The sequence below is a fragment of the Hypanus sabinus genome, chromosome 16, assembly GCF_030144855.1.
Source record: "Hypanus sabinus isolate sHypSab1 chromosome 16, sHypSab1.hap1, whole genome shotgun sequence".
Classification (NCBI taxonomy): Eukaryota; Metazoa; Chordata; class Chondrichthyes; order Myliobatiformes; family Dasyatidae; genus Hypanus; species Hypanus sabinus.
The window spans coordinates 27,382,695-27,652,010 of NC_082721.1; the positions used below are offsets into that span (position 1 = coordinate 27,382,695).

Consider the following 269,316-nt stretch of genomic DNA (forward strand, 5'->3'; position numbering starts at 1 on the left):
CTTGCCCAGAATATATCCAGCAGTGTCTGTTACCTTCAGGTATGCAACAACAGCAATAACTTTAGTTGATGCGTCACAGAAGAAGCACATCTCGAGGGACGGAGCAAAGCGATGATGGCGTTAAATGGCGACTCCTTCACTTGCATCTCCAGAAATAGCTCTATTTCTAACTTTGATATTCAAGGTTCTTTTGAAGATCCTGACTTGGAGTTACACTCTGAGTTCAGTTCTTTGTGGGAATGGGACCCGCTCTCGGGGTCTCATGACCGTCGCTTTTTGATATCCCAAGGACGTAGTCTGAAAGAGTAGCGTACCTTCTGGGCTCTGGATTTTCGTGGCTCCGGAGACAGGCTGATTCAAGGCCGGTGCCCCTGACTGAGGCTCTGCAGGAGAGCACAGAACATCAGGAGTACCAGGTTAGCGGCCGTGGGCTGTGCGTCCAGAGACCAGAGCCTTTCTGGGGCTGACTCTCTGGGCGCAGAGTTCAGAAAAGGTGACACAACAGACTTTTAACATCATAAAGCAGCAGGTTGTTTGGTATGTCTCCCCTCTTGTAGTGAAACAGGGACATCTCTTTTTCCCTTATTAGGGAAAGGGGGAGCCTGTGGTGTGTCGAATTACCAGGTGATCAAGTAGTACTGCAACTCTGTCTTTACTGCACGTTTGAGTGCTCGATGGAGGCCGCCGATGCTTTGTTGCTAGTGGGGGAGGGAAGGAGTCAATGCCTTGCTGCTGCTTGTGTGTGAGATGGGGGAGGGGGCTTTGGGGCTCTAACATTTAACTGTCATTCATTCTTTGGGGCACTCCTCTGTTTTTGTGGACGTTTACGAAGAGAAAGGATCTCAAGATGTATACTGTGTACATTTCTCTGACGTTAAATGTACCTATTGAAACCTCCTCCTTTTGAGCTGTGGATAGAGCAATTGTTGCATAGGTTTTTGGAATCTTCAAGCCTTTAAGATCCTGAGGGATGAACACCACTGTTGCCAATGCTCACGTTCCTCCTTTGGGAGTGGGATATCCCAAGGTCAACTGTCTTAACATAAAAGGTACCTGGATACTGACTGGAACAGCAAATCCAAGAGGGTCAAATAGACTGTTGGTAGTCAGTGGCATGTGAAGGGTCACCATGCTCTGGACAATGAACTCCTGAACACTCCATCAGTGATTTCCCCCTCTTTTTGCACTACTGTACGTATTTAATTCAATCCTGATGAAGGGTCTCGGCCCAAAACTTCTACTGGTTCCTCTTTTCCATAGATGCTGCCTGACCTGCTGAGTTCCTCCAGCATTTTGTGTGCATTGATTTTTTAATGATTTTATATATATTTATTGTAGTTTATAGTTTTTAATATTATGTATTGCATTGTACTGCTGTCACAAAACAACAAATTTCAGAAAATATGCCTGATATTAACCCTGATTCTGATAGCTCTGTGCATGAGGAAGCAGCTCCATCTGATCGATGCTCAGCTGACTCACCGCCGTGCTCTGCTGTGGGGAGTCGTAACCCAAGATGCTAAATGAAGTGCTGATACTTGCTGGATACACGTATGATAGCTTTACAATCCTTTGCTTGGCGTGCCGTTGAACATTTGAAGCATTACGAGTACAAAAAGCATCTTCAGTCTGCAAACCGTTTTTCCTCTGAATTCTTGGCATTTCTTTCTGGGGTGAGGTTTCTTAAAGAGAGGACATTGTCTATCAAGGTTCAGGAGAGTTTTCTCCTTCAGTTTTGTTGACCATGGTTTTCTGTGTTTCTGATGTAAAATCCTCTTTGAATGGGGTGTTACTGGAAGTTGAAAGTATACAGTAAAACCAGGGTATACAGTAAAACCATTTCTGCATAGCTGCTGACCAATTTCACAAAGAATGAAAATGGTAAATAGGGCTTATGATGCCTTGTTTTAGAAACATAGAAAATAGGTGCAGGAGTAGGCCATTCGGCCCTTCGAGCCTGCACCGCCATTCAGTATGATCATGGCTGATCATCCAACTCAGAACCCTGTACCTGCTTTCTCTCCATACCCCTGATCCCTTTAGCCACAAGGGCCATATCTAACTTCCACTTAAATATAGCCAATGAACCGGCCTCAACTGTTTCCTGTGGCAGAGAATTCCACAGATTCACCACACTCCGTGTGAAGTTTTTCCTCATCTCGGTCCTAAAAGGCTTCCCTTTATCCTTAAATTGTGACCCCTCGTTCTGGACTTCCTCAACATCAGAAACAATCTTCCTGCATCTAGCCTGTCCAATCCCTTTAGAATTTTATACTCTTCAATAAGATCCCCCCTCAATCTTCTAAGTTCCAGTTTTATACTTGAACCCTTCTGTTATCCACTGTTCTTGCATGTTAACTTCCAGTCAAGATGGCGCCTACATACAATGCTTCTTCCTTCGACACCTGGATAGATTATATGGAAACCATATATTGCACTTCTTTTATGTCTTTTATGTTTGTTTTTCATCATGAATGTGATTCTGGAACTGTTGGAGCCTCTGATTTGCAGTTTGGAGATTGTTTGGGTGTTTCAGCGCTCTGCATTTTCCGGGATGGGGCACGAACTGATGTTTGACTCCATTTCGCCGATTAAAGCGACGAGTGAGATTGAAACAGCAAAGCGAACAAGGAAGGTTAGCGCCATCTACCTGCCTTTTGATCACTGGGGGAATAGATCTGTTATCAGGGAGGGGAGAGGTTGCCACTGTGCCCAGAGAATGTTACCCAGGTTTTCTGCATTTTGGATGAAGACTTGGACCATAGACCTTTCCAGTCTTATAATTTTTTTTATATTCTGGGTTTTTTGCCCGTTCTTTCTCTTTTTGTGTGTGGGGAAGAGGGATTTGGAGGTCGATAAGTTTGTTCTGTATTTGGGGGGGTTGTTGATGATTGTTCTTTTCTTCCTCTTGGTTCCATGGCTATCTGGAAAAGAAGAATTGCAGAGTTGTATACTCTTATAATAAATGAACCTTTGAAGCTTTTGATGCTGTTCGGTACTGCCTCTGCTGTAGGTTTTATTCCTCTCGCTGCGTCCTATAAATTCAGCCCTAGCAGGTAACCCTAATTTTTCGTGGCTTGTTGTTCTGACAACAGATCTGCTGGCTCTGCAGTTCTTTGTAGGAGAGCTTTGGAAAATTAGAGTCTGATGAAGAGAGATTCTTCAATTGCCTCTGGAGAACAATAGCATTTGTCCAGCCTTAGCTGGATTATTACATATGTGCTGCTCTAGCCTTTGTTGCACGTTGCAGTGACTGCCCATCAAGCCATTTACAGAGAAGGTCCAGCTCTTTACTAATTTTGAGAGTTATTCCTTCCACAGCATTGTGCAAGCTTGACTTCCAGGACAGATAACTGGCAGGCTGGTTGTTGAACACTAAGTCCTGCTCTGACTAGGTCTCAATGAGCCAGATCCTGCATTGTGGAGAGCGGTTTGCCAAATGTGTGTCCTGAGATGGATGAAAGATCTGTGTGTGTGTAGTGTGTAAGCTTCCGTTAGTGCCGATAGAATTTGCAAAGTTTCCAGGTGCAAGCCTGGGCAAGGTTTGTTTTAAATGGAAGACCTGCAGTTGCCCAAGCTTCAAGTCTCCCCTCTCCAACGTTGCCCAAGGGAAGGGCATTAGGACCCATACAGCTTGGCTGTAAGGTGTCATCGCAGAGCAATGTGTGGTTAAGTACCTTGCTCAAGGATACATGCACAAGCCTCAGCCAAGGCTCAAACTAGCAACCTTCAGATAACTAGACGAACACCTTAACCACTTGGCCAAGCGCCAACACATCTGCCTATACCGGGGGTCGGCAACCTGCGGCTCCCGAGCCATTTGTGGCTCTTTCACCTCTGTGCTGCGGCTCCCTGTGGCTTTGGGAAATAATTGGTCAGTATTTAATTAAAATGTATTTTATGTTAGTTTGTTAGCTTTTGAAATGTAATTATGGTGATCTTGTACATTTCCTGCCACATCCGAAACGGCTCACAATTAGCCGGCATTCCGGCTAAGGGAGATAGCCTACGGGGGTTTGTGAGTACGCGTCTTTTGCAGCATCTGCGTCCATGGGGGCTGGGTTGAGGGAGGCTTAAAAGCAAGGCTGTTTAGTTCGAATAAAGCTATCTTTGACTGCAGTTTACTGACACCGCTACAACGTGTTTTTATCGCTGGCTGTCCAGACGGAAGGTGCTGAAACGCTTTGTCGCGTGTCTGGAAGAAGTGAAAACTTTCCTGGGCAGCAAAGGGCTCACCTTTCCTGAGCTGGAACAGCCAGAGTGGCTGGAAAAGCTACACTTCATGGTAGACATGACAGCGCACCTGAACACGCTGAACACAGCTCTTCAGGGGAAAGGACGTACAGCCCTGCACATGTTGGAGGATGTTTTGGCATTCGAGCGCAAGTTGACAGTGCTTGCCAGAGATTTACAGAAAGGCACTTTGTCTCACTTCCCCAATTTGAGAGAGTTCAAACAAGGTCACGACATGATAATTTCGGAGTATTTACATTCTGCAATCATCGCAATGCAAACATCGTTTGGGAAACGCTTCTGTGAGTTCAGAGAGGAAAAAAACACATTATCCTTCCCGGTCACTCCCTTAAGCATCGATCCTTCCCTACTGAATACGACTGCATTGGCAGGTGTGAGTCAACCTGATCTTGAGATGGAACTGGCCGACATAGCCGACAAAGACATATGGGTGTCCAAGTTTAGACGCTTGACAGCAGACCTTGAAGATGTTGCCCGTCAGAAGGCCGTTCTTGCTCAGAAACACAAATGGAGTGATATTGAAAACCTCACAGATGACAGCTTGCGATCCTGTGTAAAGATGAAGGTGACATCATACAGCCCTGATGTGCAGACGCTGTGCGCTGAGGTCCAGGAGCAGAAATCCCATTAACCAAGTATGATAAATATTTTAATTGCCTATTATTTTACTTATATTCATATTTTTTCATAGTTCAGTGAAATAGTCCTTTCATTTTTCAGGATGACAGCTGGCTGACGTTATTTTTGGTTTGCTGCTGGCGGAAAATTTAAGTTCGGCGTTTTTCATAAATACAAGAAGGACTCAAATAGACATTGAATATTTTACTTAAAAGTAACTTTCAACCCAACGTCTTTTTTTTGGAGTTCAAAATGTTTTTGTTGCATGCAGAAATGTAATTTCGTTTTCTCTGCAGGAGTTCATCAATTTCATAAATGCAACACATTATAGTTTGTTTATACATAGCATAAAGGCAAAAAAAAACGTTGTATGCAGTGTTATTTCATTTTAAATGTCAAACGGGTTTTGCGGCTCCCAGTGTTTTCTTTTCTGTGGGAAACGGGTCCAAGTGGCTCTTTCAGTGGTAAAGGTTGCTGACCCCTGGCCTATACAGATAGATTGGCATCATTATCAACTTTTGACTCATGTCTTTGCTGTGATGAAACTGCAGAAGGGGTTGTTGTGAGTCTTTGCTTCTGTAGACCATAGTTCACACATGGATTACGTGAGAGACATGTTTACTGTGTAGTGTGGCCAGCTTTTCCTTGTAGCGCTGGAGCACATCTTTATAGCCAAAATGCATTTGGACATGTTCTTTAGAAGCTGCATTGGCTGTTGTGACTGCAAAGCATGACTGATTCTGGTTGTAGACTCAAAACTCTAAGTCAGCTGCTGTTCCATATACCTCTGCCTCATAGTGTCAACATCATGCTCTAGCCTGAGCTCGTGCTGCAGCTGTGCTAATTGTGCATTTGCTTGAGCATCACGAAGACGCAACTGACGCGCTGTATTCTGACACGACTTCCAGGTCTTGGTGATCGACGTTGCTCAGCTCGGAAGCTGACATTGTAGCATACAGCATCCAGATGCGTCGCCCGTCCGCAGGCGATGCATTTGAAGAGGAGTTATCTTTTCACTCTACTGCTGTCGCAGTGCGGATATACAAAGCTATGCAGTGAGTTAAACACCTCCTCAAAAATCACCCGAGACAGAAGCATCCTTCGGGGCTGTTAATGAGATCTTACTTGTGAAACTGCTGCAAGTTAAGTAAAATACGTATTTAATTCAATACTGAGCTGTCGCGTGCCTGAACATACTAATAACGTCAATTATTCTCGCAATCAGTGTTAATTTAATTTCATTTATTTATTTAGTGAGACAGAGCGGAGTAGGCCTTCTGGCCCTTTGAGCTACGCTGCCCCAACAACACCCGACAAGCTCGATTAAACCTAACCTAATCACGGGACAATTTACAATGATCAATTAACTTACTCAGTACATTTGGACTGTCCGCAGAAACCGGATGACCAAGAGAACATGCAGCGTTCCATAACTATTCCAGGTAAACAAGAGTAACTAGTGGCGCAATGGCTATCTTAATAGCCATAAACAATAAACATAATACTTCCTTCAAAATACAACTACAATATGTTTAACGATATTAAAGCTTAAGACTCACAGATATTGTGGTTTCAAGGGCAAATAAAGAGAGGATGGAGATGGATGTCTTTCTAACATGTGCTTCACAATTAAATCCAAATTAACCCACACAGGAAATTATATAAAGAATAGCTTATGTATAGGCACCGATGTTCCTACAAAATGAACTGTACCTCTACAGCAGGGGTTTCCAAGCTTTTTTATGTCATGGACCCCCAGGTTGGGAACCCCCTGATCTGGGAGCTAGAACAGGTGACACCACTGTTCTCAGCCAGAATGGGGTTGGCTGAGAAGTTTCCATCATCAATCACTACTTTTAAATGACAGGGATTGACTTTACACTTAACTTGCTTTTTAGAATGAGATTCTGAGTGAACTTCTACATAAAAAACTTTGGCAACTCAGAATATAAAACCATAGGACTGTATGTGGTAGATACTGCTCTCTCTGCTGATCCTCTCCTGCTGTTTTAGTTTTATGCCTGGGTGGAGAGGTGTGCTGGCCCACTGCTACTGACAGATCTGTATTTCCTAAATGATTCCAGGGAGGCTCCTCCACCATCCATCCTGGGGCATGGGATTCTGATGGGAGTTGGGGCTAGCAGGCATGGCCAGACACTCCTTGCACAATGTGGGGTGGATATATCAGCCACTGTATCAACTGCCCAGATGAGGACCGCGTGGGAGATGCACTTGATTGAGAGTCTGTTACCAACACCCTCGAACTCCTTAAATCTCACCTCACATCTGCTGGGGAAGACCAGGATTTCAAGACTGCTAAAAGTCTGTCTGACCATCAATTAAAAGGTGAGGAAGAATACAGAGATGACCCCATTTGAGAGGGGGCAGTTTCAAGGCATTTCTCACTGACCTACCATGGTAGTGGAGGCCATTGAGTGAACCCACTGTCTCCATTTCTCAGGATGTTGATGATGGGATTTAAATTACTTTTAACATGAGGAAATGGCTAGACTCAACGTCAAGGAGAGTAGTGAGTCTCTCTGCAAATTGAATCTCTCAGTGCTCAGGAAAGATGTACAGATCTTCTCCCAGCGGGAGAATGGGCCCTCAGCCGGAGATCTTGCAAGCAGAGAAACTTGTGCAAGACCATTTGCTCCAAGATGACAAGCCATTTCACTTTTAGAAATTGCATACCACCAAGCCAGCACTTTGCGAGGATTTCTTGCAATAACTGTCTGCTCTCTTTGAGCTCCATCATTGGTGGCAGGTGGATCATCTTTGTTGGGGGGGGGGGGGGGGAGGGAAAAGCAGATTTCATCTATATCCTGATGATGAGGGATAATTCTGGGCCTCAGCATGGCTAAGCATAAGTGGTGAAGTTGAAGGAACTGTTTGATTTTCTCAAATTGGTGGACATCCAGTAAATAGTCCACTCTGATTCCGACATCTTCACCTGGAGGTTTGGAAGAGGATGGCCAGAGATTGATTATCTGTACCATTCATGGAATTTACTGTCGGTCTCCTGTGACCCGGTGACCAACACGTATGCAGCAAAATGCTCAAATCCACAGCTTGCGTGCATGGAGCCCATCCCACTGCAAATGCAGGTGACCTGTGTGTACTGGCATATTAACAATTGGCTATTGGAGGACAGGCAGTTCCAAAATTCATATAGTCAGTTCTGGGGCTGGAGAAGAAAGCAGGAGGGTTTTCCTCCTTAAGGATATGGTGAAAATGAGCGCAAGACTGATCTAACAGGAGAAGACAAAAAGGTCACGGAAAAGATCCGAGATTGAGCGCATTGATGAAATAATTGGGGGCCCACCTTGTCCTTCTGATGCTGCGTCCTTACACAGGTCCATCCATGAAGGGTCCATTCAGAGCTAACTGCTTCCCTCACTGCCAAGATTACATTCGTGCCCAGTGTGCCTGGAGAGGCTGCATGTGATGTATGCCAGCTTACTGAAAGCTCCTGGAACTGATGGATACTGCAGACATGGGAGCGGATCCTGACAGGCAAGGGAGACATTTTAACGTGGATGAAAAATAAACAGAACAGCAGAAGAAAACAGGAGTAGGAGTAGGCCTCATGACTCCTCAGAGCTGTCCCATTAGATATCAGTGTGGCTGACCTGTCCCAGGCAAATAGGTTAGTTACAAGATACAGCTCCTTCAACATTGATCCATCAAACACTATGGAAGCGAGGACAGGATGGGTCAGATAAAGACTAATGCTTCCTCCATAATGTTCCACCATTGGGTCATTTTTGTTGTTTTATTCTCAGCAAGGGGGAGAGGGACATTGGGTTCAATCGGAGGTAATCAAGTTTCAATGTGTAGCACTCCTGCCCCTGCAGCAGAATGTTATTACCGTACCAGCTACAAGCAGAAAATTCAGCTTGCTGCTCTGGTACAACATTGCAGGTGTGGAGACATCAGGTCTTTTGGAGATACCTGAAAGATCATACCAAGCTCCATTTCACAGAAACATATCTTCGATAATATTCATCACCATCATCAGCAAAAGTGAAAGAAAAGACATCTGGCTATCATAATAGTTTGCAGAATCTGGGCGCTGTGTTCCCCATATTACAACAGTGACTCAGTTTCACTGTCTGCAATGCACAGTAAGATGCTGTGCGCACTCTTTCTTTTGCCTGGAAGCAATGAAAGGAGTCGTCAACCCAAGGGACTCTCAAACAAAACCCATTTCTTTTCAGCTGGCATGTGACCTTCAGCAACATGTAGAACAGTGTGGAAGAGAGGTTGCACATGTGACCTCACCTCTTCGTTCAATCCTCGTGACACATTTCCCCACAGTGGGTAATAACTTCAGCCTCATTGCATGCCAGCTGGAAATTTCTCTTTCATTAATAGACTGAAAGCAGAAGGGACAATTTAAGATACTTTGCACAGGGAAAAAAAATTGCAAGACCATTAAAACAAATTGCAAATTAATCTCAAGATTAAAATTAAAATCCTTTTAAGAGACCTTAGATTATGTTTTTCCATCTCTTATTTTATCCACTGCAGTGAGGAGGGTGTGGCTTGAGCTGCTAATTAGAGGAAATAATCAATAACTATAGCCCAGTTAATAATCCTAGTACACAACATTGGGAGTTGAATTGACTAACTGATGCAAGGTTCTCTATAGGCCTGAATGGGATTTGAACTACCCCTCCCAGGATAAACATCTAATCCGAACACAATTTGTTGCTGAGTCTAGAAAACATTGCTGAGGTTATGGCCATTATGGTGCTTTAGTTTCAGGAGGTAGTCACTCTTGTAAATTAGGAAGCAGAGCAGCCATTTTGTGCACAACTGCTACCCAACCAACATTGAGAAACTGACCAAATTATTCTGGTTTTTTTCCAGTGATGTTTTCTCAGCAATAAGTGTTGACCTAGGTATGGCTATTCTTCAATAGTGTACACAAGATCTCTTACATACAGTGGAGGAAGTAAATGAGGTGACAATTTAACTGTTGACCTGAATATCAACACCTTAAGATAGTGCTGCAATCCCTGTTTCCCTTCATTGAGTTTGGGTCTTTGAAGTAGGTTTAGAATCCATGACTCTGAAGTTAGGTGCTATCCACTGAGAAGTCACAGCCTGGGGGTATCCTTCACAAGTGTGAGTGAGGAGGGAAAAATCCTGACCTGCAATGCCAAGTGAAGTTTTTGTCACTATCAGATGGGTCACTATCTTTTAAATCTGATTACTGCCAAAGAACTGATGATATCTGTCATAATACACACGGCAACTGAGACGGGAATCACAATGTGGAGAAGAGCACTCTTAAGATAGAAGGTCCATTTCAAATGGTTTCACAATCGTGGTGCCCCTGCTAAATTACAACACAACATACAGGACCTAAGTTCCGCAAGTGTTGCTTTTGAACGCAATATTGTTTTAAAATACATTCCTTCAAATAAAAATATTTTTTATTTCTCTGCCAATGTCAAGTTCTATGCAAACCTCAACATCCATCCAATCTTTTGTTACCTTCTGACTTGACTATACCAATATGCTCATCCGACCAACTCATCTAATACACCTTAAAACTAAGATCATGGAAAAGTGTTGTCCAAGCCCTATTTTCACATTATCCGTGCTTCTCAACAAATCTTATATTCTATTTAGCCACGACTTTGATTTTAAAACATTCACTTTAATTTCTAGCTATGACCAAGCTCTCTATCACCTGCACTAATACCTCTTGCCAGGGTTGCTCACTAATAAGGTATATTGCTTTGTTAACAGCCCCAAATCAATGGGAAGCAACATTACTGTAGGGAATAAAACACAGCATACCACACACAGGTTTCACGCATCAACCTCCTCCCTGCTTCCACCTACAGCCTCTCAGGAAATGTCCACCAGGAGGTAAAGATGGACCTCTGCCCCCAAGAACCACTAGAGAAATTATTACAATGAGATTGATAAAGACAACATTCATATTTAAAGCTCATCTCTGAGAACTTGAATTTGAAAGACAGTCAAAACCTCAACTGTTTTGCCATTTCTTTCAAGACAATTACCTTTAAGTGACAGCAGTGTTACACAGCCATGATTAACTTACCTCTGAAACAGTTGTTCAGTTGCATTGAGACAAACTTCACAATGGTTCAGGGAGGCAGTTTATCATCGGCACCAAAGGAACCCTAAAATGAATAATAAATACCGGGTCTGCCAGTGAACTCAGATCCTGAGAATAAACTCCTCAAACAAAATGAGGAAGGAGGAAACTAAGAGAGGATTGACAACACAGCTGAAGCCACAAGTGGCACCATCTTTGCAATGGTGAATGAAGCAACTCACAGCAGGGACGTCACTTCTTATTCTGCTCAATGGTGTACTCTTAATTTAGAGAGCGTGTTGGTAAATCATATTATATATATATCCAACACCCCAGGCAATGCTCTGACATACATTCACAGAATGGAGTACTTCTGTCCTCATTCTTGTTCCTCGTCTCATTCACAATCAACCAATTGTAAAGCTCTGAAATCGGAGAATGCGACTCGGGCTAAAGGGTTCACACTTGAATGCAAAGACTGGTTCCCAGCACTTGCTTGTTGATTCACTGATTGTTCTGCAGAATGTTTCAAACTAGTTCAAAGACATTCACACCAATATTTCCTCTCCAGAAAGAGGACTTCTCTGTGTCTAACACATTCAGTACCTGTCCTGTTAATGTTAGCAGGACAGTATTTTGCTCTATACTAACTTATTTTGTCCCCAAACTGAGAGTCCGTGACAGGGCAGTGTAGAGGAAGATTTACCTTTATGTGACTGTTCTGTCAAAGACAACCATGATAGTGAGAAGGGAGCTTTATTTCCTTTTTCATTTGCCACCCACTTGTGATCCTGCTCAAAACAGTAGGGATGTATTTATATCTAACCATGCTGTCCGTACTCTGGAATGTTTGAGAGGGGCAGTATTGAAGGTGCTCAATCATGTGCCTATCCTGAGTGTGTTGTGTGGGACAATTACAAATTAGAAGGGAGCTCTGCGTTGCACACTGTACCTCTTCCCTTCAAATACATCAAATTACTATGAAGACTTCTGATTCACACTGAAGATTATGACTCAAATTTTGTTTGAGTTTGATATTAAGTGTTTCTTTATTTGAATTCTTACAACATAGCCCAATCACACATAAAGGTCAAATGGTTTAATTTAGTATTTAATTTAACTGAGGAGCCCATTCATATTACACTTTCTCCAAACTCTGTAATATCCTTCCTCCTGCAATATTCAGAGATACCTCATGAATCGGAAAAATTCATTTACCACTTTCTTCCCAAATGGGTTCCATTTCAGATTTTAGCAAGACTGGTGAAGTTGTGAGCTGGTTACTCACCAACAGCTGCAGGAAAGAACATGGTTTCATGATGCCACAACCCAATCACTTTTTCTTTTAACAAAAGTTTAACTGCGCATCAGAAGTTCTGTCATCTTTGGGGATTAAAATAGAAGTGAAAAATCCAGTTGGTTGGCAGATAGTCACTGATTGAAGTCTCTGATTTCCAAAACTGTACAGTAAAACGGAGTGGCAGGAATGGCCCACAGGCAGCAGTGAAATGGGTACAAAAGACAGCAGCCTGAACAGATTTGGCCACTTGCACTGTCAGGCATAGATTAGATTGAGAGTGTGGAGAATCAAGATGAGGAGAAAGAGGCCATTCACTGCCACTCTCTTGATGGCAGAGTGTTGTGACTTGCTGCTAAGTTCTTAGCAATACGAAAATATCAGAATTAAAAATCCTCACTCACATTACCTAGTATTTCTTCAAACACAGCCTACAATGGAAGACTTCAATTCCCACCAAACATGCTGATTTCCTTCTTCTTTTGAGCAAGAAACAAGGATTGGAGCCTCAGTACCCATGAAGGAATTGCTAATGCTTCAAAGAGCTCACAGAAGCTTCAGCACAAGATTCCATTGCTTCTTTCTCACCCAAAGCTCAGAACCGATGGCACACTTGACCAAACACTTCAAATAAAACCAAATATTAAAATTTAAAAAGTTAGGGTTGCTATGAACAATCACCTCCTTCCCTTCTCATCCCTGCTCTCTCCCTATCGTAACTCCCTGACCTTTGACCTTCATTAATATACTGCTGCAAACCAACACTCGGCTCCATAGATTTCTGACACAAAACAACCCCAACAGCTCCAGATTGTACTGATTCCTGCAGGTCCCAACCTAATGAGATGCTAATGCTGAATAGCCTTCCTACAGTGACTGAGATTTCTCCTCCTCCTACAACACTCCATGCTCCCTTTCAGGATTGTCCCAGTTTATCTTTAAACAGAGAAATAAATAAAGAAACATTCCTGATCATGGAAACTCATATAGATTAGATCACTCAACCTTCTAACTTATACATCAGTCAAAATCACTCTCCCTTACACTTCATCCAAGCTCTCAGGGCTTCAGAGATAGGTTCAGTAACTTGCCAAGGGAAGTCCTGGCACAGCATTGGGGCTGACGTTGATCGGAGTGGGATGGAGGATTGGGAGGTACAGCTGCTGCTGCAAGTACTGCTCAACACCTCACACGAGCGGATTTCTGAGTGGCAAATTGATAGGATAGAGATAAATTGTCCACTGTGCAACTCTCCACATCTTCTGGCGTGGGGCAAGACGTTTCACTTTATTTTATGTGGTTTAGGTTATTAAATGGGGATGCCAAATTGAAATCACATTCACACTACGGGGCCAAAGTTCACACTGAATCTGAATCTCAGGCAAGGCGGTTTCCTCTCGGAGCTGCCCGCTCGTTCTTGGTGTTGTAGGCCGCGTGCAGCTGGTTCATGGGATTGTCCGGCGATTTCATCCACTCTTTCTTCAGCATCTGCTTGAGCTGAGACAAGCGCATGTTGGGATTCTCCTTCTTTATCCGCGGCATGTTGGCATCCTCAAAGGCAATGTAGGCAGCCCGCAACCGTCGCTCCGGGTGGTGGTCCACAGTCTCGGTAGTGCTGAAAGCAGAGCACAAATGTAAATACTGAGCACTTCTCTCCAAGCCTGCACACAGCTGTGAGGGACGGATGGATGGGGAGACATACACACACACACAAACAGTTGCTCTGTTTGGGACAGGCCTGTCATTGTCAACTGTTTGGGACAGGTCTCCACTAGGGTATGGTACAGGTAGAGTTGGATTGTCACTGGCTATGATGGCAGTTGGATTACTTTGAGCGCTAATGCAGATAGTTCCATCGCTATCTAATCAATTTTCAACATTCCATTTACTAAAGTGACAGATCTTAAGCAGAAATTGAAAATTACATTGGAGAGAGCACTGGGACTTCTGTATGTTGAGAGATAAATAATACAGATAAACAAGACACAGCAGCAGACTCAAATCGGCTTCACTAATTTGGCTGATGCATATAACAGTGTCTATAATGATTCTATGAGAAATGGGAGATTAGCTGTTAGTCATCTGAAATTCTGGTCAATTTAACACAGTAGGAGTCTCAGCGCTGGCTCTGTCATGATTCCCTGGGCATACAATGCAGTGGAGTGCAAATTTCCTTCCCCACTCCCCCCCCACCCCCCCATCCACGCCTCACCTGCTCAACACTGAAATTGCTTGACATCTGTGGGCTGTGAATATTTAAACTTCTGGTGAGTGCAAGGCAGGAAGAGATTTAGCACAAAGCACTCTCTCTGAGGCAGTGACCAATTAAAAGGGAAATAGGGACACAGAACACCAGAGGAGGTCACAGAGTGAGGACAGCCACATCTTTGCAAACCGCCCAATTTAGAAAAGTCAGTGGTTAAACATTTAGTGGCTGAGTTGTGTAAAGAAGAGGCACAAACTTTTCAATCCTGGAGGTGGAGCTGTGGAGAATAAGAGGAGAGTTGGGACTAGAGTTAAGGTGAAATGAGAACACAGGAGCCTATGAAATGGAAACAGTAAGAGTGCCTACTCAACCTTTCAGTCAAATCACAACTCATCTTCTACTTCTCAGTCACCTTAGGAACTTGATGATCCAAAGGCAGGATCAGGCTGATGGATCTGAAAAGGGGACAACGGCTTTGGCGCATTCCAATACATGCAAGCTTCGCCACCCTGAAGGGCTGCAAAGCTCCAACTCATTTTCAGATGGCTAGATAAATTTCCTCCCTTACCCTGAGCTAACACAACTGCACGTGGGCAGGCATCAACCCCCTCACCTCAGGGCAGCAATGGCATCTTCAATGGTCCTGGCATCAATGTCATCCTCATTGGGTAGAGTGCGGTTAACATTTTCCTCCAATGGCACCTCCAGATGGCTCATCGGTTTCTCTGCAATTCACAATCACAACAGTTCAACAACAGGAGCCTGTGGCCAAACCGCTCCTTTCAAAAAAGGGAGCCAAAAACCTACATTTCCTAGCATGAAAGTGTTACATTAGTGCAGAAGGCAAACAATGAAAAATACTCTGTCCATCAACAGTGCCAGGAAATCACAGCATAGGCTGGATGCAGAATAAAGCACCCTTTTGTACTCTTCTCCTGAAATTGGGTTTTTCACATCATTTTGTATGGTTTTTTCCAGCAAGGGCTAAAAACTTAGCCAAGGAACCCAGGGACTGTTCTCTTGTCATGGTTCTGGAAATATGGATATTATTACCTTGTGTTGACCCTACAGGTGGAACATTTACAGAACAGCACTTCCTGGCAATAAGGCTCAGTCAGAACTGCTGCACACACGAGTCGCTTTCTCAACGGCCCATGGAACTGACCTAACCTGGGGGCAACATATCAATGCAACTATAAAGATGGCAAGACACCTGCTATATTTCATTAGGAGTCTGAAGAGATTTGGTACGCCACCTAAAACACTCGCAAATTTTCACAGATGTACCATGGAGAGCATTCTAACTGGCTGCATCACTGTCTGGTACGAGGGAGCTACTGCACAAGACCGAGATAAGCTGCAGAGAGTTGTAAAATCAGTCAGTTCCATCATGGGCACCATCCTCTGTAGTATCCAGGAACTCTTCAAGGAGCAGTGCCTCAAAAAGGCAGCATTCATCATTAAGGGATGCTAGCACTCAGGACATGCCCTCTTCTCATTGCTACCATCAGGTAGAAGGTACAGAAGAAGCCTGAAGGCACACAGTCAATGATTCAGGAACAGCTTCTTCCTCTCTGCTGTCAGAGTTTTGCATGGACATTAAATGCAAAAACACGACCTCACTACTTGGAATTTTATTTCTATTTTTTGCACTACCTATTTAACTGTTTAAAAATAATATATATAGAATAAAAAATTCAGGGTTTTTTCCTTATTATCTTGTATTGCGTTGTACTGCTGCCGCAAAGTTAACAAATTTCATGACATATGCTGGTGATATGAAATCTGACTGATTAGGCTCAATAACATATGAGAACTGCCAAGGAAGCCGATGCTAAACAAATCACTCAAGAAAGCATCAAGATACCTTTGACTTCCTCTGTAGCTTGCCGAACATTCTCCTTTTTAACAGTTGCCTCAATCTGAGCTCGGGTTATCTTGGCCGGTGTTGGCAACTTGCTGGCTTTTGGTTTCACGCTGCTTCCCTCCTCGTCCAGAAGCCGTTGGATTTCTTTCTTCCGCTCCAGAACTTCCATGCGTTTCTTCTCTTTTTCAACCTGAAAGCCAAAGGGGAAAGGTCAGAACTCTGACTGGGCACCACAGGCTGCACTGTAACAGGCAGAAATGGGTCAAAAAAAGCACAACAACCTCATGCCCCAAGTGACTTGGAGTTCAAACTCGAAACGCTGAGCGAGAAAGTCATGAGGGAAGAAAACAACAATAAGGCATTAGGGTTTAAAACTAAAATTAGGCACACTAGAATTAAACAGATGCTAATAAGTCCTTTGGAAATTCAAAAGGACCAAAGGGAACATGTACACAAAGGCTACTCTTAGACAAAAGCACCACTAGGCTTAGCACCATAGATTTGCTATATTTAAAGAGGTGACAGATACGCGGATATGGAAGGGAATACTTCCCATTCCAGCTGCCAGCCAGCATCAATCTCCACCAGGATAGGGAGAGCATAGGTTAGATAGAGTGAAGCTCCCTTGCAGTGCATCTCAAAACACTCCCCAGACTTCAGTGGTACAGAGTCCATTAAACTATCCCAAGTGGCACATGAACAGACAAGGAATAGAAGGATGCAGAGTATGTGCAGGGAGATTGGATTTGTAAGATTGGCATCGTGGTTGGTACAGACATGGTAAGCTGAAGATTCAGTTCCTGCAGTGTATTCAGTGAGCCTTAACTTCAGTCTGAAAAGAGTAGCTAATTAATCAGGAGACGTTTTCCATCTTAAGGGTTGAATAGTCTGTCAGCTAGAATTTCTGCCTCGTTGCTCATTCAGCTTGCATTCAATCCAGACCTGATGTGGAATTTGCAGATTTCTTCTGTGAAATGGGGACACTTTTTTCCCTTATTAGGGAGAGGGAGAGCCTGGGGTATGTTGAATTACCGGGTGAACGAGCAGTCTTTGGGGTACTGCAAGTCTGTATCTCTATTGGTGCGGCTGCATGCTTGAGTGCTCGGTGAGGGAGTGCCGATGTTTCTTTGCTGGTGGTGGGGGGGGGGGGGGAAGGAGTCATTGCTTTGCTGCTACTTATGCATAGGAGGGGGGAGTTGGGAGGACTTTGGGATTCTAACTTTAACTGTCATTAATTCTTTGGGGGACTCCTCAGTTTTCATGGATGTTTGCAAAGAAAAGAATTTCAGGATGTATACTGTATACATTTCTCTGACATTAAATGTACCTATTGAAACTTATTGTAACCAAATTGGTTTCTAGGAATACCAGAGTTTCTTCCTTCATTCCAAAAATGTATGAATTGATAAGTTAATCAAGCGTTGTAAATTGTTTGTAGTATGTAGCAGAGTGGTAGAGTGGGGGGGGAATGATGGGAATGTGGTGAGAATAAAATGGGCCAGAGTGTGATTAGCTTTACAACGGGGGCTTGCTGTGGATGCTGGGGCCAAACAGACCACATGTGCTACACTGTGCCAGTGTCACCTTGGCTCAGTGGGTAACAAACTCTTGCCTCAGTGTGATCAAATTCTCATCACAGGAGGATATAATCAGACTAATGTAACACTGTTAGAGGGGTAGTGTCTCAAATGAAACGTTAAATCAAGGGTTTCCCTTTAATGTAGTATATGCTAATAATTCTTTGCCCCACGGACCTGGACAATATTTACTTTTCAACCAGATTAGCAGTTTATTTCATATTACCAACGGTAAAATATCAGATTTCCTACATTCTGTTGATGACTGCACTTCTAAATACTTCACTGGCATCTCTGGGGATGAGAAAGACCCACTAAAAATGTAAATTCATGTTTAAACAGAAGTAAAAGGGTAGATATTTCTAAAGCGCATGTTAAACTGGTGAAGGGGTAGTGGAGATCGAGGAAAGAGAAGGAAGCAAGCAGCAAGGAAGTGATGCCCAACAATGACTCGGGAAGGGCAGAGTGCCCAGTCTGGATTGGATTGCAGCTTTTTAATTTGGTGAAGAGGGAACATGGAGAGGGCATGTTGGAGAATGCATTGTATATTCATGAAGGGAAGGATTCAGTTGCACAAAAGACTGGACGTAACACGAGACTCGTCTCCTGGATTCACTGCTTCTTAAAGACCCAGGTTCCGGAATGATTAAGAAAATTGGCTGGCAAAGCCCATTAGTGTAACAAGGAGCAAAATGCTCATGTGGCACAGCCTACTGAAAGGCTCAGGAAACACCTGCATTCCAGGAGATCGGCATGCTTTCTTAATCGACGTTAGTCGTAGCCTGTGCTACCCTGCCAATGATGGCTCTGTTATCATCCACAAGCTTTTATGTTTTAATTGTAACAGACTCGTTCTCTATCATCAATTAAAGGAAGTTTGGTGCAGCTGTGCTCTGCCAAGACCAACGTCTCTTTTCCAGGGTACTATGACCAGAACCAAATACAGTTACTACAAGTGGAATACCACAAAGGAGAAATGCTTTCCCTTTCACTTCCAGCCCAACTTGAGATATTCATTTAACACTTGATAGGAGGTGACTATTCAGACCATTGAGTCAATGCTAGCGCTCAGAAAATCCCGTTTACCCTTTAGTCTTACATTATTTTGTTGTTCCTTTCTGTGCCTTGTAGTGCATCGGCCAGCAACCTTGCGGTTTCTTTAGCATTTGCTGTTTTTTTTAAAAACGAGACTGAATTGCTAGCTCGACGTTCAACCCAGCATGAAAGGAGCCGGCTGGATTTGAACCAGGGACCACTCGCCGCGAAGTCTGGTGCGGATGCCACACCACTGGCCACTCTTACATTACGTCCTTGTAACTTAGTCTCTCTCACATACCCATCAACTCTATCCTGAAATTTCCACCACCTGCCTACACTAGCAATGGCAAGTTAACATGCTAACTTATAGGTCTTTGGGATGGAGGAGGAGTTTGGCAGGAACACATCAAGAACAAGCAAACTCCACACGGACAGGACCAAAGGTCTGGATCATACACAGGTGGCTGGAACTCTGAAAGTAGCAGCAAGGGAAGAGGAAACAGAAATCAGTACAGACTCCAACTCATGTTCGTGATGGAGAAATTATCCAAGGTTCCTGCAATTTATCATTTCCCACTGTGCCACCCTTGATTTCTTTCAAAACATGAATGTTGGGCGCAAGTATGTAAAGGTTACACTGAAGTTCAAGTTCAAATTTATTGTCATTCAACCACACACGAACAATATACAGCTAAACGAAACATCATTCGTCTGGGGCCAAGGTGAAAAACACGGTACATACAGTCACACACAGCATGTAACGATCCAACACATAACAAAATAATATTAGCACAAGTCCCAGAGTGGCAAAGCTGAAAGACTGACAGGTTGACATAAAATGCGAGGTGCATGATTATGTAAGACAGAATAACATTACTGGCACTGTTATAATAAAACAAGCAGTTAGATAAAAATGTGAAACAGCAACAATAAGTGACCCGCGCTGGATGAGAGTGTGTCCGTGAGATGGGGAGTTGTGGGGTAAGAAGGGCTCGCAAGCAAGAGTGCAAATGGGTTCTGGTTAGCAGCAGGGTGTCAAGAAGCCGTTTTCCAGCCTGACAGTTCTGGTTCTTATGCTGTGGTACGTTCTGCCTGATGGCACAAGGTCAAAGAGATTTTGGAAAGGATGGGAGGGGTCTTTGACAAAGCTGGAAGCACTGCAAATGCAATGCTTCTGATATATGACCTGAATGGGGAGAGAGAGAACTCTCTCCCCCCCCCCCCCACCCAGAACTATAATCTGGAAAGCTCTAATGATGACAGTCAGGGATCTTTTAAATTATCTTGAACAGACAGATAGAGAGATGATATCTCACTGTTGTTTATAGCAGAGGCCAAAACAAATCCCCAACAATGTGAGACAGTGATAAATTCAAAGGGGAATTCAGGAGAGAATACCTACCCCAGAGATCTACGAGAATGTGGAACACACTCCCATAGGGAGCGGCTAAAAGGAAGCTGGATGATCTCACGAGGGAGAATGAAATGGACGCTGATGAAGGGAGAAGAAGAGGAGATGGAGGTGGCTGGTGCAGAGCAAAATCACTGTCATGGAGTCGGGGTGGGCTGGGTGGGGGCAACAGGTCCATTTTTATGATTCACATTTGTTATAATTTTCTGAGTACAAAACAAATAGCCTATGGGAAAATATTCCAAGTTCTAACAGCAGCAGTAGAGCAAGAAGTAATATCAGAATTCAACACGGACTCTAACTAATAGATGTGATACGGAGAAACCAGCTGGAATTCCTCAAACTCATCATTGCCCATTCACTCGCGTCAGAGACGCACAGATAATGAGGACTCAGTAACTCACTGTTACTAAGATTTCAGATTAGTTTTATTTGTCACATATATGTCAAAACAGAGTGAAATGCATCATTTGTGTCATGTCAAATCAGAGAGGATGAGCTGGAGACTGCTCACAAGTTTTGCCCCACTTCCGGCACAAACACAGCATGCCCACAACTTACTAACCCATATATCTTTGGAATGTGGGAGAAACCCACGCGGTAATGGGAAGAGCGTATAAACTCCTTACAGACAGTTGTGGGAATCAAACCCCAATCTGCGATCGCCACCACTGCAAAGCAACTGTGCTAACCACTACACTACCCTGCCAGCAAGATGCAATCAGTGAGGGCTCCTTTGGTTTCTGGGGAATGATCCATCATGAGTAATCAATGCAGAACAGGATGTTCTTCCTATGGAAATTACATATCGCACATCCAAACATTTAAATTAGAAGCAGAAGCCAATTGGATCCTCAAGACTATTCCTCCATTCCATTGATTTATTCTAGTTCCACTAAGCCTAGCAAAGTTAAGAAGGATGCAGTGGAGCAAGGTCCAAGCAAGGCTCTGGGATGAGGGGATGCCATCAACTCTCTTCAGTTCAGTGAAGAAAGTTCAAGGCTGACCCAGATCATTCTCAACCCAAATGTTACATTTAACTATATTGATCACACATCAATGAGCCATTTTGGAAAAAATTGCTTTGTTCTAACCCTGCCTCAAGTCAGTGGTAGTGGAACTCTCAGCCACTTCCCAATTACTCCCAGATGCCTGCTCACCTTGTTCACTCTGCAAATCCAAGCTCACTCAAACTTCTTATATCCTATGACACCAATTTAACCACCACCCAAGCTTTGACACAAGCTAATAACTAGTTAAAAGCAGGGTGAAACCCATCACAGCTTGGGTTTCGGAGTTCACTTCAAGCTCTGTCTGTAAAGAGTTAGTATGTTCTCCCCATCACTGTGTGTTTCCTCTTGGGTGCTCTGGTTTAGATCACAAGACGTAGGAGCAGAATTATGCCATTCGACCCAGCTGATTTATTATCCCTCTCAACCTCATTCTCTGCCTTCTCCAATAATGCCCTGACTAATCAACCTATCAACCTCCTCTTTAAATATATCCAATGACTTGGCCTCCATAGCCATCCATGGCAATGAATTCCACAGATTCACTACCCTCTGGCTAAAGAAAATTCTCCTCATCTCTGTTCTAAATTATCCTCCTCTGTTCTGATGTGCCCTCTCGTACTAGACTCACACACTATAAGAAATGACTTCCCCACATCCACTCTATCCAGGCCTTTCAATATTCGACTGGTTTCAATGAGATTTCTCCCACCACCCCATTCTCCTGAACTCCAGTGAGTACAGGCCCATAGCCATCCAACGCTTCTCATACGTTAACCCTTCCATTCCCAGAGTCATTCTCTGAACCTTCTCCAGACCCTCTCCAATGCCAACTTGGAACTGGAGCCCCAGGTCAGTAGGGAAGGATTGGACCAGATAGTAAATAAAAGTATTGAAAGTCAAAATTGAAATAACAAGTATGACAGGTCGGATAGTTTGAAGTGTGTATACTTTAATGTTAAGAGTATTATGGGTAAGGGTGATGAACTTAGAGCATGGATCAGTACGTGGAACTACAGTCTTTCAGTCATTACTGAAACTTTGTTGAGAGAGGGACAGGAACGGGTGATTAATGTACCAGGTTTTTGAAGTTTTAGAAAAGATAGAGGTGGAGGTGCACAATTAATCAGGGACAATGTCACAGCTGCACTCAGAAGAGAAAGAATGGAGGGTTCAGACACAGAGTCCATTTGGGTAGAACTCAAGAATAGGAAGAGTGCAATCACACTGATGGGACTGTACTACAACCCCCTAACAGACACATAATCAGATTAAGAAAATGTGCAACAATAATAGGGTTGTTGTCATGGGGACTTTCTTAGTGCAAGGGGTTAGATGGAGCAGAATTTGTTAAGTGTATCCAGGAAGGTTTCTTAAGTTGATATATGGACCATCCAACAAGAGGAGGGGTGGCTGAACTTTCAGTGGGTGAACAGTTAGGGAAGAGTGGCCATAAATCCTTCTCTTTCAGGATAGCTTTAGATAAGGTTAGGTATGGTTCTTGTGGGAGTGTTTTAAATTGGAAAAGGGCAAATTAGAAGGGCATTAGCCAGGAACTAAGAAGCGTTAATTGGGAACACCTTTTTCTGGCAAGTCTACATCAGACATGTGGAGGGTGTTTAAAGATCAATTGCACAGAGTACAGGAGGGGTATGTTCCTGTTAGAAGGAAGGACAGGGATGGAAAGATAACAGAACTGTGGATGTCCAGAGGGGTGATGAATTTAGTCAAGAAGAAAAAGGAAAAGTATGTAAAGTTTTGGAAGTCAGGATTAAATGATGCACATGAGGAGTATAAAAATGCCAGAAAAGAACTAAAGAAGGAAATTAGGAGAGCCAGGAGGGGCATGAAAAGTCTTTGGCAAGTAGGACTAAGGAGAATCTCAAGGTATTCTATACACGTATAAGAGGATAACTAGGGAAAGGGCGGGACCACTCAAAGATAAAAGGGGTAGCATTTGCTTAGATGCAAAGTACGTGAGTTAAGTACTTAATGAGTATCTTGCTTCAGTATTTACCTAGGAAAAGGATATGGAGCACCAGGAGATCAGTTCAGCATATATAAATATGTGAGGGCTTTTAGAGGTCAAGGAGGAGGAACTGTTGGGCCTTCTAAGGAGTATTAAGGTGGACAAGTCCCCAGGGCCTGATGAGATTTACCCCAGGCTACTGAAGGAGGCAAGAGACGAGATGAGATTGCAGGACCCTTGACCAGTATCTTTGTGTCCTCTCTAGTTATAGGCGAGATCCCGGAGGATGACGAGTGGCTAATATTGTATCTCTATTTAAGAAGGGAACAAGAGAAAATCCTGGGATCTATAAACCAGCAAGTCTCATATCAGTTGTGGGGTAATTGCTGGAGAAAATTCCAAGGGATAGGATATATGAGCATCTGGAAACCCACCGCCTAATTCAAGCACGGCTTTGTGTGGAGCAGATCGTGTCTTACCAACTTGATTGAGTTTTTTTGACAAGGTGACAAGAGAGATTGATGAAGGTAGAGCAGTGGATGTTGTTTACATGGATTTTAGTAAAGCACTTGACAAAGTCCCTCATGAGAGGCTAATCCAGACTAGGATTCATGGAGTCTGCTGTTTGGATTCAGAACTGGCTTGTACATAGAAGGCAGAGGGTAGTGATTGAAGGGACCTATTCAAGCCGGAGGTCTGTATTTAGTGGCATTCTGCAAATAGCTGTGCTGGGATCTCATCTGTTTGTAATGTATACAAGTGATCTGGGTGGGTTAGTAAATTTGTGGATGATACCAAGATTGGTGGAGTTGTGGATAGTGGAGAAGACTGGCAAAGATTACAACACGATATAGACTAGTTGGTAGGGCAAATAAAAAGAGACAGCACATAAAAGGACAAGGTCCTAATATACCTTTTTATCTTGGTTGTTAAGCAGAGAGACCTAGAGATCCAAGATCATGGCTCCTTGAAAGTGGCTACACAGGTCGATAAGGTGGTTCAGAAAGCTCATGGAATACTTGCTTTTATTAGTCGAGGCACTGAGTTCAAAATTCAGGAGGTTATGCTGAAACTTTATAAAACTTTGGTTAGGCCACATCTGGAGCATTGTGTACAGTTTTGGTCACCCCACTACAGGAAGGATGTGTAGGCTTTGGAGAGGGTGCAGAAGAGGTTACCAGGATGCTGCCTGGTTTAGAGGGCGTGTACTATCATGAGAGGCTGGATAAACTTGTGTTTTTTTCTCTAGAGCACAGGAGGCCAAGGGTAGATCTGATAGAGGTTTACAAGACAATGAGAGGCACAGATAAAGTGGACAGAGAATATGTGTTTGCTAGGGTTGAAATTACCAGGAGGGATTAGTGTTTGGGTGGTTTTGATTTGCTTTTTAGCTGGTTCAGTACAACATTGTGGGCTGAATGGCCTCTCCTTTGCTGTACTCTTTGATGTTCTATCCTTTCTTAAATAAGGGGCCCAAAACTGATCAAATATTTCAAGTGTGGTCTGATCAATGCCTTATAAAGCCTCAGCATACATCCTTACTCTTGTATTCTAGCCCTCTCGAAATAAATGCTAACATTCCTTACCACCACTCAACCTGCAAGTTAACCTTTAGGAAATCCTGTGCAAGGATGCCAAGTCCTTCTGCATTTGATTTTTGAAATTTTTTCCCATTTAGAAAATAAACTATCCATTTATTCCTTCTATCAAAGTTCATGACTATACATTTCCCTACACTATATTCCCTCTGCCACTTCTTTGCCCGTTCTCTAAATCTGTTTAAGTCCTTCTGCAGGCTCCCTGCTTCCTCAACAATACCTTCCCCTTTGCCTATCTTTGTATCATCTGCAAACCTCACCACAAAACCGTCAATTTTGTCATCCGAATTGTTGACATATAATGTGAAAAGGAATAGTCCCAATACCAACTCCTGCAGCCAGAGTAGGCCCCCTTTATCCCCATTCTTTATCTTCTGCCAGTCAGCCAATCTTCTACCCATACTAGCATATTTCCTGTAATACCATGGGCCCTTATCTTGTTAAGCAGCCTCATGTGCGGCACCTTGTCAAAGGCCTTTTGAAAATCCAAGTATGTTCTCTGACTCTCCTTTGTCTAGCCTTTTGATATTTCCTCCAAGAATTCTTGTTTCTTTCCACGGTCCAAAGATGTGCCAGTTAGTAGGTCATAGTAAATGTGATTAGGCTAGGATTAAATAGGTGGGTTGCTGGCAACGCAGTTCATTGGGCCGCAAGGGCCTGCTCTTGTTCTAAAGGAATAAAATACACTAACACACCCTTTCTTTCAAATCTCTCATGGTCCAACATCCTGCCTTCCTCGATCTCTTTACCCTCAGAGCTACTGGTCACTCTCAACATGAACTCATGACTTCGCTTGTTGTCTCTGGAAGTTCCTTGCAGTTAAAACTGCACAGGGAACAGCTGGAGTGTCAAAACACGTGCTTTTCTATGACGCCTGGTGCGACTTCAGTACGTCCAGAAGAATTTAGAATTAAAACATTTTTGGAGATCAGTGACAGTCATTATTATGCTGAAAATACGACAGCTGATCTGCACAGAGAAAGCTCACACAAAGATGCCAAGTGGCAAGATAACACAACAGCTGAATTCCCCACATGGATGAAAGCCCTGCACTGAGAAACGACACTATAAATTTACCAGACAATTCTTACGTCTAGATCTTTGTATTAATCATGGTCAAAATCACGGTTTAAAGACTAGCAAGTCCTCAGGAGCTGAAAGCTGCATTAAAGTTTCTAAAATAAATGGCATCAAAAGGAGTGGATTTATTGTTTATGATGACTCTAAATTCCCCAGATTAGTCCTAACAGATTAGAAAACTGTAAACATAATACCAGGAATCAATAGAGGAAGAAGGAAGGCCACTGGGGACCATTTGCCAGTTAGCCTAAAGTATGTTGGCCTGAGAAGAATGCTTGGATGCATTACAAAGAAATGGTAACAAGTTACCAAATTTTTTTTTAATCTTAGTCGACATGAAAGAAATGTGGCAATTTTTGTATGTTTCTTTGAGCAGGTTAAATGACCGAAACAATGGACGTAGTGTATTTCGTCTCAAAGGACAATTGATAAGGTACTACACAGAACTTCACTGTCCCAGGCATTAGTGGTAACATAATCATCTATTACAGACAGAAAACAATCGGATAAATGGGTCACTTATAGACAGGTTTAAACTAATGAGGTGTCACTGGAATCAGAGCTGTGGCCTCAGCTATTTCAAAATCTATATTACATTTTAAAATGAGGGAAAGGTTGTGAAACAAGTATGTTGTGTCAAAGCTTGTAAGGATATAAAGAAAGCAATCAGATTCCAAAAAAAAATCACAAATAAAATCCAATATCTAAAGCAGAAAATGCTGGAAATACTCAATGAGTCAAAAAACATCTGTGGGGAGAGGAACAGATATTCTTATACAAGATACACAAGGTTATCCTGCAGGTATGCAATTTTCAATTAGGAATGCAAATGGGTGCAAACCTTAATTACCAGACAGAGCACAAAAATAGAGACATTCCCTTACAACATTACCTGGAGTCATACATACAATTTTGCTCTCCTTATTCAAGAGGTATTTGCTTTGGAAATAGTACAGGAAAGGATAATTAGATTAATTTTAATGGTAACTAAAAAGCAGAGACTGAACAGATTAAGCCTAGCTCTCTCGAGTCTGTAAGAATTTACAATAATTTTATGTCAAAGTACAGGATTTGGTGGGGATTTCATAAGAAGGGTTAATGTTGAGGATGTTTCTTCTAGTGGGTCCAGTGGAAAATCTGGAATGGGAGGGAATATTCTCAGGATTAGAATCTCTTGTTTAAAACATGAGAAATTTCCTTTCAGCAGGTTGTGAAACTTTGGAATTTCCTACCTCAGAGAGTTGTGAATGCTGAACCATTATGTACAAGGGAAATTCAGATGGATAATTGGGCAATCAGTGATCATAGAGACCAGGCAAGAAAATGGATGGGGTGGGACTGGATCAGCCGTAGCTTTATAAAACGGCAGAGGAGTATTAAAGGGCAGAATGGCATATGCTCGTTCTGAATTCTTAGAAATACCCAATTAGACAACAGCTCTGCCACCTGGTGGCAGCAAGCTGCAACTGCAAATGTTAAAAAACTGACCTGAAGTAATAATAACACTGTGGAGCTGGGAGTTGCATCAGTGGGTTTTCTGAACTGCCATCTGCTTACGGGTGCTCAGTAGGAGGTGCCTCTCAGATGTTTGTGTGCCACTGAGAACCTGAGCTAAAAATACATCCTAGCTACAAGAACAAACTTGCTTTTGTATACAACAGTGCTTTCACAACCTGTAGATGTCCCAGAGCACGGCATGGCCAAGGAATTGCGTTCAATTGCAGTCATTATTACACAATACATTTCTATTTTGCAAGATTGAGAAGAAAATAAATTAATATTTTTCTCCTGATGATGACAGTGGGAAGAACTCTCCCACTATTGTTCAAAACTCTCTAAACATGGAGGCAAATGATCTATCACTTTGTCAGAAAGGCCACACTACTGAAAGTGTAGCATTTGCTCTGTCTCTGATTTAGGCTGCTCATACCCTGGGAGGGTTTCCAGGACAGCGTTTCATTTTTTACTACATATCCCTAGGATGCTTGAGAGACTACTGTAGAGGGAGCTTTACCATGGGAGTGTCTACCAGTACTGTAACATACTGGGAGGGAACAGCTAACTGAGAACAGAGCAGAGTTCAGAACCGGGATCACAATACCCGGTGTCAATCGAGCACAGATAAAAAGGTATATAAAACCAGTACAAGATTGGCGGGGCCTCAGGATCAGTTGACATACCTTTCGCTGTTCCTTCCTCATCACATGCTTGTCATCGTCCTTCCAGTAGGCATCCTCGAGCTCCCGCTGCAGCTTTGCGTCAGCCGCTGCCTTCAGCTCTGCTTTCCGTGCCCTGGCAGCCGCTGACTTGCTGTTTTCTCCCTGGAACTTCTTGGGCATCCCGTCTGTTACCACCGGCTGGAGAAAAAGAGCACAGGAATTAGAGCAGAAACACCAGGGGTATGGAGGCACAGGCACACACCAGAGACACACACAGAGATACAGGCACACACCAGAGACACACACAGAAATACAGGCACACACCAGAGACACACACAGAGATACAGGCACATACCTGGATTTTAAAACAACGATGCACAAATGGGTGATGCAGTTTAAAAAATGCAGCCAGAATGAATCAGCAGCATTTGTACAGTGAAGGACAGAAAACAGTCTATCAAACAGATTGGGATACACCACAGGATGTAGTAACGTCCAGAATCCAAAACCCCCTGTGGTAATCCCCAGGGTGGTTTCAAGAAATTTCAGTTTTTGAACTTTGAAGAAAAGGGAAGCAACAGCAAACTGCTACCAATCAGAAATGAGGCCGCGGCTGGACAGCTGCCTTCAGTTCTGGACACGGCACCTCAGGGAGGATGTCAAGGCCTTGACATAGGGCAGAACAGATTCAACAGGATGTAAGCAGCAGTGAGTGATCAGAAATATAAATTAACCTCAAAATGATTTTAAATTATTTGATTAAAGAATCAAAGTCATTGAGTCAGAGAGATTCAGCATGGAAACTGATCCTTCAGCCCAGAGTTCACACGAACCATCAAGCACCAACTTTTATGCTTACTATACCCCTGCCCAATTTATTCCCCCACACCATCATGATTCCACCTAAACACAAGCAGCAATGTACATAGACAATTAACCACTCAATCCTCATCTTTGGGACACGGGGAGGAAACTCAATCCCAGAAGAAATCCACATGGATGCAGGGAGAGTCCAAATCAGACCATATCTTCCTTTGGTCAGAGTTCAATCTGGCTCTCTTGCACTGTGAGCGAGTGGTTTTACTAACGATGCCACTGTGCTACACCAGATACCTGGGATGTAACAGATGTGTCATGAGGGGAATACCAATCTATCAAGCTGTTGACTGCAGTTACCAGGCTGGCATTCCATCCAAGTCAAGAGATCAGGCTTCCAGTAAACGGAGCACAAAACCCAGTTCAACAGTACTGTCGAGTGCAGAGGGAATGCTGAATTCCTGGATGCACCATTCTTTGAATTAAACAATTAATCAAAACCCATCAGCCTTCACAAAATTACAGTGCCCACAGCGCTCAGAAGAAGCAGAAGTGGTAGAAGCATTTTGGATAGAATTTATCACACATTAGAACATGGGGCCAAAAAATAAATTCAGCTTTCCATTTTGTTACAGGTCCAGCGAGCCGCATGATCAGACAGCACAGTAACGTAGTGCTCTACAGTACCAGCGACACAGTAATTCCTGCCGCTGAGAGGAGTTTGTACATTCTCCACGTGACCACGTGGATTTCCTCCAGGTGCTCCGGTTTCCTCCCACAATCCAAAGGCGTGCAGATTAGTAGTTAACTGGTCACATGGGGTGTAATTGGGCAGTGGGGCTCATCGGGCTGAAAGGACCTGTACTATGCTCTATCTCCAACTTAAAATGAAAAATCTTTCCAACATTTGCATCCGGTGGTTGCAGGGTAGATGTCAACACTTAATAGGTACGTGAATGAGCTGGGTATGGAGGGCGATGGTCCAAGTGCAGGTTGACGGGACTAGGCAGTTTAAATGGTTCACACAGACTAGTAAACACAAAGTACACTGCAGATGCTGTGGTCAAATCAAGACGTACAAACACGCTGGATGAACTCAGCAGGTCGGGCAGCATCTGTTGGAAGTGAGCAGTCAACGTTTCGGGCCAAGACCCTTCGTCAGACCTGCTGAGTTCATCCAGCTTGTTCAACACAGACTAGATGGGCCAAATGGACTGCTGTAGTGTTCTGTGACTCTACAAGGCAAAAGGAAGTACTGAGATGGAGTAGATTCGACTTAACTAGTTCAGTGCAGCTCTAACAGACAAGAACCTCAAAACAACCCAGGATTGACTTTCTGACCAGTCAGTAAGGCTAGGTGGCCACACTTCCACCACAATTATTCTGAAGTCTGGTGCTCCACAAGATTGTCCCCTGCTCTACTCCCTGGACACTGCGTGGCTGGACTCAGCTCCAACTCCATCTACAAGCTTGCAGATGATAGCACTGTAGTGGGAAATAAGGATGCGTCGGAGTACAGGAAGAGAGTTTAGTGATATGGTGTCGTGACACAATATCAACAAAGGAGCTGGTCATTGATTTTAGAAGGGCGAGGAGGTGCACATGCTCCTGTCTACATTAACAGTGTTGAGGTTGAAAGGCTGAGAGCTTCAGGTTCACCAATAGGCTGTCCTGGTCTAATCACGTTGACATTGCTACCAAAAAAAGCTTACCAATGCTTCTACTTACTCAGGAAGCTAAAGATGGCATGTCCCCATTGACTCTTACCAATTTTTATCCAAGCACCAAAGAATGCATTCTGTCTGGATGCATAATGGCCTGGTATGGTAACTACTCTGCAAGAAACCGCAGAGCTGTGGACCTGGTTCAGCACATCACAGGAACCACCTCCCCTCGACTGGCTCTGTCTCCAGTTCCCACTGCTACAGTGAAGCCTCCTGCATGATCAAAGATCCCACCCACCAGGACATTCTCTCTTCTCCTCGCCCCGTAAGACCAGAATTAGGCCCATCGAGTCTGCCAAACCATTCCATCAAGGCTGATTTATCATCCCTCTCAATCCCATTCTGCTGCCTTCTCCTCGTAATCTTTGACACCCTGACTAATCAAGAACCTATCAACCTCCACTTTAAATACACCCAGTGACTTGGCTTCCACAGCTGTCTGTGGCAATGAATTCCACAGATTCACTACCCTCTGACAAAAGAAATTCCTCCAAATCACTGTTCTAAATGGACAGTCCCTCTATTCTGAGGCTGTGTGCTCTGGTCTTAAGACTCCCCCGCTATAGGAAGCATCCTCTCCATATCTACTCTATCTAGGCCAGCATGTGTTTTCTTAGATAAGGGACTCAAAACTGCTCAAATATTCCAAGTGTGGTCTGACCAATGCTTATAAAGCCTCCGCATTAAGTTCTTGCTTTCATATTCTAGTTCTCCCAAAATGAATGCTAACTTTGCGTTTGCCCTCCTCACCACCTGCAGGTTAACCTTTAGGGAAATCCTACACGAGGACTCCCAAATTCCTTTGCACTTCTCATTTAACTTTCTCTCTGATTAGAAGTTTCAAAAACCTGATCTGATTGCACCAGGTTCAAGGACCGCTTCTAACCCACTATTGGCAGACTTGTGAACAGATCACTGGTTTGGACTCCCAGCCTCACAATCTACCTTGTTACATTACTGCACTTTATCGTTCATCTGCAATGCTTTTACACTTCAGAATCAGTTTTAATATCGCCAGCATATGTCATGAAATTTGTTAAATTTACAGCAGCAATGTATGATAAGTAGAACATAGAAATTTAAAAACAACTGAATTATAGTAAATATGTGTCTATTAAACAGTTAAATTAAATCAGTAGTGCAAAAAAAACAAATAAAACAGTGGTAAGGTAGAGTTCATGGGTTCAATGTTTATTTTGGAATTGTGTAGCGGGGACGGAGGGAAGAGGCTGTTGCTGAATCATTGAGTGTGTCCCTTCAGGCTCCTGTACTTCTGTCCCAATGGTAACAGTGAGAAAGGACATGTCCTGGGTGAAAGGGGTGCTTAATGATGGACGCTGCCTTCCTAAAGCGCTGCTCCTTGAAATTGTCTTGGAAACCCATGACGGAGCTTTGCAAGCTTCTGCAACTTACCTCGATCTTGTGCAGCAGTGCCCTCCCACCCCACCCGACGGTGATTCACTCTGCATTGTTTAACCATATTCTGGGTAATGATTTAACCTGTAGAAACAGTGTGCAAGATAAGCTTTTCTCTGTATCCTTGTACATTTGACAATAATAAACCAATTCCAATCACTCACTGCACCTGATGCGTGGCACCCGGAATACTGCCCACCAACAAAAGACACTACAGTTACTCATCTGAGCTAGAACACACTCTAAACCCACCCTCTCTGCCAGTCTCACCAGCAATGCCCACGGTATGAGATTATTTAAACAAATTCACACAAGCACTTCAAAAGGGAGAAAACACAGATCTGAAGTGAGAAATCCAAGTCAACCCTCTCTGTAAACCAGGGGTTCAACCTTTCTTGCCATGGACCAATACCGTAATGCAAGGAGTCCGTAAGCCCCAGGTTGAGATCCCTGTTCTAAACCAATGTCATAAAGACAGTACAACTGATGTTTACCTTTCCACATTTTTAGAAATCTAGAGGCTGGGAAACTCATTCAGCCGTCAGGCCTGAGTGCAACGGGTCCCTTGACTTACATACCTAACTCACGTTTGTAGAAAACATGCTTCCTAATCGATGATGGACTTAATGCTGTCACATGTACCGAGATATAGCGAAAAGATTTTATTTGCGTGCAATCCAGCCAGTGCTTTAGTACATCAAGGTTGTACAAAAGGAACAAAAATGCAGAATATAGTGTTTACAGTTACACAAAAGGTGTAATGACAGCCCCCATTGAGAGATCAAGAGTTCATCTTTAGTGTACTAGTCTATTCAAGAGCTTAATTGCACTCAATTAAGGACCAACTACCCTACCCAACTACCAACTACCTCATGTCATGTCTCCATCTAATGATACAAGGGAACGGGAAAATATAATAAAGAATAAGATGATAGATCAGGAGTGACAAATGTTTAAGGAGATATTATGTAAGTAGCGGCAGAAGTGCATTTTCTGCTGAAGAAGAAAACATGGCTAACTGAGTTAAAAGTTACATTGAATTGAAAGAAAAACTATATAATGCTGGTTAGTGCCAGACAAGAAAAAAAAGGAAACTTTTACACATTAAAAAGATGATTAAAATATTTAAATATGGACATGAAAACAAAAAATGACTCAAAATAAAACAAGAGCTTCTACAGGGATATAAAGATAGAATAAGGATTTAAACTTTTGTCCCTTTAAGGAAAAGATTTGGGACTTAATAATAGGAACAAGAAACAGAAGACATTCTCAATAATTATCTTGGGTATTCCAATAATGAAAGACAATAATGATAGAACTTAAAGACCATAAACAATAAGATTATAACACACAAGAGCAGAATTAGGCCATTTGGACCATTGTCCGCTCCGCCATTCATTCACGTCTGATTTATTATCCCTCTCAACCTCATTCTCCTGCCTTCACTCCATAACCTTTAATGTTCTTCCTAACAAGGAAGCTGATTTGATCTCCACACCCATTTGTGGCAATGCACTCCACAGACTCACCACCCACTGGCTAAAGAAACCCTTCCTCATCTCTGTCCTAAGGGCTGCATCCTTGTGTTCTCAGAGTTAAAATAAACTCTTATCACGAGAAACAAACCCTGCTTGGCAAACTAAGGCCATCAAGTGCCCTGAACCCGAGAAGAGAAGAGGTAGGAGGCCAGGGTGGGGAATAGGAGGGGGAAGGGGAGAAAGTAAAATTACCAGGAAAAATTGATGTGCATGCCATCAGGCTGGAGGCAACCTAGACAGAATATAAGATGCCTTTAGGGGCAAAAGTGGAATTTCCCGGTGGCCAATCATCTTAATTCCTATTCCAACATCTTGGTCCATGGCCTCCTCTTTTGCTAAGATGAGACACACTCTCAGGGTGGAGGAGCAACACTTCATATTCTATTTAGGTGGACTCCAACCTGATATCAGAACACCAACAACTTTTTCCAGTAAAAACTTCTTTCCCCCTTCCCTCTTCTTCTATTCCCACTCTGACCCTTTACCTCTTCTCCTCATCTGCCTATTGCCTCTCTCAGTGCCCCTTCTTCTTTCTTTTCTCCCATGGTCCACTCTCCTCTCATATCAGATTCCTTCTTTTCCAGCCCATTAACTTTTCCACCCACCTGGCTTCACCTATCGCCTTCTAGCTAACCCTCCTTCCCCTTCTGTCTTGGCCAGAAATGCCGACTATCCATTCATTTCCCTAGATGCTGCCTGACCTGCTGAGGTCAGTATATTGTGTGTTGCTTTGGAATTACAGCATCTGCAGACTTTCCTGTGTGTAGGAAACTATACAGTTGTTTACCTAACGTTGTCATTGGGGAAAATCTCTCTCCTGGAGGAGGTACTGGTAGTACATTTGGAAAATAACAAGATTATCAAAGAGAGTCAACATGATTTTATGAAGGAAAACTTGCTAGATTTGTTTGAGGAACTGCCAAATAGGGTGGTCAACGGGGAGATGAATCGATGTAGAATATTTGGACTTCCAGAAGGTATTCAGAGAAAAATGCCACATTTAAAAGGTTATTACAAGAGATAAAAGTGCATGGTGTTGGAGGCAACAGGTTGACATGGATAGGAGAGGAGCTAATTAACAGAAAACAGTTGAGATGAGTGGGTCATTTTCCCCATAGGTAATCAGTACTGGACATTATCAACTTGGATGAACAATCCTAGGCAAATTTGCTGACTTTACAAAGATGGATGAGTTAGAACATTACAACAAGAACACAAAGTGCCTTTAAAAGTATTTAGACAGGTTAAATGAACCTGTGAGCTAGATTAAAATGCGGGGGAATCAGGTTATCTGCTATCCAAAGGAAGAATGAAGAAACAAATTATTACTTAAACAACCCAAATCTACATCAGGGATCAGTACAGAGGGATCTGGGACTCCCGGTACAGAAAACACAAAATGTTAGGACCCAGCTGATTAAATAATTGAGAAGGACAAAAGGGCATTGCCTTCATTGAAAGGGATAAGGATTACAAAAGCAGAGAAGTGTTGATGCAACTTCACAGGGCTGGTGAAACCATTTGTATGGTTCTGGAGGCAGTACAGAGGAAGGACATTAGGTTGGACCCTGGGAAGAAAGGATTGACAAACGAAGAAAAATTGAACAAACTGGGCCTGTATTCACTACAGCATGCAAAAGAGATGATCATGTTAAAACAGAAGATTCTGAAGACGACACTGTTTCCTTTGTGATGCATCTAGAATAAGAAGACAGTTTCAGGAAATGATGTTACTTATTTTAGAAGGAGATAAGGAAGAATTCCTTCCCTTTGAGAGTTATGAATCTTATGCTGTGAAGAGAGGGTCATTTTAGCATATTCAAGGGATAGTTCATAAGCCAGCCAGTGGTATAGTGGCATCAGCACCGAACTTTGAGGCAAGTGGTCCCCGGTTCGAATCCAGCCAGTTCCTTGCTCACTTTCCACTCGTGCTGAGTTGAATGTTGAGCAAGCAACTTGGCCTTGTAAAAAGCAGATAAAATGCTAAAGAAACAGCAAGTTTGCCACCCAATGTGCAACGAGGCGCGGAGAGGAATAACAAAGAAATAGTTCAGCAGACGTTAAAACTATGGAATCAAAGGATGCGGGGAAATAAAGAATGAGTGATATTAAGCCCATGAATGGTGCAGCAGGTTTGAGCAGGAGGAGGGGAGCAGTCAGGCAGGCCTATTCCTGCTCCTGTTTCCCAAGTTATTATTATTGGTCAGTACAGACATGATGAGGTGATAGGTCTCCTACTGTGCTTATGAATCCTGTAATCATTTTAAATATAATTAGCTCACTGATTAACCTAAACTTAAAGTGAGAAACGAGCCTGGTTCAGGCTGCATCAGTCAGAGCAGAAGGGAACAGGTAGAGACTGGGAAGGTGCAATGTGGTGTGAAGGCAGTTCCAATTCTAAAGCTCGCCAACATTAAGCAGGGTCTGGCTGAGGTCAGGCTGTGCTGGATAAGCTGGTACTATTGACACATCCTGGAATGAAACACGGCAAGACAGGGCAGGGCCCAGAGTACAAAAACACAGGATTTGGAAATCCATACTCCAATGCTCTGCATAGCACGTAGATTGAACGGTCTGAGTCATGACAAAAATAGAAAAGTGAAACATGCAGTACAGGAGGCACTCAATCCATCATGACTTTACTCTCTGAAACAGCTCTCCAGCTAGTCCCAGTACCAGCTCCTTCCTCAGGGCAGCAACTTCTCTCTTTCTGGGTTTTGTCCAACTCCCCCTCAACAAAGTTTGTTTTTATCATCTGAACATAACATGGGCTTTATATAGGTGCACAAACATATCAAAGTGTATATGGGAATCCGTTATTGCTGAATGACTGGAACATTCCTCGAGGTTGAAACACTCAAATGACTCACAGTGGAACAAGATGACTGAACTTGCACAGTGCATGTTAGGTCATGGGCAGATGACTGCAGCATTGTGGGTGGAGAACTAGAGACTAGAAAGGTAGGTTTAGTTTTCAAGGACCAGGTTCTCCCCTTCCACCACCGACACTGCCCTCATCCATGTCTCCTCCATTTCCTGTACATCTGCCCTCACTCATGCTCCTACCATCATCACAGGGATAAGGTTCCCCCTGTCCTTACATACCACCCCACGAGCTTCCATATTCAACACGTTATTCTCCATAACTTCCGTCATCTCCAATCCAAATGCACCACGTAGCACAACTGCCCTCCGCGCCCCCCCCCCCCCCACTTTCCATAGGGATCGCTCTCTATGTGACTCCCTGTCCACTCGTCCCTCCCCTTGATTTCCCTCCTGGCATGTATCCCTAGAAGCATAACAAGTGCTACACCTGCCCCTACAACTCCTCCCTCACCATCATTCAGAACCCCGAACAGCACTTCCAAATGAGGTGACATTTCACCTCAGAGTCTGCCGGGTGATGCACCATCAATAACTCACTCTGAGACGTAAGGCGAGATATCGGCTTTTATTGACTGGAAGAAGGAACCAGGAGTGAGTGTCCATCATACTATGTCCTGGAGACTGAGGCCGAGCGTCAGGCCTCAGATCGCCTTTATACAGGGGCCTGTGGGAGGAGCCACAGGAGCAGTCAGCAGGGGGCGTGTCCAGACAGGCACATAGTTCACCACATTCACCCCCCCTTTGTTTGAAAGAGTCCCCATGTGGCGAAGTTTCTTACAAGTCAAGTCTATCAGGTGGTCGAATCTGTCGCTGCGATCTACATAGCACCGGCTGTGATCGCATGGATGCCGGCGACATTGGTGATTGCACAGGGGACAGAGGTTGCGCTTGTTCCTGCCCACTAGGCGCTGGTGATCCCTCACGCATGTGCGAGGCGCCTGGTATAAATGCGTACGAAACGCCCGGTATACAAGTGTCGTGAGGAGTCTGTGTAGGGCCTGGTGAGTACGGTGTCACCTCTGGTGCAGGGTTCATAGTTACCGGAGAGCCTTCAGGGTAGTGGTCTGCTGCACCTGCGGGTGCCAGGTCGCGGATGGAGACCGTGTCCTCCCGCCCATCAGGTAAGACCACGTAAGCATACTGGGGGTTCGCATGTAGAAGGTGAACCCTCTCTACCAGCGGGGAGTATTTATTGCTCCTCACGTTTCCGGAGCAGCACTGGCCCCGGGGACATCAGCCAAACTGGTAGGGTGGTCCCAGTGACAGACTTCCTGGGAAAAGAGAATAGGCGTTCGTGAGGGGTGGCATTGGTGGACGTACATAACAGAGAGCGGATGGAGTGCAGTGCCTCAGGGAGTACCTCCTGCCATCGAGAGACCGGCAACCCTTTTGACTTAAGGGCTAAAAGTGTGGCCTTCCACACTGTGGCATTCTCCCGCTCCACCTGGCCATTACCCCGGGGATTATAACTCGTGGTCCGACTGGTAGCAATGCCCCTAGCTAGCAAGTACTGGCGCAGCTCCTCACTCATAAAGGAGGACCCTCTATCGCTGTGGATATAGCAGGGATACCCGAACAGAGTGAAGAGCTGGCGCAGGGCTTTTATGACGGACGTGGCAGTGGTGTCGGGGCAGGGGATGGCAAAGGGGAACCGTGAGTACTCGTCGATAACACTGAGAAAATAGACATTGCGGTCAGTGGAGGGAAGGGGGCCCTTAAAGTCAACACTCAGTCGTTCAAAAGGGCGGGTGGCCTTGACAAGTTGTGCCGTGTCAGGACGGTAGAAGTGCGGTTTGCACTCAGCGCAAATTTGGCAGTCCCTGGTCATCGTCCTGATGTCCTCCAGGGAGTATGGCAGGTTCCGAGCTTTCACAAAATGGTAAAATCGGGTGACCCCTGGATGGCAAAGTTGTGCATGAAGGGTGTACAGCTGGTCGAGCTGTGTGCTAGCACATGTTCCCCGGGATAGGGCATCAGGGGGCTCATTGAGTCTGCCAGCCGGTAAAGGATATCATAGGTGTAGGTGGAGAGTTCTATTCTCCACCGCAAAATCTTATCATTTTTGATTTTGCCCCGCTGTTGGTTGCTGAACAGGAACGCAACCGAGCGCTGGTCGGTCAGCAAGGTGAACCTTTTGCCAGCAAGATAGTGCCTCCAGTGCCTAACAGCCTCCACTATGGCCTGGGCTTCTTTCTCCACCGCGGAGTGCCGAATTTCGGAGCCTTGGAGGGTGCGAGAAAAGAATGCTACCTTCCTGATTGAGGGTAGCAGCCAGAGCAAAATCAGAGGCATCACACTCCACTTGGAAGGGAGCGGTCTCGTCCACGGCATGCATCGTAGCTTTGGCAATGTCCTCTTTAATGCAGCTGAAGGCCGCGCGGGCCTCAGCAGAGAGGGGAAACGAGGTAGACTTGACCAGGGGGCGTGCCTTGTCTGCGTAATGGGGGACCCATTGGGCGTAATAGGAAAAAAACCCCAGGCACCGTCTGAGGGCCTTGAGAGTGGTGGGAAGAGGGAGTTCTAACAGGGGGCGCATACGTTCGGGATCAGGGCCAATAACCCCGTTTTCCACGACATACCCAAGTATAGCAAGGCGGGTGGTTCCAAACACACACTTGTCCCTGTTATAAGTAAGGTTCAGAGCTGCGGCCACTTGGAGAAATCGTTGGAGGTTGGCGTCGTGATCTGGCCTGTCGTGACCACAGATGGTGATGTTATCCAGATAGGGAAATGTGGCCTGCAGTTGGTACTGGTCCACCATCCGGTCCATTTCCCTCTGGAAGACAGAGACACCATTCATGACACTGAAAGGGACGCGCAGGAAGTGATAGAGCCTGCCGCCCGCCTCGAAGGTGGTGTAGGGGCGGTCCTCTGGGCAGATGGGGAGCTGGTGATAAGCGGATTTCAGATCTATTGTCGAGTACACCTTGTACTGAGCTATCTGGTTGACCATATCCGCGATGCGGGGTAGGGGGTACGCGTCAAGCTGCGTAAACCTATTGATGGTTTGACTATAGTCCACCACCATCCTATTTTTCTGCCCAGTCCGAACAACAACCACCTGGGCCCTCCAAGGGCTTGAGCTTGGCTCAATGATCCCCTCCCTGAGCAGCCGCTGCACCTCCGACTGAATGAAGGCCCTGTCCCCCGCGTTGTACCTCCTGCTTTTAGTTGCCACAGGCTTACAGTCAGGGGTCAGGTTGGCGAACAGCGGTGGGGGAGGGACCTTGAGAGTGGAGAGGCTGCAAGTGGTGTCGGTAGCACAGCTGTCGGCCTGGTTCTGGATGGGATGTGTGTGCCCGTGTGTGTGTGTGTGGTCAGTAGCAGGGTATGTGAAGAAGTCCCACAAAACTGAGGATTCCTGACAGTGAGTGGTGGGAGGGGCCCGTCGTATACCATAGTCACACTTTCGAGATGGCTCTGGAAGTCCAGCCCCAATAGCACGGGTGCGCACAGATCAGGCATGACCAGCAGCTCAAAGTTCCGATATTCTGTGCCTTGCACCACCAAAGTCGCTACACAACCCGCCCGGATGTCTGCGGACTGCGACCCAGAAGCCAAATGGAACCTCCGACTTACCGGCCGCGTTGCAAGTCCGCAGTGTTGCACGTTGCAGTGCTGCCCGTGTCAAACAGGCATCTAGTCCGGTGCCCCTCCACCCGGATGTCCATCATGGACCTTGCAAGCTGGTGTGGGGCGCTTTGGTCGAGGGTTACAGTGGCCAGAGTTGAATCGCCGTCTTGGTACCCGGTAAGCATCGGAGGGTCGGGGGCGGGGCGTGCTGACGCCGACAAAGTTGGCTGCCCACATCCGGGCATGCAAGATGGCGGCCCCCACGTCTCACCTGCAGCGCTGCACTCCGCTCGAGGTTGAGACTTACAGACCTTGGCGAAATGGCCCCACTTTCCGCAGCTGGAGCAGGTCGCTTCTCGCGCTGGACAGCGTTGTCGAGGGTGTTTTTTTGGCCACAGAAATAACAAAGCACAGGCATCTGACGGGCTGCCGCTGTGGTCGGGTTCGGGGAGCTCGTGGAATCGCGACTGGCAGCGGCGTTGGCGAATTCGCTCCCAGGAGCCGGCGGTGGCGGGGTCTGAGGTGTCCATGGAACCGGTGGGGAATCGCGCGACTGGACAGCGTCAGCATTATGTAAAGCAGCTTCCAGAGCGTTGGCCTTCTCGATCGCCGAGCGTAAGGTAAGGTCGGCATTTTCCAGCAGACGCTGGCGTATGTACACTGACCTCAGTCCCGTCACAAAGGCGTCTCGCACCAGCAGCTCCGCATGCTGTTCTGCCGTGAGCGTCTTGCAGTCACAAGCTCGGACGAGTGTCTGTAGTGCTCGGAGAAACTCAGCGCACGATTCGCCAGGCCGCTGTTGCCGGGTAGCTAAACGATGTCTTGCGTAGACGGTGTTCACCGGCCGCAGGTACTGTCTTTTGAGGGCGTCCAGTGCCCCATCGTAGGTCGGCAGGTCCCGGATAATGGAGTAAACTTTGGGGGTGACCCTCGAGAGTAGGATTCTGTGCATAACAGCGGGTTCAGTTGCACGAACCTCCTCCAAGTACGATTGGAAGCATGCAAGCCAGAGTTCAAAAGCGAGAGCTGCGTCAGGGTCTTGAGGGTCCAAATCCAACCGGTCCAGACGCAAAACGGTTTCCATGTTTTAAAACTTCCAGTCAATAAAATTGATGCACCATCAATAACTCACTCTGAGACGTAAGGTGAGATATCGGCTTTTATTGACTGGAAGAAGGAACCAGGAGTGAGTGTCCATCATACTATGTCCTGGAGACTGAGGCCGAGCGTCAGGCCTCAGATCGCCTTTATACAGGGGCCTGTGGGAGGAGCCACAGGAGCAGTCAGCAGGGGGCGTGTCCAGACAGGCACATAGTTCACCACACTGGGGTCACCTACTTCCCAGTGCTCCTGGTGTGGCCCCCTCTGGTGCAAACTGGGGGACCACCGGGTTGAGAATCTTTGCTCTGTCCGCCGAAAGTGGCTGGATCTCGCTGCATCTACCCATTTCAATTTGACCCCATTGCTTTTCAGACCTCCTTGACTGCCATAATGAGGCCACACTCGGACTGGAGGAACAACACCTTATACCCTGTCTGGGTAGCCTACAACCTGATGATATGAACATCGATTTCTCCAACTGCCAGTAATTTCTCCTTTCTTCCTCCTTCTCTTTCCCAATCTTCTTACTCTGGGTTCTGCCCCCTTCTTTTCCAGTCCTGATGCAGGCTCTCGTCCCAAAATATTGACTGTTTATTTCCCTCCATAGATGCTGCCCGACTCGCTGAATCCCTCCAGCATTTTGTGTGAGTTACACTAGAAAGAATGGATTGGGATAGCCAAGTGTACAAAGGTATGTACGAGACTCTCAGCAGAAGAAGAGTTGAGACAGTTAAGAAATGGGCAATATTACAGAACTGGAAATACAGTAAGTAGTCTTAATATTAGCATGTTACTGAAGCTTTAAAACTCAGAAACAAAATATGTGAAGGGAACAAACACTTGGATTTAGTCTGCCTATTACTTGGACAAAGGAAATTCTCCACAGCCACTACTACTGGCAAGGAGTTTGACAATTTAAGAGATAGTGAGGTGACAAAAGGTGGAGAGGGGGTGCAGTAAGAGCTGAGTTTAGCCAGTGTACATGTGGAAGCCGGCGCTGTGCTTTAAGATAATTTTACCATAAGCGGTACACAGAAAATAATCCATTGCTGGCGGTTCTCTGCCTGTAATGGGAAACCCAAGAATGGCACTGGGACAGCTTCTCGACCCGGTCTCACACAGACAGCCTCTGGTGGTGATGGTGTGATCAACCGAGTCGAGGGCTGCAAGCATGGCCAACCTCTCTGTCACAATCACACAGGGTATTAATCAGTGAGAGATCAGAGCTCCTCCTGGGGACGGAGGGTTCAAAAGTCACCTGGGTGACGGGGGATGCACCACCGTCAGCACTTTGAAAACAAAAGCTCAGCTTCTGTGTACTTTGTTACCAATACACGTTAAACCCAAAGCTTTGGACTGTTATGTCACTCTGTAAATTATCACTTACATGTGACTTATCTAACTAACTGTGGCTGGGCCCAGTAACAGGAAATAACGCACTTTCACTCCTGCAAATAAAACCTGGAGGCTTACAAAGATATTTTTTTCCACTTTTGCTTTGTCTTTTATTTTCCTCTCTTCATTTCACTACAACTCAAATTGCTCTTCATGTACTCTTTCCTTTTCTATGCCCAACTTTAAATGGTTATGAGATAGATTGCTGGCCCCATCCATCAGAATTTCCAGAAACCTTGTATTCCTTGGCAGTTCTCTGCAATGTTGCCACACTTAGTTACAGGTGAGGAATGAATCAACTAATGGGAGTACATGGCTCCAAAAACATTCCCACCCTCGATGATAATAGAACTAAGGCTGAAGCTTTACTGCCATTAGAATGCAAGAAAAGAGGAGTGGGCCACTTGCCCACCACTCGGTACGATTACGATTGATCTGACCCACATTTCTTCTCTTCTTCTCTTGTTCTGTGCACATTCCCTTTAGCGCCGACCCCTCCCCGTTCCTTGACCTTTGATCAATTTATTTCACATCTCTTTAAATACCCCCTATGCTCTGTCCTCCAAAACCCTCCTAAACAGAAAAATCCAGGTTTACCATTTGGTACAACAAAATCATAGAAACATAGAAAACCTACAGCACAATACAGGCTCTTCTGTCCACAAACTTGTGCCGAAAATGTCCCTACCCAAGAGATTACTAGGCTAAAATCATATTTAAAAATGTTTTAAATTCTCATCCTCCACCCCAATTTTGGAACAAAGTCCACTCATTCTAGGTCCCCTCACTGCAGAAATATCTTGACATTTATCCTATCATGCATCCTCAAGATCTACATGTTTCAGTAAGATCACCTCTTTCTTCTGAATTCCAAAAAAGATCTAACTTCTTTAGCTGCTCCCTCTCATCCCAGTCACGATCAGCCAAAAGAGCAAATGATTACCTATCACAGCTTCCTACTAAGATCCTGAACAATAAAAAAGCCTAACTGATTCGCTCTATGTGCAATCAAAAAATGTTTCCATTCAGAAAGGGGTCAGACAATGTCTCAAAGTGGTGGACATTTATGCTCCAAAACTAGCCACTTTTCCGACCAAAGTCAGAATACAACAAAGAAAGTACTAGAGACGGAAATGGACAGTCAACATCTCAGGTCAAGACCCCTCATCAAGAATGGTTGCAGATGAAAGGGAATGAGCTGAAATGAGTTGTAATGAAATTAAGGACTGGATATAACATGCGCATCTGCCTAGCCGTGTCAAAAATTGCCTAGGTATGCCCTATTCATAAAAAGCAGGGCAAATCCAAACAAATTAATTACTACTGAATCAGTCCACCATCAGTCAACTACGTGAAAGAAGGTATCATTGATCATGATATCAAGTGGCATTGTTCACAATAACAGCCTGAAGATAATCACATAACATTATTGTGCAGAGATACAAGATTTCGATCCAACAATGATGGATAGATAATAATTAGACATTGCCATCCCTCTTTAGCGCTACTTTTTTTTTAAAAAATTGTCAATTTATCATTAAAGTAGTAATTTTATGTATTGGTACCATAAATTTCACGACATACAACAGCGAAAATAAATCTGAGACTGATTCACCCCTCTAGGACTGTCATCCTTTCTCCAAGCAAACTCTCACACTGCCCCCCCCCCCCCACACTCAGCTCCACACTAAGTTTATAGCTTAAATGTTACATTCACATCTCCTATCAGACTAGAATCCCAATACATAAATCCAGAAAAAAATGCAGCCGTAGGGTTGGCACAGAGACTTGGACCCAAGAGAGCTCAGAAAGGAAATTAAATTGTATTTTCATCTCCATTCCTGTCAAACTGGATCAGTTTTACCTCACTGTAACTGACCAAGGCAGCCCATGCCTAGAAGGGTCTATTTCACTCACCAGCCCCCGCACCCCTCTCCTCCACCAACACTGGAAGCCAACACATTAACATCGACGTTAATTTCCATCTATTCAAAGGCTTCATCAAAAAATTACTTACCAACCCAAACGCCTCAACATTCAGCCCCGCAACAGATCCCTCTATCTGACGCCTCCTGATGACGACAAGGACCTGTCTCTTCCACTGCCAGTGCACAAGTCACGTCTCATTCAGTTATTTTTCCAGACATCTTCTCAGCATGTAAGATATCCTATTTGATATCCGTCCAATCAACTAATTGCTTTGAAGAAACAAAACGGCTCATAATGTGGGGTCCTGAGGAAACTTGAAAATCCAGCTCCGCTTTGAGGCTTTGGTTATCTTGACGGCCATGCTGATGAGGGGAAGATGGGGCGCGGACATGTTAGTGAGGGGAAAATGGGTTCGCGGACATGTTAGTGAGGGGAAAATGGGTTCGCGGACATGTTAGTGAGGGGAAAATGGGTTCGCGGACATGTTGGTGAGGGGAAAATGGGTTCGCGGACATGTTGGTGAGGGGAAGCTGGGTTCGCGGACATGTTGGTGAGGGGAAGCTGGGTTCGCGGACATGTTGGTGAGGGGAAGATGGGTTCGTGGACATGTTGGTGAGGGGAAATGGGTTCGCGGACATGTTGGTGAGGGGAAGAGCGACAAGGCGCTGTGCGACGTTGAGGAGGGCAGACCGTAAAGATGACCTTATTTATCAGGGGCAAAGTGACAATGAGCTGTTTGTGAAAATTAAAGAACAACGGTTGCTGGAAATTTAAAATAAAAAGAGAAAGTGTTATGTTAAAGACACTCAGCTAGTTGGGCAAATTTACTCAACTTCACTTGCCCCATCACTGAAATGTTCTCAAAACATATGGGTTCACTATTAAAGACTCTCATCTAAGGTTTTCTATAGTCATTGATTATTTATTATTATTATTTATTTTTTCTCAGATCAGGCTGGTAAAATCTGAGGTATGGGCATAGCCAAGCATGCTCATTTGTCAATTGCTAGGAACTAGAAAACTGAGGAGATTACAATTAGGATAGATAAAGGGGATGCAGTGGATGTTGTATATTTGCAATTTCAGAAGGCCTTTGACAGAGTGCCATACATGAGGCTGCTTACCAAGTTAAGAGCCCATGGTATTACAGGAAAGCTATTGACACGGTTAGAGCATTGGCTGATTGGTAGGAGGCAGCGAGTGGGAATAAAAGGATCCTTGTCTGGCTGGCTGCCAGTGACTAGTGGTGTTCCGCAGGGGTCGGTGTTGGGACCACTTCTCTTTACGCTGTATATCAATGATTTAGATGATGGAATAGATGGCTTCGTTGTCAGGTTTGCAGAGACACGAAGATTGGTGGAGGGGCAGGTAGTGTTGAGGAAACAGGTAGGATGCAGAAGGACAGACAGATTAGGAGAATGAAATACAATGTTGGAAAATGCACGGTCATGCACTTTGGTAGTAGAAATAACTGTGCGGACTATTTTCTAAACGGGGAGAAAAATCCAAAAATCTGAGATGCAAAGGGATCTAGGAGTCCTTGTGCAGAACATCCTAAAGGTTAACTTGCAGATCGAGTCAGTGGTGAGGAGGGCAAATGCCATGTTAGCATTCATTTCAAGAGGTCTAGGATACAAGAGCAGGGATGTGATGCTGAGGCTTTATAAGGCACTGGTGAGGCCTCACCTTGAGTATTGTGAACAGGGCCCTTCATCTTAGAAAAGATGGGCTAGCATTGGAGAGGGTCCAGAGGAGGTTCACAGGGATCATTCCAGGAATGAAAGGGTTATCATATGAGGAAAATTTGATGGCTCTGGGTCTGTACTCGCTGGAATTCAGAAGGATGAGGAGGGGATCTCATAGAAACCTTTTGAATGTTGAAAAGCCTAGACAGAATGGATGTGGAAAGGATGTTTCCCATGGTGGGAGTGTCTAGGACAAGAGGGCACAGCCTCAGGATAGAGGGGCGCCCTTTCAAAACAGAGATGCGGAGAAATTTCTTTAGCCAAAGGGTGGTGAATTTGTGTAATTTGTTGCCACATGCAGCTGTGGAGGCCAGGTTGTTGGGTGTACTTAAGGCAGAGATTGATAGGTTCTTGATTGGACACGGCATCAAAGGTTACAAGGAGAAGGCCAGGAACTGGGGTTGAGGAGGAGAAGGAAAAAAGATCAGCCATGATTGAATGGCAGAGCAGATTCGGTGGGCCAGATGGCCTAATTCTGCTCCTATGTCTTATGGTCTTCTGATCTTTCGGACTATTCTAGTGCTGTTTAGTTATTGTGGCTTTCTGAAGATTTACATAGATATTACTCTGTAGCCCTAATAGTTTAATACTATTATGCAGTCCCTTCGGGATGACACGAGTTGTAGATATTACTAGTGGGACAATGTATACCCAGATCATGTTCCATAGTCTGTCAATTTCCTCTTCTAATTCAGCATATTTCTGGTGTTTTTCACTTCTGATTTCTGTATGTTCTGTGTGTTTGGAATAAGTTGTTCTTGCTTTTTATTTTGTGTTATATCCAGACATTTATTATGGACTATTATTATTATTATTTATATTTTTATATTTTCACAGCTTGTTGTATTTTGCACACTGGCTGTCCGCCCTGTCAGTACAGTCTTTCGTTGATTCTATTAATGATTTATCAAGTATGCCCACAAGAAAATGAATCTCAGGGTTTATATACGGTGACAGGTATGTACTTTGTCACTAAATTTACTTTGAACTTTGAATTCTCCGTGTGGGAATATTTCTGCTCTACTTTCTTAGGAGTTTGCATAGATTCAGCATGTCACCAGAAACTTTGACAAATGTTTATAGACACACAGTGGAGAGCACCCTAACCGGTTGTATTGTGGCCTGGTATGGAAACACCAATGAAAATAAACAGAGCAAAATAGTTAAGGTAGTGTTCAGAGGTTCATGGACCATTCACAAATCTGATAGCGGGGGGGGGGGGGGGGAAGGGGGGCGAATCTGTTCCGAAAACGTTGAGTTAAAACTAATCTAATAACCACACAGCTCATTGTAAATACTGGGTTGGCACAGGCGATGTGTGAAGGGAAAAGACTACGGAGAGCCCGGTCTATCCCCACCAATGAGTACGTTTACACGGTGTGTCACCTGAAGAAAGCAGCGTTCTTCATCAGATACCAGCCTTGCCCCCTTCTAACTTCTGTCACTGGGGAGGAGATACAGAGGCCTTCACAAAACAAGGTGGACAAGCAACCAGCGTGCAAAAGAAGACAAGTTGTGCAGATACAAACAAACAATAACCATATAACAATCACAGCACGGAAACAGGCCATCTCGGCCCTCCTAGTCCGTGCCGAACTCTTAATCTCACCTAGTCCCACCTATCCGCACTCAGCCCATAACCCTCCACTCCTTTCCTGTCCATATACCTATCCAATTTTACCTTAAATGACACAACTGAACTGGCCTCTACTACTTCTACAGGAAGCTCATTCCACACAGCTATCACTCTCTGAGTAAAGAAATACCCCCTCGTGTTTCCCTTAAACTTCTGCCCCCTAACTCTCAAATCATGTCCTCTCGTTTGAATCTCCCCTACTCTCAATAATAATAACAACAAACAATAATAATAAAAAGAACATAAATCAGAGCAGCAGGATACAATACAACCAATGGATGAATATGAAACATAAGTATCTGGGACATAAAGAAAATAGACCAGAGTGTGATAAGGGGAAAACTTTCCACAGAATTTACTTCCAGGCTTAAGAAAATCTGCCAAACAGACCTCAAAAGTAAAAAGTAAAAAGGCAATAAACACTTTCACTATGCCCATATTAATGTATTTTTTTGTCATAGTATCTTGGTCTAAAACCAACCTGAAAAACTTACAACAAAAAATAAGAAAAATGACAAATTTCAGAAAAAGTACTTAGATTAACACTAGCTAGGACAGAAGGAGGAAGCGGAATAACAATTACACAACAGTTGGATAAAACATCTAAGAATATATTTTCATCAACAAAAACAGGGTTCAGCACCCCACGTGAGATTACACAATTCTGATAAGAAATTCACACCACTGAAATTAAATGAAAGCACAAGCCAGAAAAATGCAGAAATCATCATTATGGAAGAAAAATTCATCCAATGAACAGCACGACCCTCCACGGAAGACATCCCGATGATCTGAGCAGGCTAGATGTTGACAAGGAAGCTTCGAACTGCCCGGCTCAGAGTTGGAGACCTCTTCCCAGAAACAGAAGGGTTCCTCGTGGTAATACAGGGCCAGGTGGTTAACACCAAAATTATCACCAAAATATGTAATAAAAAAACAACAAATTGAAGACAATAAATGCAGAAAATGCCAAGAGAAACCAGAAACAACCTAACACATAACAGGATCCTGCAGCAGTTTAACTGAAGCTGATTACTGACACAAGCATAATCAATTGAATTGAATTGACTTTATATCCTTCACATACATGAGGAGTAAAAATCTTAATGTTATGTCTCTGTCTAAATGTGCAATGTGCAATTTATAGTAATTTATGATAATTTATAATAAATAGAGCAGCCAAGGTAACATGGAAATAAACTCAAATCAGTGTGAGTTAATCAGTCTGATGGCCTGGTGGAAGAAGCTGTCCCGGAGCCTGTTGGTCCTGGCTTTTATGCTGCGGTACCGTTTCCCAGATGGTAGCAGCTGGAATAGATTGTGGTTGGTGTGACTCAGGTCCCCAATGATCCTACGGGCACCTTTTTCACACCTGTCTTTGTAAATGCCCTGAATCATGGGAAGTTCACAACTACAGATACGCTGGGCTGTCCGCACCACTCTCTGCAGAGTCCTGCGATTAAGAGATGTACAGTTCCCGTACCAGGCAGTGATGCAGCCAGTCAGGATGCTTTCAAATGTGCCCCTGTAGACAGTTCTTAGGATTTGGGGGCCCATACCAAACTTCCTCAACTGTCTGAGGTGAAAGAGATGCTGTTGTGCCTTTTTCACCACACAGCTGGTGAGCACAGACCACGTGAGGTCCTCGGTGATGTGGATGCCGAGGAATTTGAAGCTGTTCACCTCAACCCCAGATCCACTGATGTCAATAGGGGTTAGCCCGTCTCCATTCCTCCTGCAATCCACAACCAGCTCCTCTGTTTTTGCGACATCGAGGTTGTTTTCTTGAAACCACTGTGTCAGAGAGATGTCTTCTTCCCTGTAGGCCACCTCATTATTGTCAAGTGGCAACCGTGATTCAACAATATCTTGCTTTAAAATACAAACTCTTAAAGGACACCAGACCTGACTATAACTACAACCGTGATTCAGTTTCAGAGTCAGTTTTCTATATTTCGACCAATCCATTATTACAGATCAAAGAATCCATAATAACCGTCCTGATATAATATTACAGGATAAACAAACAAGAGCAACTTACTGAATAGATACAGCCATTCCAAATGTACGTAGCACACAGAAATCAGTAAGAGAAAAACACCAGAAATACGCTGAATCAAAAGTGGAAATTGAAAGACTATGGAACATGAACAGAGTGTACAGTGTCCCAATAGCGATAATTACAACTGCCATCCCAGAGTCACTACACAATAGCATCAAACAATTTGGGCTACACAGTAATATTTATGTAAATTTTCAGAAAGCCACAATACTAAACACCACCAGAATAGTATCGGATATGTCCAGACATGGCCTCCTCTACTGCCATGATGAGGCCAAACTCAGGGAGGAGCAACACCTCATCTACCGTCTGGATAGAGTCCAGCCTGGTGGTATGAACATCGAATTCTCCAACTTCTGGTAATTCCCTCCCTCTTCCTTCCCCCATCCCAGTTTCACTCTGCCTCCTCCTCCAGCTGCCTATCACCTCCCTCATGATTCTGCCTTCTTCTACTACACAATGCTTCACCTTACAGTCCTTCTTCACCTTTCCTGCCTATCCCCTCCCCCACCCCTTGATCTTTCCTCTGATTGTTTTTTCTCCTGGCACCTACCAGCCTTCTCCTTCCCACCCTCCCCCCACCTTCTTTATAGGGCCCTTGCCCTGCTCCTTCTTCAGTCCTGATGAAGGGTCTCGGCCCAAAACGTTGAATGCTCGTTTCCACGGATGCTGCCCGACCTACTGAGTTCCTCCAGCTTGTTTGTACCACCAAAATAGCCTGTAAGCTCCTAGCAACTGACAAAAGAGTGTGCCTGGCTATGCCCGTACCTCAGGTTTTACCAGCTTCAGCTAGGAAAAATTACAACAATAATACTAAATAATAAATGCTGCTGAGAATATGAGTTGTAGATCCCTTTGTAGGCTACCTCATCAAGTAGCCCGTGGACTATCGGAAAACCTGGTTCTGGACCTGGAAGGAGACAAAGCAAATGGAATACGTGGCTGGAAGATAAATGCAGCAGAAAGTGTGGGACTAATAGATGTGTGACGCCGTTTCATGGCAGTCAAGGAAACATCTCACAGCTCCAGCACTCCTGACCTCCAGCGTTGTCTTCTCCATCTTTCCTCTCACATCCCAACGATGTACTGACGGTTTGGATAATTGGCTAATGCAAACTGCCCTATGAAGGTGGGTGTTAGGAGAATTGAGGATATTAATGGACATGTGTGAGAAAACAGCTTTCTTGGAAGTAGATGAAGAATGAGTTTTCTCTGGGCACTAGCATTCATTTGATGGGTCAAATGGCCTATTACAGCAGAAAGCAGCATGAGGATGCTGGTAATGTCTGTGGGGGAAAAAAGTAGAACTAAGTTAATATTGCATATGGTTAATTTTTTATTAGTTCTGATACAAAGAGGATAAAATGAGTTATACTAAATTGTAATATTTGATACAGAGCGTCAAAGGTTGAAACGGGTCCGACTAAAATTAGCTGATCTACCTCAAGCCTAGTATTGGCTTCTTTTGATCAATCAAATATATTTCCCTTGCCTCGCCAATTTAAAACCTTTTCTCTCTTTTCCTGTTCTGATTAAGAATTTTCATCCTGAAGATATTAACATTCGTTCCTGCCGGAAATGCTGCATACATCCGCTTGTTTTAACATTTATCAATCCGCAAATCATGTTGGCAATGTTCCTATCTTTAAGTCGCGTATAATTTCTCCTGGAAAATAAATGTGTTTGTAGGTTATTGAAAGACTTGGTGTCATTCTTCAGATTTTTGTTTTGGCCAAAATATATAATTTTTTTTCAATTTGCTGGTTTCGTTCAGATACTTTCACTTCCGCCCCGCTGACTGAGGCATAAGTAGAGCGTCTGTATGGATAAACTTTATTAACAACAGTCTTTTGCCCCGCACTAAGATGGTGTCCATCTCAATAAACTTTATTGACAACGGTTTCGGTTTCCCTATCGGCGAGTGGACAGAAAAATGGAGGAAGATATCAGCAAGGTTGATGGACCAGAGGGCGCCAATAGGCCGCCCTGCAGCAATGATACCAAGAGGCACAAAGAGATGGAGAACGTGGCCCTGCAGAGCAGCCTCAACAGAGAGGTCCAGCAGGAAGAGCAGAAGCCGAGGCAAGAGGAGAAGGAGGGCAAGGATGGGCCGGAGCTCACGCAGACCGACCACCTCAATAAACGTCTCCTCACCTCCTTCCTGGAGAAGATCAACCAGCCCAACTTCAGCTTCCCCAACCTGCTGCAGCTCGGTAACTTGCCTGAAGACTCCAACAAGATGCTGGAGGATTGGTGAGTCCGTGGGAAAGCCTGGCACCAGCACCAGGGAGGGCCGAACATCAGATTTCCCGACTAGACCAGAGTGGGTTTCCTGGAAACACCTAAATACATTCTTCTATGTTGTCCACTTTAAGATGAGACTACGGCCTACACCCTATCAATTGCAACACCGTTTATAAACTATTACGTTCGATATTGATCAGAAATTCGACAGCAAAGTGGCCACAACTATTGGCTTTCTGGTCCAAATTGAAGAACTGGTCGGTGTGATGGATTCCCATTCTTCTTCGATGATGTCCAAAACCTGATTCCCTTCATAGCCTGGGCCAATGGATACTGTGGTTGAAAGTTTGTACGAAAATAGTTTAAAATTAACAAGGGTTTGGAGTCTTGCCTGATTTTTGTCTTTCAGTTCTTGGTTTACGTTTATGTTTTCATAAGCAAATCTGAAAGTTGCTAAACGGCCAAAATTCACAATTGATGTTATGTCTCACATTTGAAGCTTTCCACCCTGTCAAATTTACAATTTAAAGTAACGTAGTGCAAAGTCTGTTTTTCAGAGGATGCTAATTGAATAATCAGTTGGAGGAATGTTTATCATTTGAAGAAATAAAGGTTTTAGAACATAAAATAAATAGGAATTGGTGTCCACCATTTAGCCCTTCAAACCTACTCCACGATTCTACAAGGTCATGTCTGATCTTCTCCCTCAATGCTATATTCCTGCCATTGCCTCACATTTCTTGATTTCTGTAATACCTTTAAAAAAAACCATGTCTGTCTTGAATATTATCAACGAATTGGGATGGAGATTCCAATGACTCACCATTCTCAGAGGGGATTTTTTTTAAAAGTTCAATCCCAAATAGCTTGCCCCACATTTTAAGGTTGTGATCCTTATTCTGTTTTTTTTTGCTATGGAAAACACCGGCACCCTTTAGACCCCCAGAAGAATGTGTTGTCATTTCTGAACAAAGTCTGAAGAATAGAAGACAAGCCATATTTGCTGAACACCCGTGCTTTGTCATACCGATCTCCCAGTTGAATGTCATTTCAATTCACCTTCCCATTCCCAAACCGACCTGAAGTCCTCGGCCTTCTCCATTTCCATGGTGAGGCAAGATACAGACTAGAAGAACAACACCTCATATTTGCTGGGAAGTCTACAATGCAGCAGTGAGGACATTGAGTTTTCCAGTTTCAGGTAATTCCCCCCCCCCCCCTTTCTGCTTGTCACATTTTTGTTCTTTTCCCCCAGTATCTCCATCACCCGATTTTTGCACTCTCTATGTCCCACCACCCACCAGAACCCTCCCCCATCTGGTGCCACCATCCTCTTCTCTTCCACTTAACTGGTTCCCTGTATTACCTTTATGGATTCCAGCACTGGTAGCCCTTGTATTCCACTTAGTCACCCTCCAGCCTCTAACTCAACATTCACCCTGCCCTCCCTCCACCTGCCCTTTGTCACACCTGTCACCCACCCACTTGTCTCTCACCTCTACCACTCCCTCTTCTCCAGCTGGCTCCATCTACCCATCTTCCTTCACCCTTCCTTGACACACCTTTGCCTTGCCCCTCTCCTCGTCACACCGCCTATCTTCCCTTTCATCAGTCCTTGCACAGGGCATAGACCAGAAACATTGACACGGTGTGGACCTCCAGCGGTTTGTACATTTTGCTTTCCTCGTGACGGATTAATGGTCCTAGGGACCAACCTTAGATCTGTCCTGCAGTCACCCTCTAAAATGCCTGCTTCTGATTTCCTGACCCTAACTGTACACAGTACTACAGGTGCAGCATCACCAGGCCTCAGGTAACTTGGATCTCTTGTCTCTGTACTCAGTCCTGTATCAATAAAAGCTAACATACCATCAGTCATGTCAGTCCATGGCCTCCTCTATTGCTGTGACGAGGCCACATTCAGGTTGGAGGAGCAACACCTTGTATTCCGTATGAGTAGCCTCCAACCTGATGGCATAAACATTGATTTCTCAAACTTACAGTAATTGTTCTTCCCCATTCCCCATCTCCATTTCCCTCTCTCACCTTATCTCTTTACCTGCCTATCACCTCCCTCTGGTGCTCCTCCCCCTTCCTTCCATGGTCTTTAGTCCACTCCCTTCAGATTTGTCCAGCCCTTTGTCTCTTTCACCAACCTCCCAGCTCTTTACTTCGCGCCTCCCCCTCTCCAGCTTTCACCTATCCCCTACCAATTTGTGCTTCTTCCTCCCCCCCACCTTCTTACTCTAACTTCTCAACTCCCCCCCCCCCCCCCCGTCCTGATGAAGGTTCTCAGCCCGAAACGTCAACTGTTTATATATTTTCCTGGCCTTTTGAGTTCTTCCAGCATGCTGTGTGTGTTGCTTACAATTTTCCTTCCTAACTAACAGCTGCATCCACATACTAGCTTTCAAAGGCTGTGTGCTGCAAATTCAGATCCACTGGCTCAGCAGCATTTCCAATTAGCTTCATTTGTCACGTTACGTTGAAACATACGGTGAAATGTGTTGCTTGCTTCAACTCAAATCAGTGAGGATTGTGCCACACTTCCGGTGCCAATGTAGCATGCCCACAACTTACTAACCCTAACCATGGGCGTCTTTGGAACGTGGGAAGAAAGCAGAGCACCTGGGGTGAATGTGCAGACTCCTCACAGGCAGTGGCAGGAATCGAACCCTGACTGGTGATCACTAGCACTGTGAAACTGTTACACTAACTGCTATGCCACCATACCGCCCCGTAATTTCTCAGTATTGTTTTAAATACTCAAGATTTCAGAACAAAATGCTAAAATGTTAGTGGTGACAGAAGAAATGTGGGTGCTGGAATCTGAAGCAATAGCGGTCTGCTGAAGGAACCCAGCGGGGGTTGAGGGGGGTGGGTAGGGAAGGGTGTGCTTCAGGGTTTTTGACCATTCCTCCCCCACCCAATAGATAGTGCTTGACCTGCTGCGTTCCTTGAGCAGACTGCTGTTTTTCTTGCAAAAAATGCACGTGGTGGGATGAAGAAGTACCCTTTTATGCGGTGGAGGCACAACACAGAAAGGGATCCTTCAGTCCACCAAGTCAGCTCCAACCATTCACAATAATACTTGACCCCCCGCCCCATTCCCGTCCCCTCCCAGTTTCCACCAGTCACCTACGAGTGAGGACTGACCTCCCAGCTTGCCTGCCTTTGGGATGTGTTTGGAAAGTGGAGAATGTGGAGGAAACCCACACTGTGACAGAAGAACATGCAGATTGCACACGGACAGCGGGGGGTTGAGACTTGGGTAGTAGCTCTGCCCTCTACACTACTTGCTGTCCAAACTGCACTGTTTGAAGGGTGATAAAGTAGATTCAATTGGGCTGAATTTTTCAGTTCCATGGCATGTTTATCCACCTAAATGTACACAAGCTTAAGATCTCAGAGCAGGCATATCCAAACATGGAACTCCTCAAATAAAATAATCTGTCTCTAGAACTGACTCTGGTTACCTACCAGGCCAACTAGAACCTTAAGACTGGTAGATCCTTGAACTAGGAGAATTTTCAGGGCTTTGGAAGTAAGTGGCAAGCTTTCACAGAGCCAGCACAGGTGAATGGGCTGAAGGGCTCCACAGCGGTATAGTGGAAGAAATAAATGTTTGGTTTGTGAATGGGCTTTCAACCGAACTTGTCCTGGCTGCTGGTGACCTTCTTGAGAGGTGGGGAGTACTCCTGTGCTTTATTCGAAGTAAAATTTATTATCGGAGTACGTAGTGGGTATAAAGGCTTTGGGTTGAGTCATTTAACAGAGGGATACGCAAATTCTTACTCTCCCTTGCAGGCAAAGTATTCGTGTGACTGGTCTAATTGTGTTTTTAGTTCAAAGGTCTCCCAGGCAACCGGTAGGCCAGCCTTTTGTCAACAGCCAGTGGGTGAGTGTCATTGGCAACCAGGAGTGTATTATAACTGAGCCCAGTCGCATCATAGAGCTTGTGGCAATCTCCCATTGCGGTGGTCATCAAAAATCACGTCTGGTGGCTTTACCCCCCACCTTCCCTCCAAAAATAACACCTGCTGATAGCATTATTAGACCACCTCTCTCATAATATAAGTAACATTTCAAAAATATATTACAAACTGAAGTATTTTAAAAATTCTGTTTTATTGGGATATTTTGCAATGTAACTTTAGAGGTGGCACTTGTGTTAACTATCCAGTAGCTTTCACAGTGGACCAGGGAATAAACAGGGTCATTTATTGGACCAGAGGAATTCTGATTGAGGTGTTGAACATCATCAATGGTGATTTGCTGGAGTAAACAGGGAGAAACGATTTCCATTGGTAGAAGGGTTCATGACCGGGGGACACGGGTTGAAAGGGATTGGCAAAAGAACCAGAAGGGAGAGAAAGAAATGTTTTACACGGTGGGTTGTTGAAATCACAATGCTCTGCTTGGCAGTGGATGCAGTTTCAAGAAAAAGAACCTCCTGCACGGAACTCGATAAATTCTTGAAGGGGAAAATTGTGAGGGCTTAGGGAGTCTGTTCCCTAAAGCCAGTCATTGACTCTCTCCCTAATGGCCAAGGATACTCTACACTATCTTATTCATTGAATCTCCTACCAGACCCACGGACGACATTCTCCCGTAGAATCTTTTGATGGCAAACTGTTAAAATAATCAGACTTTTCTGTGTGCAGAGATTGCCCAGTGCCCCAGGCGTGGTCTTTGGCTCTCAGCTACAGTGATGTGCCGTTGTTATGGTCCAGCTTCTGTTGAAGGTTCATCAGTCTCTGCTCCAGCAGTTGCTGCTGGGCAGCCTGGCGTTCAGACATGGCATCCACCTGTGACTCCAGTTTGCTCAGCTGGTTCTCGTACTTTTTCTTGGTCCTTCTGAAGGCTGCGCACAAGTTGCTGCACAAAGAAACCATGCATTTTAATCACAAACACGAGAAGTCTGCAGATTCTAGAAATCCAAAGCAGCACACACAAAAATGCTGGAGGAACTCAACAGGCTGGGCAGCATCAATGGAAATGAATAAACAGCTGACATATTGGGCCTGGACCTTTTTCCAGGACTGAGCTCAGTCCTAAAGAAAGGTCTTGGCCCGAACCGTTGACTGTCTATTCAGTTCCATAGATGTTGCCTGGCCTGCTGAGTTCCTCCAGCACTTTGTGTGTGTTGCTTTGCATTTTAATCAGGCTGTTGCTTAACATGAACAGTTAATTCACTGAAAACTTGTGGATGAGTGTGGAGATAGTTTAAAAAAATACCCTGGAATGAACCAGGGGCCAGAATACGAGTTCCGGGCAGAGTTGTGTTTCAGCTGTCCAGAGCCCATTTAGACCATTGTGAAGAGTGGGGTAAGTTTTTGGAATCTCCTGAAGGAGACTGTAGTTGAAGGGGTGTACAGAATATTAAATTATCTTTATTCTTCCATCCTTCACATACATGAGGAGTAAAAATCTTTACATTACGTCTCCATCTAAATGTGCAATGTTCAATCATAGTAATTTATAATAAACAGAACAGTCAATGTAACATAGAAATACACTCAAATCAGTGTGAGTTAATCAGTCTGATGGCCTTGTGGAAAAAGCTGTCTTGGCTTTTATGGTGCGGTACCGTTTCCCGGATGGTAGCAGCCAGAATAGATTGTGGTTGGGTGACTCAGGTCCTCAATGATCCTACGGGCCCTTTGGACACATCTGTTCTTGTAAATGTCCTGAATCGTGGGAAATTCACAACTGCAGTTGCGCTAGACTGTCCGCACCACTCTCTGCAGAGTCCTGCGATTGACTGAAGTACAGTTCCCATACCAGGCAGTGATGCAGCCAGTCAGGATGCTCTCAGTTGTGCCCCTGTAGAAAGTTATTAGGATTTGGGGGCCTATATCAAACTTCCTCAACCGTCTGAAGAGAAAGAGGTGCTGTTTTGCCTTTTTCACCACACAGTTGGTGTGTACAGACCATGAGAGATCCTCAGTGATGTGGATGCTGAGGAACTTAAAGTTGTTCACCCTCTCAACCCCAGATCCATTGATGTCAATAGGGGATAGCCTGTCTCCATTCCTCCCGTAGTCCACAACCAGCTCCTTTGTTTTTGCGACATCGAGGGAGAGGTTGTTTTCTTGAAACCACTGTGTCAGAGAGATGACTTCTTCCCTGTAGGCCACCTCATTATGGTTTGAGATAAGGCCAATCAATGTAGTGTCATCTGCAAATTTAATTAGCAGATTAGAGCTGTGGGTGGCCACAGAGTCATGGGAATACAGAAAGTAAAGCAGGGGACTCAGTACGCAGCCCTGAGGGGCTCCTGTCTTGAGAGTTGGAGGGGTGCCAGTGCTCTGACAGGAAGTCCAGGATCCAGCTGCACAAGGCAGGGTGAAGGCCAAGGGCTCTGAGCTTCCTGACGGGCCTAGATGGAATTATAGTGTTGAATGCTGAACTGTAGTCCAAAAACAGCATTCTCTCATAAGTATTCTTCTCCAGATGTGTAAGGACGGTGTGTAGAGCTGTGGCTATTGCGTCTTCTGTCGATAAGTTGTGTCGGAGAATTGTAAGGTGTCCAGTGTGGGTGGTAGCAAGCTCCAGGTGTAATCCTTGACCAGCCTCTCAAAGCATTTGCTTACTATTGAGGTGAGTGTGACAGGACACCAGTCAGTTATTCCAGGTTGGAAGGGGTTAAAAGTTATTAACACTGGTTGCACAGTCTGGATTTATATCCAGAATGTTGAAAGATGAAAGGGGCTGATTAATGAGCTAATTGGGTAGATAGATCACTCTCTCTGATTTCAAATGGAAGTCGTTAATAAGGGAACCAGCCAGGCTGCTGGTAGATCTTGGCCTGAGTGACTCATTCACTCATTGATTAGTTTAATAGATTTTGTTGGGTAATGAGGATAAATGCTACCTAACAAAAGAGAGTAAATAATCTGGAGATACAAGACTATAGATGCTGCAATCTAGTGTGGAAAAAAAATAAATGAACATGATCTAATTGGAAAGCAAAAAAAAAACTTTTGATCTTGGAAACCTGAAATTAAAATAAAATTCTGGAAATGTTGGTCAGGGAGCATCTGTGGAGAGTAAAACAAACGTAATTGTTCTGATCAATAATCTTCAATCAGAACTAGGAGAAATTAGCAAACAAGCATATTTTAAGTTGCAGAGATAGAGAGGATGAAGAAATTATCTGTGTTACGGTGCAAACCTCGAGCAATGAGAGACTGAAGAGTGTCAGGTGAGAGGGCAGTGAAGTCCTGTAAATGGCAACTAATCTGTCTGCAGGAGGTACAGATAGGAAAGGATGAATCAACCCGGTAACTCTTCTGCCCTTTACTCTCACTCATTTTCAATTTAGAAATCAAAAATGGTGGGAAAATAGATTGAGAATAAATTGGCAAGAAGTAAAATAAAGGCAGTAAGAATCTAAATATGGGTGAAAATAAAGTGAACATTGGTCCCCTGAAAGTGAGACTGGGGAATCAATAAAGGGGGAAAAGGGAGTAGCACAGACTGGACTGATACATCTTACCTATCTTGAAAGTAGATGCTACTTAACGTATCCCAATAATAATAGAAAACCCAGGGGCAATGTGGCAGGATGTACTTAAAATGATCACGATCACAAATAGCAGATAAACTAATGGGACTGAGGGCCGACTCGTCCTCTGGACCTGATGAGTCAGCTGGTCGACATCTCTAAGTCTTAAAAGAAGTGGCGTCTTAATGGTGGGTTTTTTGATTGGACTGGTTCTCATCTGAATTCAGAAGCATGGGGCATCGTCACACTGAAACATGAGATTGATTGTGGACTCTTATAGTAACCACACTGGTGTTTGGAGAATCTGAAGTTAGAGGTCAGTGACAGAATAAGGGGCTTCCCGTCTGACAAGGAGGGGTTGATCCTCTCAGGTGGTCATGAGTATTTGGAATTCTCTGTCCCAGAGAGCTGTGAAGTGTCAATAACTGAGTTATTATTTAACTGAATAGATGTTGAATTGTTATTTAACATTTTATTGAAATCAACGGTTTTTATCTACAGGGAAAGACTAGAACTGTGAGGAATAGGCAGGAAAGTGGAGTCTAGGCCAGGGTAAGGTCAGCCATGATTTTAGTGAACTCAAACGGTTGTTTGACCCATTCCAGCTTCTTACGTTCCTATCGTGCATTAAACACCCCCATTTTAGTTGTTGTTCCCTCGTACCTGTGCGTATTCTTCAGCTCAGTGGCCAGCTCCTCAGACCGGTACTTTTGGGTATTGTTCTTTTCTATTAGCCTGCCAAGTGATGTAGTCAACTCCTCAATATGATCTCTTAGGTGCTTTTCTCTGTAAAACAATTAAGATTGGATTTTCCCTGAAATACTTTGCAACAGATCAAGTTAAAGAACAGCTGCTTTTAGTGAATAGATGTCATCGAGTCACTGCAACAAGCAGGGGCAAACAAACTTTCTACAGAGGCACAATTGAGAGCATCCTGACTGGCTGCATCACTGCCTGGTATGGGAACTGAATTTCCCTCAGTTGCAGGGCTCTGCAGAGAGCCCAGTGCATCTGCAGATGTGAACTTCCCACTATTCAGGACATTTACAGTGACAGTTGCATAAAAAGGGCCCAAAGGATCATTGGGGACCCGAGTCACCCCAACCACAAACTGTTCCAGCTGCTGCCATCCAGGAAACGGTACTGCAGCATAAAAGCCAGGACCAACAGTCTCCAGGACAGCTCCTTCCACCAGGCCATCAGACCGATGAACTCATGCTGACACAATTGTATTTCGAAGCTATATTGACCGTTCTATTGTATATCTTACTGTACACACTATTTACTACAAATCATTATAATTTGCACATTCAGATGGAGATGTAACGTAAAGATTTTTACTCTTCACATATGTGAAGGATGTAAGAAATAAAAGTCAATAAAGCTCTTCAGCTCATCTAGTCTATGCCGAACTGTTATTCTTACTAGTCCTATCGACCTGCACCTGGAACATGGCCTTCCGTACCTCTCCCATCGATGTACTTACCAAACTTCTCTTAAATGTTGCAATCAAACCGACATACAGCACTTGCACTGGCGGCTCATTTCACACTCGCACCTCTCTGAGTGAAGAAGATAACCCCTCAGGTTGTCCTTAAGTATTTCACCTTTCATCCTCAACGTATGACCACTAGTCCTAGCCTCACCCAATCTCAGTGGAAAAAGCCTGCTTGCATTTGCTCTATCGACAACCCTCATAATTTTGTATACTACTATCAAATCTCCCCTATGCTCCAAGGAATAAAATCCTAAACAATTTAATCTTTCCTTATGAGTTCCTCGAGTTCTGACAAAATCTTTGTGAATTCTCTCTGTTCTCTTTCAATCTTATTGGTATCTTTCCTGTAGGCAGGTGAACAATGCCTTGTACAACTTTAACATAACATGCTAACTCCGACAGTATGCCCTAGATATCTGTGAAGAAGGGTGTGACACCTCAGCATTGTATCATCAAATGCTCCAAGACACATCCGGACACCAGACAGCAATGGATGCAGAGGCAACTCTAAACCTGGCACAAACTGTGGAGAGGAGAATGGTGTTTTTCCAACAACATTTTCTGGTAGGTTAGAGGAAAGGAAGAGATTTTAATTTTGAAAATGAAGAACGTCATTTAATACATTATAAGTTGCTGGATGCGGGATGCTTTTGGGAGAGACGAAAGATGCAAGCAAGCTCCCTCCCCACCCAGGTTACCTGCTGCAGATCTGCTGGAACTGTCTGGATTGAGGAAGTTTATTGTTAAACCTTAAACTGTGGAAAGATCCAGAGAATCTCCTGCTGACTTGGGTGAGACTGGGGCTCTCCCAGTTGATCATCTGGCATTTAGAGACAGCCCCCTTCCTTGGTCTCCCTCTCCTGTTCCCAGTCCTAGCCCCATTAAATCAGCCTATTTATTTATTTAGAGATCCAGCTCGGAATCAGCTTCTTCCAGCCCAATGAGCCTGTGGTAACCAGTGTGACCAATTATCTGTTTACCCGTACACTTTTGGAATGTGGGAGGAAACCAGAGGAAATACACATGGAGGACGTACTCACTCTATGGGTAGAGGCTGAATTGAAACCCGGTTGCTGGCACTGTAACAGTATTATGCCAAACTTACAGAAGCCCAAGGAGCTTCTGTACGGGAAGGTTCTGCGTTTTCTGAAGGAGTGGGCAGTGAGTGGCCTTAACCCCACGTAAAGGGCTCCCTGTGGTTTCTGTCCGTGGAAGCCTAGAGAGCAAAATGGACTGGGTCATGTTATCAAACGTTCTGCTCCTCGGTGCTGAGATGGTCATCCTCCCCCGCCTGCACGATGTGGGGTGGAGGCGACGTTAACCATCACCCCAATCCTGTCCATTTTTGCCATCTTCTGATGCCAGCTCTTCTCCAGCTGCTGTGGGAGAATGACCTGACAGGGCACTTCACTCTGCATTCCGGATGTCCGCACGCCACACGTCCCGGACGAGACCCAGGGCCAAGCTATTAGAAGCCGGAGCAGATTGAAATGAGCTACCTCGGTCTTCAGGCCGCCAGTTTCACCGTTGCTGTTCCCTCTACCCCACACCAGAAGCAGTAGTCCTGGGGGTAAAGCCAGAGGTTGGAAAGTGGGGGAGGGCCTAACTGAAAGGAAGACATGTAGGAAAACAAGAGATTTAGAGGTGAATCTCAAGTAAGTGGTGTGCCCTAATGAGCAGGTAGAATGTGAGCTTACCCTGAGTAACCCCAGGACATTTTACCCTGTGAATTCTGTACTTACGGCAAGGAGACTGCTGTGTGTTCAGACACCAGCTCCGCCTCGCATGTTGCTGACTTGGTTTCCTAAAATTAGAGCAGAATCAAACAAACTTCAGCAGGATTGGCACAGAGAATGTAAAATCCTGATCTAAAAAAAATTATTCTCTCTTTGCTACTGCCGGACTTGGAAGGGAGGTTCCAGTTCCCATCAGGTTACTGGTCCAGCCTGCACTCACAGTGCTTAGAAGAGTGAGAAGTGATTTCACTGGTGCACACGAGGATCCGAGTGGATGCTGAGATGCTCCCTCCCCAGGCTGGGGAGTCTGGGGTCATGGGCATACTTAGGGTAGGGAGGGCAGCCACTCGGGGCTGAGAATTTTTTCTGATGGTAGTCCGTCTTTGGAATTCCCTCCCTCACTGACCCGGGGTGCTCAGTTCTATGAGAACATTTGAGGCTGAGGCTGTTAGATTTTTGGACAGTCACGGAATCAAGGGAAGTGGAATTGTGATTTCAGATCTGGCGAAGTCATACTAAACGCCAGCTGAATAACTCCATTCCGCTCCTATTTCATAACTTCCTCAGTGACCACCATACCCGTGGCTTCAGGAGTGAACACTGACCCCAGCAGAGTGTCAGTGGTCACTGGATTGTGGTCAGGAGCAGGAACACAAACATTCCATATTTAAGGTATCTGCACAGACTGGTCAAAGTCCTTGTATCTATAGACAAAATTCTTGCACTTTGATGGTGACTCTATCCTTGGACATACCTGCCTAACGCAGCCTGTCCTGGGGTCCTCCTGCAACCATTCATCCCGCTGTTCTTGCCAGTGTGTAAGGAGGAGCCTTATGGCTTCATCCTGATGGTCTTGAGATTGCAGCTTCTGCTCCAATCTTCTCTTCTCCTTCTTCATCCAACTCAGTTGACTTTTTAGCCAGGACATATCTTCCTGATAGTCACAGTGATCCAGGGAGATGGAGAATATATTACTATTGGGTTGTTTGACCATAGAATGCATAAGACAATGATTACTGAACCTCTATGGTGTTACTTCAAACCTCAACTGGCCACTGAACTAGCCTTGATCTGGCTGTCACTGTCTTCCACTCCTTCTGGCAGATGTCAGCTGTGGTTCAGTGAACAGTATTCTGCCTCACACCTATGTTAGAAAGTTGTGGGTTCAAAACCCACCAAAGGCTCCCGCCTACAGTCTAAGATTAATGGTGCCTCTGAGGGAATTAATATACTCTCAGATCATATTAACTGAGATTTTAAACTGAGGCCACAGTTCAAACTTTCAGATTTGATGGCCAATATTTTATTCAAGAATAAGATGGGGCCTGCTCCTATGCTGTAATATTTTATAACAAGAGGAGGCCATTCAGATCGACAAACCCTGACCTCCTATTGAGTTACATTATGGGTAATCTGAATTTTAAACCCATTTAACCAACTTTGTCTTATAACTTGTAGAATCCCCTTACAAAAAAAAAGCCGCTGCCTGCCAGTCCAGCCACTCACCCGGACAGCCATCAGATCTTGCTGCAGGTCTTCCTTCCCTTTATTCTGTTGCTGAAGCATCCCAGGAAAACGTGAGCAGAACCCAGGTGAGGGTAGATCCCGCACCACTGGCATGACCTCGCTGTTTCCACTTTGCTGGTAGCGCTTCAGATTGGGTGAAATGTCCCCCAGATTGATGATGGTCTGTTTCATGGCAGTGTAGCTCTGCCTTAGTTTGACAATTTCTCCTCTCAGGCGGGCAATACTGCTGTCAACTTCTGGCTCACCTGAGAATTTTAAAAAAAAGGTAGTAGACCATTCTCCCCTCATGCCTGTACTGTCATCCAATCAATTCATGACTGATCTTTTATCTCAGTGTCATTCTTGTACACATACACCATTTCCCTCAATTTTCTTAAAAAAAATGGTGACAAATCAGCACATAGGAGAGAGATTGAAAATCTGGCTGCATGGTACCACAACAGCCTCTCGCTCAATGTCAGCAAGACCAAGGAGCTGATTATTGACTTCAGGAGGAGAAAACCAGAGGTCCTCATCAGAGGTGGAGAAGGTCAGCGATTTTAAATTCCTTGGTGCTACAATTTCTGAGGAGCTGTCCTGGGCCCAGCACACAAGTGCCATTATGAAGAGAGCATGGCAGCAACTCTACTTTGAGAATTTTGCGAAGATTTGGTATGTTATCTAAAACTTTGGCAAACTTCTAAAGAAGTGTGGTGGAGAGTATATTGACTGATTGCATCATGGCATGGTATGGAAATACCAATGTCCTTGAATAGAAAAGCCCATAAAAAGTTGTGGACACAGTCCGGGTCATCACGGCTAAAGCCCCTCCCACCATTGAGCACATCTACACAGACCTCTGTCGCAGTAAAGCAACATCCATCATCAAAAATCCCCACCACCCAGGTCAAGCTCTCCTCTCACTGCTGCCATCAGGATGAGAGTACAGAAGCCTCAGTACTCACATTACCAGGTTCAGGAACAGTTATTACCCCTCAACCATCAGGCTCTTGAACCAGAGAGGATAATTTTACACACTGAACCGTCCTCACTGCCTATGGACTCACTTTCAAGGACTCTTCATCTCATGTTCTCGATATCTATTGCTTATTTATTTATTATTATTTTTCTCTTGTATTTGCACAGTTTGTTGTTCTTTGCACGTTGGTTGTTTGCCCTGCTGGGTGCGGTCTTTCATTGTATTATGTTTCTACTGTGGATGCCTGCAGGAAAAAGAATCTCTGGGTTGTATATGGTGACATATGTAAATTGATAATAAATTTACTCTGAACCTATCCATCTCTACCATGAAAATATACTTTGTGGTCAGGTCACGATATTAAATACATCTGTACACCTGCTCGATAATGCAAAACTAATCAGCCAATCATGTGGCAGCAACTCAATGCATAAAAGCATGCAGACACGGTCAAGAGGTTCAGTTGTTGTTCAGAAAAAAACATCAGAATGGGGGAAGAAATGTGATCCAAGTGACTTTGACTGTGGAATGATTGTTGGTGTCAGATGGTGTGGTTTCAGTATCTTAGAATTTGCTGATTTCCTGGGATTTTCACGCATGTCTCTGGAGTTTACAGAGAATTGTGTGAAAAACAACAGAAGTCCAGTCAGCAGCAGTTCTGTGGGTGAAAGTGCTTGTTAGTGAGAGAGGTCAGAGGAGAACGGCCAGACAGGTTCAAGCTGACAGGAAGGTGACAGTAACTCAAATAACCACACGTTACAACAGTGGTATGCAGAAAAGCATCCCTGAACGCACAACATATTGAACCTCAAGTGCATGGGCAACAGCAGCAGGAGACCACAGGCATACAGAAATATACTCAGTGTCTCTACACCCTGAGATCTAACAAAGTGGCCACTGATTGTACATTCAATAACTGCATCTCCACTGCACGCTTTATAGAGACTGGCAAAGTTCACTACCCACTTAGTGAAGAAATTTTTGATCTCTATGCTTCTCTAAGTGCGGCCTCTTTACTATTGATATCACTCCGCCGCTGGCAGCTCTGCCTGTTAAGCAATTTTCTCCCTTTATTTCTTTCCCTTTCTCTCTTCCCACTGACGCTCTAAAATCTTGCCCTTATGCCCAATCCTTTGGTTGGCTGCCCAGGGCTCAGTATCAAACTTTGATCGTGAAGGAGTCATAGTCGTAGACTCACAGAGCACTAAGCACAGAAACGGGCCACTGGGCTCATCTATTCCATGCCGAATTGTGATTCTATTGTCCCTCAGCTGGACCATAACCCTCCCATCCATGTACTTACCCAAATTTCTCCTAAATATTGCAATCAAAGCTGCATCCAACAATTCCACTGGCAACATGTTTCACACTCGCACCATGCTCTAAGTGAAGAAATTCCCCTTAAATATTTCACCTTTCACCCTTAATGTATCACCTCTAGGTCTAGTCTCACCCTACCTCAGTGGAAAAAGCCTGCTTGCATTTATCTTGTCTATACCCCTCATAATTTTGTATACTCCACCCCCTCATTCTCCTATGCTCCAGGGAATAAAGTCCTAACCTATTCAACCTTATCCTATAACAAAGCTATTCAAGTCCTGGCAACCTCCTTGTAGATGTTGTCTGTACTCTTTCAATCTGACTGATATCAGGTGACTGAATGTTACCTCATATCTCCACCGACCACTGAACTAGCCTTGATCTGCTTGTCACTGGGACGCCAATTCAGGATGCATCAACTACGTACCACTCCCTCACTCAAGTATCTGTGGGTCAGTGAGCGGCATATTAGCTCACATCTATGGAAGTTGTGGGTTTACACTCCTCCGAAAAACCTCAGCCTGCAGTCTACAACCAAAGGCTTCTTAAATTTGTAAACTGCTCAGAGCATGGGAGGAACTGGCTAACATGGCCGAGTGATCTGAGAGCTGTGATGACAGGGTTCCCTTAGCCCCAGCTTCCTAAGTGTGGTCAGCCCCACTATTCACCCAAGCAAATGTATCACCTGCGTCTGGTTGTCTTCCTATGGTTTCAGCCTTGACCAGAAGTTTTCCATAGGCCTCGATGCAGTCGTCACTATAAAAAACCGATTTACAAAGAGTCATTTCTAGAGAAAGTGAACTGAAATGAAGTACTTGAACATATCTAAACTGGAAGCACCAGGCAGCTCTGGTTTGCTAATATCTTGTTCTGTTTCATTCAGAGTATAGACCATGTCTAGAACATAGTTAAAGCATAGTACTGTTCTTCACATAATAAATAATTTTTAAAAATCAGATACTGTAATAAAAACAACTACAACCTAAAATAGCTATTTTTAAAACTTCTCTTTCCCACTTCAGAGTCTCCGACCTGAAATATTAACATTGTTTTTCTTTCCACAGACACTGCCTGGCCTGTTGAGTATTTCCAGTACTTTCTGTTTCTATTTCAGATTTCAAGCATCTGTAGTTCTTTTAATAAACTTTTCATTAACTGACCTCCATATTTCTTGGCTGGGCCTTACTTGAAGGCAGCCTGGTCCACAGCAGTGTTAAACGTTGCCTGTTCATTGAACACCTGGGCCAGATCTACTGTTCTCACCTCTGTATTGCAGGAGGATGGGAAAACACTGGAGAAGTGCAAAGGGTGATAGCAGAAACAAGAAGTTGTACTTACCAAACAAGTTCAAACAAGAGGGGTAGTTTCTCTTGCAAGATAAACAATGATCCAAGAAGGATCTGTTAGATTATGAAGGGGAACAATAGGATCGATGAAGAGCTCTTTCTATCATGGGAGTAACCAGAAACCAAAAGCCATTAACTATAGGTGAAAACTTTTTAAAAACAGACGTCAGAAATAGAAAATGTTTGAAATACTCAGCAGGTCAAGCTGAATCTGTGGGAGGAGAAAAAGAGCTAATGTTTCAAGTCAAAGATCTGAAGAGAATCGTCCACCTGACAAAGGTTCTTGATCCTAAAATGTGAACTCTGTTTCCCCTCCTACAGATACAGCCTAACCTGATGAGGATTGTCATTTCGGAAATGTGATTTTTTCCTAAATCCCCAGACAGAAATTCAGGAAAAAAAAATCCTTTTCTTGAGAGAGCCAGAAAAATGTGGCACTCAGGGGGCAGTGTCGAGTTCCTGAGCCTCAGCACCTATCCTGGGCCCACCATGTTGATGCAATCATGGTGAAGGCATGCCAGCGGCTGTAATTCATTAGGAGTTTGAGGAGATCTGGTGTGTCACCAAAGACTCAAGCAAATTTCAATAGATGTTTCACTTGGCTATAGGGGACCAGTCCGTAATCTGTTCAGTATTATATTTACCTCCTTAAACCATTTACCTCAAATTGAAGGAGGTAGTGGAGGGAGAGAGAGCTCTATAACAAAGTCATAGAAAACTACAATGCAGAAACAGGCCACTCAGCCTATTTAGTCCATGCTGAACCATTTAAACTGCCTAGTCCCATCGACCTGCACCCAAATCATAACCCTCCATACCCCTCCCATCCATGTACTTATCCAAACTTCTCTTAAATGTTGAAATCAAAATTGCATCCACTGGCAGCCCATTCCACACTCTCACGTCCCTCTGAGTGAAAGAGTTTCCCCTCACCCTTAAAGATTTCACATTTAATCGTTAACCCATGAACTTTAGTTGTAGTTCACGCAACCTCAGTGGAAAAAGCCTGCTTGCATTTACCCTGCCTATACCCCTCATAATTTTGTGTGCCTCTATCAAATCTGCTCTCAATCTTCTATGTTCTAGGGCATAAAATTCTAACCTGTTCAATCTTCCCTTATAACTCAATCCCTCCAGTCCCAGCAACATTCTTGTAAATTTTCTCTGTACTCGTTCAACCTTATTTACTTCTTTCTTGTAGGTAGGTAAACTGTACACAATACTTCAAATTAGGGCTACTGTGCCTATTGTCTTGTTTATTATTTATTTATTAATTATCATACTGCCCTGCACTGTTTTGTGCACTTTATGTAGTCCTGTGTAGGTCTGTAGTCTAGTGTAGTTTTTGTGTTGTTTAGTGTAGCCTTGAGTTGTCTCACTTAGTCTAGTGTAGTTTTGTGTTGTTTCATGTAGCACCAGGGTCCTGGAGGAACGTTGTTTCATTTTTACTGTGTACTGTACCAGCAGTTGATGATTGAAATGACAATAAAAAGCGACTTGACTTGATTTTCCAATGTCTCATACAACTTCAAAATAATAGCACAACTCCTGTCCTCAATATTTTGATCTATGAAGGCCAATGTGTCAAAGGCTTTCTTTATGAACCTATCTACCTCTAATGTCACTTTAAATGAATTATGGACCTGTCTTTCCCCTATCCTTTTGTTCTACTGCACTCCTCAGTGCCCTACCACTCACTGTGTAAGATCTAGACTGGTTGGTCCTCCTCACACTTGTCTACATTAAATTCCATCTGCCATTTTTCCAGCTGGTCCAAATCTTGCTGCAAGCTTTAATAGTCGTCCTCGCTGTCCACTACACCCTCAATCTTAGTGTCATTTGCAAATTTGCTGATCCAGTTAACCACATTATCATCCACATCATTGATATAGATGACGAACAACAATGGACCCAGTACCAATCCCAGTGGCACTACAATAGTCACAGGCCTCCAGAGAGGCAATCATCCTCTACCACTCTCTGGCTTCTCCCACAAAGCCAATGCCTAATTTAATTTACTACCTCATCTTCAATGCAAACAACTGAACCTTCTTGACCAACCTCCCATGTGGGACCTTGTCAAAAGCCTTGCTGAAGTCCATGTAGACAACATCCACTGCCTTACCTTCATCAAATCTCCTAGTAACTTACTCAAAAAACTCCATAAGATTGGTTATACACGATCTACCGTGCACAAAGCCATGCTAACTATCTCTAATCAGTCCCTGTCTATTCAAATACACATGTTTCCAGTCCCTTTGAATACCTTCCAATAACTTTCCCTCTGACTCACTGGCCTATAATTCCCTCGCTTATTCTTAGAGCCTTTCTTAAACAGCGGAGCAACATTAGATATCCTCCCGTACTCTAGTACCTCACCTGTCACTGAGGATGATTTCTATTTCTCTGCTAGAACCCCTGCAGTTTCTGCACTAGCCTTCCACAGGGTCTGAGGGAACGTATTGTCCACCCTAATATACCTCAAGACAACAAACACCTCCTCCTCTGTGATTTGTATAAAGTCCAGGACCTCGCTGCTGCTTCGCCTCATTTATAGACTCTATGTCTGTCTCCTGAGTAAAGACAAATGCAAAAAATCCATTATGATTTCCCTCATCTGGCTCCATGCACAGCTTACTATTCTAATCTTCCAGAGGACCAATTTTGTCTCTTGCAATGCTTAAGCTCTTAACGTGTCTGAAGAATCCGTTAAGGTTCTCCTTTATCTTGTACAATCTGTGCATAGAAGTTTCAAACCCTTACAGGTTCACAGTTTGAGGGGCAATCGGTCTCACCTGTACTGCACAGCAAGGCTCAGTGCAGTGCTGTTTGATTCGTGCTTTCCCAGTAAAATGGTCAGCCTCTCGCAGTCACCCTTGCACTCCTGAAGAACCCCGGACAGCAGGTTATTGCGTTCCTTCCACTCATCGATGGAACTACAGAAAGAAAAGGGGCAAAGCAGCCATCAAAATGGACATCTTTCACCCCTCCAAGTCACCTTGACTGGAGACATCCCGCCCTACAAACTACCTTTTCCCAAAGCTCCATTCTGGAAAGTGCTAATAGGACTATTAAGAGAAAAATGTCATGCCATCTTAAAAGTTTCTTCCCTGTGCAGTTAATCTGATCAACCATCTTAGTTAGCCTCCACTCCCACCTCACTCTATCTATTACTGTCACTGCACTGCTGTTTGCATGCCAGTATTTACGTATTTATGCACATTTTATTCCACCTCAGCATTCTAACTTTATTTTTATATAATTCTTTACTCTTTATAATAGTTGAATGTTGTTTTTTGTTGCGTGTTGCATCCTAACCATCACACCACAGAAAGTTTCTAATCCATAAAAATGTATGCAAATGGTAAACAAAATTGATCCTTGTTCCTCGATGAATTTTGCAGTAAAGGCACATGGGAAATGGCCGGGATAGCTCCCTCCAACATCTTAAGGTAATAACTACCAGCCATGCCAAAAATATCCACATCCAAGAATGAAATGATTAAACTATCTTACTCCAAATTATTCATCAAGAAAAATACAAGAGTGGGTGAGATTCCAAAGTACATGGTTCATTGGGATTTTTACAATGTCGGTCCAATGGCTTACTTCCTCAGCTGATCCACTTCCATTTCTGAGTCTTGAATCCTGACTCCGACCACATTGGATTCGTGTGTTAGAAGGAATCGGGAGAACTCCTGCACACCTGAACAATTCTGGAATGACTGCATCAATCGTTCAAGGGCAAAGCCAGGATCCTGCAGTGGAGATGAGGGCAGGGATGAAGATGCTGATTCTCAAATGGAGGAAGAACCCCTCTTACAGAGACCAACACTACCCACTGCTTTGGATCAGGTCTGGGGAGTATCCATGGCAACAGCACCCCAGACTGGTGTGCAAAGCTATGATCGTCATCTATAGAATGGAATTCACAGATGCACACCTGGTTAAGTATTGAAACCCTGTACCCTGAGAATTACTTTGTGCACTGACGCCTCGATCTCATTGCCGATGGTGTCAGATCCAGGGCTGCCCGTAACCCTGGGAGGTGAGGAGTCTCTCTCAGTCCGCTGCACGTTCTGGAGCGACGACAGCAATTCATCAGCCTAATGCAGGGACAAAAAGGATCAGGATGTAATCAAATGGAATATCTCTGCTGCCCAGTCAAGAGCACAATAAATGCATGCAGCTAGACACAAACATGCACAAAAACTACCTCTTATGCACATACATAGATGCTTGTAAACACTTCTGTGAACAACTATCACCCACAAGCATGTGCACATATGCACACATAAACATAATACACTGCTAGAAATAAAAAAAACAATCCAAAGCCATGAAGGACTGGTTTTAACAGAGTACAGTACAGGCCCCTAAGCCCACAATGTTGTGCCAACTTTTTAACCTACTTTAAGATCAATCTAATCTTTCCTTCCCACACAGCCCTCCATTTTTCTTTCATCCATGTCCCCTTAAATGTCCCTAATGTATCTGCCTCTACCATCGCCCCGACATCATGTATCATGCATAAAATGCATATAACTCTGACATCGCACCTCTACTTTCCTCCAGAGTTATGCCCCCTCATATTAATAATTCCCACCCTGGGAGAAAGGCAATTGATGCACACACATCAGCCACTGCGCAGAGTAAGTTTTACTCTCTATATAGCTTCAGCTGTCCCTGTTCTGTGAATGATTGATGGGATATTGATAGGGAGCTTCGCTCTGTATCTAGCCTCTGCTGCCCCGTTTGCAATATTTGATGGGTCCGTTTAGATGGAGGTTGACTCCATAACCGCAGAGTGATTGATGGGATTGCATATAGGAAGCCTTGCTCTGTATACAGCTCATGCTGTCCTTGTCCAGGGACAAGAATATTTGATGGGTCAATGTACAGGGAGTTCCGCTCTGAATCTAACTCAAGTTGTACCTGGTCTGGGAGCGTTCAGCATTGATGCTCTTTTTCTGGTACAAGCTCATGTGGAAAGTTAAGCTTTTGTTTCTTGAATGGATCAAGTATACCTAAGATGTTCTGGAGTACTCTGTAAGTTACTGGACCCTTTCAAAGTACAACAGAGCAGGCACCGATCCCAACCATTGGGAGCCAGGAGCCATGTTGGCTGGTGGGGGGGGGGGGGGGCAGAGTGCACTCACCTTTAGACGGAGCTTGTCCCTCTCCCGTTGAATCCTGCCAACAGCCATCATGGTAGACTGCAGCTCCTGCTCCCTCCCGTGGAGCTGGTCTCTGAGCTGCTGGTTCTTCTCCCTCAGGCACTCCATGTCCAACTCCCACTGCGTCCTCTCCTCCCGTAGCTCCGGGCTCAGGTCGATGTCCAGCTCCCGTTCCACTTCCTCGATTGTCTGTGCGGTGGAGGAGAGGTTATGGCAGACATGGTAACATGGATATACTGAGCGAGGGTGGGGGCTACTAGGTAACGCATTCACTGAACCTTAGGGTGTCCTGCATATCTCTCTACTGCTACCTCCCTCGCACCATGACTCAATGACGTCTGATTTAGAGACCCATGTGAAAGCACATTCCACATTCTTACCAGTCACTGTGGGACCAAACTGCTACTGAATTTCACGTTAGTGACTGGGTAACAGTTACGTCCTTTTGTTCCAGACCCCACCGTAGGAGGAAACAGTTTCTCCACAGTTGTCCAATCAACTGAATTAATCAACTTAAATAGATTTCTCAGCTCTCCTTTTTTACTCGGCTTCAACAACAACATTAGGACACAGACAAATTCCATCCTCGGAAGTAGTCTTTTCCCAATGACCATTCCCTGATCCACCATCCAGTCTCTGAGACAACCTCCATGGTCTGTATCAATTCCCATGGTCTACTCTGTGGACAAGTGTCTAGCTTTTGGGGCAGCGGTTGGTTTTTGGATCCCTACTTGAGCGACCAGCTCCCAGCGTGCAAAGGTAGCCTCCTCTTCCTCAGAGATGTCACCACGGCGTGGGATTTCAGCTTTCCACGTGTGCACGGTGTCCTCGATTTCCGTCAGCACCTTGTGCAGAGCCCCCGAGAGGTCGCAGGGTTCACCTGCAGAAGGAAATGGAGCAGCAGTGAGCATGGGTGGTATTGATTGAGACTCGTGCTTCTGATCAGTGCCCTGCACAGTGGGCCGCAATCTCAAGTCAACGAGCCTTGCATTTATACACCTCTAGGTATCCTCAGGACGTTATGAAACTAAATTAGACACCAGGCTGCTAAAGGGGTTGTTAGGGCTGAAAACCAAAATCTTGGATGAAGTATTTGGTTTCAAGGAGTATGTTAATTAAGGAATTGGTGGAGAGAGGATTAGGGAGGGAATTTCAGAGCCTAGGGCTCAGGCAGATGAAGACACAGTCACCATTCAAAGAGCAATTATTGTATGTGAGCAGAGCTTTCAGTTTGATTTTTTGATTTTTTGGATGTGGACATCAAACAAAAAGCCAGCATTGCTTGTCCGTGTCTAAGTAGTTGGAGGCAATGATGATGAGCTGCCTTTTCGAGACCCTAGAGCCCATCTGGTGATGATGTTCCCATGTACTGTTAGTTAGGGATTAGAACAGAGCAGGGAGCTGGTAAAGCTTATGGAGGGCCAGAGCATGACTACACGTAAACAGCTCTGTAGGTGCTGGAAGTATTGATCAACACAAACTCAGCAAATCAGGAAGCATCAATGGAATGAAATAAACTATCAATGTTTCGGGCCTAGATACATCATCAGGAAACACACACAAAATGCTGGTAGAACGCAGCAGGCCAGGCAGCATCTATAGGAAGAAGCATAGTCGACGTTTCAGGCCGAGACCCTTCGCCAGGACTAACTGCAAGATGAGATAGTAAGAGATTTGAAAGTGGGAGGGGGAGAGGGAGCTCCAGAATGATAGGAGAAGACAGGAGGGGGAGGGATGAAGCCAAGAGCTAGAAAGGTGATTGGCAAAAGGAATACAGAGCTGGAGAAGGGAAAGGATCATGGTTCGGGAGGCCTAGGGAGAGAGAAAGGGGGAGGGAGCATCAGAGGGAGATGGAGAGCAGGCAAGGAGTTATTGTGAAAGGGGCAGTTCCACCAGCATTTTGTGTGTGTTGCTTGTATTTCCAGCATCTGCAAATTTCCTCGTAAATACATTATCAGGAGTCCTGATGAAGGGTCTTGGCTTGAAATGTCAACTGCTTACTTGTCTCCATGGCTGCTACCTCATTTGCTGAGTTCCTCAAGCATTCAGAACATGATTAAGACTGAGTACGCAGCGGCCCCTTGTTACTGGGGCACCATGCCAGTCCAGACACTTGAGCTGATTATACTCTCTGATGTTGTACCAGAGGTGACATTCAATACCTAGTACTCAGCAATGCTTTTCCTACTAACCTGCTAGTAATGAGGTTGGACAAGGCGGTCCAGGGCAGTGGGAATCTGTGGAGAGGCCCTGGTCTGGAAATTGACACATCCTGCTCTCTGGGTATTGGTTGTCACTGAGATCAGAGCAAGTTTCCAGATATTCATCATCTACCCTGCAAGGAGAATAAAACCATAAGGTATAGGAGCAGAATGAGGCCATTTGGCCCATCAAGTCTGCTCTACCATTTCATCATGGCCAATCCAATTTTCCTCTCGGCTCAATCTCCCGATTTCCCCCCAGATCCCTTCATACCCTGACCAGTCAAGAATCTAATAACCTCTGCCTTAAATACACATAAAGACTTTTGCCTCCACAGCAGGTGGCAAGGAATTCCACAGATTCATCACCCTCCGGCTAAAAAAATTCCTCCTCATCTCCTTTCTAAAAGGACGCCCCTCTATTCTGAGGCTGTGTCCTCTGGTCTTCAACTCTCCCACCACAGGAAACATCTCCACATCCAACTCTATCGAGGCCTTTCACCATTCGATAGGTTTCAATGAGATCACCCCAAATAAGTGGTTTGAGGAACCCGCAAGTGACCGAGGCCAGGTTAATGAGCAGCCAGATGGTCCAGAAGGAAAACGGAAGGAATAACACATCTGAAACAGTAGGTGGAGGAACGTCATACAGCTTGACCCTGCTGAGGTTAACAGCTACCATCTATGGGCAGGGGATAGTGGTCGTCCAGCTGTAGTCAAACTTGTCTAGTCACTCCATGCTGACTTGGCCCTCCTGACTGGCCACTCAGAGCCAATTACGCCAAGCAGGTGGCAAGCAGATACACGGAGTGAGAGTAGCAGACCTGACATGATCTCGTAGAATGTTGGAACAGTCTGAAGGGACTAAGTGACCTCATCTTCTTATATTTCAGCAGCTGTGCACTTCAGGAAGCATCTCACTGGCTGGAAATCTTTGAAAGGAATGCAAAACATGTTGCAGAAATGCATCTTCTTAAATGATTGACATTATCTGTCAATAGGGGCGATGGAGAATTGCCCATCTGTTTGATCTGTTTGGGGGGCGGTTGCTGGAATGAAAGGTGGGAGCTTCAAAGCTTTCTCGATAGCTGATTAATTGAAAGGAACTCTCCTTACTGCCATTCACAGTAACAATGGGAAAATCAGGAATCCTTAGCTAGGCCTACCTGCTGGTGGTGAGAGTCAATCTGTCGATCTTTCTGTTCAGCTTGAGAATAACAACAAGTAACTCTGTGATCTGCCTCTCATAACGCAGGATAGCCACTTCCTCTTGCTCGTCCTCCTCATCCTCCTCCTCCTCCTTCAATACCCCCAGCTGTGAGACAGAACAAAAGGGGTCAAGTAATGTTCACAACACAAAATGTGTAAGATTTTGAGTGCCCTGGACACTGTACATAGAATGACTTTTTTTTCTTTCTTTCAGGTGGTCAATCTTTAGGAGTATAGATTTTGGTTAATTAGTAGTGGATGGGGGGGGGGTGAAATAAAATTATTTCATTGAATGAATGGTGAAGCTCTTTTACTCACTGTCAGAGAGGCTAATGGAGGTAGAAATCCTCATTAAATGGAAGGCCGACTGCCTTCCTTTTGTGGGGTCGATGTTCCTGATCCAATTTGTTGTGCGAGGGGAGTGTTTTTGGGGGGGGAGAGAGAGGGAGGGGAGAGGGAGAGAGAGAGGGAGGGAAAGGGCAAGAGCGGGGGGGGGGAGTGGAAGAAGGAGGGAGGGTGTGGGAGAGGGAGGAAGTGTGAGGGAAGAGGGAGAGGGAGGAAGGGAGAGGGAGGAAGGGAGGGTGGGGGAGAGAATTTCATTTTGTAGAGCTTTCACATACTAGTATTGGGTGAAAACTACAGGCAACAGAGTTGTTCTTGAAACAATAGCACTGCTATGATGTTGGAATATGACAGGTCCAACATAGTAAAATAATGTGATTTATTGAGATGATGAAGCCGGAGTTGTTTGTTCTCTTTAAAACAGAGAAGATTTTAGGGTGAGGTTTTCAAATAATGAGGGGTTCTGCCAGATTAATTTGGGTTTGGAGCGGCAGGGGGGGTTGGTGACAAGGATTTGGAGTGATTGGTAGGAGGAGGGGGATGAATAGAAATGCAGTGAGTGATGTGGAACATGCCGCTTGCACAGGCAGGGGAAGAGGTTCAATGCGAACCTTCAAAAGGAGCTGAAGAAGGAGTTGAGGAACACCCTGACTGAGAGAGCACGGCATAGAAACAGGCCCAATCTGTCCGCCGTGATCACCAAGTACTGATCCACACTAATCCCATCTACCACCATTTGATCTGCAGCCTGTTATGTCTTCAGGGTCAGTTTGAGTGACAGAGAGTAACACTATAAGACCATACCTCCATTCCTGAGCAGAAATTCCAACTCCTTTCGTTCTGGAGAAAGGTAAAGGAGGGGTTGGCCTTTTATGGATTCTTGCTGTTTGTTGCTCTGCCCGGGTGTCACTCTCTTATGGGTTGCAACCTCAATTTAGAGGTTTGTTGAGTTTGTGAAACAAAAGGCTAGTTGTTGGCCGTCCCTGGGATTTCCTGTCTCAGCGAAGCTCGGAAGCGCCCTTCCTCTGGTGCTGCTTTCAAGTCAACAATCTCTGGATTTTAACATCCTCTTTCAGATTAACCCTCAAAGAGCAAGGGGCAACACATGAGGAATTGCCGAGTGAGTAGAGTTACATGACATGTACTGCACAGAAACATCATTCTTCGAGCTGATGTACTATATATGGCGTGCATGAGTTTTGTGAAACTCCTCCATTCAAACCCTAAGCTTCCAGTTACCATTCACTTCAATTCTCCACCCCCCTGCAGTCTGACCTCTTTGTCTTTGGCCTCTTAGACAATTCCAATGAAGCCCAACTTGAGTTCAAGGAACAGCTTCATTTCTTCCAAGTAGGCACATCAGACCTTAGGACTAAACAATGAATTCTGATATCCTGCCTTTTCATTTTGGTCACATTAAACCTATTCTAATAAAATACTCTCCCTCTACTAGATGAGTATTTCCCTGCACTTTCTCTTGTTATTTCAGGTTTCAGCATCTGCAGGATTTTGAATTTGAACATATCATGTGACTTCTCTGCTCCATGCCTATCCCACACTAATCTTCTCCCTTCCCTTCACATCGTCACTACTGCCTCCTATCCCTTTCCCCTCACGTGTTTATTCAACTCAAGCTACAACACACGGTTTGATCCTCGCAGCCCGGGGATGTGGACCTGGAAGAAGATGCAGGCATCCTCCCAATGGATTTGAAGCATTTTGCAGAGACAACTTCGGCAGCGCATCTCTTGCACATTGAACTATGACTCACAAGTACGCAGCAGTTTTGGAATCACTTCCTTTGAGTAGACCATGACTTTAAATCTTGATCTTTGATCTCCCTGTTTATTAGCCAGCCAAAGGTAATCCATAGATCATTACACCATAAGATTTAGGAACAGAAATAGGCCAATTAACCCATTGAGTCTGCTCCATCATTTCATCCTGGTTGATCCATTTCCCTCTTAGCCCCAATCTCTCACCATCATGCCCTGACTAATCAAGAATCTATCAACTCTGCCTTAAATATACCCAGTGACCTGGCCTCCACAGCCACCTGTGGCAATGTATCCCACAGATTTACCACTCTCTGGCTAAAGAAATTCTTTCTAATCTCTGTCTAAATGGACGTCCCCCAATTCTGAGACTGTCCTCTGGTGCTAGACTCCCCTTCTATAAAAAACATTCTCTCCAAATCTACTCTATTGAGGCATTTCAACATTTGATAGTGTTACATACCCCAAAACTGGGTTGTCAAACCAGCAGAAATGGAACACTCGTTGGAGTCTGTAGTTACTAGAAACTAATAAAGTTTATTAGTAAATGAAGTAATACAGTACACTAAATGCAAGGATATAAATGTAACAGGTAAGCAATGATAATATACACATATACGTAGAAATATAGGAATCAGCCAAGCTCTATCGGTCTCGGAGTAAATGATCAGTCTTCAAGTGAAGCAGAGTTCAGTTCAGTTTAGTCTAGTTCAAGGTAGTTGTTGTGGTACCATTGGAGAAAGTGAGATATAGCTGAAATTTCAGGCAAACCTTCCGTTGTCTTCTTGTCCCGTTGTGGTCACCGACTGTGACCCCTCCATTCCAGGTGCGACCGTTCTTCCGTGGTGAACCCGTCACCCAGCCAAGGGTGGACACACAACAGGTCCCCACTGTTCGTACCTTTACACCCTGTAAGCCTCTGGCCGAGTCCCGCGAATCAGTCCTGCAAACTCCCACCAACTTGTGGGGGCACAGTGCTCTCTCCAGGGTCTTGTGACGTGTCTGCCTGTGTCTTAGCAAATCCGCTATTTTATTCCCTCCCCCCACCCCGATGGGGTACCACCAGTCCATCAAACTTCACCACTTCCTGTTGTCTCAGTAACGAGCAGTTCATGTTCAAAGCAGAATGTCCGTGGCAGTATCAGTGCAGACGCCAAAATACTGAATATTTTCTCTCTCTCTCTCTCTCTCTCCCTCTCTCTCTCCCCTTTATTGGCAGCATCCATTCTGCAGCTCTGTTTGGCTTCACACATAACAATAGGTTTCAATGAGATCCCCCCCCCCCATTCTTCTGAATTGTAGTGAGTACAGGCCCAGAGCCATCAAACACTCCCCATCTGATAAACCCTTCAATCCCAGAATCGTTTTTGTGAACCTCTTTTGAACCCTCTCCAAGACGTCAATGACAAGCTCTAATCCTAGCAGGTGGCTCCCAAGAAACTGGATAATTTCCAGGTTTTAAAGGGGTTCATTGAGAATATTAATTGTTTGGGGTTGGTGTTGTGATGTGGTGGGAAAGGGCTTCTGGATTACAAAGAGAAAGGACTCCACAGATCAAGTTCCATCTGTGGAAAAGAAAATTAATGTTTCAAGTTGATGACCTTTTGTCAGAACTGAGAGAACTTTGAATTAAAATTTTGTTTTTAGGTGCAAAGGAAGTGGGGAGAGCAAAAGGAAAGATCTGTGTTAAGTTGGAGACCAAAAGAAGCAGTGCTAGTGCTGGTGATTTAGTGATGAAAGTGGAGGTGATGCCTGCTGGACAAGGTTGGTAAAGGTGGGTAAGAAACTAAAGGTATGCCTGCAGGATGTATGTATAAGAAGGGAAGTATGAAATCTGAAATTAGCAGAAGAAAGAAACCCGAATGCTAGAAATGTACACGATTGAAAAGAGAGATTAAAGTTGTTGAATATATCATTCACTCCCAAGGGCTGTAACGTGCCATGCTGGAAGACCTTGAACTTATGTTGTGCTTCAGTGGAATCAGTAAAAAATGAAAGATAGAAAGGTCAGAACAGGAGTGGGATGGAAAATCAAAGTGACAAGACAACCAGGAATTCTGGGTCTCTCATAATGCCAATGGCTTCCTCAGATGAAGATCACACCATGGACATGATACACAGGTAGTCATTTGGCTATCTGGCAGGAAGGCAGGTGTTGCTTCTCCAGCAGTTCTCTGGGAAGTAGATGTAAGAGTGAACCAAAGAGTTGGGAAGGGAATGATGCCATCTAGCTGCTGAAAGGGGGAGGGGATGGAAGAAATAAACTATTAGAAATTATGCAGTTGTGTATTTAACATTTCAGCAATATTTGAGCAATTTTGTATACATATTGGTTGATTAAGCATCCTTGCTCATTTAAATAATTAATTACAGGTTATCTGTCAAATACGTTAAATGCATACGTCATCACGCTGCCACATGATGCGTGCGAGCCTCCACCAAGTTACACCCGCATTCCCAGACTCCTGGGTTTCTCCTTTGACTTAGTTTAACGTTGGCGGCAAGGTATTTTTAGAATGAACCCGACACAGCTGCCGACCTGTTAAAGTGCATTGAGACGCTCAAACTAAAAGAGAAATGCAGCAAGTAAAAATAAAATCAGCCCAGCACGTGCAGAGTCGGTCTTTGGAAGGGAAGACACGATCAAGTTAAACAAAAAAGGTAGTAACTGGAATAATTCAGGGTTCATAAAGAGTGAGTACAGACAGACAGACATACTTTATTGGTCCCAGGGAAATTGGGTTTCGTTACAGCCGCACCAACCAAGATAGTGTAGAGATATAGCAATATAAAACCATAAATAATTAAATAATAATAAGTAAATTATGCCAAGTGGAAATAAGTCCAGGACCAGCCTATTGGCTCAGGGTGTCTGACACTCCGAGGGAGGAGTTATAAAGTTTGATGGCCACAGGCAGGAATGACTTCCTATGATGCTCAGTGTTACATCTCGGTGGAATGAGTCTCTGGCTGAATGTACTCCTGTGCCTAACCAGTACATTATGGAATGGATGGGAGACATTGTCCAAGATGGCATGCAACTTGGACAGCATCCTCTTTCCAGACACCACCGTCAGAGAGTCCAGTTCCATCCCCATAACATCACTGGCCTTACAAATGAGTATCGGATGATAATCACTTAATAAAAGCAGAAGTGGCTGGATACATCAGAAAGATGAGTTTGATTAATTGGTTCATGTGTACTGAGCTATTGGAACAGTATTTTGAAGCAAATGAAATAACCAAACAGAAACGAGTACCAATTTTGCCAAATGCATTGGATATAAAGGCTTAGTTTGCTTCTACACTTGACTACTCCAACCAAACCACTGCTCTTGTCAAAGTAATGCAGGAACACTTAAAACCAAAGCCATTGTTGATTGCAGAACGCTGTAGATTTCATAAGTGCAATCGAAAGGAAGGTGAGTCCAGTTCAGCATAGATGACTGAATTGAAGAGATTATCTAAGCATTGTCAGTTTGGTAGTGGACTTAATGATACACTAAGAGATCGTTTAGTTTGTGGAATCTTAAAAGAAAGCATTCAAAAACAGCTCCTAACTGAGCACAACTTACATTTAAAAGAGCAGTGAAGATTGCTGTATCAATGCAAACAGCAGACGGAGATGCAACTGAGTTGCAGTCAGGAACGAAAGTGAGCATGAACAAAGTTGCAACTTCTAAACAGAAACCATCCTGGCCGAACAAATTGTGTTACCTCAATGGCAGGCACTCACATATACGAAACAAATGCAGATTTATAGGTGAAACTTGCAGAAAATGCAACAAAGTAGGATGCATAAAGAGTATGTCAGGCAGACAAAAGTACAGAGACCGCTTAGGGAAGACAAAAAGTTAAAAAGTCAAGTTGCAGTTTCAAAAAGAGCTCTGATCTGCATGCTGTTGATGAAAAATCTGATAATGATGAGAGTGACCCAGGACTAAGGAGCCTTACCATTTACAATGTGAAAACTAACAATAGGCAAGCAATATGTCGTCCACTAGAGGTGAACTGCAAATTAATTAAAATGGAATTGGACTCTGGTTGTGCTGTTTCAGTCATTCCTCAAAATGAATTTGAGTGGCATTTCAAAGATACTAAACTGAAGCCTGCAGATATCCAACTAAGGACTAACACTGGAGAAAAGACAATTGCTGTGGGAATGACATTTGTAACAGTGAAATACAACAACCAACAAGCCACATTGTGTGTGGTAAGAACAGAAGGACCAGCATTGTGGGGGCACGATTGGCAGAAAAAACTACAATTTGATCGGAGATCCATCTACCATTTACATGCCACAGGGTCTGCAATGAACCCAACTGAGAGTGAATTAAGAAAGATACAGGATGATGCCACAACTGTCTCCATGCCAATGAACCTTCGCCCAAACGAGAGCAAACAGGTGTTGGTGCTAACCTCCGTGCCTCTGGATGGAAGGCATATTGGACCAAGCAACAATCATGCTGCTCAAAGGAAGCACGTACGTGACGAAAGCACTGGCCCAACTACAACAGTTTTCGTAGTCAACCTGTCTGCGAAAGCTTCTGATACGTTAATCAGGCAGATACTTGCAAAATGGGACTTGGTTTTAAGCTGGAAGAGAGTTCAAGAAGCTTCAGGAAAGTTGCAAGCATCTGGCTTTTGTGAGTGTAAAGAACCAGACTCTATTCTGAGTGCATTAAGGTTATTGGATGACCTTCAAATGGGAGACAAAAAACTGCTTGTTAAAGTAGATGCAAAGACCAGCTAGATCAGGCACGGGCAAACTATGGCCCGTATGCGGCCCGTTAAGCTTTTTAATCCGGCCCGCAGAACTTGATGAAATTATATTAATAAACCTTGTTAACGTTTTTTCCCCACAATTCTGGCGTTTTCCCAATAGATGACGCCCTCTGTATATACATTGACCTTTGTTGAGGAGCGGCATATTACTCCACATTTGCGCTTTACTCTTTGACCTCTCACCCCTTCTGTAAAGATGAGTGGAGCTAAGAAAAGAAAAGTGGATAGAGAATGTCGGGTGTTTAATAAGGAGTGGACAACTAAATATCTTTTTACCGAACACCGATCAACTGCTGTATGCCTGATATGCCAAGAGACTGTGGCGGTTTTTAAAGAATATAATATCAGCCGTCACTTTGCCACAAAACATGCCAACTATGCTAGCAACCAGTCAACGAAAGAACGAGAAGCTAATGCTCAGAGGTTGGCAGCTAATTTACAGGCTCAATAAAATTTTTTTCACCGTCAAACTGCCATTCATGAGTCAAGTACCAAGGCGAGTTTTATGCTGTCATTCAAATTAGCAAAGGCCAGCAAGCCTCTGTCTGAAGGTGAGTTTTTAAAAGAATGTATGGTGGAGACAGCAGGTGTATTGTGTCCGGAGAGCAAAGACAAATTTGAAAAATCAGTTTATCACGCAGGACAACGACTCGCCGTGTGGAACTGATAGATGAAGATATAACCAGCGACTTAAATAAAAAGGCAGAGTCGTTCACGTTATATTCATTAGCACTGGATGAAAGCAACGATGTAAAAGACACTGCTCAGCTCCTCATTTTTATCCGAGGAATTAACAATACTTTTGAAATAACGGAGGAGTTTTTGACAATGGAGTCTCTGAAAGGAAAAACACGGGGAGAGGACTTGTATGACCGGGTGTCTGCTGTCATCGAAAATATGAAGCTCCCTTGGAGTAAACTTATCAACGTCACCACAGATGGATCTCCTAATTTGACGGGGAAAAATGTCGGCCTGCTGAGGAGAATACAGAATAAAGTGAAAGCTGAAAATCCTGACCAGGATGTTATTTTCCTTCACTGCATCATCCACCAGGAATCTCTATGTAAATCGGTATTACAGCTGAATCATGTTGTGAATCCTGTCGTAAAACTTGTCAACTTTATACGTGCAAGGGGACTTCAGCACCGTCAGTTCATCACGTTCCTGGAGGAAACTGATGCGGATCACCAGGACCTACTTTATCACTCCCGTGTCCGCTGGTTAAGTTTGGGCAAAGTGTTTCAACGAGTATGGGAGCTCAAAGAGGAGATCGGTGCATTTTTGGAGTTACTGAGGAAGGCCGGCGAATTTCCTGAGCTGAGCAACAAGAGCTGGCTTTGTGACTTTGCGTTTGCTGTGGATATATTTTCACACATGAATGAACTGAACGTGAAGCTACAGGGGAAGGATCAGTTTGTGCATGACATGTTCACAAACGTGAAAGCCTTTAAATCCAAGCTGGCTTTTTTTTCCAGGCAAATTTTGAATAAGTTATTCACTCATTTTCCCACACTAGCCACACTGGAAGAGGCCGGTGCAAATGTGAAAAAATACAGCGAGTCACTGGATGCGCTGCACAGAGAATTCTGCCGTCGCTTTTCTGATTTTGAAAAAAATGACAAGTCACTTCAGTTGGTGGCCTGTCCCCTGTCACAAGATCCTGAAACAGCACCAGAGGAGCTACAGCTGTAACTGATCGACCTTCAGTCTGACCCCGTCTTAAAAGAGAAGTTCAACTCTCTTAAACTGAATGACTTTTATGCTTCACTTGGTAAAGAGGTGTTTCCAAACCTCCGGAGGACGGCACAGAAGATGCTGGCGTTGTTCGGCTCGACCTATTTGTGTGAACAGGCGTTCAGCGTCATGAACATCAACAAAGCCAGCCACAGATCCAAGTTAACTGACCAACACCTCAGATCCATCCTGAGAATTGCCACAACAAAACTAAATCCAGACTTTGATGCGCTGGCTAAAACGGGAGACCAACAACACTGTTCCTACTGAAATTAAAAATAAGTTTCTTTGTTGTGTTATGTAAAAAATGCATTTGAGAATATTTTTTTCAATAAGCCTTACATGTTACATGTCATTTCTGTTAAGTGATGGACATGAGTAGTGCGCAGGTGCACGTACGTTCTCAAAATAAAAAATGCGCTCCAGATCAAATAACGCGCTCCGCACACTGGCGCGCTGTCACTGTTCTGTCCTTGTGCTGGTCGTCGTTGAGTTTTGGCACAGGGGACAATTGAGTAAGAAGGAGCAGGACAAGTAGACCTGCATCTCCTACCGTTTTTGAAATAAAGACAGTCAGGAGGAGAGTGATGATGATAATATCTTGAAGGATAACAGAATTTTCAGTGCTTTAAAATAATAACTGTTACTATTAAAAAAAGCTGTATTTTATTCATTTAATTTTCATTGTTTTAAAAGTCATTTCAATAAATAGCTAAATACCATGGGACTTCAAAGACAGATATTTTGTTGTAATGCATTTGTTCATTTTCAATTGAAATTAAAGCTCATGTTTTCTACATATCCCATGATATTTTATTTTCTCTTATGATGTGTATTACCAAAACACTCCGTCCATCTGCTCCTGGTCCGGCCCCCCTGTCAAATTTTAGAACCCTTTGTGGCCCACAAGTCAAAAAGTTTGCCCACCCCTGAGCTAGATGAATGAAAGGCCTAAAAGAAAGGAGTCAATGGAAAAATGAAAACAAAGGATTTGTCAGATGATGTTGTGGATGCAGAAACAAACCAGATCATAAAGGGAATAATAAAGTATATAAGAGAATACTCCAGTGAACTAAATAGACCTTCTCAAGATCAAGATGGACAAGTGAGAAGAACAAAAAGTAAGGAAGAGATGGAAAGAAGGGATGTGAGAAAGAAAAAGAAAGGGATCAAAGTAGACCCAGAGAGAGAAAAGAAGAAGAAAGGAGTCCAGGGCTGTCAGAACCACTTCCTACAGTCTCAGAGTCAACTCTTACAATCACCATAGAGGAGGCCCCAGAACCTGAGATTGTTTCACAGCCACAACTCTCACCTGCCAAGCAGAGAGATCCCCTTATCAGGAAGAACGTAATCCCACAAGAGTAAGAAAACCTCCACAATGATAAAATCTTCCGGCTTGAAAGGGACAATTTAAAATTTACTAAGCTGTGGATATCTGTATATAGTACTTGTATTATATAGTACACTGTGTATATAGTTGAGATGCATTCTATATTGAGTTGGAGTTTATAGCTAAGCAGGGAGGATTGTTGTTTATTTAATATTTCAGTTATATTTGAGTACTATCATAAATGTATCATTTGATTAAGCATTCTTGTTTGTTTAACTAATTCATTATGGGCTACATGTAAAAGTACATGAATGGCATACGTCATCACACCACCTTGTGTTTACATGCACGCCTCACTTAAAATGAAGACAAAGTTACACCTGTGTTCCTGGGCTTTTGTGTCTTCCTTTGAATTAGTTTAACATTTCGAAGGTACAAAACATAACATGTATGATACCTGTAAAATGTGGGTGCTATGGAGCAGGTAAATGAGGACACCAGAAAACTTTGATCTGGTGAGGTTGAGTTAAAAATCGGACTTTTGTTGAGAGACCTGTCAACTCGAGCAGAGAAGAAACCACAATTGTGGAAAAAGGAATTTCAAATTGGAAGCACCGAGTGAGAGAGACAAAGGCACTTGTGGTATAGTATAGGAATCATAGAAACAGGCTACAGAGCTGCGGCCTGCAATAGATTATCTAGTTGTTAACCTATCCCTGAACTGGAGTCAGAATTCAAGAAAGAGTCGGAGATAGAAGGTGTGAAAGGGAAAGTAGAATGAAAATTAACAGCAAAGATAACAATTTTTATTGCAGGGCAAGTGAAAGAGTTAATGATTTTTCCAATGAAAGGATTAATAACTTGCAGCTCCAATTATGCACTTATGCAAATAAGTATAGTCTGTATACTATAAATGAGATTGGCTAATGGTTCTGGAGTAGTGTTAACAAAATTTAAACGATGTCCAGCTCACCCAGTATATCAGTTCCAGTCCAGTAGGATACTTGTTGAAGGTAAGGTGTACAGTGAGGAAGACGGTGAAGAAGATTGGAACACTGATACAGCCTTGTTTGACCCCAGTCTGTATGTGGGATATAATCAACAATGGGTTTAATTTTTTGGAATCATAGTTTACACATCATCAAATAGCGGAAATAGAACAGTGGAATTTCTAAAATTCTAACATGGATTTCTGAAGCAGCCAAATTTAGGAGAGACTTCCACGTATAGAATAGAAGTAACAGCTACAATTAAAGATATACTTGCCCTCCCTGACCATAATTCACTACAATAAAAGTTGAGAAACAAAAAATCGTTCCCTTCTCGTAAGTAAGAAAGGAAATAAATTAGTATTTTCTGGTTATCCATGAGTTGTCATACATTGTGTTGGAATGGATGAGCGTTTTAGAAATAGATTGATTTACGGTAGTCATTTAACAAGATAGATGATGAAACAAAAATATGCTCTGGCGAAGTTTCACGCAGCATTCTGTGAGATGTAGTTTATTTCTCGTTGACTGCACTGGGAAAGAGGCATCAGGAACTACAAAATAGCGGAGCCACTGTTTCCTCTGGGATTGTAGTCTTTATTTTGATTACACAGGCGGAAACTGCAGTACCTGGAACTACATCTCCCAGAAACCATTAAGGAAGAGTTCCGCCCTGGTGTTTATAGTGGAGAAATGTCGGCGCCCGCTGAGGAAGGCCGAGAGGCGCCGGCCGGTTCTGAACCCGAGCCCCAGGCTTCGGGCCCGAGCGTTCAGCGGCCGAGTACCCGGTCCAACCCCGAGGGCGCAGAGGACAGACAGGATCCGCCCGGCCAGGGGGCGCAGACGGGCGGTAGAGAAGGAGATGGAGAGGCTGGGACTGAGAGCCCAGGAGTCGGGGGAAGGACCAGGGGTAGTCGGAGGAGGCAGCAGGAACAGGAGGCCCAGGCCCAAACTCAAACCCACAGTCTGCCCTCGTTCCAGACCCAGAACCAGTCTCAACCCCAGTCCCAATCTCAAAGCCAGTTCCAGCCCCAGTCCCTAACCCAAACCCAATCCCAGAGTAAATTCCAGTCCCAGCCTTCAAACCAGTCCCCCAATCCACCCCAAACCGCAGATCAAACCCAAAGTCAGTCCCAACCTGCACCCCCGTGTCCAACCCAATCACTGCCCCAGTCTCAGTCTCAATCCCAATTTCAGCCCAAACCTCAGTCACTGCCCCAGTCTCAAAGCCAACCTCAGCTTCAAAACCAGACCCTGCCACAAGGTCAGTCTTCAGCCCTTCCCCAATCCCAGAGTCAGCCCCAATTCCAATCTCAACTGCAGTTCCAAAGTCAACCCCAGCCTGAGATTCAGATCAGGACCCCAAAGGTTAACTGCCCAGAGAAAGTGGTAAGTTCTGTTGTGGTTGCTTTTTAAAAAAAAACAGTGGTCACTTACTTTTCCTCGCCCTGCCTTTTTTGAACTAAAATATATAATTAGGGAAAATTATTGTAGTGCATGTTGACAGAATCAGTTACTGTTGTGATGGTGGACTTCTGTTTTGCAGGAAACTTTGTTATAAAGTCTGAAGAGTGTGTAATGTAGAATCAAAAGCTGGAGACATTTTAATATATGATTATCTGGAAAGCAGGGGAAGTTTTGAATGATTGATAAATTTATTTTGGTTGTCTTGTGAGAGGGAATTAGTTAGATTTGAAATGGCATTTTGTGTATAAAGAGAGGAAGCTAATACACTCATTACATTATAATTGAGTTATAAGAAATAAACTTAGGAATAAGGATTATGTAACATGGATTATGTACAGTATCTCTCTGTAGGTATAAAGCTGGTCTGTTGAGTGCTCAATCATTATGTGACCCAAACTACTTCCATCCTGGCTCCTAACCTAATTCTATAAATGGAAATATCCAAATTATGACTAATATTTCTCCATAATCCCAATGGGTGTTGTAGGTGGGGAGGGGGAAAAGCCAGGTTTGATGGTGTATATGATGACAGTATAGCAAACTTTCAGGGAAAGGATTTAGAGCCCAAGGTCCTGTAACTGGGGTTCTGGTCATCACAGATGGCTGTTGCAAAGAAGGGTGTATACAGAGAGATGAAGGGGATACATTAGAAGGGACAATCTACAATGAGATTGGGATATTTTTAAATGTATTAGGACAGTGAGAATGAAGGACTGAAGATAGCCCAAGTGACAGTTTATCCTGGATTACTAGCAAAGTTGCAGTTTATGGAGAGTGCCACTAACAAGGAAGATGGTTTCTGTGTGTATTGTAGACATTATTAAGGTGTAATTTCTTTTGAGCACCAGTTTTGTGTGTCATGGTGTGATGGTCCTAGTTACATTAGAATAAGGTTTTAAGCATTACAGTGTTTTGCTGAGTGAGTTAGATCTGGTTCGTGGGTCAGCGATTTGTCTATCGTGTAGACTCGGACTGCAAGAAGCCTGGCTTCAAGTCTTGTCTCATTCTCTTCACAGATCATCTGCTTGGATCTTTCAGAGGAGATGTCACTACAGAAATTAGAGTCGATGAATGGGTTAGGATACTTAATGTTATTATTTTGACACTTGCCATCTATGAACATCTGCCAGAAAATTGTGCAGACTGGGGCTTTCTTTCTACAGGAAAACTGAATGCTGAAGACTTTATGAGGCTATTTAATGTGCTGATTTAGAGGAGGTACAGATAAGATAGGTCCTTAATAAGTAGAATCAGTGGAAACATTTGCCTCAGTGGTGAAAATGTACCATTTGTTCCCCCAGGGAGTAGTTGAGGGAACAAGCAGAGATGTATTTAAAATGAAACTGCTTTAAAAACAATAGAGTATATTCCTAAGGTTAGGTGAGACTGAGTGAGAGGAGGCTTGTGTAGCTGAGATGGGATGAGGCAAATGTCATGTGAATCAAGTGTAGCTGCCATTCTTTTCTATGTGATTTGGAAGTCAACCTTTTAGATAAGCTTGTTCTTGTGTCCAAGTGCAGGTTGTAATATTTGATGACTAATCGAGAATTGTAGTTTTAGCAGAATCCATGCAGAGTGAGTGGAGTGGATGTCTCGGAAGACTGCAGTGCAGGTGAGGAGGAAGAAGGAGAGGTTTTACATTGAGGGTAGGTTGAGTTGATGTTGATTGGGTTTTTAGAGTTTAGAGTAGAGCTGAGTTCCAGCCTCTGGATGTGAGGAATTTTAGTTTTGTCATAACATTTTGTTTGGTGGAGTGGCCAGTAAGGCAGGGTTTTGGATTTTATTCTGTATTGACTTTGAGAATGCAATTAGACTCTTCAAGTTTTATCCCTTTGGGATTGATCTGGCAGCAAAAGGCTGAGAGGAGAATTTATATTTTCAGAGAACTTTAAAGATTAATATGGTCTTTATGGAGAAACTGAGGACTTCTATTTCCAGGAGTTAGCAAAAAAAAATACCAAAGACCACACAGATATGTCATAATTGGTAAAAGGAAAGATTAGAATGTATTTGTACAGTGAGTTGTGATGTGGAATGTGAAAGCAAGTTTAATAGCTGAATTGGATAAATACTCGATGGGGCTGTGGGTGGTTATAGCTGTGGAATAGTAAAAAATTGGCAACTAATTACATAGTTAAAAAAATTCCAGCCATGTACAGTAGGCCAAGTGGAGACACAAGAGACAGTAGGTACAGGGATCTGGAGAATCACACAAGTTTGCGGAAGAACTCGGTGGGTCAGGAAGCTTCTATGGAGGGAAATGGACAGTTGACTTCTTTGTGACACACACAAAATGCTGAAAGAACTCAGCAGGCCAGGCAGCAGTCCTGAAGAAGGGTCTCAGCTTGAAATGTCAACTGTCCTCTTTTTTTTCCATAGATGCTGCCTGGCCTACTGAGTTCCTCTAGCATTTTGTGTGTGTGTGGCTTGGATTTCCAGCACCTGCAGATTTTTCCTTGTTTGTGGGTTGACATTTTGGGTTGAGACCCTTGCTATGGACTGAAAGATAGAGGGGAGAGAGCTGGTTTAAAGAGATGGAGGGAAGCGGTGTAGCAAGAGCAGATACAGGGAGGTAGATTGAAAGCAGCAGTGGAAACTGGGAGGTGACAAAAGGGAGGAAACGGGGGAGGAAGGTGGATCATGGAACGGCAGGTAGATGAGAACAGTGGAGGATTGTGTGGGTGATGGGAAGATCGAGTGGCTCAAGGAAGGGGAAGAAAAGAAAGTGATGGTGGCTGATGTGAGTAGATCAGGAGGAGAGTAGTTTACTGGAAGCTGGAGAATTCAGTAGTCTTGCCATTGGGTACCTACTTCGGCAGAATATGAGGTGCTATTCCTTTGCATTGTCTTTAGCCTCACCCTGGCAGAGGAAAATGCTGAGGGCAGTCATATCAACATGGAAATAGGAAGAATAACAACTGAGAGATCCAGACATGGAGTACAGCAGCTCAGCAAAGCTGTTATCTGGTCTATACCTGGTCTTGTCAATGTGAAAGAGACCACGTCAGGAAGGCTAGATTTAATAATTAAGCAGTGTGAATGTCTGCCTCACCGAGAAGGGCTGTTTAGAGCCCTGGATGATGGTAGGAGAGGAGGTGTAAGTGTAACATCTCTTATTGTTGAGCGGAAAGTGCTTGGGGGAAGGATGAGCAGATGAAGAACCATAGAGCGAGTGATCCATGTGGAAAGGGGTGGGGAGGGGAAGTTGTGGCTGGTGGCAGAAGTTATGAAGCTTGATGTAGTGGAGATGTAGGGTGGTGAGGTGGGAAGACCAGGGGAACTCTATCCCTCTTCTGTCTTTGGGGGGGGGGGGTTGTGGTGTGGTGGGAGGGTGAGTAGGAACAGTGGGCTAAGTGACTGTCCCATTCAATGCAAGTTTCTGTGGTACTAGATGATAGTTGGGTTGATAGTTCATTTATTGAATTGGCTGTGACTCAGGTATTGGGATTTGATTTTGATTAGGAACTGGGAATTGCTGAATTTGATTTTATTCTTTTGTTTTTTTTTACTTAGTTCCAAAACCAACGCATTAAACATTGCTCAGAAAATGATAGAAATGTTTGTCAGGACAAAGCACAAGATCGATAAGCGGCACGAGTTTGCTCTCGTGGTGGTGAATGATGAAGTCACTTGGGTAAGAACAATGTACAGTCTACAGCCGAGGTAGGAGGGAAGAAAGTGTGCTTATTTGATACCATTCAAACCACTGGAATTACCCCGTGAGGCCAAAATAGCATTGATCCTTGACTGTTCATATCGGGATCAGAAACCAAATCACTGGAGTGATTTTAGACCGTTTTTCCTGCATGCATGTTTAAAATTTGCACACTGGCCCTTGTTGGCCCATGCCAACAGCCATTGTGTAGTGCCAGAAGTAAGCCAGGTGATGGCACTAGAATATAATTCAGTCCATGTACTAACCAAGCAGATGCTTGATTGGAAATATTGTAGCATTGATCGGAATTATTAGCTGATTTCTCTTTTTAGCTGATTCCATTTCTCTTTCCTTCATTCCAGCTGTCTGGCTTCACCTCTGACCCCCGGGAAGTTTGCAGCTGTCTGTATGACCTAGATACAAATGTCTGTGAATCTTTCGGTATCCTTTTCTCATGGAGGTCCACGAGTCCTGATTTGGATTGCATGTGCTGTAATGGACTGTGTTACTGTAAGATTGCAGGGCATGTTCTGTGCCTGCTGCAGGGATGTTTGGGCATGAATAAACAAGACCGAGGATGCCAGGTCCAATTTTAAGAGCTTAGTAAACTGTAATAGAAGAGGAAGTTTCATATTGTATTTCACTTGAACTGTCGAAGCTCTCCAGTAATATGATTAGAGATACGCATCTTCTAAAGTTGGCTTGAGTCAGAACTGATCGTATTTAGCTGTTTACAAAACTGGGGTTTTGTGATAGTGGCACTGCGCAGTGATAGTGAGAAATGTCTGTCACTCTAATGCTGATGTAGTACTGTTAGATAGCCTGGCCCTGTACAAAACAGGATTAAGGGACTGATGGGGCAAGTTGGCCAGTTGCAACATGGAAAGTGTAGGGAAGATTTACAAAGGTGTTGTCACAGCTAGAAGATTACAGCAAGATGAAGAAAACGAAGAGGAAATCAGCTAGTGATCTTCAAAATTGAGAAAATAGGCTTTTCGGAAACAATTTCCTCATGTGAAAGTTGAAATCAAGAATTACGAATGACCGCTACACAGTCATCAGAAATCAACTTATGAGGCATCCTTCAGATGTCAGATGGTGAGTATGCAGGGACTGATTGCAAAAGTCTTTGATAGAATAAAAGGCAGGCTTGATATTTATGATAAAAGAGAAAGAAATGGTAGGTTATTGGTGACTGGGCGGAGGCTTGTGTAGGGCATAATCCCATTTGGTCTAGTGATCTCTCTGTACTGTTATACTATATAATACTTCATTCTTTTCCTTAAAGTCTAATTCCAGATCTGGATGGGCTCTTTAACCTTGTGTAAGTAGCTGTTACTCCAACTTTTTTTTTAAATGGGTTCTATCTTGAGATGATGCATCCAAAAAAATGTATTTGAGAAAGATCTCAGTGAGTGGGGAGTTCCAGACCAGGTTGAGTAATCTTTGAATCGGAAACATTCCTCTGTAAAATATTAAAATAAGCTTGGTAGTACTTTGCATCAGTTTGGTATGCAGTAAGCAAGTAAGTGCTGCTTCAGAGCACCGTGCTGTCTGAGGATTCACTGTAAATGTGCACAGGACATTCCATTTCTACAGTGCCTTTCGTAATCATTTGACATCAGAAGAGCAGTACAGCTAATGAGTAACTTTAATGTTTAGTCACTGTTGTGTTGTAAATGTCGCAGTGTGCATGAAAAGATCCCACAACATCAATATGATACAGACTGCAAAAAAACTCCTTTAGTGATGCAGCTAAAAGGAATAAAGTTTGTCCCAGCACCAAATGTAGTTGCCCTGCTCCTCAATCGATGGGAGTGTTTGTGTTCACCTGAGAGGGAGGGCGAGGGTTTAATTAAATGTTTCACCTGAAAGTTGACACCTCTATTAGAGCTGCACACCCTTCCTTCCTGCACTGGAAGTGCCAAACTGTGTTTTTGCATTGGATTTTGGAGTAGTATTGAATCCTCAACCTGATTTTGAGCTGAGGTGCTAACCAGTGAATCACAGCTGAATGTGAATGCAATTGTGGTTCCTCATTGAATTGCAAGTGCTATACACATTCCAGACAGTAAACTGGCAGAATCCTCCACATCTTGGGAAGGCCTTTGAATTTTTGTGACCTTTCATAACCTTGCTAGGCTGAGCTTATTACTCAGATTAATTCATTTTAGCATCTGATCCCAGACAACAGAAAATTGAATTGCCAGTGACAGAAAATGTGCAGACAATCCCGCCTCCATACATCGTACGGATGATACTGGTCTACATTCGAACACCCTGCAACCCGCAGTCAGTTTCAGTGGAGCATTTCAGCGTAAGTACCATGATTCTTTGCCTCCTGTTTGAATTTGTAACTCCTCCAACCTTTGCAATAATGGGGACAAAGATACTGCTTGCTGTGTGCATATGGGCTGCAGCCTTTGGCTACTTTGATCCATTTTAGAAAATGTTTTTGGTCAGCCACCAGGAGGAGAAATTCCTTCAAAGGATCACAACTACTTGAGCATCCTGTTCCTCAAAGGGTTTGGAATGTGGTCAGTACACTCAAAATTGGGGTAATGGATTTTTGTAATTTAAGGTGCATTGATCAGATGAAAAATCTAAATTGAAGAAGAATGGGAAAAGGTATCCATATTTGTGATGAATTCAAATAATTCTTGGGTTGGGAAGAAAAAGGCAGAGCCTGTGGAATAACTGGGGAACATGACCAAAAACAATAGTGTATTTCTGGATTGAGAGATAAAATGGGAAATGGAATTGGGGCATCTGGGATTTTGGAAATGAAGGGATGGTGGGGTTGAGGGTGAAAGAGTTCTAGATTGTTGGGGTAATTTTTTTTTTGTTTTGTTTAATAATCTGCAAGTTGTCAGAAGCTCATCATTCCGGAGAGGTCTGGTTTGGGCATTTGAGAGTGTGAGGTAGTCTCTACCTTGAGCCATTTTGGGTGGATTGCCAACTTTCTGAAGCCTTTGACGCTCATACTTGGTCCTGTAGTCATTCTCTTCCCACTTTCTCAATTCCTTCATGTCCCTCCAACTTCCTGCACTTTTGCATTTGTCCTCAACTGTTCCAGGGCCTGGAACAGGTTTTTTTTCCCCCAACTGATTGTCTCTAGCTCTTCATCTGTACTCTTTCACATTGCTTTATCTATTTCTGCCTTAAAGCCTCTCGAGTACCTGCCAACTTAATTTCTACTTAGCTTCATTTTGCTGTTTGCATCCACTCCAGATGGATAATGGTTCACTTTATACCTCAACAGACTTACTTCCATAATTGCTCAATATTCCTCCCTAACAAATATCCATCAGTTTTCCATCTGGATTTGTTCCATCCTGTGGGGTGTAATGTGCTGAGAAAGATTATATTTCAAAGTCAATATGCAGTTTTACTTGTTGCCCAGTATAATCAATGTGTTTCTACACCTCTCCCCACAGAAAATTCTGCAATCCCCTTATTTTTTCTTCGATGTGATTTATATTTACAACAGAACTGAAGAAATGGAAGAGGAGCCTGGTTCCAAGGTAGTGTTGTACTTTCTCCTACCCCCCCCCCCACCCTCCCAACATCTCCAATGTTTGTCTTGCTCATTTTGTCCACCTTTCTCGTAAAGTGCGGTGCAGCTACTGTTGTAAAGAAAATATGGCAGATAGTTTGCACACTGGGGGGGGGGGCAGCACATTTACCTATGTGGGGAGGGGGAAGTAATAAAGTGGGACAGGTATACATTGGGTCTAAAGGTAATCAATAAAAACAGTTTGTGCTACCTAATTTGCTCCATATAAATTCTTATTGATTAAGGCATAAGTTGTAAGAATGTATAAAGCGTTAGCGCACTTTATTTTGGCCACACCCATTTTGAGAAAAGCCTGTGATATTTTCTGTGTAACAGAAGAATATGAGGACACAATTCATAAATAGCAGTGATGAGATGAGTAACAAGAACTTATGTTATCAGAGGTTGTTTTATTCAGAGAATAAAGGTTTACACTACTTAGTGGTAGGGTCAGAGTTCAGTGGGGTGGGGAGGAAAGCAATGGTCTTCCTCCAAAAGAATAGTTGGAATTCTTTGCCTGTAAGTGTGATAAGAGGCAAGTTTAAAATAAGTACCTAGATCATCATTTGCCTGGGATACAATTGGCCTCAATAGCTACTTTTCGATGATGGGCTGTGTATATATGCAGAGAGCAAGAACAACAATGGAGTAGTAGGATTAACCATTTGTACTGAATCACGCTAGTAACAGTACACAGTGGGCAACTTAGCAGTTTGGTAGTGACAAACTGGGCCCGCTGAGACAAAAAAACATGTGCACTTGAAAGCCCAGGCAAAAAAGAGAGAGCTTTCTGTGTGTAGGAGGCCCAGTCAATTCACCGCACGATCAATCAGCCACATGCGCTCCTGCCACATTTTCGCAATTGATCTGATACAGTTCATACTGAGCAATCTTGTTCAGTAAAATAAAGTACTATCATTCTGTTTAAAATCATGTATCTTTTTTTTCTACAATCTTTCTCTAGCACTTAAGATAATGAATGTGTAGTTGGTGAGCTGGCTTTTCATTACCCCCTCAAGGTCTTGACTGCTTCAGATATTACAAGCAGTGTTTAATTGGATAGGTAATACAAATGCAGCAAACAGACAAAAGATCAATTTGCATCTTGGTAAGCAGATTATTCAAAACTGTCAGGAAGAGCCAGTATTTCTGTAGTGTTGCTTTAACACAATCAAAATAACTACTTTTGAATGGACGTAATATTTTTCATTCTTCTTGGAGTAGTTGCCTTCCTGACCGGTTTTGATGTTTATTGCCGATCTGTAATCCCCCTCAGGTTGTGATGAGCCACAACCCTAACCCACGGCGCTGTTGGGATGAGTGTACTCAGTTGAAGAAGGAACAGTGACATATTTCCAAGTCAGGGTGGTATAATGTTCAAACAGGTTTGCAGGTCTGGCAAGTGGGACAGAAAACAATGAAAACATGAATAAGTATATTAACTATTTATTTACAAACAGTGAAAATTCGACTAAACATCCATATTCCCCAAGTTACATTCACTACCAAGCTGAATGCTCAACCAATATATGTGCATTTAACAAACATACTTAGCTAAAAGCGCACACAGAGCATACCTTCCCAATGGTCATGTGCACTGCTTGCCTTAAACAAAAGAAGAGAGAGAAGGAACCTCCCACACGTGCTCTCTATATACCCAGGATATTTGAAACTGGACACCAGGCAGCTAATCAATGGGAAAAGCAGTGCAGTGTCTAAACTAACCAATCACTAGGAAACGATTTTAGACAGGCAGAATTAAGCTATGCCCCCCCCCCCCCACAGGAGAGGTGGTGTACGGCTTTGGAGGAAAATTTATGGGTAGCGGTGCTCTTGTGCATTTCTGAGCTTGCTCTTCTAGCTGCTGAAGTTTTGAGAGATGTCATCAAAGAAACCTCAGCAAGCCGTACTTTCTAAAGTCAAAGTCAAGTTTATTTATTGAGGTACAGCGTGGAGTAGGCCCTTTGAGCCATGCCACCCAGTAACCCCCTAATCACTTGACCAATTAACCTACCAGCAGACTGTGGGTGGAAACCGGAGCACACAAAGGAAACCCACGTGGCCACGAGGAGAATGTACAAACTCTTTACAGACACCAGCGGGAATTGAACCCAAGTCGCTGGGACTGTAAAGCATTGTGCTAACCACTACGCTACCAGACCGCAAAACACATGTGAAACATAAACTATATACAAGAGAGAACAAAACAAATTCCTTTTTCATTGTGGAATGTGCAGTAGTGAACTTTCACCAGAACTCTCAATTGTCAGAAATTGGGATGTTTCAAGTTGTATTAAGAGATGAGGGGGAAGAGGACAAAAGAGGAGAGGATAGCTGTAGTAGGTTAGAGCTCGAGAGAATGAATGATAGGTGGCATTAAAGATTTAGTAACAGCTGATCTGTGTGAAAGAGAGGTAAATAGAAAGAGCTGAATGTTTCCTATTGTCAGAGAAATAAGAAATCACGAAATACAAAGTACTACATCTTCTGGAGCACTGGAGTGAAAGGGAAGATGGAAGTACAGGTGTCCCCCGCTTTACGAATGTTCACTTTACACCACTTCGCTTTTACAAAAGACCTACATTAGTAACCTGTTTTTGCATTACAAAGGGGATTTTCACTTAAAAAAATTTTTTCCCATATAAATTAATGGTTATTGGCTTTACGCCATTTCGGCTTAAGAAAGGTTTCATAGGAATGCTCTACCTTTGTAAAGTTGGGGGGAGACACCTGGTATTCAGGTCAGGCGGTATTTTTCACGAGTTTGGCTGGTGTTGGATGCTGTGAGTGGAAACGTGGCCGTGGTGGTGAAGGAAGTGTGTTGGAACCGGTAATGGAGGACATCTGGATTCTAGGCCCTCTGTTCTGTGCTCAAAGGCCAGCCATGTAGATGAGAGACAAAGTACGCCTGTGCATGTTGTGCGGTCCCAGGTTGTTGGGTCCTGGGATCAGATGTTTGTGTGAGGACGCTGAGTTGGTGTGCCCAGAGTTTGGATTCTTGTCTGACAGTTGACACTGCAGATCAAGGCCCAAAGGTCAATTGGAAGGCAAAGCCCAATGGCTGAAGCCTGGAGACTGGAGGCCTGCCCTGGAGTTGCAGGACTGTCCGTGTGTGTGGAAGGAGAAAAGAGGCTTGTTCTGCTGTTGATGTTTTGTTACTTGTTCCATTCTGTATTATTCTGCCAAGCATTGTGGGCTTGCCACGTTGGCATCAGAATGTGTGGTGACCCCAGCACATCCTCGGGTGTGTCATTTGTTAACAGAAATGACGCATTTCGCTGCATGTTTCTATCTATGTACGCGTGATAAATAAATGTGAATAGGAATCTGAATCTAGAAGAGTGTACTCTGAAGTTGCAGAGGAAATGGTCTTTTAGGATGTTAAAGGAAGGGAAGGTGTGTCTGGCTGTAGGCTACATTAGTGGCAATTAGGGAATATCATTCCCTGAATGTGATGGCTAATGGGATGGAAGGTGTGGACAATTGGAATCATAGAGAGAGAGTAGCAGTACTGCAAACAGAACAGATGTGCTTGAGAGCTCTGTCAGCTGTGATGGCTGAGAAGCCATAGGTAACAGATAAGTAAAAGGTCTTTGTGAAAGTCCTTCTTCTGACTTTATAGAGGGAAGGTGACTGAAGCAGCCAAAGCTACTGTGAGTAGGAAATGCAGCAGTCAAACTTCACGCAGCAAGGTCTTGCAGACAATGGAGTTGCAAGCGACTGCAGGTGCTGAAATCTGGAGCGACAAACAATCTGCTGCAAAAACTCAGCAGGCTGAGCAGTATCTGTGGAGGAAATAAATTGTCATTGTTTCCACCCAAAATGTTGGCAACTCCCTTCCTCCCAAAGGTGCTGTTCAACCTGCTAAGTTCTTTCAACAGATTGTTGCCTGTAGGATCAATAAGTAATGTGATTAAGGCTCACGTATTTTACTTAATATTGTCTATAAAGGAAATTAGCTGAGAGACTAGGTAACTGTTCCCTTTCTGTCTCTGGGCAGAAGGTTCTTGTTTACAAGACCACACATGTAATATACAGCATTCTATCTGAGTATACTATCAGCGTAGTTTTCATTCTTTAAAAGCTTTGAATAGGTTCAAGTTCCTCTGGAATATTCTGACTTTGACCAGGATGATGAATGGAATAATTAAATATACATTAAAGTACTTTCTATTTTTATTCTGTTTTTAGATTCCAGAGTGATATTAATTTTTTTTTCTTCACACAGGAAGCTCATTCATTTTTCAATAACTTGGACACAAAGGGAACCAGTTACAAATATGACGTGTCACTCACTGGACAAGCTGTGGAACTACACAACTGCATGGCCAAGTTACTCGCACATCCACTGCAGAGGCCAGTCCAGGTCCACGCAGTTTATAGTCTTCTGGAGGATGAAGATTCAGTGGAAGTGGAAGCAACTGTCTGATGAAAGGATGTTTCTGGGAGAAGTAAAATTCTTTCTCAATTGTCTCAGTCTCTTCATCTCTATTTCTCCTTTCACACAGTGTCTGTCTTTCTCTCTTGTTCTTACGCTCATGCCCTACAGTAAATGACTACCATCTCAATCCATGTTTTTGAAGTTCTACACCTGCTGTCTTGTCCTATAGCTCCAGTCTAGTTTAGCTCTGACTGTAAAATGGAGAATATAGGATCCTGTTCAGCATTTTGAAATGAGCACAATCTTGCATGGTGGCAAACTATTAAGTTTTTGTGGTTGTTGGAAAACGAGGGCTGTATCTCCAACTCTTGCACCATGTGCTATTGAAGATCAACTGCATTGCTTTAAGACCAGACATATGGGATCTCACTTGCCTCTTCCATTCAGCACTGGCAATTCCATGTTGCTTTTGAAGAACCGGTTCTTCTGTCATCCAAAGCACAAGATCAATTTACGTTCCTGCCGAATTTGTTACTTGTTTGTTCCTTTGGTGTTACTGTGCCTAATGGCTGCTGTATGTCAGTCTTTGCACTTCATGTCAATTCATGAGAGTTCAAAAGCATTCAGTGCTTTCAAATGCGTAACATATTATGTAAATACAACTCTTAAACCCCAGTCAGCAACACTGGCAAGAGAATTCTTTATTGAAAGCTTGTATTGAAGCAAAACATTTTTGCTGATTTTTTGTTTGCTTTAAAAGAAATAAAACTACTTAAAGAAATTTCTGTATTTTTTAAAATTGGGGATTTCTAGATCGTACAGCACAGAAATAGGATGCTTGAATTACCTAGTCCCTGCTACTTCCGAAAGAAATTGGTGGTCACATGGACCCTTAACTGATTTAACCTGCCTGATCTCTATATTCCCTGTTTCACTCTGTTGCTATTATATATGTTTCCAGGGAGCTTCCTGCTGCCCCTCTTCATCTCAGATCAATTGGCATGTCCTGTTTGAAAACTTCTCATCCATCTTGCTGATGATTTGTTTGCTCAATCACAACCACTGTCAATGTTGATCATGGATACAACACAGAAACAGAGGATCAGTTTAACCTCCTCTGTTAAACTGTCATTTTTTTATTGCACAAATCCTACTCTAATTCATTTAATTTTCCTCAGCTATGCCCCCAACCTATTCTGTGTATATACCATTCACGTACACACTAGGGCCTATTTGCTACAGCCAATTAATCTACCAATCTGCATATTTGGGACGCAGAAGCAAACTGGACCATCGACAGTAAGCCCATGCTGGGCCGGAACCTGGGTAGCTGAAACCATGAGGCAGCAGATCTACTTGACCTGTAAATTGAGGTTTGAGAGAAGGTGTAATGTTGAAAAGAGTTGTAGCGCTAAGATGGGGGCAAAGCAACAGTGAAATGGGAAGATTTTTTTTGTTGAGGAAATCTAGCTTCTGTTGAGAATACTTAGGGGACACTAGGAATCAGGAAGTTCAGACAAAACGCCAGCAGGCCAGCTCCCAAAATCAGAAACATAAGGAAAGCACAATGAATTTCACAATATATGTCAGTGATCCTAGTTCACATTGTGAAGCACCCTAAGATTTCTTTATTCTGAGCTACCAAATTAGTTTTAAACTACTTAAGGTTTTTCTTTGCCTTCACCGTGAATCAGCGTAAGATGGTGCTCAATCTATGAACGTGAATGCTACTTGCAATTTGAAATGAGTTTCTCTATTTGCCTTGTATAATCTTAGCCTTCGCTCAGTGTGGTATTTTCAACAGTACATTACCCTGTTCCCTAACAAAGCCTGAGACTCCTGTGTAGCCCTGTCGGAGCTCTCATCTTTTGGAGCTTACGTTAAATTAAGGTCCTGTTATAGATTGTTAAAACACTCCAGGGTAGAAGAACAGAGAGCATTCTACCAAAGCTAATTAGCTCTCAAGAACATCACTAAAAGTGTGTCATCCTGATTATTTATTAACTTGTAGTATGGATTTGGTGCAGAACACTTTTGCAGGAAGAGATGTGTTTAAAATCAAAATATTGTGGAATGAGCTGCCAGATGACGTGGTAAATGCGGGCTCACTTCTAACATTTAAGAAAAATTTGGACAGGTACATGGATGAGAGGGGTATGGAGGGATATGGGCTGGGTGCAGGTCAGCGGGACTAGGCAGAAAAATGGTTTGGCACAGCCAAGGAGGACCAAAAGGCTTGTTTCTGTGCTGTAATGTTCTATGGTTCTAATTTGGCATGATAGAATGGGGAAATCTTGGGGTCTTTCATAACGTGAGCATCTTGTGTTTCCCTCATGTTTCTGATACTGGATCTGGACCGGTGACAGGTCTCCAAACTTCCCAATGCCCAGTGCCCCAAAGTATTCCGAACAGAAGCAGGACTTCCTGAACCAAACTTAATGTTCTTCCCATCCCAACACACTACCTTGCTCTGATGTACGATTCCACATGGAGTCCAGCTGCAGAGCAACAGCTTCTTGTTCCCCTGTAGTGGCATCAGGTTTTCTCCTGGTGAAATCTGTGGTGTGTTAGATGATGCAGATGAATGGTCTTGAAAGAGGGGAGTAATGTCCAAGTAAATTTCGTTTTTTGGAGGGAAAAATGTTTTAAGTGCTTTCTCGTGCCTGTAGGCACCTTATTTTTAATCATTAAAATGTTAGACATGTTGATTAAATTTATTTCTAAAGGCTTGAGAATATCAGTCATTGATAATTGTTCCTCTGTTTTATCAGTTGGTACATCTAGGCCAACCATCAGAACATTTCTGGGAGTGGGGCAGTGCATTGTGCAAGAATTCACTGATCAGGAGCCAGCTTTAAGAACCTGCCATTTGCTGATTTAAGTAATAGAGAGATGGAATACGTATCTTTAATTGATGCAGACCGTATGTGGCTGCGGCTGGTATATTGTTCAGCATTGCTGAGGACAAACTGTTGGCTTTGCCAATACTTTAATGACTGTATGTTCTGTGGAATTTTCACAGATTATGAGAGATGTTAAATAAAAAGGACATTTTTGTTAGTACTTGGAGATGGGTTGGCCATCTGTAATTTACTCCAGAAGTAGTACTTTGACAGCTCAAATCATTGATAATTCCTCCCTCTCTGCTACCCTATGGTTGCTGTTTAAGTCGCTGGCTTCCTCCAGCAGATTGTTCCTTTAGATGCCAGCATCTGCAGACTCGCATCTCTAATTTCAGAATGCTCTACCTGCCACATCCTATGAATGGTTACTTCATTACTCAGGTGTTTTCAGTCAAACATCTTTCCCTTACAACCTTGCACTGTCTGCCCTCCCTATGGGTCTGGGAAAATCCAGGATGGCTTTATAATTTTTACTTGCCATGCAAAAAAAAAGCATTATGAAGAGGCAGTGCGAATTATAAATAGCTTTATGAGTTTCAATGCCCAGGGATAATCTTAAGAGTTTCTGATACAAAGCCTGGAGCAGCTGGAACAGTCTCACAGTCTCAGCACCGTGGAGAGAGGAGTAAATGTAGTAGAACAGCAAGCAAAATTGGCCTGATCCATAGATATTTAGGTTTATTAATATGTGAGATCTAATAGTTGCAAAAAATGCTTAATAGAATGTTTGCCTTTACAGGTCAAAGATCAAGATATTCAGTGGGGTGAGGATAAGTTTTATCATAGCCTTCCAAAACCAGAATAGATAACACTGAAGCATTGTATTGTTTGCCAATGCAAAGTCAGATGTCCTAGGTTTGGGAGGGAAGATGTGCAGGGCACATAGAACATAGCACAAAAAAAGCTGTAGATGCTACTGTTTAGATGTGCAGAATTTTGCTAGTTTGTAGAATAACCTAGATGGATGCTTTCCTGTCAGCAAGGAGCATACTACATATTGGAAAGGCTGATTGAGACCAATAGAAATAGAAGGAATAGGCTAGGCTTGTTCTATCAATCAATAAGATCGTGTATGAACCTTGGGCAATTTTCACACTTGGTTCTCAAGATCTGTGGTTTTTCCCTGCCATCCAGAAAACAGACGAGTTACTGAGCCATTTTGCGTTTAAAGCTCACGAGTAGAGGACTGTAAAGATTCATAATCTTTGGAGAGAATACATTTCTTATTTAATTCTTAAACACTGAGGTTATGCCCGTTAGATGTGGATAGGGAAGCAGAGAGAAAATACAAACGGTCAACGCTCCTTGAGGGTCTTTTTGTATTTGAACTCTGCATCCTTTTTTCTGTCTGCCCTTAAAGTAAATTGTCTCAAGCTACTGATGAAATTATTCATGCAGTTGTCTGGGAGAGTAGTTCCTCGCCGGTGCTGGAGACTAGAGGAAAATCCCCTAACCGTCCAGCTAAATAAAATCAGCAAATGAATGCACGCTAGAGCTTTCAGTGGGCGAGGAGGGTGAGCACGACAATTTTCAGCTGAACTACACATCCCAGGAAATCCACCACCACCAGCACCTTGTTCATATCGCGGGGTGTGGGGAGAATGGTCGGCCGCAGCGCCCCCTGGGAGTTGTAGTGTGACATGAATTGTTCTCGTCGAATTCCTCCTGTAGGAACTACAATTTCCAGAATGCCATGCGCTCACCAATGGTGAGGCGTTTGTAAGTCACCTGCTGCAACGGAAATGCCGTCACTGCGGCTCAACTAAACTTAGTGGCGGAAGACTGCGTTTGATTGACAGGGTTAGTAACTAATCAGCGAGAAAACATTTTCCGTCCTCTGCGATTTGAGCAATAGCGAGTAGGAAGGCGGGAGTAAACGGGGTAGCAGGTTTGTGTGAGAGGTGGAGTGATGCGGAGCTGGAGAAGATGGTGAGTGAGGGAGTCGCGGGAGGGAGACTCAGTTCTTGGGCCTTTCTCTGCTGACAGGGTTGGACGAGTCGGAGTGGAAGACGCGGTGTCTGGGGAAATCGCAACGCGGGATAGTGGGAGTCGGCGGAGGGGACGGGACTGAGTAGTGGAAGACGGTGGGTGGGGTGGGAGGAAGGAAGGAAGAGTGGTTTTGCAGGTGGGGTGTGGAAGGGTAACGGGGGAATGGAGGCATAGTGGCTGAAGGGTAGGATTGGCCGGAGGAATAGGGGAATGGTTGTGGTGTAAATTGTCATGATATGGTTGGGGATGTGGGGTAGGGGCGTTGGATTGGGGATTGGGTGGGGCTGGAGTGTGGGGGGTTGGGTGTTGGACATGGCGTTAGTGTGGTGCTGGAGTGGGTGGAATGGGGTAAAGTTGGGGCTGGAGTGGACTAGATTGGTGTATTTTGTCGGGGCGTGGTGAATAAGGGCGTAACTGGGCTGAAAAGTGGGTTGAATGGGTGGGGGAGGAGTGTGGGTGTAGTTGGTGGGTAGAGAGTGACGAGGTTGAACCGGTATGGGTGAGTAGGTGGGCGAGTGGTGATGGTGAGGAATGCTGTATATGTGGGTAAGTGCCGTGAAAATGTGAGTAAGGGAAGGGAATAGGTGGGAAGTATCAGGGGAAAAAAAAGGGCTAGGAGTACAGGAAATCTGGGCAAAGGTTGGGTATAGTTTTTGATTCTGATATCTTGTACAGTGTCAGATCTGTGCCTTCAATATTGTACAACACTGATAACATATTGGGTAGATAATTAAAGTTTTGAAACCATCCACTAAATGAAATAATTCTCAACTGCTGAATCCAATTTAAAGTCACAAGGAGAAATCTCAAAAAATGTATTCCAATATTCAGAGTCATATGGGTCTTTGTTTTCAAGAAGTGGAGGGAATTATAGAAGATGACACCCCAAGCTATCACACAAATGGCTACAAAGCCATGGGACAAACCTACTCCATTAATACTATTCTATTGCCATGTAGTGGCAGATGTCTCTTTAAGTACTGCACCCCTGTTATACAGTAAAAGACTTGTATCTGTGAGGACTACTCCAGTGATGGACCTGTACCTACCAGTACTGTACTCTGATGTTACCACTATCATTTGCAACTTTGTTGAAATGCTAGTGAAATGTCGAGGGTTGAAACATTCAGGGTTGACTATGGTTTTTAACCGTTTGGGGAAATGTAAGCACAATGGTACCTCTGCTGTAATCTCTTCATACTGCTATTACTTGTGATTTTTTTTTTGCATTGCATTATCTAAGGATACTTTTGCAGCAGACAATTTTCCTTGTGGAGTATCACTTGCCACATGGAAAGAACAAGGCTCAGTTTTTTAGTAGGCTGTACTCAAGTGTGTCTTAGGAAATCTTTGTTCAGGTTATAATCACTGCCTGCTTACATCTGCAAGAATCTGTGTTTATGGGAACTTTTCCCCATTTTCATTTGTAGGAACCTGTACTTAGGAACAAATCAGTAGCCACTTCCTACTATCAAACAACATCCAAGAAGTCCTTACTTTCCATCTCATCCTAGAAACTCCTCTGAAAATTTAACTTAAGATAGAATTACTCAAATTCCACTCTTGCAATGTGCTTTCTAGCAATTCTACGTTTTTATTGATGGATTTTTTTTTCTGCTCTGTGAAAGTTGACACCCATATGACTGAACCAAATAATGCCTTTTTGATTTTTCTTTTAAATCAGATTCAGCTGTTAAACCTTTGGGAGATTCTACGTAATAAACTCTTTCAATGCTTTATGTATATTCAGAGTTTTTTTATAGGTTTTTGAATCTTACTGGATAACCTGTCATAGCTGCAAAAAAAATTCATTGTTTATGTAAATTAGTCAAAGCAACAGTAACACATTTACATGATTTACTGAACATTTGTTACTGATATGATGTCCTTTCCAGCTTAGAATCGGCTGAGGTTCAGAGGATTCCAGTCTAAATTTAATCTCTTGCCATCACTTGCCAGAATCAGTGAATTATCTAGCTTAATAACCTTTTGCAAGGCTCTCCCACTTGTTTGCCAGCCATGACCTCAACTTTCTACTAATGGCTACATCTGCTTTCTTCTTGGTTTGAAGCAGTGTCTGTATCTTCTGAGTTAGAGGAAAACAGCACAGAAACAGTTCCTACAGCCCATCTGGTCTGTGCCAACACAGTACCCTCTCTATTAGTCCCAGTTGCCCATGTTTGACTCTTAACCCTCCAAGCCTCTCCCCTCCATGTACCTATCCAGATGTCTCTTGGATGTTGCATTTGTACCTGCCTAGACGGCTTTCTTTAGCATGGGTCCCAACATTTTCTGTGCAGTGGAGCCTAGGTTGGGAGCCACTGCTCTAGAAGCTTATTGCAATAACTTAGTACCCTCTATGTAAAGACATTGCCTTTCAAGTTTCTAAATCTCTCACCTCTTGTATTTGTGCCCTCTTGTTTTGAACACCCCAACCCTGGGGAAAAGTCTATGGCTGTCCTTTTAATCTATACCCCTCATAATTTTATAAACCTCCATGAGGTCACTCCTCCTGAAGTGTAAATAGAACTTTTATTGGTACTTTGAGGCTGGATCCCACTTTATATTGTTTTTGTCTCTCCATCTCCAGAACTCTGCACTTCTGATTATTCACAATTGTCATCATTCTGTCATTGGCAGTTTTGCCTTCAGCTGCTAAGCTCAGAATACCATCTCTCAACCTGTCAGAACTCCCAAAAGCTTCTTTGCTAACTTGGGATCAGCTGTTCTAATATCTCCTGACTGGGCACTAAATTATGTTGAAGAAAATTTTGAGACAACTTGCTATGTTAAAGGTTCCCTGTAAGTGAAAAATGTACAAACAAGTTGGATGAACTCAGCAGGTCAGGCAGCATCCTTGGAAATGAGCAGTCAACATTTCGGGCCGAGACCCGTCGTCAGGACTGAAGAGGAAGGGGGCAGGGGCCCTATAAAGAAGGTGGGGGGAGGGTGGGAAGGAGAGGGCTGGTGGGTGTCAGGTTAAAAACCAATCAGAGGAAAGACCAAGGGAGGGGATAGGCAGGAAAGGTGAAGAAGGAATGTAAGGTGAAAGCATTGTGTAGTAGAAGGAGGCAGAATCATGAGAGGCAGCTGGAGGAAATGGCAGAGTGAAACTGGGATGGGGGAAGGGAGAGGGCAGGAATTACCGGAAGTTGGAGAATTCGATGTTCATGCCAAGGGGCTGGAGACTACCCAGACAGTATATAAGGTGTTGCTGCTCCAACCTGAGTTTGGCCTCATCATGGCAGTAGAGGAGGCCATGTCTGGACATATCTGAATGGGAATGTCAAACAGGGTTGAAGTGGGTGGCAACCGGGAGATTGGGTCCCCCAATCTGCGTCGGGTCTCGCCGATGTAGAGGAGGGAGCACCGGATGCAATAGATGACCCCAACAGACTCACAAGTGAAGTGTTGCCTTGACATATCCAAATGGAATGTGAAGCATGTGGGTGGCAACACTTCACTTGTGAGTCTGTTGGGGTCGTCTATTGCATCCGGTGCGGCCTCCTCTACATCGGCGAGACCCGACGCAGATTGGGGGACCACTTCGCCGAGCACCTCCACTCCAACCGCCACAACTGACAGGATCTCCCGGTTGCCACCCACTTCAACTGCTTCACATTCCCATTCAGATATGTCCATACATGGCCTCCTCTACTGCCATGATGAGGCCAAACTCAGGTTGGAGGAGCAACACCTCGTATACCGTCTGGGTAGTCTCCAGCCACTTGGCATGAACTTCAAATTCTCCCAACTCCTGGTAATTCCCTCCCTCTCCCTTCCCCCATCCCAGTTTCACTCTGCCTCCTCCTCCAGCTGCCTATCACCTCCCTCATGATTCTGCCTCCTTCTACTACACAATGCTTTCACCTTACATTCCTTCTTCACCTTTCCTGCCTATCCCCTCCCTTGGTCTTTCCTCAGATTGGTTTTTAACCTGACACCCACCAGCCTTCTCCTTCCCACCCTCCCCCCACCTACTTTATAGGGCCCCTGCCCCTCCCTCTTCAGTCCGGACAAAGGGTCTCGGCCTGAAATGTTGACTGCTCATTTCCACAGATGCTGCCCGACCTGCTGAGTTCATCCAACTTGTTTGTACATGTTTTTTGACTACAGCATCTGCAGTGTACTTTGTGTTCCCTATAAGTGAACTTGTTGGAAATAGCCTTCACCTGCTCTGATGATTCCTCCTCTGTCCGACAAAGGACGAATGTTTTGTTCTCGCTGTGAGCTTGAACCTGTCTCTCTTCAGGTTAGTTCAGAATTTGGAGTCACTGTTACTACCTGATTGCCTTCACCTACCTTTGCATCATCGGCTATTGGTGAACAATGCTTTCTAATCTCATGTTGTGATGGTTTTCCATCTCTTTTCAGAGATAATTTTGACTCTCTAATAATGACTTTTTTTCCCTTTAAGTAAATTTGTCTGATGCAGTCTGTCCAATAGAGGTGCATTTGCCTTTATCTCCGTTAATTACTGCATATTGTAACTGACAATCATTTGACTCACTTCACCCCTTTTTTTTAAGGCAATGGATGGAGGCTGTTGATTGTGGTTCCAGTTTTGTAACTTAAGGAAGGGCCATGGCTTTCCGATTCCCTGCCCATCAGATTGTAAATGATGTTTTCTTCCGTTGCTTTTAGTTGAGTAGGCTTGGTTCCTTCTACAGCTTGCTCTGGCTTGAAAATTGGCATTTCATGGTTTGGAATCACTCTGCCTGAAGTGTTAACTGTTTATTCATTTTTATAGACCTGAGTTCCTCCAGCATTTTGTGTGTTGCTTTGGTTTCAGAGATTCAAAGTACATTTATTATCAAAGAATGTATAAATGATACACCTGCAGACTTTCTCATGTTTTTGGTTATTTATGTGTGTTTATTTGCAGGCGGACTTCTTGAAAGGACTGCCAGTCTATAACGAAAGCAATTTCAGCCGGTTTCACGCAGATTCGGTTTGCAAAGCTTCGGTGAGTGCTTGCCAAAGGCTGATGAAGATCAGCAGCATTCCAGGGTAAAGCTCGCTGAGGTAGATTGTGTCCCAAATGTGGGTTTGGCATATCGAACCAAGTATATCAGTATTCCTCTATGAAAGTGATAAAAAAATTAAACACAGCTGAGAAGTAATGTAACTGTTGATAATTTTGGGCTTTGTGTAGTTAACCTGTGGTGTTAATAGTGTGCCAAACAGCATTTGTTTGTGATAATAATGGGTGTGCACTATTGGGTCGTATTGAGTTTGCATCTATAGATATCTCTGAAGACATTAACCCATTCAGGGCCCTGAATGCAAATATTATAGCAGCGCATTTAGCCTGTTCCACTACAAAGGGCAAAGGAGTTTTTTTTATTTGGTACATTTTACCTTGGTTCCCTGAAGTCACCAAGGATTCCACAGTCCTTCTGGTTCCTTGCCAGGTGTGAGTTTCAGTCAGCCTGGACAAGTAAGTGCCTGTTGTACCTTGAAGCCATCTTCATTTGCCATCCATGTATCTACTTGTTGCCAGAAGTCACTTCCCTTCAGTTTCGACAAAGGGTAGTCCCTGCTTCCCGTTCAGTATAGACTGGGATTTAAGAAAATCACCTGTATGATGATCTGATTGAATGATTCGACAGTTGCCACACAAATATTTAGCATGCAACCATCCCAGAGTGGAGTCTACGCAAAGCTGCAGTTTATTCAGTACATGGCCTCATCCATTTTCTTAATGTTCATTCTTTTTATTTGCTTTGCTCCTCTTTAATTTACCGAGATTGTACCCTGCATCCAATCAGGAAGAGTGACAGCAAGGTTTGAGTGTCCATTCTTATCAAAAGCTGTGTAGAAACTCAAATGTGCATAGCAAAGTCTCTCCTTGTTCCCAAAATGAGGACTGCAGTGACATTTGTTCTAAATCTTTTGATCCACCCTTTATCCATTTTTATTCACATTAGTGTAGATAAACGAGGTCTATCCCCAGATGTTAAAGGAAATAAAGGGGGAAACTGTTAATGCTTTGGAAATGTTTGTATCATTGAGTGTACCATTCAGGACCAGCTTCCCCCTGCCATCAAATTTTTGAATGTGTGTTAAACCCATGAACACTGCCTCAATACTTGCTTAATGCTGTTTTTGCACTATGTGATTTAACTAATTAATATTTTCTGTAATTCATGTTTTTTTCTATTGTGTATTGCATTGTACTGCTGCAAAGACAACAAATTTCACGACATAATCCAGTGATTTTAATACTAGTTCTGACTCTAAAGATGAGTAAAATACCAGAAGACTGGAGGATGCTTAATATTGATCCCTTATTTAAAAAGGACGGTAGGGGCAAGCCTGGAAACAACTAAATGGCGATTCTTGTCTCTGTGGTAGGATAAGTTGTTGAAGATTCTGAGGGACAGGTTTTATGTACATTTAGAAAGGCAGGGACTGAGTAGGAGGATTCGGCTTTTTACGCAGGGAAGATATTGACTTGCAAATCTGACTGAGTTTTTCTTTTGAGGAAAATTGATAAAGGCAGAGTGGTAGATGTGGATTACGTTGTCTTTAGTTCCCAGGTCTGACAGGATCTTTGCCTGTTCATTGAGAGAGGCGATAGAGGAAATTGCTGGAGCTTTGAAGATGTTTGAATCCTCTTTACCCTCAAGTGAAGTCCCTTTGTTTAAGAAGGGAAATAAGGGTATTCCAGGAAATTGTGGGTCATTGAGCCTCACATCAGTAGCAGGGAAGCTATTGGAAAGGATTCTTGGGAAAAGGGTTAACTGGCTTTTGGAAAAGCATGGGCTAATATGGGGCTGATCATACCTTACAAATTTGATTTGGCTTTTGAAGTATTGAAGAGGGTAGGACAGTGACTTTGTCTACATGGACTTAGTAAGGCATTTGATGCGGTCCCTCATAGGCTGACCCAGAAGATTAAGATGCATGGAATCCATGGTGACTTGGCCATTTGGATTCAGAACTGACTTGTCCACAGAAGACAGGATAGAGGTGGATGGAAGTCCATGACCAGTGGCGGTCTGCAAAGATTAGTTCTGAGACCTCTGTTGTTTGTAATATTCATAAATGATGTGGAGAAAAATGTAGACAGGTTAGTAACTTTGAAAATGGCACAAAAGTTAGTGAAATTGTGGAAGTTCAGCAAAGGATAGCAGAATATAGATCATTAACTTGGATGGGAAAGGTGTAGAGGGGCTTAGGCCTAATGAAGATGAGGTTGGGCATCATGGTTGGCATGGGTGAGATAGGCTGTGTGGGCCCACTTTTGTGCTATACAATACTATTCTCTCTATCCATACTATCCTTTGGCCCTAACAGTCACATACTTATGGGTACTGACTGCAACATTTCAATGGTAAACCTGACCATCTTCCTCAGGCACAAGATAGTTAAATGACAAGTCCCCCAGAGACATACTTGTGAGTGAGCAGAGCATGGGTGAGGCATAATGCTTGATTCTATTGGCTGGATCTGAACTATCTATTCCTGATTAGTTAGTTTGAATTGGCCTTGTTCTGATTGGCTAATTTTTAGGCCAAAACCTCTTTAGGAATGTGTGGTTCCAGACTGGAGCTATTTCTGCACTCTTAGAACCTACATTTAGGTTCCCCACATGCTCCATCTCTAGTGATTCCCTAATCTTTCTCTTGCCAAGGATGTTGGCCTCATCAAACCACAGTCTGAAATGAACATGATAGGCTGTGTTGAGCGATCCCACTTCGTTCTGCTCCAGGTTTTTTAAGGCACTCTGTCCTGCTGTTCTGCTCTGTTCTGCTGTCCTGGTCTTCAGCGGTCTTCCAGTCTCACCAATATACACTTTTTGGCATGATGTTAGAGGTCTGGAGTATACGACTCACTGACACAGTTCTTTAGGTCTTCTAGGTGCCACTTTGCTTAGCCTTTTTCGAATTATGTCCTCACTTTTTGCTATTAACTGGACACCATATTTTTGGCAAAATATTGCTATGTCTGTCTGATTCACTTCCCTCTTTGCGAGACTAAGTGAATCTCTAAGTGAGACTATGAAATTTAAATATTGAAAGTGTTGATCCACCATTTCCGTGTAGATGCAGTACTCACTTTATTGGGTACACCCGTACACCTCATTATTGCAAACATCTAATCAGCCAATCATGTGGCAGCAACTCAGAATTTTTGTCAAAGTACATTTATGTCACCATATACAGCCCTGAAACTCATTTTCTTGCAGCATTCACAGTAAGCATAATGTAAAACTAAATAATAAATAAATAAGCAGTAAATATTGTGACATGACAGAGTTCTTGAAAGCGAGTCCATAGTTTGTGGGAACAGTTCTGTGATGGGGTGAATGAAGTTCTCTGCTCTTTGAAGGGTAGTAGCTGTTCCTGAACCTGGTGGTGTAGCGTCCTGAGACTCCTGTACCTTCTTCCTGATAGCAGTAGTGTGAAGATGGCATGGTGGTGGTCCTTGATGATAGATACTGCTTTCCTGTGACAGCATGTAAGTTTGCTCATTATTGGGGAGGGCTTTACCCACGATGGATTGTGCTGTATCTAACCTTTTTGGTAGGCTTTTATGTTCAAAGGCATTGGTGTTTGCATTTCATTTCATAGCTTGTCACACCAGTCAGTTAGCCATTCTTGTTTGGCACGTAGCGCCAGGATTGGTCTCCTTTTGATATGAACGTTCCTGGCTCGACCCTTGTTTTTACGAGGCTGAGTGGCTGGCTCGATGCTCAACCCGGCATGGATGGAAAGCGTGCTCAGGGGTGTCCCAACTTGGATTCAAACTCAGGAAGCTTTGCTCTGAAGTCCGGCGCTGATGCCACTGCGCCACCAGCGTGGTGTTTGCATACAAGGCTGTGATGCAGCCGGTCAATATCCTCTCCACTGCATGTCTATAGAAATTTGTCTTAAGTTTCAGATGACATACCAAATCTTTGCAAACTTCGAAGAAGGTAGTGGAGCTGCTGTTTTCTCTTTGTAATGGCACTTAAGTGCTGAAGTTAGGACAGATCCTCTGAAATGATAACACCGAGGCATTTAAAGTTGCTGACCCTCTCCATCTCTGATCCCCCAATGAGGACTGGCTCATGGATCTCCATTTTCCTCCTCCTGTAGTCAATAATAACTCCTTGGTCTTGCTGACAGTGAGTGAGGGGTTGTTGTTGTGGCACCACTCAGCCAGATTTTCAGTCTCCCTCCTATATGCTGATCCATCACCACCTTTGATTTGGCCAATGACAATGGTGTTGTCAGCAAACTTAGATATGGCATTGAAGCTGTGCTTTGCCTCTCAGTCATAAGTATAAAGTGAGTAAAGCAGAGGGCTAAGCACACAGCCTTGTGGTGCACCTGTGCAGATGGAGATTGCGGAAGAAATGTTGCCAGTCCAAACTGACTGGGATCTGCATTTGAGGAAATTAAGGTTCCCCATTTGGTCTAGGTGATTTCCGTGGGTTCATCTTCTTGAAGGATGCTCTCACGTCGGCCTGTGAGACTGAAGTCACAGAATTGTCGTGGGCTGTGGGAGTTTGTGAAGGTACTGCATGTTTTGACGGTCAAAGTGAACATAAAAGGCATCGAGCTCACCTGGGACCAAAACTGTGCTGTCATCTGTGTCAGTTCTGGTTTAAGATAGTGCTGGTGAAGCTTAGTGAGTACTTGCTGGTGGCAAATAAAACAAATATTAATTGTAGTTTTTCTGGTAAGTGATTACTGCAGACAATAAACTGTAAATTCCCTGTCAGAGCTGAGCTTTTGAAGTGCCTGTGCAACCTGGTAGTTTTGCAGTCCTGAAGGTGCAGGGTGGTTGCTGTGTTGTGTGGTCTGGACTGAAGCGGGGTGTGGGTCTGAAGCGAGTTGGAGGCAATGTGATGCAGCAGAACCGAGTCGAGGTGGGGCGCATGCCGAAGAGTTTGATTCAAGTGCTGAGCCAAATTGGAAAGGTTGGGTATGGACTGAATCAAGACAGCGGAGCACAGGCTCAAGAGCGTATCGATGCGGCAGGGCCGGGGTCTGACAACAAGGAACGAGGTTTGGACAGTTTAAGTGCCGTGCCAGATTGAAAATGTCAGGGTGTCTGGGCTAGAGGTGATTGGTGGGTTAGTTCAAATTACTGCTCCACGAGCTTTACTCGACTATGCACTGAACTTCAGCTCGCTGCTCCATACGGTTTACTCCCCTCTGTTCAAAACTTGAGCCCACTGCGAGGTTTACTCCTCTCTGTTCTGAACTTGAGCTCGCTACTCTGCGAGGTTTACTCATCTCTGCTCTGAAATTCAGCTCTCTGCTCCATGAGGTTTACTCGTCTCTGCTCTGAACTGAGGCTGTGGCCTGCAACGGGCTTCTGAATTGGCTGTGGACTCACTTTCATTAACTTCAGTTCTGAATGCTATTTGCTTACCTTTACTGTTTGCATGATTCAGGTTCGGTCCAGAATTGTCACTTTGCATGTGAAATTCATTCTGGAGGTTGTACACCTACGCTCTGTCCGCCAGAGAAAGCAGGATCTCCCAGTGGCCACATTTTAATTCCACGTCCCATTCCCGTTCTGATATGTCTATCCATGGCCTCCTCTACTGTCAAGATGAAGCCACACTCAGGTTGGAGGAACAACACCTTATATTCCTGCTGGGTAGCCTCCAACCTGATGGCATGAACATTGATTTCTCTAACTTTAGTTAATGCCCCTCCACTCCTTCTTACCCCATCCTTTATCTATCTATCTATCTATCTATCTATCTATCTATCTATTTTCCCCCTTTTTTTCTCTCTTTGTCCCTCTCACAATCACTCCTTGCCTGCTCTCCATCTCCCTCTGGTGCTTCCATCCCCCTTTCTTTCTCCCTAGGCCTCCCATCCCATGATCCTTTCCCTTCTCCAGCTCTGTATCCCTTTTGCCAGTCACCTTTCCAGCTCTCAGCTTCACCCCACCCCCTCCAGTCTTCTATCATTTTGGACTCCCCCCTCCCCCTCCCACTTTCAAATCTCTTACTACAGGTTTCCCCCGCTATCTGAAGGTAGAGCGTCGCTATGAAACTGTAAGCGGAAATGTAGTAAAACGAAGAAGCAATTACCTCTAACTTATATGGGAAAAATTTTTGAGTGTTCCCAGACCCAAAAAAAAACCTACCAAATCATACCAAATAACGCACAAAACCTAAAATAACACTAACATATAGTAAAAGCAGGAAAGATATGATAAATATACAGCCTGTATATGTATATTGTATGTACATTCTAGTTTTACTTATCAAAATTGGGAAGACAGTGAGCCAAATTCGATTTGGAGAAAAAAAATCGGTAAGTACATACATGCGTATGCACGTACACGCGTACGCACATACATGCATACGCACACAACGTCTCGCACAAGGCGTCATGGTAGTCTTTCTCGGGGTAAACACACATATAAAGCGGGCGTCTTTTTTCATAGAAGTGAAAATCCTCTTTGGTTAGCAAATGTAGGTCTTTCGTAACAGCGAGCTGTCATAAAGCGGGGGCCACCTGTATCTCTTCTTTCAGTTAGTCCTGACGAAGGGTCTCGGCCCAAAACGTCGACAGTGCTTCTCCCTATAGATGCTGCCTGGCCTGCTGTGTTCCTCCAGCATCTTGTGTGTGTTGCCTGGACCTTTTGTATTTTACTTGGTGGGCAGATCTAAATGCCACTGATCTGACTCTTTGCAGATTGCTGATTTCTTGGATAATGCAGAGCATCTGGTTGGGGAAGACTCAGAATCCCTTTGCTCTTGTGACCATCTCTTTCTTTTGTCCTTGTCCCTTTATCCTCTGCCTGTGTGCAGGTAGGAGAGTGGCTAGATGATCAGGTACCCGGAAATGCGGTCTGGGGATGGAACGGTAGGCATTCCAAGTTGTAGTATAGCCGTGGTCAAGTGGGCAGAGATTTCTTCAGATAAGCCTGACTGAAGTCTGCGACAATGATTTGAAAAACATTGGGGTAAGCTGTTTCTTCTTTGCATAAAAGCGTGTGGACAAGGTCAAGAGGTTCAGTTGTTTGGACCAAACAGAATGGGGAAGAAATGTAATCTAAGTGACTTTGAATGTAGAATGTTTGTTGGTGCTGGAAAGGGTGGTTTGAGTATCTCAGAAACTGTTGATCTCCTGTGATTTTCATGCACAAAACTCTCCAGAGTTTACAGAGAATAGTGCGAGAAACAAAAAATATCCAGTAAGTGACAGTTAGAAACATAGAAAACTTGCAGCACAATACAGGCCCTTCGGCTCACAAAGGTGTGCTGAACATGTACTTACTTTAGAAATTACATAGGCTTACCCATAGCCCTCTATTTTTCAAAGCTGCATGTACATATCCAGGAGTCTGTTAAAAGACCCTATCATATCCGCCTCCACCACTGTCGCTGGCAGCCCATTCCACACACTCACCACTCTTCGTGTAAAAAAAACTTACCTCTTGTATCTCCTCTGTACCTACTTCAAAGCACCTTAAAACTGTGCCCTCTCGTGTTAGCCATTTCAGCCCTGGGAAAAAGTCTCTGACTATCCACGTGATCAATGCCTCCCATCATCCTGTACACCTCTATCAGGTCACCTCTCATCTTCCACCTCTCTAAGGAGAAAAGGCCAAGTTCACTCAACCTATTCTCATAAGGCATGCTCTCCAATCCAGGCAACATCCTTGTAAATCTCCTCTGCACCCTTTCTATGGCTTCCACATCCTTCCTGTAGTGAGGCAACCCAGAACTGAGCACAGTACCCCCAATATAGCTGCAATATTACCTCTTGGCTCTTAAATTCAATCCCAAAGTTGATGAAGGTCAATGAACCGTATGCCTTCTTATTCACAGAGTCAACCTGCATAGCAGCTTTGAGTGTCCTATGGACTCGGACCCCAAGATCCCTCTGATCCTCCACACTGTCAAGAATATTACCATTAATACTATATTCTAACATTGTATTTGACCTACCAAAATGAACCACCTCACACTTATCTGGGTTGAACTCCATCTGCCATTTCTCAGCCGAGTTTTGCATCCTATTGATATCCTGCTGACAGCCCCTCCCCCCACACTATTCACAACATCCCCAACCTTTGTGTCATCAGCAAATTTACTAACCCATCCTTCTACTTCCTCGTCCAGGTCATTTATAAAAATCACGAGGAGTAAGTGTCCCAGAACAGATCCCTAAGGCACACCACTAGTCACTGACCACCAAACAGAATATGACCCGTCTACAACCACTCTTTGCCTTGGATCCCATGCCTCCTTATTTTCTCAATAAGGCTTGCACAGGGTACCTTAGCAAAAGGTACTGTGGGCAAAAATGCCTTGTTAATGATGGTGGTCAGAGGAGAATAGTCAGACTGGTTCGAGCTCACAGGAAGGTGACAGTAACTCAAATAACTAAGCTTTACAACATGGTATGCAGAAGAGCATCTCTGAGTACACAACACGTTGAACCTTGAAGTGGATGGGCTACAGCAGCAGAAGACTACGAACATGCACTCAGTTGCCTCAGGAGGTACCTAATAAAGTGGGCACTAAGTGTATCTTTCTATTTGTATCTTTGTATCTTTCTATTTATTCCCCTGTGATAGATACCATACCAAACTCCTTTGTAATTTTCATTACTTTTGTCAGATCACTCCTGTCTTTTATTTTTGCACCCCATCTTTCCAGATCATTGTGACTTCAGTTCCACTTCACCTTTGGAAAAGAAGTTCTCACCTCCTTCATTGCCCTTACTTTAATGTTTCATGTAGGCAGACTTCCCAAGCACTTTACAGAGTTAATTGCCCAACTGCAATTTTCAAACTAGAGGAGATGTTAAGGTGAGAAGAAACTTGAATAGAGAAGAGACGATGGACTCAGGGCAAAAGTTTCAAAACGTGTGTCTCGGCAGGTGAAGGCACAGTCATCTGGGTTGTATCTGGAGGAGATGAACAAGAGCTGAAGTCAGGCGAGTGTGGGCTTCCTAATGAACTCTGGGGTTAAGAAGGCTGGAGGTGGAAAACGAATCTCAGGGTTGTGTGTGGTGACATGTATGTACTCTAATAAATTTTACTTTGAGCTGCTGAGTTCCTCCTACATTGTGTTGAATAAGATATAGCTTATCTGCCTTTGAGATAGCTTTTTGTTTGTGTGTGTCTGTCAGAAATGCAGTAGTAAGAGCTGTATTTGTGGTGGTATAGATTAGGATATGAAATGGTGGTGGACTATGGATCATAACAAATGAACACAGCCAGCAACAAGAGCAAATGGTCATGCAAAACAATTTCCCCAGTGTACATGAATTATTGAATTTTAAAATCTCTTGCAGAATAGAAGACCATCTGTATACCTCCCAACACGAGAATACCCATCGGAACAGAGTGAGTGCTCCCTTTTTCATATAGATATAGCTATCAAAATTGCCACAACGCTGGGTAAATATAGTATTGTGGCGGTGTGCTACACGCAGCGCTAGAATAACGACACGGAGTCGGTAAACTGCAGTTACAGAAAGATTTTATTCGAACTCCACAGCCTTGCTTTAAAGCCTCCCTGATCCCGCCCTCCCCGGGCGCGGATGCTGTAGGGGACACGTACTCACAATCCCCTGCAGGCTTTTCCCTTTGTTGGTGAAGCAGACCTAGCGCCCTTTTGGGACTGGCTTTTGTGCTGGCGCGCTGGCTATTTGTGAGCCGGTTCGAGTGCGCTAGGAAGTGGGTCGCCACGGTATTATTGGTGTCTCTACTTCCCTGTACAGGAAAGGAGGATGAATGTCTATGATGTCCTCTAAATGATGTGATGGGACATACATCGTCCACATCTATCTTTATTTCTCACTTCACTTCTGGTCATCTACCACTAAGACTTAGTTTCAGTCTGTGTTTACTTCCAGGTTCTTCTCTTTACAATCCCTTATGGAAATGTCCCTGGGTAAATGCAGTTTCACAGTCTGGGTTAGTATTGTTAGACCAAGTAAGATTCACTGCCAGAAAGCTCCACCCCAGTTTCTTGAGTGAATTTGAATCTTAGCTTAGAGTTGATTGCCAAAATAGGTACGGTGTTTTTCTTTAAATAGCTGTTGTTATTGTATTAACCTGTTGTGGACAACTTCCCTTTACAAGTCTTTTCTTCTGTTTCACAGTCATTGTGACAGAAAAAACCAATATTTTGCTTCGATATCTCCATCAGCAGTGGGACAAAAAGGTGAGTGGCTGTGTAGTAGCTTCTTTCTCGGATGCATGTGAGGATGTGCAAAGAGTTGGGTGGGGGGGGGGGTCCTCCACAGTGATCTGGCTTTGATAGGTGGTGGGTGGCTGGGATATTGCAGAATTCAGGCATTATTGAGGCTTTATCTACCTCAACAGAGGAAGTTCAGGATACAACTGCTGTGCCTTAAGAAGCCTTTCCTGGACATTGGAACATCCAGGGATGGGGGACAGCTCTTTGGAATTAGAACATGCAGAGAAGCAAGGCAATACATGGGGGTGGAGAGGGGGGCTTTGGTATAGAGAAAGCCTTGACAGGTGAGATTGACAGGGGTTCCACTGAAATAGGATACTGATGACTTCTGGGTCTTCCAGAGCTGGCAGTAGGGACAGATCCAATTACAATCTGTGGAAGTAAAAACCTTTGGATGGGGATATGGATAAATAAATATTTTAGAGGGATTTGGGCCAAAGGCAGGCAAGTGGGAGTAACTTATGGAACAAGTATAACATCATATAGTATCTTGTTTCAGCATGGCTAAGTTGGGCTGAAAGGCCTATTTGTGTATAATTAAATCTATGAGCCTTCACTTGATTGCAGGGACAATCTGTACAAGCTAAACAGAAAGACAAACCCTTGCTTCCACATTCCCTACACCCTCCCAACGTGCATACACACACAGTCAGGCCAGCAAATTCAATACAGATGATTAATCAAGCTGGGAACTGCTTTGGCTTGCTTCAGAAGTGTCTCCATGGGTGCTTTTCTCTGCTGAAATGTTATTTTCATTCCTAATCCTTGCAGAATGCAGCAAAGAAACGAGATCAAGAGCAAGTGGACATTGAAGGCGAGAGCTCCGCACCGCCAAGGAAAATCGCCCGCACAGACAGCCAGGATATGATTGAAGACACCTAGTTCTCCGAACTGCAGATGCAAGTGCTTCCCTTTTCATCATGTAATGTCTTACCGTCTCTCCACCGTACAGTCCTTCATTTGTATATCATAGGAGCACCTTTATTTATTTACATGTAATTTAAGGCCTGGGGGAGGGGAAGTGAGGAGGCAGGTGGGGATTTCAAGTACAACAAACAGAAGGCCTGCACATGTCCAGTTGGTGTCAGTGAAATGACTTAACTGCTCCAGGTTTTACTTGGGTCTGGGGCAAAGACTGGATGAGTGTAATGAGAAATCCGTGGTGAAACATTGTAATAGTGTGAGCTTCCGGAATGGTAATATTTTTGCAGTGCACATTTCTCTAATTGGTACTGACCCCAATGTCTAAATTAGCGTCTCCCTTGTCCATCACCAGACAGTTTTAAGCCCCCATTGGGTTCAATGTGGCACAATTTGCTACTGAGGTGCTTGTCTTGATATTTAGGCAGAAGCAGACATGCCTGCTTCACTAGTTATTGTTAAAACCCTCCTGATCTCATTATAATTGAGGATCATCCAGTAGCTGCTTCTTGTTTTATGTTTTACATGACTTCTGCCCCATCTTCCTCTCAATAGTTCTTGCTTAGAGCATCAGAATGCAAGATAATGAGAACTATCTGGGCTGATCTGCCCCAGACCACCCTCAGCTCTTTAGCAAACATTGCAGGAGTTGCCTGGCAACCTAGGAGACCTTTGGCAATTACAGCGTTGCTGGGTGTGCTGGGCCCTTGTCATTCATGGCCCTCGCAGATTAAACATTTGATTTTGGGACTGTTAACGAGCCTCGTGGGACCTTCAGTTTTATGCTTTAGTTTAAGAAAGGGAAGCCATTTGTATAGGTTTGTTTTTTTTAAAGAATAAACGATTTTGAAGTCCAAAGAGTTACTGTCAGGCATGCTGGCAAATCGCTGATTCTAACTCTCTGCATGCCGAGGAATCGCTTCCAGGGAGCCTCAGTAGGATATCCCAGCCCTGAAATGAAGTACTGGTGTTTAATGCATTTGTATAACATTGTGTTTCTTTCTCCCCCCGCCCCCCCCCCCCCCCACAATTTTAACATAGGCATTGACTTTTTAAGTGCCAGACTGGAGAGAGCAGAATGCAGCGTAGCTTAAGAAAATGTTACGTTGTTCTTGTGTTGATTTTACATGTTACAACTTTTGTTCAGGGTGCAGTATACTGTTTCTAAGCAATTTTTTAACTACTGGCGGGGGGGGGGGGGGGGGGGGGGTGGTGGAAGAAAAACAATCTTCCACGTGTGACATCTTCACTGAAACTCAGCTTCAGAAACCAGTTTTTGCTTGATCCGTAACCAATTTTGCTGAACTGAAATCTTAGCAATATCAGAGTGAAAGTTGGGGAAAACATACCAACCTTAGGAAAGGAAGAGGTGCTACTGCTTTTCATGTTGGTCTGAATATGTATAACACACTGAGGCAAAAATTGGATAGACACTTAAAATTAAACCTGATGCACAGAGGTGCAAAGTTGTGTTATGTCTCATGCATGGGCCGTTATGATGGAGAGTTATTTTGCTTCCAGCTTGAGCAGGTTTTCCAGTATTACTCTTTTCTCCACACTTCATCTATTCCTGCTCTCTTGCTAAGATATCAGGCTATTCAGTTTCTTTAAGGAACGAGAGGAATTTTGGGCTTGGCAAAACATTGTGTCCTGTATAGCAATTACACATTGTGTCAATTTTTTTCTGTACATTCACAACCACTTTTCTGCTTTACCCCCCCCCCCCCAAGCACCTCACACCAAAACAGAATTACTACTTCATTTCCTTTGCAAGCAGTGCTCCTTGCTGTGACAATCTTTCTGATCCTTGCTATTCTTTGTTGATTAGCAGCAAAGGGAATTGTTTAGTTGAGTTGTTTCAGTCTTTCATACCTATTCAAATTTTGCCAAAATGCCTCGCTTTCAATCAAGTTCTGCTCTGCAGTTCTGGGTTAATATGTGTTACTACATTTGCCTTGAGACTGCTGCTCTCTGAAGTTCTATTGTCATGTGACTGAGGAAAAATTATCACTTGCCCTTTTATTATCAACCAAGTTAAGCCTCCAATCCAAGTGACTAATTACATGGAAACTTGAGGGCAAAGTGTTTTTTAATCAGGAGCTGTTGTGTGTCATCCAGCACTTTCATTTTCCATACTCCTGCGATAGTCTCGTTACTCTGCGTGATCTTTTCTAAGGAACTATGAAGTTTTGTTTAGTGGCGAATGTGAGTGAGGGTGATGTTTAATTAAGAACTGCTTTCAGAGCCTTCAGCCTGAAGGTAGATTGGTGCTTCTGCATTCCCAGGGTCAACATTGCTTTCACTGAGGAGGGTGAGTGATGGGCCTTAGTTTTAGACCAAAGGACACAGTGAAATGAAGTGCTTGGTGCTTCAGGGCCATTAGACCCCATCACTAGGTGTGTTTGACCTTGATTTGGAGCTAGCAGGTGTGCCCCATTAGCAGATAATGTTATGCTGAGGCTTTGCTGATAAAACTGTGCAAACCGTACACAAGCTGAGACTATTTATGTGGTTTTCCAACAGGTGTTAGTTGCTTTAATCACATTTCTTTCCTCCTTCCTCATATTTTCGAAAAGACCCTTCCTTAGAATTTCAACAAAAACTTGCTGATGAAGTTGCAAAGTTTTCTGTCTGATGGATGGTAAAACTTATTCAGACAGATGTCTTCGTACCACACAGTGAATGAAACACAGTGTTGGTAATACTTCAATGTGGCATTATCTGGATTTTGATCCTTATTTGCCAAAGACCTACTGAGGGTTGTCAAGTTAAACATTGAATTAATTTTCCCACATTTAAATCTGTCTAAAATCACTATGTTAATAAAATCAAAGGTCATGGTCTAGAGAGGGTTTCATTGTCAGGAAAACATGATAGGTTTCAGAGAAACACAGGTCCTTTCTAAAGCTGTAATAAGAACAGAGGAAGTACTAGAAATACTAAGCTGGTCATGCGGAATCCACGAGGAGCAAATTAAATGTTTTGTGTTGATTATGTAAAACTTCAATCTGAATTAATAACTGTTCCTTTGTCCTTCACTTTTGCCTGCTTGTGTTTTCAGCAGTTTCATTTTTCTATTTCCAATCGGGATTTGGCTTTCATGAACATATTTTTGGATGTGTTCTGTTCATTTGAGTGGCATGACTTCAAATGTGGTTCATACTGTTCAGCATTTCTTAGCTCTCTGGAGATGACCGCTTAGATGCTTACACATCTATAGCACCAAAAAGTGGTCTTAATTTCACTAATTAACCAGCCTGGTGTAGGCCATCCAAAAGAGATGGGGAGGGTGGGGTGAAGAGGGTTGGGTACTGTATCTAGTTTAGTGAAGTGGGGGTAGTGGGATTCCACCCCTAGAATTTAAAACAGTAAGCTGCAGTTTGCATTTTCATTTAAAGCACTGAATACAAACAAAAACAGAAGCAGTTTTCTTCCCTTCTAGCAGGTTACTTGCTGAAGATTGTAATCTCAGCATTGGCAGCGTTGAGAAGCCAAGCACGTAATTTCTACAGTGTGTCTCCTTTCCATTCCAGATTGGGCCAATGCTCCTCACTCCTGAAAATTATACTAAGCACTCAGAAATGAGATATCTGGAGTGTTAAGTGGGTTTCTGTCATTCACTGAAGGGCAATGAATTGGTTGCAGAGTATTCAAGTGTGTGCTGTTACTGAGGGGCTATTCCAATCCATACTCTTAGATCTCCTAGCTCCTTTGGGCAAGATTACGGTAGATCATGCTTCCCTCAACCAGCTGGTGCTTTCAGGCACAATGTGAAATTATTATTGGTCAAGCAAGATAAGGGTGTGAAGAGGAAGCCTGGATTTCAGTGTGTCCTTTCTCTCTCTGCAGTGAATTGCTTTCTGAACTTGGACGAAGTGCTTATGATGCTCCTGGTCTGAAAATGTCGCACCAATTGTGAGAGTGTTTGATTTGACTGTGTTTTCTCGCACACATCCACATGCGTGCACACACAGACACACACACACCCCCCTACAAACATGCGCGCACACACGCACCTACCTGCTGGCATGAAATCTTTAATCATGGACAGTGCTTTGGGGTATTATCTTTGGATATGCTTATTATTTCTAAATTTTAAGCATCAGCCCTCCTGTTCACTGGCACTGGAGTGAATGGAACCTTGCTTTTTATAATTTGCTGTCTGGTGCAGTCCTCTGCCAGTACAAAAATATTCCTGTGGCCACAGGAGATGGACAATGAACCAACTCTTGTTCAAATATCATTGCCCATCGCTGTATTAGCACATTATACAAAGTTGCTCTTCCCTGCTTGTTCCGTTGATCACTTTTAAATTTGCTCTGCATGGACTATGTGAGCTGCTACCAATCAATCACTAGCTTTTATTGAATTTTTTAAATAAATAAAATGCCACAGAAGCCTTGTAATAAAGGTGTTTGTAAGTGTGAAGGATGTAAACATTTTTTGTATTACTGGGTCCAGACCAGTGTGATTACCAAGCTCATCAAAGCTGTTGATGGATTATAGACTGATGACTTAACAAGTCTGCGCAACAGCCTGCTAACAGGAAGGGAGAGCGTTCCCAGATTTATCTACATTGAACTGAATGGTTCTCTCTGACCTCCCACTTCCTTCCCCATCAAAAGCTACAGACTCCTGTAAGAGGGTTTAGTTAAACAGCCATTAGATGTCACTCTGAGATGCTGGGGATTGTTTAGGTGGTGGCAAAGTGATGATGCAAGATAGTAATAATACTAATGTAAGATTGAACCAACTGATAGCCCGATGATTGATACTGAATGTGGCTGAGAAGGATCTGATTTGTGAGGCAGGAACTTTGAAAGGGTGTGGCTGCTAGGAGTCTAGAGAAGTGGTGGCGAGCAATCTGGGTGGCAGGCCCTCAGTGCTGAGTGTTCATTTTGTTAGCTTTATTTCTGATCACTAGTACTCGTGGTGTTCATATCATTTGATTTTTGCTGTATAGTTCCATTGAACTTGCAGACTTATTTACCCTATTGACAGTCAATAGGGTCCCAGAACTACTTCACAAACTTTTTTTTTCTCCAGTCATAACTATTTTGTTTTGATCTTTTTATTTTCCCCAAAGTATTATAAATTATTTTTGTTCTGTGACTGTAGCCTAGACTCAGGCTACACTCTCACTTAAGTCAGAATGTTGAGTGGTCAAGCCCCCTTAGTGTTTTGACCAGGAATATTTTGGCTTGATGTTTCAGTACAGCACTGAGGGAGTGGTGCACTGCTAAGAGTGTTACCTTTCAAGTGGGATATTAAATCAAGGAGGTTCTAATGTGGGAAAAAGAAAGCCAAGTTTCTCCCTGGTGAATTTTGCTAGACTTTTTAATCCCTTGAACATCATCACTGAATAATAATCTGTTTGCTGAGTGCAGGTTACCAGTTGCATTTCCTACATTACATCAGTGACTACACTTCAAAATGTACTTCTTTGGTTCTGAAGTACTGTGGCAGTGTAAGGTGCTATAGAAATGCAGTTATTTTCACTGATCAATACCTTTTCTTGCTTTGAACAAATGGGAAAGCCTTTATTAGATATTAGAGTAGGAAAATTTTGGAATGAGTGTGGGGATGGGTGGGTTTTCCTTGGAAAATGTCAAGATATAGACTGAGGTCATTTGCTGGGAAGTAGAAATGTTTGAAGACTACAGCACTTGTGTAGTGGGAACCTTCCTTAAGCTCAGTTTACTACAAAGAGAAGCTGGGCCCGTAAGTTCAGTTATTTATTGCTTTAGGAAAACCTGGAGGGGTTTCCAGGAAACAACATGTAACAGCTCAACTGTGTAGAAGAAATGTGAAGATCAGTCAACCTCTGATCACCACCTTTATCCCTCCCTTTAAGTTGGCTACTGCTTGTGGTGGTGGTTTCTTTGACTGTGGGGAATTGCAAACAAAGCTGGAATTCTGTTTTCATCATATGCATGCATTTCCCAGCAGGGGTGACTGGTATTGAACAGGGGCAGTAAACACAGATTTCCTGATTTTTTTTTTAAACATGTATATAAGTGCCCCTATCTCCCTTCCTTTGCTCCCACTTCAATTTCTTTGCTTTAAGCTGGAGTACATTATTTCTACACAGCCTTGGTCCTGTTCTAATATGTGTGGCTCAGGAGCACACAATGATGTGGGACACAATGGTAAAGAGGGAAGTGAAGATTCCTCCTAATTCCCCTTTTAAAAGATGTAGTGAATTGGAAAAGATGTGAGCTGGTGAGATCACCGTCAGTAATTACCTTGATCTGGTCTATTGCTGCTCTCAATTTGTACAAATTTTTTTGAGCTCTCTATTGTGAATTTAGCAAACAAAAGCTAATGTACCTTCTAGATGCAAATTAAAATATTTTGACAAATACCATTTACCGCTGTTTACCTTTTGTTTTAACTGTGTTTGAATCTGTGACTTGCTTATTTTACAGAATGATTATACAGATCACTTGATCCTCTGGTCCATGTTCCATTTGATCCTTCTCCCACTGCTTATTGAGCGGGCGCTTTCTAATCCTTTCTACCTTGTGCGTATGCAGTTCCTATTGGAATACATTCACTCTCAACTGTTCAGTAGTGGCAAATTCACTTTCTCAGCTCTAATCCACTTTGTCATTCATAATGTTAAATAGTCTTAGGACCTTTGAACTTTCTGCCTGTACTCAGTAGCATCGGTCCCACTGGGAGGCAAAGTTATGGCTTCAATGTCCACTTGAGCATGAAATTCAGGCTAACGTTGTGAATTTGCAGCAAATGTCCTGTCCCTGTTAATCTCTTCCATTTCTCTTCCCTCCATCTCCAGAATAAACTGAGAGGCCAGTTTGGATGATAGTTTCAGCATGGCCAGTATTTCTTCCCTGAGCTGGCCAACATTTGACTGTCAAGTCCCATCATCACCCTGTGTTCCTTTTTTCACACCTTGTGAACCATTGGGTGGCATTTTTGCCATTTGACTGATTTTATGAGTTGCTCGCTCAACACTGAGCCCAGCACGGATGAAAAGCATGCAAGGAGCTGGCTGGCCTCGAAGTTCACTGCTGATGCTGCTGCACCACCGGCCACTGTATGCGAAAAGGACTAATTCTGGCTCCTGATCGTCAAATAGTGAAGTTTTCTGTTTTCAAATCCCTGTTTTTTTGGCCCACCCTACTTTTATCATCTCTGCCATGCTGATAACCTCATGATGTCTAGTCTCCTTCAGTACTTGCCTCTTATGTAATCATCTCCACGGTACGAAGAGTAACATCCCTGCCTTTTCATTTGAAACATCTTAAAAACCGTTGCTGGATTTAGGTCACTGGTAGAGTGTCTGGAAGGTTAATTGATGAAGGTAGGATAAAATCAGAGTCATTTCTGTGCACAGTTTTATTGTTCTTTATGCAGCATTACAAAAATATGACAAAATAAATAAACCCTTTTGCATGAAGTAGAAACTAATTAAAAACCTCTGTACATCAGTAAAATGGAAGATGCAGTGATGATGAGACTTGTCTCGCTGGTACTTTGTTTCTGTAAATGTGCCAGAAGAGTACATATTTACATTGCATCCTTATTTGTTTTGTACAATGGCCCTTCTCCTTTATTCATCCTGAGCAATTTTTAGCACAATCCTAACTAACCACAGGACAAATTGTAATCCTACATTATGACAACACTGGTCTTAGACTGGGTCCACAATGAGTACAATCTGCTACATAGGCTGTTCCTGTCAACAGTTGCATAGATGTGACTCCTGTAGCCATTCCATAATATGCAACTTGCATTATAATCAAGTCAGTCACGATCCCTTTGGAAGGTGAAGCAGCAGAGTAGCCTAGACTTACTCCTAATTTGTGTGCTTTTATCCATCCAACAGCTCCATATATTCCTTGGGCATAATTATCTTTGAAAGCGATACTGTTGAGGACAAATACTTGTAGGGGCTGGACTGTAACACTAACTGGAAATAGAGCATTTTTGATCAAGAAGAATTAATGCTGTTCATTAAAATAAACTTTAGGGTGAGAAGTCAAGGCCTGCCTGGCATCTTGGGTGGATGGAAAGAACCTGCAGCCAATATTTTGAAGAGTGGGGTATTTCACCCAACATTTCTGTCTATAAAGCTTAAAACAGGATCACAGTATTTAATTGTACAATCTTGCTCTGTACAGATTGATTTTACAATGTATTTCATTGCTGTGATGCACTTCAAGATATTCCAAAGTAAAAGGTGCCATAGAAATGGAAATCTAACAGCAAATGCATTTCTTTATTTTTAGAAACTATTTCTCCTGACTGCCCCTTAGCGGCATGCTAACTAACCGCAGGACAAATCACAGTTCTATGTGGTACTGTCATTTGGTTGAGTTTCCTCATGCCCTTCCAAATAAAGTTCAAGCTTTATTTATGTGCCCCCTTTAGAAATGTCAGCAAACAGCCCATAATTTAGTAACAATGGAAGCTTATACACTGACCTAATATTTACAGTGTCACTTCATCCTCCAGTACTTGAACTGGTTACAAGTAATGGAATGTCTGAACAGAGTTAACATTACAAGGTGATGACATATTGTCAGAACTGACCACCTCTGACAACTTGGAAAAACTAGTTACTGGAAATTGTTGAGCCTTAATATATAATTTACCTAGTCAGTGGCTGAGACGCTGTTCCTCAAAGCAGCCTTTCTTCATGGGACTAACTATGGCTTCAATGGTCACACAGATTTGTAAGGCTAAACATGGTTGAGGAAAATACATTGTGTTCCTGGTCCCATCATAGTTACTCCTTCCTTTGGAAGCCAGTGGAAGAAGATGAGATGAGGAAGAAACATCAGTCAAGTTATCAAGATTCAAAGTTGAATTCAACTATTTCAGTTAACCAGCCTTTACAGTTTGTCAGAAATAGTCAGTTCTAACAGACCATCAACCTGCAATTTAACTCCATATTTAACCTGCTGAGTGTGCTATTTTAGATTGCAGCAACTGCAATATTTTGCACATCACAGTTCCAGCATTTTCCCTTTCTATCTTCCCTTTCACCTCCTCTTGGCTGACACCAACACTGTTACCTCTTGGTCTCAAACCTATCACAGACATTCCCTTTGTTCTCTTTACCCTGCACCTTCTCTGAAGCTTTGTAATGTCCTCCAAGTCAGGAATTCCCAACCTGGGGTTGATGGACCCCTCAATTAATGATAGGAATCCATGGCATAAAAAAGGTTGGGAACCCCTACTCCTAAGTGCCAATGAAAGGTAAAATACCTTAAACATTTACCTAGTTTCTCCCTCCATAAATACTGCCCGCTTAGCTGAATATTTCCAGCATTGTCTACTTTCAATCTTCCTGCAACTGCGATTTATTTTTTGTTCTTGTGTATCTCTGAAGTTTAGTCGCACAGGTCGACAGATCCACATAGTGACATGCTAATTTACTGCAGGAGCACTTAAAGGATGGCCCCTGAATATGAATGTTCCTGTGGTTGGGGCTTTGCCTGAAAGATTGTGATTGTTGGAATTCAACCATCCCAGTCCCAGAATGTAACCACAGGAATACTTCATGGCAGTGTCACAGGCCCAGTCAACTTCAGCTTCATCAGTGATCTTTATTCCAGCATAAGGGAACAACAATGTTCTCAATGATTGTTCCATGTTCAGTTCCACTGAGAAATCAGCAAATGCAACAATTCGTACCTGCATAGAGCAAGACTAGACCACATTCAAGCTTAGGCTGATATGTGGCAAGAAACATTCACGCCTCAAAAGACCCAACAAATGACTTCCTACTGCCCTATAACTTTCAGTAGCATTACAATGCTAAATCATCATGACCTCAACTGTGGTTACAAGGGCAGATCAGGGGCTGGATATACTGTGATGTGACCCATCTCCTGGTGCAATTCTCCTATCTGCAAAACACCACTCCTGGATGAATGCGTTCAGAAGGCTGACCACCATGTGGACAAAGCAGCCAGCTGGGCTGTTACCCCATCCACCATTTCATTCATTCCCTTACTCAGCGAGGATGCCAAAACAACACTTGCAGAACTTGTAACCTCTGTCACGTAGGACAAAGTAAGTACAGCAACACAAACATCTATCAGAACCACCCCCATCCCCACTCTCTAAGCAACACAACACAGAAATATAGCACTGTCCTTCATTCAACTCGGTATCCAATATCTGCAGAATGATTCCAGTGGCTCACCATCATCTTAAGAACAAGAAATAAGACACTCCCCTTGCTGATGCTTCCAGATCCTGAAAAATTATTTCTTTAAAAAAATGTATAGCATACTGGAAGAAAACAAGCCCCTCTAGCTTCCAGCAGATATTTGAGTGAGGCAGGCAGGCAGGCAGCTCAGCCTCTGGGGATAGAATTCACCAGTTAAAAGTTCATGGGATCTTGTCCCACTCCTGACAACTGAGCAGTACTGTTCCAACAATTGTTTCTGGTCTCCATTCCTATTCTGGGCCAACCTAACCCTTACTTCTCAAATAGGAGAGTATCTCAACATGCTAACTCACCTTGTAAGAAACTTCCTGTTACCATGTGATAGTTACCAAAGTGTCTTCCTTTATTAAATACTAAGTCATTAAGATACAAAGTGCCCCTTTAAGAATATTCCAAAGAACAATTACTCAGTTCTCATTTCTAGAACCATCTGTGTGCCAATGCCAAAGGGAGTAGCTCGGTTACTGAGAGAATTCCAGGTGCAGAACACTGCCAGTAAAACCAGGAGTGCTCAGGCCTGCCACCAACCTCTGTTCTTGGTGCATCACATCTACCTGCAAACAGGAACATTTTTAAATCACTTTCCTTTTCCAGAACTGCTTACTAAGTGTGGTGGGAGTGAGGTGCTTGAGCTTGCCTGCAAGGCTGCTGTGGCTGAATAGCTTGTTGCATTCAGCAATACTATTTCTGGCAAAGTCTCAATGGGGCAGCAACATCCATTAGAAGCAGGACAAGAGAAGACAGGTGAAATAAATTAGAACTAAATCCCAAGGAGCAGAGCTGTAATCATCTCTTAAGTTTGTTGAGAGTGAGATTCTCTCTACCTGTAATGCCTCTGTGCACTTTGGCACAGAATCTCACGTTAAAGAACAAAGCTCACAAAATGTTAACAAGAATAAAATGAGACAATAGAAACAGGGAACTCTATGGCTGTTTGCCAGGATGCATGTCTTGCTTAAAATTTGCTCATGTGCCCTTTACAGTTAAGGCCACTTTGAAGTTAAATTTCCACTCTTAATTCCCTTGCCTCTCATTGTTAGGTTCAGACCTTTCAACTTGCCTTTCTAACTGGGATGGACGGGGAGAGAATTTTTCAATGAGATTTCAGCTATAGATTAGCCACTGTGATGACAGTACTTCCAAACAATGTGGCAGTGGACATAAAGTGCGGCTTTATTGATGTAGACTGAACACAACTGACTGTATCTTCAAACACCAATATTAGCCACGGCTCAGTAGATTACTCAAGTCAGCAGACTGTGGGTTCACTTCTCTCAGGACTTGAGAAAAATCCCAGCCTAAGTTGCAGCATCATTGTTGATCATTCAGGAGCGAGACTCCATGCTGTCTTCTCAGAGAGATATAAAAGACCCTGAGATTCTCAAGAGTTTTCTCAGTCTCCTGACCGATATGGTGAGAGATCATAATACTGAAACATTAACTATTTCTCACACCATAGATTGTGTTCAACCTGCTGAATATTTCCAACATCTCCATATTCATCCAAACCAATATTCCACAATCAGCATTACTCAAAAATTGACCCTTTACCCAGCTGATGTTTGTGGAATATTGCAGTGCTGCTTTTAGTCTATCAGGAATTCACCCTTAAAGCAAGCCAAAAGCGACTTTTTGAGGTTGTGAAAAATGCAAATCCTTTCTTGGAAAGATGAACGGAATGGGAGTTCACCAGAGGGCACAATTCTGCTGTAGTAATTCCCTTACCCAATAAACAGAGGGTGTCATTTAATACAAAATTCAATATAAGCATTTCCATTTAGATCCAAGTGATATATTTAATCCATTCTACACTGGAACACTTTAAACATATATGCTGAAAGTGTTTCTTGGTGCACAGACCATTATACATACTAATATACATTTATATATAGAACCATAAGAAACCACGTTCACCATATATTGATAAAGGATAATAAATATCTCAGTCTGAAGTGTTAAGTTACACTATTTCTATCAACTTTATTCTCATCAGGAATGGTGCAGTAATACTTCTTGGGTTTGATTTGTAATTTAAATCACATAAAAGGTCAGATTTGCAGACCAGGGCTTCCTGTAATTTACATAAAGGGGATCACACAGTGGGACAGGGAAGGTAGGGATGGGGAGAACACACGATTATATCCTAAAAACTCTCTCCTGTCTAGTAAAACCTCATCTCAATGTGTGCTATTATGCTGTCTTTGTAGTCAGTATCGTAATGCTTCCCGTACTGTCACTCAAGACCAAACAATACAGTGCAAGACCCCACAGAAATGTTGCCAGGCGGGCATGTTTGACAGAGCGGGAGTTTGTAGGACAGGAGACAACATGGTGAAGTGGGGTTTAAAGACAGCGAATCCTGTGAGTGTAGCGAAAAGGGTGCAGAACATTGAATACGTCCTGCACAAATGCCCACTCTCACCTGATTTAGCTGACACTGACCTGCTCAACGTCAACCAAACAACACTAGAGTGGCTGGCTGTCTGGTGTGATGACGACTCAAGAAGGATACAAGCCTTGTGGTTGCACAGAGGCACAGCTGGTAGAGTTGCTGCCTCACAGTGCCAGAGACCCAGGTTCAACCTTGATCTCAGGAGCTGCGGGCTTGGAGCTTGCACTTTCTCATGACTGGGTGGGTTCTCTCCTGTCTCCTCCCACATAAGGATATGCGGGTAAGTTAATTAGCCTATGTAAAACCTATCCCTTGTGGTTAGATCTGTGGAAGTTGGTGGGGGGGGGGGGGAGAGAGAGCTGATAATAATGTGGGGTGGTGAATAAAATGGAATTAATGTAAGATTAGCATAAATGGTGGGCAGTGTAGGCTCAAGGGGCCAAAGGGCCTGCTTCTGTGTTGCTTCTCTCTATGACTATACCATTATTAAAGAAAATAGTGGGAGAAGACTTGAAGTTACTTGGCAGCAAAGACTTGAATGTTTTTCTGATTTTGTAGCTGGCTTTCTACAATAAAGCTTCTGATTCTCTGAACATATTTCTCAGTTGTTTCATACCACAGGAGGCCATCCTGCCTATGATGTCCATGCCAACTCTGATTTAGTTGCTCACTCTGGACTTTCCCCACAGGCTTGCAAACATTTCCTTTCAAGTATTTATGCAATTCACTTTGGAATTCATTACTGAACCTGTTTCATTGCCCTTTCAAGCAGCAGGTTCCTGATCACGGCCCACTGTGAAAACAAAAATGCTTTAAAGCATTTTTCTTTTGCTGATAATCTAAAATCTGTGGTGAGTATTAATGCTAATGCAAGTAGAAGTCTTTTGTCATTATTTAATCTACAAAAACCTATTGAAACATAAAAATCTTATTATTAAATCTTCTCTTCTAAGAACAAACCATCATTTCAACTAAAATTCAAGTATACCCTCTCCAAGCTCTTGTCATCCTTAAAATATGGAGCCCAGACCATAATTCCCAAGCTAAAGCCTAATCAGAGTTTACATTTTTTTCATAACTTCGTAACCAGCTTTTAAGTTCAAGACTCAAATCTCTGACTTGAATGCCGTATAATCTGAATAATCATATTCTGATCATTTTCCCCTCAGTAATCACTCACTCCAAGATTACTAATTCAGTTTAGTTCATTATATGAAACACTACAGTGGGCTGTTCCTTGGTTGACTCTTATATGACTGATTGTTATATGGTTATGTCATTCTGGTAAACTAAACCAAATCCAGTCTTGAATATTTTCCTTCAATTTGCAGTCCTTATGAAAAATAAACTCTTCCATGCTAGTGTATTAGCTTTTCTACAAGCTCATCTTACCACTTAACTCTCCAAAATGCACTCAGTGGCCACTTTATTAGGTGCAACTGCTTGCAAATGCAAATACCCAATCAGCCAGTCATGTGGCAGCAACTCAATGCATAAAAGCATGCAGACATGGTCAAGAGGTTCAGCTGTTGCTCAGAGTGGGGAAGAAGTTGATCTAAGTAACTTTGACTGTAGAATGATTGGTGGTGTCAGATGGTTTTAGTATCTCAGAAACTGCAGATCTTTTAGAATTTAGATGCAAAACAGTCTCTGGAATTTACAAAGAATGTGATGGAAAGCCAAAAAAAAATGGAATGAGCAGCAGTTCTGAGGGTGAAAATGCTTGTTAATGTGAGAGGATCGAGGAGAACCGGTACAAGCTGACCTGAAGCAGACAGTAACTCAAATAACCACATGTTACAACAGTGGTGTGCAGAAGAGCATCTCTGAACACACAACACATCAAACCTTGAAGTGGATGGGCTACAGCAGCAGAAGACCACAGCAGGTTCCACTCCTAATAAAGTGGTCACTGTGTGTAACTGGTATTCTGGGTCGGTTAACTATTCTGTCTCTTACATCAATCAACTTCCCAGCTCTTTACTTCATCCCTCCCCCTCCAGGTTTCACCTACCACCTGGTGTTTCTCTCTCCCTCCTTCCCTCCCTTTTAAATTTACCCCTCAGCTTTTTTCTCCAGTCCTACCCAAGGGTCTCAGCCCGAAACGTTGACTGTACTTATTTCCACAGATGCTGCCTGGCCTGCTGAGCTCCTCCAGCATTTTGTGTGTGTTGCTTGGATTTCCAGCATCTGCAGATTTTCTCCTTTGCTACCTGTGTTTTCTGTTCCTTTTCATATCTTACCTCAACTACACTGATTCTACTTACTGACTGTTCTGAGCCAGATCATTTCTCCCTACTGCTTTTGTGAAATCCTTTATTATTCAGGACCACACTACATGCCCTTCCTTCCCAATTCCCGAACAAACTTGTTGGAATTCCCATCCTGCGTTGCTGCATGACCATATCCCAGAAAAACCTGTTAAATCAAAATCATTATTATTTACACCTTTAATCTGCCATCCTCGTTACATTGTCTATGCATTTACATGCAACTCCTCCCAGTTTTGTTTGTGATGGTGCATGTTTACTGATTCGCCTACCATTACGCAAAGTGCTGTGTGTCTTTCACTTTAACTGCAGTTTTCCCCTCACCCGAGCCTATTGACCACTCTTTTTTCCTTTAAAGCCGTACCTGGTTATTCAATTTGCCAAGGTGGCGATCCCTATTCAGTTTCATTGAACACAACAGAATGACTTCCTCTTAACCAATGTCCCATGAATGGAAAAGCCTGATGTTCCTTTCCGAAGACAGCGTTCCCATGTTAGTCTCAGCCATCAGCCTGGCATGCTCACAAAGTGTGATCCAGCAAATGGAACTGTCTGTCAACACCAATAGTCCATCCATTTCCTTAATTAGCTCAGTATTCATTCCTCTTCTCTAAAATGACAATACTTTAAACATTCCCCAGGCCGTGCTGCAAAATAGAGAAAGTCCAGCATGGGGATCCTATAATTCTTTTTCTTTATATCTCTTGATCACTTAAGATAACGCAGTTATGAAAATACTGTGGACAGATGCAGGAAAAATAGAAGGGGTTGTGGTGGTGTGCAGAAAATACATGGTATCTACCTACACCTAGTGGGAGCCAGCAACCCAAGGCTCTCCTCCTGTTCACTTCAGAGTGCAGTTCATGGTGGAAGGGTCTCCTGAACCTTTCGTCCTTTCCCCTGCAGTCACAAACAATACGCAAGACCACCATATATACCAGGAAACGATTCAGCCCCTCAAACCTACCATTCAAGATTGTGATCAATCCTCTACATCCATTTGACAACCCAAAGCATCAAAAACATTTGCTCTCAGCTTGGAGAACACTTAATAGCAGAAAAGTCTAAGGATCAGGTCCAGTCTCTCCAGCCTGAGGAAACAGCCTTTGGGCATCATGCTGCCCATCCTCCTCAGCCTTTCAATCAAATCCTTTCATTATTTACCTAACCAGTGAAATGAAGTCTTCACAGTCCCAATTGCCCCTCCCGTCTGAAATCTCCAGGAGGTTTGTTGCCTTTGTCTCGGGGCAGACAGCTAGGCTCTGCAAACCCAGGAGCCCATTACTAACAGCTCTGGCCACACGCTCTACAGAAGCAACACCTGTTTCCCAACCTTGAAATGGTGACAAGGGATTCAAATGCAATTTTTTTTTTTACAACTGGTCGTAGACGGGTTCACTGGGACTGGAATCACTGCCTGATTTGCGAAATGCAAAATGAGAGGTGGCTTGTGTGATTAATCGTGTCCCTCTAGTAACCGTGACCTGCCGAGATGGGAAGATTGACACAAAAGTCTCCAGTGTCCGTGGACAACTTAAAAAAGCAGATTGCGGTATTGGTAAATCAAAGGGTCTACCCTCAACCATGTTGTATAAAAACCTGAAGATGATGAGAATTCTGTTTTTCAAACACAGATTTCTATCCCTGAATATTATTATTTTTTTTACAAAGTAATAACGAGAGAAGGGAAAACTTCTGCAGGAGATTTCAAACACCTCCAGCTGGCTACAAACCCTTCGGGCTGAGTTAACGCTTGGGGCTGGTAGACTCCGGGCCAGGGGCAGTGGTCTCCTCCGGCAGCCCGTTCAGGTCAGCTCTGCTGGCGGGAGCTTTCTCGCCTCCTTCTCCGGGGGCGCTCCCGCTTGCTGCCCCCTTGGGCTGGGGCTGGGGCTGGGACGGGGCGGCGCCGTTGCTGCCGGAGTCGGACTTGCCGAAGTTGAAGAGTTTGCCCGGGTTGAAGGGCTTGGTGGGCGACTGTACCTTCTCGGCCGTCCCTTCCTTGCGCCCGTCCGCCGGCGACTTTAGGAACCTGAAGGTGAGGAAGCCGGGTAGCTTGCTCTCGCTGCCGGTGGGGGACTGCGGGGATTTGGCCCCCACCCCGCCGCCTGCCGTCCCCCCGCCGCCACCGGCCCCCGACAGGAACTTGCCCTGCAGCGGGATGATCTGCTTCAGCTTCAGCACGTTGTTGGATGCCAGCAGGGAGCTGGGCCGCTTGGGTTTGTCGCCGGGCGGCGCTGCCGCCGTCTTGGGCCGGCCCCCGGAGCGGCCCTGGGGCTGGTCGGAGGGCGCGGCGCCGACCCTGCCCTCCTCCCGGCCCGCCGCCTCCCTCTCCCGGCGGCTCTGCGCGCTCTCCCGCTGCTCCTGCCGCTGCTTCTCCTCCTCCCTCCGGCGCCGCTGCTGCTGCTGGTACCGCTGCTGTGCCTGGCGTTCGTGCTTCTGCTCGGGGGGCAAGAACAGCATTAGGAGCTGCCGTCAACCCCTGCGGCTCCCGAACATTTACCACAGCCCCCCACGCCCACTACAATTACCTTAAAAGCTCTTTTTTATTCCTTAATTTTTATTGAACACAAAAACACTGAACATTTGCTAACAAAGCCAGGGAATCACACATTAGCAGTAACAAATATCTAACCATTAACTTTAAATATACAAATAAAAAAGAAAATCCACTGTTGGGCAGAAGCAGCTACATCTAAAAAGGAGTCACAAAACAGAAACATCTAGAGAAGTAACCCGGAACATTAATTACCTTGAAGGCTTCCCGCCGCTGGTATTCCAGCTTCGCCATTTCCTCAGCCACCCAGGTGGGAACATCTGGGATAGCGATCTGGAGCACGTACTTCAGCAGGAAAGCGAAGTGCTGCCGAAAACAAGCCCACACCACCAGTCAGTTCACGGGTGAAAGCCCTCGCTGTCACACCGCATCCCCACTGCAACCACATGCTGTAACAATTTGGCACTTTCAGAGACAGCGCACTGAATATCCCGCACACACATGGCAACTGTTCAACAGGGGTCTGCGCTGGGACCGCTTCGTTTTACAATTTACCTCAGTGATTTGGATGATGAAATCGATGGCTTTGTTGCAAAGTTTGCAGGCAATACGAAGATAGATGGAGGGGCAGGTAGTTTTGAGGAAGGAGGCTACAGAGGGACTTAGATTAGGAGAATGGGCAAAAAAGTGGCAGATAGAATGTACTGTTGGGAAGTGTATGGCCATGCATTTTGCTAGAATAAATGGAAGGGTTGAGTATTTTCTAAGTGGAGAAACAATACAAAAAATCTGAGGCGCAAAATGACGCAGGAGTCCTTTTGCAGGATTTCCTAAAGTTTAATTTACCCAGTGTTGAGGAAGGCAAGTGCAGTGTTAGCATTCATTTCAAGAGGACTAGAATATAACAACAAGGATGTAATGTTGAGACTTTATAAAGCCCTGACGAGGGCTCACTTGGAGTATTGTGAGCAGTTCTGGGCCACTTATCTTAGAAAGGATGTGCTGAAACAGGAGAGGTTTCAAAGGAGGGTCACAAAAGTGATTCTGGGATTGAATGGCTTGTTGTATGAAGAGCGTTTGATGGTTCTGTGCCTGTATTCACTGGAATTCAGATAAATGAGGGGTGACCTCATTGAAACCTATCAAAAGGTGAAAGGCCTTAATGGAGTGGGTGTGGAGAGGATGTTTCCTATGGTGGGAGAGTCTAAGACCAGAGGACACTGCCTCAAAATAGAAGGGTGTCCTTTTAGAATGGTGAGGAGGAGGAGGAATTTCTTCAACCAGAGAATAGTGAGTCTGTGGAATTCTTTGTCACAGGCAGCTGTGGAGGCCAAATCTTTATGTATATTTAAGGCAGAGGATGATGGATTCTTGACTGGTTGAGGCATGAAGGAATATGGGGGAGGTGGAGGCAAGAGATTGGGGCTGAGAGGGAAAGTGGATCAGCCTTGATGAAATGGCAGGGCAGACTCAATGCGCCAAATGGCTTAATTCTACTCTATGTTATGGTCTTATGCTGATATACACCACACAGTAATATATGAATGCACCTAATTCAGATACATACCAGTAAACCCTCTACGGTAACATGACACACTAATATAAACCCCTGCTGTTCTTTGCATCTCTGACAGTAATCTGATCTGTCCTGCACCCCTCACCATGATGTTCTGCCAAACAACAGATTTTTAAAAATGTCTCACAGCCCTCACTGTAACGCTTTGATATAATCTTTGCTCTTCATCGCCTTGAATCATCCCTGCACACCTCTCACCCCATCTGCCCCCCTACCTCGAGAATGACCACGAGGACAATGGCCATCTCTGAGCTGAGCGATGGGAATAGGCGTTGCAGCTGTCCACACTGACCAATCAGGTAGCAGTTGACGATGATGGCCAGAACTCCCATGGCTTCCATCACGTTCTGTGGAGGAAGAATGAACAATGGAGCTCAGCAGAAAGGCAGCCTCGGTATCTGCCCTCGGCCCAGGGGCTACAGGAATATAAGGGTCTCCATGGCCACAGACAGTCAATCACCACAGAAAAATGGTCCTCAGTCACACTTACAACATAAACACCAGGGCAAGGGACTCTATACTGCAGTGTTGGCGCGTGGCCAAGTGGTTAAGGCGTTCGTCTAGTGATCTGAAGGTCGCTAGTTCGAGCCTTGGCTGAGGCTGCGAGTGTCCTTGAGCAAGGTACTCAACCACATTGACGACACCGGTGCCAAGCTGTATGGGTCCTAATGCCCTTCCCTTGGACAACATCGGTGGTGTGGAGAGGGGAAACTTGCAGCTTGGGCAACTGCCGGTCTTCCATAAAAAAAAAACTTCACAAGGCACAAATCCATTGTCTATCGAGACTAACGGAGGCCTACACACACACACACACTGCAGAAGAAAACCTGGTTTGTTATCACATCGGTGGTATACATGACATATAGCATATTATGAGAACCATCCATCACCGTATGTAGTCAGGCAAACTGTGAATGCCATAACTATATTCAAGGAAAGCATTATCAAATGGTCGTGCAGGTATTTGCCCTACCTGCCACTGGCCAATACTGTCCACTCTCTGGCCAAACGGCCTCTGGGATCCCGTGCACAGTTTGAAGGCATCGCTGCGGATCTCGATGACGTTGTTGATGAGGGCACACATTGCAGCAAGGGGGAAGGCGGAGGAGAAGAGTACCACGTACCCAAACTGGATGAACATCTCCTGGTAGTCCTGGAAAGTGTCCTGAAGAGGAAAGGAAGTTAAGTGTCAGAAAAGGAGAGGATGGAGGAACAAAAGTGAAGTGAAAGAAGGATGAATAGAACATGTTAAGTGAATCAGAATCAGGTTTATTATCACTGTGATGCAATTTGTGGCAGCAGTACAATAGAAAATATATAAGATTGCCGTAAATTACAAAATAAATAAGTAGTGCAAAAATGAAGAGGAATAATGAGGTAGAGTTCATGAGTTCATGGACTATTAAGAAATCTGGGACGCTGCCTTCAGAATGACTCTAAGGTCAGCAGGAGCTGTGCTCCCCCATTCTATCAGGAAGGCAGAGTGCGAGAACGCGCAGAAAGTTCAGAGGCACCTTTGTGGCACATGTGACAAGGTACACAAATCATAACAGATTACAAATCCACCCTGCGTGTTAACAACAGCAACACCTCCCTTCCTGATAGGTCCGGTGCCTTCTATGCACGATTTGATGCCAGGAACAATGTGACATCAGGTAAAGCCACCACCCCCCCCCGCGAAACAGGCACCGTGTCTGGCCACAGCCGAGGTGATGATGATCATTGCAAAGGTGCAGGGCTGGACAACATAGCTTGTCAGGTGCTGCGGGATTGCGTGACCCAGCTAACAGAGGTCTTAATGGATATCTTTAATATCTCTCTGAAACAGTCCACTGTCCCTGCAGGCTTTAAGGCAGCCACCATCATTCCAGTGCCCAAGAGAGCGATGGTAACTGGCCTAAATGATTACCACCCAGTGGCACTGACGTCAACAGTCATGAAGTGCTCCCAGTGGCTTGTAATGGGCTGTATAAAATCCCACATTTCAGCTACATTGAATCCTTGCCAGCTCGGCTATGACTCAAACCAGAGCACTGACAATTCCACAGCCTCACTGCTCCACTCCATCCTGTCCCACCTACAAAATGATGCCTCACACGCCAGGATGCTGCTTATTAGCTCAGAGGCTGGTGGGTAAACTGTCCTCACTGGGGCTCAACACTCCTCTCTATAACTAGTTCTTGACAGAAGGAGCCCAGTCAGTCTGAATTGGCAGCAACATCTCAAGCTCCATCACACTGAGCACTGGTACCCCCACCGCTCCGCGCTACCTGCTCAGCCCACTGCTGTTCACGCTGCTGATTCACGCCTGCACTGCCAGATCCAGCTCAAACCGCATCATCAGGTTCTCTGACAATACAACAGTGGTTGTTCTCATCAGCGACAATGATGAACTGGCATACAGAGAGGGGCTAGAGAGGCTTGTCAGATGGTGCAAGGACAACTACCTGAGTCTCCACGTGGAGAAGACAAGAGAGATTATTGTGGACTTCAGGAAGGCCAGTGTGCCCATCAATGGCTTTGCCATGGAGAGAGTGAAGAGCACAAAGATCCTTGGTGTGCATATAACAGACGATCTAACCTGGACCCCCAACACCTCCTCAGTAGTCAAGAAAGCACAGCAGCACCTACACTTCCTGAGGAGAGTGAGGAGTGCCCTCATTCTATCAGATTCTACAGGAGCAACACTGAGAGTGTCCTGTCTGGCTGCATCATTGGGTGGCAGGGAAGTGGCTGGGCATCGGACCACAAGACCCGTCAGAGGACAGTAAAACCTGCTGAGAGGATCAGCGGATCTCCCTCACCCCGATTTGTGACATCTTCCTGGGGCATTGTAGGTGAAGGGCCTGAAGCACTGTTGAGGATCTCTACCACCTAGCCCATAAACCTTTTGACCCACTACCAGCTGGAAAGAAGTAGAGGAGCATCAGGACTGGGACCATCAGACTGGGCAACAGCTTCTTCCCTCCGACTGTGAGACCAATGAATACCCTGTCATCCCCAGGGTCTCGTTAATAGGACAGCAGGCTGTTTACATTTTACTGTTCTGTTTACACTAAATGAACTGTTTGTTTACTGCACACTATATGCATTTTGAATTATATTTCTATTATTTATGGTAATATTTTGTTTTATGTGCTGTGTGTGGTATATGTTTTGTGGGTGACCGTGGTCCAGTGGAATGTTGTTTCATTTGGTTGTATACGTGTATAGTCAGATGACAATGAACTTGAACTTGGTGGAGGAGGGAAAAAAGCTGTTTCAAAGTTCAAAGTAAATGTATTATCAAAATACACAAATGTCACCTTGCACTAACCATTTTCTTGTGGACATTCATGGCAAATACAAAGAAACACAATAGAGCCAATGAAAAAGGCTTACAAAGACAGGCAGACAACCAATGTGTAAAAGACAACAAATCAAACCAATACAAAAAAGAAAAAAAACAATAAAAGAAAATATTGAGAGTCCTTGAAAGTGAGTCCATAGATAGTGGGTGGGACCTAAGGCTCTTATACCTCCTTCCTGATTGCAGCAGCAAGATCATACCAGCATGCTGATGGACCCTGCTTTCAGTGACAGTTACTGTAGATGCACTCAATGGTAGGGAATCATTAAGGCCACTGTAGCTCCTCCCTGATGAGAAGAGGGCAAGTCCTGGGTGGCGAGGGTCCTCACTGATGGATGATGCCTTCTATGAAAATGCCCTCAATGGTAGGGAGGGTTGTGCCCGTGGTGGAGCTGGCTGAGTCTATAAGCTCTGCAGCCCCTTGTGATCGTGTACAGTGGAGCCTCCATACCTGTGACTGACCCAGTCAGAACACTCTCCATGGTACATCTGTAGAAGAATGTTAGAGTCTTTGTGATACACCATATCTCCTCAAATGCCAAACAAAGTAGGGCCCAGGGTAGATCTTCTGAGATAATGACACCCAAGAACTTAAAGCTGTCCATCCTTTCCATTACTGACCCCTAAATGAGAATGGTGTGCTTTCTACTGACTCCCTCCCTGGAGTCCACCATCAATTTCTTGGTCTTACTGACATTGTGTGTGATGTCATTGTGACACCACTCAACCTGTTGATCCATCTCATTTCTTTCTCAATCTTTTTATTAAATTTCATATATAAAAAAACATAACATAATATTATATTAAATAGGTTATGAATACACTAGACTTGAAGTTAAATTAGTAATAAGATAACAATATCTTATTAAAATATCAGCAAAAAAAATCATACAATAATCAAACCTATATTGATTATACATGAAAAAGAATAAGAATAGTCATCAAAAGAAAAATAAAAATGCAAGAAAAAATGTATATTAAAAAAAATAAACCTAAACTAACATGGGCAATAATAATAGTTTATATGTATATGATGGTGTCAAAACCTCCGGAACTCCATACCAGAACAAGAATAAAAAGAGAAAAGGTCTGGAAGAGGTCAAATTAATTCATATGAAAGTGTCAAATGAACGGTCCCCAAGTTTCTTCAAATTTAATTGATGAATCGAAAATAGTACTTCTAATTTTTTCTAAGCTCAGACAAGAGATAGTTTGAGAGAACCACTGAAACGTGGTAGGAGGATTTACTTCTTTCCAATTTTGTAATATAGACCTTCTGGCCATTAATGTTGCAAAGGCGAACAATCTCATTTCTGTATGCCTCCTCATTGCCATCTGAGATTTTACAACAGTTGTGTCATCTATTAATTCATAAATGGCATTTAAAACCTGCTCAGCCACACAGTCACGAGGGTAGAGAAATTTGGAATGGTGGGATATTAGATTGAGGGATATCTAGGAAAAAGGAAGAAGAGGGGCAGGAGAAAGAGAGTGGAAGAGTGGGATGGGATAGGGTAACAGAAAAGAGAAGAGAAATGGAGAGAAATCAGGGAAGGGGAGAGATTGATTAACTAGAACAAGCTAGAAGGAAGGAAAGGGAAAATTGGGATGGTATACTCCAGACATAGTAAGGAAAGAAAAGGCAAGAGAGGGAGAGAGGAAGGATGAGACAACAATTAGGAGGAGAGTGGAGAATACTGAAATGGAAAATACAAGACTGGGAAAAGGATGGGAGAGATTTTCATTGACTCATGGAGACCCTATGGATAGGGTTTTCGTGCCAAGATACAGAAGGAGATTGCCAGCCCTTCCTTCTGCACAGATACTGCTGCTGCCCAGGCTGGAACCCGGCCGGAATGGTACTCGGGACCATCTGCCTCGAAGTCCAGTGCTGAGGCCACTACACAGTGGCTGGCCGGGAAAGGTTAGCAGGGAGGAAAAATAGTGAGGCAGCGTGTGTGATACAGGTCTTAATCCTTACTAAGTATGTAGGTAGCTCTCCCCAGTCGTCATTACCTGTCCCCTCCACACACACTCCTCAGTTGAGTATTTTGCACAGTCACTTCTCCCTTCTGCCCTCTACCCCTTCAGTTTTGGAAGTATCTCTCTCCTTGCTGCATTACAACACAACCCCGAGTCAGTGTGCCAAGGCAGGACCTTTCATGACTTTTAGGGTGATTTAATTTCAACTCTGGAGACTTGAGGACATGGACAGATAGTGTCGGCCTGAGTAGGAAGGGAGCACACACTGGGGCGTTGTCAAACTGAGGCCCCAAGTGATCATTTAAAAGAGACCCCTTTTAAGAGGAGGAACAGCAGGGTTCTTCTCACGGAGAGACAGAGGAGGCTCCAGGACACTGTTATTACTAACCGACATTGTCTGGTCATTATCACGTTGCTGTTTGCTCTGTATTTATATTTCCTGCAAAGGAAGAGAAGCTACCCGTCTGAAGGACTCCAATGGGTGCAGGGCAACCTGGGATATTCCTTCAGTGACCCATCATCGCAAAACTTCCTTTTCCTTAAAACACAGCCTTTGGATTAACTCAGTAAGGACAGAGAAAGCAGATTCAATTGGAACTTTTAAAAGTGAATTCCTGAATGGCTATGAGGAAAATGTTTAACGCTCGTAGGAAGAAAAGTGAAGATAAGTCTTTCAAATGATGGCACAGGCATGGTGAGCTAACTGGCCTTCTCCACACTGCGGAGTATTGTGGCGCAGTTTAAGGAAATAACTGGATGTTTGAAAAAAAAACATTTCAATGTGTACATTGAAACTCGGGGTGTAGCGAACAACAGATTGAAAATGGAATGTAGAATCAGCTCTGCTTCCTGTCATCAAATTCCTGACACTGGAATTATTTTACTCAGAGGACTATATTTGGAATGAGTGAAGTTCTTATTGTGTGAATATTGACGTACTGGTGTATAAACATATTTAAAGCTGCCTAGCAAACAGTCTGGTTCAGTATTCTATATTAAAAGTATTTTTAAAGAAACCCTTGAATTAAAAGTGTCTTTCATCAGCTCAGGATATGTCCCAGTGAATGAAAGACTTTCTGAAGCGTTGTCATCTTTGTATGTGGCAATTAGAGTGGTCAAATTATACCCTTAAATAGCAAAATGTGTATCTCCAGGTATTCAGTTCTAGGAAAACTTGCTTCACTCGATTATTGTCACTTTAACGTTTCTTTTTGCTCTAAATTCTTTGCACCGTTCTCCCGCTGGGCATTCGTATTTTTTATTACCATGTATACTGTTTACATGAGCTTCTTGTGAGCAAGGAATTTCACTGCATGACCTAATCTGGATCTGAATCCCACACCCTTACTCAGAGTAATGACAAGATGCTGTATATTTACACTCAGCCCAGGTGGCAGAAAGATCCTCAATTGAAAATCAGGTGCATTATGTCTGACTGTGCAGAGGCATCTCAGTAATGACACAGGATATGTATATAAATCCACAATGCTGTTGGTAAGAATGAAAGAAATAGGAAGCAGGAGAACAATGTACCGAAAATGGAAAGGGGAAAACAAAGCAAGGGTTCAGGCTGTTGACCAGGATGATGTTGGTTAAACATCTTGTAAACTCCAGCCATCCGGTCATTGTAGTCCATCTTTCACAAGTCAAAGTAAATTTATTATCAAAGTATGTATATATCCCCATAAAGTACCCTGAGTTTTATTTGTGGCAGGTATTTACAGGAAAATAAAGGATTGCACAATTAAACTATACCTACATAAAGAATGACAAGTGAGCAATGTGTAGGATACATTATGCGATATAAATAAATACTGGAGAACATATGTTGTAGTGAGCTTGCAGGTGGAGGGTGTGTCCTGCCCCGTGGTAGATGCAAGAAGACAGCATGACCTGGGTGGTAGGGGTCCTTGAATGATGGACACTGCTCTCCTGTGGCAGCGCTCCTGGTAAATGTGCTCAGTAGTGGGGGGAGCTTTGCCTGTGATGGACTGGACAGCAGTCCTGGTTATCTTCTAGCAAACAGCAGAGATTTTAAACGTTAAACTGTAATCCTGCAGTTGTCCTTTCTGTAAGGCAGAGATAAGAGCAGGCACCATGTTCCTCCAGCAGAGGGCGCAATTGGAGAGATACTGCAATGACCTTGAGGCCCTCCGTTGGTCAGAACAGACCATGGATGTTGTGCCCTAGCTGTCTACCTGATAAAGCAAGCCAGGGCAGTACGATAGGGAGAGCAAGCTGTTGCTCATGTTGCTCCCCCTCTCATGCAGCTGATGAATCCAAAGGAGCGGCAGAGACCGATACAATTTGACGTCAGTGGCATTGCAGGAGTTGTCCGTCATGTTCAACCTACGGCCTCTTTACGGACTCCAGCTCTAGATTGCTCTTCAGGGTTCAACTCCCAAAGCCTTCCCCCTGAGAGGGTATACCGCAAGGCAGCGGAGGTTTCTGATCAGAGCATTTCCTCTCTAAATTTGCTGCCAAGCATGGCTGTCGAGTGGTGGTTTTAAGGAGCCAGTAACCCGCCTTTGCCCCTTCCCCTGTCCAAGGCCATTGAGCTGATTCTTGACTGCAGGAGGATGCCCATGAGCCAGACCTCAATAGGTGGAGAGGGTTGGGAAGTTTAAATTCCTTGGCGTTATCATATCAGAAGATCTGTCCCGGGACCAGCAGGTAAGCGCTGCCACAAAGAGGGCGGGCCAGCACCTCTATTTTCTTGGAAGTTTGTGCAGACTTGGCATGCCATATAAAATTTGGACAAACTTCTGTAGGCGTGCAGGGGAGTGTACCCTGACTGGTATCACCACAGCCTGGCATGGCAACACAAATGCCCAGGAACAGGAAACCTACAGTAAATGATGGGCACAGCTCAGTCCGTCACAGGAAAAGCCCTCCACATCATTGAGTACATCTGTAAAGATGCCATGAGAAAGCAGCATCCATCGTCCAGGACCCCCACCATCCAGACCACTGCTCTTGAGAAGGTTCCACACCGCCAGGTTCAGGAACAATTATTACCCTTCAGAACAAGTGTAGATAACTTCACTCACCTCATCTGTGAACTGACTCCACAACCTATGGATCGGACTCACTTTCAACGGCTCTACAACTCGTGACCTCAGCATTATTTATTTGCCTGGTTAGTTCCCTTTTGTACATTGGTCGGTTGTCAGCCTTTGTGTGTGGTTTTTTATTGATCCTATTGAATTTCTCAGTTCTGCTGTGAATGCCTGCAAGAAAATGAATCTCAGAGATATGTGCTTTTGTTAATAAATTCATTTTGAAATTTGAAATATGTGTGTATAACAGGGATTGGGGCTCCCAGCGCTGTTTGTATATAATGGAGACTTCATGTGTGTGTGTAACCAGGACAAAGATTCTAGCACTAACTAAGTGTACAGTATGGTGAGAGGTCTGCTCTCTAACTGATTGTATATAATCACGACCGAGAATATGGACTAACCTCGTATTTCTGCATTAAGCTCTCAATTTCTCCTTGTGTAAGTGGGGCGTCTTCATAGTCATCAGGGGGGTCCATCCAGGACAACCTGTTTGCTGTAGATTCGGTGTCCTCCCCTTGCTCTGAGTTCTTGTCCTTCCTCCTCTGCCTCAGCGTGACGCTCAGCTCCTTGTTCTCCTCTGCCATGTGGCCGTAGTCGGCCTCGATCTTTGCGTCGTGCTCACACAGCTCGAACATGAGTCCTCCCTCGGCGCCCCGCTCCACCAGGATGGGGCTGCCCTCCTCCATCAGCATGCCGTCCAGGATGCCCTCCATCTCACAGCTCCTCTCCTCCTTGGCGGGGCCTTGGCCACCCCCGGCGAAGCTCACCTTCTTGGAGAGCCGCAGCCCGCAGTCCAGGATGCTCTCCTCATCGCCATCCTCCTCCCTCTGCTCCTCCTCCTCTTCAGGTGCTCCACACGCCCCGTTCTCACACTTGGTTTCCCCCTTCTCATTGCCCTGATCAATGGCCAGCTCTTCGGGTTCCTGCTCGACTGGGTCGCTGGGGGGTATCCCTTCCCCTCTGAACCGATCCGGGACGTTTTTGAACAGATTCCTCACGGTGCTGGCCAATGCTTGAAGTGTGAGGTCTCCCTGCTTGTACTTTTCGTAGAAGAGTGGCTGGAGAACCTCCTTCATGTTCAAGATAATCTGCCTGGTGATCAGAAGTGTGGCCAACATCTGTCAGCAGAAAGACAATCTGGTCAACACCTCCCTTATATTTTAATCTTCCACCATTCACTCTTATGCCCCACCCTTACGAGTCCTCACAAAGTACATCACCTTGCATTTATCAGGATTAAATTGGTGAGTATTTATTAGTAGCCTGAACACTCTCCCTGCTATCAACACCAGTAATCATCTGCAATCTCACTAATCACGTTCCATAAACTCATATCCAAATCATTAGTGTAGATATTAATAAGTAAGGTCCCAGCATCAAATTTTGGTCACAAGTTTGTAACCACAGAAAAACCCTCCAGAATCACACTAGACCTCCTTTCGTCAAGCCGTTTTTGGATTTAATGCCCATGGGCTCTAACCTTTTGGATCTGTCCCTCATGCGAGATTTTGTTAAATGCTTTATTAAAGTTCATGTAGAACGCATCACAGCACTACTCTCGATGAAACACTTTATTCGTTCATTGGTTATGTCCCGTGTCGTAAGACGTGGGCGATCGTGATTGCTCCTGGCAAATCTTTCTGCAGAGGTGGTTTGCTATTGCCCTCTCCTGGGCATTGTCTTTATATGACAGGTGACCTCAGCCATAATACTCTTAAGAGATTGTCTGCCTGATGTCAGTGGTCACATAACCAGAACTTGTGATATGCACCAGCTGCTCGTACAACCATCCATCTCCTGCTCCAATGGCTTCATGTGAGTGTCTTTGGGAAGGGTGTTGGGTCTAATGAGATCCTACACCTCGGGTAAGGGTGACCTGCAGGCTAGTGGAGGGAAGGGGCACCTTACACCTCCCTTAGTAGAGACGCATCTCCACCCCGCCACACTTTACTTCTTCAATAAATTCAGTTAAGTGGATCAAACAGGATCTTCCCCCCAACAAAGAGGTCGCACTGAATATCCTTGATTAATCCTGTCCCTCAGAACTTTTTCTGATAACTCCCCTAACAACGACATTCGATTCTGAGGCCTTTTCCTGATGCTCTTCTTGAACAAAGGGACATTTGCCGTCCTTCAGCCATCTGGCACCTCGCGTCTTTCCTGCTACTGTCAAATCTCCCTTGCCTCCAGTAGCTGGCCTGGATACATCTCCAAGCCCTTCCCTTGGGACTTATCAGCTTTTAAGTCTCTGTTACACATCCAGTCGTTACTGGAACTCTTACGTCCCTGTAAAGTATACAGATGTACACACAAAGTCAGCTCCTGTTACACACTCACTCACGATGGAGCTCTCAGTCCCTGTACGTGCACATGCACACACACTAACACGCAGGTGTGCACACACGCTCACTCTCTTTCCCATGACTTGCGTCCTTACTGAGCCTATTCAAACTGTTCAACTCTGTCCCTGTGCGACTGATTTCTCAATGTTGTCACTTGGTAAATCTACAGCTGTTCTTTCAACAGAGGAAGAACCTGTTGTCAAGAACCTTTCTTCTGGTCGCTGGCATTGTCAGCTCTTGCTGTCTGGAACAGTTAGGCATCAACATCAACTCAGTATCAAGTCAGTCACTCTCTGCAGTTCCCTAGCGTGAAGGAAGCAATCCCCACTGCAGAGGGAATCTCCCTTCTCCACCTCAGCACACCCCTGCCCACTCACTGAATGTGAACCACAATCAGGTTTTGTGCTGTGACAAAATACGAGGGGTGATTAGCAAGTTCGTGGCCTAAGGTAGAAGGGATCAATTTTGGAAAACCTAGCACATTTATTTTTCAACATAGTCCCCTCCTACATTTACACACTTAGTCCAGTGGTCGTGGAGCATGAAGATCTTGGACCTCCAGAAAGTGTCCACAGATGGGTGATTGATAAGTTTGTGGCCTAAGGTAGAAGGAGATGAGTTACACAGCTCTCGTTACATGCACGTGCAGTTCAACTCTTTGAGTGAAAATGCAGTAAGTTTGAAGTTAATAACTCATCTCCTGATTTATTAACCCTCTCAAACCCATTCTCCACAGCTGTCTGTGGTAATGAACTCCACAGATCCAACACCCTCTGACTAAAGAAATTCCTCCTCATCTCTGTTCTAAAGGGGCGTCCTTACATTCTGAGGCTGTGCGTCTGATCTTAGTCTCCCCCACTATAGAAAGCATCCTCCCTACATTCACTTGACCCAGGCCTTTCAATACCCGTTAGGTTTCAATGAGATCTCCTCCCTCATTCTAAGTTCCAGCGAGTACAGCCCAAGAGCCAGCAAACGCTCCTCATACATTAACCCTGTCATCCCCTGGACCCTTTCAATGCCCGCACATCCTTTCTTAGATAAGAGGCCCAAAACTGCTCACAATACTCCAAGTGCGGTCTGATCAACGCCTTACAAAGCCACGTCTTTGTAATCCTGCTCTCAGAGCTGTCCTGAGAGAATGCTACAGTGTCAGAGATGCCAGTTCTAGTTGCTGTGCTGACCCTGGCTCTGCCTGCCCTCTCAGGCGGGTGAGGGTGAGGGTTTCTACGCCAGGCCACAATCCAGGGGCTTGGCGCAAAAACTCAGGGACGCGTTTTAAATCCAACCCACCCTCCCAATGGCAATGGGAAATCCGCAGTGTAACGCGAGTCTCAGGAACGGTTGCCATGAACTAATCATGAACTAAACCCTGTCTAGTTCACCAACGCTCTTCAGGGAGGGAAATCTGCTCTCCTGAAGACCCACAGTGGTTCGAGAAGGTGACTCAACTTCCACTTCCTGCCATCACATTCCTGAGGAGAGCAGATGTCAGACTTAAATGATCCGCAGTTTCTGAAAAATAAATGAATTTTTTAAAATTTGAGAAGAATCATAGAGTGATTAGGCTTTTTCCACTGTGGCTAGGGGAGAAAAAAAAACAGAGGTCATGGGTTAAGGGTGAAGGGGGAAAAGTTTAAAGGGAACATTGGGGGGGGGCTTCTTCACGCAGAGAGTGGTGGGAGTGTGGAATGAGCTGTCAGATGAAGAGGTAAATGTGGGCTCACTTTTAACATTTAAGAAAAACTTGGGACAGGTACATGGATGAGAGATGTACGGAGGGATATGGTCCAGGTGCAGGTCAGTGGGACTAGGCATAAAAATGGTTCGGCACAGCCAAAAAGGGCCAAAAGGCCTGTATCTGTGCTCTAATGTTCTATGGTTCTATGATATGGCACAGAATTAGGCCCTTCAGCCCATCATGACAATGCTAACCAGCAAGCACCTGTTTTCACTAATCCCATTTTATTATCCTCCCCCTCCCCCCCATTGCCATGAACTCCCCTCAGAATCTGTCACTCACTTGTATACCAGGAGCCAATTAACCAATGGAGCTGTAGGTTACTGGGATGTGGAGGAAAAACATGTTGGTTACGGGGTGAACGTGCAAACTCCACACACAGACCGGGGTTAAGACTGAATCTGGACCACGGGAGCTGTGAAGTAGCAGCTCCACCAACTGCAAAACTGCGCCTGAGCCTGTCATCCAGCTGAGCGGCAGTTAGAGGTGGACAGCAAATACTGATCTCATTAACCATGCTGACATCCCATAAGTGAATATGGTTCCATTTCACCGTTTGGTGTCCTGAGGATCTGTGCCCCCTCCTCTTATAGAGACTATTGACTAATTTAATTCTGTGCTGAACCTTGCTTTGTGTACACTGTCTATCTTGTTTTAAGTGGCTGTTGTACTTCCAACATCACAGCTCTGCCTATATTTTTCTAAACTTTATCGTTTGTGACTGGACACGGGACATCCTGAGGTAGTGCATTTATGCAAGTCTCCTGATTCCTCACTCCTCACTCCTCACCTCAACAGCCTCATTACTGGAACTTCCTCCAGCCATGCTAGCTTCCAACATCTCTGTCCAGAGTAGATCCGAATCTCATATTTCCTGATGTCACAGCCCTCGTCAAGCGCTAAAGAATTCATTCTGTTGGAATTTTAGTCAGACTTCTTGTGAAAGCACACCAGGAGAGCGGAGGGGAGAGGGTGTGGAAGGAAGATCTGCATTGTCCTGTTTGAGAGGGAAGGGGGGAGGCAGCTGGGAGACGAGTGAGCAGATGTGACATAGCATGAGTAAATTCAGTGTTGAAAGAGGGAGAGCCTGAATTGAGTGACGACGTCGGTCAGCGGCCAGACACACTCCTCCCCAGTGCTGTAGCCCACTGACTGCCTGCAGGCATCAACTCTGTGCAAGGACACTTCGAATGGCAATCTGCTCTCCTCCCCCTCCACCATTCTCCCAAGCCTGGGCTGCTTGTGCTGATTTAGGCTAATCTTTCTCCACACCGCAGTTGCCTGCCAGAAGCTGGCTTCTCTGATGTGCCGCAGCAGCGAGACATGCAGGCGAGGTGGGTTAACTCTGGTTATTAAACATCCAGTAGGATTCTGGGAATCTTTCCCACACAACCTCTGTGCAGGAAGCTTCATTTTCTTTCGTTTTCAGGGTGTGGGTGTTGCAGAAAAAGACCAATGTACATTACTGTCCTTGAGAAGGTACTGGTGAGCCATGTTCTTGATCTGCTGCAGTCCTCCACCTACGGTTGTTGCGGAGGGTTTACACCCAGTGCTAATGAGGGATCAAGATTTAAAAGTCAAGGTGGTGGGTGACCTGGAGTGGAAAATGTTGGTTGTTTCTGTGCCTGCTCTTGTCCTGCCTGGTGCTAAAACTGAATGGACTTGGGAGGTGCTATTGAACCAATCCTAACAATTAATCATGGTGCACCTCGTGGATGGGATGCTTTGCAGCCACTGTTGTCTTACAGTCAAATGGACTGCTTTGTCCTGAATGCTGTTGAGCTTCTCAAGTGCTGCTGGAGCTGCCATCATTCAGGCAAACAGACAGTACTCCATCACATTCCTGTCTTCTGTCCTGGAGATGGGGGATCTGCAAGATGCTCTTCTGGTTTCAGTGGGATGGGTTAGGTTCTGATGTATGGAGAGTTGGCCATTGTATCACCTGGCATCTCATCTCCAATGACATCACCCAGCTCACATCTCTTCCTCAGCCCCATTCTTCTTGTAACTTACTTGTTACTTCTGGTCTTCACTTACTCATGGTCTTTATCTAGAAATAATATTCCAAATTTACTAACACTTATTGAAGATCTTGTATCATATAAAGACCTTGGTTTGGACAGTCTTCTCCAAAAACGCACTTCATCAATTAGAAGACAGTACAGTATCTATTGACTGGCTGAGATACAGCGTGCAATATGTCTTTCCAGCCCTTCAAATTACACCACCCTGTCACCCCCATCCACAATCAACTCTGAGCATTATCACAGGACAATTTACACTGACCAACCAGTACTGTCTTTGGTCTGTGGGAGGAAACTGGAGCACCCAGAAGAAATTCACAGGAGAAAAGAAAATGGGAAACCATTCCCTGCTCGACAACAGCAGGTTTTCCACACAGCAGTGACTCGGAAATTCAGCGATAATTCTTAGTCTGAAGGTCTTGCCTGCTTGGCCTTCCTTTGGTTGCGCTTTCTCATCCACGACCCCCACCCCCTCCTCCTCACTCCACCCTACACCGTGTCCTCGCTGCATGGGAACGTGAGCAGGTAGCATCTTGTACCTGGGCAGATTGACCCTCACTCAATCTTCACTTCACCACATCAACGCTGGGGCCATCCAGTATCCCCCAAGAACCAAATAAACAAAACACCAGCAGGACATCCCAAACCATTTCTGATGCGTTGTCACTTTTGCCGTGTTGGAAACGTTTGCAGTTTTAAGCAGAACAAGCTCCCATAGATAACAGTAACAACCAGATAACCAGGTTTAATGATTTTTGCCACCAGGGCTCTTCTCTTACGTCAGAAATTTGTAAGGCCAGGAGGGAGTGGACATCAGCAAGTAAGAATTGAGGAAGCTAATCGTGGTCGGGATGAATTGGATTGGGTCACCTACTTCCTGAGGACTGCTTGCTTCCTCTCTGGTGCTGTGGGTTCCGAGGTGACTAATGAGGTTGGTGCAAGGTATGCCACAGGAAGGGTTAGGGTGTTTGCTGGGGCAATGTGTATGTGGAGAGGTAGAGCGATCGTTATGCAGACTCCGTTAGGCGTCTGAGTGCCGAGATGGAGAGGCTAGGGGTTCACAGTGCCATCTGGGTGCTCCCAGTCTATGTTGAGCAGCTGGCCACGGTTTTCCATGAGTCAGTGAGGATGTTATATACACTTGGTCATATCCTGCTGTGCTTGAGTCTGTGGTCCAACAAAACTGACAGGGTGCGACTAGAACCTTGTTGCTGGGTGTGTTGGTCCCAGAAAGGAACCTGGCATTGATTTGCTCAACCTACTAGTCTCGTTAGAGGAGTTTGCAAAGATGACATTGGGGGCTCGACTCCAGTGCTTTGAGGTACCTGCTGTGGGTGGGGCAAATCAGTGCCCAAATGGAAGCAAGTTACTAGCCACCGTCCCTCTGAGCTGACATCACAAATAGTACAAGCGGAGAGGGTGCAGGGAGAGCTACGTGTTTCTGCTGTTGCCTAGAGCAACGTGTCAGAGAGCTCACGGTGCTGAGAGACAGAAAATCTAGAGCAAACCTTGTTTAGGGAGGCGTTTGCAGCACAGATTCTGTGTGCTCAGGAGTTCCCCAAAATGTCTGTGACCCCGAGTCTCTCTAAGCATTCATCTACCCCCTGAACTGCCTCACTCTGTGCCATCTCATTGGTCCTATAACATTTAACTGCAGGGAATTTACTGCATTGCTCCTGTTTCGCAAACACAGAAGATAGATTTGCTTTTTCTTAGCATCCATCCCATCCTCGGTATGTCCCAAAGTCTGCTAATTAAAGACGTGCTTGTGAAATTTACTCACTGCTCTATTGTGGGGAACAGAGGAGCCTCTATCTATGCACAGTAAGATCCCACAAGCATCGTTGCCTCTGTGACCAAATGATCCGCTTTTCCGTGCCAGCTGAGGGGTACATATTGGGCAAGGACCCAGGTGAGAATGCAGTCATTGTCCAAGTAGTGGCCATGGGGATCTTCAAGACGTCAGAATCCTTGCATCACCTCTGACACTGGAGTACTCTCCCAGAACTGCACTGGATGCAACCAACCCCTGGAGAGTGTTTCAAACTCACACCTACCAAAACCAAAATTTTCAGTTTCTGAAATCACTGCTGTCCTGCTTTCCAAGATTTTGTTCACCTCCCCAAATCATGCCCAAACTTCCTTCAATTTTTTGCCATGTGCACTTAGCCAGCCCACTCTCCCTCATACCAGTGGAGAACTCACGTGGTCACACAAAACAACTTCATACTCCATCAAACAATCATGCTTTATGCAGCTAACAGTGGTTAGGTCTGAGAGAAGGCCAGTGTTAGAAAATGCAAGTTCAGCGACACAGGACAAAGGATGCCTTCACATGCAACAATGTGCCCCAAACTGTCGGAGATGCTGCTTTCCACTTACTCGTTCTGTGACACCCGCAGCCTAGTACTGTTCTGCATAAACAGGCCCTGAAATTGAACAAATAGCCCACACCACACCAGGAGTCTGACTCCTCCTTGCTGGCTCCCTATCGCACAAGGAGCTCGCCAAAATCACACACCCACTCAGATGCATATCAAGCAGCGTTCAATCTCAAGTGTACCCTATCCTGGATAGGAGCAAGGGAAAGAGGGAATGAGATGAAGAGAGACAGAAACTGGGCTCAGGAGGCTGGACCAGGTGGGATCTGTGGCTGCAGATGCCTCTAGGTTTTGTTCTGAGTTAATGGATTATTGTAAGGATAAGGTAGGAATTTTACAGGGATGAGAGTCCATCTGTCAGTCTCCGATCAGCTGCTGATCTCCTGAAATCCAAATCTACTGATGATTTGTTCATAAAAAAGGACACTGGTCCTCACTGGGGTGTAGGTCCCACAATCAATGACCCTCACTTGGGTGTAGGTCCCACAGACACTGATCTTCTCTGGGGTACAGATTTCAAAGACACTGACCTTCACGCACAGGGTACATCTCCCACAGAAGACCACAAGACAGAATTAGGCCATTCAGCCCACTGAGTCTGCTCCACCAATTCATCATGAATGATTCCGGATCCCACTCATCTCATTTCTTCACCAAAACTTTTAATGCCCTGACCAATCAGTAAACTCAATTTTCGCTTTAAATATACCCACTGTCTTGGCCTCCACAGCTGTCTGTAGCTGAGCATTTCAGATTCAAAACTCCTGGCTAAAAAAATTTCTCCTTACCTCTGTTCTAAAGGATTACTCCTCAATTTTGAGCCCTGGATACCCCTGCCACTGCCATTGGAAACATCCTCTCCACATCCACCCTATCTAGTCCTTTCCACATTCATAGGTTTCAATGAGATCCCCCCCCCCCTGCATTCTTCTAAATTCCAGTGAGTACAGGCCCAAAGCTGCCAAAAGATCCTCACATGTTAACCCCTTCATTCCTGGAATCATCCTCATGAACCTCCTCTGGACTCTCTCCAATGACAACACATTGTTTCTGAGATATGGGGCCCAAAACTGTTGACATACTCTGTGCAGCCTAACTAGTGTCTTATAAAGCCTCAGCATTATCTCCTTGTTTTTATATTCTATCTCCCTTGAAATGTATGCCAACACTGCATTTGCCTTCTTTATCACAGACTCAACCTGTAAGTTAACCTTCTGGGAGTTTTGAACAAAGACTCCCAAGTCCCTCTGCACATCTGATGTTTGAATTTTCTCCCCATTTAGATAACAGTCTACATTTTTGTTCCTTTTACTAAAATGCATTATCATACATTTCCCAACACTGTATTCCATCTGCCCATTCTTCCAATTTGTCCAGATCCTTCTGCAATCACATTGCTTCCTCAGCACTACCTACCCCTCCAACCTATCTTCACTGAACACCGATAAGTTCCATCAACACTGACCCTCACTGAAGTAGGGGTCCCACAGACACTGATGTTCACTAGGGTGTGGGTCCCACAGACATTGACTCTTGATGGAGTGAGGGGGATACTAATTCTGGGTCCCACTGACACTGGTTAACCATTTGTTTCTAGATTATGAAACGCTGGGCCCGAACTGCTCCCCAAAAATAGTCGGCTAGCAGTAATCGGAGCTGTGGCTTGGAATTCCAGAGTTCCCACCCACAGGAATATTCACATCTAGGGTGCGTGGGCTAAGGATTCCACAAACCCTTCTCTCTGCTTTAGGTTTCCTTCTGCAGCTGCACGTCTTTCTGAGGTGAAGACTGCCAAGGCAGAAAAGAATAATGGTGCCAACCCTACTTTTATTTTGCTAGTCCCTCTAGGGAAGTGTGTAAAGTTACAACGCAAAGGGACTTAAAGCATTAAAACAGCTAATTAGTTCCCTGTCTCTCTCATTCCACTCAATGCCCTCTTGGGCATTTGTTAAGCAGCTCCTCAGGGCAATAGAAGCAGCATTTTTTAAGGTGTTATCTAGGTGGGCAGTAGAAGTGGCACGTAGCAACATCGCCAGAAGTCACATTTGTTAGTGGCATGGCCTAGATTGGCCCAGCCTGTATCACAGCATGCAGTGGCAAGCCAAGGACATCTGTACTTTGCCAATAAACCACCGGGAGCAGACAGTGGAGGTTCTCATCAACAGGTTTCGCTTGAAGATGAGGAAGAGATAGACTTTGAGAAGGAAGTACGGGAGGAGGGCATCTTTAGCCTGCCGCAAAAGGCTTTTACTCAGAGAGAAGATTAGTAACATCTGCAGAGGAGAGAGGAGAGAGAAACATGAGGGAAACAAAGACGAACCACGGCAACTTTCAACCGTTTGCCACCACTCCCCTGGGCGAAGGAACAAACAGCAATACCACAGCTTGCAACAACCTCACAGACTGCTGACTGCAAATGCACAGCCTCTGGCTGTCATTACCTAGTTTTACAGCGCGGGAGCAGGCCACTCAGCCATTCATCCCCATGCTAGCCAGTTCACCCAGAGGTGGACATGTGCAGTGCGAAATGTGTGAATCGAGGCCTTACCTCCTTGAGACGCTCCATGTCTTTGAGGTAGAATCCAATGTAGAAAAGGCTGAGATAGGAATTTACAAACTGAAACTGGGGGGGAAGAAATGAAATAAAAGATTATGCCGAGTTCTGCCCAGGTATTAACCATAGAGATTAACCCCGCCCTCACTTATTACCCCACCCACTAAGAGTGAATGTATTATCCAGAACTGGCAGTCATTTCCGCAACATCTTTCACAAAGAACTTTTTAAAGTATAGTCACTTTGATTTTGAAATTCTGAGATTTACGTCATTATTGGTTGTAGTTTATATCGGCCTCTCAGTTTCCTGTGATTTTCTTTCTTGTTGCTGATTGGTGGGTGGGTGATGTGTTACTTTTTGCATGAGGGAGGGTTTGGAGATCTGGGGCCTGATGTCTTTGTTGCTGTTTTCCTGTGCCAGCGACCTGTTCGTTTGTGTGTGCGAGGGTGGGGTTGGGGACTTGCTGCTATTGTCACAACTCTTTTTTGTGAAGGAGAGGGCCGGGGCAGGGGTGGTGTTTGATGTTATTGTCGCTGCTCTTTATTGCGAGGGTGGGGGTTTGGGCTAATTGATGTTCTAGCTGCCGTTTTCTGGGTGGGTGATCAGTTAGTTTTTGTGCAAGAGCGCGGGTTAGGGGTTTGGGGTCTGATGTTCCAGTTGCTATTATTTGTGTGGGCAAGGTGTTTCTTTCTGTGCAAGGGAGGAGTTGTACAGTTTTTCTTTTTTCGTTTTCTGTTGGGGGTGCTGACATCTTTTCTTTGAACAACTCACATCGTTTTCTGTATTTCATGACTATTTGGAGAAGTTGAATATCAGAGTGTATCGTACATGCATATTTTGACAATAAAATGATCATTTGAATCTTTGTTGTATAAATCTGTATATGAATCTGTCAAATTGAAAATACACAGACAATTATACAAATAAAGCTGTCATACTCAGTGAGAAGCTACCAGGTGATGCATCTTTTTTTACGATGGGATAACACTTGGGTTTTCAGCTGTAAACCCAGGTACACATTCAGTACAGACATTGTGCATCTCAGCAGTGAGGTCTAATTTATCAAGGGTGTTAGAGCTAGAATCCAGAAGCAGTCAGATACAACAGCAAGATAATCATGAGGAGGGGTCGTAAGGGTCAGCCAGCCAGAACACAGTGTGTAATGGAGACTGAAGGAGAGGCAAAGTCGGTGCAGACAGGGTCACTGACAGGGTCAGTGGTGGTGGGAGTGACATGGAAACATGCCAAAGGCTGAAACAAGGAAAGCACAGTGCAGAATGTGACATATTCACAGACTCTACCCCACCAGTCTGTGAGATTTTCACAGACTCTGTCTTACCACAGTGTGGGATAATCACATACTCTGTCCCACCACCACGTGTGTGAGATTATCACAGACATTGTCCCAGCACCATGCGGGATATTCACAGACTCTGTCCAAAGATTGTGTGAGACATTCACAGGCTCTGTCCCACCACCACGTGTGTGAGATTATCACAGACATTGTCCCAGCACCATGCGGGATATTCACAGACTCTGTCCAAAGATTGTGTGAGACATTCACAGGCTCTGTCTCTGATTGTTCCACACTGTGGTGGGACAGAGTCTGTGAATGTCTCACACGGTCGTAGGACATAGTATCTGATTATTCCACACTGTGGTGGGACAATGTCCTATGACCGTGTGAGATTTTCACAGACTCTGCCCCAGCATCGTGTGCGGAATCACAGACTCTGCCCCAGCACTGTGTGTGGAATCACAGACTCTGTCCCACCACTGTGTGTGGAATCACAGACTCTGTCCCACCACTGTGTGTGGAATCACAGACTCTGTCCCACCACTGTGTGTGGAATCACAGACTCTGTCCCACCACTGTGTGTGGAATCACAGACTCTGTCCCACCACCGTGTGTGGAATCACAGACTCTGTCCCACCACCGTATGTGGAATCAGACTCTGCCCCAGCATCGTGTGCGGAATCACAGACTCTGCCCCAGCATCGTGTGCGGAATCACAGACTCTGTCCCACCACTGTGTGTGGAATCACAGACTCTGCCCCAGCACTGTGTGTGGAATCACAGACTCTGTCCCACCACTGTGTGTGGAATCACAGACTCTGCCCCAGCACTGTGTGTGGAATCACAGACTCTGTCCCACCACCGTGTGGGATAATAACTAGCAAGAAATAACAAGATAAAAGAGTCCTTAAATAAGTATAGTTATCCCGTTTTGTTCAGAGGCCTGTTGGTTGAGGGGTAGTAATTGTTCTTGAACCTGGTTGTGGGAGTCCTGAGGCACTTCTATCTTTTACCCATTGGCAGCAGTGAGAAATAAGCATGTCCCGGGTTGAGACAATCTTTGATGCTGCTTAGAACTGCACACAATACTCCAAATTAGATCTCACCAATGTCTTATACAACTTCAACATACAATCCCAACTCCTGTACTCAATACTGATTTATGAAGGCCAACATCCCCAAAGCTCCCTTTGCGACCCTATCAACCTGTGACACCACTTTCAAGGAATTAAAGATCTCTATTCCCAGATCCCTCAGTGCCACCGCATTCCTCAGTACCCTATCACTCTCCTGTTACGTTCTACCTGGTTTGTCCTCCCAAAGTTCAACATCTCACACTTGTTTGTCTTAAATTCTATCTGCCATTTTCAGCCCATTTTTCCAGCTGGTCCAGATGAAGTGTCTAGGCCTGAAATGTTGAGTGTTTATTCTTTCCCATAGATGCTGCCTGGCTTGCCAAGTTCCTCCATTTAATAACCTCCTTTGCTGTCACTACACCCCCACTAGCCTTGGTGCTATCTGCAAATCTGCTGATCTAACTTACCACATTATTATCCAGATCGTTGACGTAGATGACAAATAACAACTGACCCAGCACTGATCCCTGTGGCACTCCACTAGTCACAGGCCTCCAGTCAGAGAGACAACCCTCTACTACCAATCTCTGGCTTCTCCCACAAAGGCAAAATCTAATCCAATTTACCAAGCGACGGAACCTTCTTGTGGGAGTCCCAGTCAATATGTGAAAAGTTAAATTCACCTATGTTTCTTGCAACAGTCTGCAATCTTTCTACAAATTTGGTTCTCTGAATCCGTCAGACTGTCGGCTGGTCTATAATATAATCCCATTAACGTGGTCACCCTGTTTTTATTTTTCAGTTCCACCCATATAGCCTCAGTGGATGAATTCCCCAGCCAGTCCTGGTTAGTAATGTCACCTCTCCCGCTTTAATCCCTCCCACTGTATCACAGCCAAAATAACAGAATCCTGCAACAGTGAGCTGCTGGTCCTACCCATCCTGCAACCAAGTCTTACTAATGGCTACAATGTCATAATTTCACATGCCGATCCAGGCCCTAAATTCATTCACCTTTCCTCCAATACTCCTTCCATTGAAATATACCCAACAATATACACAAAAGGATGACAGGGAGATCTCATTGAAACCTTTCGAATGTTGAAAGGCCTGGACAGAGTCGATGTGGAAACGATATTTCCCATGGTAGGGGAGTCTAAGACAGGAGGGCACAGCCTCAGAGGGTTGCCCTTTCAAAACAAATGTGGATAAATTTCTTTTGCCAAAGGGTGATGAATTTGTAGGATTTGTTGCCACAGGCAGCATGGAGGCCAGGCCGCAGGGTGTATTTAAGGCAGAGATTGATCAGTTCTTGATTGGACGTGGCATTGAAGGTTGTGGGAAGAATACCAGTAACTGGGGTTGAGGAGGAGAAAAGAAAAGGATCAGCCATGATTGAATGGCAGGGCAGACTCGGTGGGACAGATGACCTAATTCTGCTCCTATGCTTCATGGTCTAACTCAGATCATTAGTTCCCCCATGCTCAATCTTTCAATTCCTAGAGGCTTGACAACATCTTTGCCCAAAACCATTCCGCTATCTGTCATGGTCCACTGGTTCCCATCTGCCTGCAACTCTACTGTAACCACCCCGCCCCCATGTAAACCCTTCTGCCAGGATATTCGTCCCCCTCTAGTTCAGGTGCAAACCATCCCTTCTGCACAGGTTCCACCTCCCCTGGGAGAGAGCCTAAAGATCCTAAGATCTGAAGCCCTCCCTCCTGCACCATCCCCTTAGCCACGTGTTAAACTGTATGATCTTCCTAATTCTTGGGACACTAGCACGTGGTATGGGTAGCAATGCTGAGGTCATAACCCTGGAGGTCCTTTCCTTTAACTGGGCACCTAACACCCTGACCTCACTTTGCAGGATTTTGTCACCTTTCTTACCCCACGTCATTGGCACTGACATGGGCCACCACCTTACTGCTCCTCTCCTCACGTAAGAATGCTGTGGATCCAATCGGAGATGTCCCTGACCCTGGCACCTAGGGGGCAACATACCACCCAGGAATCTCGTTCTTTCCCACAGAACCTCCTACCTTTCCTTTAACCAACGAGTCCCCATCACTACAGCTCACCTCTTATTCCCACTTTCCTTCTGAGCCACAGAGCTAGACTCAGTGCCAGAAACCCGATCACTGTGGATTTCTGCTGCTCAGCTATCCTCCCCCAGCAGTACCAAAAATGGAGGGGAAAGGCCTCCACAGGGGTAGCTCTGCACTGGCTGCCTATCTCCTTTCCCCTGGCTGGCAGTCACCTGCATCCTACACCTTGGGTGCAACCAACTCCCTGTATCACCTGTGATCAACCCCTCAGCCTCCTGAATGATCTGGAGTTTATCCAACTCCAGCTCCATTTCCTTAACGTGGTGTGAAAGTAGCTGCAGCTGAATGCACTTCTTGCAGGTGTAGTCATCAGGGAGAGTGGAGGTCTCCCTGCCTTCCCACATCACGAATGAGCAGCATTCTACCATCCTGCCTGGTATCCCTACTGTTCTAACTGTGCAACAGGAAAGAAAAACTAAACTAGAAAAACAAATCACTGCCTCTACGACCCAAAGCCTGAACTCCCTGCTCTAACACTGGTCCACTCAAACAATGACCACTCCCACAATGACTGCTTCACTTAAACTTACTTTTATTGGTCCTTGCCAGGTGCCTGGGGTGCACAATCCAATGTCTCCAAGGAAACTGCAATGCGCAGAATGTCTCGACTGCCCCCACTCGCTTCTTTTGAAATCTCTCTCCCGCAACACAATTCAATGTCACCAAGCAAACTGCGGCATGCAGGATATCTCAACTGCCCCCACTTGTTCCTTTACTTTCATCAGACACATTCATGGAGGCAGGGGTGAATTTCTCAGCCCGAGGTCACAGCGGGCAGCGCTCTGGGAGTTATTAGGTCTGATCATAGCTTCACATCTTCTATTGGCTGGGCTGAATGTCAAATGCCTTTAATTTTATCCAAAGCAGTAACTGACACTGCTGCCTTGCCACGCCCAGATCAGAATTACAGGGTCACCGGGGAACCATCTCCTTTCATCCCTTTGACCCAAAGAGATGAAATTAAACCCTTCTCTCTGCACCACCAATTTCCTCACCCATCCTCTATCCCCCCCACCCCCCCAATTTCCTCTGGCACTCTAGCAGGACTTCGTTACTGTTCCTGCTGTGACCCTGTCACCACTGCTCTGAGCTTTGGGAAGTGACCAGGATCAGAGCAGGTATTTGGGCAGAGGAGATTTAAATTCACTTCTCGGCAGGTTGGAGTTGGTATCACGGGCAGAGTCAGAGATAGAGCATAGACAGGGGCTCTTCAGCCCACCGAATCAGCCACTCCACTTACACTTTCCTTAAACAAACCCTATTTTTTAGCTCTCTCAACTTCCCTTATATTCCACCATTCGGGACAATTTGCAGCTGCCAGCTGCACAGCCTTGGCATGTGGGAGGAAACCGGAACTCCTGCGGGAAATCCACTCGGTCACAGGGAAAACCTGCAAACTCCACACAGACAGCACCCAAGGGCGGGACTGAACCTGGGACCCTGGTCTCTGGTGCTGTGAAGCAGCAACTCCGCTGGCTGTGGCACTCCAACCTTCCCAATCACGCTGACAGCAGGTGCCCTAGAAAATCGGGAGGGGAAGGGGGCAGTTATGAGGTGAGTTGCAAGGGCTCCACGCATCGTACCGGAAAGCGAGAGCCTTGTGCCAAAGATTTTCCTCTGTCTCAGACTCACTCCAGCTGGTCCTCACTCAGCCTTGCTCCTACCCCCAGCCCTACCTGTCAGCTGTCGGTGGGGCAGACTCACTCCAACTGGTCCTCACTCAGCCTTGCTCCTACCCCCAGCCCTACCTGTCAGCTGTCGGTGGGGCAGACTCACTCCAACTGGTCCTCACTCAGCCTTGCTCCTACCCCCAGCCCTACCTGTCAGCTGTCGGTGGGGCAGACTCACTCCAACTGGTCCTCACTCAGCCTTGCTCCTACCCCCAGCCCTACCTGTCAGCTGTCGGTGGGAAAGGTAATAACTATAGTTAACAAAATCACTTTTAAGACCAATGGTGGGTCAATGCTCTCCAAGTGCCTATTTTTCTTCAGGAAGATGTCAAGACTTCAGGTCCAGCCATCAATTCTCCAGACATTTTATAAATCCTTCATTGAGTCAATATGAACCTACAACATCACGGCACGGTTCGGAACAATGAGCATCGTCAACCTCAGCTCACTCGACGGAGTAGTCAGAATCAGTAGTAAAATCGTTGGCCAGGAACAAGAATCACTCCGCAGCATCCATAAGAGAAGGACAATAAAGGTGGCCCAGCAAAGAGTAGAGGGCATTACACACACACTACACTCTCTTGCCATTTGGACGCCGCTACAGGTCTCTGTCCACCAGTAGCAGACACCCTCATCCAGTTTGTGCCTTCCTCCATTTGCCTCAACACCCAAATTTGAATCTATAGTCTGTATACAGTAAAACAGTCAGCTTTATTATGTGTATTTGTATTTTAAATCACATGCATTAATTTTTAGTACTTATTATCTATTGTGAGTATTTTATATAGTGTTTTATTATATGTTGTGTGGTGGTGTGTATCATAAGCTCTGTGATGTTGTTTTTACCACTGCACAAAGTTCCTCACGGAAAATAAAGTGAATTGAATTGAATTAGTATCCACGCCTGACCTGCACCACATAGGAACAGTCTGTCAGCTGTGGGAGGAACTAGAGATCGCACTGCACTGTCCCAAAATCCAAAGCATTTACATTCTTTCAGATCCTTTCACATCCTCAGGATATCCCAAGTCACTTTACAGCCAAGGGAGGACTGTTGAAATGTGGTGCTGGTGTAATTCAGGAATCTTCCAATCCCATAACATCTACTGCCAAGGAGGACAAGAGCAGCAGACACAAGGGAATACCCACGTACAAGTCACAGGCCATGCTGACTGGGATACACATCATCAGTCTTACACATCACCGGGTCTAAATGCCACAACGCCCTCCCTAAAGCCTTCTCAAGGACAATTAGGGGTGGGCAATGAATGTTGACTTTCTGGCCAATGCCTACATCATTTGGATGAACAAACTGGCAGCCTACACGTAGAGCGAACAACCAGACAGCCACATTATAATGACCAGAATCGCCCCCGTTTGTTTTAGAACCTTGATTGATGTATAAATGTTGACTGGGACACCAGAAGAAGCCCCTGATCCTCTTTATGATAAAGTACCAGGGATATTTATGCCGACTTGAATGAACTTTTAGAAAGCGAATACTTACCAAAACTAGTTTAATGATGAGGTGTTTCTCATAGGCACTCTGTAAACGGTAATTCTCTGCAAAGAAAGGAGATAGAAGAACACGACTGAGAGATGGTTGGGGAGACAAGACTGTGAATCATTGGAAACAGTAGCTGTAATAATGAGACAAAGCCTAGTGCAACAGCCAATCTCCCTGCAATATTTCCTCTATAACCACTCAGACCATGAGATGACAGAATAGTCTGCTCAGTCCTAATAGTTCAGACGTATGACCAAGACAAGGTGAGATGCTGCATGGTTTAAAGATGAGCAGATACCCAAAATCACCACAAACTAACGAAAACAAGCTGAGTTTGTGGTCTAAAAGGCAGGAGGTGCAATTAAGACTTCAGGGACCTGACTGCTCTGTAAAACAGGCAGAGGCCATTTGACTGTCTAACCTTCTTCCATCATTCACACTGATCCCCATAACTAATAGAACTTCAGGGCCTGTGGTCAGCCCCCTTATTCCACAGAATTCTCTGAAACTGATTCCCAGCACCTACAACCAAACAAGGACCAGGGAAGAGATTCCAATTATCACACTTTTAGTGGGAGCAGCCTGCCTTTAGTTTCCAGTCACGCCCCTTTGGGATGGTGGGGTAGTAGTTAGAGTGATGGTAGTACAGCGGCTGCGAGCAGTGATCAGGGTTCAATTCCCACTGCTGCCTATGTACTACCCTGAGATTCATTTTCTTGAAGGCATTCACAGCAGAACAATGAAAAATAGCAGCATCAATGAAAAACTACACGCAAAGGCTGACAATGTGAAAGAGTCGACAAACGATAAAAAAAAATAAATAAATGAGTAAATAAATACTGAGAACATGAGTTGTAGAGTCTTGAAAGTGAGTCCAGAGGTTGTGTTCAGAGATTAGGTCAGTGTTGTGAAGTTGTCCACACTAATTCAACAGCTCAATGGTTGATGGGAACTTTAGTTGTGCTCTCCAATAGTCCATCTTTGCTGGAACCCAGTAATACTTTCCTCCAGCTGAAGTAGCCCATTCAGGTGGCCACAACTCATGGTGGACTCTTCATCACCCGCCTATCCTGTCCCAGTCACCTTCAATCCATGTCCTCGGCCACTGACTGCCCAGCCATTGGAAAAGATACTCCTTCTTTATTGAACTAAACCCCTGTGATTTGGACACTTGATTACATCTCCCCTTGGCTCTCCCTCCGTCGAGAAGACGTCCGTCCAGCTTCTCCATTCTCTTTGTCACTAAAATATAATGCGACATTTTGGAAATACTAAGCTAGCCAGGCAGCATCTACAGGAAGAGAAACAGATTTAATAATTCAGGTCAAAGACCCTTCTGCAACATTAACCGTTTCCCTTTCCACATGACATGTTGGCCTAACATGTTGACTTCTTCCAGCACTTTGGGTGTTGTTTCCTAAAGACCATAAGACCATTAGATATAGAAGCAGAAGTAGGCCATTCGGCCCATCGAGTCTCCTCCGCCATTCAATCATAGGCTGGTCCAATTCTTCCAGTCATCTCCACTCCCATGCTTTCACACCATATCCTTTGATGCCCTGGTTAATCAAGAATCTATCTCTGCCTTAAATGCACCCAATGACTTGGCCTCCACAGCCGCTCGTGGCGACAAATTCCACAGATTTACCACCGTCTGACTAGAGTAATTTCTCCGCATCTCAGTTCTAAATGGACATCCTTCAATCCTGAAGTGTTGCCCTCTTGTCCTAGAATCCCCTACATGGGAAATAACTTTGCCATATCTAATCCGTTCAGGCCTTTTAACATTTGGAATGTTTCAATGAGATTCCCCCTCATTCTCCTGTACTCCAGGGAATACAGTCCAAGAGCTGCCAGACGTTCCTCATAGGGTAACCCTTTCACTCCTGGAATCATTCTCATGAATCTTCTCTGAACTCTCTCCAATGTCAGTATATCCTTTCTAAAATAAGGAGCCCAAAACTGCACACAATACTCCAAGTGTGGTCTCACGAGTGCCTTATAGAGCCTCAATATCACATCCCTGCTCTTATATTCTATACCTCTAGAAATGAATGCCAACATTGCATTTGCGTTCTTCACAACCGACTCAACCTGCAGGTTAACTTTTAGGGTATCTTGCACAAGGACTCCCAAATCTCTTTGCATCTCTGAATTTTGAATTCTCTCCCCATCTAAATAATAGTCTGTCCATTTATTTCTTCCACTAAAGTGTATGACCATACACTTTCCAACATTGTATTTCATTTGGCACTTCTTTGCCCATTCCCCTAAACTACCTAAGTCCTCTCTGCAGGCTCTCTGTTTTCTCAACACTACCCGCTCCTCCACCTATCTTTGTATCATTGGCGCGTGGCCAAATGGATAAGGCATCAGTCTAGTTATCTGAAGGTTGCTAGTTCCAGCCTTAGCTGAGGCAGCATGTTATGTCCTTGAGCAAGGCACTTAACCACATATCGCTCTGCGACAACACTGGTGTCAAGTTGTATGGGTCCTTACGCCCTTCCCTTGGACAACTTTGGTGGTGTGGAGAGGGGAGACTTGCAGCTTGGGGTCAGGCCAGGTCTTCCATACAACCTTGCCCAGGCCTCAGTCATCATCGAAAATTGACGGACAGCCCAAGAAAGAAAGAAAGATCATAGGCAAATTTAGCCACAAATCCCTTAATACCGTAGTCCAAATCATTGTAAAATCACTGTAAATACATCATAAAAAATAACGGTCCCAACACCGACCCCTGTAGAGCTCCACTGGTAACCGGCAGCCAGCCAGAACAGGATCCCTTTATTCCCACTCTCTGTTTTCTGCCAATCCACCAATGCTCCACCCATGCATGTAACTTCCTTGTAATTCTATGGGCTTTTATCTTGTTAAGCAGCCTCATGTGCGGCACCTTGTCAAAGGCCTTCTGAAAATCCAAGTACACCATGTCTACTGTATCTCCTTTGTCTACCCTGCTTGTAATTTCCTCAAAGAATTGCAGTAGGTTTGTCAGGCAGGATCTTCCTTTCAGGGAACCATGCTGGCCTTGGCCTATCTAAAATAGAACTCTTTTCTCTTTCGACAACTGTTGCTTGTCCTGCTGAGAGCTTCCAGTGTTGTTCCACTTTCAGATTTGCAGCACCTGTAGTGTTGTTCTTCAATTAAATTCTAACTTTGATTCAAAACTAAAATTGCAAAAATTACACCTTCAAAGAGAGCATATGCCCTAGGAAGTGGAAGGAGTGAGTTTGCACTTACCCATGTCATTTAACCAATAGGCAATTTTCTTGTAAACATCATCGAGAACTGTAACCACAATAGCCAGTAAGACTTTAGGAAAGTAGGTGACAATTCGAGGCAGTTCTTCGATACTGATCACAAATTCCTGGAATAGAGGAGAACAAAAGGTGTATAAATAAAGGCAACAGGACGTGCATTCTCACAGGTTGTGCATGGTGTGGTTTCAGGCACTGTACCCAGTGCATTACTGTTGATAAATTAATACTAAATGTTTTTTATTTTCCATGGAATGCAAGGACACTGAAAAGTGGTCACAGCCACCAAGTTACTACTTGAGCTGTTGTCACTTTTGTAGAAAACATGGCAACTAATTTGTAAACAGACAGACGACACTATTATCACGAACGCAAGCGATCCTGGAGATGCTGGAAATCCAGAGTAACACACACAAAATTCTGGAGGAACTTAGCAGGTCAGGCAGCATCTCTGGAGAGGAATAAACAATCAATGCTTGTTATGCTTTGTAACTCCAAGACATAAAACTAATTGAAAGTAAAACATGGAGCCAGGGATAACATGTCTACTTCGCTCTTACTTCAGTGAGATGCACACATATGATGTGGCAGCTTAATGACGTATGCCATTTACATACTTTTACATTAAACAATTACTTAAATTAACAAGAATGCCTAATCAAATAACATAGTTACAATATTTCTCAGAAGTTACCCACACATCTATAATATTATACAATACAACTACTATATAGATATCCACAGCATAGTAAATTTTAAATTGTCCCATTTGGGCCTAAAGATTTATTCACTGTGGAGGATTTCTTATTCTTGTGGGATAACATCTTTCCTGACAAGGGAGATCCTTCTGCTTGTCAGGTGAGGCTTATGGTTATGAATCAGTCTCTGTGTTGGTTGTAGGAGTTGACTCTGGGACTGCAGGAAGTAGTTCTGACAGCTCTGGACACCTTTCTTCTGGATGTGTTGGCATCCTGAATAGGGCACGGCAAGCTGCTCGATCTGCCGATCTACCCCAGGCCACCAGACAAAGCTTTCAGCCAACACTTCCACTTTGACCATGTCTAGATGACCATCATGTAGCTCCTTCAACACCCTCACCTTGGATAGTACAACTACTCTCAATCCCCACACAAGACAAGCCTCATCAAGGGCAAGTTCATCCGGGGGCTGGTAAAAATGGGGGAATTGCAATTTCCAGCTATTTTGAGTTGCCATGTAGACCTGAGAGCATGTGGGGTCTTTTCTGTTTTCCCCTTTGATTATCTCTGCTGTAATAGGGAGAATATGTCAATTTGTAAATTTTTCAGTTATTTCCTTATCCAAGGATAAATAGGATAACTCCATCAGCATTTCTCTGATTAGTCATCCTCTCAAATGTTATCTTGTAATTGTCCCCTCCAAGAAACAGAGTCCATTTCTGCATTCATGTTGCCACAGTTAATGGAAAACATTTCTATGGACAGAAAATGGACACCAGTGGTTGATGATCAATAATGAGGGTAAACTCTCCCCCATACAAGTACTGGTTGAAATGTTTTACACCCCAAGCCAGACTCAAGGCCTTTCTGTCAATCTGTGTGTAACTTTCCACTGCCATGGTAAGGGAACGTGATGCAAAGACTACAGGGCGTTCACTTCCATCACTCATAACATGTGACATAACTGCACCTATGTCATTAGGCGAGGTGTCATAGGCAAACTCCACTCGACGATGGGGGTCATAATGTGTAAATACAGTGTCTGATGCCACCAGAGGGCGCAGTTTTCAGGTGCTTGGAAGTGGGTACAGAGGAGATGTTAGGGGTCAATGTTTTACTCAGAGTGGTGAGTGCGTGGAATGGGCTGCTGGTGATGGTGGTGAAGGTGGATACGATAGGGTCTTTTAATAGGCTCCTGGATAGGTAAACGAGCTTAGAAAAACAGAGGGCTATTGGTAACCCTAGGTAATTTCTAAAGTAAATAAATGTTTAGCACAGCATTGTGGGCCCAAGGGCCTGTATTATGCTGTAGGTTTTCTATGTTTCTATGTTTCCTTTGTCTTTTGGAAAGCTACCTCACACTGTTTAATCCACTGCCATTTCTTCCCAATCTGCAGTAATGAGTTCAAGGGGTGGAGCACAGTAGCCAAGATTGTAAGGAACCTGTTATAGTAATTGACAAACCCTAAAAATGACCACAGCTATGGCGTGTCCTTTGGCCTTGGGGCATCCACTACAGCTTGAAATTGTCAGCATACTTGTGTAATTCCTGTGTGTCAATGGTGTGACCACAGAAAATAATGCTTAGATTAAAGAATTCATACCTGTTACATCATGCTTTGAGCACATAATCTTATAATCTTTTTAACACTGTCTTCAGATTTTGTAAATGTTCCTTGTCATATTCACAAGTTACAATGATGTCATCCAGGTAACACTGAGTGCCTGGGCAACTTTGCAGCACCTGGTCCATGGCTTTCTGCCAGAGTGCAGGTGCAGATGCTACTCCACAAATAAGGCTACTATTGAGATAAAGCCTTTGGAGAGACTGAAAGACAAGAAACACTTTGTACTCTTCTTCCACCTCCGTCTGTAGGTGGGCCTCAGCTAAGTTCGCTTTGCTTTCTCCCTCCAGAAAGGTTTGCAGAGATATCCTCTATCCTGGGCAGAGGGTATTGATCTACATTCAGTACTGGGTTGATGGTGACCCCAAAGATCCTGACGGACTCATTCTTCTTGGCTACTAGGACCACGGCGTTGCCCATGGGTTCCGCTCAACCTGGGAAAGAATTTCTTCAGTCTCCATGTGGATCTAACTGACTGGCTACTTTATCACAGATGGTATAAGGAACCAAACAGGCTTTGTAAGACTTGAGTATGGCATTTTCATTTAACACTATTTTACCCTTGATATGTTCAAGTTTTCCAATCCCATCCTTGAACATTGCTGTGGTATCATCCAGTGGCTTTCTTAATTCACCTTTGGTTGACTCTGTTGCAGGGGATGTGGCAGGCAACTGGTGGATGATTCTCCAATCAAGTTGTAGTTGTGGCAGGCAACTGGTGGATGATTCTCCAATCAAGTTGTAGTTGTGGCAGGCAACTAGTGGATGATTCTCCAATCAAGTTGTAGTTGTGTCAGGCAACTAGTGGATGATTCTCCAATCAAGTTGTAGTTGTGTCAGGCAATCACCCGCCCACAATACTGGCTCTCCTGTTTTTACTACATTCAAGTTCAATGTGGCTTGCTGCTGGTTGTATTTCACTGTTACGAATGTTACGGGAGTCATCTTTTCTCCAGTATATCTTCTTAGACATCTGCAGGCTTCAGTTCACTATCTTTCAAATGCCATTCAAATTCATTTTTGGAAAGAATAAAACAGCTAACCCAGTGTCTGATACCATTTTAATTAATTTGCCATTCTTTTCTGGTGTAAGCCATATTGCTTGTCTCCTGTAACTCATTGTAACTCTCAAGGCTACATAGACCTATGTCACTCTCATCATTATCAGACTTTTCATCAACAGCATGCAGATTGGTGCTCTTTTTGAAACTGCATCTTGACTTTTTATCTTACTCTTTCCTGTGCAGTCCATTTATTTTTGTCTGCCCGACATGCACTTTGTATGTGCCCACTTTGTTGCATTTTCTGACCAAGGTTTAAATATACCTTTAAACCTGAGTTGGCCTGGTGTATGTGAGCTCCTGCCACAATGGTAACACAATTTGTTCAGCCAGGCAGGTTTCTGTTTAGATGTTGCATTTCTGTGCATGCTCACTTTCATTTCTGATGGCAACTCAATTGTCTCTCTGGTTGATGTTTCCATAGATACAGTAATTTCAACTGCTCTTTTAAATATGAGTTGTGCTTCAGTTAGGTGCTGTTTTTGAATGCTTTCTTGTAATGTACTACAAACTACACAATCTCTCAGATCATCATCAAGCCCATTACCAAACTGGCAATGCTCAGATAATTTCTTCAATTCAGCCATGTAAGCTCCCCTTCCTTTTAATTCCACTTATGAAACCTAAAGTGTCTTATAATCAACAGCGGTTTTGGTTCTAGATGCACCTATATTATGTTCATGATATCAGCAAAGCTCATTTCAGCTGGTTTGGTTGGAGCAGTCAAACTTCTAAGCAAACTGAATGCTCTTCCACTCATTGCACTTGTTTCTCATCAGCTATTCCATTTCCTTTAAAATATTGCTCAATTTGTTCAGGAAACGTCAACCATTTATCTGTTGTGTAATGTAGCTTGCTATTTCTGCATTTTATTGTTTATTACCCGGTACTCACTGTTTATGAATCACTGAATTTCTCCATTTTCTTCCGTTTTTAAAACTTAAATGTCTCTCTCCCCTTCCAACGAGAAAAACGGCTGAGCTGTTTTTTTAAATTCCACTCACTGCACTTCAGCAGGTAGACAGTCATCTTGTGTTTGTTTTAAAACCTCCTTGTCACCACAGTTACGTTTTGTAATTCCAAAACAAAACTAATCAAAAGTAAAACATGGAGCCAGGAGATGTGTATGTCTAAATTCTTACTTTAGTGAGGCGTGTACATACGCTCTGGCTGTGTAATGACATATACCATTCATGCACTTCTTACATGTAACCCGTAATGAATTATCAAAAAAAGAAAGAATGCTAAATCAAACAATATTTTTACAATATTACTCAAATATTCCTGAAATACTAAAAACACATGTTTCAGGCCTGTCCTGATGAAGGTTTTCAGCCTGAAATATCAACTGTTTATTCCTTTCCATGAATGTTCCCTGACCTGCTGAGTTCCTCCAGCATTTTCCATGTGTTACTCTTGATAACTCCATGATAAAGACCAGATGTTGACTGAATGAAGAATATTGACCTCAGTAGAATATTCAAGATTAGGACTTTCAGGTTTAAATCTCATCTCAAAGTTGACACCTCTCACACTGAAATAAATGGGATGGTGTCTGGTTCACTTTCCTTTAAAAAAAGACAGCTGCTTTAACCCACTGAAAAGTCATTATTTAACTGGGTTTGTAGAGACAAAGCAATTATGCCTGTGAGTTGTACTATTCTTTAATTCCGACAATTGACATTTTTATAAACAGAAGCTGGTTGAATTTTTTTCCATATATATCACTGTATCCCATGAGGAATGTGGTTGCAATTTTCTCAGTGAGTGTTGATGCTTACAATTGACCTTTACACACCACAGAGTCTCCTTGCCTACAATAACCAGATACTGCTATACAATCACTTGGTCACAAACCCTCATCGTAAGACTAGTACTGACCTGCAGTTCAAAGCAGATAAACATGGTCAGGAACACAACGCAGAGACAGAAGAGACAGACAGGAAGACTGACAAAGTACTGGAACAACCTCCGTTTCCACGGTGAGTAATAGAAGTCCTCACAACCCGTAACTGGACTGACTCGTTTGACACCCTGAAAGAGAGAAAGAAAGGAAGTTGCCACTGTAACATAGCGGTTAGCGCGACACAATTGCAGCTCTAAGCATCAGAGTTAAGAGTTCAATTCTAACACCGTTGGACGTGAGGAGTTTGTACGTTCTCTCCATGACCAAGTTTCCTCCGGATGCTCCGGTTTCCTCCCACAGTCCAAAGATGTACTGGTTAGTAGGTGAATTGGTCATTGCAAGTTGTCTTGTGATTAGGCTAGTGTTGAGTAGGTGGGTTATTTGGGCAGAAGGGCCTGTTCCACACTGTATCTCTAAATAAATCATATAAATGAAATAAATGATATAAATAAAAACAAAATTAAAATATGAGTTTATCACGTTGCAGACCACGGGCTCATCACCGGCTAATATACACAGTCTTGCACTTTTGACATAATCTTTCAGAACCTCAGGTGCCCCACTGTGTTTTCCACCCAGTCCCTCTTGGATGGAGCAAACACAGCAGCCAACTTGACTGTCAAGATCCCACCAACTACAATGTGACAATCAACTGTGAAAGCGATAGTGAATAAAAGGTTAGATATTAGGTTGGGTCAGTCACTGGACTGGGTCTTTTCAAAATAACAGTGCTGTGAAACCTTAGTCCTTCTGAGTGAGGAGCTGGAACCTCAGTTTCATCAGCAAGTTCAAAGTTAATTTATTATCAAAGTACATATATGCCACCATATACAACCCTGAGATTCATTTTCTTACAGGCATTTACATAGGACAAAGAAATACCATTGAATCAATGAAAAATTACACACAAAGTCTGATGGGAGGGAAGGAAGAGAGGAAAGGGAGGGAAGGAAGAGAGGAAAGGGAGGGAAGGAAGAGAGGAAAGGGAGGGAAGGAAGGGGAGAAGAGAGAGAGAACCTGAGTTATTGGGTCCTTGAAAGTGAGGTCAAGGGTTGTTGTGTTTGTTCAACAGTTCAGTGTTGAGGTGAGTGAAGTTATTCACGCTGGTTCAGGAGCCTAATGATTGAAGGATAATAACTGTTCCTGAACCTGCTGGTGTGGGACCCAAGGCTCCTGTACCTCCTTCCTGATTGCTCAGGGGCAGGGAGGACTTTTCCTGTGATGGACTGGGCAGCATCCACCACTTTTAGTAGGCTTTTTCAAGGCAGTGCCTCTGACTGTTCAGCAAATTCTCATGTGCAGGCACTGTGGCAATTTCAACCTGGATTATGGGGTGTTTAAAAAGTGAATATGGCATGATAAGAGTAAGATAATAACTAATAATTCCAACAGATAATCTGGAGAAAGTTCTAAACCAGAATGCGTGGGGAACATAAGTCTCACTCCCGCAAGGAACAGTGGAGGCGGGAACGATAGGCCTGGCTTTATAGGTGGATATATGTGTGGAAGGCAAGAATGGAAGGAGATGGAGATGGGGGAAACAGAGGGGGAGTGGGAAGAGGCTGACATGGAGCAGTTGTTTCTATGGCATACGTTCGCTGGTTCTTTACAAGTTTTCACGCTTGTACCTCATTCACACCACTGCCACCACAATACTTGAGCTGCCTCACCCTGAACTGGGACCTGGGCTCCTCCAGCAGCTCTGCTGGCCGGTCCAAAGTGCCCCACTTGTAGGCCAGCTCTGCGCTCTGCCGCTTCCAGCCCTCCAGAAACAAGGTGGTCCACACAACGTTAAACAGGGCAAAGGCCACACAAATCACATCACGGCTCATCTGATAAAGAGAGAAAGAGCTGAATTTATTTTTGTACCTTTCACGTGTCTTGTACTGTAGTACGGTTACCGGCGAGGCAGGCTTTTGCAGCTCGGGCAGCACAATAAGGTAACAGTTAGTGTAACGCTTCGCGGTGTAAGCGATTAGAATTCGATTTCCGCCCCTGTCTGTTAGTTTTCCCTGTAACCGTGTGGGTTTCCTCCCACGTTCCGAACCCATACGGGTTAATAAGTTGTGGGCATGCTACATTGGTGCTGGAAGCCTGGCAAAGCCTGCGGGCTGCCCCCAAACACATCCTCGGACATTGCTGCAGATGCCACATTTCAGATTCCATCAATACTTTGTCATGCATGTGAAAAATAAAGGTGATCTCTATCTTACACCTCATGAGCAGGACGGTGATGCTCTCATCAGTGACGTTGTTGAGCGATAACTGTTGACTTTGGATCACTGGGGCTGTTCCTCAAATGTTGTGGGATTTTTAACATCCACTTGGGAAGGCAGATAGGATCCAGGATGGAAGTCTGCTCTGACAGTGCAGCACTCTCTCAGGTCTGCAACAGAGTGTCTGTATGGTCCACCTGACTGTCTAATGTAGAGCCTAAAGCATTAGCTCTTAAGGCTGTACTGACTGCCATGATCCTCGGCCTGCCAATGGACCTGACCAAATTGCTTGAATCTCAGAGGATTAAGGACAATACTTGATCTTCACATTCCCGAGCGATCGAAACTGGGCTGGTGAGATCATTCATCGAAGACCTTACCTGGTCAGACTCTGTAAACGCCCAGAGTCCAAAACCGATCACAGCTGGGTAGATCATGCACCACGTGTAGTACCCGAGCCACGAGAAGTACATTGCTATTTTAACCCCAAAATAGTCACAGATATCGTCTGGAACAGAAGAAAGAGAAGGCAAATTAAAGAGATGAAATTACCGGGGAAATCTTAGGAACGGGGAGGCGTCAGGAAACTGCTTGAGTTCTAAGGCTCTGCATAACAGTGGAGGACTAATGGTGCAGCAGACAAGAAGGACTGCACAATGCTGGACAAAAAGAAGGCCCCACAACGCAGGACAAAATGAGGGCCGCACAACGCAGGACAGAAGGAGGGGCCCACAGCACAGAACAAAAGAACCTCACAGCACAGAACAATGGGATACAACGGTGCAGGACACCGGGATAGCCCTCCATCACATGAAGTCTCCACAATGAATGGCAGAACACAGATGATGGTGCAAAGGAGAAGGCGTCCCTATATTGCAGGGGACAGGGAAGACCCCATAAACACTTGGAGGAAGGAAGTGAGAGCACAGTAGTCAATTATGTGTACAACAAAATAAATTGCTAGGAAATGGACTATGAGGAGACTGCAAATAGTTTATAGAGAGAAAAATAAAAAAAAAAGCTGCAGATGCTATAAATCTGAAACAAAAACAAAATGCTGGAATAGCTGCAGGTCAGGCAGCAGCCGCGGAAAAGGAACACTTACCGTTTTGGATCTGTCGGAACTCAGAGCGAGATATTGTCAGCTCAGGTAAGTGGACATTAAAGTTAGTGAGTGCACTAAAGCGTAGCATTGTTCAGAGATTTGTAGAAAGCTGCAGCACAAGAGGGATTTGTGAGCCTTCCACATGAAATATAGAAAGCTGAACCACAAGTGCACTGAACTCATGCAACACTCACCTTTATTTCAAGCGTTTGAGAATAAACATAGGGAAATCCTGTTGTACACAGCTGGCATCCTGGGAAAACAATCTGGTTCTCCTTTTCTATCATTGGAGGTGGTTCAGGGCAGATTCATCAGGATGACCCTGGCCCTGGGAGGTTGTTCTACTACAAGGAAAGGTTCACCTGACTGGGACTCTACTCAGTGGATTGAGAGGCCTTACTGAAATGCATGCAATTACAAGAGGGTAGGACATCTCAAATACTGAGAGGGAACCAATGTTTTTGGAAAAGGGCAGGAAAGTGGACGAGGAATGTCAGGTCAGCCATGATCCTACTAAATGGCAGAGCAGGCTTAAGGGCTGAATGGCCTACACCTACCTCCTGCGATGGAGGGTGGCAGGAGTGCCCCATGGTGCAGGGCAGCAGGGGGTCCCAGGGCACAGGGGGACCCCAAGGTGTAGGGCAGCAGGGGAGTTCCCAGGGTGCAGGGCGGCAGAAGGACCCCAGGGTTCAGGGCGGGAAGGGGGCCCCAGGGTGCAGGGTGGCAGGATGTTTGAAGAAGAGGAATAATGCAATTGGATATAGTGCTGAGCCCGTGAATTTCGCAGCCCCACGGCCCTTCCCCACATTTGTATCTCTTCCTTTTGCAACTCATTCTAACGCACGAGTAAAGCAGCATGGGCAGGCATTCCGTACCTACTGGCTGTGACTCGCAGACGGCCTGAACCCACGACTTCACCAAGCGGTTAAGCATTCGCTGCTCGTGGAGGGGGAGGACCTGCTGAATGATCCCTCGAGTCATGAGCTCTGCAACTGGACACAGCACCGGTGGTCAGTGACAAGACGGACATTCAGCCACTCCCTCCATTTTCTGTACACGTCACCATCCTTCCCCAGCACCCTGTAGTCTCAAACAGTCCACCTCTTCCCCTGACATCCTCCTGAAGAACATCCGTTCACCCTTCAGTCCCTCGTGCACTGGGACAGCGTTTTACACTCCGGCCTGACATTCGAACTTGAGATCTACAGGATTCCGCACTGCCCTCTGAGCTGTGGTTCATAGGGGGAGATTCAGTCAGGAGAGTGACGAGGACCCCTGGGGTCTGGAGTCAGGGCACAGAGATGGAGTTAGGAAGAAGTCCCATTCCCATTCTGATATGTCCATCAATGACCTCCTCTGCTGTCGAGATGAAGCCACACTCAGGTTGGGGGAACAACACCTTATATTCCATCTGGGTAGCCTCCAACCTGATGGCATGAACATTGATTTCTCTAACTTCCGTTAATGCCCCCTCCCCTTCTTACCCCATCCCTTTTTTTTATTTATTCTTCCCCCGCCCCCCTTTTTTCTCTGTCCCTCTCACAATCACTCCTTGCCTGTTCTCCACCTTCCTCTGGTGCTCCCCTCCCCCTTTCTTCCTTTCTTTCTCCCCAGGCCTCCCATCCCATGATCCTTTCCCTTCTCCAGCTCTGTATCCCTTTTGCCAAACACCTTCCCGGCTCTTAGCTTCATCCCACCCCCTCCGGTCTTCTCCTATCATTTCGCATTTCCCCCTCCCCTCCTACTTTCAAATCTCTTACTATCTTTCCTTTCAGTTAGTCCTGATGAAGGGTCTCGGCCCGAAACATTGCCTGTACTGCTCCCTATAGATGCTGCCTGGCCTGCTGTGTTCCACCAGCACTTTGTGTGTGTTACTTGAATTTCCAGCATCTGCAGATTTCCTCGTGTTTGCGCAGGAGGAAGAAAGTGGTTTATGTTAAAGGATCAACTCTAATATCCTCAGGGCACCTTCTAGGAAGGAGTCCTTATGTGACATCACTAAATTATCAAAACACAGTAAATTTGCAGATGCTGGAAATCTTGAGCAACACACACAAGATGCTGGAAGCACTCAAGAAGTCAGGCAGCATCTATGGAGAGAAAAAAAACTGTTGCTTTGGGCTGAGATCCTTCATCAGGACTGGAAAGAAAGGGGGCAGATGTCACAGTAAGTAGATGGGGGAGGGAAGGAGTGCAAGCTGGAGGTGATAGATGAAACCAGGTGTGAGGGTGGGTAGGTGGGGAGGGAGGGAGGATGATAAGAGAAGCTGGGAGGTGGAAGAGGTAAAGGGCTGAACATAGAACATAGAAATCTACAGCACATTACAGGCCCTTCGGCCCACAATGTTGTGCTGACCATGTAACCTACTCTAGGGACTGCCTAGAATTTTGCTAGCTCATAGCCCTTTATTTTTCTCAGCTAAAGAACCTATTGTATCCACCTCCACCACCGTCGTCAGCAGCGCATTCCACACATTCGCCACTCGTCTGTGTGAAAAACTTACCCCTGACATCCCCTCGGTACCCATTTCCAAGCACCTTAAAACTATGCCCCCTCGTGTTAGCCAGTTCAGCCCTTGGAAAAAGCATGTGGCTATCCACACGATCAATGCCCCTCATCATTATACAAAAGGAATGAAGAGAGAAACTGACAGGAGAGGGCTGTGGACCAGAAAAGAAAGGGAAGGAGAAGGGACGCCAGGGGGAAATAATGGGCAGGTGAAGAGAAGAGAAGGGGCGAGAGGGGAATGGAATAAAAGAGGAGGGAGTGGGTAGAAATTACTGGAGGTTGGAGAAATCGATGTTCACGACATTAGGTTGGAGGCTACCCAGATGGAATATGAGGTCTTGCACCTGCATCCTGAGAATGGCCTCATTGTGGCAGTGGAGGAGGCCATGGAAATGCCGAAATGGGAATGCGAAGTTGGATTGAAATGGTTTCCCACTGGGAAACCTCAACATTTTGTGCTGGAAGGTGCTTGACAAAGTGTTCCCCAGCCTACCTCAGGTCTCACCAATGTAGCGGAGGGCACACCATGAGCATCAGATACTGTAGGTGACTCCACAGACTCACAGGTGAAGTGTCACTTCACCTGGAAGGATTACTTGGGGCCCTGAATTGTGGCAAGGAAGGTGAAGTGGCAGATGTAGCACTTGTCCTGCTCACAGGGATCAGTGCCGGGAGGAAGATCAGTGGGGAGGGTTGAGGGGACAAGTGTGTCATGTAGGGAGAGAGAGCACTGTCTGCAGAAGCCACTCTGCACAATATTACCACTGACAGCATTGTGACAATGATCCAATAATTTTTATCAGGGATATCTGCTGTGGGGGTAAACACTGTTCTTACTGACGAAGACCAGTATTTACCCCGATCTTCTTCAGATTATGGGATACATCAGGCCTGTCCCAGAGGGCAGGCTAGACACCACTTGAAGACATAACAGTGCAGGGAGTGTCAACTTGACTTGGGCAGGATAGACCGACCCGGAATCAGCAGCCGCAGGACTTGCGCCACCCTCCCCCGAACCTGCTTCTGCTTGTACGATTTAAACAGGCCTTACTGATTGGCTGCCCCTCCAGGAAGTGGATGTTGTGCAGGCTCTCTCCCTGCTTGGCCCGCAGGTTGTCCAGCCAGTGCTTGATGATACTCTGCCGTTCCTGCAAAACACACACCGGCTCATTTCATCTCCTGATGCTTTCAGTTGCATGCAACGTACAGTGCCCAAGGAGCTGCAATGGCTCCACGCCGAGGTTTCTGCTCCAGCCTAGCCTCCTCCGTCCTCTCCCTGCTTTCCCCGATCCCTCTATTCCCCTCTCCCAAACACCGCTTCCCTTTGCTCAGCAGTGGATTATTCTTCTCCGGAACTACCTGAGCTGCTTTCACTCAGAAAAATGTTCAGCATCCCTACATTTGTCCCATTCTGTCATCTCAGCTTCGCCCCATCTCCTCCCTTCCCTCTGCCACTTGCTCCTCGGTTTCACTTTCCTCTTCTTCCGCTCTCTGCTCACTTTTCCCTCTCTCCTTATTACCCCTCCTCGCTTGTTCCCTGTATCTCTTCCACTCTCCCCCTTCTCTCGGTACTCATTCCCTCCCACTCTGTCTCTCTCTAGCTTACGCCTGCCTTCTCTATGTCCCCCTTGTTCTCTCCCTCTCTCTCCAGCTTTCGTAAGTCTTTGCCACCCCTCTCCAACACCCCCGCCTGGATTTTGTGCCCGAGTCTCTGTCGACCTTTGTGTAGCCCCCCCTGTGAGCAATGGGACAGCCGGTGTAAGAAGAGACCCCTGGCCAGTCTCACCTGAGAAGTGAAGAAATAGATTTCATTTTCAATGTTTTCATAGATGTAATCCTCGTCACAGCACAGCACCCTGGTCCCGCCGCCGAACTCCTGCTTCACTGGCTTACGCAGACCCATTTCCTCAGCTCCTCGTAGCAAGCTGCCCATGACACCAAGACAGAGGAGTCACACTCCAGCTGCTGAGAGGAGCCAGCCAAGCGGGAAGGCAATCGCGGACTGAGGCTCACGCGGGTACACGAAGCACAGTGAGTGTACACGGACTGAGGCTCATGCAGGCACTCAAAGCACAATCAGCATGTGTACATGGACTGTGGCTCGCGCGGGTACACAAAGCACAATCAGCATGCGTACACGGACTGTGGCTCGCGCGGGTACAGGGAGTGCGATCAGCGCACATACACGGACTACAATCAGCATGTGTACAGAGACTGAGACTGAGCCTGTATGTACAGGGACTGCAATCGGTGTTTAAGCAAGGACTGGAGATGCTGCAAGGACACACACTGGAACCATGTGCACAAACAGAGGCAATGCTCCTTCGCTGTAATGGGCTGGAGCACATAGATGGACACAATGGAACAGATATCAGCAAGTGCACAGGACCCACCAGTACCCCAGGTCCCCATCCCACTTCCCATTAATCCCAGCATGATAATCCAGGGCCGTGCCCCCCTCCCCCAAACTCTAACCCCTTACTGCAGCCCACTGAATTCCTGTGCCTGTTTACAACCTTCAGCACTCAGCCTCCATCTCACTGTAGGGCCCACAAGGCCAGGCTCCCACCTACTTCTCATAAGTGGCCGTGATGAAGAATGCGTAGACGCTGGTGTGCTTATGATGCCGAATCTGAATGATCAGCTCTGGGATTCCCAGCCGGATGTGATTCAGCAGCCATAGCAACGTGTGGTCATCAGTTGTATCTGTGGAAAGAACATGAAAGAGATCTCCCTTCAGCGGTAACACAGGCACAACGCTGGAAGAACTCAGTAGTCAGGCAGCATCTATGGAAAGGAGTAAACAGCTGCTGTTTCCTGCCAAGGTCCCCTTGCTTTATGATTTACTACTCCCCTCAATGGCTTTTGTTTAGATCTCAGGATGTTTACCACCACAAAGGCACTTTTCCCCCAGCTACCCTTGAGAAGGTGCTGCCTTCTTGAACCATTGCAGTTCTGATCTCCAGTGCGGTCTATGCGGAGTTATCATGTTCTCCCTACCGTCACGTGGGTTTCCTCCGGGAAATCCGTTTTCCTCCTATATCTCAGGGAGGTATGGGTCAGCTTGTGAAAGGGCCACTGGGGAAAGGACTACTGACATCCAGCTTATCCATGTACTGTATATTGTAATTTCAAACTCTTTTACAAGGTTGGCCCTCATACTCCTACAGTCCAAGGAATAAAGAGCCAGTCTGGCCAACCTCTCCCCAGTCCTGACAACATCCCGGTAAGTCTTCTCTGCACTCTTTTCCATTTAACAACCTCTTTGCTATAGTAGGGTCACTACAACTGTACACAATTATACAACAGTAACACAATGACCCACCTCCTAAACTCAGTGTCTGGACTTACAAAGCCAGTGTGCCAAACATCTTTTCCGCCACCCTGTCTGCCTATGATGTCGCCTTCAACAAGCTATGCACTTAGTACTTGTAGGTCTCTCTATTCCAGTGTCCTACCATTGACAGTTGAATCCGACGTATGTTGGTTTGACTTTCCAAAGTGCATCACTCCTACTTATTGGTATTGAAATCCATTTGCCACTCCTTGGCCCACTTCCCAAACTAATCAATATCCCCCTGCAATCAGGTCTTCTCCTGACACTGCTTTTCCATCCTTTGCTTAACAAGTTAAGAGCCCCTGGTATTACTGGAAAGATATGAGCATGGATAAAGCAGAGGCTGATTGGCAGGAGGCAAAGACTGGAAACAAAGGGAGCCTTTTCTGGTTGGCTGCCAGTGACTAATAGTGTTCCTCAAATGTTTGTGTTGGGACCACTTATTTTTACATATCAAAGACTTAGATGATGGAATTGATGGATTTGTTGCAAAGTTTGTAGACAATATGAAGATAGGTGGAGGGGCAGGTAGTTTTAAGGAAGTAGAAGCTACAAGAGGACATAGACAGATTATAAGAATGGGCAAAGAAGTGACAGATGGAATACAGTGTTGGGAAGTGTATGGTCATGCACTTTGATAGAAGAAATAAAAGGGCAGACAATTTTCTAAATGGAGAGAATATTCAAAAATATGAGGTGCAAAGGGATTTGTGAGTCCTCATGTAGGATTCCCAAAAGGTTAAATTGCTGGGTGAATCGGTGGTGAGGAAGGCAAATGTGATGTTAGGATTCATTTCAAGAGGACTAGAATATAAAAGCCAGGGTGTAATGTTGAGGCTTTATAAAGCACTGGTGAGGCCTCACTTGGAGTATTGTGAGCAGGCTTGGGCCCCTAATCTAAGAAAGAATGTATTGATGTTGGAAAGGGTTCAAAGGAAGTTCACAAAAGTGATTCTGGGATTGAAAGGCTTGTCATGTGAAGAGTGTTTGATGGTTCTGGGCCTGTATTCACTGGAATTCAGAAGAATGAGGGGTGACCTAAATGAAACCTATCAAATACTGAAAGGCCTTGATAGAGTGGATGTGGAGAAGGTGTTTCCTCTGGTGGGAGAGTCTAAGACCAGAATAGAAGGACTTCCTTTTAGAATGGAGATGAGAAGAAATTTCTTTTGCCAGAGAGTGGTGAAACTGTGGAATTTGTTGCCAGAGGTGGCTTTGAAGGCCAAGTCTTTAGGTTTATTCAAGGCAGATGTTGATAGATTCTCGATTGGTCAGGGCACGACCTACCACGGCCTTCTGTTCAGTCAGCTCTGCTCTGGTGATGAAATAACTTGAAATTCTGGGGTTACTGTATATGTTCATCTGGCCTGGGAAGATGTGAGCGGATGATCAGCTTTCCGTGGTCTTTGTGTGTGGGTTCGATAAACTCGTACCAACTCTATGCTTGGAGCCCTGTGAACAATTGAAAGATCCGTATTGTAGGCAGGAGGTAAAGGCAATGGGAAGGCTCAGAAAAAGATTCATAGATGCCAAAAGTGGGAGGTTGCAAACATCAGGAATTATGTTCTTTTTTACTCTCTCCAGTAACAGAAAGTCGAGCTAGAATGAGAGAGGTCCTGAAAATTAAGAAATAAAAAAAAGCAGAACGTGTGGCAACAGTGGAAAGAGAAACAGTTAACATTTCTTCTAGTGTTCTGGTTTTCTGGTTTCCTCCCATAGTCCAAAGATGTTCTGGTTAGTAGGTTAATTGGTCATTGTAAGTTGTCGTGTGATGAGGCAAGGTTAAATTGAGGGTTCCTGGGCCAATTCGACACTGTATCTCGAAATAAGTAATAAGGAAGATATTCGTATTTGTAGGTGAGACTTGTAGTTAGACCATAAGACTTAGGAGCAGAATTAGGTGATTTGGCCCATCGAGTCTACTCTGTCATTCCATCATGGCTGATTTATGACCATTAACCTCGGTCATTGATAAATCTTGCAGGATGCTTCATTTCTTAGAGAGGTGGCGAGTGTGGTTCATTCCCTCACCAAGTGTAACAGCAAAACGTAGAATCCAGAGCAACACACACAAAATGCTGGAGGACCTCAGCAGGTCCAGCAGCAACTATGGAAATAAATAAAGTCGACATTTATTCAGGACCAGCAGAAAATACAACATCAAAATCTGGAAGGGTGTGAACATCAGAATCTGCTGAGCAGTGTTATTGGATTAAAGTCAACGACCTTACCAACAGCAGGGAAAGGTGCAAGGGGAAACAGGATAAGCACACAAGGTAGAAAGGGGAAGGTGATTTTCAGCATACGGTATGGAACAGGCTCTTTCAGCCCAACAAGCTGTTCTGCCCAGCAACCCAACTATTTAACCCTGGCCTAATCACAGGACAATTTACAATGAACAATTAACCTACTAGCCGGTACATCTTTGGACTGTGGGAGGAAACCAGAGCGCCCAGAGGAAACCCATGCGCACACAGGAAGAATGTATAAACTTTCTTACAGAGGACGTTGGAATTGAACTCTGAACTCTTGACACCTGAGCAGTTACAGCGTCGTGCTATATGCTACCATGGTGACCCCACTGATGGGGGGGAGGAGGGACTTGAGGAGGTTGCTGAGGAATAGAAATACCAGCAAGACCAGAAGGGTCAAAAGGCTTGTTTCAATGCTCGACACTCTACATAATCTATGTATTGGTTAACCACTTACTGTTGGATAAACGTACAGACAAAGGGAGCAAACTGAGTTGGGATACAAATCCCGCATGATGGGAAGAATTATGAAATAGGCTGGCGGGGTAGAGTAACTGCCTCCTGCTTTTCTAGGCCCCATGATGAACTCTGTTGAGATTTGCATTTCTGAACCTCCAGACTCCTTCATTCCTCTAGTCCTTCTGAGAGTGCAGAAAGCAAGCTACTGAGCAGAACTCAAGAGCGTGGAGCAGGGGGATGGTTGCCGTTTTGGGTCAGGTCCCTGCAGTCTCCATCCTTTTGCCTCCAGAGGTGCTGATTGACCCAATGTGCTCTTCCAGCAGTTTGTTTTTCACTCCAAGGTCCAGTAGCTGCAGCCTTTTGCGTCTCCTTTCTGTTGGAGGTCGTGAATGTGTGGCCACGGAGGCAGAATTCACTGAGTGAGGTGTGTGTTGTGGCTCCCAGTTCATTAGCTGCTCACTGTCTGGCCTCGAGGAGTGGTTGCTGATAGCAACCCTCTTCCACCAACCTGACTCTGATAGGCACTATTTTTAGATCTAAGGTTTAGCATGGAATTACTTGGCAATTATTTCAGGGAGGAATACATGGTTCACAGCCATTTCTCCTTACCTGGGCCCTTCAGGTACTGTGCCCACCTCTGGAACTGAAGACATACACTAAACATTTTAAAAACAACTTCTTCCCCTCTGCCATCAGGTTTCTGAATGCACAGTGAATTCATGAATACTATCTCACTACTTCTGCTGTCTTTTTGCACTATGCATTTAATTTATTTTTAAGTATATATTTCATATTGTAATTTATAGTGTGGTTCATGTACTGCTGCCACAAATTTACAAATTTCGTGACACGTGTCAATGATATAAAACCTGATTCCGATTCTGAAAAGGGTCGGCAGTGAATGTTTGAACGACCCAGAGTGGCCTGAAAAACCCAGTCCTGCTCCTGTTTGTTATGCTCAGTGTCCGAGCTAAGAGTCACAGCAGAGACTCAATGGCCTCCCCTTCATCGAAGGAGGGTGTTCACCCCCTGGCACATACTCCACCGTTCAATAAGATCTCGGTCGATTTTCATCTCAGTACCACTTTATAATTCCTTTGATATCCAAAGATGTTCCTCTCTGGCTCAAATAATGACAGAGCATCACCACTGTCCCAAGATTCACTATTCTCAGAGCAAAGATCTTTGTAGTCCTCACTACCCTGAATAGTTGATCCTTTATTTTAGACATGTGACCCCCCCAGTTCTAGACATCTCAGCAATGTCTCCCCTGTCAAGTCCTATAAAAAATTGTATTCTTTGATGAGATCAGACATTATTCTTCTAAACGAGAGAATACAGGCCCAGCCCACTTACTTTCCCCTCACAGGATAACCCTGTCATCCTTTTTCAATCTCCATCAGTGGTTCCCAAAGTGGACCATATCGTGCCACCCCTGGAGTTGGTGGGAATTTCTAGGGGGGGGGGGTGATAAACATAATGGGGGCAGTGGGGGAGCTCGGTAGCAAGGGGAGGAGCTGAGGAATTACAGGCTTAATTTAAGAAATTAGTTACTTATTGTAAGCATTTGATCTTCAGTGCCTCAGAATTGATTACAATGATCACATAATCTCTTTACAGTTTTTATGATTGGCCGGAAAGGGCGAGTGGACACTGGGGCTGTGGTCTGGGAATTAAGGGGACAGTAACCCAAAAAGGTTTGGGAACCACTGCCCTATATCCTTCCGAGGCAAGGAAACCAGAAGTGTGCACAATATTCTCAGTCCCACCAAATTTCTTTAGTACTGTGCTTCCCCTGACTCTGGTACCTGTACAAATTCTCACACTATTCCAAATTTCACAGTCCTCAGGTTCACCTCTGCAGTGTCCCTCCAACCCTCATTCTAGAGTCCTCAGTTGCCTCCAATTCTCCACCTTGATCCACCTCCTCCTACTCTGCCAACATCTCCACTCTCTGTATCCTTCCACGTAAAACCATTACTTACTGCCTCCCCCCCAACTAAAGATTCCCTGAAGCCACCAGACCATTTAAATTCCCTCTCTAATACTTTGTATAACCAACTAACCTCATCCCTTCCCCTCCTCTGGGTAGAAGGTTGGTGTCCTTTCATTCCTCTCAGTTCTAAATGTCATCATTGCTGAGCAGTTAACATTGGCCCTATGTATTTAGGAGCAAAACACTGAAGATGCCAGTAATGAGAAAAATACTGGAAGCACTCCATAGGTCAGTCTCATCTGTGGAGAGAAGCAGTTAAGCTTTCAAGCTGATGTGACTGCAGTTGTTTAAGAAGGCAGCTCACCACTGCCTTCACAAGGTCAATTAGAAATGGACAATTAAATGCTGCCTCAGTCTGCAGAGCCTACATCCCTTGAATGAATAAAAAAAGAGCATATTTTCATCAAAACTGTGATGTCAGATATGCAACAAGCTCAAAGGAGCAGACAAAGGGAGGAGGGTGAGAGCGTGATGAAGAGAGAGGCACCGGGTGGGGTCAGCTGAAAGGGGATGGGTGACCAGGCGTCCGGGGAGGTGCGAGAAGAAAACCTAGTATGAGGGAGAAAGCTGGAATGGCTGGGTCCTGAAATTGTCAAATTCACCGTTAAAAACGCATCAGTATTTATTTGTTTTTTTTTTACAATAACCCGGCACCAGGCAACACCATGACCTTCACATAAGACAAACAGCATCCTGATTTGGAAATAGATTGAGGTCTTTTGTGGTTACTTGGTCTAAATTCTGGAGGTCCCTCCTCAACAGCTTCACCAGAACGGCAGCAGTTTACAAGGATTGTCCAGCACCACCTTCTCAAGGACAATTAGTGACGGGCAGTCAATAGCATCTTGAGTGCCCACCACCTGAAAGTGAATGGAAAGCTGGGCTAAGCCTTTCACCATGAATTGATACTGTTCATCAACACTCATTTGTGTGGATTTCCATACCAGTTGTATAGGATACACCACGTACAGTACCTTGCTTTAAGAATGCAGCTTTCAAAATGAGATCATTGGCTAATTTGCTTGTGGACTTGTAACAGAATCTGCTGGTTGGGCAAGGTGACTGGCTAACTCCAGAATAACTCAGTGATGACAACACGGTTGGAGTCAGATTGCAGCGACTGTGCAGGGGTTACTACCATTCCCAATTTAGTTGCATCAAACAAAATCAGGGAGATTAGCTAACTTTTTTTGATAGTTAAGTTAATGAAAAGATTAACTCAAAAGGATGAACCAAAATAACAAACTGGACATTAATAATAACTCTAAATAATTATCTGCACAGTCAATGGTGTACCAAATAGATACGTTTACCTTTCACAAGCCTTACATGTCAGTCTATCATCAAAGATCACCACTATCCACACCATGGCAATTTTTCACAGCCACTTGCAGGTAGGCGGTCCGGAAGTGTGAAGTCCCACATCACTAGCTTCAAGAGCAGGCACTCCTTTCAACCATTCACTTCAGAATGAAACTGGCAAAACCCAGATCACTGCAGTTCAGCAATGCTTTGACTAAAATGGACGTTTTTTTGTTCTGTGCACAAGTTATGTTTCTCTTGTGAATGCTGCTTAAATGAAGTGACATGCCTGCAATGCCTCTGCAAGTAAGCTTTTCTTTGCATCTGTGTGGAATTGTACTGGTGCATACGACAATAAATTCACGTTTGACTTTGAATTTATCTATACTGTTCCTCTAACATAACTCTCCATATTTTTATCTGCAGATAAAAAGGTTAAATTGATCTTGGAGTAGGTTGAAATGCCAGCACAATATTGTGGGCTGAAGGGCCTGTACTGTGCTACAGTGTCCTATTAAAACTTACACTTACATATATTTAACCAAATTAATACTTGCAAACTTATCCTATGCACATGTACCCTGTATTTATCAATTTGTATTTATAACTTACCCTCTATATATCCATATTACAAAGTATTATGCAGTACAGCACCGGACAGGTTATTCAGCACCTGCTCTGTTTTACTGTGTGTGCCCACACACACACACACACACACACACACCCTCCCCCTGACACCCTACTTCCTCTCTTCCCATCAGCAGTGGCTTTAATAGTGTAACAACTGCTTCAACAGAAAACCTCCAACAGTTTTGCACTCACATGGTATGCACCTTTCTGAGAAAGCAGCACTCCAATACTGGCCCAGGGGCAGTGCAGCTCTCCTTCAGTTCTGACACAATAACAACACACTCTCAATGCTGACACAACAGTGCGACACTCCCACAATACTGACAAATAAGTGCAATGTTCCTTCAATACTGACACTCCAAAAGTGCAACGCTTCGTCAGTACTGGCACACCCACAGTGCAACTCTGCCTTAGTACTATACAACAGTGTGACACTCCCTCAGTACTGACAAAAAAGTGCAATGTTCCTTCAATACTGACACACCAACAGTGCAACACTTTGTCAATACTGACACACCAAAAGTGCAACACTCCCTCAGTACTTGCACAGCAACAGTGCAACTCTGCCTTAGTACTGATACAACAGTGCAACACTCCCTCAGTATTGACACAACAGCAGTGCAATGCTCCCTCAATAATGCCTCTGTAACAGTGGGTATTCCTTCAGTGCTGCCACATTAAATGTGCTTTTTTCCTCACTGTCCCCTCCTACCCTACAGTACCCCCTCATATAACACAGCAACAAATCTATACCACGTAGTGTTCAGAAGAACGAGAGGTGATCTTTTTGAAGGTACCAATCTCTGACCCTCGATATCCAACTTTACCAGAGTAGGTTCTCAGTATGAAACTGCTGAGACAGATCACCAATTATCTTAAAACAGGACAAGGACATACCTGCAAATGTCATCAGTACATCACAATTCTCAGTCGGAACTGTCTTCATCCATGATTTATGGGACATGATGTAGCGCCCTGCCTGGAGGAAACTTTTCCCGAATAGTTTATCTGCATGGAGACACAAAAACAGCATCAGCAGGCAAGGAATCGAGTGAGGAGGAGAGAGGCACTAAAGCATTACACTTCTGCTTTAAATGCAAATTTAGTCTCAAACACATCAGCATTCTTCTGAATTCATCTTTCCTCCCCAGTGAAAACTAACTCCAGTGCAATCTCACACAAAATGCTGGAGGAGCTCAGCAGGCCAGGCAGCACCTATGGAAAAAAGTACAGTCGATGTTTTGGGCCGAGACCCTTTGGCAGGACTTCCAGCATCTGCAGACTTTCTCTTGTTCGTGGTCTTCCCTTTGCTGTAACCTCACCACCACTGTACCCCAAGTGCAACTTCACTCCTCCCAGTGCAGCCTCAGTCTCCAATCGCTAAAGCGCATGTAATTAAAACACTTCTCCCTCCTCATCCGATGAACCTTTGCTGCACCCTATCTTAAGTCTCCACATCCTTCCTGTCGTGCAGCAACTGGATCGAAAGAAAACATTCCAAATTTAGCCTAGCAAAAGCTATATTTCTCTCCTTTATGATATGCCATCTTTTATCACCCTGTCCATTTGTGTTGTCACTTTCAGAAAACTGCGACCCACGACCCGTCTGCACATCAGTGCTTCAAACAATACAAAAGGGCTTTGCAGATTCCTCTTGCATCTGACCTCCCAAGTTTCAACATCTCACCCTTTTCCAGACTGCTCTTTCTCTCTGCAGAATGCTGGCGCAACTCAGAAAGTCAGGCAACATCTAAGGAAGAGAACAGTCAATGTTTCGGGCCAAGTCCTTTCTCCAGGAAGGGGGCAGAAGCCAGACCAAAAGGTAGTGGAAGGGGAGGAGTGAAAGCTGGGAGGGGATAGGTGAGACCAGGTGAGAAGGAAGGTGAGAGGGTAGAGGAGGAGGGATGAAGCTGGGAGGGGATAGGTGAAACGTGAGAGGGTGGAGGAGGAGGGATGAAGCTGGGAGGGGATAGGTGAAACGTGAGAGGGTAGAGGAGGAGGGATGAAGCTGGGAGGGGATAGGTGAGACCAGGGTGGAGGAGGAGGGATGAAGCTGGGAGGGGATAGGTGAAACGTGAGAGGGTGGAGGAGGAGGGATGAAGCTGGGAGGGGATAGGTGAAACGTGAGAGGGTAGAGGAGGAGGGATGAAGCTGGGAGGGGATAGGTGAGACCAGGGTGGAGGAGGAGGAGGGATGAAGCTGGGAGGGGATAGGTGAAACGTGAGAGGGTGGAGGAGGAGGGATGAAGCTGGGAGGGGATAGGTGAAACGTGAGAGGGTAGAGGAGGAGGGATGAAGCTGGGAGGGGATAGGTGAGACCAGGGTGGAGGAGGAGGGATGAAGCTGGGAGGGGATAGGTGAAACGTGAGAGGGTGGAGGAGGAGGGATGAAGCTGGGAGGGGATAGGTGAAACGTGAGAGGGTAGAGGAGGAGGGATGAAGCTGGGAGGGGATAGGTGAAATGTGAGAGGGTGGAGGAGGAGGGATGAAGCTGGGAGGGGATAGGTGAAACGTGAGAGGGTAGAGGAGGAGGGATGAAGCTGGGAGGGGATAGGTGAAACGTGAGAGGGTAGAGGAGGAGGGATGAAGCTGGGAGGGGATAGGTGAAACGTGAGAGGGTGGAGGAGGAGGGATGAAGCTGGGAGGGGATAGGTGAGACCAGGGTGGAGGAGGAGGGATGAAGCTGGGAGGGGATAGGTGAGACGTGAGAGGGTGGAGGAGGAGGGATGAAGGTGGGAGGGGATGGCTGGAAAAGGTAAAGGGCTGAGAGCAGAAGAGATCACAAAGGAGGAGCAATGAGAGATGGTCTCACTGAATTCCCTTCCAAGAGAGGACAAACTTCTTCAGAGCCTGCCTTGAAAAGACTTCACAGTGAAGCAGCTGAACTCCTCTGCCCCCTTCGTAGCAACACCTTCGGCATGCTGCCTGGCCTGCTGAGTTCCTCCAGCATTTTGTGTGTGTTGCTCGGATTTCCAGCATCTGCAGATTTTCTCTTGTCTGCCCCCTTCCTTTCCAGTCCTGATGAAGGGCCTTGGCCTGAAACATCATTATTTACTCCCTCACATAGACACTGCCTGACTTGCCGAGCTCCTACAGAATTTTGAGCGAGCTGCTCAAGATTTCTGCATCTGCCATGTCTCTGACTAAATTTGTAACTGATTACAAATCAAATTCCTGCTTTATTCTTTGACAACCTTCCAAACTATGCACAACTCCACCAGAGGTGTGAATAGTTGTGAAGATCTGCGTTATAAGCAAAGATTGAATAGGTTAGGATTTTATTCCTGAGAATGTAGAAGATTGAGAGGAAATTTGATAGAGGTATAAAACATTATGTGAGATAGAGTTAAAGTAAATACAAGCAGAATTTTTCCACTGCAGTTCGGTGCGACTACAACCAGAGGTCATGGGTTAAGGGTGAAAGGTGAAAAGTTTAAGGGGAACATGAGAGGGAACTTCTTCACTCAAAGGGCTATGAGAGTGTGGAATGAGTTGCCAGCACCAGTGGAACATGCAAGCTCAACTTCAACACTTAAGAGAAGTCTGGATAGGTACATGGATGATCGGGGTATGGAGGGCCACGGTCACAGAACAGGTCAATGGGAGTAGGCAGTTTAACTGTTTTGGCATGGACTAGATGGGCCGAATGGCCTGTTTCTGTGCTGTACTTTTCTATGACTCTAATCTTTGAGTCATCTGAAAATTTACTAATCAGATCACCTAAATTTCCATACAAATTATTTACAGTGCCTTGCAAAAGCATTCAGCGCCCAACCCTTTGTTCACATGTGAATTACAACCAGGGATTTTGATCAATATAATTGAGAATTTTTATTTGTGAATCACATGCTCCTTTTTACACAGCAGAGCCCACAAAACAGGAAAAATAGTAAAGCATGAAAAACTAAAAATTCAAAATTGAAATGTCAGCAGTTCAAAATTATTCATCCCCCTTTGCTCAGTAATTAGTTGAGCCAGCAGTCTGCAGTCTTCCTGGCCAGTAGTCTTTTTGGATAAGTCTCTTTTAGCTTTGTACACTGTGATGCAGCAAGATTTGCCCATTCCTCCATGCAAAATTGCTCAAGCTTTGCCCGTTTGTCGAGGAACAGTTGTGATCGACGATCTTGACTGAGGTCTTGCCAGAGATGCTTGATCGGGTGAAGGTCAGGTTTCTGACTGGACCACCCAAGGACATCAATTTTCCTCATTTGAAGCCACTCAGTGGTTGCCCTGGTCATTGTCTTTCTGTAAGACAAACTTCCTCCCCAGTTTAAGCTTTCTGGCAGAGGCTAGCAGAGTTTTTATTCAGGATCTCCTGTATTTAGCAGCATTCATCTTCCCATCAATCCTGACCAGATTTCTAATCTCTGCTGCTGAAAGGCATCCCCATCTCATGATGCTACCTCCACCATACTTACCAGTAGGGATGGTGTTATCTGGCTGATGCAAAGTATTAGATTTATGGCTCATGTATCACTTAGTATTGAGGCGAAAAAGTTCCATTTTAGTTTCATCTGACCAAAGGATCTTCTTCTACATCTTTACAGTATTGTCTCATTGACATTTTGCCAAGTCTTTAGGGGCAAGGGTATGCTTTTGATTTTTTTTAAGACAGGGCCTTTTCTTTGCCACTCCTCCATAAATACCCTTATTGTACAAGACCTTAGAGATTGTAGAGCCATGAACTTCACCTCCAGTTGCAGCTGCTGATTTCTGCAGCTCACTCAGAGTGACTGTTGGTATCACAGTAACCTCTCTTACAAGTACTGTTCTTCAATGGCGATTAAGTTTAGAAGGACAGTCTGACCTAAGCAGCTAGCTGTGTTTTCATATAATTTCCACTTTTTCATGGCAGGCTGTTCTGAGCTCTGAGGTACGTTCAGTGCCTTTGAGATGGTCTTGCACCCTTCCCCAGATCTGGGCTTCACTATTATCATTTCCTGACTTGTCTTGAATGTTCTTTTGTCTTCCTTTTGATTTGGTTTGTTGAAAATCTACCATAATGTTGGACCTTACAGAGATAGTGGGTATTTATTCTTATGAATTCATTGAAAACAGGTGATCCTCCAATTTTCTACATCAACAATTTAGGTGAGTTGTAAGATAATATATGGTATTGCACCTGAGGAAAGTTAGCGTAGTTATTACAAAAGGGATGAATACTTTTTCAGCCTCAGAATTTTGGTTTATAATTTTTAATAAATTGTTGACATATTTTGGAAATTTTCTTTTTACTTGACATGATGCATAATTGTTACCTGGTTATAATGTTTTGAGGAATACTTAATACTACTTCAATATGTTTTAAATGCATTAAATGAGAGAGTAACTTGTGAAAATAGTTGTGAGGACTGAATAATTTTTGAAGGCACTGTATAAACTGTATACGACAAACAGTTGAGATGTCGTTGAGGAACACTGTTGGTCACAAACCAGCCATCAGAGCAGCATTACCTCCTCCCCCAATTGCCGCACAACCCAGTACCTTCTATGACCAAGCCAATTTACTAACGAAGAAGACTTAATCTCTGGACAGTCTACTAAGAGAGTCCACGTAGTCAGTGTTCACTACCCTACACCCATCAACCACCTTGGTCACCTCCGGAAAGAATTCGATCAAATTTGTAAGACAGACTGAACGACACGCACTCCTTGCAGAGACATGGCCAGTCTGTCTGCCAGGGGAGGAACGTGATCCATCAGTGGAGGTGCTGATCTCAGCACAGAATGCTTGCAACAAGCAGATAATTCAGAGGCTGGGGCTCTGAGTGAGACAGAGACATAGGTATGTGAGACACGCGTGAGAGTGGGGTGTGAAAGGGTATGGAGGATGGGAAGGCTCAAGAGGGGCCACGCAGTGAACGATGGTGCAAGGTGTGATCTCGGTGCTCGCAAGTGGTAGTGAGGGTGCTTGGTTGAGTGAGTGCTCGGGGCATGAGGTTACACAGGGATGTGAGGACGCAGCTAGCTGTAGAAGGGTTAAAGGGATGGGCCTGCAAAGGTGGGTGAGGGGGCTGGGGTGTGTGACGTTGCACAGGAGTCTGAGCGGGTGAATGACTTGTGTGCATGTATACAGGGGATGTGATTTTTGTATATGGGTGTGAGGTTACATGGGACAGTGGGTGTAGGGTGTGTGTGAGTGGCAAACATTGGGCAGGGAAGGCATCTGCACCCTGATCATTGAAGTGAATGTAATCTCAGGATCTCGACATAACAGGGATGAAATAAACTGATAATACAGCAGTGCAATATAAAGCAATAAGCCCAGGGATCTTGGTATTAATGAGTCTTCTGGTAACAGGCTGAAGCTAGTTTGTGCTCTGAACAAGCTGAAACCCTCACCCTTAAGCCCAGAGCAACACTTGTCAATCCTGGACATGCTTCTTGGATTACCTCCCACACTTCCCGGGAATTGGGCTTCACGGGCAGCTGGCTCCCGATGTTCCTTCCACAAGTGCCAGCCACAGAAAGGGGCATCGGACTCGCCCTCAACAAGAGCGTCTACTTCTTGGGTACCTCTTATCACAGGGCTGCATCAGGAGCTGACGTCGAGCCTCAGAAAGTCAGGTGGGTTAACAAGGAGAACTTCGGAGGAGGAGTGGTAGAGAGAATGAAGGAGGCGGCCACGAGGACCCAACAGCTGGAGGCACAGCCATCAATGGTGCAGTCATTGGAATCACCTAATCAAGAAGCTGGAACTGGAAGTGTCCTTGGTGGGTTACATGGCAGAGGGAGATTCCCAAGGTAGGGGCCAGGTGAGATAATGCAAAGATCTGAAAGTAGGGGAGATTATTTTAAAAGCAGGGGTTTGCTGGACCGTAAGTGAGGGGTGATGGTTGGAAAAGGAACCTGTAGAGTGGAATTGAATGGTGCTTACAGGTGGGAGGGCTGGGAGGAGGGAATGCTGAGCATTGGGATGGTGGAGCCTCAAAGCAACATTAGCCACAATATAATGAACTGATGATTCACTGATGTAGAGTGGGCCTGAAGGGCCAAATTAACCCCGGCCAATTTATCTCTTACCCCCTCTTTGAGAGCAACAATGATTGAGTTACTGCCAAGGAAACAACAGTTCTTCCTTCTGAGCTTTCAGCCTTACCAAAGACTCTAAAAAGGTTAAATATGCAACATGAAGCTAGAACAGACTAAAAAGATGTCCCTTTAGAACAGAGATGAGGAGGAATTTCTTTAACCAGCAGGTGATAAATCTGTGGAATTCACTGCCATAGATGGCTGTGGAGGTCTTATTGTTGGGGATATTTAAAACAATGATTAATAGATTCTTGATTAGTGAGGGTCTTAAAGGTTCTGGAGAGAAGGCACAAGAATGGGGTTGAAAGAGAATAATAAATCGGCCACAATCAAATGGCAGAGCAGCCTCAGTAGGTTGAGCGGCCTAATTCTGCTTCCATGTCTCATGGTCTAACATCAGTTTACATTGAACTAGAAATGTACGATGCTGGGTACTAAATGGAGAAATAATGTTCAATGGATGCTAGAGAAACTTTTTTCCCCCCCAGGCAGGGTAAGTAGACAGGAGAGATGGTATTGGATGGGAGGGGACTGAAAGGATTGCCTTTGAGGGATTGTGGCGGAATTATTGGGATTGGGGACGTTTATGTGAGGGAAGGAGAGGGGTGGCATTTAATCAGCCATATTTTTGGGTTTTCATTCTATGGAATCCTGTGATTCTACCCCCCTAAGATCAAATATATCTTTCTTCAAAGGTTCCAAAGAGTGCATTCCTAATGCAAAGCCATTCGGACAGCAACAGGACATATAGATGATTGAAAGCCGCCTCTCACCCCACCCTTTCATAAATGTCTCTCCTGCCGCCCAGCAATTTTTGTCACCATCCCTCAAAGGCAATCCTTTCAGCTCCCTCTCACTGAATCCTGTCTCTCCAGTCTAATTACCCTTCCCTTGGAAAAAGAAGTCTTTCTAGCGTTCCGGTAAAACTATTTCTCAGCAAACCCTTAGAATGGCAGGAACCCTAGCCTAAACCCTGACCCCAAATGCTCCCTAATCACAACCCAGTGATACTGATTGCAATCAGTTTACTGCAAAAGCCTTTGTTAACCTTGGACAGCAGTTTAAGTTCAATCCACCCATCACACCAGAACTACAGTGTTCATCCATCAAACCTGAGCAATGTTTTATTCCAAGTTCATTCCCATTGTCTTATACTGACTTCACCTGAAGTAGGTACGGGGAAGGCCCCCAATTTTAACTCTGGGCTCTGTCACTGGACTACAAGTGGCTGTGGCAGATTACAGCCAACATAAGGCACAGTCAGCTCTGACCCTCCCATAGTTCACCAGCTGTTTAAACCCTCATATATCTCCAGAATACGGAAGTCCAACCTCCTCCCTGCCACCTTGTTCAACCTTCTTGAAGCTTCAACGCTCTTGAAGCCTCAGTCATCAGAAGCTCTGGAGCCTGTGTGCTGGCTCATGTAGTGTCCCATCTCACATCACTCAGGTTGGCAAGCAGATGGGCCAGCTTTTAAAATGCTCAAACATTTTCAAATCCCAAAGTGAGCTGGAACTGCCTTTCTCCAAACCTGTGTATACCCTCCAAGATCCCCTAACTCCTCCTATCCTAACCTGAATTTTATTGCTTTTCCAATGGTGGCCACAAACTCTAGAATTCCCTCAGCTTGTTTGCCTTCTTTAAAACTCTTGGGTGTTTAAAAACACTCTTGGACCTTGATATCTTCTGATGTGACTCATCATAACATTCTGGAGAGATGTTCTGAGAGGAAAGGATGTTGAGGAGCTGTTTCCTCAGGATGGAGAATCTAGGCCCAGGGCCTACAACCTCAGGACATGGGCCCCTTGAACTGAGAGAAAGAGTAATTGCTCTAGAGGGTTGGGGCTCTTCAGGGTTTGATGCTGGTGAATTTAAAAAATATATATATACAATTACTTATTTTAATATAATTCTTTTTAATTGTTGAATGTTGTTGGTTTTTGTTGCATGTCCTGCACTGACCAACACACCACAGTTATATATGGGACATATTCAAAACAGCAGCCTCCTATAATGACCATATAGACATTGAGGAGTATGCGGAGGCAGTAATCAGCTACATAGCCAAATGCACGGAGGATGTCACTGTGATGAAAACCTTCACCACACGTGGTTATAAAAAGCCATGGATGACAACAGAGGTGCGTTCACTACTGAAGGCCCGTGACACAGCCTACAGATCTGGGGACAGGAGTGCGCTTCGCTCAGCCAGGTCTGCGCTTTCACTAGGGATCAGGAAAGCAAAAAGGGCCTACGCGGGCAAAATACATGGACACTTCTGTGACACAGGTGACACTAGATGGATGTGGCAGGGAATTAAAGCTCTGACAGACTACAAGATCAGGCAGAAAACTGATGACAGCGACACCTCTCTTCCTAACAGGCTTAACAAATTCTTTGCACGCTTTGAAGCATCAAACACTACAGCAAGGGGGAGGGCCAGTCCCTTCTTACCATTTGACCAGCCGGCTCCCATCATTGATCCAGAGCAAACATGGAGGACCCTTGCCAGGGTTAACCCATGAAAAGCAGGAGGTCCCGACAACATCCCTGGACGTGTGCTCAAGGAATGTGCTGATGTATTAGCAGATGTCCTGACAGACATTTTCAACATCTCCCTTAGTCAAGCCATTGTCCCGATGCTTCAAAACCTCCACAATCATCCCTGTAGCAAAGAAATCAGTTGTAGCCTGTCTGAATGATTACCGTCCCGTCGCCCTGACCCCCACAGTGATGAAATGTTTTGAATGGCTTGTCAAGTCTCATATCACAGCCAGCCTCCCCTTATCGCTGAATCCTCTACAGTTTGCTTATCGTCCAAATCGCTCTACGGAGGACACAATATCCACCACACTGCACACAGTTCTCTCTCACTTGGACAACAAAGACACTTATGCCAGAATCCTATACATTGATTTTAGTTCAGCGTTCAATACCATCATCCCGCAGAGACTAGTGGAGAAACTGTCGCTGCTTGGCCTTAACACTGCCATGTGTCGCTGGATTCTGGATTTCTTGACAGAGAGACCACAGCCAGTCCGTGTTGGCAGGAACATCTCTGACTCCATCACACTGAGCACTGGATCCCCACAAGGCTGTGTGCTCAGCCCATTGCTGTTTACACTGCTAACACATGACTGTGCAGCCAGATTCAAGGAGAACCTGATAATTAAATTTGCTGATGATACCACAGTGGTGGGGCTCATCAGCAAAAATGATGAAATGATGTACAGGGAGGGGGGTCAAACACCTAGAGAGCTGGTGCAATGACAACAACTTGATGCTTAATGTCACCAAAACCAAGGAGGTGAGCGCCGATTTCAGACGTTCTCAGCCTGAGCACACACCCCTCAGCATCAGTGGCTCCACAGTGAAGAGAGTGGAAAACATCAAGTTCCTTGGAGTGCAGATCTCCGACAATCTCACCTGGTCCAGGAACACCACGAGGATTGTGAAACGAGCCCAGCAGAGATTGCACTTTCTGAGGAAGCTTAAACAAGCATCACTCCCCACTAACATCTTAACTACATTCTACAGAGGCGTGGTTGAGAGTGTGCTGACCTTTTGCATCACAACCTGGTACTCCAGCTGCAGTGCTGCCAACAAAAAAGCCTTGCAGAGGGTGGTTAGGGGAGCAGAGAAGGTTATTGGGGTCTCCCTACCTTCTGTCCAAGACCTCTTTCAGAGTCGATGCCTCCAGAAGACATGGTACATCATTAAAGACCCCCCACACCCTCTCCATGAACTGTTTGTTTTTCTGCCATCAGGTAAACGTTACAGGAGCATCAAAACTAAAACCACAAGGCTACTAAACAACTTCCTCCCACAGGCAGTCAGACTGCTAAATAGCTGCTCTACCTGACTCTGTTTTGGACACTTTTAACTTGCACTGTACACTTATAACTTGATTTTAACTGACATGTGGCTGTTGTGTTTTACTATTTATTGTTATGTTTATTATTTAGTGTTGCGTTTGTTATGTTATGACTGTACTTGCTCCTGGGAAATGCTGTCTAATTCTGCCCTGCAGAGTTGATGTACGGTTAGAATGACAATAAAGTTTTTGCATCTTGAATCTTAATTACTTATTTGTGTAAATGTACAAGGTGAATAAATTTGATCCTTGAGCTCATGCAGGAATTTGCAGGATGTCTTCTCAGTTACTGAGTATATTCAAGACTGGGATCGTAATGGGACACAGAGGGAATTGAGGAAATGGGGATCAGGTGAGAACATGGATGAATGGGGACACCCGGGATTTTACTTAATGTCTGTTCCTGTTCCAGTTCTCGGTGGGGGTTAATATAGTGCATTTTTGTTTAAGATGCTTTAGAAATGCAAGCTGATGATCTTGTGCCTGAGTTAAAGCAGGGCTCAGGCTTAGCACATTGCAGCCTCTGCTTGTCACCGAGGCCAGCTCTGGAAAGAAACAGATCCAGCTTGAGTCAGTGCCAGGAGCTTTAAGCTGCCCATGAAACCACTGCTGCCTCAGCTTTGACTCTAGCCAGCAGTTGCCAAAGGAATTCTCGGCAGGGAATCAACTTACAAACTTTCTTCAGTCCTGCAGTCTGTTCACTAAACAGTCCTTTATAAGGAAGGTACCTCCACGGGGCACAAACCTTTTCTTCCCCTGACATACCAATAGACTACTGGCCTCTGGGGTTTTACCAGTTTAGAGTCCAAGTTTATTATTTATTGTAATGCCTGCACTGTTTTGTACACTTTATGCAGTCCTGGGTAGGTCTGTAGTCTAGTGTAGTTGTTGTGTGTTTTTTTTTCCTCTGTGTTGTTTTTTATTTAGTTCAGTCTAGTTTTTGTACTGTGTCATGTAACACTATGGTCCTGAAAAACGCTGTCTCATTTTTACTATGTACTGTACCAGCAGTTATGGTCGAAATGACAATAAAACTGACGACTTGAAGTTTGTGATCATCACCATGAAGAGCGCTTACAAACTAGGACAGATTCAGATTATTCATCCCCGTGGTTCCTGTTTTACAACTCTTCCTCAAGAGCCAGAGGATGCCGAGTCTTCGAATATTTTTACAGTAGAATTTGATGGGTTCTTGATAATAAGAAAAGGTGTGTGGACAGGAAAGCCAAACTGAGATTGCAATCAGATCAACTAAAGGCTTATTAAACAGTCCAGCAGGTCTGAGAGGTCAGGCCGGCCCTCCTGTCCCTAAGGTGGTGTTTCTTGCCTGCAAAGGCCATGGGTACAGCTTCTGCAGGAACTCTTGGCTAAATGAGGGGTGCAGGACTGTGTGGGCAAAGAGCCACGGGTGGATCTCTCTTTCAAAGAGACAGCACAGGCGTGATGGGCCAAGTGTCCCTTCCTGTGTTGTATTGTTTTAAGATTCTACCCCAGAAGAGCTTCTCCCCACACATACTTGCTACCCGCAGTGGCCACCCAGCCTTCTACACCTGCTCTTTCCTATTATCTACAGGGCTTGAATTTTGGTTCAGTTCAGAGTTATTTGAATTTTTATCCTTGATTTTTGATAACTATACATAAAAATGAGAATAATGTGATGATATTTGGCACATCCCCTTCGACCCTTACCAATTTTTTCCGATGCGCCGTAGAAAGCATCTAATCAGGATGCAGCAAGGCTCGGTATGGGAACTGCTCTGCACCCGACTGCGAGAAACTGCAGCAAGTTGTGGACTCAGCTCAGCTCACCATCTTCGTGGGCTCTGTTTGTACTTCTTGGTGTCTCAGTAAAACAGCCACCATAATCAAAGGCCCCGCCCACCCCAGTCATTTCCTCTTCTCCCCTTGCCCATCAGGCAGAAAGTACGTACCACCAGGCTCAAGGCCAGCTTCTAACCCTGCTGTTATATTATTATTAAATAGTTCCCTGGTATAATAAGTCGGATTCTCGACCTCACAGCTTATCGCATTAAAAACATAAGAAACAGGAGCAGGAGTAGGCCTTCCAGCCCATCGAGCCTGCCCCGCCATTCAACAAGATCATGGCTGATCTGGCCATGGACTCATCTCCACCTACCTGCCTTTTCCCATAACCCTTAATTCCCCTACTATGCAAAAATCTATCCAACCTTGTCTTAAATATATTTACTGAGGTAGCCTCCACTGCTTCATTGGGCAGCAAATTCCATAGATTAACCAATCTCTGAGAGAAGCAGTTCCTCCTCATCACCATCCTAAATTTACTCCCCTGAATCTTGAGGCTATGTTCCCTAGTTCTAGTCTCACCTACCAGTGGAAACAACTTTCCTGCCTCTACCTTATCTATCCCTTTCATGATCTTATGTTTCTATAAGATCTCCTCTCATTCTTCTGAATTCCAGCAAGGACAGTTGCAGGCGACACAATCTTTTCTCAGAGTCTAAACCCTCATCTCTGTAATCAAACTGGTGAACCTCTTCTGCACCGCCTCCAAAACCTGTTTTGTACCTCATTGTTCACCTGCTCTGTGCTTCCTCTGTAGCTGTCATACTTCATTCTCTGTGTTACTGTTTTACCTCATTCCAACTCAATGCACAGTAAAATAAATCTGATCTGTATGAACAGTATGCAAGATGAGCTTTTCGCTGTACCTCTGTACATGTGACAAACAATTCCAAAATAAACTAGTCAAGACTGACCAGTCAGTTTTCGACCTACATAAAAGTTAACCATATCAAGTCAATGGTAGTAACCTACACACATTCAAAGTCATACAAACTTGTTAATGTTTCTTGCCAACACGCCACTGACCAACACGACCCACAACCACACGGGATTGGCTCCATTTTATCTTTAAAGAAAAACAAAGAAAACTGGACACTCTTGGTGGCTGATGGTGAAATCCAAGAGGTGCAGTTGACAGGAAAATGGGGAGAATAGGTTAGTGCGGAATGGGGTTGTTCTCTGAACTGACATAAACCCGATGGGCCAAATAGTCCCCTCGTCATCCTGAAGAAAATATGGTGTCAACAAAGTATTTTGCAAGCAGGCTTTGAAGATTTGCTTTGTTATTTATTGGTTAAATACGTAAAAGAAATGGAAGGCCCAGTTACACATCCTGCTCTGAAATGCCACTCTTGACAGTCAGCTGCACGCCTTCAGCACTCACTGACCTGACAGTTCTCTCCCGTCCCTTCCTGGACTCTGTTTATATTTGCCTCCCTCCAAATGGAAGCAGATTCTTCCCCCCCCCCCCATTTTACAAACCTCTCAGGCGTCAATTTTATTTTTGGCAGCAATGACTAATCTTAATTTACATGTTCACATATTTAAATATGTACTTGGCAGCTCCCTCAGGACAGCATCACTTCAGTACATGCATACTAAAGGTGACAGGGTGGCTAATAACGTACGGTGTATCACAGCCCGGGGGGGGGGGGGGGGGGGAGGGTGTGAGAGAGAGAATAAGCATTTCCGCTTATCAGCTTGATGGAACGCAAGAATTTTACATTTGTGTTTCTGTGAATGTGTGCACATATACATCATGTATATCTGAGAGAGTCTGACAGAATGTAGCTATCAATTCAGACAGGGACAGGCCCAGCTGTACTGCCATTCCCTCACCCCCCCCCCCCCACCTCATCCTCTAGGCCCCACGCATGATAAATAGGCCTGAGGTTATGAGTTGCTGGTGTTTGTCCACTCACAGCCCTTTCAGAGACAGAAAGTTAAAAACACACAAACCTGGGAGTGTTTGGGATAGGACCTGGTGTCCAGCTTGTGTCTGATCCCCTTCTGTAAAAGCCAAAAGATTCCAACAGAGAGCCACACATTTTCAGCTGTTATTAACACTGAGCAAACACAGGTTGGTCAGCAGTCACCATGTTCTCAGCAGCAATTTTAAGGCTGTCTCTTTCCTTTGCTCTTCTCTAACCTCTCTCTCCTCTCTCTCTCTCCCTCTCTCACACACACACACCCACAGCCCCTTTTCCTCACCTGTTGCAGCTTTTACACATCTCTCACATTTCCCTCTCTTCCCTCTATGCTCTTTCTCCCTTACACTTTCCAACTTTCTGTGAACTTCCTCTCTACCCAGCTGTGCCTTTTCTTCTTCTCTTCCCCTGCTCCCTCTGAACCTCTACCTCTATCTGTCTCTCTATTCCCCCTCTGTCTGTCCTGTTCTGTCTTTCTCCCCTAATTTTGTCTGCTCCCACAATCTTGCCCTCTGCACTCACACTCTCCCCATTTTCTTTCCCTCTCTCCACCCTGTCTCTCTTTTGTACTCTAAGCACTCCGTTCCCTCTCTGCTCCCTCCCTATTGCTTTCTGTCTGTTTGCCTCTCTCTTCTCTTCACTTCCACCCCCTCTCTCAGCCTTGCTCTAGCTTTATGCTTAGGAGAGTTCAGCTACTGTACGAATCCATCGGTTGCCAGAGTCCAAGCAAATGCTCCCCGATGCAGCATTCAGAGAACAGGCTCCTTGTCGGTCCCCTCAAAGTCCCTGGTCACCATGGATCCATAGACTGTTCCCATTTCAAGGACTCTTGCACTCTAAGCACCTGACGAGGGATGGGTCAGTGGGGTGAAAGGTCAGTTCTCAGGTTACCTTGATACCAATTTAGGCTACTGGCTCAAAATTCATTGGCTGCCTGTGCTGCAGCTGGTGCTCGCTCTGGTTGAAACTTCATCTGGTGTCGTCAAAGGTCCGTCTCTACTTGCCCCTCATTGGTACCTCCTCCTAATCAACAAACTTCCTGCAGCCAGTTTTAAGGAAGGCAGATCCATTATTCCAAATGGGCAACTTTATCTTAATCTCCAACAAAAGCAAGAAATATGTTGAAAAATAAATAAACCCCTTCAGGTCCTGGTGGTTTCCACAACAGAAGTTGCTCTGATTTTAAGCTTCAAACCCCAGTGGTCGGCGAGGGAGAGTCAAACCTGCAACATGGACCCACAGTCTATACTGTGTGAACTTCCGGGATACCTGTGCCACATTCGGAATTGAAAACCAGCCTGCATCTTAAATGCAGATGAGGGCTGAATGCAGATTGGGACTCAAGTCTAGGCAAAACCTAACTTGCATGACCACAGAACTAGGATTAAAACCAACTTGACCCTGCTGCTTGAGTTGCTCCTTTTATTTGACATGCCAAATTCCAAGAATCCATGGGGATCATATTCAGTAAACTCCAAGATCACTTTTCGTCCATCTGACAAATGTTTGAAGAAAAAGTGAATTATAGGAATTGCCTCTAATTGGATATGCAGAAACCACAAACATTAGTGTTCCATATCCCCTATAGCAGAGTAAAACCACCCTCTGAATTTCATAGGCGTGTCAACCAGACACAATTATAACACTAAAATAGACGCCAGAAAACTCAATCATGAACTCTGGAAGAACTTATTTTTCTGGAGTGTGGGAAGAATGCGGAGCTCACTCCCATGGGAAGATTTGAGGGTGAAGAGGAGAGATGGGTTGAAAAGAAAACTGATAAAAGCGAGAGAATCAACCATAAAGGACAGGAGCAGAATTAGGCCATTCAGCCTATCAAGCCTGCTCCACCATTCCAACAAGGCTGATTTACTATCCCTGTCACCCCCATGCTCTTGCCTTCTCTCTGTAACCTTTGGGTGCCCTTACAAATCACAAACCTGTCAACCTCCATTAAATATACCCAATGGCTTAGCCTCCACAGCTGAATGTGGCATTGAATTCCACAGATTCACTACCCTCTGCTAAAGAAATTTGTCCTCATATTCTAAAGGGACAGTCCCTTTTCTCTTTATTCTGAGGATGTGCCCTCTGGTCCTAAAGCCCCTCACTATGGGAATCATCCTCCGCATCCACTCTATCAAGGCCTTTCAATATTTGATAGATTTCAATGATATCCCTCCCCCCCACCTTTCTTCTAAACTCCAGGGAGTACAGGCCCAGAGCCATCAAATGCTCTTCATATGTTAACCTTTTCATTCCCAGAATCATCTCATAAACCTCCTCTGGACCCTCTCAAATGCCAGCACACCTTTTCTTTTGAGAAGGGGCCCAAAACTTCTCACAATTCTTTAAGAATGGTCTGACCAATACATTATAAAGACTCAACATTATATCCCTGCTTTTATGTTCTAGTCCTCTCAAAATGAATGCGAACATTTCACTTGCCTTCCTTACTCAACCTGCAAATTAATCTTTCGGGAATCCTACACGAGGACTCCCAAGTCCCTTTGCATGCCTGATTTTTAAAATTTTCTCCCCATTTACAAAATTGATTACACCTTCATTGTCTCTACCAAAATGTATGACCATATACTTTCCTACACTTTATCCCTTCTGCAGCTTCATTGCCCATTGTCCTAATCTGTACAAGCCTTCCTGTAGACTTCCTGCTTCCTCAACACGACCTTTCCCTCCACCTAGCTTCATATCATCTGCAAATTTGATCACAAAACCATAATTTCCGTCATACAAATCACTGATATATAAAGTGAAAAAAAAAGTCCCAACACCAACCCCTACGGAACACCGCTAGTCACCAGCAACGAAGCAGAAAAGACCCCCTTTATTCCCACTCTGCCTCCTGCCACTCCACAAATCTACAATCCATGCTAGTATCTTCCCTGTAATACCATGAGATCTTACCTCGTTTAGCAGCCTCATGTGTGACATCATGTTAAAAGTCTCTTGAAAATCCAAGCAAACACTGACTCTCCTTTCTCTATCCTGCCCGTTATTTCCTCAAAGAGCTCCAACAGATTTGTCAGGCAACATTTCCCTTTAAAAAAACAATGTCAACTTTGGCCTTTTAGATAGTGACTCCGAGTACACCAAAACTTTATCCTCAGTAATCACCCGACAACAGAAGGCAAGCTAACTGGCCTATAAGTTCCTTTCTTTTGCCTCCCTCCCTTCTTAAAGGATGAAGAGTCATGTGCAATTTTCCAGTCCTCTGGAAACATTTCAGAATTTTATGATTCTTAAAAGATTACTATTAATGCCTCCACAATCTCTTCAGCTATCTCATTCAAAACCTTGGAATGCAGTACATCAGGTCCAGGTGATTTATCTGCTTTCGGATCCTTCAGCTTCCCAAGCACCTTCTCCTTAGTAATAGCAACTACACTCACTTCTGCCCCGACGCTTGAATTTCTGGCACACTTCTGGTGCCTTCCACAGTGAAAACAGACACAGAATACTTACTAAGATTTGAAATAGATTATGGTGGAGCTGTCTGATCAGGCATAGAGCAGAATGGCCTGATTCTGTTCTGCAAGAAATCTGATTATCAGGCCACCTAGTTCAAAGGTAGGCCAAAGAGGGAGGCTTATGGAATATCAGGGCTCTGGTGCAATGTTATGGGTGCTGCTGAGAACACAGCTGAAATGCTTCAAACAGTTTTGCTCTCTTCTTGTAGTAAAGAGTATACAGTACTTGCTTTTGGAGGTAGTGAAAAGGTTCACCAGGTTAGGCACTCTAGACATCTCTGTCATTCTGTATCATCTTAGCTGATTTGATCTTGGTCCCAGCTACATATTCTGCCCACTCCCCATCATCAGCTCTTACAAAGGGTGTTTGATTTTAAATGTTAAATCTGTCTTTCAACAGATGCTGCCTGACCTTCAATGTTCTCAGCAGCTTCCCACCCCCACACGATTATGCATAATGTGCTTACCTTCACAGCTCTCTGAATTCCAGGAATTGTGATTCCTGAGAGAGGAAGTTCCTTCACATCTCCTCCTTAAATGGGTGACCTGCTATTGTGTAGGAGCGTAACCCAGTTCTACATTTCTCTGCCTGGGAACCGTCCTCTCAGTATCTACCCTGTCAAACCTTTCAGAATAACATCACCTCCTTTTCTTCAGACTTCCCATAAATACGGGATAAACCCATCCAAGGTTCCCCATGAGATGACAGTTCAACCCAGGATTCAACCTTGTGAGCTTCCTGAACTGCTAATATTAGTAGTGCAAAAAGTGCTGGGATCTATGCATAATTAATGTTATAATAATAGAACATCTTTAAAAGAATAATAGAAGTGTGCATAAAATTATCAAAGGAAAATTGAGTTTAACTACTGACTGGAGATGATTACAGAAACACGACCTGTATAACAGATAAACGGGAACAATTGGGGATGTGATGTAAATGGATTTTCAGAAAGATTTCAATATAAGTGGACCTTAGTAAAAAGGTTAAATTATCTGCAATGGGGCAATATACTGTCATGGATTGTTAACTGGTTGTTGCAGATCCCTCAATCTCATGGAGATACTCCCTTAAGACGGGGAGGGACCAGAGCAGCATGGGATGCTCCAGTTTCATTAATACCAAAGGCTTATATCACTGCCTGAGCAAGGACTTGATGTAATTTGCTTACCACTACAGGAGGTCTATAGTGGACTCAGTCTTGGTCACTTTTCACTCAGATTCAGAGCACCTGGACAACAGCTACACATACGCCAGGCTGCTGTTTATTACAGCTCAGTGTTCGTTCTCTCAATAGGTAACCTCTGAATTGTTTTCCATAAGCCACCTCTTGGCACACTCACCTGGCCTATCTACAACACTCTGAAGCAACTCTTCACCTTGCTCACAACTCACACTGCAACCCAACTTTGTCCCATCACCAAATTTGGACATGTTATACTTGGCTTCCATTTGTAAATTATTACCGTCTACGGTGCCCAGCTTAGGTGGCTGCGCTGATAACTCTGCCACCCTATCAATCTTGGCTTTCAGTCCAAAATAATACATCTATTCACATATTTCTGTCTGTAACTCATGGCAGGATTGGAAATGGAAATGTGATTGGGTATGATCGGGAAATATACTTAACATGCCAGCGTGGTAGAGGGTGGCAACCTTTTGTGCGCTAGTAGCCAAAGATGTGTGTGCGTGCTCACACCACACCTTAGGGGGAACACTGGTGCCATCTTATTGAATCCACCATTTTGCTAATTTATTCTGCTAGTTATAACTTCAAACTGTTCTTACAGGTCTGTGAAACATAAACTCCCTTTCAGAACTCCATGTTCAACGGCCCACTGCTATTATCATCTCGGTGAACACTGTTACCACTTTCCTACTGCTGGTAAGATGTCGGTAGTTTCCCATTTTCTCCCTCCCTCTTTGCTTATATAATGGAGTTTTATTTGTTATTGTTGTATAAAATTCTGTCATTAAATCCATTCTCTTCCCTAAAGGTTCAACTACCAGCTTATTAATTAGCCATTTCTCATTGCACATTACTGGGTCTAAAATAGACCATTCCCTTGTTGGCTTCTCAACACTGGTATCCTGTAATACCATCTCTTATACACTCCACACTATTTCCATGTCCTTGGTTTGCCCAGCACACAAAAGAAAAAGTCCTGTATGATTATTATTCTTGTTATATATTTTAATCTCCTGATTTATTACCCCAAATGACCACAACTGCTTGAGGGTCTATATACAACTCCCATGCTCTGCTGTTTCACAAACTGATTTGACTGAACTTTCCAATGGAAGATCTTTCCTCTCCATTGTCTTTATCCCATCATTTATTTTTGGAACCTCCCCTTCACCCTTTCCATTTTGTCTATCTCCTCTGAAAGTTAACTATCCGGGAATATTTAATTCTCCGCCTTGCTTAATTTGCAACCGCATCTCAATAACGGCCACAGGAAGTTTCCCATTTACTTCCATTTAGAACATATGTTTTTGACATCCTTCCCATAATGGGGCAACCAGTACTGTACGCAATACTCCAGATGTGGCCTAACTGGAGTTTTGTAAAACTGCAACATAACTTCCTGACTTTTGAAGTCAGTGTCTCGATAAATAAAGGCAAGCATGCCATATACCTTCTTAATCACCCTATCAACCTGTAGCCACTTTCAACAGGCTGTGAATCTGGATCCAACAATCCCTCTGCTCATCAACATTCAGAATCAGAATACAGAATTCTGTTTAAAACCAGTGGCATAGGTCATGAAATCTGTTGTTTTGCAGCAGAAGTACAGTGCAATAATTATTTTATTACATAATGATTTTAATAATATCTTTGAAACTATTAATTACAATAAATAGATACTGTATATAAATTAAGTAGTGCAAGAAGAGAGCAAAAAGTAAAAAAATTGTGAGGTAGTCTTCATGGGTTCATTGTCCATTCAGAAATCTGGTGGTGGAGCAATTCCTGAAACTTTGGGTGTGTGTTTTTAGGATCCTGTCGCTCCTTTATGGGGTAGCAATCAGAAGAGGGCATGTCCTGGGAGATGGAGATCCTTCATAACTGATGCCAACTTCTTGAGGCATCGCCTCTTGAAGATGTCCTTGGTTCTGGGAAGGTTAGTACCACTGATCGAGCTGGCTAAGCTTACAGCTTTTTCCGATCCTGTGCAGTAGCCCCTCTATACCAGATGGTGAAGCAACTAGTTAGAATGCTCTCCACCATAAATCTGCAGAAATTTGTCAGCGTCTTTGAGAAATAGCAAGTCTCCTCAAACTCCTAATGAAATACAGCTGCTGTTGTAATTGTATCAATATTTTGGGGCCCAGGATTGATCTGCAGAGATAGTGACACACAGGAGCTTGAAGCTGCTCACCCTTTCCACTTCTGATCCCTCAATGAGGACTGGTGTGTGTTCCCTCGATTTCCCCTTTCTAAAGTCCACAGTCATTTCCTTGGTCTTACTGATGTTGAGTGCAGGTGGAGTTTTACTCTCCTTTTCAAAGCATGCGTAAGAGGCATTGAATTCATCTGGAATGCGTAGAAGTCTGGCAAAGAATACACTGGGATAATGATCATTTGCAGATATGGAAAGAGAAATGGGAGATGGAGTTTAACCTGGCCAAATGCGGGGTGTTGCACCTTGGTAGGTCAAATGCAAAGGGACAATATATTGTTAAGGACAAGATCCTGTTAAGCTCCATCCGCCATTTGTCCGCTCATATCTGCAACTGATCTATATCCTGTTGTATTCTTTGCCAGTCTTTTACGCTATCTACAATACCGCAATATTTGTATCATCTGCAAACTTACTAACCCAGTTGTCTACATTTTCATCCAAGTCATTTATATACACCACAAACAGCAGAGGTCCCAGTACAGATCACCGTGGAACACCACTAATCACAGACCTCCCGCTAGAATAAGTCCCTTTCTCCACTACTCTCTGTCTTCTATGGGCACACCAGCTCTGAACCCAAATGGCCAATTCACCATGGGTCACATAAATCTTAACCTTCTGGATTAGCCTCCCAAGAGGGACCTTATAGACAGCATCCACAGCTCTAACTTCATCGATCACCCTCGTCACCTCATAAAAAAACTCAATTAAGTGAGGGACATGACTCGCCTTGAACAAAGCAATGCTGGCTCTCCCTCACTGGACCAAAGTTTTCCAAGCGCTCATAAATCCTATACCTAAAAATTCTTTCCAGTATCTTTCTTAGCAGTAGCATGAGACTCACTGGTCTATAGTTTCCAGGATTACTTCTGGTTCCCTTCTTGAATAACAGGACAACGTTAGCAACTCGCCTGTCCTCTGAGAAATTGCCTGTGGCTAGAGGGAATATGAAGATATTGGTCAAGGTCCCAGCAATCTCATCTCTTGCCTCTCTCAACAAGCTGGGGTATAGACCATCCGGCTCTGGATACATCTACCTTAATGCTCTTTAAGAGGATTAATATTATCTCCACTTTAACCTAGCACAGGGGTCAGCAACCCGCGGCTCCGGAGCCGCATGCGTCTCTTTCATCTCTGTGCTGCGGCTCCCCGTGGTTTGTTAGTTTTTGAAATGTAATTCGAAATTTGAAGATTATGGTGATCTTGTACAATCTAAAAACGTTGTGGAGACCCCATTTCCTGGCACATCCGAACCAGCTCACAATTAGCCACCGTTCTGGCTAAGGGAGATAGCCTACGGGGGTTTGTGAGTACGTGTCTTTTGGAGCATCTGCGCCCACGGGGACGGGTTGAGGGAGGCTTTAAAGCAAGGCTGTTTAGTTCGAATAAAGTTACCTTTGACTGCAGTGTCTTTATTTTAGCACTGAGTGTAGCGCTACACCGCTACAACGTGTTTTTTATCGCTATTAATATACATCACCACTGCCAATGCCTGACACCCGCCAGTGCGCGCTTTCTTTTAATTCTTCGATCCAAGGTAGGCTAACTATGGAGTAACCTTCAACCCAACGTCTTTTTTTCGGAGTCCAAAATGTTTTTGTTGCATGCAGAAATGTAATTTCATTTTCTCTGCAGGAGTTCATCAATTTCATAAATGCAACACATTATAGTTTGTTTATACATAGCATAAAGGCAAAAAAAACCCGTTGTATGCAGTGTTATTTCATTTTGTGGGAAATGGGTCCATATTGGCTCTTTCAGTGGTAAACGTTGCCGACCCCTGACAGCATATCGACATGCTCAGCAGCAATCTTTCCATCCTCTACTTTTTCTTCTTCCCTTGGTAAATACTAACATAAAGTACTGATTAAGGACTTCATTCACTTCCTCTACATCCAAGCAAATGTTTCCCCCTTTAACTTTGAGTGTTCCCATCCTCTCCCCAGTTACCCTCTTGCTTCTGATGTTTGTACAGAATGCCTTGGAACCCTCTCTAATCCTACTTGCCAAGGAGTTTTCATGGCCCCATCTGGCTTTCCGAGTTCCCTTCTTGAGATCTTTTCTAGCTTTTTGAATTCCGCAAGGGCTCTATTTGATTGTAGCTTCCTAAGTTTTACATACTTTTCCTTTAGCTTCTTGACTAAATTCATCACCTCTCTCGACATCCAACGTTCTCTTGCCTTGACATCCTTTTCCTTCCTTCTAATGGGAACATACCTGTGCTGCACTCTGTGCTAATGGTCTTTAAACAACATCTACATGTCAGATGTGGACTTACCTAAACACGGCTGTTCCCAATTAACTTTCCCCAGTTCCTGCCTAACACTCTTGTAATTTGCCCTGCTCCAATTTAATATTCTCCCACAAGGTCCATACTTACGGTATCTATAGCTATCTCAGCACTTAAGGAGTTGTGGTCATTGTTCCCTAACTGCTCACCCACAGAAAGGTCAATCACTTGACCAGGCTCACTACCCAACCCCAAGTCTAGAGCAGCTCCTGCTCTTGTTGGAGTATTTACATGTTGATTTAAGAGACCCTACGGGGTGCACTTAACAAGTACTGCCCCATATCAACTTGCACTTAGGAGGTCCCAGTTTACATTGGGGAAGTTGAAGCCTCTTTGACAACAATCCTATCACAAACAAGAGGAAACGTGCAGATGCTGAAAATCCAAGCAGCACATACAAAATTCTGGAGGAAATTAGCAGACCAGGTAGTGTCTATGGAAAAGAGTACAATCGATGTTTCGGGCTGAGACCCTTCAGCAGTCCCGTACCCCAATTTTCTCTGCACTCTTTCAATCTTATTTACATCTTTTTTGTAATGTTATGCATGCACCACAGCTCTGAGAGGCCGAAGGGTGCGGGTTAGCCCCCTCCTTTGTGAGAATCGCAAGATCACTATTGATTTGGGTCAGGAGCCCCAGGAAATGAGAGAGAGAGAGACGTGCGGAATGTCTCGTTCCCCGGTGATATAAAGCTACGGGACACGGCCATTGTCTCTTGAAGACGAACTTGTGTATTGCAATACTTGGAAGCTCTCAGGCAAAGTGGGCTGGTTGAGGGGGGGACTGCATCAACCCCAACCTGATTGACATCTGAGACCCTGTGAGTCAGGATAAAAGAGGGTCTGTGGGAACAGCCCCTCAGACGCACCAGAAGAAACGCTAGCGATCCCGTAATAGCGGAAGCCGGTGGGGAGGCCACGTGCGTTCGGTTCCATTTTGCCCCGGAAACCGGTGCCCTCACCACAGGAAAACGGTTTTTAGCTAACAACGGGGAAACCAACTCCCCACGACTTGAAGGATTGGCATCATAAAAGAACTGGGCAAGTTTAACCCGTCTCTCTCTCAAACCCAAAACGCTGCAGCTTGAACGAACTAACAGTGACTTTTATATTTCCATCGGACAATACATTATCCCCTAGACAACGATAGAGCTATTTCTCATTATACCCGCGCTTTTAGATTTAGTATTGATGACGTATATTATCTGTATGTTTGCATTGATCTTATTTTTGTGCCCCTTTATCAATAAATACTGTTAAAAATAGTACCATCAGACTTCAACGGACCTCTCTATCTTTGTTGGTAAGTGACCCAGTTACGATGTTCTTAACGGTAAGCAGATGACCAAAACTGCACACAATACTCCAAATTAGGCCTCATTAATGTCTTATGGAACTTCAACAAAACATACTCACAAAGTGCCAAAAGCTTTCTTTACAACCCTATCTACCTGTGGCACCATTTTCAATGATTTGTGGACCTGTATTCTCAGATTCCTTTATTCTACTGCAGTCTTCAGTGCCCTACCACACACTCTGCAAACCTTGGTTGGTCCTTCCAAAGTGCATCACCTCACACTCGTCTGCATTAAATTCCATCTGCCATTCTTCAGTCCATTTTTCCAGCTGGCCCAGATCCAGCTGCAAGATTTGACAGTATTCCTCGCTGTCCACCATACTCCCAATCTTGGTGTCATCCACAAATTTGCTCATCTAGTTAAACACATTATCATCCAGATAATTGAAATAGATGACAAACAACAACAGACCCAGCACCGATCCCTGAGGCACTCCGCTAATCGTAGGCCTCCAGTCAGAGAGGCAACCAGCTACTACCACTCTGGCTTCTCCCACAAAGCCAATTTACCTCCTCATCTTGAATGCAAAGCAACTGAACCTTCTTGACCAACCTCCCTTGTAGGACTTTGTTAAATGCCTTGGGAAAGGCATTTCCCAATTTCCCAATCACAACATTCACTGCCTTACGTTCACCAACTTTCCTGACAACTTCCTCAAAAAACTCTATAAGTTTGGTTAGACCTACCATACACAAAGCCATGCTGACAATCCTTATAAATACTCATATATCCACACCCTTAGAATACCTTCCAATAACTTTCCCACTGCTGATGTCAAGCTCACAGGCCTATAATTTCCTTATTTTAAGCATTGATTCTTAATCCTTTCTTACAAGGTGGAACAACATTAGCTATCTCTGGTTCTTCACCTGTTGCTAAGGATGATTTAAATATCTTTGCTACAGCCCTTGTGATTGGGAGAACTGCCCACAGTAGATGACCACGGCAGATTCACAGGGGAAGTGTTGCCTCACCTGGAAGGACTGGAGGCCCTTACTGGAGGTGAATGGGCAGGTCTAGTACTTAGGCAGCTTGTAGGGATATGCGGTCTCCTCTGCATTGGTGAGACCTGTCGCAAACTGGGGGACTGCTCCATCAAGCACCTCTGCACCATTTGTCACAAGCAGGACTTCCTGGTTGCCGAACATGTTCATTCCCATTCCCTTTCTCATGTGCTGATCCATGGCCTCCTCTTGTGTCAACAAATTCCCCTGACACTGCTTTCCTCTGTTCCCCCTCTTCTCACCTGCCTATTACCTCCCCCTGGATCCCCTCCTCCTTCCCCTTCTCCATTGGTCCACTCTCCTCTCCTGCAAGATGTATTACACACCCTGTCATCGGTAACGAGAAAGGAGTGAGAGGCTAACATTCCTCTTTTTCAAGTAAAGATGACTAGGGTAGATTTAATAGTGGGGTGGAGATACCATTCCTCATTGCAGGAAACACATTTGCTTAGAAATGAAAACTCTAGAATTGAACAGTTTGATATCCTCAGCTGCCCTTAGCTTATTTGAGGGTTTAGCTCTGAGAAACGTATTAGTATAAGACAAAAACCCCAAAACCCTCCTAATCCTGCTCTCCTCAGGAAGGCTATCAATTCCTAACGAAATTCCAATAAAATCTAGCCACAGAATTAGGCCATTCAGCCCATCAAGTCTGCTCTGTCACTCAATCATCAGGGGCCATCTGGAACCATCACGGCTTCCTCCCTCCGGCCCTCTCTTCCTTGTAATTACTCCCAACTTATCAATTATGGGCTGGCAGGAAAGATTGTGTGCAGGCTGGTGACTGGTGGGGCTTTTGGACAAAGGCCAGCAGTCAATGGGAAGGCAGAGGATGGGGACTGGGCTGAGGTAGAGATGGACAAATGACACGAATGAAGGGAGACCTCAGGCAGAGTGGAGGCCCACTGTGGCAGTAGCCAGGCCAGCCATGTGGCTGGAAATTCCTTCAAGGAGGGGAATGGACCAGAACATCCACAGTAAGTGTACAGACAGAGGCAGGCACCAGGAATCCTACTTTTCCTTTTCATTTGCATTTCCCTGAATCACATCGCAGAGTAAAGCAGGGGGCCTCGGGACCCATTCTCCAGGTATCCTGCTGACCTAGATGGTTGTGCGTGAGAGTCATGCTGATTTTTGATCGGTCCTTGTCCGCACAGCCCAGCTCCTCCTCTCCCACCGCTGCAATTGACAGCTGTCAATCATTTCACTGCTGCTACCTTCCCTGTTCCCCTGACACTGCTCCACCCGTAGCTGGCGCAGGGTGTCTGTTTGGGAGGAGGGTTCTCAGACCTCCGCCAGTACTTTGGATGTCACTGTACCTCCAAATCATAAGGTTTGGGCTCAGATCCCTCTCCCGTCTCTGTATCCCAACACCCCAGGCCCAGAGCCTGCGCGATCCTATGAGTTGCTTGTCAGATGCAGCAGAACCTGAGACAGCTTCTCTCTTATGTGGTCAGAAAGATCCTTTGGCACTTCAGAAAAAGACTCAGAGAGGTTGGCCCGGTGTGTATTCCCCAACCAACTGGCCATGGGAGCTCACTATGCACAAACTGGCTATGACGACACTTCAAAAAGCATCTCATTGGCTGTCAATTAGTGCTCTACGCTTTGTATTTTGGCGCTGGTTGAGTCTCCAGATATAGTGTGCAGAGACCGTGCTGGTGCAGGGAATTCACTGCTCACACTGAGATTGTCAAGCTCTGGTTCAGCTCCTCCGCATAGACAGAACTGAGCATAAATTTCTCCAGGGTGCTCCGGCTACAGTGATCATTTGAACTGTCTCCTCAGAGGTGATTCACATGGCAACAGGAGAAGGCTAATCAGCACGTCAAGCCAATTCCATTGTTCAATAGGATCATGACCTAACTCACTAACCCTATCCCTCCCCCCTCCATCCCCACTGTTACTTCACTTCACTTTGAAGAAGTCTTCAAATAACTTATTTCCTATCCCACTTCCATGCTGTTCTTTCTGATCCTGATCCCCTGCACTGCCCCACTCACCCAACATCACCCAAACACTGGCTTCTGTGTTTCCAGACCTTCCCACTTGCCCCCTCCACTATTCTCTGTAAGCCCCACCAGTCCTCGTACAAATTCTGTCACACAAGTCAGTGATGATAACCTGACTTTGAGCTGGCCTCTTTTCCCCCCCCCCCCCCCCACCCCCAACCTTTCTAATCTGGCATCTTGCCCTTTCCTTTTCAGTCTTGAAGAACATTTTGGGCCCAAAACATAATTTGTTTCAAGCAACACACACAAAATGCTGGTGGAACACAGCAGGCTAGGCAGCATCTATAGGAAGAAGCACAGTTGACATTTTGGGCCGTGACCCTTTGTCAGGACTAACTGAAAGAAAAGATAATAAGAGATTTGAAAGTAGGAAGGGGAGGGGGAAATCCAAAATGATAGAAGACAGAGGGGGTGGGGTGAAGCTAAGAGCTGGAAAGGTGATTGGCAAAAGGGATACAGAGCTGGAGAAGGGAAAGGATCATGGGACGGGAGGCCTAGGGAGAAAGAAAGCGGGAGGGGAGCACCAGAGAGAGATAGAGAACAGGCAAAGAGTGATTGTGAGAGGGACAGAGAGAAAGGAGAAAAAGGAAGGGGAATAAATAAATAAATAAATAAATAAATAAGGGATGGGGTAAGAAGGGGAGGGGGCATTAACGGAAGTTAGAGAAATCAATGTTCATACCATCAGGTTGGAGGCTACCCAGATGGAATATAAGGTGTTGTTCCTCCAACCTGAGTGTGGCTTCATCTTGACAACAGAGGAGGCCATGGATAGACATATCAGAATGGGAATGGGACATGGAATTGAAATGTGTGGCCACTGGGAGATCCTGCTTTCTCTGGCAGACAGTGCGTAGGTGTTCAGTGAAACGGTCTCCTAGTCTGTGTCAATTGTTTACTCTTTTCCACAGATGCTGCCAGACCTGCTGAGTTCCTCCGGCGATCTGTGTGTGTTGCTCTGGATTTCCAGCATCTACAGACTTGCTCCTGTTTGTGGTTAACCACCTCGTTATTCCTCTTTTGCATTTTTTTTTATTATAGTAATTTTTATGTCTTACACTTTACTGCTGCCACAAAACAGCAATTTTCACGGCATATGTCAGCAATAATAAACCTGATTCTGATCCAATTGTGATATTCAGTTTCAGAGAGTTCACGTGAAAATCCTGGCTATATTCTGATGCACCAAGGTGCTACACAAGACGCAGGGTTCCGGGCGTGAGGAACTCTGAGTCAGTTCTCAGCCTGTGTAATTGCGGAACGGATTACTCGGGCTGTTCCGTGCCTGGGATCATGTGATGTTTCACAAAACCATAGATAGAATTCCCATTAAAGATAAATGAGAAATTCAATCCTGCTCAGCAGAGTGGTGCAGTAAAATCAATACAAGAAGTTTCACAGGCGGGGTCCACAAACTAAGGCCTCTATTTAGTGTGTTTAGAACTGGACAGGGATAACTTGCCAGGTAGAGAGGGCATCCAGGGTTAGTGCGGGTCTGGATGCTAGAGGATACTCTGTTAAACTCCATCCCAGGTACATGAGGCACAGATAGAAGAGAGATGGGACTCCAGGGCCACCCATGATGGCATTGGGCAGCACAGCAGCGTAGTACGAGCGAGCCGGGTTCAATTCCCGCCGCTGTCCTTAAGGAGTTTGTACATTCTCCCCGTGACTGTGTGGGTTTCCTCCAGGTGCTCCTAGTCCAAAGACGTCCGGTCGGTGTGTTAATTGGTCATTGTAAACTGTCTCATGATTAGGCTAGGGTTAAATTGGGCTGGGTGGTGCAGTTTGAAGGGCCAGATGGACCTCAAAAATAAATAACTAGATGGATAAATAAATAAATAGATAATATCCAAGGACCAAGCAGGTGAGCTGTACACCAAAGGATTCCATGGCACAAGGAACTGGACCAGATAGTTGCAGAGATAGTGCGCATCAGAAATCACGGAACTGGAACGGGAGCATGCCATTCCCCATCCTGAGTGAAGGCCTGAGAATAAGCAGATGTAGAGATGGTGTTTCTAACTCCAAGAGAGACCAGCATTCAGGGTCCTCAACTAAGACAGTCACTAATGAATCGAACAAGGAATTCAGGTGAAACATTTCCCCCGAGGAGCAAGGAGAAAGTGGAACTCACACCAACAGGTCCTGGTGGGGATAAACAACAAAGGTGATTTAAAAAGCAGGTGAATCAATACAGGGGAAAAAGAAGAGATTGAGTGGTTAAGGGGGTGGGAGGAGGGAGGTGCAGAGCAGAAACACTAGCCTGGTCTGGAGTTGCTGAATGGCTTGATGTCATTATGGGATATTACTGCATCATCAATAAATGCATTTAAGGTGAATCATGTTGTCTGCTATTAACTGAAAACCTCACAGTGTCAGTTTTAGAAGATATTTAACAGAGCAGTTGAAATTGCTGTACCAATGGAAACAGCAGACGGGCACAATTGAGTTGTCGTCAGGAATGAAAGTGAGCGTGAACAAAATTGCATCGTCTAAACAGAAACCTGGATGGCTGAACAAACCGTGGCAGGAGATCACATACACCAGATCAATGCAGGTTTACAGGCGAAACTTGCAGAAAAAGGTGCAACAAAGCAGGAGGCAAAAAGCTTATCAGGAAGGCAAAAATAACCGGCTTCCACAGGAAAGAAGATAAAAAAGTCAAGTTGCAGTTCCAGAAAGAGAACTAATCTGCATAACATCAATGAAAAATCTGATAATGATGGGAGTGGCACAGAAATGGGCATCCATGTAAAACCTAACAATAGATAAGCAATACGGTTTACACCAGAAGTGAACAGCAAATTAATTAAAATGGAATTGGACACTGGTTCATCTGTTTCAGTCATTCCACAAAATGAGTTTGAATGGCATTTCAAAGATACCGAACTGAAGCCTGCAGAACCGGAGGAATCCAACTAGGAATTTATACTGGAGGAAAGTTAATTCCTGTGGGAATGACATCTGTAACTGTGAAATACAACAAACGACAAATCACATTGTGCTTGAATGTGGTAAAAACAGGAGGGCCAGCATGGTGCTGATGTGATTGGCAGAGACAACTACAACTTGACTGGTGATCGATCCACCATTTGCATGCCGCATCCACTGCAAAAGAGTCAACTAAAAGGGAATTAAGCTACGGGGTGACGCCAGAGCAGCGTCAGGAATGGCAATGGAAAACTCAATCATATCAAGGGTAAAATAGTGTTAAATAAAAATACCACACACAAGTTTGACAAAGCCCACCTGGTTCCTAATACCATATGTGATAAGGTAGCCAGTGAGTTAGATCTCATGGAGGCTGAAGGAGTTCTTTCCAAGGTTGAGTGGAGCCTGCGGACAGCACCAGTGGTCCCAGTTGCCAAGAACAATGGGTCAGTCAGGACCTGTGTTGATTTTAAGGTTCCCGTCAACCAAGTCATGAAAGTAGACCAATACTCTCTAATAGAGGATATTTTTGCAAATCTTTCTGGAGGAAAACACTTTAGCAACTGGTCCTAGTTGAGAACTACCTACAGATGGAGATGGAAGAAGAGTCTAAATTGTTTCTCACCATAAGCACTCACAAATAGCTCTACCTGTACAATAGGCTTAATTTTGGAGTAACATCTACACCTGCACTCTGATAGAAAGCTATGGACCAGGTGCGGCAAGCCTGCCCCGGGCACTCGGTTCTACCTGGATGACATCATTGTTCTGGGTGAGGATGACGAGGAACATCTCCAAAATCTCAAGACAGTGTTGAAAAGGTAAGATTATGGGGTTAGAGCACAACACGACTAGTGTGAATTCTGTAAACCAAGCATTACTTACTATGGTCACACTATTAACAAACAAGATTTACCCGAGTGTGCAAAAGTATACACAAGTGTCAAGCAGTGGTTGATGCCCCAAGGCCAAAGGGCGTGTCACATATGCCGTCCTTTCAGGGTTTGTCAATTACTATAATAGGATTCTACCAAACCTGGCTGCTGTGCTCCACCCCTTGAACTCATTACTGCAGATCAGGAAGAAATGGCAATGGACAAAGCAGAGGGAGGTGGCTTTCCAAAAGACAAAGGAAATGGTGAGATCAGACATGTACTCACACATCATCCAGTGAAACCTGCCTGTGGTGCCTCACCTAATGGGATAGGCACAGTCTAGTCAGATGTTATGAGTGAATGAAGTCAATTCCCCAAAGTGTTTGCATCACATTCCCTTACCACTGCAGAGAAAATTTACACACAGAATGTCAGAGAGGCTTTGAGTCTAGTTAAGGGTGTAAAACATTTCAACTAGTACTTGCATGGGAGAGAGTTTACCCTCGTTACTGATCATCAACCACTGGTGTCCATTTTCAATCCACAGAAGGGTGTTCCACTAACAGCACAAATGCAGAGATGGGCTCTGTTTCTTGGAGGACACAAGTACAAGATCAAATTCAAGAGAATATCTAATCATGGGAATGCTGATTATTGTCCTGCTTACCCTTGGAAAAGGAAATAACTGAAAAATTTACAAAAGTTGACACTCACCTTGAAACTTACTCCTCAAAGCAAATCGAAGGTCTCTGTATTACGACAAAGATGAACCAAAGGGAAACTAGAAAAGATTCCACACTGTCTCAGGACCACATGGACCCCAAAGTGGCTGGAATGTGCAGCAGAATTTCCAGCTGCCCCATTCTTACCAGTGCTAGAATCAACCTGCCCTCGACAGAGGTTGTGAAATGTGGGAATTGAGAGTTGTACAATCCAACTACACAGACTGGTGTTCCAGAACTCTTAGTCAGTGACAATGGAACAGTTTCAGCCATTCCTGAACTCGAATGGAATAAGGAATATTACATCCGCACTGTACCACCCAGCTACAAATGGCTTGGTGGAAAGATTTGTCTAGAGTCCAAAGAACACACAATGAATAATATCAGCAGAGCACACTATGCTGACACTAAATCAGATGCTCAGTGATTTCCTCCTTGCATGTTGTAACGGAGCACACTCCACAACCAGCAACTCTCCAGCCAAGCTTTTCCTGGGTCATTCCCAGCCTTCACATTTGGGTCTCCTCAATCCCAGTCTTAAAAGTAGCAGGCAGGACAACCAGCTGAGACAAATTAAGGGCTCCTCAAACAAGGATCTTTGATCTTTCACTCCTGGACAAGCAGTCCTGGTGAAGGACTATGGGGGTGATCAATAGTGGGTGGTTGGAAAGAACTGGACCACACAGTGGAGACTGTGCCTGATGCCATCTAAAGACAATATGTCAATCAGTTGAGGAGAGCAAAGTCAAATGTTAGACAAGAAAGATGTCCAGAGCTTTCAGAACCACTTCCTGCAGTCTTAGAGTTAACACCGACAATCTCCACGGAGGAAGCCTCCGAATCTGAGATTGTTTCACAGCCACAAGTCTCACCGGACACGCAGAGAGATCCCCTTGTCAGGAAGGACTTTATTCCACAAGAGGAAGAAACCTCTGCAGTGATTAAACCACAAACAGGAGAAAATCTGCAGATGCTAGGAATCCAAGCAACACACACAAAATGCTGGAGGAACTCAACAGGCCAGGCAGCATCAATGGACTGTCGACATTTCAGGCCAAGACCCTTCAGCAGGACTGGAGAAAAAAAAGATGAGGAGTAGATTTAAAAGATGGGGGAAGGGAGGGAGAAACACAAGGTGATAGGTGAAACCGGGAGGGGAGGGGTGAAGTAAAGAGCTGGGAAGTCGATTGGTGAAATAGATACAGGGTTGGAGAAGGAGGAATCTAATAGGAGAGGACATTTCAGAAGGCATTTGATAAGGTCCCACATAGGAGATTGGTGGGTAAAATCAGAGCTCATGGCATTGGGGGGGGGAAGATATTGACATGGATAGAAAACTGGTTGGCAGATAGAAAGCAAAGGGTAACAGTGAATGGGTGTTTCTCGGAATGGCAGGTGGTGACAAGTGGGGTGCCACAAGGCTCGGTATTGGGACCACAGCTGTTTACGATTTACATCAACGATTTAGATGAAGGCATTGAGAATAGCATCAACAAGTTTGCTGATGATACTAAGCTGGGTGGCAGTGTGACATGTGATGAGGATGTTAGGAGAATTCAGGGTGACTTGGATAGGCTGAGTGAGTGGGCAGATACTCGGCAGATGACGTTTAATGTGAATAAGTGTGAGGTTATCCACTTCGGGAGTAAGAACAGGAAAGCAGATTATTATCTGAACGGTGTAGAGCTAGGTAATACAAGGAGATCTAGGAGTCCCTTGTTCATCAGTCACTGAAGGTGAATGAGCAAGTGCAGCAGGCAGTGAAGAAGGCTAATGGAATGTTGACCTTTATTACAGAGGGAATTGAGTACAAGAGCAAGGAAATCCTTTTGCATTTGTACAGGGCCCTGGTGAGACCACACCTGGAGTATAGTGTACAGTTTTGGTCTCCAGGATTAAGGAAGGACATCCTAGCTGTAGAGGAAGTGCAGCGTATATTCACAAGGTTAATTCCTGGGTTGTCCAGACTGTCTTAAGCAAAGAGGTTAGAGAGACTGGGCTTGTACACGTTGGAATTAAGGAGATTGAAAGGGGATCTGATTGAAACATATAAGATTATTAAGGGATTGGACAAGAAAGAGGCAGGAAATACGTTCCAGATGCTGGGAGAGTCCAGTACCAGAGGGCATGGTTTGAGAATAAGGGGTAGGTCATTTAGGACAGAGTTAAGGAAAAACTTCTTCTCCCAGAGAGTTGTGGGGGTCTGGAATGCACTGCCTCGGAAGACAGTGGAGGCTAATTCTCTGGATGCTTTCAAGAAGGAGCTAGATAGGTATCTTATGGAAAGGGGAATCAAGGGATATGGGGACAAGGCAGGAACTGGGTATTGATAGTAGATGATCAGCCATGATCTCAGAATGGCGGTGCAGGCTCGAAGGGCTGAATGGTCTACTTCTGCACCTATTGTCTATTGACAGAAGGCCATGGAAGAAAGGAAAAGGGGACTTAGCACCAGAGGGAGGTGATGGGCAGGCAAGGTGATAAGGTTAGAGAGGGAAAAGGAGTTGGGGAATTGTGAAGGAGAGGAGGGAGGGCATTACCAGAAGACTGAGAAATCGATGTTCAATTCCATCAGGTTGGAGGCTACCCAAATGGAATACAAGGTGTTGTTTCTCTAACGTAAGTGTGGTCTCATCACACAGAGGAGGCCATGGATGGACATATAGGAATGGGAATGGGAAGTGGAATTTCAATGGGTGGCCACTGAGAGATCCTGCTTCTTCTGGCGGATGGAGCATAGGTGTTCAGTGAAGCGGTCTCCCAATCTACGTCGGGTCTCACCGACATACAGGAGGCCACACCGAGAGCATCGGACACCGCATTCAATCACACCAGGCCACATTGGTGAGGTGTCACCTCACCTGGAAGGACTGTTTGGAGCCCTGAATGGTAGTGAGAGAGGTGGTGTAGGGGCAGGTGTAGCACTTGTTCCACTTTCAAGGACAAATACAGGAGGGAGATCAATGGGGAGGGATGAATGGATATGGAGTTTGGTAGGGTGGTAGGTGAGGACAAGAGGAACCCTATCCCTGGTGTGGTGGTGGAAGAATAGAGTAAGAGTAGACATGCATGAAATGGAAGAGATGCTGTTGAGGGCAGCATTGATGGTGGAGGAAAGGAAACCCCTTTCTTTGAAAAAAGGACATCCCCCTCTTTCTGGAATGAAAAGCCTCATCCAGAGAGTAGATGCAGCGGAGTCAGAGGAATTGAGATAAGTGGATGGCATTTTTACAAGTAACAGGGTGGGAAGAGGTATAGTCCAAGTAGATGTGAGAATCTGTGGGTTTATGATACACATCAGTAGACAAGTATCCAGAGATAGAGAAAGGGGAGGGAGGTGTTGGAAATGGACCAAAGTGGAAGTTGGAGGCAAAGTTAATGAGGTCGATGAGCTCTACATGGGTGCAGGAAGCAGCACCAACGTAGTTGCTGATGTAGCGTAGGAAAAGTTGGGGAGTGATACCAGTGTGGCTTGGAATATGGGCTGTTCCACATAGCCGACAAAAGGCAGGCATAGCTGGGACCTATGGGAGTGCCCATGGCTACATCTTTTCTTTACAGGAAGTGGAAGGAGCCAAAGGAGAAATTATTAAGAGTGAGGACAAGTTCCGTTAAACGGAGGAGAGTGGTGGTGGAGGGGAACTGGTTGGAATTAAACTTTTAGGGCTGAATAGGACAATTTAAATTTATTAATCTGTGGAGGTCTATACAGTAGTTGTGTTATATGGTGTATATTTGACCATAAGATATAGGAGCAGAAGTAGGCCTATCAGCCCATTGAGTCTGCTCTGCCATTTCATCATGGCTGATCCATTTCCCTCTTCAGCACATTCTCTTGCCTTCTGCCCATAACCTTTCATACCCTGACTAAGCAAGAACCCATCAAACTCCACCTTAAATGCATGCAGCCACCTGAGGCAATAAATACCACAGATTCATCACTGTCTGGCTAAAGAAATTCCTCCTCATCTCTGTTCTAAATGGATGTCCCTCTATTTTGAGACAGTGTCCTCTGGTCTTATAGGAAATATCTTCTCTACATCCACACTCTCTAGGCCTTTCTATATTCAATCAGTTTCAATGAGATGCCCCCTCATTCTTCTAAACTCCAGCAAGTACAGGCCTTCCTCACCACTGATTCAACCTGCAAATGAATCTTTAGGGAATCCTGCACCAGAACTCCCAAATCCCTTTGCACCTCAGAATTTGAATTTTCTCTCCTTTTGGAAAATAATATATGCTTTTATTTCTTGTATCAAAGTGCATGATCATACACTTTCCAACACTGTATTCCATCTGCTGCCTCTTTGCCCATTCTCCTAAACTGTCCAAGCCTTTCTGCAGTTTCTCTGATTAAACAACACCACCTGCCTCTCAACCTATCTTCGTATCCTCTGCAGACGTGGCGACAAAGCCATCAATTACATCATCCAAGTCATTGACGTACAATGTAAAAAGAAGCGGTCCCAACGTAGACTCCCGTGGAACTCCACTAGTCACCGGCAGTCTCCTTTATTTCCACTCTTTGCCTGCTGCCATGCTAGTATCTTTCCTGTAATACCCTGGGCTCTTATGTTGTTTAGCCACCTCATGTGTGACACCTTGTCAAAGGCCTTCTGAAAATCCAAGTACACATCAACCAATTCTCCCTTGTCTGTTCTGCTTGTTATTTCTTCAAGAATTCAAGCAAAATTTCCCCTTTAGGAAACCATGCTGATTTCAGACTATTATGTCCCGTACCTCCAACTACCCTGAAACCACATCCTTAACAATTGATTCCAGCATCTTCCCAGCTGCCTAACAGATGAGGCCAGGCTAACAGATCTAAAAATTCCTTTCTTCTGCCTCCCTCCCTTCTTGAAGAGTGGAGTGACATCTGCAATTTTCCAGTCCTCTGGAACCATTCCAGAATCTATTGATTCTTGAAAGATCATTACTAATGCCTCCACAATCTCTTCAGCCACCTCTTTCAGAACCCTGGGATTAGTCCATCAGGCGACTTTATATACCCTCAGACCTTTTAGTTTCCTAAGTGCCATCTCCCTACTAATAGCAGCTGCACTCACTTCTGCCCCTCGACACTCTTGAACTTCAAGCACACTACTAGCATCTTCCACAGTGAGGACTGATGCAAAAGACTTAATCGGTTCATCCACCATTTCCTTGTCTCCCATTACTATCTCTTGAACGTCATTTTCCAGTGGTCCAGTATCTACTCTCGACTCACTTTTACTCCTTATATGTCTGAAGGAGCTTTTGAATTCATTTTTGATACCATTAGCCAGCTTACCTTCATATTTAATCTTTCCACCCTTACAGCTTTTTAGTTGCCTTCTACTGGTTTTCAGGATGGAAAGGCTTGTCATACGAGGAGCGTTTGGTGGTTCTAGGTCTGTACACACTGGAATTCAGAAGAATGAGGGGTGACCTCATTGAAACCTATCAAATGTTGAAAGGCCCTTGACAGAGAGGATGTTTCCCATTTTGGGAGAGTCTAAGACCAGAACACAGAGCCTCAGAACAGAGCAGTGTCCTTTTAGAACGGAGATGAGGAGGAATTCCTTTTGCCAGAGTGTGGTGCATCTGTTGAATTTGTTGTCACAGGCATCTGTGGAGGCCAGGTCGTTATGTATTTTTAAGGCACAGGTTGATAGATTCTTGATTAGTCAGGGGATGAAGGGATACAGGGGATTGGGGCTGAGAGGAAAACTCATGATGAATTGGCAGAACAGACTTGATGGGCCAAACAGCCTAATTCTGCTCCTGTACCTTATGGTTTTAAAATATTCCCAATCCTCTAACTTCCAACGAATTTCTGTTCTATTACATGCCCTGTCTTTTGCTTTTATGTTGGCTTTGACTTCCCTTGTCAGCCACGATGGCGTCATCCTGCCTTTTCTTCTTTGGGATGTATCTATCCTGCACCTTCTGAATTGCTCCAGAAACTCCAGCCACTGCTACTTAGCTGTCATCCCTGCTAGTGTCCCCTTCCAATCAACTTTGGCCAGCTCCACTCTCATGGCTCTGTAATTCTGTTAACTCCACTGTAATACTGAGACATCTGACCTTAGCTTCTCCTTCTCAAATTGTAGGGTGAATTCTATCCTGTTATGATCACTGTTATCCAAGGAGCCCATTACCTTAAGTTCCCTAATCACGTCCGTTTCATTATACAACACCCAATCCAGAATAGCTGATCCCCTCGTGGCTCAACAACAAGCTGCTCCAAAAACCATCTGGGAGGCATTCTACAAATTTTCTCTCTTGGGATCCAGCACCAACTTGGTTTTCCCAATGAATCTGCATGTTGAAATCCCCATCAGTAATATAACATTGCCTTTTTGATATGCTTTTTCTATCTTGTGTTGTAATTTGTAAACCACATTCTGGCTAATTTTCAGAGGCACGTTAAAGGCTCCCATCAAGGTCTCCTTACCCTTAGCTCCACCCACAAGGATTCTACATTCTCTGATCCTGTGTCACCTCTTTCTCAGAATTTGATTTAAATTTTTACCAGCGAAGCCACTCCTCTTCCGTTTACCTGCCTGTCTTTTCGATAGACGATGTCTCCTTGTGTATCCCCAACTATGTTCGCCTTTCAGCATGGCTTTGTGATACCCACAGCATCATTCTTGCCAATCTCTAACTGCGCTACAAGATCATCTTCCTTATTTCGTATCCTGCATGAATTCAAATATAACACCTTCAGTCCTGCATTCATCACCTTTTCCAATTCTGTATGCACGTTGAAATGCATTCTATATTGAGTTGGTTTATAGCTAAGCGGGAGGAGTGTATTGCATTTAATATTTCAGCAATATTGTAAACATATTGTTTGATTAAGCATTCTTTGTTGCTTACACAATGTATTGTGCGAAATATATAAAAGTACGTAAGTGGCAGAAGTCATTACACCACGATGTCATTCGTATGCTCTTTGCTTAAAGAAAAAATGAAGTAAGACTTGCATTCCTGGCTTCCTCGTTTTCCTTTCAATTAGTTTTTAGAATGGAAATAATTCGGAAAATGTGTATCTCAGTTGGTCGATGGTTGGGTTGAGTTGAGTTATTCTCTGAGCTTGGCAACTTTCAATTGCCAAGAGCGGAGAATAACTCAACCCAACCAGTTACAAAACATAACAGTATTCACGGCTCCAATTACACAGACAAGAGTAGTTTGTTACTCAGGCTTCCTCTTAAATCCCATAACTATCAGCATTATTACACTCTGAGACCGCTGCACTTCTCCTGAATCTAATCCCTCCAACCACTGATGGCTGTGCTCTCAAATTCCCGGGCACTGAGCTCTGATGTTCCCTCTGTAAGCCTAGTCACTTCCCATCTCATCGCAGAAACACATTAACACTTGCCTCTGGAACAAGGTCATACAAACATGAAAATTAAAAGCAAGAACAAGCCACTTGGCCTCTTGAACTTGCTCCATCATTTACTGAGATCCCAGCTGATCCGCTGTAATCTCAGGTTTGCTTTCCTAGCTAGCCAACGTCACCTTTCACCCATTTGCTTAACATCTACTATATCTGTCAAGCTCTGCCTTAAAAATATCCAAACACTGCTTCCACAGCCTATTGAGAAAGTTCCACACTCACAATCCTTTCAGGAAAAAGCCCATCATCCTTGTCTTAAATGGGTGACCCCTTATTTTTAATCTTTGATTTCTGTTCTAGATTCTCCCGCTGAAGGAAGCATCCTTTCTACACCCACCTTTTCAAGACCCCTGGAGATTTCATATGTTTTAATCACGTCATCTCTCTTTCTCCTAAACTCCAGGGGATACAAGCCCAGCCAAGTTACCTGCCTGAGTACCTTTGTTTAAGACAAGTGTCAGTTTACACTCAGCTGGGTTCAAGTCCAATGCCACAGGCAACATTTTAATATGATGCTCCTGTGCACTATAAGGGGTGTTAGCTCTGTCCAAGGGGCAGCACTGAGGGAGTTGCCTTTCCGAGGGGCAGCACCGATGGAATGCAACAATGTTAGATGGGCAGGATTAGGAGAGGACTGTGCTATCTTAACAGCAGCACTGAGAGGCAAGACTGATGGAACGGCCCACCACCAGAAAGGCTACACTGAGGGAGTGCCTCACCCACAGTGGGGTAGTATTGAGGAAATACCACTGCTTTGGAAAAGGTGTTATCATCTGGAATCAATCATCACTTGTTATCACTAATGATACAGAATTCCACAGTACCAGAACAGTGGATCTACCCGGTGTCAATGACTGCCAACATTTATCAGTCAATGAACATCATTAAAACCGATTATCTGATGATATCACATTTCTATTAGTGAGATCATGCTGTGTGGTGTATTTGCTGTTTGCTTCAATGGGCCGTACCGCTACTCAGTCTTTAGTGAGTGTGGCACTAAGGGATAAAGAGATAGAGACCCCAGAGCAGAAGTGGAGAACACAAAACACATTTGAGAGCGTGGGCCCAAATGGGTGATAATCTTCTAAAAACTTCTCTCACTTGCCATGGCAAGTTTGAGCCGAGATCATCACTGATTACTGAATTAGTAACAATAATTATGGACATTTTTAAGGAAAAAGGTTGAGCTTATACGTGCACATTCATTGTTTTACTATTAATAAAGTATAACAGAGACTGATTGAAATTAATGCAGCATTTTAGAAAATTATCTCTAAAATCATTTAAAAAGACATTTGAAAAATAACATCATTTTTAAATAGTACTGTTTTTGTACCTCATATATAACACGAGAAAGGTGAATGTGAAATTAGCAGTTTTGGTACAAATTCATTAAAGATCAAGGAAAGTTAAATAAATACAATTTAGTCTCAGTGAGACTTTCGTTGCTGCACTAATGATGACAAATATTTATATCCGGCTTGGAATTGGTCAACTGTGAGAATTTCAAAACGTATTATGCAACGTCAAGTCTTCTTGCAACTGACTAGCTGGCGCCAATCCAGCGCGAGATGTTTCCTGTGAAAGCATCTCACTGCTCTCTGGTTGTAAAAAAAATCATTTGCTGCTTCATTCAGCAGTAAAGGTAATCATTATCTGGATTTTATTATGGCTGGGTTTAAAGAATTGAGGGGCAGCACTGCATGCCATGGGCCAGCAGAATATTTGTACATGTGATCTTGGGCACAGGTACCATGGAAATGAAACTGAGAAAGTGCCACCCTGTTCAGGGGCTAGTACCGAGGGTGTGCCACTTTGTCAGTACTACCACACTGTCAGAGAGGCAACACTGTGGGTATGCCGCACTCTCGGAGGGGTAGTACTGAGGGAGCACTGCACAGTCAGAGAGGCAGTGCCGAGAGAGTACATCTTGCTGGAAAGATAGTGACTGCGTTTTCAAGAGGGACTGTATAACGCTTGGGGATGCCTATGGTTGGAAACAATCTATATTTGGTTTTAAATGATATTAGAAAATTTTCCGCTGAAACTCTGTGGTACAACAGATACAACACCTCCAGAAGGAGGCCACTACTGTCATTCAATAAACACACGACATAGAACAGGACAGCACAGCACGGGCCCTTCAGCCGAAAATGATGCACCAACCGCAAAATCAATCTAACTCTTCCCTCCCACATAACCCTTCATTTTTCTTTCATCCATATACCTATTAAGAGTCTCTAAAGTGCCCCTAATGTATTTGCCTCTAACATCAACCCTGGCAAAGCCTTCCGGGGCACCTGCAACTTTTGTGTAATAAAAAATGCCTCTGACATCCTCCCCCATGCTTTCCCTCCAATCCGTAAAGTTATGCCCCCTTGAATTAGTCATAAGGATTAGCTCGATTTGTCACAACTACATCAAAACATACAGTGAAATGTGTTGTTTGCGTCAACAGCCAACACAGTCCAATGATTTGCAGGCCTCAGGTATTGCCACACTTCTGATGTTAATACAGCGGGCCCACGACTTACCAACCCCAATATCTTCGGAATGTGCAAGGAATCTGGAGCACCTAGATGAAACTCACAGGGTCTCAGGGACAACATACAAACTCCTTACAGACAGCAGTAAGGTGACAGCCTACCTTGTGCATTAACTCACTCTTTGAGTACACCAACTCTGTTCCCCCCCCCCCCCCACCGCCTTATTCTTTGCTTCCCTTGGAGTCCAAAATTCTTTCATTTCAGCTTTGAATGTTGCCAGTGACTGAGCACCCACAGCCCCAAAGATTGACAAGCCTTCGAGTGATGCAATTCCTCCTGAATATCCAACCGCTTATCCTGAGACTGCCTCTGATCTGGATTCGGCCACCCTGAGGAAAAAGCCTCGTTAAAGTATTAAAGATACTACGTATATTAAACCAATTTCTTGGTCTGCACACCAGTCCCTTGAAGGTCGTTGCTGAATCTACTTCCAACATGTGGAATTTTACAAAAACAATTACGTAAACACAAAGGGAAGATAATGGCACTGCCCTTATCTCCTGACTGGAATGACAGCTGGGTTAGAATGCGAGGAAAGGAAATTTGAAGTGTCACTACTGTTAGGGCTGGTGATTCAATCATCTCCGATATATCAGCTGTCTGACAGATACTGTGGGGTATGTCAGCTTTTGTTTGTCCCTGCCTCTCACATCACAGTACTCGATCCACTGCAACTACGCGCACCCAGGCTACTCCGTCAGCACTTTCCAAATCCACAACCTCTATCATGAAGGACAAGAGCACCACCATCTTCAGGTTCCCCTCCAAGACACTCACCACCTTGACTTGGAAATATATCGCCGTTCCTTCATTGTCAGTGGGCGGAAGTTCTGGGGAGTTCTTCAACAACACCATGGATGTGTCCTCAGCACGGGGACTGACGCTGCTCACCACCTCCTCCTCAAAGGCAATTAGGGACGGGCAATAAATGCTGAACTTGTCGGTGATACCCGCAGCCCATGAGACAAGAGCCTTTACACAGCAAATTATGTCCATTCAGTTTGGGAAAGAACTTATACCCTGGCAATACCTTTCACAATTCCAGCTAGTCACAGAGTCCTGCAGCACAGAGAGAGGCCCTTCAGCCCATCTAGTCCATGCCAAACTATTATTCTATCTAGTCCCATCGATCTGCACCCAAACCATTCCCCCTCTTCCATACCCCTCCCACCCACTTATTTATCCAAACTACTCTTAAATGTTGAAATCGAGCCCACATCCACCACTTCTGCTGGCAGCTCAGTCCACACTCCGAGTGAAGAAGATCTCCCCCATATTCCCTTTAAACATTTCACCTTCTACCCTTAACCCATGACTTCTAGTACTAGTCTCATCCAACCTCAGTGAAAAAAGCTTGCTTGCATTTATTCTCTCTACACCTCGAATAATATTGTATACCTCTATCAAATCTCCCTCATTCTCTTACACTCCAGGGAATAAAAGTCTTAACCTATTCAACCTTTCCAAATATTTCAGATCCTCAAGTCCTGGCAATGTCAGCGTATGATTTATCTGCACACTTTCAGACTTACTGATATCTTTACTGAGATTATTGATGCACTATAACAAATGCAGCAGCCATTTTCTGCAAATCAAGCTCCACGAACTGTATTACTATTGGCCCAGTTGACTTGTGATGCTGCTCAAGTGATGACCATGGACCAGGTCATGAGACAGCTCAGCTGCACGCCATCAGATTTGATTGCGCCAGTCAGAGAGACACACTGAAGCGGGGTTACACATATAGACATTGGATTTGTTGCCTTGAGGTGGTTTGTGGTTGAGGGAGGAGAAGCATTGCACATTGAGCTTTTGACTTTTACATCCTGAACACCTTTCCCCATCAAGCATCTTCCCTGCCAGCCTCCTTCCTCAATATGACTTTTCTTGAGAATGGTGCTCATTCACTCGTACTCAACACCTAGTTTCCACTTCCAATACAAGAGCAGGGATGGGCCATTTGGCTCTTCAAATCTATTCCACCATTCGGTACGATCACAGCTAATCTTCTACATCAACCATTTTCCTGCCTTATCCATTTGCCCCTGGAACCTCAGATACCCAGGCGTCTACTGATCTTTGCATTGAATGAACCTACAAATCCACGGGATAGAGAATTGCAAAGTGTTTGCAAGTGTAAAATGAATTTCTGGAACAAATTCCAAAGGATATCTGGTAAAAGCAATGGAGGACAAATTACTAGGCCCTGTTTGACACACAGAACAAACAGTCATCACCCAGCCATGGCAGAGGCTGCCACATTCCTTAAAACATCCTCACTCCTTGCTGAAATGCTAAGAGGAACTGATCAAACCCTGGAGAACACCATTAAACACAACCCTCCAAGGAAACCTTTTCACAATTTCACACAGGGAGCTAAGTCAGTGGCTCACTCAGGTACTGATATTTGATTTGACTTGTATTTAACTCTTAAGAGAGAGCACAAGATCATCCCAGGCATATCAGACATGGGGCTCACTCATTCCTCACCACTGCCCTGAGGATGTCACTCTTTCATGAAGGCTGAGAAACTGCCAAACTGGGAAGGGCTTCACATAGTAGTTATCTGGGCAGAGGGAGTAAGTGGCAGCAACACTGTTCCACAATGTTCTAGAATTCAACAGAATTGGAATGCTCTCACTTTTGGAAGAAAGTTAAGCAGCCTGCAGAATTTTGGTGTGATACCTGTCACATAACATCCTGGCGGTTTCTGTCATGAAATGTGTTAACTTTACGGTAGCAGTACAATGAAATACATGATAAATAAATATAAAGGAAAAAAAAACTGAGCTACATTAAGTATATACATGTCTATTAAACAGTTAAGTCAAAATAAGTAATGCAAAAGGCAGAAGTAAGAAAGTAGTGAGGTAGTGTTCAATGTCTATTTAGAAATCGGACAGCAAAGGGGAAGGAGCTGTTCCTGAATCACTGAGTGTGTGCCTCCATCCCGATGGTAACAGTGTGAAGAGGGCATGTCCTGGGTGGTGGGGATCCTTAATGATGGACACCGCCTTCCTAAGGTAGCATCCTTGAAGATGCTACAGAGGCCAGTACCCATGATGGAGCTGACTAATTTTACACGTTTCTGCAACTTGTTTTGAGCTTTGCTCTGTATCTAACCCACTTTAGCCCTACCCTGGAAGTGTCAGGTTAGTCAGCGAAGGGAAGCTTTGCTCTGTATCAAACCCACTTAGTCCCTGTACCAGGAATGCTTGATGGGTTAGTGTAAAGGAGCTTTACTCTGTATTTAAGCCACTCTGACCCAGCCTGGGAGTGTGCGATGTTACTTAGGGGAAATTATTCATCTGTGGCATTAATGTCCCTCAATTTAATAAAGAGAAAATTCCAATGTATTTGCTTTTGAAATTAATTATTTTTTGTGGAAGTGTAACACTTCGGCAGAAACCTAGCAGTGAATATTTTGCAGTAGTGAAAGTAGTCTGGATAAATCATGCGGATCTGTTGATAATACCCCTTGAACTGATTATTTTGTGAAGTCAAAACAATGGCAGCAGGCATGTTATTTACTCTGTGGGAAGTGGCTCTTTTATAATTAGTATTTCAGTAAATGATTGCCCTGTCCAATAGGATTTATTTAACTTTAAATTTCACCATCCCACTCCTCACTCTACATGTCTGAGGTCTGGTTACCAATAACCGTGCACCATTTATGGATGAAAGTAAAATGGAGGGCCAAGTGGGAGGGAATGGTTCTATTGATCTTGCAGCAGGTTTGAAGGCTGGCACAACATTTGTGGGCCAAAGGGCCTGTACAGTGCTATTCTATGTTCTGTTACTGAGCCGCAAAGGACAGCACCCCCTCAGGGCTCTCCGAATGGAGCTGAGGCATCAGTGACAGTAATACACAGGAACGCAGCATCCTGGGGTGGGAGGTGTATCATCCTCCTGAGTGCATGTGACCGAGATCCTCCTTGTGTTTGTGTGTATGTATCTGGATGTGTGTGTGCAGGTTTATGCCTGTAAGTGTACATGTAGTTATGTGCGTGCCTTTATAAGACCATATGATGTTGGTTCCACCTTGGAGCCAAATGAATCTTGGCTGATCCATTTTCCTTCTCAGCCCCAATCACCTGCCTTCTCCCTGTATCCCTTCATGCCCTGACCAATCAAGAATCTATCACCCTCTGCCTTAAATATATCCAATGACTTGGGCTCCCCAACACAGGCCTCAGCACAGTCACCGGCAGCCAACCCTTTACTTCCACTCTTTGCCTCCTGCCAATCAGCCACTGCTCATATCTTTCCTGTAATAACAAACGCTCAGCCTCAGGTGTGGCAGCTTGTCAAAGGACTTCTGAAATTCCAGGTACACAACATCCACTGACTCTCTTTTGTCTATTTGCTTGTTATTTCTTCAAAGAATTCCAACAGATTTGTCTGGCAAGATTTTGCCTTGCGGAAACCATACTCACAACGGCCTATTTTATCATGCTCCTCCAAGTAGCCGGAAACCACATCCCTAACAATCGACTCCAACATCTTCCCAACCACTGAGGTCAGACTAAATGGCCTTTAATTTCCTTTCTTCTATCTCCCTCCCTTTTTGAAGAATGGAGTGACATTTTCAATTTTCCAGTCCTCCGGTACCATGCCAGAATCAATTGATTCTTGGAAGATCACTACTAATGCCGCCACAATATCTTCAGCCTCCTCTTTCAGAACCCTGGTGTGTACACCACCTGGTTCAGGTGACCTCTCTACCTTCAGACCATTCAGTTTCCTGAACACCTTCTCCCTAGTGATGGCAACTTCACACACTCTTCTGCCCCCTGACACTCCTGAACGTCCGGCATACTGCTGGTGTCTCCCACCACGAAGTACATTTGCCAGAGCGTGTTTGCGTATTTTTTCTGTAGGTCTGTTTACGAGTCGACGCACGCATACGTGCATGCGTCTGAGCTCCAGTTAGTCTGCGTGTGGGTGTGCGTTTACGTTCCTGTGACTGTCTATATGCACTCCTGGGTAAAGGTGTGTGCATTCAGAGCCGTGAATTTATAGAATGTAGAGCCAGACAGTGCATGAACAGACTGGTCAGGCCATCAAGCATTCTCCCCACACTAAGGAGCTCTCACACACACACAATGCTGGAGGATCTCAGCCGGTCAGGCAGCGTCTGCAGAGAGGAGTCAACACGCCACGTTTCCCTACTAATTTCATTTACACCACTTAGTCTCTGCCTCTGCAATTCAAGGGCTTGTCTCAATAATTCTGAAGATGTGGGAGTCACTGCCACCACCACCCACTCAAGCAGTGTCATCCAGATTCCACCATACCTGTGTGTGTGTGTCTGGGGAGGGGGGCAAATTCTTCTTTCCATCCCCTCTGAACCCCTTACCCTAAATATCTGATTTCATCCACTACAGGGATAAGTTTCCGACCATACACTCTACTTGTGGCCCCTCATAATTTTGTATCAGCATTTGCACGTGATTACACGTGCGGCAGGTGTGACCGTGAATTGGTGTCTGCACACGCGTGTCCGCGGGCCGGCGGCACAAAGATGGACAACTGCGAAGCACCTGGCCGGATGTGAGGGAGACGCAGCCTATCAGCGAGCGGTGCCGACTGCATTGGGTATCGCTGGGAGTGGAATTTACCACCCGACTGAGGCAAACGTGTACCCTTCACAGCTGGTGCACAGCCAGCCCTGGGATCCGGTGCATTTGTAGGATCAATAAATTAATGCATCACGGAGTCACTGGGAGTCCGCAGTGATCAGACCCGCTCCGATCAATATTATAATACAGCTTTGAAAACACACACACTCGGCATCCCTCTCCCCCCCCCCCCCCCCCCAAAAAAAGGCTCGAATTTCTGCAGAAAGAAATCACCGGAGCCAATACCATTTGTCTCCTGACTGGGAATGCAGATGATCCCGTGATGCAAGGCAAGATCCCACAAAAGATGAGGGAGTCCCATGCCTCCTTTCATCAGTTTACCCCTGGATGTCGGGCAGACCCCGTCTCCTTCACTTTACGCGACCGTTGTACTTCATTTTTTTGTGGCAAACTGCATGAGGGATTAGCGTCCCCCTCCCCCCAGTAAGCTGCAATGTGACTTTGCTCCTTTCCCGGAGAAACCCGCTTCTCCACTCACCCAGGACTCCGGCGGTGGCCGCCCGGTTCTCGGTCGCCTCTTCCATCTCCTTCTCGGGCTGAGGTCGCTTGTTCCCCTCGGTGCTCTCCTTGTCCGTGGCTTTCCTCATCTCCGGCATGTCCAGTTCAAGAGGAGCCGATGCTGCTTTCTACACGGGTCGCATTGGGATGAAGGGGGGCGTGGGGTCTGTCTCCTAATCCCCCCCCCCCAGCGCACCTCGTCTTTTGCTTTCTTTTGGCTTTCTGCAATGCTTGCGAGCTCTTTCTGACCATAACCCCCCCTCCCTCCCTCCCCAACCACTCTCTCTCACACTCAAACACACAGACACCAGTAAAGCACGGCAAGGCTCGAGGATAAAATGCACCAGCCGATTAATCATCCGGTTCATGTCCCCGCCCGAGCCTCGAACAAAGACGGAGGGAGGGAGTGATAGAGAGGGAGAGAGGGGGGGGGGTGTTTGGGGAAATGAGTGACAGAGATTGACGGAAGGGTGGATGGTCGGAGGAATGGTGATATTGTGAGACAGCTGACGCAGGTATTGTGCACAAATTAGCAAACAGGGATAGGCAGGGGAAATCACAGAGGTGACAAGCGACTGCTCGGCAGAGAGGGCGATGGGGCAGTAACGGAGAAGGCGAAAGAAAAAGTTAGAACAGAGGCCGGGCCAAGTTAACTCACTCTCGGTCAGGAATGGAGGAGGTTAGGGGGAGAAGATGGGGGCCTTTAAACTGCAGGTTGCAGATGTCTTGCCTGCTGTCAGAACAGTGGGTATCTGTTGGCGGTGTCGCCTCCAAGGCTCAAGTTGGTGTTGAAGTTTGCATTAATTGGTGGAGCAGGACTGAGAGAGTGCTACAGTGTTGGGGGTAGTGACCTTAAACAGATGGACCAGCTTGTCACTGATGTGGACATAATTCGAATGGCACAAAGAAGAACAGGAGAGTTTCACTCTGTCTCCTGGACAACCTTTATTCCTGAGTCAGGGATCCAGGAACAACAGTATCCGCCATTTAGGAACTTGCTGTGGTGTGCTGGTCAGCAGGCAGAACCTGCAACCCAAAACAACAACATTCAAAAATTATGAAGACTTAAGAACTATATAAAAAATAAAGTACGATGTTAAGATATAAGCTTGAGTGCTCGGTTAAGGGTGCTGATGCTTGTTTACTTGTGAGGGTGGGGGGGGGTTGTTGCTCTGCTGCTGCTTGTGCGTGGGAGGGTGGGAGCTGGGGGGCTTTGGGGTTCTAACATTTAACTGTCATTCATTCGCTGGGGCACTCCTCTGTTTTTGTGGATGTCTGTGAAGAAAAACAATTTCAGGATGTATATTGTATACGTTTCTCTGACATTAAATGTACCTATTGAAACCTATAGATTAAATGTGGACAAATACACAAATATCAGCATGTATCTACAATGTAAAGCAATAGATTACAGTGAGGGAGCAGCCTCTTTTAGAACTGATAATTTCCAGTTCATTAATTCTGTTACATAGAATAGACATTAGAAAGAAGTACTTCATTTAGCCATGAGCCTAGTCCTTCTTTCCTGCATCTGACCAGTGTACCGGATCATTTGCCATGTCATCTGCTGCCCCTCCATTAATATCCCTCACCAAGGGGAGAGGTGTCACTGACTATCATCATCACATCATGTTTGAGGAAAATTATTGAGTAGATATTGCTGCTGCATTTCTGTTTTACAATGGTGGCCTCACATCACAAGTATCTTGTTAATACCATAAGATAAAGGGGCAGAATTGGGCCATTTGGCCCTTCAAGTCTTCTTCATCATGGGTGATTTATCATGGTGATTTATTATCCTTCTCAAACCCTTTCTCCTGCCTTCTCCCTGTACCCTTTGACAGCCTGATTAATAATGAACCTATCAATATCCACTTTAAATGTACCTAATGACTTGGCCTCCGTGGCTGTCTGTGGTAATGAATTCCATGGATTGACTACCCCCTGGCTAAAGAAACTCTTTCTCAGCTCTGTTCTAAATGGATATCCGCCCATTCAGAGGCTGTGCCTGCTGGTCCTAGTCTTCCTCTCTATAGGTAACATCCTCTCCACATCCACTTTATCTAGGGCTTTCAATATTTTATAGGTTTCAATGACATCCCCTCTCATTCTTCTAAACTCCAGCGAGTACAGGGTCAGAGCTTAAAACGCTCCTCATATGTTAATCTTTCCTCTGGATCCTCTCCAGTGCCAGCATATATTTTCTTTGATAAGGGGCCCAAAACCGTTCAGAATACCCCAAGTTTCATCTGACCAATGTCTTATAAAGCCTCAGCATAACATCGTTGCTTTTATATCCCAGTCCTCTTGGAATTAATGCTGACATTGAATTTGCCTTCCTAACCACCAACTCAATCTGCAAGTTATCCTTCAGGGAATGCTGCACCAGGAGTCCCAAGAACATGGTTAAGGAGCAGTAGACCAGTGGAAACCATGGAGGGGAGGCAGTGAGAGAGGGTCTCATAGATCTCCTGTCAGAGAGGAGAAACAAAGCCAGCATACCTTGAAGAGACTTCGCAGTGGAGTTGTAAAATGGAGACACAAGAGATTGCAGATGACCAAAATCTTAACAATTCCTCCCGCACCCCCAACGGATGGTGCTCAAACCATTGAGTTTATAGGACTTAGAACATTACAGCCCAGTACAGGTCCCTTGGTCCACAATTTTGTTCCAGTCTTGGATTTCATCCAGCAGGTTGTTGATTGCTTGCAATTCCAACATCTGCAGTATTTTGTGCCTCTTCACAAATACAATAGCTTGTTTGGTGCAAAGGGAAATGCTTCATCTGGACTTGATGGAAGAAGCTCCCACATCCACTTTCTGGCAAGAAGAGATAACAAGACAGTGACACCGAGTTTGAATCTGTACAATCTTCTCCTAGTAACACACACAAATGTTGGAGGAACTCAGCAGGCCAGGCAGCATCTATGGAAAAGAGTAAGCAGTTGACATTTTGGGCAGTTCTAATGAAGGGTCTCGGCCCGAAACATTGACTGTTTACTCTTTTCTATAGATGCTGTCTAACCTGCTGAGTTCCTCCAGCATTTTGTGTGTGTTGCTTTGGATTTCCAGCATCTGTAGATATTCTTGTGTGAATCTTCTCCTAGAGAGCATTTCATGCCACCTATGCTGACCCTGCCCTAAGAGTCCTTGATGGGGCAGTGAACAGAGAGTTCTTTTGTGTATCCAAATGCATCTGCTGTTACCAACATGAGGACATAGTTACAATATAAGGGGTCAGTCATTTAAAGCTCTCAGAGGGTAGTGGATCTTTAGAATTCTCACCTAGAAGGTGGTGGAGGCCAGGTCATTAGATATATTTAGGGCAGAGACAGATAAATATTTGAAGGATCAAGGAATTAAATGTTATGAGAGAGAAGCTGAGGCCAGCATAGATCAGCCATGGTCATATTGAACAGTGGGGCAGACTTTGGAGAACTGGTAGCCATCTCCGGCATATGTTTTTGTGTTCTTGTGCTAATTTTAAAAAATAACTTTATTTACTTATTTACAATTTTTACAGCATTTTTAGATTAAAACGAGATCTTCACTGAACAGGATGCACACTACCCCTGAGAGTGTTTGAAGTTATGATGCAGAGGGAACTTTATTCTCTATCTAACTCATGAGAAATAGTCACAAAATGCCAGTGGGGCCATTCCTATGCAAAGAAGGGTACAACAAACCCGGCATGGATTGGATACAACACACACAAAATGCTGGAGGAACTCAACAGGCCAGGCAGCTTTCTATGGAAAAAGAGTACAGTTGATGTTTCAGGCCGAGACCCTGAGCCTGCTGAGTATTTTAAAAACATAGAAAACCTACAGCACAATACAGGCCCTTCGGCCCACAAAATTGTACCGAATATGTCCCTACCTTAGAAATTACTAGGCTTGCCAAGAGCCCTCTATTTTTCTAAGCTCCATGTACCTATCAAAAAGCCTCTTAAAAGACCTTATTGTATCCTCCTCTACCACCGTTACCGGCAGCCCATTCCACATACTTATCACTCTCTGAGTAAAAAACTTACCCCGGACATCTCTATCTACTCCCAAGCACCTTAAAACTGTGTCCTCTTGTGGCAACCATTTCAGCCCTGGGAAAAAGCCTCTGACTATCCACACGATCAATGCCTCTCATCATCTTATACACCTCTATCAGGTCACCTCTCAATCTCCTCCACTCCAAGGAGAAAAGGCTGAGTTCACTCAACCTATTCTCATAAGGCATGCTCCCCAATCCAGGCAACATCCTTGTAAATCTCCTCTGCACCCTTTCTATGGCTTCCACATCCTTCCTGTAGTGAGGTGACCAGAACTGAGCACAATACTCTAAATGGGGTCTGACCAGGGTCCTATATAGCTGCAACATCACCTCTCGGCTCCTAAATTCAATTCCAACATTGATGAAGGCCAATACACGGTACGCCTTCTTAACCACAGAGTCAACCTGCGCAGCTGCTTTGAGCGTCCTATGGACTCGGACCCCAAGATGCCTCTGATCCTCCACACTGCCAAGAGTCTTACCATTAATACTATATTTTGTGTGTGTTGCTTGGATTTCCAGCACCTGCAGATTTTCTCTTGTTTGTGAATGAATTTTATGTTCTTTGTTTGATGTATATCATTTGTTGGGATGGGTTGTTCTGCCCTCTCCTGGCTCTGTTTGGAATTCCCTTTCATCCTCACTGCAAAGCAACAAATACTCAGCAAAATTCAACGGAGCTGTCATGGTGTAAACTGTACCCATGGCCACTGGTTTCTCTAAACTGCACGGGTGCACAGTAACTGAAATGTTCCTTTGTAAATAGCCTTTGTTGCTGTGCAGCTGGAATTTTATTTTCTATGATGTTAGCACGAGTAAATCTGCAGATGCTGGAAATAAATAAAAACACAAAATGCTGGCAGAACTCAGCAGGCCAGACAGCATCTATGGGAGGAGGTAGTGACGACGTTTCGGGCTGAAACCCGTCATCAGGAGTCAATGTTTCGGGTCGAAACTCCTGATGAAGGGTTTCGGCCTGAAACGTCACTACCTCCTCCCATAGATGCTGTCTGGCCTGCTGAGTTCTGCCAGTATTTTGTGTTTTTATTCTATGATGTTAATATAGTTTTGAAATTATGCTAATATAATTTTGAAATCTGTATATGTGCCTAAGACTTTTTCACAGTACTGTAGTAATCTTATGTATTGCACTGTACTGCTTTGCAGGCCGGTGGTGTAGTGACATCCGCACTGGACTTCGAGGCGAGTGGTCCTCGTTTCGAATCCAGCCAGTTCCGTGCATACTTTCCATCTGTCAAGCATTGAGCTAGCAACTTGGCCTTGTTGCAAGCAGAAAAATGCTAAAGAAATGGCAAGGTTGCCACCTGATGCTCCACAAGAGGATGAAAGGAACAACAACTGTACTCCTTACACAAAAAAAAAAATTCTGACATGGGTATGTCTAAACCTGTGGCATCCCACCCACCCCTTGACACTCCTACTCTGCTACCTGTCCCACACCCCTCGCCATTCCCAACATCCTTTGCTCCCGCTAGATGTGCAAATTTGATCGCCACTCCACGTTGACAAATACAGTATTGTGCAAAAGTTTTAGGCACCAATATATAGCAAAGTTAAAAGTAAAATTTATTTTCAAAGTCCATATATGTTACCATATACAACCCTGAGATTTATTTTCTTGTAGGCATTCTCAACAAATCTATAGAATAGTAACTACAACAGATCAACCAGAGTGTAGAAGACAACAAACTGTGCAAATGCAGGGTGTGGATAGTCAGAGGCTTTTTCCCAGGGCTGGAATGGCTAGCATGTGAGGGCATTGTTTTAAGGTGGTTGGAAGTAGGTACAGAGGAGATAACATGGGTAAGTTTTTTTACGCAGAGAGTGGTTTACGCCGGGCTGCCGACGGTGGTGGAATCAGAAATAGGGTCTTTTAAAGAGACTCCTGGATAGGTACATGGAACTTAGAAAAATAGAGGGCTTTGGGTAACCCTAGGTAATTTTTAAAATAAGTGAATGTTTGGCACAGCATTGTGGGCCGAAGGGTCTGTATTGTGCTGTAGGTTTTCTGTGTTTCTAAGGTAATAAGATACAGATTCCTTAAAATGAGATAATTGGTTGTAGGAACATTTCAATGATGGAGCAAGTGACCGTAGTTATCCCCTTTTATTCAAGAGCCTGATGGTTAAAGTTGCTAACCCTTTCCACCTCTGATCCTCAGATGAGGACCTATTCTTAGACCTCTGGTTTCCTTCTCCTGAAGTCTACAATCATTTCCTTGGTCTTGCTGACGTTGAGTGAGAGGTTGTTGTGAAGATACCTCGCAGCCAAATTTTCAATTTCCTATGTGCCTAAGATTTTTGCACAGTACTGACTGTTAATATAATTTTGAAATGCCCTGTATTAATTATGTGTTATTGAATATAATCCATAAATGGTCTAAATAATAAACATAGCACAACCTTTACTTTGAAACTTTTTAGAGCTTCAACCTAGTTACATTTTCAATGTTTTTAAGTTACAACACGGCAAATTGTGACAATAAACACAGAATGGAAGTTGTAAGCATACAACAAAACTACATTTAAAGTTCTGCACAGTTTTCAGGTCATGTGAGAATTCCCTACTCACAGGAACAGTTGGTCTGCACAGCTGTTAAACAACATTAGAGGGATCATTGGCCATGGCCACAGGAATACAATATCTTCCACTTATTACCATGGTAAAATGTCCAAAGGTATTTCACAAGAATAATTATTAGGTCTGGCTCTGAGATATGGAAGATGATATTAAGACAAGTGATCAGAGCAGTAGGTATTTGAGAGCATATTAAAAGAGGTAAGAGAGTTGAGAGTTGGAGAGTTTTAGGGAAGAAATTCCAAAGACTGAATCCCAGGCCAATGAAAATAATCTGTCGAAGGCAGAGCAATGAAAATCAGGGATTCGCAAATAGTCAGAATTGGAAGAAACACTTGAAAACTTCCATAGATGTACCTGTGGTGAACTACATATACCTGTCTGGACACGCCCCCGCTGACTGCTCCTGTGGCTCCTCCCACTGACCCCTGCATAAAGGCGATCAAGGCCTGAGCCCGGCCTCTCAGTCTCCGGATGTAGTATGGTGGTCACTCACTGCTTGTTCCTTCTTCCAGTCAATAAAAGCCGATATCTCGCCTTCACATCTCAGAGTGAGTTATTGATGGTGCATCAGTACCATAGAGAGCATACCGTCTGGTATGGGATGGCTACTGCACAGGATTGAAAGAAGCTACAACAGGTTGTTAAATTAATCAGCTCCATCTTGGGTACCAGCCTCCCTAGTATCCAAGACATCTTCAAGGAGTGGTGCCTCCGAAAGGCAGCGTCCATTATTAAGGACCCCATCACCCACAATATGCTCTCTTCTCATTGCCACCATCAGGAAGGAGGTACAGAAGCCTGAGGGCACACACTCAGTGATTCAGGAACAGCTTCTTCCCCTTTGCCATCCAGTTCCTAAATGGACATTGAACCTATGAACCCTACCTCACTTCTTTAAAGATATTATTTCTTTTTTTGCCCAATTTTTTATTTAACTATTTAATATACTATACATATATACTTACTGTAATTGACTTATATTTTCTCTGTGTTGTCACGTATTGCATTGTACAGCTGCTGCTAAGTTAACAAATTTCACGACGTGTGCCAGTGATACTAAACCTGATTCTGATTCTGATCCTGATGCAGAGAACAAGAACAATTTGAAAGGGTTTTCAAGATCAGAGAGACCTAGAACTATAGACCCATAGTACACCACAGCACAGAAAACAGGCCATTCAGCCCTTCTAGTCTGTGCCAAAACTTTATTCCGCTAGTCCCATTTGCCTGCACCCAGTCCATAACCCTCCAGTCCTCTCCCATCCATGTATCTCTCCAATTTGTACACAAATACTTCATATCTCAGGTTAACAAAGGACTTAATAAATCACATGGGATACTGAACTTTATAAATAGCAGCAGAGACCATAAATGCCAGGAAATGAAGTTATATCTTTATAAACTACAGGTTCTACTTCAGTTGATGTATGGGGCTGTACTCAACTCTGGGCATCACATCTTAGGAAAGCTACAAAGGTTTTCAAGAGAGTTCAAAGGAGACTTAATAGAATAAAACCAAGGAAGAGGAAATTCAGTAAAATGGAGAGATGAGATAAACTGTGATCATTCTCTTTAAAGTTTAGGTGGAAATTTAATCGACCATTTAATTTAAGATCATGAGAGGTTTTGATGTAGTAAAGAAGAAAAAAATTGTTTCCACTGGAAGGTGACCTGTGATCTGAGTTCATGGATGGAGTTGACTGGCAGTGGGATCAGGAGAAAGTGAAAAAAAGAATAGTTTGCATTTGGGACATGATCTGAATAGTGTTCTATTGCTCTATAGTTAACGAAAGCAGATTCATTACAAGCTTTCCAAAGAATAAAGTCTTACAAAGTAAAAGAGTTCTAGGGATACAGGGAAAGTCTGTGTGTGTGGGAGGGGAGGGAGGGAGGTGGAGGAAAATCTAGATCAGTTCAGAAGAGAGCCAACATGCTTGCAATGGTTAAGATTGCTTCTTTGAGTGTTGTACTAACTCTGTGATTCTATGATCTCAGAGGATTGTTGAGCTGCAGGAAGCTTTGAAGGTAAAGGAGGGCAATAGGTAGGGATTTCAAAACAAGGATAAGAATGTTTAAATTGATGTTCATATCTGCTAGAGCCAGCCGTCTAAGTTTTTTTTTCAATTACATGCCTGTGAAAAGTTTTGGACAATACGACTGCATTAAAGGTGCCAGTGGATGCAAGCAAGCAGCGCTGATTTCAGCAATTTCTGTTTTTATTCCTCTCTAATTAGTATCTCCTCCCAGATACTTCTGTCATCATTTGCCCCTCTTCACTACCCACTCTCCCATAGCGCCAGTGTTTGTATCTCTCAGTTTCTCCGGATCTCCCTCCTATCACAGAACTTTGCTTGATTAACTCCTCTTCTGTTCTCACCTTTCCCTTAAGCATTGTTTCATTTCTAACTGTTTCCATTTCTGTTGAAAGTTAATCAAGCTGAAACATCAACTCTGTTCCTCCTGCACAGGTGCTGCCTGTCCGGCTGAGTATTTTCAGCTTATTCTAATCTTATCGGAAACAAAACAACAGATCCCAGCATAGCAGAGTCAGGGCTGAAGCTGACGACATCATCATCTTCTTTAAAGGGCAAAAACATTCCAGGGGACTTCACAGGAGGTTTATTAATTGAGAAAAATAGTCCGAGAAGTGCTAGTGGTGGCGAGGTGGGTGAGGAGTCAAGGCTTAAGGAGTAACTTCAAATAGGACAGAGGGATGGAGATCTTTTTATTTCCTTTATTCGATTTTCAGATGCAAATGTGTTTGGGATGGCAAGTACTCAACATCCATCCCTGATTGCCAGTGCGAAGGTGGTAGTGGTGGTGGTGGCGAGCTGGCTTCCCAAGATGCCTCACACTAACAGCTACATCTGAATGTCTTGCTAGGCTGTTTCAGAGAGATGTTCAGAGCTAACCATGTTTGCTGTCATTTCAGCATCACTCCTAGACGAGAATAACTGTATCCAAATTCAAGATAGTGGTGACAACATGCTTGGATTTTCAGACAGCCTGCAGTAAAATTAAAACTCTAGGTTTGGGGCTAATAGATTGAGGATTGACTAACAGACAAAAAAACAGAGAGTAGGAGTGAATGGGTCATTTTTTGGTTGGGAGGCAATGACTACTGGGGCATAACTGCAATCAGTGTTGGGACTCAGCTGTTCACTCTCCTTATCAAAGACTTGGACGAGGGGATCAAGTGTAGCAGATCCAAGTTTGTAGAAACAAATGTGAGTTGTGAGGAAGATGGCACAAAGTCTCAGGGAGATGTTACCAGGATAAGTGAATGGGCAGGAACTTGGCTGATGGAACGTAAGGAGACAATAATGAGCTTGTTTGTCTTGGTAGGAAAAAAAATTAAAAGGAATATTTTTAGATGGTAAGAGTTTGAAAGATCTGGATGTCCTGGACACAAATCAAGACAGTCAACGAGCAAGTGAAGCAAGCAATTAGAAAGGCAAATAATATATTAGACATTATTGCCAGCGTAAGAGTAAAAAACATCTCACTGCAATCAACCATCAATCCAGTACTGAAAGTAGACCAATCTCCTCTGATATTGAGTCCTGACAAAGGGTCTCAGCCCGAAACGTCGACAGTGCTTCTCCCTATAGATGCTGCCTGGCCTGCTGCGTTCCACCAGCATTTTGTGTGTGTTGTTTTAATTTCCAGCATCTGCAGATTTCCTCATGTTTGCTCTAATATCCTCTGCCCAGGATAGAGGATACTTTTTCAAACTTTTCTGGAGGAAAACACTTCAGCAAAATGGACTTAGCTGAGTCCTACCTAGATTTGTAATGAGAGTGTTTACCCTCATTACTGATCTTCAGCATTTATGGTCCATTTTCAATCCACAGACAGGCATTCCACTAACAGCAACGGCACAAATGCAGGGATGGGCTTTGTTTCTTGGAGGATTCAATTACAAGCTCGAATTCAAACGGACCACTAATCATGGAAATGCTGATGGATTGTCCCGATTATGCTTGGAAAAGCAAATACCTGAAAAATGTGCAAATGAGGACACTCCTCTTTATGTATTCTCCCAAATGCAAATCAAAAGTCTCCTTATTATGGCAGAGATGATCCAAAGGGATATCTGAAAAAAACCTCACACTGTCTCCGGTTCACCGAGCCACCCGAAATGGCTGGAATTTGCAGCGGAAACTCCAGTTTCCCCATTTTTACCAGCGCTGGGATGACCTTGCCCTTGACAGGGGTTGTCTTCTGTGGGGAATGAGAGTTGTTGTACCCCACTCACGCAGAGAGCTAACGTGCCAGTAATTTAGGCGATCAAAATGAAAGCATTGCCCCAGAGCATTTACTGATGGCCTGTGATAAATCAGCGGACTGAGCAGTTCATCTGGATTCCAGCACATCCAGAAGATGCCAAGGGCAGCACCTCTCCATCCCTGGAGATGGCCTGCATTGTCCTGGCAGAGGATTCACCTGGATTTTGTCAGGTCGTTCATGGGCACGAATTTCTTGGTAGTAGTGAAAGCAGATACAACATGGCCAGAAGTGTCCCCAATAGCCTCCACTACAGCCTGGCACACTGCTGGTGTGTTGAGAAGCCTCTTCTCAAGGACTGGTGTTCCAGAACATTTAATCAGTTACTACTGACCACAGTTTGTTGCAGAACAGTTTCAGTCATTCCTGAACATGAATGGAATAAGACATGTTGTCCCATGCAGCTACAAATTACTTGGAGGAAAGGTTTGTCCAGACACTAAAGAACACTCCGTGAGCAATGTCAGCAGACACACTACACTGACACTGAACCAGAAGCTCCTTGGATGTCACAATGCAGTCACTCCACAACCAACAACTCACCAGTGATGCTGTCCCTGCGTTGTCCCTTGTACCCATGCTTGGATCTCCTCAAACCCAATCTCAGAAGGGGTATGCAGGACAAACAGTTGAGGCAAATTGAGGGCTCCTCAAACAAGGAGGTTTGATGTTGCACTCCTGGGCAAACAGTTCCGATGAGGGACGGCAGAGGTGATCAAAACTGGCTCCTTGGCAAAATCAAGGATAGAAATGGACCCCACTTCTACGCAGTGGTGATTGAGTCTGATGCTATCTGGAGATGACACACCTTTCACTTGAGGACAGCGGCATAAATAGAAGACAAGTATCTAGAGCTGTCAGAACCACCTACTGCAGTCCCCGAGTCACGGAGGAAGCCCAGAGCCTGAGTCTGTTTCACAGCCACAAGTCTCACCTGCCAGGCAGAGTGGCCTACCTTGTCAGGAGAGCCATTATCCCAGGAGAGTAAGAAATGTTCCACAGCAATTAAATCTTTAGGCCTGAATGGGACAATTAAAAATTTACTATGCTGTGGATGCCTAGATAGTAGTTGTATTAACATCTAGCATACTGTGTATGTAGTTGAGATGCGTTCCACATTGAGTTGGGGTTTATAGCTAAGCAGGCAAGAGTGTTGTGTATTTAATATTAAAATAATATTGAGTGATATTGTAAATATACTGTTTGATTAAGCATTCTTCGCTAATTCATTACGAGTTATATGTAAAAGTATGCAAATAACATACGTCATACGCCGTTAGGTCATAATTGCATGCCTTGCTTGAAGTAAACATGAAGTTTACACACATCTCTTGGGCTCCCTTGTTTTTCTTTTGATTAGTTTTATGTTTTGGAGTTATAACACAATACCCTCCCTTCTGCACAGCCCATAACCCTCCATATTTTTACATCCATGTGCCTATCCGGAAGTCTCTTAAGCGCCCACAGTGTAGCATCCTCTAACGCCAACCCCGCCAGTGCATTCCAGGCAACTACCATACTGTGTAAAAATGTAACTTTGACATCACCTTTAAACATTCCTCCTCTCATCTTTAAAGGATGTTCTCTAGTATTGACCATTGTCCTGGAGGAAAAAGATGCTGTTCTTCGCTCTGTCTGTGTATTCCTCTCATTCACCTCTATCAGGTTTCCTCTCAACCTCCTTCAGTCCAAAAAGAAAAGCCCTAGCTCACTCAACCTTTCCTCATGAGACATGTTCTCTAATCCAGGCAACATCTTTGTAAATTTCTGCTCACCCTCTCTAAAGTTTCTGCATCCTTCCTATAGTCAGGTGATCAGAACTGATCACAATATTCCAAGTGTGGTCTAACTGGAATTTTATAGAGCTGCAATGTTACCTGGCAGCTCTTGAGCTCAATCCACTGACGAATGAGGGCCAACACACCATATGCCTTCGTAAGCATCTTAGTAACTTGCATGGCACTTTGACGGATACTTGGACCAGAATCCAAAACCCTTCTTTTCCTCTATGTTGCCAAGAAACCTTCTATTCTGTTTTCAAGTTCGATCTTCCAAAGTGTATCACTTCACACATTTTCAGATTGAAATCCATCTGCCGTTTCTCTACCCAACTCTGCATCTTGTCTATATCCTTTTGTCACCCACAATAGTCTTCCACACTATCCACAACACCGCCAATGTTCCTGTCATTTGCAAACTTACTTTACCACCCTTCCACTTCCTCATCCAAGCCACTGACAAAGAGCAGGGGTCCCAGATCAGTCCGCTACGGAGCACTGCTTACTGACCTCCAGGCAGAGTACACTCCATTTACATTTGCAATATTTATTTTTATATGTAACCCTCTCACCATGGCTCATAACAAATTAGGCTCATTAGCTACCTCTGGCTAACAGCTACGTGACTCAGCAATGTATGGGTAACGGTGAGATGACCATCTCCAATAAGCCACACATGTCTAGGGTCGGTATGTTTCAGGTTCAACCGAACAGGAAAGTTGGAATGTTCCACAGTGAGAACAAAGGCTATGGTGAATGCTGTCTAAATGCAAAAGTTATCGCTCTCCAGGAAATAATGGAACTTACAGCAGCATAAACTTAATGTGGAAGTATACTTTTCATCTTCAAGTCAAGTCAAGTCACTTTTATTGTCATTTTGACCATAACTGCTGGTACAGTACATAATAAAAATGAGACAACTTTTTTCAGGACCATGGTGTTACATGACACAGTACAAAAACTAGACTGAACTACGTAAAAAACAACACAGAGGGAAAAAAAACACACAGTGTATATGTCCATGATGGCAGGAAGAGAGACCCCGATCTTCTCAGCTGACTTCACTATCCGCTGCGATCTGAGATGGTGCAATTTCCGAACCAGGCAGTGATGCAGCTGCTCAGGATGCTCTCAATACAACCCCTGTAGAATGTGATGAGGATGGGGGTGGGAGATGGACTTTCCTCAGCCTTCGCAGAAAGTAGAGACACTGCTGGGCTTTCTTTGCTATGGAGCTGGTGTTGAGGGACCAGGTGAGATTCTCCACCAGGTGAACACCAAGAAATTTGGTGCTCTTTACGATCTCTACCGAGGAGCCATCGATGTTCAGCGGGGAGTGGTCGCCCCCTGCCCTCCTGAAGTCAACAACCATCTCTTTTGTTCACATTTAAGAGACAGGTTTTTGGCTCTGCACCAGTCCATTAGCCGCTGCACCTCCTCTCTGTAAGCTGACTCGTCGTTCTTGCTGATGAGACCCACCACGGTCGTGTCGTTGGCGAACTTGATGATGTGGTTCGAGCTGAGTGTTGCAGCACAGTCGTGGGTTGGCAGAGTGAACAGCAGTGGACTGAGCACACAGCCCTGGGGGGCCCCCGTGCTCAGTGTGATGGTGTTGGAGATGCTGCTCCCGATCCAGACTGACTGAGGTCTCCCAGTCAGGAAGTCTAGGATCCAGTTGCAGAGGGAGGTGTTCAGGCCTAGTAGGCTCAGCTTTCCAATCAGTTTCTGAGGAATGATTGTGTTGAATGCTGAACTGAAGTCTATGAACAGCATCCAAACGTATATGTCTTTTTTTGTCCAGGTGGGTTAGGGCCAGGTGGAGGGTGATGGCAATGGCGTCATCTGTTGAGTGGTTGGGATGGTACGCAAACTGCGGGGGGTCCAGTGAGGGGGGCAGCAGGGTCTTGATATGCCTCATGACAAGCCTCTCAAAACACTTCATGATGATGGATGTGAGTGCAACGGGACTGTAGTCATTTAGACAGGACACTGAAGACTTCTTCGGCACGGGGACGATGGTGGCGGCCTTGAAGCACGTTGGAACGGTGGTGCTGCTCAGGGAGATGTTGAAGATGTCAGTGAGAACATCTGCTAGCTGGTCTGTACATCCTCTGAGCACTCTACCAGGGATGTTGTCTGGTCCAGCAGCCTTCCGTGGGTTGACACTGCACAGGGTTCTTCTCACATTGGCCACGGAGAGACACAGCACCTGGTCATTCATAGGAGGGGTGGACTTCCTTGCCGCCATGTCATTTTCCGTCTCAAACCAGGCATAGAAGTTATTCAGCGCATTTGGGAGGGAGGCATCACCTGCACAGCCAGGTGATGTTGTCCTGTAATTGGTGATGTCCTGGATGCCCTTTCACATGAGCCACGTGTCGCCGCTGTCCTGGAAGTAATTATGGATTAGCTGGGCGTGTGCACGCTTTGATAGCTCGGGACAGTTTGGCCCTTGCTGTTGTTAAAGCTGCCTTGTTGCCTGCTCTGAAGGCAGAGTCGCGTGACCTCAGCAGTGCACACACCTCCGTGGTCATCCATGGCTTCTGGTTGGACCGTGCAGTGATGGTCTTGGACAGAGTAACATCATCAATGTACTTGCTGATGTAGCTGGTCACTGATGCTGTGTACTCCTCTCAGTTGGTAGAGTCGCCATCGGTTGCAGCCTCCCTGAACATGTGCCAGTCAGAATTCTCAAAGCAGTCTTGAAGAGCAGAGATGGCTCCCGCTGGCCAGGTTTTCACCTGCTTCTGAACTGGTCTGGAGCACCTGACGAGCGGTTTGTATGCTGGGATTAGCATAACAGAGATGTGGTCTGAGTATCTGAGGGGCGGGCCTCTGCCCAGTAAGCATCGGGAATGTTTGTGTAAACCATCTTTAACAAACAGTTAACAGAAAAAAGAGCCCATTACGGTTAACCCCGTCTATAATGGGCACATAAACACTGGAACTCATTGCTGGGTAGTCGCGTGCTTCACTTTAATTACTCACAGTGCTGAACCCATGCACTGCAGGAAAGGCAGCAGCCACAATTCCAACTTCCCTCCAAGTCCATTACAAACGAACTGGCTAACTCAGCAGTACTGGCACTTCCTCCGTGGACCCCTTTGCCTGCACAAAGAAATCCTTACAACGGTATCTGTTCTTCGGGCAGGGTTCTGCAATTCTTCCATTGTGCTCTTCCCTGGTCTCCACTTTCCCTCAACTCCTGCAAAAAGACCCAAAACCAGCCAGGGTTCTCCTCGAAATGTGATGCTGCCAATCTCTCTCGAATGTTCCACGGCAGCCGGCTGGCCAGAATGTTATCGAGACCAACCTGACTGATTGGCTGACACATCATTCCTAAGTGGATCAAATGACTCCTTATCTTACCAGAAACCAAAATACTGGACTGTAAAGTTTGATTAGCAGAACGCACTAGGTTTTACAGAAAAGCTGCAGAAAATAAAATAATAGCGTAGCTGTACTAATACAATAAAACATCTTCTTAACCAGGGTATTACAAATTTTTCCCCACCTCCATCAAAAATAGTCATGCTCTCATGACTTGTAAGGCTTTGGAACTTATCAATCAGTTATTAATAATACAGTATTCAAATAAATCTTGTGATTACAGGACCTCCAATCCATTTGTAAATGGAAATACCATATCTCACCACTGGGATTGACACAACACTTTCCCCAGATGCATCATATGCCAGCCTATCTGGAGGACTCCTTGTGACCGTTTCTGTTTACTTGGGGATGCCTCACCCTGTCTATCAGTCGTACCTTCTGGCAGCTCAGTTCCTCCTGCCCCCCCCCCCAACCCCGATTGAACTCATCTTTATCTCCAATTATATTTGAGCCCAGTTCCCTTCACTGTCTAATATCACATCTGGCTGTCCATCAATTGTCCTCCCCATTATATCCAGGTCAGGACTGAAAGACTCATAAGTATCTTCATCAGCTCTTGGGAAATTTGCATAAGGTAAAGCATACCACACTGCCAAACGTTTCTGCATTCTCTGAGTCTGTACACCATTCAGTGGGTTTCTCTTCAGGTCTTTCCGCTGAAATCACACTGTTGTCTGGCTTATCCTCAGCTTGTTGCCTTTCTTTTCTCCTGCTCTTTTACTAGATGAAGGCTCCATATCAGGCTCCCTGCCCTAGGGGTAAAAGATGATTCTGATGGAGAATTTTGACGGGACTATTCCCATCTTCTGGCTTCAAATGGAAAACTGGCAAATTTGGCATCTAGCTCTCCACTATATATGTCGTAGAAACACAGTGGTCAGGCAACTTTATACTTCCTTTGTAGTCCCAAATTTCTTATTAGAACTCTGTCTCCAGGGATCAGTAGAGAGAACTTGATTTTTGGATCCTGTCTCTTCTTGTTTCCCTGGTTTTGTTTGGTAGCTGAAACACCTGCTAGCTCATAAGCTTTTTGCAGTTCTTTCCTCATATCAGACACATACTTGAGATACGTCTTCTGTGGCAAGTCCTCGTCAGCGGTTCCAAAGCAAAGGTCCGCAGACTTTGTGTCTGAACATGGAATAGTATGGTGAGTAGCCAGTGGCTTCATTATGAGCACAGTGTAGCAATGTACCGAATGTCCAATCTGCTGGCTCCACTTGCGCTTTGTGTTGGCATCCAGAGTTCCAAGCATGTGTCGCAAAGGCTTGTTGAATCTATCAGGCTAGGGATCATCTTGAGGGTGATATGGCATCGTCCTTGACTTCTCAACTCCAAGCTTGCTCATTCATGTGGGGGCAAATACTCCCATTATAAGAAGTCTCGTGGGAGCGTGTGAGGAAGGAAATGGAGAGAATTATTTGAAATCCTTGTCCATTCACCCAGTGTTCAGAGCTGCTTTTGAGAAGGTGCGAGTTCTCCTCAGCAGGAACTGTGTGGTGCACCCAGTCTAAACGTGTCATCTTACGCCCTGGGGGGGGGGGGGTAGCTAAAGTGACAGAAATCCCCAAATGTGCCAGAATGGCGCCTAGGTGAGTGCTCCAGAAGTTCAGGAAGAAGAGTCGCACTTAGGTGCAGGACTGCTGGTGAGACCTGAACTGCAGAAACCGTCAGCTGCCCACTCGCACAGGGTGAGAGTGATTGCCAGGAACCCCTCAGGAAGAAGTGTTACTGTCCAACACGGAATGCAAATTACACATCTCTTTCCTGTGAGGAAAATGGAAGAGACATAAATCTCCTGGATCATGTAATTTATAATAGTTCTTAAAATGTTGAATAAAGATAGTGTTGCAGTTAGTGTCACACTTTACAAGACCAGCTGTTTGTAAGGAGATTGCACATTCTCTCCATGATCATGTGGATTTCCTCCAGAAACTCTCGTTTGCTTCTACATTCCAAAGATGTGTGGGCTAATAGGTTAATCGCTCACATCGGTGTCATTGGGTGTCACGGGCTTTTGGGCCAATAGGGCCTGTTACCATACTGTATTACTAAATAAAGATAAAACATAAATAATTTTATGTCCTGCTACAAAACAACAGATTTCATGTCATCTATGTCAGTGATAATAAATCTGATTCTGATTTTGAAAGGTAACAAATTCTTAAGAGGGCTTTTTACATGTTGATAATATTTCCCTATTGTGGAGTTTCGAAATGAGGCCACAGACTCAAAATGATAGTATGGCCATTTTGGACAGGAGTGAGGCCACGAGGGTGAGATTCCAATTAGTCTGTACTCTTGGGCTGAGTCCGATGACCTTAAGGTTAAATTTCAAAGTATCAGGTTACAACAACAACAACAACAACAATAATAATAATAATAATAATATCAGGTGATTTCAGTGGAATTGACTTATTTCAGATTGCAATTCTGGGGAACTTGCTTCCCCTGGATAGTGTATCCAGGAAACACAGGCTTTTAATAAGGCCTTGGGCAATAGTGACTGAGGGAGTTTACCCAGGGAGTAGACATTTCTAGAAGTTCAGTGCATTCCAGACACAGAATTTTAATATAATTATGGATCCAAGGGAAGATAGGGAGATGGTGTGGGACTGTGGAGCTGAGCTGGAAAATTGACCACAATCTTGCTAAATGTCTGTTTCTTATGTTCTGCCCAGGTTAGATAGGTTTTGCCCATGAAAGCTTTGTCAGACCAGGTGTGTTTTTGATTCAATAATCTGCCAACTCTGAGCTCACCATATATTTTTGTGTACCAACTACAATTTTTAAAAATGTAATTCCCGAATTAAACATTTAATTCAGAAGTACGAGCCTTGTAATTGAAATCCTGAGGCACTACAAAGTCCGTTGCACTGCTGCTTAAAGGATCAAAACATTTCCTTCAGTCTTTTGAAAAGTTGACACCATCCAAGACAAAGCAGCTGCATGGTTGGTTAAGGAAGGAAATTGGAATTCGTTTATTATTACCACATGTACTGAGATACATTGAAAAGCTCGCCTTGTATATTGCTCATACAGATCAAACCATTACACAGTGCGTTGAGGTAGAAAAAAGTAAAACAGAATGCAAAATAAAGAAAAGTTACAGAGAAAATGAGTGCGCGTAAACAATGAGGTACAAGATAATAATGAGGTAGATTGTGAAGGCAAGAGTCTGCCTCGTTGGACTAGGGAACAATTCAATCAAAAATTCCAGTGGTTGGAACTGAAATTGATGAAGATGTGATTTTGTGTGGTGGAGTGACTTTGGATATGAGCAAAAGGACAGAGTTGGAGGAGCTTAGAGATCTTCAGTGACTGTAATGCTAAAGGGAGAGAGGTCATGGTAGAAGTAACCTTAGTGATGTCAAGAATACAGGGAAGGAAAGTTAGATGAGAACTGTAATCTCAAGTCTGTGAACAAGGTGGTGCTGCCTGTGGCTGTGGGAAGAGACAGTAATGGAATCGTAGCTGGGAACTGCAGTTTGTAGTGGATTGGTCACCCATGATAACATCAGATGGTCTGCTTTCCTCATTGTAACTGGAGGGGCTCTTCCCCTACCAGTCCTGGCTAGTAGGCATGCTCTGTGACAATGGGAGTCAATGGAGAAGATGTGAGTATTGAGGGAATGCAAAAACAGATTTCACCCCTTCAGATAATATTGTGTAAGAGCAGTATTAAAGGATCCTAAAGTACAACCATTTCTAGATATACCACTCATAAAAGACCACTTTATATTGAGACTGCTACTCTCTGCAATATGAACTAGGACTGTTGTTCATAAACGCGAGAAATTCTGCAGACGCTGGAAATCCAAAGCAACACACACAAAATGCTGGAGGAGCTCAGCAGGTCAGGCAGCATCGATGGAAATGAATAAACGGTCGACATTTTGGGCCGAGACTCTTCTTCAGGACTGAAAATGTAGGGGGAAGGTGCCAGACTAAAAAGGTGGGGGAGCGGGAGAAGGAAAGCTAAAAGGTGATAGGTGAAGCCAGGCGGGTAGGAAAAGTAAAGGGCTGGAGATGAAGGAATGTGATAGGAGAGGAGAGAGGACCTAGGGGGAGATGATAGGCAGGTGAGCAGAGGTAAGAGGACAAAGTGGAGAATAGAAGAAGAGAGGGGGGACCCATTAGGTGGGAGGCTACCTAGATGGAATATAAGAGGTTGCTCCTCCACCCCGAGGGTGGCCTCAGCATGGCATAAGAAGAGGCCCTGGACCAACCTGTCAGCACAGGAATGAGAATGGGAATTAAAATATTTGGCCACCAGGAAGTTCTGCTTTTGGCAGATGGAGCGGAGGTTCTTGATGAAATGGTCCCCCAGTTTACAATGGGTCTCAGCAGTGTGGAGGAGGCCTCATTGGGAGCACCGGACACAATAGACGACCCCAGCAGATTCACAGGCCTCACTTGGAACGACTGTTTGGGGCCCTGGATGGAGGCGAGGGAGGGAGTGAATGGGCAGGTGTAGCGATCCGGCCACTTGCGGGAGGGGGGATTACTGGGGAGGGACGAGTGAAGAAAGGAACCATGGAGGAAGTGATCCCTGCGTAAAACGGAGAGAGGGGTGGGAGCAAAGATGTGCTTTTGGTGGTAGGATCTCTCTGGAACTGCTGTTCTCTGTAATGTACGTTAGGATGATGATACAGTTCAGTCAGGATGGTGAGTGAGTGAAGAAAAACCTGCCAGGCGTGGCACTCCCATGCACCCCAACCCCTCAGTGGTGGAGTAGCCTGGATGAGTAACTGTAGAGCATGGTACATAGTACACGCAGATTCTACACGGTACATGTACATGGTACACGTAGATGGCACATGGTACATGTAGATGGTACACGCAGATTCTACACAGTACATGTACATGGTACACGTAGATGGCACATGGTACATGTAGATGGTACACGCAGATTCTACACGGTACATGTAGATGGTACACACAGATTCTACACGGTACATGTACATGGTACACATAAATGACACATGGTACATGTAGATGGTACACGCAGATTCTACACGGTACATGTACATGGTACACGTAAATGACACATGGTACATGTAGATGGTACACGCAGATTCTACACGGTACATGTACATGGTACACGTAGATGACACATGGTACATGTAGATGGTACACGTAGATTGTACATGGTACACGGTGCAGCCAAGAGGTCCCAATGGTGCAGGGTATGAATGTTTGGTGTGGACAGAGATGCCAATCACATGGACTACTTTGTCTTTGATAGCGTCTTTAGTCATTTTAAAGAAACGTTTGGGTCCTTTAAGCATGGTTTCATTTGGTTTTAATTCTGACCATTTCCAACAAGTGCCCTTCTCCTGACTTTTCATCCATTTCCTGATCACTGAAATGGTTGGAACTCGGCTGACTGGAGCAGCTTTCTAAAACAGAAATCTCTGGTTCTATTTGCTGCTTCCTGTTTTGCACTTGGGATTAAAAAAAATCCCCTCACTTCAGTCTGCATGAGCTTTGACGCTCCCAATGAGACGGGCTGTGTTTACTTAGCATCTCCTATACCGGTTATTACCTCAGAGTTAGCAATCAAAAGACAAGAGGTGTTGTTTTGATTTTAGTAAACACTGACTTGAGGAAGAGATATTTTCTTGGGAATGTTGGTGTTGGCCACTGTTCAGGCCCGTTTCATTGTTTTTGCTTCAAAAGCAGAGATCTACCATCCCATTGAGTACCTCATCACTGTCACCTTCTGTACCAAGCTAAGCTTCTTATCTCCCTGCACAATGTGCTGGGTCAGATACAGTACGTACACCAACCCAAAGGGCCTGTGTTTGTTCATACGCTCGGATTTATGAAAGGAAAGGCAGGTTTGTCAGAGGTATTTTGATATCGTATTGAGGAGATACCATAGGGGAAACCCAAGGGGAGGGTACATTTGTACTTTCAGTAGGCCTTCAGTGAGGTGCGGAGAACAATCTGTTGGAGGAACGGAGCAGGTCGTAAAGCCATGGAGTAATACAACGTGGAAGTGGGCCCTTTATCCATGCTGAGGGAAATGGATGTTTCAAGTTGAGTCCAGATGAAGTGTGTCCGGCTGAAATCTGTCAAACGGCCATTTCCCTTACATTGGCTGTCCAACCCGTTGAGTTCCTCCAGCAGTTCATGTCTAGATCCAGATTCCAGTACCTGCAGTCCCTTGCGTCACTCTCCACAAGCTGCACGCAAGCGGTTATTCAAGGAAAGGGGGATTGCGGTGATAAATTAGCATGAATATTGGAATGCCTACATAGAGTGGAAATGGAGAGATGGTTTCACATAGTGGGGGAGTCTAGGACCAGAGGGCGCAGCCTCAGAATGTAAGATCGATCCATTTGGAACAGAGGTGAGGAGGAATTCCTTCAGACCTGGAGTGGACTTTATTACCACACACGGCTGTGGAGGAGAAGTCATTGGGTATATTGGGTATAGAAGTTGACAGGTTCTTCATTAGTAAAGGTGTCAAGGGTTACAGGGAGAAGACAGGAGAACGGGGCTGAAAGGGATAATAAATCACCCATGACAAAATGGCTGAGCAGACTCGATAGGCCGCTTGGCCTAATTCTTGGCTCCTATGTCTTATGGTCTTTTGGACTGGAGGTTGCTTAGCTGAGAGAAATCAGAGAGAAGGAAGAACTAAGTTAGGTTCAGCCTGTGAGGCTGTGGCTGGATGACCGGTGCTGGGGGCAAGAGTGTTTCACAATCTTTACCTGTGACTTGAATGAGGGGGATCAAGTGTAACATATCCAAGTCTGCCGAAGATGTGGATCTGGGTGACAGCTTGGGTTGTCAGGCGGATACACTGACAGGTTGAGAGGCTGCAGGCAGGTGTGTGATTGGGTAGTGAAATGGCAAATGGAAGGTAATGTTAACAAGTACGAAGGAGAAAAATAGAAGAACTTTGTTTTAAGCGTTGAGGGACTGAAGAGTTCTGGCCATAGATTTATAGAATTGGACAGCATTGTCCCCTTAAAGTGGCCATGCATGTATTTAAGGTGGGGAAGAAGGCTCATGGATCTCAGGTCGGGACATAGCTCCGGGGTGTTCCCTTGACTGGGATGTCCAAAACCTGAGATACTGTCTTGAAGTAAGGATTTGCCCACCGAGGAGTGTGATGAACAGATACTTCTTCACTCCAAGGATGGTGAACCTTGGGAATTCTCTGTCAAGAAGCCTGATTCATTGAGTACATCTCCATCAGTCATTGACAGATTTTTGGATATTAATTTAATCAAAGTTAGTGCAGGAAATTTACTCTGGGGTAAAACTTCAGCCAGATCTTACTTAAGTCAAAGTCAATGTGAAATTTATTATCAAAGTACATATTTGTTACCATGTACTACCTTGTGATTCATTTTCTTGCAGGCATTTACATGAGAATAAAGAAATACAATAGAATTTCGGAAAAACTATATATAAACAAGAGCCAAGCTGATTGGTGAATTTGAGAATGACTTCAGGCTGGGCGGCCTGAGTGTATTGTGGCACCGGGCTCCAGGTCCCAGGGTGAGGCAGTACCTGAAGCTTGGGCAATTGAAACACCAGCACAGGTAGACTGGAAGCCCAAGCATTGGGAATGGAGGCAAAGGATGGGTTGATATCACTGGCTGTCCTGTGAGTGTTCATTCTCTCTCTGCGGAGCTGAGGCTGTGAACTGACCTGGCTGCTCAGCAGTTTTGCCCCGCTGGTGTGATGAACTGGGGATCGAGGCTTGGGCCCCCTCCCGCTGCAGCGGGAGCGGATCTGGGGGCTCAGTCTGGTTTGGAATGCTGTTAGCCGGCTTCTGTTGTTTCCATGAATTGTGTGTTTTTTCTCTCCCTTTCTCTACGCACCGGTTTTTGGTCTGTCTTCTATTAAAATTGGGTTACTTGCATTTCTTGCTTTGCGGCTTCCATGTAAGCAGCCAAATGTCAAGGTGTATAATTTATAAATTCTTTGATAATAAATGTGCTTTGAATCTTTGAATGAACATAAGCCCAGTGGAACCATTCTAAGGGCAGGAGTAGGGGCAAAGGAGGGTGACAGCTGCCTTAAAACCAGTCACTTCGGTCAGATGGGGTTGGTCAGCCATGGTTGGCAGGAAAACTCGGATCTCAAACTTACGCAGCCTATACCCCCACTTGGGGAGGGCTTTGGAAGTAAACTCTCTAAGGCAGTCCTACATTGCTTTCAATGATGATACAATTTCTGCAACACCGCCGGTGCCAAACTGCATCAGTCATTGCCGTTCCTTTGGACTCATTCGCTGTGTGGAGAGGGGGAGCCCGCTACATGGGCAACAACTCACCCTCCATTTTATACTGGCATAACAAGTGTCAGGAAGGATGCAACATTTATGGTCGACCTGACCAACAGAGGGCCTCAAGTTACACAAAATAGACCGATAATGTACAAAAGAAGATACACCGTGTGAATTTAATAATACTGGAAACCGAAGTTGTAGAATCCTTAAAAGCGAGGCTGAGGATTGTGGAATCAGTTGAGGGTTGTGGTGAGTGGATTTATCCTTGCTGGGTCTGCAGCCTGATGGTTGTGGGTTAATAACTGGCGGTTGGTTTATTATTGCCACGTGTCCAGAGGTACAGTGAAAAATTTGACAGACAGGTCAATTTATACCGTCAGTAAGTTAAGCTAGTGCAAGGGCAAAGCGATAATAGAATGCAGGACTTAATGTCAGACAGCAGAAGCAAGAGATCCGCCCCTGAGTCTGTTTCTTCTCAGGTCTGGGGCTGTGGAGGGAGGAGGAAGAACAAAGGAGATGGCTACCTGTCAACAGTGGAGAAAGAGGTGGTGACTATCGTAAAGAATGGGATAACAGGGTCATAGAGAAATAGCAACAAAATTAAACAACTGCAACGTGGATTTCCGCAAGAGTAATTATGTTTGATAAAGCTACCTCAATATTTTCAGGATGTAGCAGTGTTGTATGTGGATTTTCTGAAAGCTTTTTGTAACGTCCCTCATAAAAGCTTAGTGCGCAAGGTTAACGCATATGGCTTGGGGGGGAGGGGGGAAACCTATTGGCCTGAAATGAATATTGATTAGCAGAAAGGAAACGGAGAAAGCACCTTTTTAAAGATTGCTGGTGTCGCTGCTTTGGCCTCAGTTAACGGTGATTTGAATGGGGGAATCACATGTAGCAGTTTGAAGTTCATTGGTGACGCTAATTGGGACTGGGTGCGATTGTGACTTGTGAAATTGAGCGAGTGTGCAAAAAGTAGCAGACCGTACTATGTGGATAAATGTGTTATCCGTTTAGTGTGTAAAGCAGAAAGACAGTATGATTTAAATTGTGTTAGATGTACAAAATCAATCGAGTGCTGGTGCACAAAGTGAGGTGAGTGTTCTTGTACACCCACCAAAAGCTCGAAGTAAATTTCATGATCAGAGTACATATCTGTCACCACATATAACCCGAGATTCATTTTCCTGCTGGCATTCTCAGAATAGTAACGATAAAAGGATCAATGAAAGACAAACCAGGAGCAAAATTCTGTGCAAATACTAACATAAATAAATAGCAATAAATCATGAGAACATGAAATAACAAGATAAAGTGACTTCATTAGTTGTGGGAAACAATGCAATGGATGGGCCAGTGACTGAAGTTATTCCCTTTTGTTCGAGAACCTGATGGCTGAGGGGTAGTAACTGTTCCTGGACCTGGTGGTGCTCCTGTATCTTCTACCTGGTGGCAGCAGCAAGAAAAGAGCTTGGCCTGGGTGGTGAGCATCTCGGATGATGGATGCTGCTTTCTTATAGCAGTGTTTCATGTAGATGTGCTCAATGGTTGGCAGGACTTTACCTGTGATGTACTGGGCCAAATCCGCTACCTTTTGTAGGATTTTCTATTCAAAGGCTCCAAAACAGTTTCTTCCACCAGGCCATCAGACTGATTAATTCATGCTGACACAATGGCATTTCTAGGCTATACTGACTGACCTGTTGTACATACTATTACAAATTAGTATAATTTGCACATTGCACATTCAGACGGAGGCGTAACATAAAGCTTTTTACTCGGCACACACTTAAGAAATAAAGTCAATTCAGTTCAGTCCTCTGGTCCTACACGTGCTCTCCCATCTCTGCACCTTATTGACAGAAACAGGTACCACAGTAGCGTAGCAGTAAGTGGAATGCTATTACAGCCCAGGGTGTCAGAGTTCAGAGGTCAATCCCAGTGCTCCCTGTAAGGAGTCTGTATATCCTCCCCATGGAATGTGTGGGGTTTCTCCAGGTGCTCTGGTTTCCTCCCACAGTCCAAAGACGTACCAGTTAGCAGGTTAATAGGCCATTGTAAATTGACCCATGACCAGGCAGCGGTTAATCGAGGGCTGGTGGCCTATTCCGTGTTGTATCTTGAAATAAATAAGGAAAAATAAATAAAGCCAACTTATATTGACAGATCTGTAAGACTGGTTAAGTAGTTGAAGGGGGAAATGTTTCTCGATTATGCTGATAAAGGAGGAGAGGAAGACAAGCTGGAATGCTCTTTGAGTCCTGCTGAATGGGTTTTGGCCTGAAACATCGACTGTACTTTTTTCCATAGATGCTGCCTGGCCTGCTGAGTTCCTCCAGCACTTTGTGTGCGTAGCTCTTTGTAACCTGAGATGTCAAGTGTCCCACCAGGCTCGGTGAGCAGAGCTCTCTCCGCTGAGGAGCTGGCTGAAGATAGCATCTGACAGAGTCAAGGACCAGGATAGGGTCTGGATGCAAGATAAACTAACCTTCAGGACTGTGTGGGAGGAAGAACAATTAAATGCTGTCAGGAGGGAACAAATGTGGAGGAAGTAAAATGAGAAAAAAATTGAAGGGATCTGTTCACCTCCGGTGATCGAGGACAAGAGGACTGGGGTAGAAGAAACATGTTGAAGACATCGGGAGCAACAATCCCAGAGGCCAACCATCACAGGGAAGTGGTTAAACCCCCCCAGTCTGGTGGTGGGGGAAGCCCCTCAATGTGAACCTATCCACTTCACAAGTGTGCGGCTAACATGCCAGCTTAGCAAATAAAATGCATCTAACAGAGCATGGTAAAATAGTTCATGTCACGTGGGTTAATAAAGATGTGTAGAAATAGAACCCTGGTGAGTGATTACTTGCTTGGAAGTGTTGTCACTGTGAGAGAATGAGAGAGACAGAGAAAAAGACAGACAGACAGACAGAGACAGACAGCAAGAGAGAGGGAGGAAGAGAAGTAGACAGAGAGAGAAACTGAGAGACAGAGAAAAGAGAGAGGAGAGACTGATGGACAGTCAGACAGAGAGAGACAGGTAGTGAGAATGAGAGGGAAAGAGAGAGAGAGGAAGAAAGAAGAAGAAAGAAGGAATAAGACCGGCTGAATGAAAGCTGAGAAACTGCGGTGAACTGACAGATAGTCAAACAAGCAGAACCAGCAGCAGGAAGCCTGGGAATAATAGCTGAGTTAAAAACGGAATGTGGTAATTCCCGGGAAATTATTGTTTATGAATATGTAGGAAAGAATCGGCCTTCTCTTTTATAATGTTTGGATTCTTTTCTAAACAAACAAGGGTTATGGTACCTAATTACCAAACAGAAGGCCGAGAAGGGGCAGGAAAAGATAGATAATTGTTTGGAGGAATTATGTACAAAAAAAAAGGAGACTAGATAATTCAAGGGGTCGTTAAAGAAAAGAGATAAAGAAGTAGCTGAGATAAAGTTACATCTGGATGGATGCTGGAGTGATTGCACCAGAAATATAAGCAGTTTTATCTAAGAAAAGATGTATTGGCATCGAAGAAGGTCTGGAGGAGAGTCACAAGAATGATTCTGGGAATGAAAGGGTTAATGTGTGAGCAGTACTTGATTGCTCCGGAGTTTAGAAGAATGAGGGGGGATTGCACTGAAATGCATCAAATATTGAAAGATCTAGACAGAGTGGATGAGGAGAAGATGTTTTCTACAGTCGGGGAGTCTAGGACCAGAGGGGTCAGCCTCAGAATAGAGAGACATCCCTCTAGGACAGAGATGATGAGGAATTTATTCACTTTATTTTGATTATTTAGTAATACAACACAGAGTAGGCTGTTCTGACCCTTCGAGCCACACCGTATCAGCAACCCCACTGCGGCCTTTTTGAGGCATCATCAGGATGTCCGTGATGCTGGGGAGGCTGGTGCCCAAGATGGAGCTGGCCGAGTTTGCAACTTTCTGCAGCTTCTTCTGGTCCTGTGCAGTGGCCCCTCCATACCCGACGGTGATGCAGCCAGTTAAAATGCTCAGATGGTACATCTGTAGAAATTTACAAGA

At 44.5% G+C, this 269,316-nt stretch overlaps 6 protein-coding genes across 14 annotated transcripts; 3 read left to right on the plus strand and 3 right to left on the minus strand.

The window, feature by feature from the left end:
• Positions 1-13,480: 13,480 nt before the first annotated feature.
• ccdc124 (coiled-coil domain containing 124) lies at positions 13,481-44,916 on the minus strand. Of its 4 annotated transcripts, XM_059991393.1 has the most exons (5): positions 44,633-44,781; positions 28,185-28,361; positions 16,322-16,511; positions 15,068-15,179; positions 13,481-13,863 (listed from the first exon to the last, which is right to left on the minus strand). In XM_059991393.1, the coding sequence occupies exons 2-5, from the start codon at positions 28,341-28,343 to the stop codon at positions 13,626-13,628; spliced, it is 699 nt and encodes a 232-aa protein (XP_059847376.1). In that variant the 5' UTR covers positions 28,344-28,361; positions 44,633-44,781; the 3' UTR covers positions 13,481-13,625. The 4 variants fall into 4 exon arrangements, 2 of the variants coding, with proteins under 2 accessions (XP_059847376.1, XP_059847377.1); XR_009516075.1 differs by lacking the exons at positions 13,481-13,863; positions 15,068-15,179; positions 16,322-16,511; positions 28,185-28,361; positions 44,633-44,781 and adding exons at positions 37,103-37,813; positions 39,126-39,322; positions 40,126-44,517; XR_009516074.1 differs by lacking the exons at positions 13,481-13,863; positions 15,068-15,179; positions 16,322-16,511; positions 28,185-28,361; positions 44,633-44,781 and adding exons at positions 37,103-37,817; positions 39,126-39,322; positions 40,126-44,517.
• A 10,201-nt stretch (positions 44,917-55,117) lies between these two features.
• LOC132406143 (colorectal mutant cancer protein-like) lies at positions 55,118-78,051 on the minus strand. Of its 3 annotated transcripts, none has more exons than XM_059991395.1 (14): positions 77,860-78,051; positions 76,671-76,819; positions 75,496-75,638; positions 74,035-74,183; positions 73,286-73,492; positions 72,095-72,232; positions 71,736-71,884; positions 70,922-71,062; positions 67,466-67,536; positions 64,482-64,747; positions 63,730-63,909; positions 62,982-63,043; positions 60,405-60,527; positions 55,118-57,109 (listed from the first exon to the last, which is right to left on the minus strand). In XM_059991395.1, exons 1-14 carry the CDS (start codon positions 77,863-77,865, stop codon positions 56,935-56,937), a joined length of 1,959 nt encoding a protein of 652 aa, XP_059847378.1. In that variant the 5' UTR covers positions 77,866-78,051; the 3' UTR covers positions 55,118-56,934. The 3 variants fall into 3 exon arrangements, with proteins under 3 accessions (XP_059847378.1, XP_059847379.1, XP_059847380.1); XM_059991396.1 differs by having other exon boundaries at positions 72,107-72,232; positions 77,860-78,050; XM_059991397.1 differs by lacking the exon at positions 77,860-78,051 and adding an exon at positions 77,032-77,128.
• A 5,091-nt stretch (positions 78,052-83,142) lies between these two features.
• LOC132406584 (general transcription factor II-I repeat domain-containing protein 2-like) lies at positions 83,143-87,503 on the plus strand. Its single transcript, XM_059992403.1, has 3 exons — positions 83,143-83,384; positions 84,257-85,157; positions 87,495-87,503. Exons 1-3 carry the CDS (start codon positions 83,143-83,145, stop codon positions 87,501-87,503), a joined length of 1,152 nt encoding a protein of 383 aa, XP_059848386.1.
• Positions 87,504-88,319: 816 nt separating this feature from the next.
• LOC132406144 (BRISC and BRCA1-A complex member 1-like) lies at positions 88,320-100,817 on the plus strand. Its single transcript, XM_059991398.1, has 8 exons — positions 88,320-89,057; positions 90,152-90,210; positions 92,649-92,769; positions 93,153-93,231; positions 94,090-94,114; positions 94,978-95,107; positions 96,228-96,314; positions 100,575-100,817. The coding sequence occupies exons 1-8, from the start codon at positions 88,362-88,364 to the stop codon at positions 100,773-100,775; spliced, it is 1,398 nt and encodes a 465-aa protein (XP_059847381.1). The 5' UTR covers positions 88,320-88,361; the 3' UTR covers positions 100,776-100,817.
• Positions 100,818-105,506: 4,689 nt separating this feature from the next.
• Positions 105,507-134,502, plus strand: dda1 (DET1 and DDB1 associated 1). 4 transcript variants are annotated; one of them, XM_059991403.1, is made up of 6 exons: positions 105,507-105,559; positions 110,505-110,585; positions 119,887-119,938; positions 120,700-120,761; positions 121,569-121,696; positions 128,518-134,502. In XM_059991403.1, the coding sequence occupies exons 1-5, from the start codon at positions 105,557-105,559 to the stop codon at positions 121,677-121,679; spliced, it is 309 nt and encodes a 102-aa protein (XP_059847386.1). In that variant the 5' UTR covers positions 105,507-105,556; the 3' UTR covers positions 121,680-121,696; positions 128,518-134,502. The 4 variants fall into 4 exon arrangements, with proteins under 4 accessions (XP_059847386.1, XP_059847384.1, XP_059847385.1 ...); XM_059991401.1 differs by lacking the exon at positions 128,518-134,502 and adding an exon at positions 125,568-128,085 and having other exon boundaries at positions 121,569-121,719; XM_059991402.1 differs by lacking the exon at positions 128,518-134,502 and adding an exon at positions 125,568-128,085.
• A 671-nt stretch (positions 134,503-135,173) lies between these two features.
• On the minus strand, positions 135,174-241,112 carry ano8b (anoctamin 8b). The gene is made up of 17 exons (XM_059991399.1): positions 240,908-241,112; positions 193,003-193,113; positions 184,703-184,835; positions 183,916-184,054; positions 183,181-183,277; positions 180,496-180,612; positions 178,896-179,023; positions 177,970-178,131; positions 176,275-176,427; positions 170,993-171,119; positions 167,753-167,808; positions 160,088-160,162; positions 149,453-150,169; positions 141,631-141,822; positions 140,873-141,004; positions 139,337-139,447; positions 135,174-139,023 (listed from the first exon to the last, which is right to left on the minus strand). The coding sequence occupies exons 1-17, from the start codon at positions 241,023-241,025 to the stop codon at positions 138,334-138,336; spliced, it is 3,258 nt and encodes a 1,085-aa protein (XP_059847382.1). The 5' UTR covers positions 241,026-241,112; the 3' UTR covers positions 135,174-138,333.
• Between the last annotated feature and the right edge of the window lie 28,204 nt (positions 241,113-269,316).

Excerpts from the sequence above, each read along its gene's own strand:
- ccdc124 (XM_059991393.1), bottom strand. The coding sequence starts at position 28,343 with ATGCCCAAGAAGTTCCAGGGAGAAAACAGCAAGTCAGCGGCTGCCAGG. Across the intron at positions 16,512-28,184 it reads TGAGGAAGGAACAGCGAAAG|GTTGAAAAAGAGAAGAAACG; the intron begins GTATGTCAACTG and ends TTTGGCTTTCAG. Across the intron at positions 15,180-16,321 it reads AGCTACAGAGGAAGTCAAAG|AGAAACCGATGAGCCATCTG; the intron begins GTATCTTGATGC and ends TGTGAATTGCAG.
- LOC132406143 (XM_059991395.1), bottom strand. Across the intron at positions 75,639-76,670 it reads TTGACTCTCACCACCAGCAG|GGTAGATGATGAATATCTGG; the intron begins GTAGGCCTAGCT and ends TTCTCCTTGCAG. Across the intron at positions 67,537-70,921 it reads AGCCTTGCTGTGCAGTACAG|TGACGACTGCATCGAGGCCT; the intron begins GTGAGACCGATT and ends GGTTTTTTATAG.
- LOC132406584 (XM_059992403.1), top strand. The coding sequence starts at position 83,143 with ATGAACCCAACTGAGAGTGAATTAAGAAAGATACAGGATGATGCCACA. Across the intron at positions 83,385-84,256 it reads TCTGCGAAAGCTTCTGATAC|GACAACGACTCGCCGTGTGG; the intron begins GTTAATCAGGCA and ends TTTATCACGCAG.
- LOC132406144 (XM_059991398.1), top strand. The coding sequence starts at position 88,362 with ATGTCGGCGCCCGCTGAGGAAGGCCGAGAGGCGCCGGCCGGTTCTGAA. Across the intron at positions 95,108-96,227 it reads TTTCAGTGGAGCATTTCAGC|AAAATTCTGCAATCCCCTTA; the intron begins GTAAGTACCATG and ends CTCTCCCCACAG. Across the intron at positions 96,315-100,574 it reads AAGAGGAGCCTGGTTCCAAG|GAAGCTCATTCATTTTTCAA; the intron begins GTAGTGTTGTAC and ends TTCTTCACACAG.
- dda1 (XM_059991403.1), top strand. Across the intron at positions 119,939-120,699 it reads AGAATACCCATCGGAACAGA|TCATTGTGACAGAAAAAACC; the intron begins GTGAGTGCTCCC and ends TCTGTTTCACAG. Across the intron at positions 120,762-121,568 it reads ATCAGCAGTGGGACAAAAAG|AATGCAGCAAAGAAACGAGA; the intron begins GTGAGTGGCTGT and ends TAATCCTTGCAG.
- ano8b (XM_059991399.1), bottom strand. The coding sequence starts at position 241,025 with ATGCCGGAGATGAGGAAAGCCACGGACAAGGAGAGCACCGAGGGGAAC. Across the intron at positions 184,055-184,702 it reads ATCACGGCCACTTATGAGAA|CTTGCTACGAGGAGCTGAGG; the intron begins GTAGGTGGGAGC and ends TGTCATGGGCAG. Across the intron at positions 178,132-178,895 it reads CGTTTACAGAGTCTGACCAG|ATGAGCCGTGATGTGATTTG; the intron begins GTAAGGTCTTCG and ends TCTCTTTATCAG.